The following is a 271193-nucleotide window of genomic DNA, read 5'->3' as shown; positions in this document are numbered from 1 at the left end:
GGGGGGGGGGGGGGGGGGGAGCAATGCAAACAGTCAGGGAATCCATTTGATTAGCTGTACAGGAGTCTTATGGCTTCGGGATTTAAAGCTATTTAGACTTTCTTGGAAAGACTTGGCGGTCGGTACTCTGTCCAGCTCTTCTTGGTGTTTAACTCTTCTCTGTCCAGCCCTTCCTGGTGTCTAACTTTTCTCTGTCCAGCTCTTCCTAGTGTCTAACTCTTCTCTCTCCTCTGTCCAGCTCTCCTGGTGTCTAACTCTTCTCTGCCCAGCTCTTCATGGTGTCTATCTCTTCTTTGTCCATCTCTTACTGGTGTTTAACTATTCTCTCTCTCTGTCCAGCTCTTCCTGGTGTCTAATTCTCCTCTGTCCAGCTTTTCACTGTGTCTAACTCTTCTCTCTCCTCTGTCCAGCTTTTCCCTGTGTCTAACTCTTCTCTCTCCTCCGTCCAGCTCTTCCTGTTGTCTAACTCTTCTCTCTCCTCTGTCCAGCTCTTCCTGGTGTCCAATGGGGGGAAGTTCATTAAGAAGACCCTGATCGGAGAGGCCTACATCTGGCTGGATAAGGTGGACGTGCGGAAGCGAGTGGTCAGCTGGCACAAACTGCTGGCTAGCTCTGCTCAGATCCACTCCTAAAGAACCTACTGTTAACCTTGTCTATTCTATAGGCTCTTAACTCGCAGAGAGAAAGACGAGGATGGCTAGGGCGCTCGAGTTTACTGTCGCCATCACTGATCCACTCTTTATGGACCTACTGGACATACTCACAGGTCCAGCATTGGGGTCGGGCGAGGACCGTTAGGGTGCGGGAGTTAGACATCTCTTCCGTATCCTGTGGATCTTGAGTTTTGGTGTCAGGGGTCAGCGTTTGAATTGCTTGAGCTGTGACTAGGGATTGGCTAGTGGGGAGGAAGTAGGTATGTGTTTACAGGAAATTAACTTGTGTTTACAGGAAGTAGTGTAGCCAGGGCAGGGAGGAGGACATTGAGGCAACAAAGCAAGAACAGAATCAACCAGGTATTACACATACACTCACACACACAGTCAACAACACATTCAAACACACCACAAAGAAAGATGATCGTAAGAGACTGACACATAAATACAGGGGTTGGACATGTTTAGATTCTCTCATTGCTTTATTTGACTGGAGATGTTTTTATTTATGAATGAAATTATAACTACCTGTGGATTCCCCTCGTGGCTTTGTATATTGTTAGAAGAATTTAATTAATTTATGAAGCATTTTGGGAATTAAATGTTGAAGATTTATTATATGGAGATTGCACCTCTTATTTTTGTATTATAATTATGATTATTAGAGTTTTATTGATTATTCTCCTCAATTGTTTAAGTACTGAATGATTAATGAATAATTTTTATCCAGGGACGCACAGTATATTTTGTGACATACTCTCACTTTAATTCTAATTCTCGATTTGAAATGACTCCCTCATCTGGCACAAGGTACAAAGACCTTGGCAAGCATGTTTTTACATTTTGGGACAACAATATTTCCCCTTCTCTTCTTTCTCTAGATGTAAATTTAGATGCTGATATATCAGATATATTATATAAACATTGTTCTAAGTATAATTGGTGTGGTTTTAACAGACTGGGTAGTCTTGTGCACAGGGTCATGTTTATTAGGCACCAAATGGAAGAAAACAGACTGAAACAAGGAGGGACTACCTGGTGTTGTCCAGGAAGAAATGCTCATTTTAGTTTTCAGTTGCAAAATGTTTTCTGCTGGGTGACCTAATGAACGTGACAGTGAAAAGTTGCATTGTTGCCTTTGAGGTTGACTTTGTATATAGTTGAGTACACTGTCGTTGTGAGAGATAAATAGATATATTCTTATCACAGACAATCCGTTGTGGATGATTGTGGCTTAACGTATTATTTTTGGAATGTGAAATATTGGGCACAGGTTTTAGCTGTGATTCAAGCCTGGTTTTCCTCCTAGTAAGATACACAGTGAACTGCTATGCGTAAGACTAGCATAGTTCTGACTTCTCCTTACATTCACACATTTGAAATATCTCTTCACATGCACACTTTCATGTTTTACTTAGCACTTTGTCAAGTTATCGAATGTATAGATGAATATACAGTATGTCCCCACTCGTAGAGAAATATAATATATATAAGTATGTCAAATGAATATATTAAATAAATGATGATAATGATAATGATAGTAATATAATATAGTTGACCATACTTGATTACCCTCTTGGCCGTGTATAGTAAAGTGTGTCCCATGGTTCATATATCAGGGTCCCCTCCAAACAGTCTATCTATACATTGGATGGGTGGGTGGGGTGGGGGAGTAGGTGGATGCGGCATGCTTTGGACGGTTTCTGTTGGTGTGTCTATCTCCATCACATGTCTAGGTACAAACTATCCTATTGGGCTCTCTGTTTTTCTATGGGGAGAGGTTGGTAGCTGGGGCTATTGTTTGAACATGAGTTCAATCAAAGTTGCTTTGATTAAGAAATGCTACAATGCTCCTGGGTGGCGCAGTGGTCTAAGGCACTGCACCAGAGACTAGCTGTGCCACCAGAGACTGGGTTCGAGCCCAGGCTCTGTCGCAGCCGGCCGCGAACGGGAGGCCCATGGGGCGGCGCACAATTGGCCTAGCGTCGTGAGGGTTTGGCCGGCAGGGATATCCTTGTCTCATCGCGCACTAGCGACTCCTGTGGCGGGCCGGGTGTAGTGCACGCTAACCAGGTCGCTAAGTGTATGGTGTTTCCTCTGGTGCGGCTGGTGCGGCTGGCTTCCGGGTTGAATGCGCACTGTGTTAAGAATCAGTGCGGCTTGGTTGGGTTGTGTTTCAGAGGACGCATGGCTCTCGACCTTCGCCTCTCCCGAGTCCGTACGGGAGTTGCAGCGATGAGACAAGACAGTAACTACTAACAACTGGATACCATGAAAATTGGGGACCAAAAGGGGGTAAAAAAAATAAGAAATTATTACGTTTTGGTATGTTTGTCATAGTCCTGGTGACACATTTATTTTAGCTGGTGTGCATCTGCTATTTGTTATGAGTGTGCATCTCTAAGAGATTTGAAGGTGTGTAACGTGGCTTTCAGTTGAAAGGGCACACTCAGAGTGATGTCCTGCCTAGGGTCAAGGTGTGTGAGGGCTGGTTGGTTTAATGGTGACCTTTTGACCTTTGATCTTTGCCAAACATTGACCAAACACCACAGGTTCTCTCCAGCTGATTCTATGCAACATAGACTTCGTGTTGTGACTGTGTCTGAATTATCAATCTAGATTCTACAGTCTGAATTAGCGATGCATTTTAGTGGACAATGGGTTATTCTGTTTGTGTATTGTTCACATGTATAGTTTTTTTACTGCCTTCAAGTTTGGGAATGAATAAGAACATATAGCTCTTTGATTTTTATAAGTATGCTTTCACATACCGTTAAATGCAACTTTATTTATTGCACATAAGCTGTTGTTTTCATATGTTTTTTACATCATCAAATGTTAGATGTAAGGTACATAGCTAATTGGAAAGGTATTTTGTTTTCAGAAAATTATCCAATGCTTGTATTTCAACCCAGAAACTCAGTCTTCAGCCCAATGTCCCAGCAGACTCACACACACACATACACACACACAACACACACACACACACACACACACACACACACACACACACACACACACACACACACACAGTAGTGACTCTTCACATAGACTAGAATCTAAGGAGACACTTTCTTAACACCAGAGCCACGTTCCCAACAGATTCTAGCTTTTCAGTTTTTATGCACCCCCACTTTTGAATAGTTTTATTTTTCCAGTATATATGTCATTTGAAAAATGACCAAAAAAAGTTTAACAATGTAATGACTTGATGTTCTATCTAAAATGGTTCCCCACCTGAAATTGATATTTTTTGATACCAGCGTGCGTGAGTAGTTTCTTCATGCCACACCCATGCATGGCCAAGTCCTCCTGAAAGTGACCTCCCTTTCCTATGTGTGTTATCTAGCTAAGATCTACACACACACACACACACACACACACAGAAATGCCATCTCTTTATATCCTACCTTGTAAATACATCTATTTTTTTTCTACAAGAGGAAACCGAAAGATTTCCTTGATATCTGACATTAACGCATATGAGCAGGGGATGAGAACACAAGCAGTATGTTACTCTCTTGACATGGCAGAATACCTACAGGAGTTAGATGGAGTAAAGACCTTATAAACCTTGCCCTGACACCGGACACAACAGAGTTTTACCAGAGTATACAAACACAGACAAACCTTATTTTATCAACTCAAGTAGTTGCAGGAGAATTTAAATGTGCTCACAACAATGGATGTTGCATGTTTAGTTGGTGGTTCGTTCATACTATTTTTGTGTCCGGAAATTCTATTTAAAAAAGAAAAGATAGATAGAGAGATCAAACGTTACGAGGGGAACGAAATTCTGAAGAGTAATTCTCAGATTATTTAAAGATGTAGGCTGACTGTACAAAGATTATGCTTGTAAAATCCGTCTGGTTTTCCACTTCTATGTAAACAGAAAAATCTAATGTCATGGTTTTGTGATTGTACACAGGAGGTATTGATAAATTATGCAAATTGTGCTGTAAAAACAACGGCTGTTGCCCCAAGTCTAAATATTAAATATCTGTACAAAGAAAACAAGATGGGTGTTTCTTTGTACATTGATTTCCTGACAATGTTTTTGTATGTGAAATGTGATGAAAGCTATGCATACATCTACCAAGGCATTCCAACATAATATCATCTCAAGTGTATTATTGTTCTTGAAATCCTGCTGATTATCATACATGCAACAAATACTGAAGTACTGAAAATGAATATGGGAAAGTTGATCACCTTGTTAACCCTGTAAAGCCCAATGTTACATATATGTAACAGTGTCTTTAAACACCTGGTAAAGTGTCTGAACCCGATCAATACATAAAAGGAAGCCACGATCGTCAAGAAGAGATCCTAGTACACACTTGACACCATCTGATGCACGATCTTTGGAATTACACTATTAGAGATTGGCGCTGAAAATGGTGGACTTCAACAATGATAAAAAAGTGAATTATATTACTCCGAATGGTCTCGTAAGTTGTCAAAAAGGTGAGTTTCTGAAATATTTCAATAAAAATATTTATTTTTGCCGAAGTATAGTCACTTAAAAGTTTGCTCCGTATATGTAACATTGGGCATTAAGTCAAATCAAATGTATTTATATAGCCCTTCGTACATCAGCTGATATCTCAAAGTGCTGTACAGAAACCCAGCCTAAAACCCCAAACAGCAAGCAATGCAGGTGTAGAAGCACGGTGGCTAGGAAAAACTCCCTAGAAAGGCCAAACCCTACCTAGAAGAAACCTAGAGAGGAACCAGGCTATGAGGGGTGGCCAGTCCTCTTCTGGCTGTGCCGGGTGGAGATTATAACAGAACATGGCCAAGATGTTCAAATGTTCATAAATGACCATAATAATAATCACAGTGGTTGTCGAGGGGGCAGCCAGTCAGCACCTTAGGAGTAAATGTCAGTTGGCTTTTCATAGCCGATCATTAAGAGTATCTCTACCACTCCTGCTGTCTCTAGAGAGTTGAAAACAGCAGGTCTGGGACAGGTAGCACGTCCGGTGAACAGGTCAGGATTCAATAGCTGCAGGCAGAACAGTTGAAACTGGAGCAGCAGCACGGCCAGGTGGACTGGGGACAGCAAGGAGTCATCATGCCAGGTAGTCCTGAGGCATGGTCCTGGTGCTCAGGTCCCCCGAGATAGAGAAAGAAAGAGAGAAAGAGAGAATTAGAGAGAGCATACTTAAATTCACACAGGACACCGGATAAGACAGGAGAAGTACTCCAGATATAACAAACTGACCCTAGCTCCCCGATACAAACTACTGCAGCATAAATACTGGAGGCTGAGACAGGAGGGGTCAGGAGACACTGTGGCCCCATCCGATGATACCCCCGGACAGGGCCAAACAGGAAGGATATAACCCCACCCACTTTGCCAAAGCACAGCCCCACACCACTAGAGGGATTTCTTCAACCACCAACTTACCATCCTGAGACAAGGCCGAGTATAGCCCACAAAGATCTCCTCCACGGCACAACCCAAGGGGGAGGAGCCAACCCAGACAGGAAGATCACATCAGTGACTCAACCCACTCAAGTGACGCACCCCTCCTAGGGACGGCATGAAAGAGCACCCTGTAATAGGGTTAGAGGCAGAGAATCCCAGTGGAAAGAGGGGAACCGACCAGGCAGAGACAGCAAGGCGGGTTGCTCCAGAGCCTTTCCGTTCACCTTCACACTCCTGGGCCAGACTACACTCAATCATATGACCCACTGAAGAGAAGAGTCTTCAGTAAAGGCTTAAAGGTTGAGACCGAGTCTGCGTCTCTCACATGGGTAGGCAGATCATTCCATAAAAATGGAGCTCTATAGGAGAAAGCCCTGCCTCCAGCTGTTTGCTTAGAAATTCTAGGGACAATTAGGAGGCCTGCGTCTTGTGACGTGTAGGTATGTACGGCAGGACCAAATCAGAGAGATAGGTAAAACCTTGAAATCAGCCCTTGCCTTAACAGGAAGCCAGTGTAGGGAGACTAGCACTGGAGTAATAAGATCAGATTGGTTGGTTCTAGTCAGGATTCTAGCAGCTGTATTTAGCACTAACTGATGTTTATTTAGTGCATTATCCGGGTAGCCGGAAAGTATCTGCATCATTTTTGGACAGAAAGTTTCTGATTTTTGCAATGTTACGTAGATGGAAAAAAGCTGTCCTTGAAACAGTCTTGATATGTTTGTCAAAAGAGAGATCAGGGTCCAGAGTAACACCGAGGTCCTTCACAGTTTTATTTGAGACGACTGTAAAACCATTAAGATTAATTGTCAGATTCAACAGAAGATCTCTTTGTTTCTTGGGACCTAGAACAAGCGTCTCTGTTTTGTCCGACTTTAAAAGTAGAAAGTTTGCAGCCATCCACTTCCTTATGTCTGAAACACAGGCTTCTAGTGAGGGCAATTTTGTGGCTTCACCATGTTTCATTGAAATGTACAGCTGTGTGTCATCTGCATAGCAGTGAAAGTTAACATTATGTTTTCGAATGACATCCCCGAGAAGTAAAATATATAGTGAAAACAATAGTGGTCCTAAAACGGAACCTTGAGGAACACCGAAATTTACAGTTGATTTCTCAGAGGACAAACCATTCACAGAGACAATGTCACGTTCTGACCTTAGTTCTGTTGTTACCTTTGTTTTAGTATGGTCAGGGCGTGAGTTGGGTGGGTTGTCTATGTTCGTTTTTCTATAATTTGGGATTTCTGTGTTCGGCCTAGTATGGTTCTCAATCGTTGTCCCTGATTGAGAATCATACTTAGGTAGCCTGGTTTCACTTTTGAGTTGTGGGTGTTTATTTTCTGTCTTTGTGTGTGTCGCCAGACAGGACTGTTTCGGTTTTCGTTCGTTCACTTTATTGTTTTGTATTTCAGTGTTCATTTTGATTTATTGAAGATTACATCATGAACACTTACCACGCTGCGCATTGGTCCTCCGATCCTTCTCGCTAATCCTCCTCAGAAGAGGAGGACGAGATCCCTTACAGACAAACTGATATCTTTCCGACAGATAAGATCTAAACCAGGCCAGAACTTGTCCGTGTAGACCAATTTGGGTTTCCAATCTCTCCAAAAGAATGTGGTGATCGATGGTATCAAAAGCAGCACTAAGATCTAGGAGCACGAGGACAGATGCAGAGCCTCGGTCTGATGCCATTATAAGGTCATTTACCACCATCACAAGTGCAGTCTCAGTGCTATGATGGGGTCTAAAACCAGACTGAAGCATTTCTTATGCATTGTTTGTCTTCAGGAAGGCAGTGAGTTGCTGTGCAACAGCTTTTTCTACAATTTTTGAGAGGAATGGAAGATTCGATAAAGGCCGATAGTTTTTTATATTTTCTGTGTCAAGGTTTGGCTTTTTCAAGAGAGGCTTTATTACTGCCACTTTAGTGAGTTTGGTACACATCCGGTGGATAGAGAGACGTTTATTATGTTCAACATAGGAGGGCCAAGCACAGGAAGCAGCTCTTTCAGTAGTTTAGTTGGAATAGGGTCCAGTATGCAGCGTGAAGGTTTAGAGGCCATGATTATTTTCACCATTGTGTCAAGAGATATAGTACTTAAACACTTGAGTGTCTCTCTTGATCCTATGTCCTGGCAGTGTTGTGCAGACTCAGGACAACTGAGCTTTGAAGGAATACGCAGATTTAAAGAGGAGTCCGTAATTTGCTTTCTAATAATCATGATCTTTTCCTCAAAGAAGTTCATGAATTTATTACTTTTGAAGTGAAAGACATCCTCAATTGGGGAATGCTGCTTTTTAGTTAGCTTTGCGACAGTATCAAAAAGAAAATTCGGATTGTTCTTATTTTCCTAAATTAAGTTGGAAAAGTAGGATGATCGAGCAGCAGTGAGGGCTCTTCGATACTGCACGGTACTGTCTTTCCAAGCTAGTCGGAAGACTTCCAGTTTGGTGTGGCGCCATTTCCGTTCCAATTTTCTGGAAGCTTGCTTCAGAGCTCGGGTATTTTCTGTATACCCGGGAGCTAGTTTCTTATGAGAAATGTTTTTAGTTTTTAGGGGTGCAACTGCATCTAGGGTATTGCGCAAGGTTAAATTGAGTTCCTCGGTTAGGTGATTAACAGATTTTTGTCCTCTGACGTCCTTGGGTAGGCAGAGGGAGTCTGGAGGGGCATCAAGGAATCTTTGTGTCGTCTGGGAATTTATAGCACAACTTTTGATGCTCCTATATAAAGTGATTGAGTAGGCTGCATAGATTTCATGGCTAGAAGCGCAAAAGACGAAAACGACATTTTTTTTGTAAATTGAAATTTGCTATTGTAAATGTTAGCACCTCCGCCTTTGCGGGATATGGTCGCTAGTGTAACCAGGAGGTGAGGCCTCATTTAACACAGTAAATTCATCAGGCTTAAGCCATGTTTCAGTCAGGCCAATCACATCAAGATTATGATCAGTGATTAGTTAATTGACTATAACTGCCTTTGAAGTAAGGGATCTATCATTAAGTAGCCCTATTCTGAGATGTGAGGTATCATGATCTCTTTCAATAATGGCAGGACTGGAGGAGGTCTTTATCCTAGTGAGATTGCTAAGGCGAACACCGCCATGTTTAGTTTTGCCCAACCTCGGTCGAGGCACAGACACGGTCTCAATGGGGATAGCTGAACTGACTACACTGACTGTGCTAGTGGCAGACTCCACTAAGCTGGCAGGCTGGCTAACAGCCTGCTGCCTGGCCTGCACCCTATTTCATTGTGGAGCTAGAGGAGTTAGAGCCCTGTCTACATTGGTAGATAAGATGAGAGCACCCCTCCAGCTAGGATTGAGTCCGTCACTCCTCAACAGGCCAGGCTTGGTCCTGTTTGTGGGTGAGTCCCAGAAAGAGGGCCAATTATCTACAAATTCTATCTTTTGGGAGGGGCAGAAAACAGTTTTCATTCAGCGATTGAGTTGTGAGACTCTGCTGTAGAGCTCATCACTCCCCCTAACTGGGAGGGGGCCAGAGACAATTACTTGATGCCGACACATCTTTCTAGCTGATTTCCACGCTGAAGCTATGTTACCTCTGACTGTTTCATGCTAACATTGTTGGTGATGTAAGCCACACAATTGCATCAATTGTTTTGTATTTCAAAATGTTTAGTATTATTTTTTTTTCCAGAAATATGTTGTCTGTTAATTTGTATGGCAGCAATTTGAACTAGTTGGACACGAGGAGTATGCAGAGAACGCGAGGAGTATGCAATTGAGATTCTCCCAATTTGCTTTCTCAACTCCTCCGTCCTCTGTACTCTCCTCACTTCCTTCACTAGTGGGTCATCATGCAAATGACATGGATAGGTGGAATCCCAAATGAAATGTGTATAGTAGTGGTAAAAAGGCATTTAGCTAGTTGCGCTAGACATTTCATCAATGCCTGGGCAAAGAAACACGCCCAATGACTTCATAGAAAACCTCACATTAAAACTATGTATTACTATATTGTTTAGAATAGTCATAGGAAAAGTGACGCTGGGTGTCTGCATGTGAGTCAATTTGACCTAATATGTGCTAGTGAAGGGAGGCATGGTCATGAAGTACCACAAGATAGCCACAAGATGACACTACAGGTCTATCCTGGTCATGACCAAACTACTTATGGGCCCGGGAACCTTCCATTTATGTTGAACAATTGAACACCAATACATATTGCATACTGTACTATTTAATATGTGTTGAATCATGCACAATGAGCATAGGGAGCATAGGGGACATAGGGGGGATTTACTCTAAACAGCTGATCAGTGATACCTCCATTGCAACTACCTCTCCTCCTGCACTCATTTTTTAGAGTTGAAACACAAGTTTCGATAGAAGCTTAGACCCTCTTTTTTTATGTATTTCTAGTTATTGAGATGTTTATTTATACCCTACTGTTTGTACATTTATTTGGGGATTTTTTTTATGTTTCAAATGGGTGTGAGTTGAGTCTATATGGGTGTGAGTTGAGTCTATATGGGTGTGAGTTGAGTCTATATGGGTGTGAGTTGAGTCTATATGGGTGTGAGTTGAGTCTATATGGGTGTGAGTTGAGTCTATATGGGTGTGAGTTGAGTCTATATGGGTGTGAGTTGAGTCTATATGGGTGTGAGTTGAGTCTATATGGGTGTGAGTTGAGTCTATATGGTGTGAGTTGAGTCTATATGGGTGTGAGTTGATTCTATATGGGTGTGAGTTGAGTCTATATGGGTGTGAGTTGAGTCTATATGGGTGTGAGTTGAGTCTATATGGGTGTGAGTTGAGTCTATATGGGTGTGAGGTGAGTCTATATGGGTGTGAGTTGAGTCTATATGGGTGTGAGTTGAGTCTATATGGGTGTGAGTTGAGTCTATATGGGTGTGAGGTGAGTCTATATGGGTGTGAGTTGAGTCTATATGGGTGTGAGGTGAGTCTATATGGGTGTGAGTTGAGTCTATATGGGTGTGAGTTGAGTCTATATGGGTGTGAGTTGAGTCTATATGGGTGTGAGTTGAGTCTATATGGGTGTGAGTTGATTCTATATGGGTGTGAGTTGAGTCTATATGGGTGTGAGTTGAGTCTATATGGGTGTGAGTTGAGTCTATATGGGTGTGAGTTGAGTCTATATGGGTGTGAGGTGAGTCTATATGGGTGTGAGTTGAGTCTATATGGGTGTGAGTTGAGTCTATATGGGTGTGAGGTGAGCCTATATGGGTGTGAGGTGAGCCTATATGGGTGGTGTGAGGTGAGCCTATATGGGTGTGAGGTGAGCCTATGCACCCTGGAGGCGCTTAAAGTTCAGTGGGTCCCCCGCACCTGTTACTCCTCTATGTGTGTGCGTGCGTGTGTGAGCGTGTGCGTGTGTGCTCGGATACAGTAGTAAATCTGGTCCCCATTCGTTGCTCATGTTCATTGATACTGCTCATGCTCATTAATACTGTATTGGAGATGCATGGGAAAGGCTAGTCTGGTTAGGAGGACAGTATACTAAGCTAAGGGGCTGTGTGACATTGTGAAGCACGCGCAATGTGTGTGTGTGTGTGTGTGTGTGTGTGTGTGTGTGTTCTCCAACATGCTCCAACACACTCTCTTTTAGAGTCCTTCACACAAACACTCATTATATAAACTCACGGGCATGCTTGTGCATATACTGTGTTCACGCCAGTACACACACCCACACAGCATTCTACTGTTGACATTCACATACTCAGAGGACTTATAGAAATCATGTGACTGCCTATACAGAACACACACACTACTGCCACTGAATCCTTTGATGAATCAGCTTATCGAGTGGGGGTGCCCATGATTTACACCTCCAGAGCAATATTATATTAGACGATTTAACAGATGAGCATGTATACTCGCCTTCACTCAAACAGAAACAAATCATTCATACGTTGGACCCAGTTTATGCTGCCCATTAGGGTAAATTGGCTTTTCTGATTAGTGGAGCTTGCATAGAAGCCATGGGTGCATCTCAATAGTATAAGTTAGCTTCCTCTCCCTGTCTCATCTCTTTAATCTTCACTGATCTGAAATATCTGAAAAAGTGAAGGGAAATGCCCAGTAGGCATCCACAATGTTTTCCTCGATACTGTGGTAGAATCTCAATTGCATACTCCCCGCATCCTCTCTCCTCGCCTCCTTCTCAAAACCCATTGGATACGAAAGCCAGAGGTCCCTCCCCTCTGACCTTCTCCTCTAATGGGTTTTGAGGAGGACGTGAGAAGTATGCAATTGAGATTCTCCCAATGATCTCAGATCCATGCAGATTGAGAAAGGGCAAGGAGAGGAAGCCCCGTCAGACTATTGAGATGCAACCCTTTCTCAGAAGTACTGGTAGTAGTAATGATAGTAGCGTATCACTAGAGGGCGATATTCTTCCATCTCCATGTGCAAGGCCCATAATATACTATAGACAGGAAAGTATTATCTCTCCACATGGCCCTAACCCTAACCTCTTATGTACTGAGAACAAGTCCCTTTCAATCAACCAATCGTGCAAAATTGTAGATGGCTAATGCTTTTGACATATTTGCCAAAGTGGAATTAACAAAGCTCAGACCTTCACCTCCAAACCTAGACAGTGGCAAGGAAAACTCTGGGTGTGCATGCATTAGTGTGCATGCATTAGTGTGTGTGTGTGTGTGTGTGTGTGTGTGTGTGTGTGTGTGTGTGTGTGTGTGTGTGTGTGTGTGTGTGTGTGTGTGTGGTGTGTGTGTGTGTGTGTGTGTGTGTGTGTGTGTGTGTGTGGTGTGCCTGACTGCACATGTGTAGGTGTGTTTTGATGTCTGTATGTATTCTACTGTAGGGAACCAGGCCAACGTTGGGCAGATGATGCATGGTGTGTCTCTCTGCACCTGCAGAGCTGCAGTCAGCCCACCTGTTAATTCCGTCTCTGCAGCTGGAGCCTCCAGGCATCTGCCTCTGCTCCCTCAGGGGATCAGGACAGGAGTCAATTCTGGGAGGACAGATTTCCACACAGAAACGGGCTATACAGTATAGAAATGGAGTAGAACTTGAAGTGAAGTGTATCGGCCCATGTGGGAATGGAACCATCAACCTTTATTCTGCCATCCTCCATCCAACTGATCCATCTGGTCCAGAAACGAGTCCTGTCCAGAAACAACCCCGATCCCCGATCCACATAGCCTATATGTCTATATGTAACCTAAACCTAGGATTTATTTCAGATCTTCACAACTAGCTAGGCTAGAGTATTAAGGTCGGTCACGGAGGGTGCACAGCAGTGATGCAGTTGGACTTTTAATGATTAATATTTGAAAGCAAATTCCTTTTCATTTCATAAATCTGGAATGTCTCAACTTCAAGGATCCACTTAAAACCCCAAGAGGAAGACAGAATTGAAGAATCTTGACTATAAACAGAAAGGGTTTTAGTTTTCCTGAGTGATGTTTTCCTGAGGTGAGACAGAGAACATGCCAGAAAGGGAAAGCCAGCTATGTCCGATCTCTCCCTTGTAACACCATGTCTGGCCAGAGGGCAACTCTACGTAGGCCGTTACATAAGTGAAAAGGGTGAATCAGATGCTAGCTAGCCTCTGCCTTACACAAACTAATTCATGTTTGTTGACACAGAACATTTGTTTTACAGCCGATGCCCTCTGGGAATCTTGTCTAGAAGATATCCTTCACATTGCTGAGATAGGCTGCTAGGGTCATTTAAGTTAATCACTGCAAGGTCTTAAACTACAATTCTGAACTTGAGAAGTAGCTAGTTAGCTTGTTAGCTACCTAGTTAGTTAGTTAGTTTAAATACTGGTTATTTGATACTGTTTCATGTTTGCCGAGCATACATATAGCCATGGTAGGGGCTGGAAGCTGGCAATTGACTTTGAAGGGCGATCGTTGAAGGACATTGGTTTGTCGACTTAGTACATGTTTCCATTTGATCACGCCGCAGCTTTGATTAGCACACAGCTGTCTTTCTTTCGCTGATTGAGCTCTCTTTCATCGACATTGTCTCTCTCTCTCTCTCTCTCTTCTCTCTGTCCGGGTCTCTCAGATCCTGCACTTCTAAAGATCTGTTTGTGCCTCCGTGCCTTCAAAGACGAGTCACATCAACAAAGCCTGGTTATTCAACTGTCATTGTGTGCCTCAGATTTTCACTGCGTTGAGCATGATCAAACTGACTGTCATCTGGAGAGGCCTTCTAGACGAGGTTCATCCTCTTGTAAAGTTCAGGCCAGGGACATCGACCGAACATGGTTGAAGCCAGGGTAAACAGTGAAGGACTTTCTGGTCCTAAACTGAGTTGAAGGGTTTGATCTACCTACTGTAGCTATGTGTCAATTATCTAATGTTGTGCCATCTTCTGTTTGCCTTTTGTGCTTCATCTGCACTGATCTGAAAAGGATTGCGACCTTTGGTTATTCTATTCAACAGCAAATGCTGTATGTGCCAAACGGCCATGTGTTACAATGGACTATAGGGTGTCATAACTAGAAACGTCCTCAATAAAAAGGCATTATACTTAGTGTATGAGTGGAACGGTACTATGGCTTCACGATTGTATGGACGTGACTGTGAACTAACCTATTACCATTGTCATTCTATTCAATAGAAAGTGCCAAATGCCATGTTGTGCCATGGGTTACAGTGGGCAGTAGTGTGTCATAACTTGGCTTTCACCAATCATCCTCTGTTCTCGCCACCATGTTAGGACATACATATATTACCACAGCTGCCAGATTGAGGCCCCTGACCTGTTAATGGGTGCAGAGAGGGTTCTGTGGTGTATCAAAATGCCCCCCGTCTTGTTATATAACCTCCTGGATCATCTCTCCCTCACGATCTCCCTCTCTCCTCATGGCATCTCCTGTTTCTTCCATTCCTTCTATCTCCATCTCTCCCTCCCCCTCCATCTCTCCTTCACTCTCTCCCTCTCTCCATCACTCTCTCCCTCTCTCCTCCTGTCTCTTCCACTCTTTCTATCTCCATCTCTCCCTCTCTCCATCACTCTCTCCCTCACTCTCTCCCTCTCTCCTCATGCCATCTCCTGTCTCTTCCATTCCTTCTATCTCCATCTCTCCCTCACTCTCCATCTCTCCTTCACTCCATCCCTCCCTACAGACTGGAGATAAGCGACATGATAGAAGCCATTAGACAGGGTAATATAATTACACAGGGGACCTGTCGGGTTGCTGGAGAAAGAGGCGGGGTCCATCTGGACTGTAATTGAATGACTGGCCCTTTTTCCTGCGCCACTATATTTATACTGAACCACCTGATCTGGTCCGGCTGCCAGACAGCCAGGGAGGAGCTGTCACTTATACCTGAAACTAATGTCCCAGACATAAAATAGCCAATGTGAGATTAATTACATGATGTGATGATCTCAGATTGACTGGATTTAAATTAATGTATGTATACAAATAAGGATAGCAACATGAATGAATGTTTAAATAAGCAATGAAGTTGTGCATCAGGGCTGTACTCATCTACGATTAGCTTTGCCTTTTAAGACAGGGGGACCTGGTCCTAGATCAGCACTATTCTGAGATGCTTAATACATACAGGTCCTGGTTTACCCCCATTTCTCTTTTTCTACTTTAATGTCCTTCTGACATTCTGGATGACAGCGGACTATGGGAAATTACATTCATGCAACAAATAATGCATTCTTTCATTCTCTTATGGGCCTGCCATGTGGAATTTGTTTTATAATTCTTCCAGAGCCAGGCAATGTTTCCATGGCAACGGTCAATGTTAAAGTTTAATCAGCATCCCGGGCAGTTATGCCTTGTATAATAATTCTTAATGGCCTGACACAAGAAACAGAAGCACCAACTTGATCTGGTTTACTGCTGAATCACCCATGATCTGCCCGTTTGGCTCATTGGTGGTGATTCAATTGGGATCTTTAATTGATTAAATAGATTAAAATGATCAAATTTGTCCCTTCCTTCCTTTCTTCCATGAGGGAATTACTAATTGGTGAACACTGCCTTCTCTTAGCCGATGACATGTAGATCTAGTCACGAGATTGGAAAGGACAGGACAGGTGTCAACAACAGGGGAGTAGCGCTACCTTGCTCCATGATAGACTAGAATGAATGTTTAAACCTATCCAAACCTTTCAGTGTCTAGGGCAGGGCTCTCCAACCCTGTTCCTGAAGAGCTATTGTCCGGTAGGTTTTCACTCGAACCCAAATCTAGCGAACCTGATTCTAATAATTACCTGGTTGCTAAGAGGAGTCAGGTTAGTTACAACTGGGGTTGGAGGGAAAACCTACAGGAAGATATCTCTCTAGGAACAGGGTTGGAGAGACCTGGTCTAAGGGTTAGGAGCTAGGGGTTGATTTGAGAATGAGCATCTTTGTTTTTCCCATCATCTGGCTCTGTGGAACCTCTTCCCTTAACCTACCGTCTCCCCCGGATGGATACCCAAAAGGCGTATCTGTCCTTCCTCGAGTTCCCCTCCTATAGCAAAGCCTTACAAAATGATAATGCCAACAGTCACTTGACATGGGGAATGACATTCACCACTGTCGTATTCCCCAAACATCATATCCCAGACAGTCACCATCCGTTCCCCTCAGAGAGCCAGCAAAGCATATCCGACCCCGGTTGTCACTTGGGACGGTCGGTTACGGAGATAGATTTGGTTGGCGCAGTGACCTCCATGCGACTACGGCTCCCTGGATATGATATTTTAATGGCAGCTATGGGAATTGTACGATGCTGGAATATGTGGACCATCATAACATACAATGGACTTACACTATTGGAGATGTACATGAATTGGCACGACCCGAAGTTTCACGATCTGATTCAATATCCAAAACATATCCTCTATACTATTCACTTTTCTGCATTCTATATAGATACATTTAGCATTCTATACAGATACATTTAGTAATATATATATATTTTTTCAACTTTATTTAACCAGGTAGGCAAGTTGAGGCTAGTTTTCATTTACAACTGCGACCTGGCCAAGATAAAGCAAAGCAGTGCGACACAAACAACAACACAGAGTTACACATGGAATAAACAAGCGTACAGTCAATAACACAATAGAAAAAAAAGAAACGTGAGGAGGTAAAGAAATACATAGGCCATAGTAGCAAGTAATTATAATTTAGCAGATTAACACTGGAGTGATAGATGTGCAAGTAGAAATACTGGTGTGCAAAAGAGCAGAAAAGTAAATAAAAACAAAATGGGGATGAGGTAGGTAGACTGGATGGGCTACTTACAGATGGGCTATGTACAGCTGCAGTGATTGGTTAGCTGCTCGGATAGCTGATGTTTAAAGTTAGTGAGGAAATATACGTCTACAGCTTCAGAGATTTTTGCAATTCGTTCCAGTCATTGGCAACAGAGAACGGGAAGGAAAGGCGGCCAAAGGGCGTGTTGGCTTTGGGGGTGACCTGTGAGATATACTGTACCTGCTGGAGCGCGTGCTACGGGTGGGTATTGTTATCATGACCAGTGAGCTGAGATAAGGCGGAGCTTTACCTAGCAAAGACTTATAGATGGCCTGGAAACAGTGGGTCAGGCGACGAATATGTAGCGAGGACCAGCCGATTAGAGCATACAGGTCGCAATGATGGGTGGTATATGGGGCTTTGGTGACAAAACGGATGGCACTGTGATAGACTGCACCCAATTTGCTGAGTATTGGAGGCTATTTTGTAAATGACATCGCCGAAGTCGAGGATCGGTAGGATAGTCAGTTTTACTAGTGAATGTTTGGCAACGTGAGGGAAGAAAGCTTTGTTGCGGAATAGAAAGCCGATTCTAGATTTAATTTTGGATTGGAGATGTTTAATATGAGTCTGGAAGGAGGAGAGTTTACAATCTAGCCAGACACCTAGGTGTTTGTAGTTGTCCGAACCGTCCAGAGTAGTGATGCAAGTCGGGCGGGTGTGGGCAGTGATCGGTTGAAAAGCATGCATTTAGTTTTACTAGAGGTTAAGAACAGTTGGAGGCCACGGAAGGAGTGTTGTATGGCATTGAAGCTCGTTTGGAGGTTTGTTAACACAGTGTCCAAAGAAGGGCCAGATGTATACAGAATGGTGTCGTCTGCGTAGAGGTGGATCAGGGAATCACCTGCAGCAAGAACGACATCATTGATATATACAGAGAAAAGAGTCGGCCCAAAAATTGAACCCTGTTGTACCCCCATGGAGACTGCCAGAGGTCTGGACAACAGGCCCTCCGATTTGACACACTGAACTTGTCTGAGTAGTAGTTGGTGAGCCAGGCAAGGCAGTCATTTGAGAAACCAAGGCTTTTGAGTCTGCCGATAAGAATACTGTGATTGACAGAGTCGAAAGCCTTGGCCAGGTCGATGAAGACGGCTGCACAGTACAATATTTTATTGATGGCGGTTATGATATCGTTTAGTACCTTGAGCGTGGCTGAGGTGCACCCATGACCAGCTCGGAAACCGGATTACACAGCGGAGAAGGTATGGTGGGATTCGAAATGGTCAGTGGTCTGTTTTTTAACTTGGCTTTCGAAGACTTTAGAAAGGCAGGGCAGGATGGATATAGGTCTATAACAGTTTGGGTCTAGAGTGTCACCCCCTTTGAAGAGGGGGTTGACCGTGGCAGCTTTCCAATCTTTAAGGATCTCGGACGATGCAAAAGAGAGGTTGAACAGACTGGTAACAGGGGTTGCAACAATGGCGGTGGATGAATCTAGAATTTAGAGTGTCCAGATTATCTAGCCCAGCTCATTTGAACGGGTCCAGGTTTTGCAGCTCTTTCAGAACATCTGCTATCTGGATTTGGGTGAAGGAGAAGCTGGGGAGGCATGGGCAGGTAGCTGCGGGGGGTGCGGAGCTGTTGGCCGGGTTTGGGATAGCCAGGAGGAAAGCATGGCCAGTCGTAGAGAAATGCTTCTTGAAATTCTCTATTATCGTGGATTTATCGGTGGTGATCGTGTTACCTAGCCTCAGTGCAGTGAGCAGCTGGGAGGAGGTGTTCTTGTTCTCCATGGACTTTACAGTGTCCCAAAACTTTATGGAGTTAGAGCTACAGGATGCAAATTTGATAAAGCTATCCTTTGCTTTCCTGACTGACTGCTTGTAATGGTTCCTTACTTCCCTGAACAGTTGCATATCGAGGCGACTATTCAATGCTATTGCAGTCCGCCACAGGATGTTTTTGTGCTGGTCGAGGGCAATCAGGTCTGGAGTGAACTAAGGGCTATATCTGTTCTTAGTTCTACATTTTTTGAAAGGGGCATGCTTATTTAAGATGTTGAGGAAATTACTTTTAAAGAATGACCAGGCATCCTCGACTGACGGGAGGAGATCAATATCCTTCCAGGATATCCGGGTCAGGTCGATTATAAAGTCCTGCTCGCAGAAGTGTTTTAGGGAGCTTTTGACAGTGGTGAGGGGTAGTCGTTTGACTCCAGACCCATAGCAGATGCAGGCAATGAGGCAGTGATCGCTGAGATCCTGATTGAAAACAGCAGAAGTGTATTTGGAGGGCAAGTTGTTCAGGATAATATCTATGAGGGTGCCCATGTTTACGGATTTTGGGTTGTACCTGGTGGGTTCCTTGATCATTTGTGTGAGATTGAGGGCATCTAGCTTAGATTGTAGGACTGTCGGGGTGTTAAGCATATCCCAGTTTCGGTCACCCAACTGAATGAACTCTGAAGATAGATGAGGGATAATCAATTCACATATGGTGTCCAGGGCACAGCTGGGAGTTGAGGGGGCTCTATAACAGGTGGCAACAGTGAGAGACTTATTTCTGGAGAGATTCATTTTTAAAATTAGAAGCTCGAACTGTTTGGGCATAGACCAGGAAAGTATGATAGAACTTTGCAAGCTATCTCTGCAGTAGATTGCAACTCCTCCCCCTTTGTCAGTTCTTTCTTGATGGAAAATGTTGTTGTTGGGGATGGAAATCTCAGAATTTTTGGTGGCCTTCCTAAACCAGGATTCAGACATGGCAAGGACATCAGGGTTGGCGGAGTGTGCTAAAGCAGTGAGTAAAACAAACTTAGGGAGGAGGCTTATGATGTTAACATGCATGAAACCAAGGCTTTTTCGGTTACAGAAGTCAACAAATGAGAGGGCCTGGGTTAACCGCCACATCACCCGAGGAACAGAGGAGGAGTAGGATGAGGTTACGGCACTAGGTGTCAGCTAGCTAGCTGTGATGATCAGGAGTAATGGTCTAGGGCTTACGGCAGGAATCCGGCGTTGTAGTGGAGAAAACAGTCCGATACTGGCAGGCTGGCAAGTGTTATCCAGGCTAAAAGCGGCTGGAGTCTGTGCCAAAGGTAAAGGCTGCTAGCAGTGGCTGACAATGACTAAATAGCTAGTAGCTAATTAGCTGGTTAGCTTCTGATGGCTAGCTTCTGATGGAGGTTCTGATGGCTAGCTTCTGATGGAGGTTCTGATGGCTAGCTTCTGATGGAGGTTCTGATGGCTAGCTTCTGATGGAGCTTCTGATGGCTAGCTTCTGATGGAGCTTCTGATGGCTAGCTTCTGATGGAGGTTCTGATGGCTAGCTTCTGATGGAGGTTCTGATGGCTAGCTTCTGATGGAGGTTCTGATGGCTAGCTTCTGATGGAGGTTCTGGCTAAAAGGTCTAAAAATAGTGGATCTGTATCAAATTGGGTGAGGCGGGTTACCGGAAGGTATGTTTAATTTTCACAATGTAAAAGAGAATGAAAATACATTGAAATCTATACAAAAAAAGACAAAAAAATACCAAATGTACAGGGGAGAACGACAAACCATGTCTGCACTGCTACACCATCTTGACTCCAAATACACCTACTTTAATTTTTAAAATGTACCCCTCTTGTTGACCTCTTACCAAGTAAAGTTGAATTATTTTCTAGAAGGAAGCTAATCCCCTGGAATTATGAATTTCAGTGTTTTAAATGGTTCATTTTGTATGTAAATATAGTGACCACATCGTTGTGCTGTTATTCATAACTCATGGTATGAAGGGGAATACGTTTGCTGTTATCTATGAGCTTCAATCATTAGGAATCTACACTGAGTGTACAAAACATTAGGAACACCTTCTTAATACCGAGTTGCCTCCCCTTTTGACCTCAGACTAGCCTCAATTCGTTGGGGCATGGACTCTACAAGGTCTTGAAAGCGTTCCACATGGATGCTGGTCCATGTTGACTCAATGCCTCCCACAGTTGTGTCATGTTGGCTGGATGTCCTTTGGGTGGTGCACCATTCTTGATACGCACAAACTCAGCAGCGTTGCAATTCTCGACACAAACCGGTGCTCCTGGCACCTACTACCATACCCTGTTCAAAGACACTTAAATCTTTTGTCTTGCCCATTCACCCTCTGAATTGCACACGTACACAACCCATGTCTCAATTGTCTCAAGCCTTAAAAGTCCTTCTTTAACCTATCTCCTCCCCTTCATCTACACTGACTGAAGTGGATTTATCAAGTGGCATCAATAATGAATCATAGCTTTCACCTGGATTCACCTGGTCAGTCTATGTCAAGGAAAGAGCAAGTGTTCTTAATGTTTTGTACACTCAGTGTCTATGAAGGAGGTGAAAGATTGCATGGTCTGACACTCATCGGGTTTGACCCACCTGATGTAACACAAGACAAAATGCTAGGATGACAAATTATATTACATATGATGACTACTGTATATCACAGTGATACACCATAGGGTACGCCCTTATGATAATCGTAGATGGCCCTATGCCCTCCCTCTGTCTCCTTCTGTCTCTATGTGCATCTCAATGGAATTGTCAGATCACACACCCTATAATCAGTGTCATCTCATGTGAGGGTATACTGTCAATATCCCAAGACGGGAGGAAAGGGGGTGGAGGGGATACCAATTTAACATTGACCATTGCCATGAAATATTGCCTCACTCGGGACTAATTCATAAATAAATTCCACTTGGCAGGCCCACAAGAGAATGAAAAACATTATTTGTTGCATAAGTGTCGTTTCCAGAGTCCCGCTGTCATCCAGAATAACAATAAGTAATAAAAAAAGGGAAATGGGGTAAACCACGACCCGTATTCATAAAGCGTCTCAGAATAATAGGGCTGATCTAGGACTAGGTCCCTCCTGTCCACATAATTGTAGTCATAACCCATAAGAGTCTAAGCCCTGTCTAAGCCAGGGGGGGGGGGGGGGGGGGCTACAAAACTATATGGAATTGTTTTAAGGTCATACCAAGGGTAATTTTGCTATTTGATTTAGCATTTTAAGAACCCTTGTAGTATCAACATTTTTTTTATATTTGATGAAAAATATTGTTTGGCCTTACTGCTATTAGCCCATAGAAACACAGTGAATAACAGATTCACTACATGGAACAACAGATAGTCCCAAAAAATTAATCTAAAGGAAGTTTGTTCTGAAGTATCTATCCTATATCTGAGAGATATAAGAAAGATCAGGAAACATTTGTTTTTTACATATATTTAAACCCTTATTTTTGTCACTTAACAGTCTCTATGTATACACTTGTATTCATTTTTTAAACTGGTACCAGGAGACCTTCAGACGAGTCTTGTGAGGCCAGTCTCACCTTTACACAGAGGGTGTGCCAAAGGGTGTAGCCCAAACTGGCTACCTTTACACAGAGGGTGTAGCCCAAACTGATAGTGTTTAGCGCAAACTGATAGTGTGTAGCGCAAACTGATATTGTTTAGCCCAAACTGATAGTGTGTAGCCCAAACTGATAGTGTGTAGCGCAAACTGATAGTGTGTAGCCCAAACTGATAGTGTGTAGTCCAAACTGTTAGTGTATAGCCCAAACTGTTAGTGTGTAGCCCAAACTGATAGTGTGTAGCCCAAACTGATAGTGTGTAGACCAAACTGTTAGTGTGTAGCCCAAACTGTTAGTGTGTAGCCCAAACTGATAGTGTGTAGCCCAAACTGATAGTGTGTAGCCCAAACTGATAGTGTGTAGCCCAAACTGATAGTGTGTAGCCCAAACTGATAGTGTGTAGCCCAAACTGATAGTGTGTAGCCCAAACTGATAGTGTGTAGCCCAAACTGATAGTGTGTAGTCCAAACTGTTAGTGTATAGCCCAAACTGTTAGTGTGTAGTCCAAACTGTTGGGACGCTACAGATAGAAGTTGGCAGATAGGCTGTACCGAATTCAGACGAGTCCCAGGACACTTGTGGGGGTCATAATATTTTTTAGGCCAAACCGTTCAGATGCTACAGACCATTTTGTGAGAAGACTGATTTTCAGGATGTCTCATGCTCTGACAAACACCGCTCTAGCTCTGTCACCTTTCACTGCAGATGTGGAAGTGTTACATAGGCAGATGCTGTGGATTGAGACATCCAAAGACAAAAAACAGATACACTATCTCTAGCTTAAACTGACAGATTTGTATGGGGATTTTTGATTATGCTAATTAGATTTCCACGGGGTGCGGACATCGACCATAAGGGGTTTTAAAAGGCAAAACTGATCCTAGATCAGCACTCCTTTCTCTGAGTCTCTGTATGACACTGTATGAGGCTCCCGAGTGGCCCGGCAGTCTAAGGCACTGCCTCTCAGTGCTAGAGGGGTCACTACAGACCCTGGTTCAATTCTGGGCAGTATCACAACAGGCCGTGATCGGGAGTCCCATAGGGCGGCGCACCCAGCGTCGTCCGGGTTAGGGGAGGGTTTGGCCAGGGTAGGCCATCATTGTAAAATAAGGTTAAATAAAGGTTAAATTAAAAAAATCATAAATGAATACAGCCCTGATGCACAATTTCATTGCTAACTTAAACATTAATTAATATAGCTATTGAAACATGAGTTACTATTCTGAACAGATTATTTGATGACATTTGTGTTTTGCACTATTTTGCAGAGGTTTCCAAATGCTGGGCCTAGTTGCATTATGAGCCTAGTTGCATTAAAGGCCCAGTTCTGTGTTTTATATGTGTCCACACTATGAGATTGGAATAATACTGTGAAATTGTGAAAATGATGATAGAGCCCTTTTAGTGTAAGAAGTTTTTGAAGACCGCCTGAATTTCAGCCTGTTTTGGTGGGATGGAGTTTTGGCCTGCCTGGTGACATCATAAATTAGTTAATAGACCAATAAGAAAGAGTTCCAAATCTCTCTGCCAATAATATCGGACCACTCCCCCGAGACAGTCCCAGCAAAATTGTTGCTTAAGAAATTGCTCTTTGCTAATGAACTATTTTTGTTTCTTTTTTACAATTTTAATTGAAAACCATCACAGTAAAGGACTTAATTCTGACCCAGTACTGATTAGATATTGAGATTTGTTTTAAAGAAACGCTGCATTGAACCTTCAAATCGCATGTTGTTTTCATCTGGGATACGGTACTGTATATGCACGAATCTGCCCAACTGTCGTCGATGTCAACATCCCTAAAATAGCCTTAACTAATGAAAGCCACAAAGCCAGTGATGAGTGAAGAGACTGTGTGTGTGCTTTATTACACTACATGTTTAATGTGATCTGAAAAAGGCCAGCGGATGATTTTGACCCAAAGGGATTCAAAAGTAATTTAAATAAAATGCAAAGACTCTTTGCCCTGCAAATATATTTTAATGAGCTGCCACATGTTTGGGAAATGAAACAGTATTAAGCATTACTTTTTTGGCGTTTGTTTATTCTTGAACTGAAGATGAGGGCTGCTGAGCTTTCACTAACCTTAAATAACCTGTAATGGAGTCGTAAGTGCTGTGAGTGCCACTCGAAACCCTGGCACACACACCTCCCTCCCACACTCAGCCGCAACACTCAGCCGCAACACCCCCATCCTCACCATGCGCTCGTTTGGAAGAAGCCGCTCGTTGTGAGGAGACGGTGTGGCGTTGCTAGGCAATGGCTACTAGGGTGGAATCCCAGGGCGACAGGGGGCTGGTCGTGAGAGAGTGGCCCCACCTGCACCCAGCAGTCGCTAATTCAGTTCGGAACAGTCCTCCCTCTTACTCTTCCACTCTCTCTCTCCTCTCGCTCACTCTTCCAATCTCCTCTCTCTTCACTATCCTCCTTCTATCTCTCTCTCTCTCTCGCCCACCAGGGACCAGTTAGACATGTGGTTGAGTTCAGCTGGCTTTCTGTTATATTAGCGACAAGGCCACAGGCCAACTGTGCATATCCACCAATATAGACATGCATTCTCAGTAGCAGGTCCTATCCAGTGCTCTATATATATATGTTGCTCTGCTCCTAGATATTTGATAGGAATACTGTAAGACTGGTGGGATGTACACTTTACAGAGACAGTGTTTACTTTCAGATCTGACTCTTTATCAATAGCCAGATGATAGACAAACCGTTTTCTTCCAAGCTGACAGAGACAGACATGTTCAGAGACGTGTTCAGAGCTGGTAACCTGTGTACTGGTTTATGAGTGCTAGAGGTTTATTCCCTGAAGTATTTTTTACCGTAGTAAATGGTAGGTCTTGGTGGTTCTCTAGGTTTCATACTATCAGCTGACACTGATAGCAGGAATTCTTATATCAAACAATTATTATATCATCAGTCTCATATCATCATTCAAAAATATTGAAGACATGCATATCCATCAGCTGTACCGTTGCCAAATGTGATGTCTTTGGTAATTCAGCTGGCTGCTGTTGAGTTTAGGCTTTAGTAATAACACATTATCCTGATTTAATCCAGTGTAATCCTGTTAAAGGGGGCCTTCTGTTTGCCTTCCTGTTTAAGACAGACTAAACACATGAAGAATGAGCTGTGTGTGTGTGCTTGTGTATGTGTGTGAGACACTCATTTCCAGTAATTCCTTCTTGACAACTGTACATTTTGTGATACTGTGAAATGCTCTGATGTAATTGGTTAATTACTATAATGAGGATTTATTTGGGCAGGCATGCATGCCCTCATGTGTCTACCCTTCAACTACACTGCCTTCAGAAAGTATTCAGACCCCTTGACATTTTCCACATTTTGTTACGTTACAGCCTTATTCTAAAATTGATTAAATTGTTTTTTTTCCCTCATCAATCTACACACAATAATGACGAAGCAACAATTTTGACATTTAATTAAGTGTTCAGACCCTTTACACAGTACTTGTTGAAGCACCTATGGCAACGATTACAGCATCAAGTCTTCTTGGGTATGATGCTACAAGCTTGGAACACCTGTATTTGGGGAGTTTCTCCCATTCTTCTCTGCAGATCCTCTCAAGCTCTGTCAGGTTGGATGGAGAGTGTTGTAGCACAGCTATTTTTAGGTCTCTCCAGAGATGTTTGATCGGGTTCAATTCCAGGCTCTGGCTGGCCACTCAAGGACATTCAGAGACTTGTCCTGAAATCACTCCTGCATTGTCTTGGCTTTGTGCTTAGGGTTTTGTCCTGTTGGGAGGTGAACCTTTGCCCCAGTCTGAGGTCCTGAGTGCTCTGGAGCAGGTTTTCTCAGGATCTCTCTGTACTTTGCTCCGTTCATCTTTGCCTTGATACTGACTAGTCTCCCAGTCTCTCTGCATATTTGCAATCAAACACCAGAATATTCTCCATCTCATTAGCTATCATATTCTAATTCCTGTGATTTCAAACCTTGGTCCTCCACAAAGTGGACAGCAACACTTATGCAGTTCACTACATGATATCTTTCAAAATAGCTGTGGTAGAAAGGATTACCTACACATACTAACCAGCTCATGCTATAGACAAAAGCATGCTACATGGCAGACCAATCCGAACACATCTCTCTGCATGTCCATCCCACTCATTATCTCATCCAATCATGGTTAGCGGGAGGGTTGCTGACTTTTTCCGTGGCTAAACCAACTAGGCTCATAATTCATAATTTAACAATTGTATTTACAGATGGCATACAAGTTTTTTATTAAGGCACATGAAAGTTCACATGTTCCAGAGAGCATTTCTGCAAAAGAACGCATTTTGATAAAAAAAATTGTTTACGTTCAAATGGCTCTCCTGTGAAGTAGTGACTTGTAAAATACCCCTACATGTTCATGACCAGTTTTAGATTGAAATTGAATATTGAAACAATGTTGCAAATGTCGGACACAGACAGTAAGGATTAAACAAATCTCCGCTGTTGAAAACGAAATGTTAGTCAAAAACAAATGTGAGATAATGTCTAGATGCTTTTTATAGTGGAGATCAAGTTGATGAATTGCTTGGCTGGGCTGATGAGACAGTGGATTGCGCAGTCAGATAGAACATAGTAAAAAGTAATTTTAAAGTCATAGATTTAGCCGATGGTAACATGTGGAATAGACACCAGCTGGAATGCGGTTTTAACCAATCAGCATTAGACCCACCCGTTGTATAAAATGTATTAATGATAGATAGATGCAAATATAAGAGTGGTTATATATCCCCAGCCCAATTCTTCAGTTTAGCAAGCAAAGGGGCACGGGTCAGACTGTTAAAATGATCTGGTACCTTTAAAAAAATAACTGCTATTTTATATAAGCCATGCAGTCACAATTTTAGAACACAGTTTCCTTTGTCCCGATAGCAATATCATCAATATCATACATATGTGATATAATGTATATATAAAAAAAGGGGATGCAGTTTTTGTCTGCCAGTGAGTTTGAGTCTGTCTGGCTGGTGTTGTGTGCTCGCTAGGCGGTGGCCGTTCGTTGCCCAGCCCCAGTGAGGAGTGAGTGCCTTGTATGGAGAGCAACGCGTGATGATGATGATCGTTCTCAGGCAAGGGGTGGGGGTAAAGTGGAGTGGGGGGCTCGGAAACCGATCCGCTCGGGAGGGCTCTCACACACACATTTCCTACACACACTGTTCCGTGCTGACGAGCGGGGGAGATATGAGAACGGGGCGTCCTCCCTCTCAACTCTTCTAAAAACACACTGGGCGCTTCTTGTAAGGTTACCGCCGGAGATCTGACACACACTCTTTCAAAAAGACATACAAACACAAACTCATCAGGGGGAGACGAACCAGCTGAGATTTGTTTTCAAACTGTCCCCCGATGGCTGCGTGACAGGTCCACTAAACGCGCAAGAAGACCCACACGGTTCCAGGATTTGGACTGCTTCACGCATCTCTGTCCCTGTCTTGAGTCGTTTTTTAATATCGTGTGTTGGGAACTCCGTTCAATCATGGATACCTACAGCTCCTTCACCGCTCTACTTTTACTTCTGGCTTCGTTAAATAGTGTGTCAACCGTGCAGTTCCCGTCGCCACTTCTGTAAGTAGCCTTACCAGACAGCCTGTCCTCCGATGACAGCCTGTTTGCTTTCCCAATACTAAACCTAAAGCAAAATACAATAAATTCATAAAATAAATGTATGGCTATTGTGATGTAGGATAGTTTTTATTTATATTATTATAATATAATAAGTATATCATTATAATAAGCCTATTTGACTATGTTGTTATGTTTACAAATAGCCCAATAATAGCCTACAACATTTTTGGAAAAACTTGCATTGCATTGCAAACGGTTACCCATCGGTTTATGAAAACAAACAGTCAATGGAAATGCATAACGTCTTCGAAAACTGACAATGTTTGAATTGTGCTTCTGGATCCTGCTGAATTTAGCCTGTAGTTAATAGCTGACTTCGTTTGATTAAACACACTTTACACTGATTTAGTGGCGGATCAATCAGTCATAATAAATAGGCTATTGTCATTACATAGGCTACCCCGGGTGATTTATATGCGGGTGGGATGGGGGGGGGGGGGGGGGGGCAGTAACCAGTCCTGGGTGGTCATGGGAAATCAGCAAATCACATCACAAATAGCTTTGGAAATTTCTTTAAACTATGATGCATTGTATTGAATCACTGTTCCTACTGTTAATTTGTATCTGCCCTAATTTATTAAATAAATACATTTGAAGTGATCCATATTCAAGTTAGATACTCATATGTTCAGTGGTTACTCCCCCTCCAATACATATTTTTCCCCTTCAAGGAATTTTTTGAAAGTGGAAGCTGATTTACTGGATTTACACAATTTAAAAGCTCTAAAATTATATTTGGAGAACAACAAAAACAGGCAAAAATGACTTCAGCCATTATCAACTTGGCTGTTGTGGCTTCATTCACCTCAGGTGATAAGGGAAGTGCATAACATTCTAGAACAAATACATGCCATAGCCTACAGAAATTTGCTACTACACGCTAGCAACTACACACTAGCTCCAGCACCTGTAAAGTCAAACAGGAGTTACCTAGCCACCTAGCCATCCAGCCTGGTCTAGACGTAACATAGAACATGGAAATCCGTAACACTCAAATTAGTATGATATGTTACATTTGGTATGGTTACGTAAGACAGGAGGTTAATTGTGGCAAAAATATAACGCTAACGCCTAGCAATCCAAAGGTTGTGTTCGAATCTCATCATAGACAATTTAAGCAAATTTGCAACTGCTAACTGCTTTTAGCTACTTTGCAACTACTTAGCATGTTAGCTAACCCTTCCCCTAACTCTTTAACCTAACTCTTAACCCTAACAACTAACCCATAGCCTGCTAGCTAACGTTAGCCTTAGTCACCTAGCCATGTTAGCAACAATGCATTTTAATTAGTAAAATATCATACTTTTTGCAAATTTGTTGCGTATTGTACGAATTGCAATATTAAATGCTCTGAGATCATGTTGAGCCATCTTCCATAGTCCTAAAGCCTGTCATCCAATCAACCAGCCTTCCCGCCAGCTCTGAGCCGTCCGCATGGTCCTCTAGCCAGCTCTGTAATACCGCTAAACAGGCAAAACAAATGCACCATCTTTTCTCTCCTATCGCAGCCAGATTGACAGATGGGGGAGGCACTAAGTGTGAACAATCATATTTCAGCACCATTCTAGCAACGCCCCTGACGTATCTTCAGGTAAATCATGTCCAACTCAATGAATTGGACGACTTGAATCTTTCATCTCAATGCAGTGAGTGACAAGGCAAAGCAATGAATGACCAAATAGTCTCAGCCCACTGTAGAATACATGTATGGCTCTACACACGCAATTCCATTTACACTGAAAAAGCAGTATGCCAACCCTTTCTAAGGCCCCATTGTCGGCATCATATTGTCAACGGCGACATGCCATGCGGTGTCATTGTGATTACTTTAGGAAGGATAGGCTTCTTTATTTCTATCCAATATGAGTTAGGCAGTACATCCCTACCCACCCATGCCATTTTCCTTGAATACCTTGCATGTAATGGTGGAACAGTGACTACTAAAAAAGTCAAAAGGTAGTTCTATATGCAATTTTCATAAATATAATTAGATCCCTGGCAAATGAACTGATCAAATGTCTAGCTGCCATGCTCAGAACAGAAGACATGCCCATTCACTTTTACATGTCTAGCAGGTGCAGTGGTTCAGTAAACCAACCTGTCTATGTGTTTATTAATGTCCACACTGCTATTCTCACTAGCTGCAGCTAGTAATCAAATGACACCCCACTCAGCTCCAGAGCGATCTGGTTCTGCCTAACTTCAGGGGTCTGTTTAGGAGGGTGCAACGTTGCAGAACGTTCAGATAGGAATGTATTGTGTAGATTAGATTACCTATGGTAGTCTATCAGGTTTGGAATCCTTTTGGTTCTGTGTTACATTTCTTTCTGCAACGTTATGAAAGTTTCACCTCATCACCTCACCCCAGGTCTCATGGATGGAGGGCACAGGTGGCCAGTGGTACATTAATTGGGGAGGATGGGCTCATAGCAATGGCATTAATTTAATAGCATTAATAGCATTCCATTCACTCCATTCCATCCATTATAATGAGCCATCCTCCCCTCAGCAGCATCCTGTGAGGGAGGGTGACATCACTGCCTGATCTATGTTCTGTTCTCTTGGTCTGTTCCCCTGGAGATCAAGTGATCCATTTGGCTCTCATACTAATGGCACCGACCAGAGGATGATGTCATACTGGCAGAGTAGTCCAGCCATAGGCATTGAGGATTTATAGACACTGAGTGTTATAGAGGGAGATTTTATAGACACTGAGTGGTTGATGGTAGTTGTGGAGTTTTAAAGACAAAACATGTTGATTGACTGACACATTATTCCCTATGAAAAAGGACTTTTAAACTGGCAATGATTGAGAAATCCAAAATTCTTTCAAATGCCTTTGGGGCTGGCCGAATGACGAGCTACTGACGCGCACTGGCATCTAGTATTCAGTTGGTTCCTTAGACGTTGAGGAAGTAGTGTGAATGATGGGATTTAAACCTGGTCTTCTACCCACCACAGGACTGTATTAACCTTGGCATAAACAGACTGGCAACCCGGTTAGCTACAGTATAATACTTGACCAGTGGTGGTCAGTGCCGTGAGGGAGGACAATACATTTTTTCATAAGCAAGGCCTTATTTCTATTACAGCATGTTGGACGACTGTCATTCATATTCCATTCACCCAGTTCAATGTAACATTGATTTGGTTTAGGCTACTACATGATACTCAAATCTTCCCTGTACCCATCAGGAGGTTGCTGCAACCTAGCCTACGAATGAAAGTTTACAATGTAGGTGCACACAGGTCGAGAGAAAATGTTGAGATGACAATGACACATTCAATATTCGCCTTGTACACTCTTGCCTGCATCTAGGTGGTCTAGGGTGTAATCATTAGTCCAACAGTTCCAAATGATAGTTTCTATTGGACAAATTCAGGTATGTTATCCCGGTTTCATTTGCTTCCATTAAATAAATATTTTGTCAGCAGAATCGGTGGAATGAATACACCCCTGATCACTCATAAACAGCCACGTTGTATTCATTCTAGCCTCTATGTACTCTCCTCCTCTCACCTTCTCCCTTCGTTTGTGGACTTCAATGAACAACACATGTGACGGGGGGAAAAACCTTTCCAAGCCATGTCATAACCGCTACACACAGCCTACATAGTTGTCCCCATATTAGTTAAAGTAAAGTCAACATAACTAATATAACTAATGTGTTAGTAAACCCGCTACAATTATGCAGTAACGTTAGTGTATTGTCAGTAAGCAGTTCCACCAGCGGGCCCCGGTGGCAGTACATTAATAAAACCAAAAGCTTACCTTGACTTGGAAGAGTTCCAGTGTTGTGTTGGATATTCATAGCCAACTAGCTAATATAGCATCCCTCTGTTTGAGCGGGTGTTTGAGTAACTAACTAACCGGCTGCAATTGCTAGCTAAGTAAGTGAAACTGAAAGTGAACAAAATGACAATCTCTCTCTCTCTCTCTGTTGCTTCTCCTTCATTTTTGATGAAATTCATTTTGTTGAAAACTCTTCAACTATTGTATTTCGCTCTCTTTGAGTCAGCTACTCATCACATTGTATGCACTGCAGTGCTAGCTAGCTGTAGCTTATGCTTTCAGTACTAGATTCATTATTTGATCCTTTGATTGGGTGGACAAGATGTCAGTTCATGCTGCATAAGTTCTGACAGGTTGGAGGACGTCCTCCAGATGTTGTCTTAATTACTGTGTAAGTCTATTGAAGGGGGTGAGAACCATGAGCCTCCTAGGTTTTGTATTGAAGTCAGTGTGCCAAGAGGAGGATGGAAGCTAGCTGTCCTCCGGTTACACCATTGTGCTACCTTACAGAGGGATGTTGAGGCTACTGTAGATCTTCATTGCAAAACAGTGTGTTTTAATAAATTATTTGATGACTTGTGAATATATTTAGTATAGTTTTATCTAAAAAATATACATTTTTTGATGTTTTACAATTGTTTTTTTAACTAAATTCACTGAGGAAGATGGCCCTCCCTTCCTCCTCTGAGGAGCCTCCACTGCTTGACTACAATATAAAGCTGACTGGGTTTCTCTTTTTCTCACTATTGCTGTGATCAGAGCTGCAGCAGTTGGCCGTCCAGTTGGCAGTGTAACCATACTGCTCATTTTACTACTTTGACAGTGATTTTGAGTGACTATTACAGAGGAGGTGTTGAATAAAAGAATGAACACACACACACACACATACACAGGCTGTTGAGAGGGGCTCTGGAAATTGTCTGAAGTGCTCCTATAGTTGTAAGACAGGGGTAAGACACAATTAACATCTTGGCTTTAGAGATTGTTCTTCTGTCTCATTATTTATCTCTCTCTCTCTCTCTGCCTCTCCCTTTTTCTGCCTGCCTGTCTCTCTCTCCCCCTGCCTCTCTCTCTCTCTCTTTCTGCCTGTCTGCCTCTCTCTCTCTTTCTCCCTACCTCCCTACCTCTCTCTCTCTTATTTCCCTGCATCTCTCTCTCTCTCTCTCTCTCTCTCTCTCTCTCTCTCTCTCTCTCTCTCTCTCTCGCTCACTCTTTCTCCCTGCCCCTCTCTCTCTCTTTCCCCTTGCCTCTCTCTCATTCTGCCTACCTCTATCTCTCTTTTTTCATGCCTCTCTCTTTCTGCCTGCCTGCCTCTCTCTCTTTCTGCCTCTCTCTCTCTCTCTCTCTCTCTCTCTCTCTCTCTCTCTCTCCCTGCCTCTCTCTTTCTACAGTCCCTGCCTCTCTCTATCTCTCTCTCCCTGTCTCTTTCTCCCTGCCGCTCTCTCTATCTCTCTTTCTCCCTGCCGCTCTCTCTCTCTTTCTCCTTGCCTCTATCTCTCTTCCTGCTGTTCTCTTTTTCTCCCTGCCTCTCTCCCTCTCTCTTTCTCCCTATGTCTCTCTCTCTTTTCCCTTTCTCGCTCTCTCGCTCTTTCTCCCCGCCTCTCTTTCCCCTTGCCCTGTATCTTTATTTCTCTCTGCCTCTCTTTCTTCCTGCCTCTCTCTCTCCCTGCCTCTCTCATTCTCTCTATCTCTCCCTGTCTCTCTCTGCCGCTCTCTCTCTCTTTCTCCTTGCCCCTCTCTCTCTTCCTGCTGTTCTCTTTTTCTCCCTGCCTCTCTCGCTCTCTCTTTCTCCCTACGTCTCTCTCTCTTTTTCCCTTTCTCGCTCTCTCGCTCTTTCTCCCCGCCTCTCTTTCCCCTTGCCTTCCTCTCTCTCTTGCTCGCTCTCTCGCTCTTTCTCCCCGCCTCTCTTTCCCCTTGCCTTTCTCTCTCTTGCTTTCTCCCTGCCTCTCGCTCTCTTTCTCTTGCTTTCTCTTATTGTATCTCTCTTACTTTTCCTCTCAATCTCTTTTCATATTGCTCCCATCTCTCACCCCCCCCCCTCTCCATCTTTCTATCCCTCTCTCTGTCACAGTGCGTGACTGCATCTCTGTGCTCCTGCGCTAACCTCACATGCCAGTGTCTGTCTGCCTCAGATTTTCTGCAGCCACTCTTCTCTCTCTCTCTCTCTCTCTCTCTCTCTCTCTCTCTCTCTTTCTCTCTCTCTCTCTCCTTGAGATGAAACATGTCTCCTAGGCTGCTCCGTGGCTTCGAGGCAGATGATTAACATCATCGAATCTGAAATGCAAAGTCTGATGTCACAGATTGTGCCCCCAGAGAGGCCCGGTGCCAGCCAGTCAATCAGTCAGCCAGTCATCCAGCCAGTCAGACACCCAGTCAGTTATTCAGTCAGCCAATCGGCCAGTCAGTCAGCTAGTCAGTCAGTCATCCAGTCAGCTAGTCAGTCAGCCAGCTAGTCAGCCAGTCGGTCAGTCAGTCAGTCAGTCAGTTAGTCATACAGTCAGTCAGCTAGTCAGTCAGTCATGCTGTCAGTCAGCTAGTCAGTCAGTCAGTCAGCGAGTAAGCAAGTCATCCAGTCAGTCAGCTAGTCAGTCAGTCAGTCATCTAGTCAGTCATCTAGTCAGTCAGCTAGTCAGTCATCCAGTCAGTCAGTCATCCAGTCAGTTAGTCAGTCAGCTAGTCAGTCAGTCAGTCATCTAGTCAGTCATCCAGTAAGTCAGTCATCCAGTCAGTCAGTCAGCTAGTCAGTCAGTCATGCTGTCAGTCAGCTAGTCAGTCAGTCATTCAGTCAGTCAGTCAGCGAGTAAGCAAGTCATCCAGTCAGTCAGTCAGTCAGTCATCTAGTCAGTCATCCAGTCAGTCAGTTAGTCAGTCAGCTAGTCAGTAAGTCAGTCAGCCATCTAGTCAGTCATCTAGTCAGTCAGTAAGTCAGCTAGTCAGTCAGTCAGTTATCCAGTCAGTCAGTCATCCAGTCAGTCAGTTAGTCATCCTGTCAGTCAGCTAGTCAGTCAGTCGATCAGTCAGCCATCTAGTCAGTCAGTCATCCAGTCAGTCAGTCATCTAGTCAGTCATCTAGTCAGTCATCCAGTCAGTCATCTAGTCAGTCATCCAGTCAGTCAGTCAGTTGTCAGTCAGCTAGTCAGTCAGTCAGTCATCCATTCAGTCATCCAGTCAGTCAGCTAGTCAGTCAGTCGATCAGTCAGCCATCTAGCTAGCCAGTCAGGTAGTCTGTCAGTCAGCTAGTCAGTTAGTCAGCCAGTTAGTCAGTCAGCTAGTCAGTCAGTCAGTCAGTCATCCTGTCAGTCAGTTAGTCAGTCAGTCATCCAGTCATCCTGTCAGTCAGCTAGTCAGTCAGCTAGTCAGTCATCTAGTCAGTCAGCTAGTCAGTCATCCAGTCAGTCATCCAGTCAGTCAGTCATCCTGTCAGTCAGTTAGTCAGTTAGCTAATCTGTCAGTCAGCTAGTCAGTAATTCAGCTAGTCATCCAGTCAGTCATCCAGTCAGTCAGTCATCCTGTCAGTCAGTTAGTCAGTCAGCTAGTCAGTCAGTCAGTCATCCAGTCAGTCAGTCATCTAGTCAGTCATCTAGTCAGCTAGTCAGTCAGTCAGTCAGTCATCTAGTCAGTCAGCTAGTCAGTCATCCAGTCAGTCATCCAGTCAGTCAGTCATCCTGTCAGTCAGTTAGTCGGTTAGCTAATCTGTCAGTCAGCTAGTCAGTAATTCAGCTAGTCATCCAGTCAGTCATCCAGTCAGTCAGTCATCCTGTCAGTCAGTTAGTCAGTCAGCTAGTCAGTCAGTCAGTCATCCAGTCAGTCAGTCATCTAGTCAGTCATCTAGTCAGCTAGTCAGTCAGTCAGTCAGTCATCTAGTCAGTCAGTCAGTCATCTAGTCAGTCATCTAGTCATCTAGTCAGTCATCCAGTCAGTTAATCATCCTGTCAGTCAGCTAGTTAGTCAGTTGATCAGTCAGTCAGTCATCCAGTCAGTCAGTCATCTAGTCAGCAAGTCAGTAATCCAGTCAGTCAGTAATTCAGCTAGTCATCATGTCAGTCAGTCAGTCATCTAGTCAGTCAGTCATTCAGTCAGTCAGTCAGTCAGCTAATCAGTTAGTCAGTCATCCAGTCAGTCAGTTAATCAGTCAGTCATCCAGTCAGTCAGTTAGTCAGGCAGCCAGTCAGTCAGCTAGTCAGTTAGTCAGTCAGCCAGTTAATCAGTCAGTCATCCAGTCAGTCAATTAGTCAGGCAGCCAGTCAGTCAGTCAATCAGTCAGTCATCCAGTCAGTCAGCTAGTCAGTCAGTTAGCTAGTCAGTCAGCTAGTCTGTCAGTCAGCTAGTCAGTTAGTCAGTCAGTTAGTTAGTCAGATAGCTAGTCAGTCAGTCAGTCAGTCAGCCAGATAGTCAGTCAGTCAATCTGTCAGTCATCCTGACAGTCATCCAGTCAGTCAGTCATCCAGTCAGTCAGTCATCCTGTCAGTCAGCTAGTCAGTTAGTCAGTCAGTCAGATAGCTAGTCAGTTTGTCAGTCATCCAGTCAGCCAGTTAGTCATTCAGTCATCCTGTCAGTCATCCAGTCAGTCAGTCATCCAGTCAGTCAGTCATCCTGTCAGTCAGCTAGTCAGTCAGCTAGTCAGTCAGCCATCCAGTCAGTCAGCTAGTCAGTCAGTCAGTCATCTAGTCAGTCAGCTAGTCAGTCATCATGTCAGTCAGTAAGTCAGTCATCCAATCAGTCATCCAGTCAATCAGTCATTCTGTCAGTCAGTTAGTCAGTCAACTAGTCAGTCAGTCAGTCATCCAGTCAGTCATCCAGTCAGTCAGTTAGTCATCCTGTCAGTCAGCTAGTCAGTAAGTTAGTCATCCTGTCAGTCAGTTAGTCAGTCAGTCGATCAGTCAGTCAGCTAGTCAGTCAGTCGGATCAGTCAGTCATCTAGTCAGTCAGTCATCCAGTCAGTCAGTCATCTAGTCAGTCAGTCAGTAAGTAACCCAGTCAGTCAGCAAGTCAGTAATTCAGCTAGTCATCCAGTCAGTCAGTCAGTCAGCTAGTCAGTCAGTCATTCAGTTAGTCAGTTAGTCAGTCATCCAGTCAGTCAGGTAATCAGTCAGTTAGTCAGTCAGTTAGTCAGTCATTCAGTTAGCCATCTAATCAGTCAGCTAGTCAGTTAGTCATTCAGTTAATCATCTAGTTAGTCAGTCATTCAGTTAGTCAGTCAGCTAGTCGTCCAGTCAGTTAGTTAGTCATTCAGTTAGTCATCCAGTCAGTTAGTCAGTCAGTCATTCAGTTAGTCATCCAGTCAGTTAGTCAGTCAGTCATTCAGCTAGTTGTCCAGTCAGTCAGTCAGTCAGTTAGTCATCCAGTCAGTCATTCAGTTAGTCATCCAGTCATTCAGTTAGTCATCCAGTCAGTTAGTCACAGTCAGTCAGTCAGATAGTCATCCAGTCAGTTAGTCAGTCAGTCATTTAGTTAGTAAACCAGTCAGTTAGTCACTCAGTCAGTCAGTCAGTTAGTCAGTCAGTCAGTTAGTCAGTCAGTTAGTAAACATCATTATGTAGTTATTAATCAATACATATGTTTAAATGCATGTATAAGGCCTTTGAGTGACTTGATTACATGATTACGAAATGTATTTTCTACAAAATACATGATTAGAAAATATATTTGCTACAAAATACACAAATGAATGATGAATTAATTATTTCCAAACCGGTTGTTCATGGGTAATGAGCTATTAAATAATGCTTTATAAGCATTTTATTGACCCCCGTTTAAATAAAGCTTCACCCTATCTATATATAAATGGTATTTTGTCCTGATGGGTGCATGTCATGTTATCTGGTTACAGTCAAGCCTGTGATCGCATTCGTCTTGCTTTTGACTCAGGCTCTGCCCTCTCTCTCTCTCCCTCTCCCACTCTCCCTTCATCTCTCTCCCTCCATCTCTCTCTCTCTCCCCCTCTTCCCTTCTCTCCTCTCCTCCGTGTCCCACTCTCTCTCCTCCCCTCTCCTCCATTTCCATGGTTCCCATCACCCTCCTCGCCGGGTTTCTCTCTCTCAGTTTTAAAGCATAATTAGATTTCATGCTCAACCAGCTAAATAGATATGCCTTTTCGTGTTCCCAACCCTGTCTCCACTGATCTGCTGGCATAATGTGAATGCCGCTCCACCCACACTCTCTGCACTCACCGAGGCAATGGTTAATAAAGAGTTAAAGAAGCTGTCTGTGTCCGTGCACAGGGACTAGAACACAATGGTGTCTGTCGACCGTGTATTCAGAGGCTGAGTTGTTGACTAGGAGGTTCCACTGACTCAGTGGGTTGGAGTGTGGAGCATCCAACACCATGGTTGTGGGTTAATATCCCGCATGGGTTTCTTATTCTACATAAATATTTTAACTTTCAACTGTCAGAGGTAAAAAGAGTCTACTTATGACCATATTAACGGTATTATATTTTAGAAAGGTGTTTGAAGCCAACCCGGGTTGTATGTCTGTGTATGACTCCGCTCCCCATGAGAGAGCTGGTGTTAGCAGGTATATTTCAGGAGGAATGCCCACGGCCCATCTGCGTAAGCTGCTAAAGGCTATATCTGTTACCCAGCTAACCAGACACCAGGGCACACGGTCTGGGCCCACAGCAAACTCTGCTGCACTCTCTCTTTGATCTCTCTCTCTTTCTCTCTCTGATCTCTCCGTCTCTGCTCTCTCTCTTGTTCTCTCTTTCTCTCTCTCTGCTCTCACTCCCCCCTCTCTCTCTCCCTCTCTCTCTGTCTCTCTGCTCTCTCTCTCTGTCTCTCGCTCTGCTCTCACTCTCCTCTCTCTCCCTCTCTCTCCCCCTCTCTCTCTCTCTCTCTTTCTCTCTCTCTCTCTCTCTCTCTCTCTCTCTCTCTCTCACAGGCTATATTTGATCTCTCTAGCCTCTAGGGTAGGGGGTGAGTGTCCTGACTCTGACTCAGACCTGGGGGTTGTACTGGTCTGGGATATCTTTGTACCGCGCTAACTCGTTCCCCCCATACCCCATAATTCTCCCCCACGTTCCACCACTGAAGGCTTGGGGGATCCACACTTTATGTGCAGCCTCCTGTTTGTTGTTTTAGTGTCCGGTGTCTCCTCCACCCCCTCCTTTGGTTCAGGCCTCTGGGAAGAATGAAAGACTACTTTGCCTGGCCTGATGTGTGTACACTAGGAAGACTGGAAGTAGAAGTAATCACCCAGCGCTATGCTAACGCTAAACTAAACTAGGCTACGTCGTCCCCTGCCACCTGTGGCACATGGTACTTCCCAGAATGTTCCATTGCGTTCCGAGACGTTGCCCAGGAGACGTTGGGAATGGGAATGGTTAACAGCTGTTTGGACCGATGCCCTGTCCACCACAGGAACCCCGGCTGTATGTAACGCTGTACAGTATTCTTGAATCCCGGAGCAGGGAATGAGATCTGGGATTAGACTACAACATCATGTCTATCTGTTGAGACAGAGAAGGCCATTTAAGACATCCTTGTCTAAAGGATCACTAAACTATCCTCAGCAACTTGCTTTGAATTTAAACCCAGCTGAAGAAACTTAGATAGACTATTTCAATATATTGAGCTAAAAACCTTCTTAGTCAGACTTGAATGCCTAGTCTGAATGCCAGACTTGAACTAGACCAAAACCACCAGCTCTAGGAACTTTTGACCAATCTGCTCTAAACTAACAGAATTTTGACAAAATCTTAAAGGGAAATTCCCAATTTATTGATAATTTCTGTACCTTGGAAATAGTCTGACTGCAATGTACGATGAGTCTTTGATTCATTGGCTATATTCACCACTTGCTAACACATCCTATAATACCCCAAAACAACGCAGGCTCAGTCATCAGTGCTTCATGTCCGTTAGTCTAACAGTTCACACATTAATCCCAGACTTTATAAAGTCAATAATAAATAAATAACAGAGGCATTTGGACACGATGGGCCTTGTGGTCTGTAATGGAGTCGTGTGGACACAAGTGGTGTTTACAACACTGGTTGGGTCAGAGTGGACTCATCAGAGAGACACCTTAACTCTGAACAACCCCAGCAAAGAGGCACTTAGCCTTATTGTGTGGGTGGTAGTCTGATGTTTTGACTGGAGGGTTAATCTTCTATTTTTAACATGTCACATAAAAGTGGGTATAGTGTATTTTGTGAGGCTGGAGGGGATGGATGGGTTGGGTTGGATTGGGTAAGGCTGGTGATTGGGTAAGGCTGGTGATTGGGTAAGGCTGGTGATTGGGTAAGGCTGGTGATTGGGTAAGGCTGGTGTGGTTTGCTACAGTGCTGGGTTGATCCAGTGGAGTGGGAACTCCGGTGCAGGCATTTCGGACTGTCAGATGATTGTCATATGTCCGGAACCAAAAGGTCCTCCGAAGTGAAATGAGGTCATAGACTAGCACCCACTCCAAGCTGCATTTCGATGGTAACCTGAAATTTCACAACACCCCCGGGTATATTTCTACTGTGTCTGTTGGAACATACTACAGTACACACTACAGTACACACTACAGTACACACTACAGTACATACTAGATGCTCTTCTTGAATTGTTTATCATTTAATTAAATATACACTATTCTCTTGTATGTGGGTGTGTGTGGGGGGGTGGAAGTGTTTAACCAGAAGTCCCCACAAGAATAGTAAACAAACAAAAAATGTACCAACTGGGTACATTTTGTTAGTCCCCACAAGGTCAAATATTATTTTTAGGGGGTTAAGGTTAGAATTAGTGTTAGGGTTAGAATTAGGGTTTGTTTTAGGGTTAGGTTTAGGTTTAGGTTTATTAAGGTTAGGTTTTGGGGTTAGGGTAAGGTTTAGGGTTAGGGGTTATGGAAAATAGGATTTTGAATGTGACTGAATTGTGTGTCCCCACAGGGTTAGTTATACAAGGTGTGTGTGTGTGTGTGTGTGTGTGTGTGTGTGTCAGGCATCCTTGTATTGTGGTATAGTGAGATATAGTAAAGGTATTTGTTAGTGTATGATCGTCATTTTGTGATGTCATGGAGATTCCACTGTAGGGGAAATGAACATGCATGGACAGTGGACAGTCTCTCCTCTCCTCATATACTCTCTGTTGTTATTTATACCATACGTACCCATTGGAGTGCAACAAGCACAGTTGCCATGGGTTCCCACATAACCAGCCACCTCAGATCAAAGCAGGGGTTCCGTGTTCCGGCACTCTGACTTCTTAACAGGAAAATGATGGTGGGAGAAGAGTGAAAGAGAGAAGAACATCAATAACCTCTTGCTGCCCAAGATAATGAGAACGGAAGACAGCTAGCTACAAAGCCTACAATTACTGTGTGATTGACCTCGATAAATAAAGAGGATATTTTACTTTAACTGCCTGTTTTGCCTCTCAGGGAGGGTTGGAGGGAGGGAGGGGAGGGGAGGGGAGGGGAGGGGAGAGAGTGATAGAGAGCAAAGGAGATGGTTAAAGTGAAACAGACTGAAGGAGAGAGAGGAGGTTAGAAGTAAAATGAGAAAGGGGGGAGAGGGAGGGAAAGCAAAGTGAGCAAAGGAAAGATAAAGAGTGATAGAAAAACAAGGAGAGATGAAGCAACAGAGAAAAGAGAGAGAGCAAGGTAAACAGTGAGAAAAGGAGATACCAAAGAGAGAGAGAGACTGTTTGTCTTCGCCATTGTTCTGTCAGGTTGGTTATTAAAGCCTACTGCTCCACAGTACCAGCTTTTATTAGGTATCTGATGGCTAAATTATAGCCTCTCTCTCACTCTCTCTCGCACTCTCCCGCCTCCTCACGCCTATGTCACTGGTATATCCCTCTAAGAGTAGATTAGAAGGAAAAATCACCACTAATAAGGGGTTGAGGACAGAGACTAACTCAGTGTATGAGACTGATAAATAACTAATGTTATGTAAAAAAAATTCAAAAACACCCCCGTTCCAGTCTGCATTTGTCTGTCAGGCAGTTGCTGCCTGCTACCGTGCTTCTTCTCCCTGACAGTTTGACAGTATTTAGAGATCAAGTGTGGCTCCGCTGACAAAGTGTGAGTGTCAAAACAGCCCTGTATTAACAGCAGAGAGTGGAATGAAGAGGAGTGGTGGAGAGGAGAGACTCAGAAAGTGGTGTATTTAGTCTAACTGGCTGCTGTGCAGTTGCGTCGCTACAATTAGCATAAACTTGGGTAATGTTGAACTTTGGTTGCTAGCTCTCCTTGTGACCGTTAAGTCGCTGTGTATGTCCTTGTGTCTCATCTCCTCCTTTCATTGAAAATTACTGGTCACCAGTAGTTAGGTCACTGATTATTTCAGTTACATGTGAGAAGTAACTGCTAATCCTAGGTTTGTGGCCTGTCCAGAAACACATCCTACCCCCTAGATCTGATTATGTGAAAAGATTGGATAGGTGTGAGCTATATGGCAAAATATACACCCAGCCTATCAGGGATAAGATGAAACTACTACCATACCTATCCAAATCTTTCAGATCTACATTAAGCACTGCGGGGATGGGGCTAAGGGTTGTTTCAGGATGGGGCCTTGACCTCTTTGTCGATCTGTTTCTACTCTATGATAGTGCTCAGGAATGATGGGGCTTTGACTTTGTAATCGATGGAGCTCTCTACTGGCTAGTGGTGTTTACATGGTGTCAGGTTCTGCCCTGATACAAACAGAAGTAACAAAAGTAAACAAATTAAAAAACAGTACAGCTATGGAGTTCAAACATTACATTTGACATTTTAGGCTTGACTGAATGCTGACTCTGTTGGAAGCCCACTTCAGTGTTTTTGTAAAAATAAAATGGCTGACATTGTGGCTGTGTGGTTACTCTGGGTCATTGTAACTGTTATAGGCTACCTGTGTACTAATTGAGAGCTGTTGCCTTGGCAATGAGGAGAAGTGTGAGGATCACTAATGAAAGGTTGAAATGAGAGGTGAGATTCCGTGAGATGTCTTACCGTCTTTAGATCCAAACCCTGAATTAAACGTCTAACTTGACATAGAAACAAAACAGTATCTGACGACAATGACACAACACTTCTGAAAGAAAGTCTCCTTGAAGAGTAGTCATCACTTTCTGCTGTTTAAATGGGTTCTTGTAGAAGCGAGACTTGGCTCTTTCACACTGGGAATCTGTTCTCTCCTTGTCTGCAATGATTGGAGAAGACTTCACAGGTGGAAACCATGTGGTGGAAGCTCATCATCAGGCTGGATTTCACCTGGTCAGTTCATTCAGATCAGAGCAATGAAGCAGAGGAAAGAAGAGCAGATGGAAATGAAAACATGGAGAAAAAGTGGTCATGAATAAGGCCTATGTGGAGGGCATACGGTGGCTGTGGAGAATACGTTTTAGAAAAGAGAGACAGGGTTGGAATACTATTTTTTATTGGCATAGGTGAAGGAAGTCATTTTAAGTTCAGAGGAATCCTTCAAGGGAGACTTTCCAGAAAAAACTCTCAGGGATCTTTTTGTGAGAAAGATTGCCCCAGCGGTGGACAACTCCCATCTTTACTGCCTGGAAGAAAAGTTCAGACACCTGAAAAGTTGTTGAAATATGGGACTGTCAAGTGCAGCCAAATGGGGGGGGAAATAGTTTAAACCGTGACAAAGAGTTGGGGCTGTTGGTTTCTTTTGGAATATGCTTTTATTTTTTGATTTACCACTGTAGCAGTACAAATTGAATTTTAAACATATACACTCTTAGAAAAAAGGGTTCTTAAAGGGTTCTTCGACTGTCCCCGTAGGAGAACCCTTCTCGGTTCTATGTAGAACCCTTTATGGTTCAAGGTGTAACCCTTTTGGGTTCCATGTAGAACCCTCTTTGACAGCCGAAGAACCCTTAAAGGTTCTAGATAGCACTTTTCTTTCTAAGAGTGTAGGAGTATGGTTCAATTACCTTCTGGTGTGTATTCTAAATGGTTATCTGGATATTGGAAAGTAACCATTGCTTCAGTTAGTAGCTACATAAAGCCGGGTGAATGGCTGCATCATTTTGAAAAAGAAGCTGGGTGAAATGGAGAGGAGAGAACAGAAATGGCCTCAGTAGTCTAAAGTAACCCGAGGGCTAATCCAGCCAGAGGTCAGACAATGATGCTCTCAGTCTGAGTCAGAGAAGCTATTCTGGGCTTCCCACTCTTCTGTAACGGGCTCTGGGATTGGACGCTCCACTCTGTGTTGTGCGTGGTTATTGGCTAAACACGTTATTCTTGGGCAACTTGTTCACTATGGCCCTTGAGCAAGGCACTTAACTTTAATTGGCTCCAGGGGCACTGGACTACTATGGCTGACCCTGTAAAACAACACATTTCACAGCTACTAAGTGATAATAATGATATATACAGCATGCAGTACATATATTTGTTTTATTGTTCGTTAGTGCTGTACTGTAACATATGGTGTTGTGTTTCCAAGTCTTTCAGAGAGGTGGCCTGATTGGGGATAGTACTGTTAAATACTATGTTTCTAGGGCACTTGGGGTCAGATCCTACTCTAACATTCAGGGATCACTCAGGGAACAGTCGGGGAACGCTCGGGGAACTCTCGGAACTCTCTGGGAACACTCAGGGAACATTCAGGGATCACTCAGGGAACAGTCGGGGAACGCTCGGGGAACTCTCTGAACTCTCTGGGAACACTCAGGGAACAGTCAGGGAACAGTCAGGGAACGCTCATGGATCACTCAGGGAACAGTCAGGGAACGCTCGGGGAACTCTCGGAACTCTCTGGGAACACTCAGGGAACAGTCAGGGAACAGTCAGGGAACGCTCGGGGAACTCTCGGGGAAACATTTGTCCTATTTTATGCTTCATCACACCCCCAATATAGCACTTCAGTTGATGAGTTACTGTACATAATACAGACACTCCACACGCGTGCACTCGCTCTCGTGCACATACACAGAGATTAGGCTAAGAGGGGCACCTTACCCCTTCACCTTTGAACCCCATTATGTCCTCTGAAGGCCCCAGTGCTCTGGTTTCAATGTTTTCCGATACACACAGGTGACAGCTGGTCTGGGGAGGCGTCTTCTGTTACAGAGAGACAGAGACAGAAAAATATTTGTCTAATCACCAGCTACTGTACAAGGTTAATAGGTTAAATATATGAGAGGCTAATTCTGTGAGGCTAAGATGCAATTGAAAGATTGAATCAAAAGATGAACCAAAAGATCCTCATTGCCAGTAGTGGGGAACTCTCCAATGAACTCTCTGAACAAGTTAAATATCTTTATCTAATCACCTGGATGTGGTGGGGTGTATTTGGATGGCTTACTGATTTTGTGAAAATGAATAAAAACACTCATATCATATGTCTTTGACAAAATAACTGAGTGCCATACTGCACGAAGCAGGTCACGTCTTAACTGATTCAATAGTAAACATCTGTCCTGTCCGAATGTATTCCCATGTAGTCATATAAAAACAATCACCACCTCTCCATTTGGAATTCACAGACACGCATTTAAATTGAGATGTCTCGGCAAGAAACCTTGTGGGAGGTCCATGTCATTTCTTTTAAAGTGGAGGCTCTCCCTCTGCATATCAGATTATATATTCATCCAGCATAAAAACCAGTCTTCTCTCTCCTCGGGCGCACCTCCGGCAGTGTACCCATGTTGATCTGCGCTCTGCTCTCTCCACGGAGCAAAACAAACCCAAACATTACATTGTGCAAGAGGAGGATGGCAAGAAAGAGAAAATGAAAAACGGCCCGCCGTTTTCTAAATGTGCACAGTCTGTTGTGTAAGTGGGGGATGTTAAGAACACAAGCAGCAAGACAGCGAGAGAAAAGGCTCTAGGGGGTTATGGGTCTCTCTCTTTACACTTGGCTGAGTTTCACAAGGCTCCACTCAGTCCCAGCCCCGGAGTGTGCAACTGGCTGTATTGCTCAGCTCTCTCTCTCTCTCTGGCTCACCAGCCATTTTGGGTTTTCCCGCCTCAAAGCCCACACCCCTTCCTCCGTTTCCCCTTCGCTAGGGAGAGTGAGAGGGAGAAATGAGAGGGGGAGGGGGTAGGGCGATGTCATCTCGTTTTTCCATGACCCGCTCCAAGTTTCCATCCTCTCAGAGGGCTTTGTTGAGCTCTTTAAGTGTTGAAACCTCTTTTTTAGACATTACTTCATAGTTTGTCTTTGAGAGAAAAGCATTGCTTTTCCTCCTTTGTGGTAACATCACACTTTTTACATTATGTGTTGAGGTAGAGCTTGACTTTTTAAACAAGACAAGAACCCTTATTTGTTTAGAGACATGAATAATAATGTTTTTCCTGTCCTTGACTTTAGATGAAACAAGCTTTTTCACAATGCTTTTATCACAGTCGTTAGTTCACTGTGTACCAATAGTAATGTGGTGTCATTTTTTAACCAACACTCTGACCTCTGGGTCCTCCATAGCTGCCAGAGGCTACAGGACAGTTACATTATCTTTACTCAGAAACGGTGGCCCCTCCATGGGACAAGGTTTATTGTTGCTCCCCTCTCCTCATTATCGGCTGCCTCTCCTGTTTCAAATAAGTTATGGGGCTGAACACACACACACACACACACAGAACAACTTGGCTGTATGCTGTACCGTCTGTCTGTAGTTATTATACAGTATTGGATACTGTAAGAACTAATCATTGTTTAATTGCGAAGCAGAGTTGGCTTTTGGCCAGATTTACTAAGCTCTTCCACCTGTTGTTGGTTACCTGAGGGAACACGGCATAAAAGCTAGAACATAAGGTCAGTATTCAGAGAAGGATTCAAAATAGCCGGCCCATATGTTCAGTCGTAGAGCCTCATCATAGAGAATATGAAGTCTATTCATTATTTTATAAATGCTGCGTTCTAAATGTGATCTGTTTCTCTCTGCATCTCCTGTCCAAATGCTATTCTAAGTGCAGAGGCAACACATTTACATTTTAACAGAGGACCTCATTGCCGAGGGCACCTGTTGCACATAGCAGACAAAAGCTGACTCTGCAGGCTAGGACCTTACTGTGACCCCTAGAAGCTATTCCTGCTGTGAGCTAAGGGCTTTGAGCAGCGGTGTGTCAGTGGTGCTGGCTCAGTGGTGCTGGCTCAGCGGTGCTGGCTCAGCGGTGCTGGCTTAGTGGTGCTGGCTCAGTGGTGCTGGCTCAGTGGTGCTGGCTCAGTGGTGCTGGCTCAGCGGTGCTGACTCAGTGGTGCTGGCTCAGCGGTGCTGGCTCAGTGGTGCTGGCTCAGTGGTGCTGGCTCAGTGGTGCTGGCTCAGTGGTGCTGACTCAGTGGTGCTGGCTCAGCGGTGCTGGCTCAGTGGTGCTGGCTCAGCGGTGCTGGCTCAGCGGTGCTGACTCAGTGGTGCTGGCTCAGCGGTGCTGGCTCAGTGGTGCTGGCTCAGTGGTGCTGGCTCAGTGGTGCTGGCTCAGCAGTGCTGGCTCAGTGGTGCTGGCTCAGTGGTGCTGGCTCAGCGGTGCTGGCTCAGTGGTGCTGGCTCAGCGGTGCTGGCTCAGTGGTGCTGGCTCAGCGGTGCTGACTCAGTGGTGCTGGCTCAGCGGTGCTGGCTCAGTGGTGCTGGCTCAGTGGTGCTGGCTCAGCGGTGCTGGCTCAGTGGTGCTGACTCAGTGGTGCTGGCTCAAGGGTATGTCATGCACTAATATCTTCATGGAGGGGTTAAGATGAAAGGTGTGTTAGCGTGTGTGTGTGAGCATGTGTGTGAGCGTGAATGAGTGCGCAGCCGTGTGTGTGTGTGTGTGTGTGTGTGTGTGTGTGTGTGTGTGTGTGTGTGTGTGTGAGATCAGAAATAGTACTCCAGCCTTGCCCCCAATCCCCCCCAGACAGCTGCTTCTCTGAGCTGTATATACAGCACCAGTCAAAAGTCTGGACACAGCTACTCATTCCAGGGTTTTTCTTTATTTTTTACTATTTTCTACATTGTAGAATAATAGTGAAGACATCAAAACTATTAAATAACACCTTGTCACAACACAACTGATTGGCTCAAACAAATGAAAAAAGAAAAGATATTCCACAAGTTAACTTTTAACAAGGCCTACCTGTTAATTGACGTGCGTTCCAGGTGACGACCTCATGAAGCTGGTTGAGAGAATGCCAAGAGTGTGCAAAGCTGTCATCAAGGCATAGGGTGGCTACTTTGAAGAATATCAATGATAAAATATATTTTGATTTGTTTTACACTTTTTTGGTTAGAACATGATTCCATATGTGTTAATTCATTGTGTTGATGTCTTCACTGTTATTATACAATGTAGAAAATAGTAAAAAATAAAGAAAAACCCTGGAATGAGTAGCTGTGTCCAAACGTTTGACTGGTTCTGTACGTTTTACAGCACGAGCCCTAGTCACATTGCAGTGTGGGTTATTAGATAGGATAACATAACACGTATCCAAAGTGAAGGGGAAAATAGTTAATTTCCCTTATGACCCCCAGTCATGCATTTTTAATGGTTACTGACAAGGATTTTTAACACGTTTGTGTGTGTTGGGAGAGAGGGGGGGGGAAAGGTGCGTGCCTGCCTGCATGTTTTTATTCATGTGTGTGTGTGTGTGTGTGTGTGTGTGTGGTTGTGTGTGTGTTTCTCCCTAGAAGATGAGCCTGTACCACGTCTCACTTGTCAAGTAATAAGATTCATCTAGGTGTTTGACACTTGATGAGTTCATGGATATGGATTCATACTTCCTCCCCTAACTATGTTGAGGGTTCATGTACTGTCCTTCAAATCAGGGATGAGTCTCAAATGGCACCCTATTCTCTATTTATTGCACTAGGTTTGACCAGGGCCCATAAGGCTCCCATATGGCTCTGGTCTAAAGTAGTGCACTATATAAGGAATAGGGTGCCATTTTGGACACAACACATGTCTCCTCTGGGTCTGCATTTAGGTGTTTCAAGTAGATGTATTTACCTGCTGTTTGGACATTTGCACACTCAATCACTGTGTTTACCTGTGGATGGACCATTCACCCACTGCTAGACTATTCCCTACTGCTAGTGTAATGAATGAGCCAATGCAGTCCACAATCCCCACGTCAACCATGCGTAGATTTCATCGCTATTGTATGTGACCAGATTCGTGTTCAATAGGGCACGCTGTAGCAAAACGTTTTCAACAGAGGACAAAAATGTGTTCAAAATGGCAGCTATGCTGGTTATTCAATGTGTCTCAATCCATTTATTTATAACACATTTGGTCTTATGGTTACATATGGACCTTTTCTCTTCAGAACAATGAAGGAACCACTCACTCTCACTGTGAACTTGACACACTTTCAGTGTTTACTTAATCCATACTGTATACACCGTTGAGCCTATTAACTATTGTTCAGTTTCTGGATAGGGTACAGACAGTTTATTGAGGCAGATCAAATCAAATCAAATGTATTTATATAACCCTTCTTACATCAGCTGATATATCAAAGTGCTGTACAGAAACCCAGCCTAAAACCCCAAACAGCAAGCAATGCAGGTGTAGAAGCACAGTGGCTAGGAAAAATTCCCTAGAAAGGCCAAAACCTAGGAAGAAACCTAGAGAGGAACCAGGCCATGAGGGGTGGCCAGTCCTCTTCTGGCTGTGCCGGGTGGAGATTATAAGAGAACATGGCCAAGATGTTCAAATGTTCATTAATGACAAGCATGGTCAAATAATAGTAATTGTGAACAGGTCAGTGAACAGTGAACAGGTCAGGGTTCCATAGCCGCAGGCAGATTAGTTGAAACTGAAGCAGCCAGGTGGACTGGGGACAACAAGGAGTCATCATGCCAGGTAGTCCTGAGGCATGGTCCTAGGGCTCAGGTCCTCCGAGAGAGAGAGAGAAAGAGAGAATTAGAGAGAGCATACTTAAATTCACACTGGACACCGGATAAGACAGGAGAAATACTCCAGATATAACAGACTGACCCTAGCCCCCCGACACATAAACTACTGCAGCATAAATACTGGAGGCTGAGACAGGAAGGGTCAGGAGACACTGTGGCCCTGTCCGATGATACCCCCGGACAGGGCCAAACAGGCAGGCTATAACCCCACCCACTTTGCTAAAGCACAGCCCCCACACCACTAGAGGGATTTCTTCCACCAGCAACTTACCATCCTGAGACAAGGCCGAGTATAGCCCACAAAGATCTCCGCCACGGCACAACCCAAGGGGGGGCGCCAACCCAGACAGGAAGACCACGTCAGTGACTCAACCTATTCAAGTGACGCACCCCTCCTAGGGACGGCGTGAAGAGCACCAGTAAGCCAGTGACTCAGCCCCTGTAATAGGGTTAGAGGCAGAGAATCCCAGTGGAGAGAGGGGAACCGGCCAGGCAGTTAAATATTGTTCCGTTTCTGTATAGGGTACAGACAGTTTATTGAGCCAGTTAACTAGTGTTCTGTTTCTCTATAGGGTACAGACAGTTTATTGAGCCAGTTAACTAGTGTTCTGTTTCTCTATAGGGTACAGACAGTTTATTGAGCCAGTTAACTAGTGTTCTGTTTCTCTATAGGGTACAGACAGTTTATTGAGCCAGTTAACTAGTGTTCTGTTTCTGTATAGGGTACAGACAGTTTATTGAGCCAGTTAACTAGTGTTCCGTTTCTGTATAGGGTACAGGTAGTTTATTGAGCCAGTTAACTAGTGTTCTTTTTCTGTATAGGGTACAGGTAGTTTATTGAGCCAGTTAACTAGTGTTCTGTTTCTGTATAGGGTACAGACAGTTTATTGAGCCAGTTAACTAGTGTTCTGTTTCTCTATAGGGTACAGACAGTTTATTGAGCCAGTTAACTATTGTTCTGTTTCTCTATAGGGTACAGACAGTTTATTGAGCCAGTTAACTAGTGTTCTGTTTCTCTATAGGGTACAGACAGTTTATTGAGCCAGTTAACTAGTGTTCTGTTTCTGTATAGGGTACAGACAGTTTATTGAGCCAGTTAACTAGTGTTCTGTTTCTCTATAGGGTACAGACAGTTTATTGAGCCAGTTAACTAGTGTTCTGTTTCTGTATAGGGTACAGACAGTTTATTGAGCCAGTTAACTAGTGTTCTTTTTCTGTATAGGGTACAGGTAGTTTATTGAGCCAGTTAACTATTGTTCTGTTTCTCTATAGGGTACAGGTAGTTTATTGAGCCAGTTAACTAGTGTTCCGTTTCTGTATAGGGTACAGGTAGTTTATTGAGCCAGTTAACTATTGTTCCGTTTCTGTATTGGGTACAGACAGTTTATTGAGCCAGTTAACTAGTGTTCCGTTTCTGTATAGGGTACAGACAGTTTATTGAGCCAGTTAACTAGTGTTCCGTTTCTCTATAGGGTACAGACAGTTTATTGAGCCAGTTAACTAGTGTTCTGTTTCTGTATAGGGTACAGACAGTTTATTGAGCCAGTTAACTAGTGTTCTGTTTCTGTATAGGGTACAGGTAGTTTATTGAGCCAGTTAACTAGTGTTCCGTTTCTGTATAGGGTACAGTTAGTTTATTGAGCCAGTTAACTATTGTTCCGTTTCTGTATAGGGTACAGGTAGTTTATTGAGCCAGTTAACTAGTGTTCTGTTTCTGTATAGGGTACAGTTAGTTTATTGAGCCAGTTAACTATTGTTCCGTTTCTGTATAGGGTACAGACAGTTTATTGAGCCAGTTAACTATTGTTCCGTTTCTGTATAGGGTACAGTTAGTTTATTGAGCCAGTTAACTATTGTTCTGTTTCTGTATAGGGTACAGTTAGTTTATTGAGCCAGTGTTCTGTTTCTGTATAGGGTACAGGTAGTTTATTTGTATCTCATTAACACAATCAAAACAAAGCATTATGGTAGAATGGAGTCTTGCTGTTACTAATTTCTCCCTCTACTATCCCTGCATACATGACCTACTATCTCACCCCTGTCCTTGTTACTCAACCACTGACAACCATGAATATATCCTCTACTCTCTCTACATCTATATCTACTCTAATGCACAGTTAATGGGGAGTCAAAACACATATACTCAGGGTAAACATGACTATTTTATAGACCGCTGAATTTATTAGCCTTCATGGCGAGATATGTTTTGCATAAAGTGATAGTCAGCAGTACTGTTACTGCCTGACTCAACTGCTCTGTTAATGTGTCGTCATGTGGTATCTACTGCAAGGTGATTGGCGAATCAAAGTAAGTCAAGATTATTTATGCAGTGAGGCGGAACATTCACAGCTTTGCAGATAGAAATGTAACACAGAGCTATTTGACAGACATGTATTTCTATTGGATCGTTCTGCACCTTCAGGGTCTTATTTATTAGTGCACAGTGAAGCAAACTGTTTTGCAACAGAAAAACAAAAAAGTTTCTTACTGAACAGTTCAGTATTTCCCTCCCTGTTTCAGTCCATTGTCTTTTGTTTGGTGCCAATTTAATATGATCCTGAAAACAGCAGTTCAGAGATATCAATGTGATTGGATAAGTAAAACCATTTGATCATCGGATTCGATGAGTTACAGGAAGTAAATTAATTGAATGATTTTGATTGGTGCTTTCATTGTTTCCTCAGGATAAAGGAATGGGTGGAGCAGATGCAGCAGGAGCTGGTCACACTGACGGACACAGCCAGCGGAGTGCAGAATCTCATACAGGTGGGACACACAGGAACACATTGTAAACATAGGAACACAGACGTGCACAAATGTACATATACCACACCACCACACTCCTCTCAAACGCACAGGAAGCTTGCAACCCCATAGTCAAACATCCACAACTCTGGATTTCAACAATCAATATACACACGCGCGCACACATAACTCCTGACCTCTCCTGTTTGATGTGTGTCACATCCAATACAATGATGGTTGTCACAACAGATCTGGACTTTACAAAGTGCCATCTCATTAGTGATATGTGGGACATCTGCTTACAGTATTCTGCTAGGGGAATGTCCACACTCAAGGACTATCAGTGTCAACTCCAAACACCACATCCCTATCCCATCCCTAACAAGCTTACATGAAATGGACAGTTAGGAGGAGCTGTTACTCTGGCTACATCCCAAATGGCACCCTATTCCCTATGTAGGGGGCTCTGGTCATAAGTAGTGCACTATATGGGGAATAGGGTGCCTTTTGGGACACAACCCTTGTGTTGATTGCTATAACCCTATGACACCTCTCCTCCTCTTGCCTAGCCAGGCCTGATATAGAGCCTCTGTAATTATGTCTAGTTTAAATGTCACATGCACAAGTACAGTGAAAATGTCTTTCTTGCAAACCTATAGCCCAACAATGCATTAATCAATAACAATGTATAACCAGAAAACAAAAAAAGAAGAAATAATTAAGAAATATGAAATGCACAATAATCATCACAGTAATTGTCAATGTACTTCAGATTCCTTTTGGATTACATTTTTCAGACATACACACAATGCATGACGTCCCAGGGACAACACACAGGCATGATTTCCCTTGAGCAACACAGTATTCTCAGGAAAATACCCATAACAGACACCATATCAGGGCTGCCTCTTGCCCTGCTTGTCATCACAGACATTTAGAAGAAAAAAAACAGCAGACATCTTTACCATGATGGTGTTATACCACGTTTGGAGCTAATTTCCTGTCGCAGGCATTTGATGCTCATGGGGTGAAGGAAAATAGCTAGACTTTATGACCTAATCTTGACCCAATAGCATATATATAGATAGAGAGTGGGATAATATCAATGGTCGACTGTACATTCCTTTGTCCTGTTGCAGTAGAATAAATGTAGGTTTCCTTCATTGAGACCTCTGGCAGCATGGCTGCTTTGTTTACTACACAGGGGAGGGGATTGTATTTGCTTGTAAGCAGAAAGAGCATGTGGAGAATAACCATCAGGATCATTACTCATGGACAAGCAGAAACACATAGCACAGCCCCACAGAGGTTAGCTAAGTAAACACACACTTCGATACACCGACTTAGACACACACACACACACGCGCGTGCCCGCACACACATTCACACACTACAGGCCTGTGGTTTTAATGTTGGACCTAGAAAGCCCCTCCGGCTGCTAAATAATTGGCTGTTTGGCATTTCTGATTTTTTATTGTTTAATTCCTCTTGCTGAAACATATTCCATATTCAGGAAATGGCGTTTGCCGTTGTGCTCCATTGTGGCATAATGTTGCTTGATTTACACTGGCATTGTACACACAGCGGTGACATCATGATTTGACACATCTGACACATTTACATACATTTGTATTATTGTGTTCATTGTCCCTGCAAATAAACATAATCAAGTACATTTTTTTGTGACTATCCTCATAGGTACAATTCTCAGATACACCATGTCAATATTTGATCAAAGTATCACTCTCTCCTGATTGGTCCAGTGTCACTTTTGACCCTTGTTTCTCTCTCTTGATTGCTTCACTGTCACCTTTGACCCTCTATCTCCTGATTGGTGCAGATCTTCCAGAGCCACAGGAAGTACTTCAGTGTGGGGTCCAACGATGCCAGCCAGCTGGTGGCTAATGCAGCGGGGAACATCGAGAATCTCCTGGCCAACCGTTCTCGTGCTCTCAAGGTGAGTACCAGTTCATAGCAGTCACACACACACACACACACACACACACACACACAGATGCAGACAAAGTCACACGCACCTTAATACCAAGAAAGAAGGGTATGAAACTCATCTCCTGGAGGGCTGCAGTGTCTGCAGGTTTTTGTTTCTCACTCACACTTGATTCATCGCATCATTGCACAGATTGGCTTCATTTCACAGATTGGATAAATTGGTCCCTTTCAAAATGAAAGACTGACCAACAGCAGTAGCCCATAATTGAGTACATTCTCAGTATGTTTGGAAATCCTTATAGCTCTGACACTTCAATAGACCGTGTTAGAAAAGGCAAATTGATGATATTGGAAATGATGACCAAGAATGCGAGCTATTTGTTGTTGAATTAGGTTAGTGATAGGCTTAGGGCGAAAGGGGGGCAAATCCCATTTGTGGTTAACAAATATCATACTGCCATCTTTTCCTTCATGACTAGACAATGTCAGACTCAAAGTTCTCCTCGCTGTGTCCTGATGCCCTCTGTATAATACCTATCCCATCCACATAACTTTCTCCTACCACCACCTGAGTAAAGTCAATTAAAGTCCCCAGGCATTGTTTGTCTCGATCAATCAGGATCGATCTGGCTTGGGCCAGAATTCAATTAAGTCTGTGGGTTGTCATGGTAGCAGGTGTTAATTACCCTGTCAGTCATCAGCCCCTTTGTTTTTCTCACATCACAATAATTGCAGTCAGGTTTTAACGAGATAGTTGTTTTCTTTGTTTCGCATTGTGATAAAAATACAATGCTGACACACACTGTTAGACACACACACACACTGCTGATAGATTAGGTAATGGGGTAAATAGATGGAGATAGATAGAGATGTAATGCAACATTTGTTCTGAGCTCTGATAAACACCATCTGTCAGGTTTCACCTGCACGCGTCACAGAGGGTGTTCAGTTCTGAATGTTTAACTCTTCACTGGACGTGTGGATTGAGGGAGGGAAGGAGATAGATAGAGAGACCTGACTGTAGATAGAGAGAGAGACCTGACTGAAGATCGATATGTAGACCTGACTGTTTAAGAGATATACACTGTAGACTTGCCAATAGTTAGACTACATTAAGGGGGATTTAGGATGCCTGGTCCACAGTGTGAGCTGACCGTGGGAGAAAGTGAGGGCGTTGAGCGTGTGTGATAATTACTCACAGAAAGAGAGGGATGACCGAGTGTGTTTGTGTGTACATGCACGTGTCTGTATCCATCTGTGAGTGTGTGCACCTGCATGAGTTGACAGTAGTGTTCCAGACCATTCTATCATCCATTAGGCCCCTTAGTGAGACAACAGCACCAGGCCCTATTACACTATTCAACCAGGACCACTCTCCTCTCACAACACCAGGCCCAATTACACTATTCAACCAGGACCACTCTCCTCTCACAACACCAGGCTCCTATTACACTATTCAACCAGGACTACTCCTCTCACAACACCAGGCTCCTATTACACTATTCAACCAGGACCACTTTCCTCTCACAACACCAGGCTCCTATTACACTATTCAACCAGGACCACTCTCCTCTCACAACACCAGGCTCCTATTACACTATTCAACCAGGACCACTCTCCTCTCACAACACCAGGCTCCTATTACACTATTCAACCAGGACCACTCTCCTCTCACAACACCAGGCTCCTATTACACTATTCAACCAGGACCACTCTCCTCTCACAACACCAGGCTCCTATTACACTATTCAACCAGGACTACTCTCCTCTCACAACACCAGGCTCCTATTACACTATTCAACCAGGACTACTCTCCTCTCACAACACCAGGCTCCTATTACACTATTCAACCAGGACCACTCTCCTCTCACAACACCAGGCTCCTATTACACTATTCAACCAGGACCACTCTCCTCTCACAACACCAGGCTCCTATTACACTATTCAACCAGGACCACTCTCCTCTCACAACACCAGGCTCCTATTACACTATTCAACCAGGACCACTCTCCTCTCACAACACCAGGCTCCTATTACACTATTCAACCAGGACCACTCTCCTCTCACAACACCAGGCTCCTATTACACTATTCAACCAGGACCACTCTCCTCTCACAACACCAGGCTCCTATTACACTATTCAACCAGGACCACTCTCCTCTCACAACACCAGGCTCCTATTACACTATTCAACCAGGACCACTCTCCTCTCACAACACCAGGCTCCTATTACACTATTCAACCAGGACTACTCCTCTCACAACACCAGGCTCCTATTACACTATTCAACCAGGACCACTCTCCTCTCACAACACCAGGCTCCTATTACACAATTCAACCAGGACCACTCTCCTCTCACAACACCAGGCTCCTATTACACTATTCAACCAGGACCACTCTCCTCTCACAACACCAGGCTCCTATTACACTATTCAACCAGGACTACTCTCCTCTCACAACACCAGGCTCCTATTACACTATTCAACCAGGACCACTCTCCTCTCACAACACCAGGCTCCTATTACACTATTCAACCAGGACCACTTTCCTCTCACAACACCAGGCTCCTATTACACTATTCAACCAGGACCACTCTCCTCTCACAACAACAGGCTCCTATTACACAATTCAACCAGGACCACTCTCCTCTCACAACACCAGGCTCCTATTACACTATTCAACCAGGACTACTCTCCTCTCACAACACCAGGCTCCTATTCAACAGCTCTCTCTCTCTAGCTCTCTCTCTAGCTCTCTCACTATAACAGTCTCTCTCCCTTCTCTACCTTCAAATACTCCAATATGAGCACGCTAGCTCTCTCAAGCTTCAATCCAAGAGCAGAAAGACTAGTAACAAAGACTTCCATCAACACAATGGCCTGCTACACACTATACCACAGAACATAGGAAAGAAAACAGGATGTCCTTGTTACTTGTCAAGAAGAAACGGAAAGTGAATTCATTTCAGCTGTTATTCTGTATCATCTAATGCATTTAGGTTTGTTTCTTTTGAGAGGTCATGTTTTGCAATGCTGCCATGGCAACAATGCTAGCTTGTCATATTAGATGTAATAGTGTGCAATGTGGCAAGTTACAACTTAATTAATTTAAAACAATGTCCTCTGATAACCAAATTTCCGGAAAAATGTAGATTCTATTCTTATCACTTAACTTATTCAGAAAGGTGCAACTTTTGAGTGTTCAGATAGAAATGCACCATGTAGAAAAGACATTGTACTTTGCCATGTAGAATCATAAATATTGTCACCTCTACTCATTATATTTCTATCGGCAACTTTCTCGAAGGAAGACCCCACTGAATTATCCTCTTAGTCCGATATGCACAGTAGTACATTTCTTCTGTCACACTTGGCTGCAGGTAGCCTAACAGTTAGAGCGTTGGGACAGTAACTGCGAGGTTGCTTGTTCACATCCCCGAGCCGGCAAGGTGGAAAAATCTGCTGTTCTGCCCTTGAGCAAGGACTGCTCCACGGGCACTGATGAAGTCGATTAAGTTAGCCCCCACACCTGTTTAAAAGGGGTTGGGTTAAATGTGGAAGGCACATTTCAGTTGATTGCATTCAGTTGTGCAACTGACTAGGTACCCACTAACCCAAAAGATCAACCTGTTCTGTACATCTTTGCACCCCCGATGTATTCTGTTCCTTTCCCAGATGTCTGAGAAACTGATAGAGGCATTTCCCTTTTGTTACTATGGTAGCCGTCTCTGGTGGCTAGGCGCGAGGGGCGAATGTGATTGTCGAGCCGGCACAATTCAATTAAAATGTTGGCTGCTGTCATTAACTTAATAAGCAGCCATTTTGGGTTAGGAGCAGGTTGATGTGATGCCTGTCTCTGTTCTTTCAGTCTGATTCAGTGGCAACTCTTGATGCTCAAATCAAATCAAATTTTATTTGTCACATACACATGGTTAGCAGATGTTAATGCGAGTGTGGCAAAATGCTTGTGCTTCTAGTTCCGACAATGCAGTAATAACCAACGAGTAATCTAACCTAACAATTTCACAACAGCTACCTTATACACACAAGTGTAAAGAATGAAGAAGAATGAAGAATATGTACATAAAGATATATGAATGAGTGATGGTACAGAACGGCATAGGCAAGATGCAGTAGATGGTATAGAGTACAGTATATACATATGAGATGAGTAATGTAGGGTATGTAAACATATAAAAGTGGCATTGTTTAAAGTGGCTAGTGATAAATGTATTACATCAAGATGGCAAGATTCAGTAGATGGTATAGAGTAGAGTATATACATATGAGATGAGTAATGTAGGGTATGTAAACATATAAAAGTGGCATTGTTTAAAGTGGCTAGTGATAAATGTATTACATCAAGATGGCAAGATGCAGTAGATGGTATCGAGTACAGTATATACATATGAGATGAGTAATGTAGGGTATGTAAACATATAAAAGTGGCATTGTTTAAAGTGGCTAGTGATAAATGTATTACATCAAGATGGCAAGATGCAGTAGATGGTATCGAGTGTAGTATATACATATGAGATGAGTAATGTAGGGTATATAAACATTATATTAAGTGGCATTGTGATACATTTTTTACATCTATTTTTCCAATATTAAAGTGGCTGGAGTTGAGTCAGTATGTTGAAAGCAGCCACTCAATGTCAGCCACATTTGATTGTGAGGAATTCTAAGTCAGGTGAACAGAAGGACTTGAATTCCTGTATGTTGTTGTGATCACACCACATCTCGTTACTCATAAGGCATACCCCCCGCCCCTCTTCTTACCAGAAAGATGCTTGTTTCTGTCGGCGCGATGCGTGGAGAAACCAGCTGGCTGTACCGACTTCGATAACGTGTCTCGAGTGAGCCATGTTTCCGTGAAGCAAAGAACATTACATTCTCTTATGTCTCTTTGGAGTGCTACCCTTGCTCGGATTTCATCAACCTTGTTGTCATGAGACTGGACATTGGCGAGTAGTATGCTCGGGAGCGGTGTGCGATGTGCTCGTCTCCGGAGCCTGACCAGAAGACCGCTTCGTCTGCCCCTTTTACGGCGGTGTTGTTTTGGTTCGCCGGCTGGGATCCGATCCATTGTCCTGGGTGGTGGGCAAAACACAGGATCCGCTTCAGGAAAGTCGTTTTCCTGGTCTGTTGTGGTGTGATACAGAGGATGGTGGAGATAACAGGGTCTGTTGTGGTGTGATACAGAGGATGGTGGAGGTAGAGAGGATTGTGGAGGTAACAGGGTCTGTTGTGCTGCGATACAGAGGATGGTGGAGGTAGGGGGGATGGTGGAGGTAGGGAGGATGGTGGAGGTAGACAGGGTGGTGGCGATAACAGGGTCTGTTGTGGTGTGATACAGAGGATGGTGGAGGTAACAGGGTCTGTTGTGGTGTGATACAGAGGATGGTGGAGATAACAGGGTCTGTTGTGCTGCGATACAGAGGATGGTGGAGGTAGGGGGGATGGTGGAGGTAGGGAGGATGGTGGAGGTAGACAGGGTGGTGGCGATAACAGGGTCTGTTGTGGTGTGATACAGAGGATGGTGGAGGTAAGGAGGATGGTGGAGGTAAGGAGGATGGTGGAGATAACAGGTTCAGTTGTGGTGCGATACAGAGGATGGTGGAGGTAACAGGGTCTGTTGTGGTGTGATACAGAGGATGGTGGAGGTAGAGAGGATTGTGGAGGTAACAGGGTCTGTTGTGGTGTGATACAAAGGATGGTGAAGGTAGAGAAGATGTGGAGATAACAGGGTCTGTTGTGGTGCGATACAGAGGATGGTGAAGGTAGAGAGGATGGTGGAGGTAGAGAGGATGGTGGAGGTAGAGAGGATGGTGGATATGACAGGAGAGTGGAGGTTGAGAGGATGGTGGAGATGACATGAGGGTGAAGGTAGAGAGGATGGTGGAGGTAGAGAGGATGGTGGAGATGACAGGAGGGTGAAGGTTGAGAGGATGGTGGAGATGACAGGAGAGTGGAGGTTGAGAGGGGGGTGGAGATGACAGTAGGGTGGAGGTTGAGAGGGGGGTGGAGATGACAGGGTCTGTTGTGGTGTGATACAGAGGATGGTGGAGGTAGAGAGGATGGTGAATGTAGAGAGGATGTGGAGATAAAAGGGTCTGTTGTGGTGTGATACAGATGATGGTGAAGGTAGAGAGGATGTGGAGATAACAGGGTCTGTTGTGGTGTGATACAAAGGACGGTGAATGTAGAGAGGATGTGGAGATAACAGGGTCTGTTGTGGTGTGATACAAAGGATGGTGAATGTAGAGAGGATGTGGAAATAACAGGGTCTGTTGTGGTGTGATACAGAGGATGGTGAATGTAGAGATAATGTGGAGATAGCAGGGTCTGTTGTGGTGTGATACAGAGGATGGTGAATGTAGAGATAATGTGGAGATAACAGGGCATGTTGTGGTGTGATACAGAGGATGGTGAAGGTAGAGAGGATGTGGAGATAACAGGGTCTGTTGTGATGTGATACAGACGATGGTGAAGGTAGAGAGGATGTGGAGATAACAGGGTCTGTTGTGATGTGATACAGAGGATGGTCAAGATGGAGAGGTTGGCAATAGACAGGGTTTCCTTCCTGTAGTAAGGGGTAAGTGAAGATGGAGCATCTGTTTTAGAAACACACACACACATGCACACCCAAATGCACACGCATACACACTCACACTTTTAAAAAAACATACTACGACACTTTTAGACACACACACACACACACACATGTCCTGCTTCCCCTACTCTCACAGAGGGAGACTGAGATGAGATCACTGATCCTTAATTAGGGCTATATAATGAGGAGGACAGGGTGTGGTGGAGAGAGGCTGGATATTCTCACTTCCTCTCTTTCCATCTCTCCTTCTCTGCTGTCTCCCTTTTTCAGTTTCCGCTTCTTTCCTTTTTCGCGTTCTCTCTCTCTCACTCTCTCTAGCTCTCTCTTTCTGGTCTGCTTGTTTGGCAGACATTGGCAGGGTATCTGATGGTGTGCCAGATGCCGCTGTGACTGTGCAGGCACCCTGAGGGCATGAGCACCAGCTGTACGTGTGCAGGGCTCACCTCATGGCTCTTTGCCTCTTTCTGTCTTCCTCCTCACTTTCTCTCGCTCCCTGTCATGCCCACATTCTTTCCCATAATGCAGGGCCTTCTTTTTCTCATTCCTGCATCCCCCCCTTCCCTGTCTCTATCTCTCTCTTGTCGTGTCTACACCTCTGACTTCTGCTGTCAGAATACAAAGATCACATTGAAAAGGCGGGTCTAGACGCACTAAAGTGGCTATGTGGTGTAGAGGTCGACCGATTAATCGGAATGGCCGATTAATTAGGGCAGAACTCAAGTTTTCAAAACAATCGGTAATTGGCATTTTTGGACACCGATTATGGCCGATTACATTGCACTCCACGAGGAGACTGCGTGGCAGGCTGACTACCTGTTATCGAGTGCAGCAAGGAGCCAAGGTAAGGTGCTAGCTAGAATTAAACTTATCTTAGAAAAAACAATCAATCTCAACATAATCACTAGTTAACTATACATGGTTGATGATATTACTAGTTTATCTAGCTTGTCCTGTGTTGCATATAATCGATGCTGTGTTAATTTATCATTGAATCACAGCCTACTTTGCCAAACGGGTGATTTAACAAGCGAATTCGCGAAAAAAGCACCTTCGTTGCACCAATGTGTACCTAACCATAAACATCAATGCCTTTCTTAAAATCAATACACAAGCATATATTTTTAAACCTGTATATTTAATTAATATTGCCTGCTAACATGAATTTAGTTTAACTAGGGAAATTGTGTCTCTTCTCTTGCGTTCTGTGCAACAGAGTCAGGGTATATGCAGCAGTTTGGGCCGCCTGGCTCGTTTCGAACAGTGTGAAGACCATTTAATTTGCCAGAATTGTACATAATATGACATAACATTGATGGTTGTGCAATGTAACAGCAATATTTAGACTGATGGATGCCACCCATTAGATAAAATACAGAACGGTTCCGTATTTCACAAAAATAATAAACATTATGTTTTCGAAAGTATAGTTTAGTTTAGTATAGATAGTTTCCGGATTTGACCATATTAATGACCTACGGCTCTTATTTCTGTGTGTTATTATATTACAATTAAGTCAATGATTTGATAGAGCAGTCTGACTGAGCGGTGGTAGACAGCAGCAGGCTCATAAGCATTCATTCAAACAGCACTTTACTGCGTTTGCCAGCAGCTCTTCGCTGTGCTTCAAGCATTGCGCTGGTTATGACTTCAAGTCTATCAACTCCCGAGATGAGGTCTGGCAATACCAAAGTACCTATTAGAACATCGAATAGTCAAAGGTATATGAAATATAAATGGTATAGAGAGAAATAATCCTATAATAACTACAACCTAAAACTTCTTACCTGGGAGTATTGAAGACTCATGTTAAAAGGAACCACCAGCTTTCATATGTTCTCATGTTCTGAGCAAGAAACTCAAACGTTAGCTTTTTTACATAGCACATATTGCACTTTTACTTTCTTCTCCAACGCTTTGTTTTTGCATTATTTAAACCAAATGGAACATGTTTCATTATTTATTTGAGACTAAATTGATTTTTTAGATGTATTATATTAAGTTAAAATAAGTGTTCATTCAGTATTGTTGTAATTCTCATTATTACGAATATATAAAAATTGTCCGATTAATTGGTATCAGCTTTTTTTGGTCCTCCAATAATCGGTATCTGTTTCAGCATTGAAAAATCATCATCGGTCGACCTCTAATGTGGTGTGATTGTGTTCAGATCTGTCTGACCACTTCAGGAGGTGGTCAGGGATGCATTGTGTACGGGTTTTCTCCTCAGTCTGGATGCCATCAGGCCACCGAAAGCACATACAGTGGACGATGTCATCAGCACTCATCCCACAAGTCTCCAGAAAGCGTGTGTTTTGGGCCCGAGAGGCACCTTTTCATTATAATGTTGGTGGAAATACATTCCTACCGTGTAAGGAACTTGTTTACTGGCCACATAAATGCTAGCCAGCTAGCTAATATTTAGAAAAATAATGCTAACCCGTTTGCAATCCTTTTAGCGTTGCTTGCTAGCTTGCTGGCTAGCTACAGACTTTAGCTGGCTAGTTATCTACAGTTAGTTAGCTACTGCAATCAGTTGTTGTTGTGTTATCATATTTTGCCTATTTCAATGTTTGTAGAATGCATACTGGCATTTGAATATAGCGTTGGAAAAGGGAATCCGGACACACTGTGGATGTCACGGGCGTCGTAAGAAGTGGACCAAAGTGCAGCGTGGTGAGCGTACATTTCAGTTTATTTAGGTAAATGTCGCCAACAAAGACACGACCGTGAAGCTTACAGGGCTATAGTGCCACTAACAAAAGTCAACTACCCACACTGAAAGGAGGGAAAAAGGGCTACCTAAGTATGATTCCCAATCAGAGACAACGATAGACAGCTGTCCCTGATTGAGAACCATAACCGGCCAACACATAGAAACACAAATCATAGAAATAAAGGACATAGAATGCCCACCAAAATCACATCCTGACCAAACCAAAAAGAGACATAAAAAAGGCTCTCTAAGGTAAGGGTGTGACAGTGGACAAGGTAGGTGTATGTAGGTGTACACCTTAAATGTACACCTTAAATTTAGGTGTACAGTAGATGCATGAATTCCATGATCAGAACTCTATGATCAAAATACTAAAGCTGCATGAACTGTCAAGTCTAGACACGTCTTCTCTCTCTCTTTCTCTCCTTCTTCTTGTCTCTCATCTCTTTCTGCCTTGAGCTTGCAGTGCATCCAAACTTACATACAAATGTGCAGTGTCAAGTCACTGATCCCTTAACTTAGCTCTTAGCTCTTAACTTAGCTCTTAAACCCAATGACTTCTGTATCAGCTTACGTTCCTAGACTGTCTTTCTTCTCTTTCCCCCTGTCAGCTCTTCTCTTTCCCCTTGTCAGTTCTTCTCTTTCTTCTCTTTCCCCTTGTCAGTTCTTCTCTTTCTTCTCTTTCCCCTTGTCAGTTCTTCTCTTTCTTCTCTTTCCCCTTGTCAGTTCTTCTCTTTCTTCTCTTTCCCCTTGTCAGCTCTTCTCTTTCCCCCTGTCAGTTCTTCTCTTTCTTCTCTTTCCCCCTGTCAGCTCTTCTCTTTCCCCCTGTCAGCTCTTCTTTCCCCTTGTCAGTTCTTCTCTTTCCCCCTGTCAGTTCTTCTCTTTCTTCTCTTTCCCCCTGTCAGCTCTTCTCTTTCCCCCTGTCAGCTCTTCTCTTTCCCCTTGTCAGTTCTTCTCTTTCTCCCTGTGTCAGTTCTTCTCTTTCCCCCTGTCAGCTCTTCTCTTTCCCCCTGTCAGTTCTTCTCTTTCTTCTCTTTCCCCCTGTCAGCTCTTCTCTTTCCCCCTGTCAGCTCTTCTCTTTCCCCCTGTCAGTTCTTCTCTTTCTTCTCTTTCCCCCTGTCAGCTCTTCTCTTTCCCCCTGTCAGTTCTTCTCTTTCCCCTTGTCAGTTCTTCTCTTTCTCCCTGTGTCAGTTCTTCTCTTTCCCCCTGTCAGTTCGTCTCTTTCTATAACAATCGTTGTTGGAAGGATTGGACCAAGGTGAGGCGTGGAAGGCGTTCATCATATTTATTCACGTGAACCAGCAACAAAACAATAAAGAGTAACAAAACGAACGTGCAGCTTTGTAGGGCAAAAAGGCTACAATACAAAAACAAGATCCCACACACAACAGGTGGAAAAGGCTGTCTAAATATGATCCCCAATCAGAGACAACGATAGACAGCCGCCTCTGATTGGGAACCATACTAGGCCAACCTAGAAATGAAACACTAAACCGAGTTAGTTTCTAGTGATCTCTCCCCCAGTCTTCTTCTTCTTCTTTGGACTTTATATGGCAGTTGGCAACCAACTTTAAGGTGCATTACTACTACTGGACTGGAGTGTGGACCTCAGTTCAACTTTCAATCATCCGCATGGGTATAGGCTCCAAAAAACCAATGAGGAGATGGGAGAGGCTGGGACTTGCAGCATGTCAAGCGTAAAAAAATAGAGCCAAGTTCTATTTTAGCTCTTGGCTACTTATTTTTTTGCAACTCTTGCGCATGTAATACGAGCAGTGTGGTCAGCATGTTAGCCCTCATATCTTTCTTTCCATCACTCTCTCCTTGCCCTCCCTGTCACGTTCTGACCTTAGTTCCTTTATTTTGTCTTTGTGTTAGTATGGTCAGGGCGTGAGTTGGGGTTTATGTTGTGTTTATGTGTTTGGCCTGGTATGGTTCTCAATCAGAGGCAGGTGTCGTTCGTTGTCTCTGATTGAGAGTCATACTTAGGTAGCCTTTTCCCACCTGTGTTTTGTGGGTGAATGTTTTCTGTTTAGTGTATGTCATCTTTCAGAACTTTTTCGTTTCATTCTCCGTTGTTATTTTGTTTAGTGTTCTGTTGAATAAATTAACATGGACACGTACCACGCTGCATATTGGTCCGATCTCTCCTACTCCTCCTCAGACGAGGACGACAAACATTACACTCCCTTTCTTTTTCTTCCTCTGTCTCTCTCTATTTATATTGTCTCCGTATCCTGTGGCGCTTCTCCGTGATTTGTGACTGCAGGGCAGTGGGAAATGGATGCTTAACACTCATTGTTGAAAAGAAGGACATTTTTCACTTCATAAATAGGCTTCTGAGAAACTCTGGTCTCTCTTTCTCTTCCCCTCCCATCCTCTCCTCTCTTTTTCTGGTCTCTCTCTCTGTTCCTATGACTCAGAGCCTCCCCCGCTTTAGTATGCTCAGATTACCTCTGTCATTACTCCGGAGCACAAATGGAAGAGCCCACACATTCTCAATAGCACACTCTCACTACAGGGCTTTATAGGGCTGTCCCTGGTTAATATCACTGACTGAAAGTGCTTGGTGCTTAGTGCTTAGTGCGTGTGTGTGTGCGTGCGTGTGTGCGTGCGTGCGTGCGTGCGTGTGTGTGTGTGTGGTCTTCTACATGGGTACCTACTGGATAGATCTGACCTCTCTTTGACTTATATCGCTCCAGACGCCTGCTGTCTTTGATACCCTGGCCACCTTTGTCTGTCTCTCTCTCTGTCTCTTCATTCATTATTTATTCCCCTTTTTACACCAGTCTTAGACTGGCCCTGTAGTCCAAGTCGTCAGAGCTGCGTAGTGATGTGATGTTATGTTCACAGGTGCCAGACTTCCATCCATGAAATAATGCAGTTATTACAATGACCACGGGGGCACAATTCCAGATAGTGGTTCTGCTGATTTTCTGCAGCCAAGCGTCCATTAACAATACTAACTAGTATGTTACATTGTTTTAGATGATAAGATGCATTGACACTCAGCTTGGGGGGATTGTACTGACCTGGCAATCTAAGTAACGTAATACAAAAATCCCCATAAAAATCTGTCAGTTGAATTTTAAGCTGGAGATATGTTTTTTTGGCATGGGTTGCGGTGCAAAATGACAGAGCTACAGTGCTGTTTGTAGACCATGAAGCATTCTGGAAAATGGTCTTCTCACGAAAATGTCTGGAGCATCCGAAAAGGACTCGTTTGTAGTCGGTAACACTAATGTGCCAACTTTTGTCTGTAGCGTCCAAACCGTTTTGGGCTACAAACTAATATGACCCCACTGTAGAAAGGGGAGACTCTCACAAACAAGATGGTGTTCACCACAAGTGTCACGGGACTCGTCTAAAGGTAACTCATACAAATTAATGGAGGTATGGAGGTAGTTTTGTGCCAATAAAAGTAAGGGGATAAATATATATATATTTTCTGAGCTTTCTTAAAAATAAGGGGATAAATATATATATATATTTCCTGAGCTTTCTTATATCTTCTTGATATAGGACAGACACTTCAAAACCTTATTCCTTAAAGTTAATTTTTTGACTATTTTTGCCATTTATGAATGTGTTATTCAATGTCCCAAAGCATTCTGGGACATGCCGAATATTCCAGAATGTTCAAAAGTTAGAGGAAGAGAAAAAGAGCTGGAGCAAGAGAAGGTTATTCCATCTCTATGCATTGAAGGATAATCTTCTGGGACATTGAATCCACCCGTGGCTGGATACTTGTTGACAAAAGCACAACAACTTTGGGGAACTACAGACAGACAGACCAGATTGACCCTGAGTGGTGCACACCATAATTCAGACAAGGAGAGAAAGACATATAGGAGAGCAATCGATGGATGGGTAAATGGAGAGGGAGAGAGAGAGAGAGAGAGAGAGAGAGAGAGAGAGAGAGAGAGAGAGAGAGAGAGAGAGAGAGAGAGAGAGAGAGAGAGAGAGAGAGAGAGAGAGAGAGAGAGAGAGAGAGAGAGAGAGAGAGAGAGAGAGAGAGAGAGAGAGAGAGAGAGAGAGAGAGAGAGAGAGAGAGAGAGAGAGAGAGAGAGAGAGAGAGAGAGAGAGAGAGAGAGAGAGAGAGAGAGAGAGAGAGAGAGAGAGAGAGAGAGAGAGAGAGAGAGAGTGCCAGACACAGTGACAATAGAGCAAGAGAGATTAGCCTAAGAGGGAGGGAACAAAAGAGGAGGAAGGGCAGAAAGAAAGAATATGAAGACAGAGTAGCCATCGTGCATTTGAATATTGATTGGGTGTGAGTTGATTTTATCCTGTGGGATTACATTAGCTCTTTGGCTCCATGTTTCAAAGCCTTTGGGCTCCACACCAGATCCAAAGCCACAGTTTGTGTTGAACCACAGTCTGTTGAGTTGATTTGTCTCTCTGTGTGCAGTGTTTGACTCTCCAGGTCGGTGGAATAAGAAACAAAAGTTACCTAATTAGAAGTTAGTCCAGAAGCCTTGTTTGCGGTTAGGATGGAGTGTGAAGTTTAACACCGTGTGGAGATGGCAACGCTGATTGTTTTTGAGCTCTTGTTACAGTTGCTGCCACATGGGAACCCAGGTGTCGCCATGGAGCTCGGCGCCACGAATGCTACCGGATTGCCGGTTGGCATGACACTCGTTTGCTAAGCAACGCCGGCTTCATAAACAGATGCTGCGTTGGTTCCCAGTGTGCTATACTTAGCTTCCCCAGCTACCTATCCAATGCCACAACAACCTACCAAAAAACTTCCATCTAAGTACTTCCTTTTTAACATTGAATGTGTTTGTGGATATCTTTACACTGGAAGGAAATACAGGTGCAGCTTTCACTCCTTGATGTTTTGGCCATCTTGGCATTCGTCACAATACGTCTTGGCATTCATCGCAATAAGTCTTGGCATTCATCACAATAAGTCTTGGCATTCATCACAATAAGTCTTGGCATTCATCACAATAAGTCTTGGCATTCATCACAATAAGTCTTGGCATTCATCACAATAAGTATTGGCATTCATCACAATAAGTCTTGGCATTCATCACAATAAGTATTGGCATTCCAAGCACTAGTTCCGAAATCTGAACAATCCAGCTGGCTCCATCGTCTAAGCTAAGGAGAATGGTAACAATAGACAGCCATGAAACGAGGCGTTGTAATGTAATCTAGTGTTGGTTAATTACAATGGAGTCACTCAGTGTCTGGGACTCAGCCATTATTCCTGCCTGGTCTATCACAGGAGGAGGAGGTGACAAACTGTGGGTCATTAAACACTGGAGTTTAACCCTCATAATGACACACTACACACTCAGTCTTGACATTATGCATAGATGTACGCACGTATGCACATACACACAATATGGTGTATGTGTTCGTGTTTACTTATACAAAACAAGGAGCTTTTGTAGCCCAGGCCAAGTCTAATAAATTGCATTAGTATCACAAACACATCTGTTCGAAAAATGCATTTATTCATCCCCTGATTGATGTTGTATGCAGAATGTGAAATCATGGTTATTATCACAGGGGAAATGATATAGATGGCATTTGGGAGAGTATTACTGGTTCACTTCAGAGTAACTTCCTCATTGAATAAGCACCCTGCTGATTGATCTGAACAGAGGGTGTAATTCATATTGGCTAGCTAGCTAGTGGCCTACAGTGGATGATATATTCCATCTTACAGCATGGTTAAATGCATGCTGGGCAAAGGAAATTAGGAATGCTGTTATGCTGTTACTATGGCAGCTCAAAGTGTGTAATTATGGGATGGATCCGAGAGAGACAGAGAGATCAGACAAATTGTACTTTAGCCAGACACTCACAGAATTATACACACACGCTCTTGCTTCCACTCTTCCCTCTGTCTCTTTCTCATCTAAATCTTACTTAGCTAGCACACACACACAGACACACACACACACACACACACACAAAAGCCAGAGCCCCGTGGCTCAGTGTAAGATATTAGTGTGTTAAAGTGCTGGGGGCCTGAGGGACCCTTCATCTGGAGTTACTTTATGCTGGGCTTTGGCATGTTGACAGGTGGCACAACCCCACTGAGCAGCACAGAGCCAAAATGGCTCCTCTCCAGATCCACTAATGGCTCTTGCCCTGCTCCACTCCCTCTCACCCCATGCCTGCATGACGAGCCAGGGCAGGTGTAAACACTATGAGGTCACCATGCCTTGAGCCAACATGGCCACCTACCTGCTCATTATATACTTATTTTCCAGGCGACTGGGATGCATATTTAGCGGTGACCTTAGTCCAATGGCATGGTCTAATTTTGCCGTGTAGGGGCCTTCCCGTGAGGTAATAGCAGATGGTTGGATGAAACGTAGTAACCACGGCAATGTCCTAATTTCTTCATTTGAAATGCTTCTTAATGTTACATGTTAGGCTTATACCGTATAAACAGTATGCTGGGGTACTTGGGGTGGCAGGTAGCCTAGTGGTTAGAGCGTTGGCCAAGAAACCGAACGTTTGCTGGATCGAATCCCTGAGCTAACAGGGTAAAACATCTGTCATTCTGCCCCTGAACACGGAGGTTAACCATCTGTTCCCCGGTAGGCCGTCACTGTAAATAAGAATTTGTTCTTAACTGACTTGCCTAGTTAAACAAAGGTTCAATTTTTAAAAAACAATAATGTTTTGGAAAAAGCCACAGTCTGGTTTTTCAAAACCGTCAAATCTATTTATTTTAAGTTTTTCAATACATTTTAATATTTGTAGCTACTTGTGCAATACGTTAGGAGATAAAGGGGTGGCAGGTAGCCTAGTGGTTTGAGCGTTAGCCCAGAAACCAAACAGTTGCTGGATGGAATCCCTGAGCTGACAAGGTAAAACATCTGTCATTCTGCCCCTGAACAAAGCAGTTAACCCATTGTTCCCCGGTAGGCTGTCATTGTAAATAAGAGTTTGTTCTTAACTAACTTGCCTAGTTAAAGAAATAAAGCAGTTTGTGTTCTTCATTTCACCTGCCACATTATTTTAAATTAGAAATCTTACCGTAGTTCCCCAGAAGAGTTGAGCCAGTCTCTTGTTTGTAACAGCACAACAGGAGAAAACAGGAGCTGGTCAGTCCAGTGTCTGTTGTGCAGCGCATATGAGGTGATGAAGTTACACTTGTGTCCAATTCACTACTAAATGTTTGCTATCAGATATCTCTTTGAGAAGTCAAAGAGCTCCCTGATGAGTTACCTGTACAGCTGCCATTTTTTCCCCTGTGCTTCCTACTAGCATTTTGTTTCTCCTCTGTTCTTCTCCCCTCCGTGTACAGATGCTGCATGAAAGCATGAAAGCATTCATCACAACTTTGTTCATTTGCACAATTTCTCTCATTCAGATTTGCTTGTAAATCTCCACACTAAAAAAACGACATTCAGTAGCTACTAGCTATGGGTATATAACTGTATGAGCTGGATTTGCTTGTCTTTGCATTTAGTTTATGTTCCTTTTCGCTCGTTAGCATCCTACTAGCATTTATCTATGTGATTTTGCTATTACTTGTGCTAATTTTGTTAGCATTCTGGTAAGCCAAATGTTGTTTTTTTGCATTTCTAGCACCCCCTTGTGTGCTTTGTCAGTAATAACATAAATCCCGGGATGGTAGAAGAACGGTATGAAGAACGGTATGGAGATATGAAAACCTGGATATCACCCAAGCCTAATTGGCTAAAACTATAAATTAAAAGTACACTGTAGATTGGATTTTAGAGATGTTTATGTTGCTCTGCTATCAAATTAGGATGTAAATGTCTATGCAACTCTCTCTGTTTACATGCAACTACCATACTAGTGTCAGGTCCTTCATCGGAATAACAGAGGTGTTTTGACAAGAGAGGAGAGCGAGAGAGACCGAAACAAAACCCTTCTGTTTTAGCCTTATTTACATGTGTATAAAGCACCATTGAAATTAAATTGAATTAATTTGAGAGAGGTAGGGAGAAAGAGAGCAAAGACAGAGAGAGAGGGGGATGTAGAGAAAGAGAGATGGAGGAGGCTATTATTGCATCATGTCAAACAGAGATTGAATATGGTAAATGTGTCACAGGTGGTTAGGCTTGTATTGACCGAGCCCATCTCACAGGTGGTTAGGCTCATATTGACCGAGCCCATCTCTAATAACACCCTGCCCTATTGGTGGAAACGCTAGCGCTTTTACAGTATGTTCGACCGTAAAGCACTCAATACTTTCCACAATCCACTGTCTTGGGTTAACAAGAATATAAAGGCAGACTGCCTATTTAAAATATATTAAAATATGTGCAATGTCTAGGCACCCGATTTTCCTAATTTAAATTTGAATGAATCTCCATGTCTAGTCCATCTCTGTTTGTCCCCACCATGGAGTATCATGCAATATTGTGCAAACAAATTAAAGTGGGGGAAAATTCAGTTCCATCTGTGGGAGATGGTAAATATTGAATGATTTTAATGTTCCTGAAATTGTTGAATCAGAGCTTGTTTCAGGCCTGTATTTCTGTCTGTGTGTGTGTGTGTGTGTGTGTGTGTGTGTGTGTGTGTGTGTGTGTGTGTGTGTGTGTGTGTGTGTCAGCCCAGCAGTGACTCATTATCTATCTCACATTATTATTTACCACTTCCTGGTCCCTTTGTCAGCGCAGCTGTCGTGTTCTGTCTCTCTCTCTCTCTGTCTCTCTCTCTCTGTCTCCCTCTCTCTCTCTCTCTCTCTCTCTCTATCATTCTGCTTTCTATTCAGTTCAGATCAGACAGCCTCAACAGTTGTGCTGTCTATGTGAAATGGTGAAATTATTGTTTAGCAATTTTTTTTGTATTACTGTCAATGTGAACAACTGTTTAGCAGGATGCTTACTGATACTGAACCCTTCTGGAGTATGTCATGGTTTAAGCCTAAGCAAGTTGTGTAAATACTAACATTCAGGACTTAAAGGTGAGGTGTGAGGGATATTATGAACATGAGAGTATTGAAAACCAGTCAACCCAATGACAACCAGTCAACCTATTGGCAACCAGTCAACCCATTGATAATCCTCCCCTCCCCACACAGAAGCCGAAAAAAACACTATCTAGCTAGCTCGTTTAAACAGAAGCCAGACAGTGTTGTCGCTAGGCTAGCTAATCTAACACTAGAACTGCTAAAGCAGCCATTTTGACTGTTCATTAATAAATAAATAAAATATTACTACCATTTTTGATGTCATGCCCCCCTCTGACCTGGACTTTTCCTAAATAGGTCTATTTAACACACTGTCGTTGTTAGAATCTTAACATCACAAACAGAACTGGAGTTATAACCAGTTTTATTTTGGAGGGGTTTTCTCCCATTGCATCTCCTTCTCCCGACAGTAGGGCCCGCTCCACTCCTTCTCCCGACAGTAGGGCCCGCTCCACTCCTTCTCCCGACAGTAGGGCCCCCTCCACTCCTTATCCCGACAGTAGGGCCCGTCCACTCCTTCTCCCGACAGTAGGGCCCCCTCCACTCCTTCTCCCGACAGTAGGGCCCCCTCCACTCCTTCTCCCGACAGTAGGGCCCCCTCCACTCCTTCTCCCGATAGTAGGGCCCCCTCCACTCCTTCTCCCGACAGTAGGGCCCCCTCCACTCCTTCTCCCGACAGTAAGGCCCCCTCCACTCCTTCTCCCGACAGTAGGGCCCCCTCCACTCCTTCTCCCGACAGTAGGGCCCGCTCCACTCCTTCTCCCGATAGTAGGGCCCGCTCCACTCCTTCTCCCGGCAGTAGGGCCCGTCCACTCCTTCTCCCGACAGTAGGGCCCGCTCCACTCCTTCTCCCGACAGTAGGGCCCCCTCCACTCCTTCTCCCGACAGTAGGGCCCGCTCCACTCCTTCTCCCGATAGTAGGGCCCGCTCCACTCCTTCTCCCGACAGTAGGGCCCCCTCCACTCCTTCTCCCGACAGTAGGGCCCCCTCCACTCCTTCTCCCGACAGTAGGGCCCCCTCCAATCCTTCTCCCGACAGTAGGGCCCGCTCCACTCCTTCTCCCGACAGTAGGGCCCGCTCCACTCCTTCTCCCGACACTGGAATGTGCCGTGCCCAGGTGCTAATCACCCCGATAATTGCCTCAAAACTGAACCGAAAATATATCGAAACTATTTTCACACATATAACAAAATCTGAAATAAATGAAGTAAAGTAGGATGGGGAGAATGGGGGAGTTGATGAGCGAGGGGAAGAGGATAATTATGTAATAACCAGTTGTGAATGAAGAATCTATTCTATATGGTATATGTACTCTATATCAGTCCACCGAATCCAAGCAGTCTTATTGGTCTACTCTAGTCTACTTGGAGTACACAGTGAGAGCCTGTGTAATTTACAATGGCAAGAAGACCAAGACGAATGGATGCACATGCTAAGTTAGCGGTGCTACAAGATCTGAATGAAAACGACTCAGAGGGCGGGGAGGAAATTAATGATGACATCTCTGATTATTCATCTGATTCTGAACCTCAGCCAGAATAACCTACACCTCCAAGGCCTAAATGCAAAAACATCCAGAACGGTGCTCACTGAGAAGGTGCCCACGCCACCACCAAATTAAACAGTGAGATAGGAGAGTGGAAGGGACGACACCATGTAGATGGAACGAGACGGTGACAATACTACGGGCTGATTATCAGCACAAAATGTCATCACTGAGATAGCAGGCTCTACATCTCAAGCAAAAAACAACATCAGCAATACACTCACCAGCTTCTGTTGTTTATGTGACACGGACATGCTACAGCATTCAGGGACTGTACCGTGGCTAAGGTGCACACGGAGCAAGGAGACACTGCCTGGAATCTGTCTGTTGATGAGCTGGAAGTGTTCATTTCAATCCTGTATCTCCGTGGAGCATTCGGTGGAAAGAGCGTGTGTATGGAGAGCTTCTGGTGATATACTTTTCTTTGGAGAAACCATGTCATGGGATCGCTTCAGAGAGATCATGCTTTACCTCCATTTTGATGAAACAGAAATTCGCCATGGTATCCAACGTATAAATACCTGAATATTTTTAAATGCTGTCATATCGACAGTTTTATATTCATTATAATTCATTAGTATTGCTTTTGTGCTGATTTTCGCTATTTGTGAAGCACACTTGGTGGTTATAAAATGTTTAGGATATTGATGTTTTCATAATTTCACCGCGCGTCTTACTGCCCATGAGTCTTTGTCATGTATTGTCATGTTGTGTCTTGTTCCTGTTCTTTCTCTTCACCCTGTCTCCCTCTGCTGGTCGTATTAGGTTACCTTTTCTTCCCCTCTTTCCCCCAGCTGTTCCTTGTCTTCTCTAACTACCTCGTTCACCCCTTTTCCCACCTGTTCCCTTTTTCCCTCTGATTAGGTCTCTATATCTCTCTCTGTTCCTGCTCCTGTCTTTGTCGGATTCTCGTTTGTGTTACTCATGCCTGAACCAGACTATCGTCGTGTTTGCTGCAACCTTGTCCTGTCCTGTCGGAATCTGCCAGTTCATCTAACCTTGTCCTGTCCTGTCGGAATCTGCCTGTCCATCTGAGCCTACATGTGTTTCGTCATTAAAGAAACTCTGTTTTGTTAATTCGCTTTTGGGTCCTCATTCACGCACCCCTGACAGTCTTGGTGTTTTTGTTATTTTTATAAAAAGAAGCTGGTAACCAGTTCCAACACATACACTTTCTGTTTTAGATTTTTAACAAAGACACTCCACCAATAAAATCAATTGAACACCTGATTTATTTTTATTTTTTACATAAAGCCGACAGTAACATAAACGAATGAAAATGCTATTTTGTTTATAATTGTTTATAATTGTAATCATATTCTAATGTTACCTTAGACCTTCATAAACATTTGCAAGAGCATATATGAAATGATTTAATTACGCTGTTAAAATGTTGCAATCAAAATGACTGCTCATTAGCTTGAAGGGGGAGATGCTCGAGGCTCAGCGGTTTTAAACTGCTGCCAGACACTGTGCAGTCAATGGGGTAGCTAATAAGCCTAACTCATGGCTATTGACTATTCTTACTTAGCCGACTCCCTCTCCCTAAAAACATCATACAAAAAGGGCCATTTTAAAAAGGAGGCCTTTAATAACAGGAGCAGGACTCTGCTGGACTTCTAAAGAAAACCAGCCACGGAGCAGGTAGCCTGAGATGATGCCTGAGGCTGCCCCACAGCGTTTGGGGAGTGTTTTGGAAGCATTGAGGCTGGATTTAACCGTAATTGGCTGTTGTTTGCAACAGATTGAGCCTAACACAGAGCGCTTGCTGGGATAGGAGTGTTATTGATGTTGCTGGAGGAGAGAGAACATCTGTTTGTCTCGCTAGCGCAGAGTGGTAGATAGATACAGGGAGAGAGACACAGATTAAACAAGGATGGCTCTGTAAAGTTACTATGGTACTGTAGGAGAATTGATTGTAGGAAAGTGCTGGTGTAACCAGGCAGGTGCTACACATCGGTGGTGGATGGGGTGTTGGGTGAGTTACCCCACACACAATGCAAAGCACTTTCAAATCGAATGAAAAGTGTGTCATAATCTTCGTCATTATCTCTGTCATCATCGTCCTTGTCATCATCATTGTCCCCAAGCTAGTGCCTAGGCTTTTGTGAGCACAGTTTAGAGTTGTGCAGATAGGTTCAGTCACGTGTGTGTGTGTATATACTGGTATGTGTGTGAACACACACGTGCAGGTGTGTGAAAGCAACTATAGCCTCAGTATCTCCACATCTCTCTCTGTCTCCCTCCCTCACTCCCAGCGGGCGGGCGGGCGGGCGGGCGGGCGGGCGGGCGGGCGGGTGAGCGAGCAGAGCAGAGAGGATGTGACTAAAGTGTTGCCAGCAGATGCTCATGTTCTCCTGCCTGGCGCCTTGGGACACATCAAGGAGACAACAGGACTTTGTTCCCTTTCTAGGCGTGACTAATCCTTATATCCTTGTAATCAGGCAGACAGGTAGTGGAGCTAGTGGAGGCTTCTATGTGTGGCTGGATGTGTGAGTGGAGGGACAGAGAGAGGTAGAGAACAAGGTGTGTGTGGGAGTGGTTTTATATTCACCTTGTTCCATGCCCCCCTTGTATCGCTCTCCTTCCATCTCTCTCTCATCTCTCCATTTTTCTCTCCATCTCTAAATTACTACAAAAAGCAGCCAAAGATGAAGTGATTGTAATACAGTTGTCCACAATGGTGTGAATTGTAGTTTAATGACCATGGTGTTGGAGGTGTAGCAGGTAGAATGAGAAACATAGAGCTGTAGTGCATAGTGTCAGGGTCCATAGGATCAGAGTGACACACACACACACACACACATAACCCCCGTCCCCCCAACCACACATACAGTGGCTTGCGAAAGTTTTCCCCCCTTGGCATTTTTCCTATTTTGTTGCCTTACAACCTGGAATTAAAATAGATTTTGGGGGGCTTGTATCATTTGATTTACACAATATTACCACTTTTTTTAATTGTGAAACAAACAAGAAATACAACAAAAAAACAGAAAACTTGAACATGCTTTTTATAACCCAATCCTGATCTGTACTTCTCCACAACTTTGTCCCTGGCCTCTTTGGAGAGCTCCTTGGTCTTCATGGTGTCGTTTGCTTGGTGTTGCCCCTTGCTTAGTGGTGTTGCAGAATCTGGGGCCTTTCAGAACAGGTGTATATTTACTGAGATCATGTGACACTTAGATTGTATACAGGTGGATTTTATTTAACAAATTATGTGACTTCTGAAGGTAATTGGTTGCACCAGATCTTATTTAGGAGCTTCATAGCAAAGGGGGTAAATACATATGCACGCACCAATTTTTTGCTAAATTTCACTTCACCAATTTGGACTATTTTGTGTATGTCCATTTTATGAAATCCAAATTCAAATCCATTTCAATTACAGGTTGTAATGCAACAAAATAGGAGAAACGCCAAGGGGGATGAATACTTTTTCAAGGCACTGTACAGAGGATGTGGTTTCGCAGCCATCCATTAGCCTAGTGCAGGCAGTGCTAACCCTGGTGTGACCCAGCAGGAGCCTCCAGGACAGCTGTACAGATAACATCATTAAGGACCTTTCATTATAATCACCTAGCAAATGAGGGGAGAGGAGAGGAGCCACTCTATGGGCTTCATGTAGTGGACTTTTAAAAGGAGAACATGAAAGGGACAATCTATCTATCACTCTCCCTCTTATCTCTCTCCTCTCTTACTATCTATGTTCACCTCTCTAGATTCTCTCTCTCTCTGTCTCTCCCCTTTCCTCATCTCTTCATTTCTCCCTCTTATCTCTCTCCTTTCTTACTCTCTATCTCTGTTCACCTCCCTCTATTTTCTTTCTCTGTCTCTCCCCTTTCCTCCTCTTCATTTCTCCCTCTTATCTCTCTCCTTTCTTACTCTCTATTTCTGTTCACCTCCCTCTAGTTTCTCTCTCTCTCTATCCCCTTTCCTCCCCTTGCTCCATCCTCCATGTCTCTCTCTCTGAATTGCTGTCATTTCTCCCTTCTTCATCAACATATTTCATTAGCATTGAAGATAACAGAGGGTAACAATGGGTATTCCGTTTATAAAGGTCAGATACAGTACCTTCAGAAAGTATTCACACACCTTGACTTTACCCACATTGTGTTGTTACAAAGGGGGATTCAAATGGATTTCATTGTCAATTTGTGTCAACAAACAATACTGTAATGTCAAAGTGAAATAAAAATTCTAACATTTTGTAAAAAATAAATAAAGTATTCAACTCCCTGAGTCAATACATCTTATAATCACTTTTGGCAGTGATTACAGCTGTGAGTCTTTCTGAGTTAAGACTTTAAGAGCTTAGCACATCTGTGCAACATTTGCCCATTATTATTTTCAAAAGCTCTGTCAAATTGGTTGCTGATCATTGCTAGACAACCATTTTCAGGTCTTACCATAGATTTTCAAGGTGATTTAAGTCAAAACTGTAACCTGGCCACTCAGGAACCTTCAATGTTTTCTTAGTAAGCAACTCCAGTGTAGATTCGGCCTTGTGTTTTCGGTTATCGTCCTGCTGAAAGTGCCTGGTGGAAAGCAGACTGAACCAGGTTTCTTTTTTATCCTAAAAAACTCCCTAGTCCTAAAAAAGGCAGCCACCACCATGCTTGAAAATGGATGTGTGAGTGGTGTATATAGTTCTTGGTTTATTCCACCTCCACCCCATGAAGTGTTGTACATGTCCAGGTGTATATAGTTCTTGGTTTATTCCACCTCCACCCCATGAAGTGTTGTACATGTCCAGGTGTATATAGTTCTTGGTTTATTCCACCTCCACCCCATGAAGTGTTGTACATGTCCAGGTGTATATAGTTCTTGGTTTATTCCACCTCCACCCCATGAAGTGTTGTACATGTCCAGGTGTATATAGTTCTTAGTTTATTCCACCTCCACCCCATGAAGTGTTGTACATGTCCAGGTGTACATAGTTCTTGGTTTATCCCACCTCCACCCCATGAAGTGTTGTGCCCGTCCTTATTGATCAATATTGCGTAGTACTTCTGAATGGAATTTAGAATGTTCGTATGCATAGAAAAATGTGATTTATCAAACAGTTCTACGAACTTTATACACACAGTGGTAGGACATAACCGTTAAAAAATACCAATTGTTCTCAGCCACAGTGCTTGTGCTCAACTTTGGCTATTTGCATTTAGAAACACCCCTAATTAACCATATATGGTCAAAATCATCCCTTTAAAGCCTGTGGGAATATACAATGCCATACCATGAAATAGCCTATGACTGAAATAGAGGTCAAAGGGTCAGAGATTTAGTATGACCAAAATGTTTTATTTGGCTCAGTTGTGGTTGGACCAGTAAAAATGAAAACATAGCTACCAAGAGAGGACCATTAAGACAATTCAAGTTGCTTTAGAAATGGCAAAATATACAGTACCAGTCAAAAGTTTGGAGACACTTACTCATTCAAGGGTTTTTCTTTATTTTTTATTGTAGATTGATAGTGAAGACATCAAAACTATGAAATAACACATATGGAATCATGTAGTAAGCCTAAAAGTGTTAAAAAAATCTAAACATATTTGAGATTCTTCAAAGTAGCCACCCATTGCCTTGATGACAGCTTTGCACACTTGGCATTCTCTCAACCAGCTTCACCTGGAATGCTTTTCCAACAGTCTTGAAGGACGTCCCACATATGCTGAGCACTTGTTGGCTGCTTTTTCTTCACTCTGCGGTCCAACTCATTCCAAACCATCTCAACTGGGTGGAGGTTGGGTGATTGTGGAGGCCAGGCCATCTGATGCAGCACTCCATCACTCTCCTTGGTCAAATATCCCTTACACCGCCTGGATGTGTGTTGTGTCATTGTCCTGTTGAAAAACAAATTATTGTCCCACTAAGCGCAAACCAGATGGGATGGCGTATCGCTGCAGAATGCTGTGGTAGCCATGCTGGTAAAGTGTGCCATGAATCATAAATAAATCACTGACAGTGTCACCAGAAAAGCACCATCACACCTCCTCCTCCATGCTTCATGTTGAGAACCACACATACGGAGATCATCCATTCATCACCTACTCTGCCGCTCAAAGACACAGCGGTTGGACCAAAACATCAGAACAAAGGACAGATTTCCACTGGTCTAATGTCCAAATGTATGCACACTCTCATGCAAATGTTCATGTTGATGAATCTCACACTGCATGGAAATGATCTCACTCATGGATTACGCACAGATTTGTGCTTATGTATGATTGATAAATGAGGCCTCAGGTCCCTACAGGTTAGGGTTTATCCAACCTCCACGCACGCAGTGCTCGTTGTGCCAGAACTTTGCTATATGCTAATTTAGCTGCCCTCCTCCTGGGTAATGTTGCTTTAGCTCATTCGCTGCCTGTTATACACAGTAATAGCTCGTTAGCTAGCCTCATTAGCCAACCTTGGCATCCGTGACAGAGAGGGAGAATTCTCCAGCCATGTATACGGGTAAAATAGTGAAGCAAGCTACATTTTCATATTACACATTTCTAATTTTGTCAGAAAGTGTTTTTATTTCAAGTTAAAGTGTACTGTTAGCTCACTAGCTAACGTTAGCTGACCCGCTAGCTAACGTTACCTGTATGATCTGTGTAGTAATATTATTTGCATCGCAGAGCCATTTGATTTGCTAGTTATAGCCTAATGTTAGCTAGCTAACATTGAACCTAGTTGGTTAGCTACCTGCAGATTCATGCATGAGTTTGGATTATGGTTCGGTGTTTAGCTACATCTTAACAAAAGACTCCACTATGCAAGTATCCATTTCAACAGAATGTTCATGATGTCACTGCGAAACGATAGCTGTTGATCGACGTAGCTGGTAAATTCGCTCTAGCTATCTACTCCGATTTCAGAGCACACTAGTCTGAGTGTGCCAGAGCGAAGAATAACTGACGAATTTACGAACACTCAATACCCGTTTTAACATGGCCGGTGTCAGTAAACGTTGGCAAAAAAAAGCATAATGAAATTGTTGCCAGCAGCACAGTTGCAGTCACCAACGCTCTGGATGACATAAAACAGCCTAACCAGCTCTGCTAGGGCGAGTGAAATGGTCAGAGTGAGCTGTTCTCTCATTTTTATCTGAAAGTAGCTAGCCAAAGTTAGCCAGTTAGCTTAGGCCATTGTTGTTAGGACAGAACGCTCGGATCAACCCTTAAAGAGATGGGTGGGGCTAAAGCTTGAGAGGGTGTGAACAATGCTGAATGGGTGTAGACAAAGAAGAGCTCTCCAGTAGGTACTAAAACATTCAAACATTAATTTTCTCAAAAGTGAGGTTACACGTTTATAAACCTTCAAAGCAGAATTACTTTCCCTTTGTTACTCAACTGTAGTGTATGATATATCATTTTATAGCTCTACTTTTATCCAATGTAAAAAACATAATTTCTAAATTTAGACATGACTGAACGGAGCCGGCCGGTCACATTTGTGTGTTCGTGTACCCACCCCTGCACCCACTTGTTCCGCCATAGCTGTTGGAAGTGTGTATAGACAGTCGTGATTGATGGGAACCAAGGTAGAGAGCGGTCACTAAAGTCCTATTAAGGGGAAAATACAGACTACACCATGAACTCAAAGACCCCTATCTTCTCTCAGCCAAAGACATTAGGTTTAATCAAATCGAATTGTATTCATCACATGCCCCGAATTCAAAAGGTGTAGACTTTACCGTGAAGGGCTTCCTTGCGAGTCCATTCCCAACAATGCAGAGTCCAAAAGTAAGACAGATATTTGCTAAATTAAAAAAAGACATAGTAAGACAATAAAATACCAATAACGAGGCAATATACAAAGAGTACCAGTCATAGCCACGGGGAGTAGGGGTGCTGACGGGCCGCAACACTCGCTGATAAATACAAATAAATATATATATACATACACACAGTTGAAGTCGGAAGTTTACATACACCTTAGCTAAAAACAACAAGCATTGCCTTTGAATTGTTTAATTTAAGTCAAACGTTTCAGGTAGCCCTCCACAAGCTTCCCACAATAAGTTGGGTGAATGTTGGCCCATTCCTCCTGACAGAGCTGGTGTAACTGAGTCAGGTTTGTAGGCCTCCTTGTTCACACACACTTTCTCAGTTCTGCCCACAAATTCTCTATAGGATTGAGGTCAGGGCTTTGTGATGGACACTCCAATACATTGACTTTGTTGTCCTTAATCCATTTTGCCACAACTTTGGAAGTATGCTTGGGGTCATTGTCCATTTGGAAGACCCATTTGCGACCATACTTTAACTTCCTGACTGATGTCTTGAGATGTTGCTTCAATATATCCACATAATTTTCTTTCCTCATGATGCCATGTATTTTGTGAAGTGCACCAGTCCCTCCTGCAGCAAAGCACCCCTAAAACATGATGCTGCAGTTGCAAACCGTAATCTGGCTTTTTTATGGCGGTTTTGGAGCAAAGGCTTCCTCCTTGCTGAGCGGCCTTTCAGGTTATGTCGATATAGGACTCGTTTTACTGTGGATATAGATACTTTTGTACCTGTTTCCTCCAGCATCTTCACAAGGTCTTTTGCTGTTGTTCTGGGATTGATTTGCACCTTTCGCACCAAAGTACGTTCATCTCTAGGAGACAGACATCTCCTTCCTGAGCGGTATGACGGCTGCGTGGTCCCATGGTGTTTATACTTGCCTACTATTGTTTGTTCAGATGAATGTGGTACCTTCAGGTGTTTGGAAATTGCTCCCAAGGATGAACCAGACTTGTGGAGGTTGGCTGAAATGTATTTTAATTTTCCCATGATGTCAAGCACAAAAGCACTGAGTTTGAAGGTAGGTCTTGAAATACATCCACAGGTACACCTCCAATTGACTCAAATGATGTAAATTAGCTCATCAGAAGCTTCTAAAGCCATGACATCGTTTTCAGGAATTTTCCAAGCTGTTTAAATGCACAGTCAACTTAGTTTATGTACACTTCCGAGTCACTGGTATTGTGATACAGTGAATTATAAGTGAAATAATCTGTCTGTAAACAATTGTTGGAAAAATTACTTGTGTCATGCACAAAGTAGATGTCCTAACCGACTTGCCAAAACTATAGTTTGTTAACAAGAAATTTGTGGAGTGGTTGAAAAACTAGTTTTAATGACTCTAACCCAAGTGTATGTAAAGTTCCGCCTTCAACTGTATATATATATATATTAAAAAAAATCCCACCAAATGAATACACTAGGCCTTTATTACTCCTGTATAAGTGGAGAAAAACACTCTCCAGCAGAGCGGAGAATAATTCTCCACAGCATGGAATGTGAGTGTGTGGGTAGAGTCTAGTGAGTGTGCATAGAGTCAGTACAAGAGAGTCAGTGAAAAAATAGCAATCTATATGTGTATATACTGAACAAAAATATAAACGTGACATGCAACAATTTCACTGACTTACAGTTCATATAAGGAAATCAATCAATTGAAATAAATTAGGCCCTAATCTATGGATTTCACATGGCTGGGCCAAGCCCAGCCAATCAGAATGAGTTTTTCCCCACAATTGGGCTTTATTACAGACAGAAATACTCCTCAGTTTCATCAGCTGTCTTGGTGGCTGGTCTGAGACCATCCCGCAAGCCGGATGTGGAGGTCCTGGGCTGACGTGGTTACACATGGTCTGCGGTTGTGATGCCGGTTGGACGTACTGCCATATTCTCTAAAACGAAGTTGGACGCATTTTATGGTTGAGAAATTAACTGACAACAGCTCTGGTGGACATTCCTGCAGTCAGCAGGCCAATTGCACACTTCCTTAAAACTTGAGACATCTGTGGTATTGTGTTGGGTGACAAAATTGCACATTTTAGAGTGGCCTTTTATTGCCCCCAGCACAAAGTGCACCTGTGTAATGATCATGCTGTTTAATCAGCTTCTTGATATGCCACACCTGTCAGGTAGATGGATTATTTTGGCAAAGGAGAAATGCTCACTAACAGGGATTTAAATACATTTGTTCACAAAATCTGAGAGAAATACGTTTTTGCGCGATTGGAAAATGTCTGGGATCTGTTATTTCAGCTTATGAAACATGGAACCGACACTTTACATGTTGTGTTTATATTTTAGTTCAGTGTATTTCAATTGACTGATTTCCTTCTATGAAATGTAACTGAATAATATATTTGAAATTGTTGCATGTTGCGTTTACATTTTTGCTCAGCACATTTCATTGTTCCACTGATCATCATCTCTTCTCTTTGATCATGCATCAAGTATGAATCGAAAGAATGATCATATTTTGGGGCATAGCTTCCTTACTAATCGCCTCTTTGTTCTTTACTCTCTCTCTCTCTCTCTCTCTCTCTCTCTCTCTAAACATTATCATCTCCTACAACCCCCCCCCCCCCCCCCCCCCCTGTCTGTCTCTTTTCCCTGATTGGGGAATGTATCTCGAATCCTCCTCAGTGATAAAGACTGAGAAACCACTTCCTCTCCGTGTTTACATGCTTCTCCTGTCTACATAATGGATGCAGGGATGGATATGAGCGCTAAACGGAGGGGAAACTAGTAGTCTGGATTTACTGTCTCGGAGGAGGGGAGAGGCAGAGAGGCAGAGAGGCAGAGAGGCAGAGAGGGGGACACAAAGAAAGATATGTATGTGTTCAAATTCAATTCACTTCAGATCTTGTCAACATATATATTTTTCAGATAATTAGTTAAGTCTGTTTCCTCAATTGAATTCAGAACTGATTGAATTGATCCAAATTTTGCTCCAATATTTATTTGGCACGCATAGGAGATTCACCCCAGATCCATAGTCTAATCAAATATGGACTGGATACAGACATAGTTGTCAGGTCGACTTGTTTGGAGGGATGCTGAATCTTCAGAGCTCCTGTGTGAGAGTTGTAAATAATTTACCAGCCTGAATTTAAACTGTGGCTCAAAGCATTTAGTCCTCATTCGGAATTCAAGTGCTTTGCTAGAGCGTTTAACACAGTCTGAATTGATTTAACAGCTTAAACCAAGGGGGTGTGATCATGCTGGGGATGACTGACCTTTTGAGTGTGTGTGTGTGTGTGTTGGGCTCCAACAGGCACAGTTTTGTTGGCATTTGTGTTAATCCTCACCAACACAGTCCATTCTTCCTGTCACACACACACACACACACACACACACCTGAATGAAGTCTGAAGTTTTTGTCCTCACAGCACCAAAAACTAAGACACACAACTAAAGCATGTTTCACATTTCCCTCTCATTGCATATCATAGAGCACGTCCTCATGACACAATACAATTCACCTCTTCCCCCTCGCCACTCACAATACGGGGTCCAGCCTGCCTGACAACCATCGCTGAGATCCTCAGATAACAAGGCAGATACTTTTGTTAAACAGAAAACCCAAACCCATTGCAGCAGATCCACAAGGTCTGCCATTAGAAGTGACTGTATAGTTCCCTTAATGAAAAGCACCTTTAGTCAATCTGCTTTCTCTGTGAGAGCTTCCCATGTCTGGAACACACTGCCATCAGACACACAACTGCACCAACTGTCACACTTTCACACAAAAAACAGACATGGCTAAATGCCAATCAGACATAATCCCTAGCTGTGTATTGTCACTTTCCATGTTGTCTTGTTGTCTGTAGGTTGTGAGGTAGGGAAACACTGTTGCTTTTATATATTTAGTTTTGTTGCTTTTTGTGTAATGTTGCTCTGTCTGCGTGCTGCTTGTCCTATGTTGCTCTGCATGTGCTCACTACTCATTGTTTGTCTGTATTGTAATTCTTTTAATAACCTGCCCAGGGACTGCGGTTGAAAATTTGCCCGCTGGCTACACTTTTATTGAACCTTTGATTAATAAAAATAAAAATAAAATAAAAATAAATAAACTCAAACTATGGATATCGCCATGGCAACCACACGTCAACCGGTGTGGGCACAAGTCTCAAGTCACTCAGTATAATTAGCTGTCTGAAAAGAAACCCCCGTAACGGATTTCATTATCAAAACTTTACATAAACATTGCAACACACCAGTTCATTAGGAAGAAACAGAGAGAGAATGAGCTAAGCTCCAAATAAAAGTGTCTTTCATACTGAATGAGAGGCGAACATTGTTCGGGTGTTGGCTCTTCAGGAAGGATCAGAGAGAGGTTTGAAAGTGTCTGCACTGAGAGAAATGAGTGTCACAGTTATCACAGTAGGTTTTCCACTGATATATGTACAGTGAGGAGCTCATCATGAGAGATCACGTTATGTGTTGTCAGATCTGCCCCATAATGGTCAGCCCATTAGGATCCAAACAGCTTAATTCAGACTCTTAGGAGGTGCTTCCACAATAATGTGATTTGTACCACATTCAAGATAAATGATTGGATTCTTCACACATCACATTAATCCCATTCCCTTTTCAAGATTTAAAAAAAATGATGAAAACAAGCTTTGTTTTTATACTTACAAGACCATCATGCTTGATTGATAACAACAGGTGGTTGTGTGTTGGACACAGTCACTCATATAGAGGTCTATAGAGCCTGTTTTCATTCCTGATCTATATAACCGTTAGCTTACCTGTATAATATTGACAAGCTCAGAAACACTTCTTTTGCAAACATGGTCTCATGCAGTGTAGGTCCAATCCCTGTACCTTTTGCAGAATATCAGTCTGTCCCTGATGTTTTTCCTGGAGAGAAGTGGCTTCTTTCTTGCCCTTCTTGACACCAGGCCATCCTCCAAAAGTCTTTGTCTCACTGTGCGTGCAGATGCACTCACACCTGCCTGCTGCCATTCCTGAGCAAGCTCTGTACTGGTGGTGCCCCGATCCCGCAGCTGAATCAACTTTTGGAGACGGTCCTGTCGCTTGCTAGACTTTCTTGGGCACCTTGAAGCCTTCTTCACAACAATTAAACCGCTCTCAATCAGCATGACAGAGTGATCTCCAGCCTTGTCCTCATCAACACTCACACCTGTGTTAACGAGAGAATCACTGACATGATGTCAGCTGGTCTTTTTGTGGCAGGGCTGAAATGCAGTGTAAATGTTTTTTTGTGGATTCAGTTCATTTGCATGGCAAAGAGGGACTTTACAATTAATTGCAATTCATCTGATCACTCTTCACAACATTCTGGAGTATATGCACATTGCCATCATACAAACTGAGGCAGCAGACTTTGTGAAAATTAATATGTGTCATTCTCAAAACCTTTGGCCACGACTGTACACTGCGCACCTCCTCCAGGACTGCGGCGCAGAGACGCAAGAGAGTGAACTTCACCGAGTTCGCCCTATTAGTTTGCACGAAATAGATCAACATTCTTTCGTGATCGAATCAACATGATATCAGCCCCTTTTCAATGCAACAAACCAAACCAAATCTAACTTTGCAAGATTGAGCCTGTGATTGTGTTGTAGCCAGAGCAGAACGGAATATAATTATATTGTCGGGGGTTGCTTCAAGCGGTCTTTCAATCACTGGTGAGTGTATGCGGTTTTCAGATCAGAGCAAAACCGCACGTGTGCACATTTGTTGATATTCTTTGCTATTTAGCGAGTAATTAGCCCAGTTATAGGTAAATTATAGGTCAGCAATGTGGAGTTACTGCTTCATACAAGAGCACGTGTGTAGGCTATATTTTAAGCTCAGGTAAAAAGTGTATGTCTTAAAGGGGTAGTGTTGTATTCTGAGACAAGCTTGAATATGCAAATAACCCAATAGGCAGAGGGGTAGTCTACATTGTCTAATTCTCCATATGGAAATAATAGTTAATCGAATTTATATAAAATGGTTTCTTGTATCATATAACACAAAACAATGCAATTTACAAGCCCTTCATAATGTAAAAATGTTTTTAAAAGTCTCATGCAGTGTAGGCCTGCATTAAACACCACATATAGGCTACTGTAGGATATATCATAGAAATCAAAAGCTATTTCCATGTGAAAATGTTGTGGGATTTGCTCCATTGGTTTTATTGGTAGGCCTACATTATGCTCAAATAGCCACAATAGCCTATTGGCTGCTGTCTAAAACTGTAATGGAACAGCCTCAGTGTTCACTGTAAACGTGTGCCGGAAGTTGCACAAAATTCTCACAATGTTCAAGTTTCCGCTCACAAGATCAAACATTTGCTCGGTGACTCCCAAAAATGTAGGGAACATCACTTCACCCTAAAAACATTACCCCTCCCTCTCTACTCCATCTCTGTCAGTACACTGGTCATTTTTGTCCATCAATTAGTCTTAGCTTTGATAGAGTCAGGAGGCCTACAAAGCTACAAGAAACCCAGGGGAAGATGCAAGCCAATAACGCTAGCAGCGCTAAACACATTAGCTTTAGAATAGTGTTAGCCGCCTCAGTGTGTTCAGCGACAGATAGAAAAAAAGGTGCTTGCAAAGCTCTCTGGCAGGCAGTATGCATTGAGGGTTCATTGGCTTTGATTAGGCATAGTCACTTTAATTATGCACTTGTGATATCATTGTGTAGAGGAGAGGATGTAATGCTAACACAGCCCTCTCACTGTAGCCAAATGGGGAGACTTAGCGTAAGCGTGCCAAAGAAAAGGGGACACTTGGCCTGCAGATCCGAGTTCTGATGGATACAGCACTTCAACACAAACTGCCACTGTGAAGATTGTGAAGATCTCTACCCCCTGTGATTCATGCTCAAAGGAAGCTCATTGTTTTGTTTTTCTTTGTTTGATTTTCTTGTTCCTTTCTCATCTCACTAACCCCCCACTTCACCTTTATTCAATGAATGTAACTTGTGCTTTATGGGTGACGTGAATAACTCCTTTTCTGCAGTACTAGTAGCTAGTGACTGGAATTAGATTCCATATTTCCCCAAGGGAAATTAGTGTTACAGTGTGTTTCTAGACCAGTTTGAGATGAAAAGAGGATCTACATTAGAAACCCATTAACCTAGTCATTAGGGCCAGATCTGGGCCAATATGGAGTGGGGGGGATCTAACTTGAGCACAATGACGTCTTATACTGTGACACCCCCAGCCTCGTTTCACACCTGGGGGTGTTGAGTGAAAATGTGTTCGTTTAGATTTTCAGTCTAAAATAACTTCCTGTGTTGACAGCCTTACTAGTGGTTGTAGAAGTAGAGCCAGTTTTATGAATTAGCCATGATAAGGTGAGCCAGTTGTGTGAATTAGCCATGATAAGGTGAGCCAGTTGTTTGACTTAGCCATGATAAGGTGAGCCAGTTGTTTGAATTAGCCATGATAAGGTGAGCCAGTTGTGTGAATTAGCCATGATACGGTGAGCCAGTTGTTTGACTTAGCCATGATAAGGTGAGCCAGTTGTGTGAATTAGCCATGATAAGGTGAGCCAGTTGTGTGAATTAGCCATGATAAGGTGAGCCAGTTGTTTGACTTAGCCATGATAAGGTGAGCCAGTTGTTTGAATTAGCCATGATAAGGTGAGCCAGTTGTGTGAATTAGCCATGATAAGGTGAGCCAGTTGTGTGAATTAGCCATGCATGATAAGGTGAGCTGAGGTGTGTAATGTACCCTCAGTATATGTTGTGTACGGTGTAGGACTATGGTGGCTTTTATGCTCTTAACACTTTCATGTCTGTGATCAATGTTAATGAACATTTGTACCTTTCTCTCTCTCTCTCTCTCTCTCCCTCTTTCTTTCTCTCTCTCCCTCTTTCTTTCGCTCTCTCTCTCTCTCTCTCTGCTTGCCACAAGCACTATGTCAACTCCTTAATTGAAAGGAAATATGTGTTAAAATTCCAACTCTATTTCTCTGTTTTTTGTCCAGACACTGGCATCCGCTGCAGAGGATTTTCAGATGTGGCATCGGTGGAAGAATGATCCTGAGGTGAGCCAGTGGTTGTGGAGATCAACATTATTAATGTCCTCATTATCTCTGGATGCATTACCTATAGAAGCCTTGAACTCTATAAGAAAATATTGATTTCATTCACGATCATATATGATTGTTGTAATTGCCAGCAGCTTACCACCCTGCATCCCACTGCTGGCTTGCCTCTGAAGCTAAGCAGGGTTGGTCCTGGTCAGTTCCTGGGTGGGAGACCAGATGCTGCTGAAAGTGGTGTTGGAGGGCCAGTAGAATGCATTCTTTCCTCGAGTCTAAAAAAACGATATCCCAATACCCCAGAGCCAGTGATTGGGGATATTGCCCTGTTTAGGGTGCCTTCTTTCGGATGGGACATTAAATGGGTGTCCTGACTCTCTGTGGTCACTTATCATAAGAGTAGGGGTGTTAACCTGGCTAAATTCTCAATCTGGCCCTCATACCATCATGGCCACCCAATCATCCCTATCTTCCAATTGGCTCATTCACCCCCATCTCCCCCTGTGACGATTCCCCAGGTTGTTGCTGTAAATGAGAATGTGTTCTCAGTCAACTTACCTGGTAAAAAAAAGACATTAGATGTTCATTTTTGTATAAAATCTCATTAGATTGACAATAGTGTTTTAATAGCGTTCAATTAAGTAGAATTCAATTAGATTGCATTGGGACACATTCAGAGCCATGCACGCACTGGGTCTTACTCTCTCAAATTCCCATTAAGCCAGTGTACAGTGCATTCGGAAAGTATTCAGGCCCCTTCCCCTTTTCCACATTCCACATTAGTCTTATTCTAAAATGTATTACATCAATGTTTTTCTATACACAATACCCCATAATGACAAAGTGAAAACAGGTTTTTAGAAATGTTTGCAAATGTATTAAAAATAAAAAACAAATACCTTAGTTACATAAGTATTCAGACCTTTTTCTATGAGACTCGAAATTGAGCTCAGGTGCATCCTGTTTCCATTGATTATCCTTGAGATGTTTCTACAACTTAATTGGAGTCCATCTGTGGTAAATTCAATTGATTGGACATGATCTGGACAGGCACACACCTGTCTATATAAGGTCCCACAGTTGACAGTGCATGTCAGAGCAAAAACCAAGCCATGAAGTCAAAGGAATTGTCTGTAGAGCTCCGAGGCAGGATTGTGTTGATGCACAGATCTGGAGAAGGGTACCAAAAACATTTCCACATCATTGAGGGTCCCCAAGAACACAGTGGACTCCATCATTCTTAAATGGAAGAAGTTTGGAACCACCAAGACTCTTCTAGAATAAGGCTGTTATGTAACAAAATGTGGAAAAAGCCCAGGGGTCTGAATACTTTACGAATGCACTGTATGAACACGATTCCAGTAACCTTTTCTTCTACTTGAACTCACTCCCCATCGGACACATTTCTCTACTGAGCAGCCTGTCTCTGCACTTGATTAGTAGGCCTCATCATGAATTATGATGCAGTTCCTCAACTCCACATGTCCAAACGTTCTTTGTCTGAGCCACAAAGTTTTTCTAATGAATTAAAATTGTTAACTTACTTCCCCTACTTAGTAATGCGAAAGCCACTCACTTTCGGCAGCCATAAATTGAAAATGACAAATTCCCTGTTTATATATATATTTTTTACTGCCTCTATGTGGGAAGACTCCATTACCTCCTATTAGTCTATTAGCTTCAAACTAACCTGGACAGTGTCATTATAACCGCCTCCGATACTCCTTTTAATGACTCTTCTCCATTAAAGGATTCTTATCAGTCTGATTCCGACACGCTCACTGGAAGTGTGTGTGTGTGCGTGTGCGTGTGCGTGTGTGTGTGTGTGTGTGCGTGTGTTTGTGCGTGCGTGTGTTTGTGCGTGCGTGCGTGTGTTTGTGCGTGCGTGTGTTTGTGCCTGCGTGTGTTTGTGCCTGCGTGCGTGCTCCACCTGTGTACGTGCCTGTGCACATGCGTGTGTGTGGGACAAAGTAGTATCAGCTTCGTGCTGCTTTATGCTGGCGTGGTCTACTTCTTTGAGGCTTGGGATGTGTGACTGGAGGGAGATGCTTGGCTAGCTTGGATAATTATCCCTTGGCGTAGAGTCATTAGTGTGAACGTCCAGCGTTTTCTGTAACTAACGAGCAAATATTAGCGCACATGTTAGTCTTAGCCAATTAAGCCTGCACCGATGAAAGGACTCGGAGGTTGGCTTTTTCAGACTGTTTATGTTGAGCTAGCTAATTGATCCCAAGTGTGTGTGTGTGCGGGTGCGTGTCAACCAGGCAACGACAAACGAGGCTGAATGTAGTTTTCTCTATTCATTTCAGAAAACCGCTGGCTTTCTCAGGCAATGTTGCATGTCGTGAGGAGTGTCTTGGCTCCATGTGGCTCTTGCACGCGCTCAGTGAAAGTGTTAGGAGGAGACGTGGTCCAGTCTGTCTCCAGACACCCCCTCCTCACTCCTTCTCAATCCGTCCGGCCAACATCGCGGTTACAGCGTAGTCCTCCGTGAACCGCCCATGTCCTTGCTCACCCGAGGGTGCGTGTGTGTGTGTGTACGTGCGTGTGTGTGTGTGTGTGTGTGTGTGTGTGTGTGTGTGTGTACACAATCTGGTGTAGGAGATCAAATATCCCTGCACACACGCCTAATTTCTGTATGAAAGCCCAGAAGACGTCCTCCCTCCCTCAGGAGTTACATCACTTAAAAACATTTACCCCAGTACTCTACAAGCCTCTGTGTGTGTGAAACCACCTTAACACACATTCACATCCATGCACTTAGAACACACACACACTTTCTCACACACAAACACACACACACACTTCAGGAGGTGGGGAGTGTAGCCACAGTGCTTCAAAGCTAACATGAAGAGACCTCCTCATGATGGCTGTCAGGCCATCTTAATGTTGTGGAGCGACACTCACACTAAGGTCACACTGTCTCACCCCTCAGGGATCTGAGTCTATAGGAGATACAGTAGAAACTAAGACAGAAAGAGTGTGTATATGTGTGCGAGCTTGTGTGTAAGCTCTGCAAGGACTGCAGCCTGTCTCTCGGGAGGTGAGCAGATGCTGGAGCACCGCTGTCAGAACGGTCTATCGCTAACACCTAGCTCATCGCTAATGGCCTGGCGCTAACTATCGAGCCTCACACCACCAGCAGATCACAGGTCTGTGGTTCATGTAGCGTTAGCCCCATGTTGCAGCGCCGGGGGTGGCAGGCAGGTGGTGCTAACCAGTGAACCGGCTCCATGTCCCCAAGGCATCCATCTGTCAGCTAGGCTGGATAGGCTAGCTCATTAGCGCCTGGCTTGCTCGTGCTCTGACAGGAAGCTCGCACAGCGGATGAAAGAGAGAGTTGGTTACAACACTACTGATGCTTTTGTGTCACACACACACACACACACACACACACACACACACACACACACACACACACGCACACACATTAAGGGAGTACACACACGCACTGTATTAAGGGAGTACACACACTTGTGCATGTGAGACACACACATAGACATACGCAGAGAGTGAAGAAGTGCTTGAATTGACAAAATAAGACAAATAATACAAGCACACTGAAGAATAGAAACAACATAGGAACACAGTTTCCACACAACTCTAACACTGTCTGAAAACTTTACAATGCACATTGATTTAAACCCCTACCAAAGACCTGCTGTGTTCAGAAATCTGTGTTTTACATCTTTCTCTCTCGCTCTTCCCTCCCGCCCTTTCTCCATAGCCTGATGACATCCATTACTACTATGCCAAAGAAAACGTGAGTCCATTTCTACTGTTACTTCCTCCATGTGCAGTGAAGAGACGTGATCTGAGTCATATTGAGTCTGTATATTCAACAAAATCCCACCTGCACCCTCTGTCTTTGTAGCCATGGTTACTACACCTGTTGTAAAGCGTATTGATAGCCTTAAAGGATCCCCCACATCCCCCAGCTGTGGCCCAGGCTCTAGAGCCCTGAAAAGACACAAAACAGTTGCTATAGTACGCTAGGGTTAGTGTGTGTTTTTGTTAGCATGTGTGTTTGTATGCGTGCATATTCAAATGAGCGTGCATGCATGTTATGTCTAGTGTGTGTGCGTGCGTGTGTGCGCGCGTGCGTGTGAGAGATTATCTCAAGAACACGTATCTGTGCCTGTGATATCGGCTGCATCCCTCTGAAGCCTCTGAAGTCATCTGTCTGATTTGATACTGGGGATCAGATAGTAATTCCACAGGGGATGTGGTGATAGAACACATGCAGGCAGGCACACACCTCTCCTGAACAACTGATGTCATTCTGGCTTTGACGGGCCAAGACACAGGAGATCAGTACTGTCAGGCATCTGAACACACGCCAGTATTATTCACAGCCACAGGAGATGGAGCAAGCGCCACACAGACACACGCATGTGTTATCATACAACGCACCATAATGCAAAGTGACAGACACACACACACACACACAATACTTTGTATTCACCAAATCCATGCAGTATACTCTCCATTGACCTCCAATTTGCGTCAATAATATCTAATTCTTTTCGTCTTTTTCCCATATAGCTGGACTCAAATGATACAGAGGTCAAGAAGCCAAACCGGCTTTATCCAGAGTTTAAGGAAGACGAGCAATTTAGACGCCTCATCTCTTACAACACCACAGCAGTCCACATACCCACGGACATATACGAGGGCTGTGAGTACACACACACACGCATTGTACAGTATTTATAGCATGTTTCCATGACATTTTGGTCAGTCAGTTTCTCAGAATGTGTGTAGTAGTCAGCTGATGGCCTGGCCAATGCTTGCAGTCTAAATTTAGCACTGCCTAGCCCAACCAATGGGCAGCAGACCTGGCCTCCGAGTCACCCCGGTCACCAGCTGCTCCTCGCTCTCCCACCCACAACCTCATGAGAGAATCACACTGAATGTCAATGAAACTGCCATGATTTTTTTTTCTTGTGTGAATATTTTCTGGGTCTTTCTCAGTCTTTCTGCTTCCATGTCTTTCTCTAGTCTTAATCTTGCTCTATCATGCTCTTCTTTAATGCTGGTCTGATCCGCCCTCGACTCGGTCTGTCACTCGTCCTACCACCCTCGGCTCGGTCTGTCACTCCTCTTATCGCCCTCGGCTCGGTCTGTCACTCCTCTTATCGCCCTCGGCTCGGTCTGTCACTCCTCTTATCGCCCTCGGCTCGGTCTGTCACTCCTCTTATCGCCCTCTGCTCTGTCTGTCACTCCTCTTATCGCCCTCGGCTCTGTCTGTCACTCCTCTTATCGCCCTCGGCTCTGTCTGTCACTCCTCTTATCGCCCTCGGCTCTGTCTGTCACTCCTCTTATCGCCCTCGGCTCTGTCTGTCCCTCCTCTTATCGCCCTCGGCTCGGTCTGTCACTCCCCTTATTGCCCTCGGCTCGGTCTGTCACTCCCCTTATTGCCCTCGGCTCTGTCTGTCACTCCTCTTATCGCCCTCGGCTCTGTCTGTCACTCCTCTTATCGCCCTCGGCTCGGTCTGTCACTCCCCTTATTGCCCTCGGCTCGGTCTGTCACTCCTCTTATTGCCCTCGGCTCGGTCTGTCACTCCTCTTATCGCCCTCGGCTCGGTCTGTCACTCCTCTTATCGCCCTCGGCTCGGTCTGTCACTCCTCTTATTGCCCTCGGCTCGGTCTGTCACTCCCCTTATTGCCCTCGGCTCGGTCTGTCACTCCCCTTATTGCCCTCGGCTCTGTCTGTCACTCCTCTTATCGCCCTCGGCTCTGTCTGTCACTCCTCTTATCGCCCTCGGCTCGGTCTGTCACTCCCCTTATTGCCCTCGGCTCGGTCTGTCACTCCTCTTATTGCCCTCGGCTCGGTCTGTCACTCCTCTTATCGCCCTCGGCTCTGTCTGTCACTCCCCTTATCGCCCTCGACTCGATCTGTCACTCCTCTTATCACCCTCGGCTCTGTCTGTCACTCCTCTTATCACTCGTTCTCTCCTCTTTCTGCTTTAATTTCATTCTCTTTTACACTAGAACAGCTGGGCCTTGAGGGAACCCTCCTTCAAGCTAAGGAGCAGTCACTTTGACTACAACATTCTAACAGTGTAATTAATGCTTTAATATATGCTATTGTGAAAACAATCGTTTGGTTATGTTTATGAAGGTCTAAGGTACTTTTTATTTCATTAGTTTGTGACTAGGCTATATGTAAAAACATAACATAAAAATGTTCAATGCATTTTATTAATGGAATACCTTTGATACAATTATGAAACAGAAGGCATTTGTGTTGGAACACGGTAACAGCTTCTTTTTATGACGACAAAAACAATACCCCACAATACCACATTCACCAAGACGCATGAACAGTAAGACACGAGGTCAAATGATAGAAACAGCAGTATCCTAAACATCATTATAAGTGACAAGTGTGCTTGAGAAACAGTGAAAATCAGCAAAAAGCAATAATGGCATTATAATGAATATAAGTGTCGATATGACAGCAGTAAAAAATATTCAGGTATTTATACGTTGGATACCATGGCGAATTTCTGTTTCATCAAAATGGAGGTAAAGCATGATCTCTCGGAAGCTATCCCATGACATGGTTTCTCCAAAGAAAAGTATCTCACCAGAAGCTCTCCATACACACACTCTTTCCACCGAATGCTCCACGGAGATACAGGATTGAAATGAACACTTCCAGCTCATCAACATACAGATTCCAGGCAGTGTCTCCTTGCTCCGTGTGCACCTTAGCCACGATACAGTCCCTGAATGCTGTAGCATGTCCGTGTCACATAAACAACAGAAGCTGGTGAGTGTATTGCTGATGTTGTTTTTTGCTTGAGATGTACAGCCTGCTATCTCAGTGATGACATTTTGTGCTGGTAATCGGCCCGTAGTATTGTCACCGTCTAGTTCCATCTAAATGGTGTCGTCCCTTCCTCTCTCCTATCTCACTGTTTCATTTTGGTGGTGGCGTGGGCGTGCACCACATTCTTGCTTTTTTGCTTAGGCCTCGGAGGTGTCTATGTTCGTTATGCCACTAGGTGTCCATGTTCATTATGCCACTAGGTGTCCATGTTCATTATGCCACTAGATGTCCATGTTCATTATGCCACAAGGTGTCCATGTTCGTTATGCCACAAGGTGTCCATGTTCATTATGCCACAAGGTGTCCATGTTCATTATGCCACTAGGTGTCCATGTTCATTATGCCTCAAGGTGTCCATGTTCGTTATGCCACAAGGTGTCCATGTTCATTATGCCACTAGGTGTCCATGTTCATTATGCCACTAGGTGTCCATGTTCATTATGCCACTAGGTGTCCATGTTCATTATGCCACAAGGTGTCCATGTTCGTTATGCCACAAGGTGTCCATGTTCATTATGCCACTAGGTGTCTATGTTCGTTATGCCACTAGGTGTCCATGTTCATTATGCCACAAGGTGTCCATGTTCATTATGCCACAAGGTGTCCATGTTCATTATGCCACAAGGTGTCCATGTTTATTATGCCACTAGATGTCCATGTTCATTATGCCACTAGATGTCCATGTTCATTATGCCACTAGGTGTCCATGTTCATTATGCCACTAGGTGTCCATGTTCGTAATGCCACTAGGTGTCCATGTTCATTATGCCACTAGGTGTCCATGTTCGTTATGCCACAAGGTGTCCATGTTCATTATGCCACTAGGTGTCCATGTTCATTATGCCACTAGGTGTCCATGTTCATTATGCCACTAGGTGTCCATGTTCATTATGCCACAAGGTGTCCATGTTCATTATGCCACTAGGTGTCCATGTTCATTATGCCACTAGGTGTCCATGTTCGTTATGCCACAAGGTGTCCATGTTCATTATGCCACTAGGTGTCCATGTTCATTATGCCACTAGGTGTCCATGTTCATTATGCCACTAGGTGTCCATGTTCATTATGCCACTAGGTGTCCATGTTCATTATGCCACTAGGTGTCCATGTTCATTATGCCACTAGGTGTCCATGTTCATTATGCCACTAGGTGTCCATGTTCATTATGCCACTAGGTGTCCATGTTCATTATGCCACAAGGTGTCCATGTTCATTATGCCACTAGGTGTCCATGTTCATTATGCCACTAGGTGTCCATGTTCATTATGCCACTAGGTGTCCATGTTCATTATGCCACAAGGTGTCCATGTTCATTATGCCACTAGGTGTCCATGTTCATTATGCCACTAGGTGTCCATGTTCGTTATGCCACAAGGTGTCCATGTTCATTATGCCACTAGGTGTCCATGTTCATTATGCCACTAGGTGTCCATGTTCATTATGCCACTAGGTGTCCATGTTCATTATGCCACTAGGTGTCCATGTTCATTATGCCACTAGGTGTCCATGTTCATTATGCCACTAGGTGTCCATGTTCATTATGCCACTAGGTGTCCATGTTCATTATGCCACTAGGTGTCCATGTTCATTATGCCACTAGGTGTCCATGTTCATTATGCCACTAGGTGTCCATGTTCATTATGCCACTAGGTGTCCATGTTCATTATGCCACTAGGTGTCCATGTTCATTATGCCACTAGGGAGGGGGGGTGGGTCCAGGAATGATTCATCCCTCTCTTTTCCTCTCACTCTGGTGGTCTCATTCTCTCTCTTTTTCTGTCCCCTCTTTTTTTCGCCTTCTCCCTTCTCTTTCTCTTTCTCTCCTTTTCACTCACGCACACACTTTCTCACTCTCTATCTTTCTCTCACTGTGGCTCTGAGTGGCTAATGGGGGATTTAGCGACGCACCCCACAGTCACAGCCTGTCTGTCCCTTCGTATTTTCATCGGATTGTTTATGGCGGTGAGCTTCTGTGTTACTCATCCCTCTATCCCTCTACCTCTCCCTACATTCCTCTATCCCTCTACCTCTCCCTCCATTCCTCTATCCCTCTACCTCTCCCTACATTCCTCTATCCCTCTACCTCTCCCTACATTCCTCTATCCCTCTACCTCTCCCTACATTCCTCTATCCCGCCACCTCTCCCTACATTCCTCTATCCCTCTACCTCTCCCTACATTTCTCTATCCCTCTACCTCTCCCTACATTCCTCTATCCCTCTACCTCTCCCTACATTCCTCTTTCCCTCTACCTCTCCCTACATTCCTCTATCCCTCTACCTCTCCCTACATTCATCTCTCCCTCCATTCCTCTATCCCTCTACCTCTCCTTCCATTCCTCTATCCCTCTACCTCTCCCTACATTCCTCTATCCCTCTACCTCTCCCTACATTCCTCTATCCCTCTACCTCTCCCTACATTCCTCTATCCCTCTACCTCTCCCTACATGCCTCTATCCCTCTACCTCTCCCTACATTCCTCTATCCCTCTTCCTCTCCCTACATTCCTCTATCCCTCTACCTCTCCCTACATTCCTCTATCCCTCTACCTCTCCCTCCATTCCTCTATCCCTCTACCTCTCCCTCCATTCCTATATCCCTCTACCTCTCCCTACATTCCTCTATCCCTCTACCTCTCCCTACATTCCTCTATCCCTCTACCTCTCCCTACATTCCTCTATCCCTCTACCTCTCCCTATATTCCTCTATCCCTCTCTCTCTCTCTCCTAGGATGGGCTGCCACATCAATGCTACTTCAGCTGGCTGGTGCTGTCAGCGTTGCCATGGAGGTGTGTGTGTGTGTGTGGGCACCAGAGTGGGCTGGGTGGTGGTGTGTGTGTGTGTAGATAGGCGGGGTGGTAAGTTGATTACAGGACATTGTCTAGACTAAGCCAAGTGTCCTTGTGGGTTTGATGGCTGAATCAAGGTTTGATGAGGTGTCCCACCATCCCGCTCTCTTTCAATCTCTCTTTCTCTCACATTCTCTATTCTAATGTATCTTTTTACCCATATTTTCCTCCTTTGACTTTCACACTCCTCTCCTTTCTCTCTTTGTTTTGGCTTGTTCACTCTCTCCATCTCCTCCTCTCTCTCTCTCTTTTCCATCTCCCCCTCTGTCTCTTCGTCTTTTCCCCATGTCCCCCCCCCTCTCTCTGTCTCTTCTCCATCTCCCCTCTCTCCATTTCTTCCCTCTCTCCCATCCTTCTTCTTTCTCCCTCTCTTCCTGCTTTCTCTCTCTGCTCTCCAGTTCAGTCTAATAATAGCAGGGTGTAGAGACTGTCACTCCTCCACAGTGGGGCCTGCTGATTGGAGTCTTTCTCCCTGCTGATTTGGTGTGGGTGGGGAATAGGGACGTGTATGTGTGTGTGTGTGTGTGCGCGTGCCTATTGGTATGGGTTTGAGATTGAAAATGAGTGTTTGTGTGCACGAGATTGAAATAGTGTATGTGTGTGCATTTGCATCATGCAAGTGTGTGTGTGTGTGTGTGTGTGTGTGTGTGTGTGTGTGTGTGTGTGTGTGTGTGTGTGTGTTCTCAGTCATTAGGAGGATTGGCGTGTGTAGTGGAACTCTGAATCGCCTGATGCCCGTTAGCGTCAACCCTGTGTGTCACCTGTCAACTTCATACATACACTGGCCCAGACGAGCTCAGACACTCTGAGGGTGTGTGTGTTTATTAGGGTGTGTGTATGAGTATGCAAAAACAAAAGTGTGTGTGTAATCTGTCTGTGGTGATGTCACAGTCCCTGTGGCAAAGCTCATAGCGTACAAATATGATTTTTTTCTCTCGTTTGCTCTGCTCGATACGTTGGGCCTGTCGTCTGTAAAGCTGAGAAGAACACATTTCTTTATCACTTTCTTTCTCTCCATATCTCTCCCTTCTGTTTATCTCTCTCTCCCTCCTCTGTTTATCTCCAAATCTCTCCCTCCCTCCTCTGCTTCTCTCCATATCTCATATTACATGAAATCAAAAATAAATATCCATTTAAAGGTTGTAATGAACAAAATAGGGAAAACGCCAAGGGGGATGAATAGTATTCACTCTGGGATGTGTTAACACTGTTATTAAAGCTACTTCATTTACTCTGGGATGTGTTAACACTGTTATTAAAGCTACTTCATTCACTCTGGGACATGGTCACACTGTTATTAAAGCTACTTCCTTCACTCTGGGATATGTCACACTGTTATTAAAGCTACTTCCTTCACTCTGGGATGTGTTAACACTGTTATTAAAGCTACTTCCTTCACTCTGGGACATGGTCACACTGTTATTAAAGCTACCTAATAACAGTGTGACATATCCCAGAGTGAAGGAAGTAGCTTTAATAACAGTGTGACATATCCCAGAGTGAAGGAAGTAGCTTTAATAACAGTGTTAACACATCCCAGAGTGAAGGAAGTAGCTTTAATAACAGTGTGACATATCCCAGAGTGAAGGAAGTAGCTTTAATAACAGTGTGACATATCCCAGAGTGAAGGACGTAGCTTTAATAACAGTGTGACATATCCCAGAGTGAAGGACGTAGCTTTAATAACAGTGTGAACATATCCCAGAGTGAAGGAAGTAGCTTTAATAACAGTGTGACATATCCCAGAGTGAATGATGTAGCTTTAATAACAGTGTGAACACATCCCAGAGTGAAGGAAGTAGCTTTAATAACAGTGTTAACACATCCCAGAGTGAAGGAAGTAGCTTTAATAACAGTGTGACATATCCCACAGGGAGGAACCACACAATCATAGGACTGTGACAATAACTCATTAATTCTCTCACACACACGTGAACACACGCACAAACACACACACGAGGCAAAGGGGTGTTTGATAATCCCAAAGCCCTAACCGTTGTGTGTGTGTGTGTGTGTGTGTGTGTGGGTGTCTCTTACCCTCCAGCTGCAATTATTCATTGAATAGCCCAAGCAAGAGCAGACATGCACACACACACACACACACACACACACACACACACCGCTACTCACACACAATTCTCCACTCAGTAACAAACCTCCTGGAAAACTCTCAACCTCATATTACCCTTTTGGCAGAGCCTGAAGCCTGGGATAAAATTTGGGCTCTCGCCTAGCCCGAGGAAGGCCCGAGTTGCGATGATTGGTGATATGTGATAGTCAGCTGACGGCTCAATGCGAATATACAGAATTGATCATCTTGAGAACCTGTTTCTTGTGTGAAAATAGCTTTAGGCTAAACTAGTGGGCAAAATCCCACTGACTTCAATGCAAGATTGAAGCAAAAACCAAATGCGCTTGCAAATCTCAAGGAAATGAGGCGAAAAGGAGGGAAGTGTTGGTACAGGGCCCAGGGAGTGCAGTAGTAGTGAATGGTGAGTATTGTTGAGTGAATGGCTCTCTCTGATAGGATGATTGCAGGCTCTCACCACAGCCCCTTTCTGATACTGTAATCACAGCCAAGTGGAGTAATTACAGTGCTGATAGGACCACGGCAGCTGGCCAAGACACAGAATGACTGTGTCATGTCATCTCTGTGATAGTCCCAGTTTTCTGATGGTTTCTTCTTCTCCTCATTTCTCTTCATTAGTTCATCCTTTTGTTCTCCTCCATTCACTCCAGTCTCAGGAAACTCCTCTGTCAACTCTCTTCTCTCCTCCACTTGGTCGTTTTCACGTCCTCTCTGTCTGTCTGTCCGATCCCCTCATCCCTCTCTCCTCCTGACCCTCCTATGCCCTCTCCATCTCTTCTCTTGACCCTCCTATGCCCTCTCCCTCTCTCCTCCTGACCCTCCTATGCCCTCTCCATCTCTTCTCTTGACCCTCCTATGCCCTCTCCCTCTTGTTTCTCTCCATTCACCTGTTACAGAAAAATACACATGATTTCACGTGTGGAAAATCACATGATTTCCCATTCATTTTTACATGTGAAAACAACATGTTTTTGGAACACTTCAGATGTGATCACGTTTTCACAGTTTCTCATAGTTGTGTTACTGTTCAACTGATATTATAGGTGAATGTGACAGTGTTCATCTTGTTCTCTTTCCTTTCTCCCATGCCTTGTTCTCTTTCCTTTCTCCCATCCCTTGTTCTCTTTCCTTTCTCCCATGCCTTGTTCTCTTTCCTTTCTCCCATGCCTTGTTCTCTTTCCTTTCTCCCATGCCTTGTTCTCTTTCCTTTCTCCCATGCCTTGTTCTCTTTCCTTTCTCCCATGCCTTGTTCGCTCCTCTTCTTCTCTTTCTATTTTATCCTTTATCTCTTCTCTTTTAATCATCCTCCTCATTCCCTTCATCCTCTCCTTTCATGTTCTCTGCTCTTTATTTTCTGGTGATAATGACCAGGCTATTCTCTGTCTGTTGTAGCCGGGCTGTGTTGAGAGAGAGACAGAAAGCGAAATGTCCAGGTTGATTGATGTGTCCCCGCGGCAACACTGTTGTTGTGCTGTGACCCTGGTCGATTGGGATGCGTGGCGGCCATTAGTGATTTAACACCACTCTGCCACACACACACAAGCATGCAGACACACACAAATGCACACACACATAGACATAGACATGGGTAGACACACACACACACACATACACACACAAAACACACACTTCCCCGAAACTAGACCTGACCAGGGTTTGTGTTACCGTGGTGATCCGTCCCACTCCTCTGTCTCCATCACGGCGACCTCGACCATCGCTGGGGTGACAGACACATTGCCGTGGAGATGGATTTGTTTACACGAAGCTTTGATTTGTTCTAGGTGTTTGGGTTTCATTAGGGCTCTAGGCCCCACCCCTGATGTGGCTGTTGAGGCTGATCAATGGTCCCCGGCCTAACTCTGTCTTCTGTCTCCCCGTTACTCTTTTTCTTCCTTCTGTCTTCCTATCCTTCTCTCTTCCTCTCCTCACACTCGCACTCTCTCTCTCTCTTTCTCTCCTCGCACTCTCTCTCTCGCTCTCTCCCTGTCTCTCTCTCTCTCTTCCTCTCCTCACACTCTCTCTCTCGCTCTTTCTCCCTGTCTCTCTCTCTCACTCTCTCTCTCTTTCTCTCCTCGCACTCCCTCTCTCTCGCTCTTTCTCCCTGTCTCTCTCTCTCACTCTCTCTCTCGCTCTCTCCCTGTCTCTCTCTCTCTCTTCCTCTCCTCACACTCGCACTCTCTCTCTCTCTTTCTCTCCTCGCACTCTCTCTCTCTCGCTCTTTCTCCCTGTCTCTCTCTCTCACTCTCTCTCTCTTTCTCTCCTCGCACTCTCTCTCTCGCTCTTTCTCCCTGTCTCTCTCTCTCACTCTCTCTCTCTTTCTCTCCTCGCACTCCCTCTCTCTCGCTCTTTCTCCCTGTCTCTCTCTCTCACTCTCTCTCTCGCTCTCTCCCTGTCTCTCTCTCTCTCTTCCTCTCCTCACACTCGCACTCTCTCTCTCTCTTTCTCTCCTCGCACTCTCTCTCTCTCGCTCTTTCTCCCTGTCTCTCTCTCTCACTCTCTCTCTCTTTCTCTCCTCGCACTCTCTCTCTCTCTCTCTCGCTCTTTCTCCCTGTCTCTCTCTCTCACTCTCTCTCTCTCTCTCTTCCTCTCCTCACACTCTCTCTCTCGCTCTTTCTCCCTGTCTCTCTCTCTCTCTTCCTCTCTTCATGCTCACACTCTCTCTTTCTCTGTCTCTCTCTGTCTCTTTCCCATCTCTCCACATGGTTTTATGTTCTATAATCTCCATGTAACTACCATGTTCAAAGCACTATGTCCTCTGTGTCTGTGTTGGTACAGTGCATGGTGTGTCAGCTGCATCAGTGTGTATATTTCACAGCACTGGTAGATCACACAGCTGTGCTAGTGTTGACTCCATGAGATCTGACATGTGGCCCATTTGCTGTATAGATGAAGTGGGTTGTTATTGAGCCTTTCTCATCTTTTTCCCTTCCTCTCTCATTCGTCCATTCTCGTTCTCTCTCTCTCACCTATACTATGAGGCAGCAGCATTACCCCATCTCTTTTTTTGTCCTCTCTCCCCTCTTTTTTTCACATTCTCCTCTCTCTCTCTCCCTCCCCCCACCTCTTTCTCGCCCCAAATCTCTCTCTCCCCACCTCTCTCCCTCCCCCCACTAGCACCCCTCTTCCCTTTCTCTTCCCTCCCCCACTCTCCCTCCCCCTCCTCTCTGAGCGTAGCTATGTTGGTTTGCTGCTGCTTTGGGCTGTGAATCATGGGCAACATCAGCTTGACATGCTGCCATCCCTGTGCCACTCTTTTGGGGAAAACACTGCATTTCTCAACCTAATTAGATACAGGGTGTATTAGCCAAATAGCATTACTAGCTACTATAAAAAAAATCAGCGTTTATCTCTCTGGCTCTCTTTGTATCTGTTGTCTTTCTCTCTTTCTCTCTTTCCTGTTGTCTCTCTCTCTCTCTCTCTCTCTCTCCAGTTGTCTCTCTCTCTCTCTCCAGTTGTCTCTCTCTCTCTCCAGTTCTCTCTTTCTCTCTCTCCAGTTGTCTCTTTCTCTCTCTCCAGTTGTCTCTCTTTCTCTCTCTCCCCTTGTCTCTCTTTCTCTCTCTCCCGTTGTCTCTCTTTCTCTCTCTCCCGTTGTCTCTTTTTCTCTCTCTCCAGTTGTCTCTCTTTCTCTCTCTCCAGTTCTCTCTTCTCTCTCTCTAGTTGTCTCTTTCTCTCTCTCCAGTTCTCTCTTTCTCTCTCTCCAGTTCTCTCTCTTTCTCTCTCTCTCCAGTTGTCTCTTTCTCTCTCTCCAGTTCTCTCTTCTCTCTCTCTAGTTGTCTCTTTCTCTTTCTCCAGTTCTCTCTTTCTCTCTCTCCAGTTCTCTCTCTTTCTCTCTCTCCAGTTCTCTCTCTTTCTCTCTCTCCAGTTGTCTCTTTCTCTCTCTCCAGTTCTCTCTTCAGTTGTCTCTCTTTCTCTCTCTCCCGTTGTCTCTCTTTCTCTCTCTCCAGTTCTCTCTTTCTCTCTCTCCAGTTCTCTCTCCAGTTCTCTCACTTTCTCTCTCTCCGGTTGTCTCTCTCTTTCTCTCTCTCCCGTTGTCTCTCTTTCTCTCTCTCCAGTTCTCTCTTTCTCTCTCTCCAGTTCTCTCTCCAGTTCTCTCACTTTCTCTCTCTCCGGTTGTCTCTCTCTTTCTCTCTCTCCGGTTGTCTCGCTCTTTCTCTCTCTCCGGTTGTCTCTCTCTTTCTCTCTCTCCGGTTGTCTCTCTCTTTCTCTCTCTCCGGTTGTCTCTCTCTTTCTCTCTCTCCGGTTGTCTCTCTCTTTCTCTCTCTCCGGTTGTCTCTCTCTTTCTCTCTCTCCGGTTGTCTCTCTCTTTCTCTCTCTCCGGTCTCTCTCTCCCTCCCTTTCGGACGTCTCCCTCTCCCTCCCTCCCTCCCTCCCTCTTGGTAGTCTCTCTCTCTACAGTTCTCATTTTAGAGTCAGTGTGCTCTCTCTCCCTCAGTAAAACAGCATGATTATTGTAAACTCATTTTATTAAAGTAATCCTACCAGGGAAGAGAACAATTGGCTATTTTAATGTTTTAGTTATTTTTCTTTGTAGTTTTTTCTCCAGATCTGAGTCACTGAATCCGTTTTAGCAATAGACTGCTGCTATTGGATACTTGTCATTGTCAACTATGGTTAAATAGATGTGCTGTGTATTACTGTGCTGTTATCTATGTAGCCATTAGGTGGTCTTGTAGTTGACGCCCTCCTTATCACCACAGTTTAACCTCTAACCCTAGAAAATCAATGATATAGGTGTCATCTTTGGCTGTGTACGTGTGTGTGTGTCTCCAGTGGCGAACCGTGACTATAGGACCAAAAATCTTCCAATATGTTCTATCAAACTCAAAAATCAAGAAAATATATGAAAACATAGCATCACCATTTTCGCCAGTAGAAGTGGGAGATTGCGTTGTAGCTCTCGCACGACTGTGTGGTCTAGAATGGATTAGAATGGCAGCCCACAGGCAGCAAAATGGGAGACCCTGGTTAAAAATGTGTTTTAAACACTTATTTTATAGCGAAGTACACATTCAACACGTGGAGTCGTAAGTATTGTTCCTAGAGCTTCCGCATCGAGCCGTCTGTAAACAATGACAACATGAAAATGAACAAACCAGCTATTACTTCCCATTGCAAATCTATTTTTATCACATTTATCACACTAACTGGTGATCTAAAGTTGAAATGCAACAGTGTGTGTGTGTGTGTGTGTGTGTGACTACTGTGTGTGACTACTAACTCAGCAATCAGTGTTCCAGTAGTTCTCTGATGTGACAACTCTTCCCCCAGAGTTACATTAACGGTTCCAACATCCATTTTCCGACTTGCTCTTTATGTCACTAAATGTGATTTAATCAGTGGAGTCCTATTAGTTTTGGCCCTTTTATTTGTGTCTTCCATTGTTTTATTCTGTAAAGACAAAAAGTGTCAGCCCCAGTCTGCAGCCCCGCCACTTGGTATGTTATAAAGCTGAGGGATGGGGATTCAGCCAGCGGAGTTCTCCGTCCATCGCACAGACAGGAAGAAAGAAAAGTGGAGGTGTATGTTTTGTGGTTAACTACTCATGGTGTGATTGTGGTAAAGTACAGGAACTCAAGTCCATTTGTTCTCCCGATCTGGAATACCTCACCATCAAATGCCGATCGCATTACATCCTGAGATAATCTTCTTCTGTCATTGTCACGACCATGTATTTCCCCCCGAAGCCGACCCTCCGACGGCTCTATAGGAACTACGCATATCCTCAGGCCCAATTTATTGTGGCAGGGGACTATAATAAATGAAATCTGAGGAAAACACTACCAACGCACAATAGCACATCTCCTGTGCTACTCGCGGATCGAGCTCTCCCCCTTTGACAAGGCCCTCCCTCGCCCTCCCTTTTGGCAAATCAGGTCATGCCTCCCCTCCTATAGGTAGAAACTTAAACAGGAAGTACCCATGGTAACGACTCTTGAACGTTGGTCTGACCAATCGGAATCTATGCTTCAAGACTAGGAAATGTTCTGCATTGCCTCAGAACAATATTGACGTATACACTGACTAGGTGACTAAGTTCATCAGGAAGTACATAGAGGATGCTGTTCCCACTGTGATGATTAGAACTTATCCAAACCAAAAACCACGATAGATGGCAAAACTGAAAGAGCAGACCACCACGGCAAGGCGACTGGGAACATGGACATGTACAAACAGAACAGCTATGCCCTCCGTAAGGCAATCAAAGAGGCAAAACAACAGTACAGGGACAAAGTGGAGTCCCAATTTAACGGCTCAGACATGAGACATATGTGACAGGGACTGCAGACAATCTCAAGATAAACACCTTCTTCGCCCTGTTTGAGCAAAACGCATAGCCACCGACGTGGGCCAACAGCACTCATCAGGACTGTGAGCTCTCGTTCTCCGTGGCTGATGTGAGTAAGACATTTAAGCGTGTTAACTGTCGCAAGGCTGCCGGCCAAGGCGACATCCGAAGCCGTGTCCTTCAGGCAGACCAGCTGCCTGAAGTGTTAACCTTTCTAGGGCAGGCGTTCCACTAGCGGAACCCCTCGACAACATTCCGCTGAAAAGGCAGCGCACGAAGTTCTAAAATATTTTTTAGAAATATGTAACTTTCACACATAGCATCTCGTTAATCTACCCATCGTGTCCAATTTCAAAAATGCTTTACAGCGAAAGCACAACATTTGATTATGTTAGGTCATAGTCAAGTCAAAACAACACACAGCCATTTTTCCAGACAAAGATAGGAGTCACAAAAAGCAGAAATATAGATAAAATGAATCACTAACCTTTGATGATCGTCATCAGATGACACTCATAGGACATCATGTTACACAATACATGTATGTTTTGTTCGATAATGTGCATATTTATATCCAAAAATCTCAGTTTACATTGGCGCGTTACGTGCAGTAATGTTTTGATTCCAAAACATCCGGGGATTTTGCAGAAATACTCATAGTAAACATTGATAAAAGATACAAGTGGCATTCACAGAATTAAAGATAGACTTCTCCTTAATGAAACCGCTGTGTCAGATTTCAAAAAAACTTTACGGAAAAAGCATAATCTGAGAACGGCGCTCAGAGCCCAATCCAGCCAATGAAATATCCGCCATTTTGGAGTCAACAGAAGTTAGAAATATCACTATAAATATTCACTTACCTTTGATGATGGCACTCCCAGGAATCCCAGTTCGACAATAAATGACTGATTTGTTCCATAAAGTCCATCATTTAGCCACTCCTTTATAGTAGAATCCTCAAACCAGTTTCTAAAGATGGTTGACATCTAGTGGAAGCCATAGGAAGTGCAACCTCATCCATATCCCACTGTGAATTCAATAGGGACTGGGTTGAAATTCGACCAACCTCAGATTTCTCACTTCCTGTTTGGATTTCTTCTCAGGTTTTTGCCTGCCATATGAGTTTTGTTATACTCACAGACATCATTCAAACAGTTTTAGAAACAGGGTTCTACATAGAATCGTATATAATATTTCACAGCATGCTCTATTGCAGAGATATTTTTAGAATTGTTTATTTTACTGTAATATCTGTACATTTATTGGTTAATACATTTTATGATACACAGAGATTAGTTTTCTAAACTAATCCAATCTGTTAGTAATTTTGGTTGTTCCAGTTTAGATGATCGAGGTTATTTAAGTGATAATGCACAAGAAGCCCGTGTTCTGGAGGATATAATGGCATGGGTGTTGTTAGGCCCTAGACAAACACCGGCTTTGAGGGTTTTATCACTTTTATACAAAGGGTTACCAAAATATTCAAATAACGATTTACATATTTTCATTTAACGTTTTAATTAATTTAGTCATACTATTCATCCTTCCACAAGATATAGTCCCAACACAAATCTAGGGTTGCTACCCAAGCCGGCTGGTCTATCGGTTTGGTTGCCAGAGAATTTAGAACGACCCAGTCGTTCGTTCTAAATGTTCTATTGCCATGCTTTCTGGCAACGTTCTCATCCCTTGCTTGCTAGCTAGACAACTATGGATAACTTAGTCACGTCAAACAGTGCAGACAGAATAACAACAAAGTAGCTGCATTAGCATTTGTTTAAGCTGTTTTCTAGTGACATTTATTTGGATACATCCATAACAATGAGCTAATGATGCGCGATTTCACCTGGCATAGAAAATGTGATCTCCTCAGGACTCTGGTGTTCAGAGGACCTAGCCAACAACACAGCTAGCAGAATCACTTCAAACTGAAGCTGGAAAGACTGCAAACTAGCTGCACTTTGTTTCGTTTTACCTGTTTTCTATTGATAGTTCTTTGTATATATCAAGAAAATTATGCCAGCTGATTCATGATTTCGACTGACTGAGAAAAGCTGCCTGCCTGTCTGTCTCATCCCGACTCCTGACTCCCGACACGTTTGCTGCTATGGGACAGCTGGAGAATGAATTTGAATATTGAAACAGTGTTGCAAATGTCGGAGAGACCGACTAAATTTTATTCAAATCTCTACTGTTGTAGATGCTTTTAATAGTGGAGATCAAGTTTACAGATGGCATGGCTGGGTTGATGAGACGGTGGATTCAGATGGAACAGATGGAACAGAGTAAATTGGCTAAATCTATGACGTTAAAATGACTGTGGTAACTTATGGAATAGAAAACAGCTGGAATACGGTTTTAACCAATCACCATTCAGGATTAGACCCACCCATTATATAAGATACATGTATTGTATTGTCATAAATAATTTCATTTGAAAGGCTGATAAGGTTCTTGGTAGAACCCTTCATAGAGGCTTCTAGGTAGAACCATATACAGGGGGTTCTTTGAAGAACCCTACATAAAGGGTTTTTAGATAGAACCTTCTACAAAGGCACCAAAAGAGTTGCCCAATGGGGACAAACCAAAGAACCCTGTATGGTTCTTCTTAGCACCTGTTTTTCTTAAAGTGTCGAATCAGTCAATTCAGTTGTAGTTTTAGCTTTAGAGTTTCCAACATTACGTTTTGGGCGGATACTAGCCAATCTTGATACAATGTGTTACCATATAGCATTGAAAATAGTCTCCTAACCAAGGGACAAAGAGTTTAAACATACAGGTGAAAAGAAAAAAGGATTTGCACACAGTAAACACGATAAAGTAACAGAGTTAGTAAACACACTAAAGCTTACCTTTCAATTTGTCTGTCCATGTTAATCTCTCTACTCACCTGCATGTGTTTGTGGATAATATCTCTGTCCTTTCTGTGAGAAAGTGGACACAGTGTATAGGTAGTGAATAGATATTTCTGAAGAGCTGGAGAGAGTTTGGTACCGTACACAATACACTGTATACTTCAGTTTTATTTCGACAAGGTGATGTTGAAATGCAGTGACAATGAGTCATCAAAACCATAGAAACAGACGATTACAAACACCCCCATATAATATACCCCCCTAAAAAAATGACATCCAATTCAATCATATTTCATAGAATAAGACCGTCATAAATACCCATCACTATTCTAAAGCTCTGGTGCTGTGCTAGACTGAATACCAAGTGTATCACTATTCTAAAGCTCGGGTGCTGTGCTAGACTGAATACCAAGTGTATCACTATTCTAAAGCTCGGGTGCTGTGCTAGACTGAATACCAAGTGTAACACTATTCTAAAGCTCGGGTGCTGTGCTAGACTGAATACCAAGTGTAACACTATTCTAAAGCTCTGGTGCTGTGCTAGACTGAATACCAAGTGTATCACTATTCTAAAGCTCTGGTGCTGTGCTAGACTGAATACCAAGTGTATCACCATTCTAAAGCTCTGGTGCTGTGCTAGACTGAATACCAAGTGTATCACTATTCTAAAGCTCGGGTGCTGTGCTAGACTGAATACCAAGTGTATCACTATTCTAAAGCTCGGGTGCTGTGCTAGACTGAATACCAAGTGTAACACTATTCTAAAGCTCTGGTGCTGTGCTAGACTGAATACCAAGTGTATCACTATTCTAAAGCTCGGGTGCTGTGCTAGACTGAATACCAAGTGTATCACTATTCTAAAGCTCGGGTGCTGTGCTAGACTGAATACCAAGTGTAACACTATTCTAAAGCTCTGGTGCTGTGCTAGACTGAATACCAAGTGTATCACTATTCTAAAGCTCTGGTGCTGTGCTAGACTGAATACCAAGTGTATCACCATTCTAAAGCTCGGGTGCTGTGCTAGACTGAATACCAAGTGTATCACTATTCTAAAGCTCGGGTGCTGTGCTAGACTGAATACCAAGTGTATCACCATTCTAAAGCTCTGGTGCTGTGCTAGACTGAATACCAAGTGTATCACTATTCTAAAGCTCTGGTGCTGTGCTAGACTGAATACCAAGTGTATCACTATTCTAAAGCTCTGGTGCTGTGCTAGACTGAATACCAAGTGTATCACTATTCTAAAGCTCTGGTGCTGTGCTAGACTGAATACCAAGTGTATCACTATTCTAAAGCTCTGGTGCTGTGCTAGACTGAATACCAAGTGTATCACTATTCTAAAGCTCTGGTGCTGTGCTAGACTGAATACCAAGTGTATCACTATTCTAAAGCTCTGGTGCTGTGCTAGACTGAATACCAAGTGTATCACTATTCTAAAGCTCTGGTGCTGTGCTAGACTGAATACCAAGTGTATCACTATTCTAAAGCTCTGGTGCTGTGCTAGACTGAATACCAAGTGTATCACTATTCTAAAGCTCTGGTGCTGTGCTAGACTGAATACCAAGTGTAACACTATTCTAAAGCTCTGGTGCTGTGCTAGACTGAATACCAAGTGTATCACTATTCTAAAGCTCTGGTGCTGTGCTAGACTGAATACCCAGTGTATCACTATTCTAAAGCTCTGGTGCTGTGCTAGACTGAATACCAAGTGTATCACTATTCAACTGAATGTATTTATCCAGACATCCTGAATGTTACTCAGTGACCATTAAAGCTATTGAGGATCAACAGAGTATATGCATTGTATAAATCTAAGTAAAACAAACAGATAGTGCTGATATTATCAGAATTAAAACAATGCAGCATTAAACATTTCGTCCCCCTCAATGATACCCCCCCTTCCCCCGGCAAATTCAAACGAGACTATGCTGATATTACCTGTGCCAGTTATAGTGCCACCTTGTGGTCGATATGAATGTTCTTGCATATGTTGGGTCTTGTTGACAGTGTTTTCAACATGTGTACCAAATTTGTTACAATAGAAATATCTGTGACTGATTTGCGTTTCGGACCACATGAAAGTTTATTGGCCATTACGGCCATGTTGTTTTAGGTACTAGTCTGCAATATATTGCGTTGAGAGACGTTTGTCCATCAAGTTTCTTGCTGATCGATCATTCAGTGCCAGAGGAGAAGCGTTTGAAGTGTTTTTCACCAAATTCTAAATGGTGGAATATCCATCGTGGTGGACCTTATGGATCCCTGCTGAAAATTTGTTCCTTCTGAAGAGGAGGACTGATGTCCTGAATTTCATGACTATTGGACAAACTGGGTGAGGGGCGTGACCTTTCAAAATGTGCATTTTCAATTGCTTGTTATAGTGCCTCCACCTGGCCAGTCTGTGTCATTTAGAAAATGCCAGATCTCTACAGCAAAACACATCATACAACCAAGTTTCATCAAAAACAGTCTGATATCTCAGTCTGAGATATCACGTGTGACAAACATACAAACGTGCTATCAGACAGAGACAGAGCCAAAGTCCCCTCCCCGATTTCATCATGTGGGACAATAATCAGAAAAACCTCTGAATTCTCTCTCCCAGATATGAAGTCATACCTTGTTGTGAGTCTGAGATATTGGTAATACAGGTCAACTGTTACATTGCTGCTGCTTTCTGCACTCATCATGTCTAACAGACTGACAGTGTTATATATAGGTTTTGGTTTTTCCATTTATATTTAGAGGTTGGACGTTAGCGCGTGGGGTGCACTGATTGGTGTCCCCTCGTTACTCAGTATGTGTTACACCTGTGCTGGTTTGTCATCTCATTAGTGGGAAGGTGTTGGCCCAGGTGATATTGAAGAGTGGCTGGCCCAGTGCTTTGTTAAGATCAGATAAAGGATTGTTCTTTTAGAAGTCAAATAATAATAACAAACATCAGGTAATGAACTACAGTGAAATATTGTCCCTGGTGTTTTATGAAAGACTGAACTCTAATTGAGGTACTAATTTTACAGGTCAGTTTCAGGTCAATTTCAGGTTCAAACTCAGTCTGTGTGATTGACAGGAGAGATGATTAGAGGAGTAGAGTTTTTACCACCATCATTGAGCAAAGGGCTGAAGTATGGATATAGTTTCTCAGTGAAGGTGTAGCCAGTGAAAGAGTAGATATGAGACCTGGCCTCCACATCATAAAATGAGACCTGACCCTCCTCATAATCCACAAACACCCCCACCTTCTGGGGCTTCTCTCTCATGCAGAGGTGGACACGGGTCGGGGCACAAGCTATGTACTTACTCCCATCCCTCAGGATCACTGCCCAGCGTCCATTATCAGGGCTTAATGCGACAGTCCCCTTTCTGTTGATAGACTCTCTGGCCACTCCTAAATTCCACTCAGTCTTCCCTGTAACAGTTACCTCATAGTAGAATCTCCCTGAGGAGAAGCCTTTCTTTCCCAAGACATTAACGGCAGAATCAAACCTCTTTGGGTTATCAGGGAGCTTCTGTTTTTTTTCTCCAGTTCTCACTTCTTTCCCATTCTTAGACAGAATGAGCCAGGGGCTTGCTGTATCAGGGTCCAGAATAACATCCACTGCATACTGCTGAATCCTCTTCAGCTCATCATCAAACAACCTCTTCATCTCACTCATGACTGTCTCTTCTAGCTGACACACGGCTCTCCTCACAATCCCCACACACAGATCACTGTCCTTGGTGAGTGGAGGGCTGCACAGGGATGGGAAGCTCTGGAGGAGGTTTAGATCATCCTCAGTGTGTGAGAGCTGCTCCAGCTCAGTGCTTCTTCTCTTTAGCTCAGTGGTTTCCTGCTCCAGCTCTTTAATGAGTTCTTCAGCCTTCCTCGGTGACTACAGTACATCCAGACAGATAGAGCACAGGAATTGCTCTTCATACAGGAGACTACTGGAGGTGACCATATCTAGACAGAGAATGAAAAATCAAACCGTAAAAACCCCATCTAGAATCAGTCAACTAAATTGTAGTTTAAGCTTTCGAGTTTCCAACATTGTGTTATGGAGAGATACTAGCCATTTTAGACCTGTTACCATATAACATAGAAAATAGTACTTCAACTAAAGAATAAAGAGTTTTAATATACTGTTGGAAAATAAAAATTATTTACTCACATCAAACATGGTTGAACTTAATCTTAATTTATCTGTCCATGTTAATCTCTCTACTCACCTGCATGCGTTTGTGGGTAATATCTTTGTATTTTCTGTGAGATAGTAGACTGTGTATTTAATAGATATTTCTGAAGAGCTGGGGAGAGTTTATTCCGTACTCAATACACTGTATACTGAAGTTTCATTTCAGGAAAGTGACATTGTAATGCTCCTCCCAATCCACTTCAGCAAAGTGATGTTGAAATGGTCCTTCCCTCTTCCTGGAACAGTTAACTCCTTACATGACTAAACTCTCTCAGATGCCAGTTTTCCATTGCCTGTAGGTTAGAAATTTTATAGCATAGATATTTTATTTAGATTTAAGCCAATAAAACATTATTTAAGTTAAGGTGACTGTCCACTGTCATGTTTCTCTTCATCATTTTCATCATTCACTCACTAATTCTTTGCCTTTATCTTCACAATGAGTGTTATGTTATTATCAGTTCAGAAAGGCAGACGGACAAGGTACATGTACATTTATTTTTTTGTATTTTTTTTTTTTTTTAGAATTATATACAATGATGAGTCAGAAACAAACCATTCATTACACACAACCCAATATCACATATATTTCCCCACAGTTACATTAGTCTACTATTCCAAACTGATGTCATAAATAGCCATCACTATTCTAAAGCTCTGGGACTGTACCTGACCAAATACCAATTCTATCCCTTTCAACTGGATTTGAAAAATCCTCAATGTTACTCAGTGTTCATTACAGCTAATGAGGATCAACAGAGATATACAGTGTGCATAATACCTACACTCTTAGAAAAAAGGATTCCTAAAAGGTTCTTTACGGAGGGATAGGGTTCTACCAAGAACTCTTTTGATCTGAAGAACCCTTTTTGGAAGACAATGGTTCTTTGATGATTCTTTGGAAGACAAAACGGATTCTTTGGAAAGCAAGAAGCGTTCTACATAGAACCATATATAATATTTCCCAGCATGCTCTATTGCAGGAAGATTTTCAGAATTGTTTGTTTTACTGTAATACTGCATAATGTGACTATCAGGCCTGAAGTGGCCTGTAAACCAGGAGATTCCTAACACCAATGTGTAATGGCATAACTAGGCCCTCAGACAAAGGCCTTATGATACATGCAATGCATTGTCATAAATAATTACATTTTAAAGACTAATAAGGCTGGTTGAACCATTCAGAGTGTCCTAAGAAGAACCCCCCCTTTTTTAAAAAAAAGGTGCAGCCAGTGAAGGAGTAGATATGAGACCTGGCCTCCACATCATAAAAGGAGACCAGCCCCTCCTCATAATCCACAAACACACCCACCTTCTGGGGCTTCTCTCTAAGGGAAAGGGGGGTAAAGATGGGGGATCAAGCTGCGTACTTACTTCTATCGGTCAGGACCACAGCCCAGCATCCACTATCAGGGGACAGTGTGATATTCCCTTTCCTGTTTATAGACTCTCTTATAGAATCCCTCCTTTCCCAAGACAATAAGGACAGGATCAAACCTCTTTAGGTTATTAGGGAGATTCTGTCGTGTGTCTCCATATGTTACTTCTTTCCGATCCTCAGATAGGATGAGTTCACTTTGTGCTGTATCAGGGTCCAGAGACACATCCACTGCATACTGCTGAATCCTCTTCAGTTTGTTTCAGGCAGCTTCTCAATCTCTTTATTCAGTGTCTCCCCCAACTGACACACCGCTCTCCTCAAACTCATCACACAGAGATCACTGTGAACACTGATCTCAGACCAGTCCTTGGTGGGTGGAGGGGTGCATAAGGATGGAAAGCTCTGGACTAGATGGAGGTGATCCTCAGTGTGTGAGACCTGCTCCAGGTCAGTGCTTCTCCTCTTTAGCTCAGTGATTTCCTGCTCCAGCTCTTGAATGTGTTCTTCAGTCTGCCTCTCTGCTGCTTTCTGCTTCTTCTCAATCACCGGCATAATGGGACTTGCAGGCCTGATGTGGCCTGTAAACCAGGATATTCCTAACACCACTGTGTTAGGGTATAACTAGGGCCTCAATGAAAGGCCTTATTGTATATGTTATGTCTCGTATTGGCTCCCGAGTGGCGCAGTGGTCTAAGGCACAGCATTTCAGTGTTAGAGGTGTAACTAAAGACACCCTGGGTCGAATCCAGGCTGTATCACAACCGGCCTAGATTGGGAGTCCCGTAGGGCGACTCACAATTGGCCCAGCGTTGTCCGGGTTTGGCCAGTGTAGGCCGTCATTGTAAATAAGAATTGGTTCTTAACTGAATTGCAGAGTTAAATAAAGGTTCAATCATTAAAAAAAGAAAATTCAACTACATTTTAAAGGCTAATAAGGCTGGAGGGTTCTAATCGTTCATAGAGGGTTTAGTTTTAAATTCAACTACATTTTAAAGGCTAATAAGGCTGGAGGGTTCTAATCGTTCATAGAGGGTTTAGTTTTAAATTCAACTACATTTTAAAGGCTAATAAGGCTGGAGGGTTCTAATCGTTCATAGAGGGTTTAGTTTTAAATTCAACTACATTTTAAAGGCTAATAAGGCTGGAGGGTTCTAATCGTTCATAGAGGGTTTAGTTTTAAATTCAACTACATTTTAAAGGCTAATAAGGCTGGAGGGTTCTAATCGTTCATAGAGGGTTTAGTTTTAAATTCAACTACATTTTAAAGGCTAATAAGGCTGGAGGGTTCTAATCGTTCATAGAGGGTTTAGTTTTAAATTCAACTACATTTTAAAGGCTAATAAGGCTGGAGGGTTCTAATCGTTCATAGAGGGTTTAGTTTTAAATTCAACTACATTTTAAAGGCTAATAAGGCTGGAGGGTTCTAATCGTTCATAGAGGGTTTAGTTTTAAATTCAACTACATTTTAAAGGCTAATAAGGCTGGAGGGTTCTAATCGTTCATAGAGGGTTTAGTTTTAAATTCAACTACATTTTAAAGGCTAATAAGGCTGGAGGGTTCTAATCGTTCATAGAGGGTTTAGTTTTAAATTCAACTACATTCTAAAGGCTAATAAGGCTGGAGGGTTCTAATCGTTCATAGAGGGTTTAGTTTTAAATTCAACTACATTTTAAAGGCTAATAAGGCTGGAGGGTTCTAATCGTTCATAGAGGGTTTAGTTTTAAATTCAACTACATTCTAAAGGCTAATAAGGCTGGAGGGTTCTAATCGTTCATAGAGGGTTTAGTTTTAAATTCAACTACATTTTAAAGGCTAATAAGGCTGGAGGGTTCTAATCGTTCATAGAGGGTTTAGTTTTAAATTCAACTACATTTTAAAGGCTAATAAGGCTGGAGGGTTCTAATCGTTCATAGAGGGTTTAGTTTTAAATTCAACTACATTCTAAAGGCTAATAAGGCTGGAGGGTTCTAATCGTTCATAGAGGGTTTAGTTTTAAATTCAACTACATTTTAAAGGCTAATAAGGCTGGAGGGTTCTAATCGTTCATAGAGGGTTTAGTTTTAAATTCAACTACATTTTAAAGGCTAATAAGGCTGGAGGGTTCTAATCGTTCATAGAGGGTTTAGTTTTAAATTCAACTACATTTTAAAGGCTAATAAGGCTGGAGGGTTCTAATCGTTCATAGAGGGTTTAGTTTTAAATTCAACTACATTTTAAAGGCTAATAAGGCTGGAGGGTTCTAATCGTTCATAGAGGGTTTAGTTTTAAATTCAACTACATTTTAAAGGCTAATAAGGCTGGAGGGTTCTAATCGTTCATAGAGGGTTTAGTTTTAAATTCAACTACATTTTAAAGGCTAATAAGGCTGGAGGGTTCTAATCGTTCATAGAGGGTTTAGTTTTAAATTCAACTACATTTTAAAGGCTAATAAGGCTGGAGGGTTCTAATCGTTCATAGAGGGTTTAGTTTTAAATTCAACTACATTTTAAAGGCTAATAAGGCTTGGAGGGTTCTAATCGTTCATAGAGGGTTTAGTTTTAAATTCAACTACATTTTAAAGGCTAATAAGGCTGGAGGGTTCTAATCGTTCATAGAGGGTTTAGTTTTAAATTCAACTACATTTTAAAGGCTAATAAGGCTGGAGGGTTCTAATCGTTCATAGAGGGTTTAGTTTTAAATTCAACTACATTTTAAAGGCTAATAAGGCTGGAGGGTTCTAATCGTTCATAGAGGGTTTAGTTTTAAATTCAACTACATTTTAAAGGCTAATAAGGCTGGAGGGTTCTAATCGTTCATAGAGGGTTTAGTTTTAAATTCAACTACATTTTAAAGGCTAATAAGGCTGGAGGGTTCTAATCGTTCATAGAGGGTTTAGTTTTAAATTCAACTACATTTTAAAGGCTAATAAGGCTGGAGGGTTGTAATCGTTCATAGAGGGTTTAGTTTTAAATTCAACTACATTCTAAAGGCTAATAAGGCTGGAGGGTTCTAATCGTTCATAGAGGGTTTTAGTCGTAACCCTCCAAAGATAAAAAGGGTCACGGTAGAAGTCTTCATAGACAGTTCAAGCAAGAACCTTTAGCTGATCATTTTTTGAGGGGTACAACCCTTCCTAGAGGGTTCTAGGTAGAACCATATACAGGCAGTTAACTTATGGGTACAAGCCAAAGAAGCCTGTATGGTTCTACTTAGCACCTTTTTTTTCTAAGATTGTATAATCAGTTGTAGTTTTAGCTTTAGAGTTTCCAACATTACGTTTTGGGCGGATACTAGCCAATCTTGATACAATGTGTTACCATATAGCATTGAAAATAGTCTCCTAACCAAGGGACAAAGAGTTTAAACATACAGTTGAAAAAGAAAAAGGATTTGCACACAGTAAAAACAGAAAAGTAAAAGAGGTAGTAAACACACTAAAGCTTACCTTTCAATTTGTCTGTCCATGTTAATCTCTCTACTCACCTGCTTGTTTATGGATAATATCTCTGTCCTTTCTGTGAGAAAGATATAGATATATCTGAAGAGCTGGAGAAAGTTTGGTACTGTACACAATACACTGTGTACTTCAGTTTCATTTCAGCTTAGTGGCAGTGCAATGCTCCTCCCCATCCACATTTCTTCCCCATCCACTGTTCCTCATGGAAGTTAACCCATTACATTGCTGAACTCTCAGATGACAGTTCTCCATTGTTTGTAGAGTATGATTTTTTTTTTTTTGTGTGTGTGTGTGTGTGTGTGTGTGCGCGCACACTAAAAATTCATACTCTACAGACAATGGAGAACTGGCATCTGAGAGTTAAGCAATGTAATGGGTTAGCTGTAGTTTTAGTTTTAGCATTAGAGTTGCCATCATTGCGTTAATGGCAGATACTAGCCAATCTTGATACATGGCGTTACCAAATAACATAATCCTATTACAAAAGGATAAAAAGTTTAGCATACAATAAACACGGTAAAGTTCATCTTCAACATAACTATCAATGTTCATCTCTCTACTCACCTTTATGTGTTTGTGGTAATTTATTATCTTTGTCCTTTCTGTGAGATAGTAGACTCAGTGTGTACGTATTTAATAGATATTTATGAATAACCTGAGAGTGTGGTACCGTACCCAATACACTGTATACAGTACTTTAGTTTAATTTCTGCAAAGAATGTTGAAATGCTTCTCCCCATCCAATACAGCTAAGCACCTTGTTCTTCCTGGAGCAGTTAAGCCAGGACCACTGTTTTCCCACGTGGACAGATTTTGATGGGAGTGAAACCTCTCGCTTTGGCTCTCTCTCTCTGGGAATACTCATCTATTGGGTCAATAGGATTTCTGTACATAATTTTGAGTTAAATCATGTTGTTATGTGTCTTGTATACCAATCCGTCACCTCAAAGGAAGTCCCCTTAGAAAATGAGTTGTTTAAGTCAAATGATCAAAAACAGTTGTAAATATCACAGAGTGGGCCTTTAACTCTGTTATGTGAATAATAATGTGTGTGTATGCGTATGTGTTTGTCTATCCCACAGCCACCATTGTGCTGAATGAGCTGAACTGGACAGACGCATTAGAGGCCGTGTTTAGAAAGAACAAGGAAGAGGATCCTACTCTACTGTGGCAGGTGTTTGGCAGCGCCACCGGATTGGCTCGCTACTTCCCAGGTGAGTAGCCAGCCAGCCAATTGGCTTACGCCCTCAGCCCATGACCTTAAAGTGGCTATTGATGGAGACGTAATGCGCTGGGCCACTTTGTCACGTTGTATTTACTCAGCACTCACACACACTGAAAAAATACACAGAAAGAGAGAGAAAGTTCACTCTCTCACTCTCACACACTCACACACACACACACACACACACACACACAATAGAGCACTCTCTCACACACACGCGGAGGTTGGGAAAACAGTGAGTCACGGCGATCCCTGTGTTTGTCACCAAGGCCTGGGTAGCTATGGGCTTGTGACACAGGGACGGGGACAGAGACGGGGACAAGGACACGGGGACAGCCATCAATAGCCTCCTTATGCCCTACCTCTGACATGACCGACCTGAAAAGCACTTTGTGAAAATTGTTAATGTAGAACGTTTTTTAAAAATATACAGTACCAGTTAAAAGTTTGGACATCTACTCATTCAAGAGTTCATCTGATGCAGCACTCCATCACTCTCCTTGGTCAAATATCCCTTACACAGCCTGGAGGTGTGTTCCAGGTCATTGGCCAGTCCTCTTCTGGCTGTGCCGGGTGGAGATTATAACAGACCAAGATGTTCAAATGTTCATAGATGACCAGCATGGTCAAATAATAATAATCACAGTTGTTGTCGAGGGTGCAATAAGTCAGCACCCCAGGAGTAAATGTCAGTTGGCTTTTCATAGCCGATCATTCAGAGTATCTCTACCGCTCTTGCTGTCTCTAGAGAGTTGAAAACAGCAGGTCTGAGACAGGTAGCATGTCCGGTGAACAGGTCAGGATTCCATAGCCGCAGTCAGAGCAATTGAAACTGGAGCAGCAGCACAGCCAGGTGGACTGGGGACAACAAGGAGTCATCAGGCCAGGTAGTCCTGAGGCATGGTCCTAGGGCTCAGGTCCTCCGAGAGAGAGAAAGAAAGAAAAAAATAAAGAAGGAAAGAGAGAGAGAAAGAGAATTAGAGAGAGCATACTTAAATTCACACAGAACACCGGATAAGACAGGAGAAATACTCCAGATATAACAGACTGGCCCCCCGACTCATAAATACTGGAGGCTGAGACAGGAGGGGACAGGAGACACTGTGGCCCCACCCGACGATACCCCCGGACAGGGCCAAACTGGCAGGATATAAACCCACCCACTTTGCCAAAGCACAGCCCCCACACCACTAGCGGGATATCTTCAACCAGCAACTTACCATCCTGAGACAAGGCCGAGTATAGCCCACAAAGATCTCCGCCACGGCACAACCCAAGGGGGAGCGCCAACCCGGACAGAAAGATCACGTCAGTGACTCAAACCACTCAAGTGACGCACCCCTCCTAGGGACGGCATGGAAGATCACCAGTAAGCCAGTGACTCAGCCCCTGTAATGGGGTTAGAGGCAGAGAATCCCAGGGGAGAGAGGGGAACCGGCCAGGCAGAGACAACAAGGGCGGTTCGTTGCTCCAGTGCCTTTCCGTTCACCTTCACACTCCTGGGCCAGACTACACTCAATCATAGGACCTACTGAAGAGATGAGTCTTCAATAAAGACTAAAAGGTTGAGACCGATTTTGCGTCACTCACATGGGTAGGCAGACCATTCCATAAAAATGGAGCTCTATAGGAGAAAGCCACAGTAAGGTGTCCTGCGTCTTGTGACCGTACCGTACGTGTAGGTATGTATGGCAGGACCAAATCGCAAAGGTAGGTAGGAGCAAGCCCATGTAATGCTTTGTAGGTTAGCAGTAGAACCTTGAAATCAACCCGGGCCTTAACAGGAAGCCAGTGTAGGGAGGCTAGCACTGGAGTAATATGATCAAATATTTTGGTTCTAGTCAGGATTCTAGCAGCCGTGTTTAGCACTAACTGAAGTAAGATCTTAACCAGGCTACAACTTGTCCGTGTAGACTAATGTGGGTTTCCAATGTGGGTTTCCTCTCCAAAAGAATGTGGTGATCGATGGTATCAAAAGCAGCACTAAGGTCTAGGAGCACGAGGACAGATGCAGAGCCTTGGTCTGACGACATTAAAAGGTCATTTACCACCTTCACGAGTGCAGTCTCAGTGCTATGGTGGGGTCTAAAACCAGACTGAAGCGTTTCGTATACATTGTTAGTCTTCAGGAAGGCAGTGAGTTTCTGCGCAACAGTTTTTACTAAACTTTTTGAGAGGAATGGGAGATTTGACGGTTGGAACCAAAAATCTCAAATTTGGACTCCTCAGACCAAAGGACATATTTCCACCAGTCTCATGTCCATTGCTTGTGTTTCTTGGCCCAAGCAAGTCTCTTCTTATTATTGGTGTCCTTTAGTAGTGGTTTCTTTGCAACAATTCGATCATGAAGGCCTGATTCATGCAATCTCCTCTGAAAAGTTCATGTTGAGATGTGTCTGTTACTTGAACTCTGTGGAGCATTTATTTGGGCTGAAATATAAGGTACATTTAACTCTAATGAACTTATCCTCTGCAGCAGAGGTAACTCTGGGTCTTCCTTTCCTGTGGCGTTCCTTATAAGAGCCAGTTTCATCATAGCGCTTGATGGTTTTTGCGACTGCACTTGAAGAAACTTTAACAATTCATGACATTTTCCGCATTGACTGACCTTCATATCTTAAATGAATGATGGACTGTCACTTCTCTTTGCTTATTTGAGCTGTTCTTGCCATAATATGAACTTGGTCTTTTACCAAATAAGGCTATCTTCTCTATACCACCCCTACCTTGTCACAACACAACTGATTGGCTCAAACACATTAAGAAGGAAAGACATTCCACAAATTAACTTTTAACTGTTAATTGAAATGCATTCCAGGTGACTACCTCATGAAGATGGCTGAGAGAATGCCAAGAGTGTGCAAAGCTGTCATCAAGGCAAACGGTGGCTACTTTGAAGAATCTAAAATATAAAATATATTTTGACTTGTTTAGCACTTTTTTTGGTTACTACATGATTCCATATGTGTTATTTGATAGTGCTGATGTCTTCACTATTATTCTACAATGTAGAAAATAGTACAAATAAAGAAAAACCCTTGAGTAGGTGTGTCCAAACTTTTGACTGGTACTGTATTTCAGATTTGTTGAATATAATAACATCAGCTGAAACGGTATTAAGTGTGTGCTAAAGCAATCTATTCACTCTTTGTGGTAGTAAGTTAAACTGGGATTCAAGTAAGTTTAAGTTGAGAATAAAGAAGAAACCTGCACACTGCTCTTGCTAGTATCACTGCTGTTGTTAAGCTTTATGTGTCAGCCTTAAGGCCTTCTTTAGAGCTTTTGTGGGTGTTTTTCATTTGCACCCTTAGGTAGACATGGCTCCACCCACATCCGTTCAATGCAGCGAATGGTGTTGAAGTCAAGGAAAATGAAACGTGTTACCAAATATAACAATGTGCATTTCAGAAGCATTCTATTAAAATGTGTACATAAAACCTATTCAACACGTCTGTAAAACCACATTTATAATACAAGTGAGTTGAATATACGATGCAGTGTTTAAAGTCAAACTGTTATGATGTAACATTCAGCTGGTTAGTAGTCTCTGTCTGGAATGAAGCATTATGCTTTTACTGTGAAGTGTGTTGTCTTTTCAAATGCACTTTAAATAAAGCTTGATTTGATTTAAATTATCTTTGTTCCCAGCATCCCCTTGGATGGACTCGCGAAAAACGCCCAATAAGATTGACCTCTACGACGTCCGGCGGCGACCGTGGTGAGTGGAGGCATTGAGTCGCCGCCTGTCTCCTTTGTCTCCTCGTTCTCCAACTCTCCAAGTGTTTCTCAGAACGAACATTACCTGCCCTGCTTGAACCTAGCTTTTTGGTCCCCATATTAAACACTGTTTGAGAAACACACACAAATATGTACACACACACACACACACACACACTAAGATGCATAACCCTGTTACTTTACAATTGACATTTAAAAGTCAGCCTGCTTTTGACAATGTTTTTTCTGTTGGTGTATTTGGTGGAATCATTAGACACGAGGTAAACGTCTCACGTGGTTTTTCACCACTGTATTTATTTGCCTGTTTGTTTACCAGGTACATTCAGGGGGCGGCGTCTCCTAAGGACATGCTGATCCTAGTGGATGCGTGAGTGACTCTCTTTTTGTGATTCATATTTACAGTCAGAATCCATTTCATGACCAGTCATAAAAACAAGTTCTGACTTCCCCCCCACCCACCAGCCTGTAATGAGCTTAGAGCTGCATCAGCACTCTCATAACTTGGAGAGACTGAGGAAATAGAATACGTCATGAACTATAGCGAAACCATCATTTGTTTTGCTGTGAATGTACACTACCGTTCAAAAGTTTGGGGTCACTTAGAAATGTCCTTGTTTTTGAAAGAAAAGCCATTTTTTTGTCCATTAAATTAACATCAAATTGATCAGAAATGCAATGTAGACCATGTTAATGTTGTAATTTATTTTTATGTTTTGAATTCTTTTAAATGGAATATCTACATAGGCATACAGAGGCCCATTATCAGCAACCATCACTCCTGTGTTCCAACGGCACGTTGTGTTAGCTAATCCAAGTTTATCATTTTAAAAGGCTGAATGATCATTATAAAACCCTTTTGCAATTATTTTAGCACAGCTGAAAACTGTTGTGCTGATTAAAGAAGCAATAAAACCGTCCTTCTTTAGAATAGTTGAGTATCTGAAGCATCAGCATTTGTGGGTTTGTTTACAGGCTCAAAATGGCCAGAAACAAATAACCTTTCTTCTGAAACTCGTCAGTCTATTCTTGTTCTGACAAATGAAGGCTATTCCATGAGAGAAATTGCCAAGAAACTGAAGATCTCGTACAACGCTGTGTACTACTCCCTTCACAGAACAGCGCAAACTGGATCCAACCAGAATAGAAAGAGGAGTGGGAGGCACAATTGAGCAAGAGGACAAGTATATTAGATTGTCTAGTTTGGGAAACAGACGCCTCACAAGTCCTCATTGGCAGATTCATTCGCAAAACACCAGTCTCCACGTCAACAGTGACGAGGCGACTCCGGGATGCTGGCCTTCTAGTTCTTTCAAAACAGTTTCTAAGTGATCCCAAACTTTTGAACTGTAGTTTACACCTAAGAATTCTCAACCACAATTACACTTTTGTTGACATTTTTATATTTTAGTAATCTTATTCAAAGTGGATTCCAGTCAGTGGTTAGTATTACACAGACCTTACACATAGGGTCTAAGACCCTGGTTCGATTCCAGGCTTTATCACAACCGGCCGTGATTGGGAGTCCCATAGGGCAGCACACAATTGGCCCAGTGTCATCCGGGCTTGGCCGGGGTAAGCCGTCGTTGTAAATAAGAATTTGTTCTTAACTGACTTGCCTAGTTATAATATAAAGGTTAAATAAAAATTTAAAAAGAAATGAAACAACGTTGGATCAAGCTAATAAGTACACAATTTTCATTATTTTGGACAAAAAAATAAAACAATACGACAATAGGAATTGTCTGTTGAAAAATGGGGAAATCCTGTAGGTGTCGTAATGGTGTGCCAACATTTAGGAACTCACTTATTCGTTTTCATGTAAAACTAAAGTGACAGTGGTTGTGTAAGTGCTGCTACTACCTGTAGCCTGCTTTACACACCTGATACAAGGCAGTTACAAGAGTCCCTATAAACTCCCACAAATACTCCCTGGGTATATGGCTATTTAATGTAAAGTACATCAGAAATCACGTGGAAACTTGGAAACGTAGAGCAAGACAGCCAGACTACTTTCTCTTAAAGCTGAAAGATGTCACTTTTTGGGGGACCCAACCCAGATTCACATAGAGTTATTGATTTGTCATTCTCATTGAAAGCAAGTCTAAGAAGCGGTACATCAACTTCAAACAGTAGAAAATACAATATATTTTGGGTTATGTGAAAGATATTTCTCAGCGGTTTAGATGGTATAATGATTCTCTACACTAGACTTGCTTGTTTTGTCACCTAAATAGAAATTAGGCAAACTATTACAATTTTAACAACCAGGAAATGGGGGAGCGATTTCTACATAGTGCATCTTTAATCAAACCACTATATGCTATTGTATGAACTACACACTAGGCTATCAATGTCATGGTTATCTAGTTCATCAGCAAATCCCTGCTGTATACTGTACATAACATACATAACTGTATCATCTTATTATGTGCTAATGAGAATTGCCTACAGGGAGTTTTTTTGGTTGTCATGGAACTGAAACGATTTGTCTATACTAGATGGGTAAAGCCCCTGCCACCGCGACGCACCCTGATTAACCGGCTGTGCCTGGAATGGAAAGGCTGGCACCGCGCCAGCACCTAAATGAGACCAATAAAAAATATATACATGAAAAATCAATTTCGCCCCCCCTTTGCTCTTGACGCGAGGTAGATAATTGGCGGGCCTGATTGACAGGCTATTTCAACATCAAAGCCGTGCTGCTGCCGTCGTGGGGATGCCGAGCAGAAGGAGTATAAAAGAAACAACCCTTCACTCCTCCTTTTTTCCATTCTGTGCATTTTGTCTTTACCTGCAACCAATTAAGCCATGTATTTATATACAGACCATCTGCTCTCAACTTCTCTCACATCCAATTTTAACTTGAGTGGTGCTATGTTCAAGTGTAGGCCTATATCATTAAATGTCCAATTCTCGACGTCGCTACGACAACACGAAATGTCAGAGTTAAAGTGACTCACTCTATGCTAATGTTAGCCTTTCATGTAGCGTTAGCGTCGGCTAGACGAGGCATGGTGATAGCGCTTTAAGTCCACTGCTGGGTTAGCCTAATGACTAATAGGCCTATATCTAGAGAGCCTATTAGTGTTAGCTAAAAGCCTAGTAGTCACGCAGCCTGTGGTTGTTTTAATGCCTCTTTGTCTCTGCATGTGTCCCAAATGGCACCCTATTCCCTATAGTGCACTACTTTTGACCAGAGTCCCATACGGCGCTAGTCAAAAGTAGTGCACTGTATGGGGAATAGGGTAGCACACCATTTAGCACACGACTCATGTCTCCCACTTCATCACACTCAATGTTAGTTTTATAGCTTCAGCCGTGGCAAATTTAAAGGGCAATGTCTTTCTGGGCCCCTGAATGCTAACAGGCTAGTTAGTGGTCTTATTGCATATGTAATGACGGCACCACACTTAGGCCTAGTGCTAAATATGAATTACAGTATGGTGGTGTTGGTTGAGTCAGATACATTTGTTGTTTGTGTGGTCTGATTCCCCTTGCTCATTACTCTGCTGCGGATATAGATGTGTTCATCGAAGAGATATTCAATTGAAATATCCTCCACACAAACAAGAGAAATACAACAACAGACTATTTTAGCTCTTGGCTGAAGGAAGCAACCCAGTTCAAGTTAAATCCAGAACAAACAAACACATATTTGTCTGGATAACACAGTCCTAGATGTGTAGCATCGGGTAATAACCTGCTCCTGTGGTACTTAACGCCCTTTCTCTCCTTCCTGTAGGTGTCTGAGTTAACGCTCAAACTGATCCACACCTCCAGACCAGACAATGACTGTTTTTCATGGTTATTTTCCCATTACATTATAGTAACAGGCACGTAATAACACAGTCATAGGTATGTAATAACAGGTTATAACGTCTGTCCGTAGGAGTGGCAGTGTCTCTGGTCTCACCCTCAAGCTAATCCACACCTCTGTCAACGAGATGCTGGAGACCCTGTCTGACGATGACTACGTCAATGTGGTCTATGTGAGTATCCAAGGCAGTTGGCAGAACGTGGTCTTTACACATAGGCTATTTATCGGACAAATGGAATGACTGTGATCTTTACCCATTGTAATTATAGGACAAATGGAATGACTGTGATGTTTACCCATTATAATATAGGACGAATGCAATGACTTTGTGCTAGTCGTTATTGTGTTTGAGGAATGGGTTCTTGGAATGAAAAGCCAACTGACATTTACTCTTGAGGTGCTGACCTGTTGCACCCTCTACAACCACTGTGATTATTATTTGACCCTGCTGGTCATCTATGAACGTTTGAACATCTTGAAGAACGATCTGGACTTAATGGCCATGTACTCTTATCTCTATCGGCACAGCCAGAAGAGGACTGGCCACCCCTCAGAACCTGGTTCCTCTCTAGGTTTCCTCCTACGTTCCTGCCTTTCTAGGGAGTTTTTCTTGGCCACCGAGCTTCTACATCTGCATTGCTTGCTGTTTGGGGGTTTAGGCTGGTTTCTGGCCTTTTGGTTAAAGTGATCTGGATGGATTTGTATGTCTTTAATCAGATATGGGCTTGAATACACACACGTGTGTGTGTGTGTGTGTGTGTGTGTGTGTGTGTGTGTGTGTGTGTGTGTGTGTGTGTGTGTTAGAGAGAGACTGGTTGTACAGATGGCGATGCTAATATCATTGTCCCCACAGACCCCTCCCAACCTAGATGTTTGAAACGTGACAGTGACTAATTTCTCAGTCTCCGTGTGCTACACACACACACACACACACACACACACACACACACACACACACACACACACACACACACAGATGGAGAAGTAGACACCTTTGTTTGCTGTGGTGCGTGACTGTAGCGGTCGTTTGTGCACTGGAGTGCGTGTAGCAGTGATCTCTGTAACTGGAGTGTCTGTAGCAGTTATCTCTGTAACTGGAGTGTCTGTAGCAGTGATCTCTGTAACTGGAGTGTCTGTAGCAGTGATCTCTGTAACTGGAGTGTCTGTAGCAGTCATCTCTGTAACTGGAGTGTCTGTAGCAGTTATCTCTAACTGGAGTGTCTGTAGCAGTGATCTCTGTAACTGGAGTGTCTGTAGCAGTGATCTCTGTAACTGGAGTGTGTGTAGCAGTGATCTCTGTAACTGGAGTGTCTGTAGCAGTGATCTCTGTAACTGGAGTGTCTGTAGCAGTGATCTCTGTAACTGGAGTGTCTGTAGCAGTGATCTCTGTAACTGGAGTGTCTGTAGCAGTGATTTCTGTAACTGGAGTGTCTGTAGCAGTGATCTCTGTAACTGGAGTGTGTGTAGCAGTGATCTCTGTAGCTGGAGTGTCTGTAGCAGTTATCTCTGTAACTGGAGTGTCTGTAGCAGTGATCTCTAACTGGAGTGTGTGTAGCAGTGATCTCTGTAGCTGGAGTGTCTGTAGCAGTGATCTCTGTAGCTGGAGTGTCTGTAGCAGTCAACTTTTTTTGTGTATGTAAATGTGGACAGAATGATATCACTTCCCATTTGAAATGACTAATATTAGTATTTCTAACCACAGCCTGTACCAAACATCAATGCTTTAAAAGAAAGAGCCTTATTCCCTGTCGTGTGTGTGGGTGTGTAGGAACGTATATGTATGGCTCATCCTCTGTCTCAGTGGGTGACTTTTCTATTTCTCTTTCTGTCTCTCACTCTCTCACTCAGTTCGATGATAATTCAACAACTCATCCCCCCCCCCCCCCCCACCCTCCCTCTGTCTATCTGTCTGGTACAGTTCAATGATAATTCAACAACCCCCCCCCCCCCCCTTCTGTCTATCTGTCTGGTACAGTTCAATGATATTTCAACAACTCATCTCCCCCCTCCCTCTGTCTATCTGTCTGGTACAGTTCAATGATAATTCAACAACACCCCTCCCTCTGTCTATCTGTCTGGTACAGTTCAATTATAATTCAACAACACCCCTCCCTCTGTCTATCTGTCTGGTACAGTTCAATGATAATTCAACAACACCCCTCCCTCTGTCTATCTGTCTGGTACAGTTCAATGATAATTCAACAACTCCCCCCCCCCCCTCCCTCTGTCTATCTGTCTGGTACAGTTCAATGATAATTCAACAACTTCCCCCCCCCCCTCCCTCTGTCTATCTGTCTGGTACAGTTCAATGATAATTCAACAACTCCCCCCCCCCCCCCCCCCCCTCCCTCTGTCTATCTGTCTGGTACAGTTTAATGATAAAGCGATGAAGGCAGCGTGCTTTCAGAACCTGGTACAGGCCAACGTGAGGAACAAGAGGTTCCTGAAGGACGCTGTGCGGAACATCTCAGCCAAGGGCATCACCAACTATAAAGGCGGCTTCGAGTTGGCCTTCGAGCAGCTCTCATCGGTAGGGGATGAGAGTGTGTGTGTGTGTGTGCTATAGTTTGATGTGTTTGGATGTATTCACGTGCATGTGTGTGTGCATGAGGTTTAGTGTCAGTTAGGAGGGACTGTGGTGTGGCGTGTGTGAGTGTGTTCAAGAGATTGAGCGAGAAAGCGAGAGGAAAAGAAGAGGCAGGGAGAGAGGCATGGTCTGTGTGTCTACAAAACATTAAACATATCCCTTGTATTTTTCCACTTTGTGTCCCCTGTGTTTTCCCTGTTTTTCATTAGCCCACGTGGTTGATGTAACTCGATGAAATGGAGACATTAGATTATCTTAAATGATGAGAATAAAAATGGAAACACTAGCTATAGTACTAGTAATCGCCCCAGAGGAGACCACCTGTTATTGTTGTCACGTTTCGCCATCTGCTGGTGATTTTGGACATTTCACTCTTCCATTTGTTTCAATCACTTGGGTCGTAATTCATTTGGGCACACCGTAGCAAAACGTTTGTTATTGGACAAATTCAGGCAGTCTCTCTCCCTGTTTCAGTCCGTTTTCCTCCATTTGGTTCCTTATAAATAGGACTCTGATGGCGATACATTAAACCTTTTCTATCAAACCTTATGTTGATAGGGTGCCCACATTCATAAATGAAATTAAATGATTTGTAAAAAGGAAGGTCAACACTCTTAGAGTTAAGTTTATTGAAAGTAAAATAAGTGGATTTAATTGGGAATGGTTTGTCCAGGTCTGACCTTTTCAATTCAATAAATCTTCATTGTCCCATCCTAAAGGTCAAATAGTTTGAGTACAACAAATACAAGACCTGGGGAAATAGTGGTTCAAGACACAATAAAATGATCTTTCAACAACTGATTTATTTTCTGATGGTTTGTAAACACACAGTACACCGTAAACCTAATCACTGTGATTTAGTCATTTAAATGACATAAAATGTATGTTGTGTTGTTTCCTCTCACCCCCAAACCCCCCCCCCCCCCCGTCTCTGTGTCCCTACTCGTCCTCTCTCTCTTTCTCTCTCTGTAAACCCACTTCTCTCTCTGTGTCCCCACTCCCCCCCTCCTCTCGCCACTCTTTCTATCCCCCCTCCGTCATTCCCCTCTCTGTCTCTCTAGTTGAACGTGACCCAGGGCAGGGCGTTGTGTAACAAGATCATCATGCTGTTCACTGACGGAGGAGAGGAGAGGGCCCAGGAGATCTTCCAGAAGTATAACGCTGACAAAAAGGTTGGTTGAGAGATAGAGACGTCTCCTACACACAGACATAAGGAACCCTCAGGAAGAGGAGGTTCTGTGGGTAGTTTACATGATCCTGGGGAAAATCTCCATCAGAGGAGCTGCTACAGGATGCATTCTGTCGTGCATAAATCAAAGCGCTTCAATTACTCAATGATACAGATGTGTGTATCACAGGGGGCTGGTTGCACCTTAATTGGGGAGGACGGACTCATGGTAATGGCTGGAGCAGAATCCATGGAATGGTATTCGAACACATCAAATACATATTTTCCTTGTGTCTGATACCATTACAGTCACTCCATTCCAGTCATTATTATGAGCCGTCCTCCCTTCACCAGCCTCCTGAGGTGTGTATATTTGTTCATAATCGGACGTATACTGTGTAAATGTGTTTGGTAAGCAGAGTGTAGAAATCCCAGGGCAACGGGTGGACTAGTGTTCCCATCTCTTGCTAGATAATACACACCAACATATATATACTGTAGAGATATACAAGTCATATGCATACACTGAAACATACTGTACACAGATACAGACATGTTACATCTATTTATGACCCTTGATCCTATGTTGACCCTTTAGGTGCGGATATTCACGTTCTCAGTGGGCCAACACAACTATGACAAAGGACCAATCCAGTGGATGGCCTGCACCAACAAAGGTACAGAACACACACACGCGCAAACACACATACGTCACGGCCCTGCCTGAATACTACCTCCTTCCTACCTATCTGATATGATTAGATGAGGGAAAGCAATGTGTCCACCCTAATGCTTTTACAGTAGGACCAGACCATGTCAAACACACATATGTCACGGCCCTGCCTGAATACTACCTCCTTCCTACCTATCTGATATGATTAGATGAGGGAAAGCAATGTGTCCACCCTAATGCTTTTACAGTAGGACCAGACCATGTCAGATAAGTGACTACTTCCAGGAAGAGAACAAGGATGCATTGTCATGGGATTCAATCAGAGCCCAAGTCTGCCATACTGTGTCCTGGTGTGTTATATTGTAAGTTATGACGTGTAAAGGTGAAATACCTGTGTTCCAGGGTACTATTATGAAATCCCGTCCATCGGTGCTATCAGGATCAACACTCAGGTAAACAGTAATCAAATAGATCTTAAAACACTGAAGTCTAAACTCAACTATAATAGGCAAACCTTGCTTTGGTGCAAATGTTCAGTAAATCTGGCACGTTGTAATAATGCAATACAGCGTTTCTACAGTTCTTTCGAGTTTGTGTCTTATGCCCTCTTGTGGTCATATGGTACACCTCTCTATATAGTCATGCTATTCAATGCACAGTAGTGATTGTCTCATTGGTTTGGTCTGATTCCTCTCTCACACACAACAGGAGTATCTGGATGTACTGGGAAGGCCCATGGTCAAAGCAAACAACAAGGCCAAGCAGGTTCAATGGACCAACGTTTACCAGGACGCACTGGTACGTTACACCAACTGATACAATATTGAACGGGGGATCAAATATGAACCAACAGCAGTGGTGTGAATATAGTTACAGCACAGTGTCAGAAATAGTGTGAAGTTGTATTCTGGATGGTTACAGTGAAGATGGGTGAAGTGTTTACACTTCAGGATTGGAGTCAATTCCACAGATGCAATTCCAGTTCAATTCTCTCCCTGTAAATTCCATTGAATTAAATTCAAAATACAGGTCAGTCTTTGAATTCAGAGATAATTCAATTCCTTTCAATTCCAAATTCCCTAATTCAATATTGTCCCCAACAATTCCACAAATTCCAACTCAAATTCAATTCCCTCAGACTTTCAGGCTAATCCTGTCACTGTTCAGACAGCCTAGCTATACAGGAAATATAGGAATACAGGCTGTCACTGTTCAGACAGCCTAGCTATACAGGAAATATAGGAATACAGGCTGTCACTGTTCAGACAGCCTAGCTATACAGGAAATATAGGAATACAGGCTGTCACTGTTCAGACAGCCTAGCTATACAGGAAATATAGGAATACAGGCTGTCACTGTTCAGACAGACTAGCTATACAGGAAATATAGGAATACAGGCTGTCACTGTTCAGACAGCCTAGCTATACAGGAAATATAGGAATACAGGCTGTCACTGTTCAGACAGCCTAGCTATACAGGAAATATAGGAATACAGGCTGTCACTGTTCAGACAGCCTAGCTATACAGGAAATATAGGAATACAGGCTGTCACTGTTCAGACAGCCTAGCTATACAGGAAATATAGCAATACAGGCTGTCACTGTTCAGACAGACTAGCTATACAGGAAATATAGGAATACAGGCTGTCACTGTTCAGACAGCCTAGCTATACAGGAAATATAGGAATACAGGCTGTCACTGTTCAGACAGCCTAGCTATACAGGAAATATAGGAATACAGGCTGTCACTGTTCAGACAGCCTAGCTATACAGGAAATATAGGAATACAGGCTGTCACTGTTCAGACAGACTAGCTATACAGGAAATATAGGAATACAGGCTGTCACTGTTCAGACAGCCTAGCTATACAGGAAATATAGGAATACAGGCTGTCACTGTTCAGACAGCCTAGCTATACAGGAAATATAGCAATACAGGCTGTCACTGTTCAGACAGACTAGCTCTACAGGAAATATAGGAATACAGGCTGTCACTGTTCAGACAGCCTAGCTATACAGGAAATATAGCAATACAGGCTGTCACTGTTCAGACAGCCTAGCTATACAGGAAATATAGGAATACAGGCTGTCACTGTTCAGACAGCCTAGCTATACAGGAAATATAGGAATACAGGCTGTCACTGTTCAGACAGCCTAGCTATACAGGAAATATAGGAATACAGGCTGTCACTGTTCAGACAGCCTAGCTATACAGGAAATATAGGAATACAGGCTGTCACTGTTCAGACAGCCTAGCTATACAGGAAATATAGGAATACAGGCTGTCACTGTTCAGACAGCCTAGCTATACAGGAAATATAGGAATACAGGCTGTCACTGTTCAGACAGCCTAGCTATACAGGAAATATAGGAATACAGGCTGTCACTGTTCAGACAGCCTAGCTATACAGGAAATATAGCAATACAGGCTGTCACTGTTCAGACAGCCTAGCTATACAGGAAATATAGGAATACAGGCTGTCACTGTTCAGACAGCCTAGCTATACAGGAAATATAGGAATACAGGCTGTCACTGTTCAGACAGCCTAGCTATACAGAAAATATAGGAATACAGGCTGTCACTGTTCAGACAGCCTAGCTATACAGGAAATATAGGAATACAGGCTGTCACTGTTCAGACAGCCTAGCTATACAGGAAATATAGGAATACAGGCTGTCACTGTTCAGACAGCCTAGCTATACAGGAAATATAGGAATACAGGCTGTCACTGTTCAGACAGCCTAGCTATACAGGAAATATAGGAATACAGGCTGTCACTGTTCAGACAGCCTAGCTATACAGGAAATATAGCAATACAGGCTGTCACTGTTCAGACAGCCTAGCTATACAGGAAATATAGGAATACAGGCTGTCACTGTTCAGACAGCCTAGCTATACAGGAAATATAGGAATACAGGCTGTCACTGTTCAGACAGCCTAGCTATACAGGAAATATAGGAATACAGGCTGTCACTGTTCAGACAGCCTAGCTATACAGGAAATATAGGAATACAGGCTGTCACTGTTCAGACAGCCTAGCTATACAGGAAATATAGCAATACAGGCTGTCACTGTTCAGACAGCCTAGCTATACAGGAAATATAGGAATACAGGCTGTCACTGTTCAGACAGCCTAGCTATACAGGAAATATAGGAATACAGGCTGTCACTGTTCAGACAGCCTAGCTATACAGGAAATATAGGAATACAGGCTGTCACTGTTCAGACAGCCTAGCTATACAGGAAATATAGGAATACAGGCTGTCACTGTTCAGACAGCCTAGCTATACAGGAAATATAGGAATACAGGCTGTCACTGTTCAGACAGCCTAGCTATACAGGAAATATAGGAATACAGGCTGTCACTGTTCAGACAGCCTAGCTATACAGGAAATATAGGAATACAGGCTGTCACTGTTCAGACAGCCTAGCTATACAGGAAATATAGGAATACAGGCTGTCACTGTTCAGACAGCCTAGCTATACAGGAAATATAGGAATACAGGCTGTCACTGTTCAGACAGCCTAGCTATACAGGAAATATAGGAATACAGGCTGTCACTGTTCAGACAGCCTAGCTATACAGGAAATATAGCAATACAGGCTGTCACTGTTCAGACAGCCTAGCTATACAGGAAATATAGGAATACAGGCTGTCACTGTTCAGACAGCCTAGCTATACAGGAAATATAGGAATACAGGCTGTCACTGTTCAGACAGCCTAGCTATACAGAAAATATAGGAATACAGGCTGTCACTGTTCAGACAGCCTAGCTATACAGGAAATATAGGAATACAGGCTGTCACTGTTCAGACAGCCTAGCTATACAGGAAATATAGGAATACAGGCTGTCACTGTTCAGACAGCCTAGCTATACAGGAAATATAGGAATACAGGCTGTCACTGTTCAGACAGCCTAGCTATACAGGAAATATAGGAATACAGGCTGTCACTGTTCAGACAGCCTAGCTATACAGGAAATATAGCAATACAGGCTGTCACTGTTCAGACAGCCTAGCTATACAGGAAATATAGGAATACAGGCTGTCACTGTTCAGACAGCCTAGCTATACAGGAAATATAGGAATACAGGCTGTCACTGTTCAGACAGCCTAGCTATACAGGAAATATAGGAATACAGGCTGTCACTGTTCAGACAGCCTAGCTATACAGGAAATATAGGAATACAGGCTGTCACTGTTCAGACAGCCTAGCTATACAGGAAATATAGCAATACAGGCTGTCACTGTTCAGACAGCCTAGCTATACAGGAAATATAGGAATACAGGCTGTCACTGTTCAGACAGCCTAGCTATACAGGAAATATAGGAATACAGGCTGTCACTGTTCAGACAGCCTAGCTATACAGGAAATATAGGAATACAGGCTGTCACTGTTCAGACAGCCTAGCTATACAGGAAATATAGGAATACAGGCTGTCACTGTTCAGACAGCCTAGCTATACAGGAAATATAGGAATACAGGCTGTCACTGTTCAGACAGCCTAGCTATACAGGAAATATAGGAATACAGGCTGTCACTGTTCAGACAGCCTAGCTATACAGGAAATATAGGAATACAGGCTGTCACTGTTCAGACAGCCTAGCTATACAGGAAATATAGGAATACAGGCTGTCACTGTTCAGACAGCCTAGCTATACAGGAAATATAGGAATACAGGCTGTCACTGTTCAGACAGACTAGCTATACAGGAAATATAGCAATACAGGTTCAAATGGTTCAAAACAAATCCTGCAGTACACTTTTACACTATTACACTATTCATTAACCCTTGTGTTGTGTTCATGTTTTTGTCTGATGGACCCATAACATTATTGGGTTTTTAAAGTGTACCAAAGTTGGGATCGAGTTTACATTAAAGTGTACCAGGGTTGGAATCAAGTTTACATTAAACTGTACCAGGGTTGGGATCAAGTTTACATTAAAGTGTACCAGGGTTGGGATCAAGTTTACATTAAAGTGTACCAGGGTTGGGATCAAGTTTACATTAAACTGTACCAGGGTTGGAATCAAGTTTACATTAAAGTGTACCAGGGTTGGAATCAAGTTTACATTAAAGTGTACCAGGGTTGGAATCAAGTTTACATTAAAGTGTACCAGGGTTGGGATCAAGTTTATATTAAAGTGTACCAGGGTTGGAATCAAGTTTACATTAAAGTGTACCAGGGTTGGGATCAAGTTTATATTAAAGTGTACCAGGGTTGGGATCAAGTTTACATTAAACTGTACCAGGGTTGGGATCAAGTTTACATTAAACTGTACCAGGGTTGGAATCAAGTTTACATTAAACTGTACCAGGGTTGGGATCAAGTTTACATTAAACTGTACCAGGGTTGGAATCAAGTTTACATTAAAGTGTACCAGGGTTGGAATCAAGTTTACATTAAACTGTACCAGGGTTGGAATCAAGTTTACATTAAAGTGTACCAGGGTTGGGATCAAGTTTATATTAAAGTGTACCAGGGTTGGGATCAAGTTTACATTAAAGTGTACCAGGGTTGGGATCAAGTTTACATTAAACTGTACCAGGGTTGGAATCAAGTTTACATTAAAGTGTACCAGGGTTGGAATCAAGTTTATATTAAACTGTACCAGGGTTGGGATCAAGTTTACATTAAACTGTACCAAGGTTGGAATCAAGTTTATATTAAAGTGTACCAGGGTTGGGATCAAGTTTACATTAAAGTGTACCAGGGTTGGGATCAAGTTTACATTAAACTGTACCAGGGTTGGAATCAAGTTTGCATTAAAGTGTACCAGGGTTGGAATCAAGTTTATATTAAACTGTACCAGGGTTGGGATCAAGTTTACATTAAACTGTACCAAGGTTGGAATCAAGTTTATATTAAAGTGTACCAGGGTTGGGATCAAGTTTACATTAAAGTGTACCAAGGTTGGAATCAAGTTTACATTAAAGTGTACCAGGGTTGGGATCAAGTTTACATTAAAGTGTACCAGGGTTGGAATCAAGTTTACATTAAAGTGTACCAGGGTTGGGATCAAGTTTACATTAAACTGTACCAGGGTTGGGATCAAGTTTACATTAAAGTGTACCAGGGTTGGAATCAAGTTTACATTAAAGTGTACCAGGGTTGGGATCAAGTTTACATTAAAGTGTACCAGGGTTGGAATCAAGTTTACATTAAAGTGTACCAGGGTTGGAATCAAGTTTACATTAAAGTGTACCAGGGTTGGAATCAAGTTTATATTAAACTGTACCAGGGTTGGGATCAAGTTTACATTAAACTGTACCAAGGTTGGAATCAAGTTTATATTAAAGTGTACCAGGGTTGGGATCAAGTTTACATTAAAGTGTACCAGGGTTGGGATCAAGTTTACATTAAACTGTACCAGGGTTGGAATCAAGTTTTCATTAAAGTGTACCAGGGTTGGAATCAAGTTTATATTAAACTGTACCAGGGTTGGGATCAAGTTTACATTAAACTGTACCAAGGTTGGAATCAAGTTTATATTAAAGTGTACCAGGGTTGGGATCAAGTTTACATTAAAGTGTACCAAGGTTGGAATCAAGTTTACATTAAAGTGTACCAGGGTTGGGATCAAGTTTACATTAAAGTGTACCAGGGTTGGAATCAAGTTTACATTAAAGTGTACCAGGGTTGGGATCAAGTTTACATTAAACTGTACCAGGGTTGGGATCAAGTTTACATTAAAGTGTACCAGGGTTGGAATCAAGTTTACATTAAAGTGTACCAGGGTTGGGATCAAGTTTACATTAAAGTGTACCAGGGTTGGAATCAAGTTTACATTAAAGTGTACCAGGGTTGGAATCAAGTTTACATTAAACTGTACCAGGGTTGGGATCAAGTTTACATTAAAGTGTACCAGGGTTGGAATCAAGTTTACATTAAAGTGTACCAGGGTTGGGATCAAGTTTACATTAAAGTGTACCAGGGTTGGGATCAAGTTTACATTAAACTGTACCAGAATTGGGGTAATTTCCAATTTAAACTGAAATTCCAATTCAATTCTTGAATTCACTCGTAGAGAATTTACTTTGAAATGAATTTGAATGACATTTTTTCAAGTTATGTAATTGGAATATTTGTACTTTTTTAGTGGAATTGAATTGGAAATGTAAAAACATTTACATCTTTTGGAATTTAATTGGAATTCAATATTTGTACATATTTGTACAACTTTACCCCAACACTGGAGGGTAGAACTAATACAAACTTGGGTGTCAAAGGCTTCTAATAGTGAAGAAAATGTACTTCCCAATACTACAGTACCACCAGCCAAGACACTGTTGACTATGGTTAATGCACATACTGTATATAAACTTGCTAAGGGTGTCCGAGAGTCCAACTAGTGACGCAAATACAATTTTCCAATACAAACACCAGATATCTAGTTCAATATTCACGTATTGAGTTCATATTTTACATGAACACACACTTTCTGGTTCTAGAAATAGCTCATATCAAGTTCAAGTTTTGTATGAACTTCAACAGTAGATAAGGCAAGGACCCAGTGCACTGAAACAAGCTGTCAAAATATATGTGTAATATAAATCAGCCAGTATTGATTTATGTTGAACAGCAGCGGAGCCAAGTCAGAAACAACCCAGCACACACGGTGGTACGTTGACTTCAGAACAATATTCATACTGAACAAAAATATAAACGCGACATGCACCAAGTTCAAAGATTTTACTGAGTTACAGTTCATATAAGAAAATCAAATTCATTAGGCCCTAATCTATGGATTTCACATGACTGGGAAAACAGATATGCATCTGTTGGTCACAGATACTGTACCTTAAAAAAAGGTAGGGGCGTGGTTCAGAAACGAGTCAGTATCTGGTGTGACCACCATCTGCCTCATGCAGTGCGCGACACATCTCCTTCACATAGAGTTGAACAGGCTGTTAATTGTGGCCTGTGGAATGTTGTCCCACTCCTCTTCAATGGCTGTGCGAAGCTGCTGGATATTGGCGGGAACAGGAACACGCTGTCGTACACATCAATCCAGAGCATCCCAAACATGCTCAATGGGTGACATGTCTGGTAAGTATGCAGGCCATGGAAGACCTGGGAAATGTTCAGCTTCCAGGAATCGTGCACAGATCTTTGCAATATGGGGCTGTGCATTATTATGCTGAAACAGGAGGTGATGGTGTGAATGAATGGCACGACAATGGGCCTCAGGATCTCGTCACGTTATCTCTGTGCATTCAAATTGCCATCGATAAAATGCAATTGTGTTCGTTGTCCGAAGTTTATGCCTGCCCATACTATAACCCCACAGCCACCATGGGGCACTCTGTTCACACAACGTTGACATCAGCAAACCGCTCGCCCACACAACGTTGACATCAGCAAACCGCTCGCCCGCACAACGTTGACATCAGCAAACCGCTCGCCCACACAACGTTGACATCAGCAAACCGCTCGCCCACACAACGTTGACATCAGCAAACCGCTCGCCCACACAACGTTGACATCAGCAAACCGCTCGCCCACACAACGTTGACATCAGCAAACCGCTCGCCCACACAACGTTGACATCAGCAAACCGCTCGCCCACACAACGTTGACATCAGCAAACCGCTCGCCCACACAACGCCATACACACATATATTTTTGTTTAGTATATAATGTGAAGTGGGAGACATAGCAAGATGGATGTATAGTGTCAAATCCAACAGCATGACACAGTCTCAGTGCAATAAGGAAATCTGATTACAGATTCAGAGGTCATCGCACATTTCCAGCAAGCACACATAACACCATGAAGACCATCCAGACGCACTAGAGAGATGGTGTCTTCCCTGTTGTGGTGATGGAGGCTGTCCACCTCATTACTGGAAACAGATGCTTCTCCAGCCACACGTCACAATAGCGGCCCACTGTGTGTTCTCTCACACACACACACAAGCAAAGCGGCACACCACATGGCCCTGTGTCTGGTTACCTGCAAAGACGTGTCATTTTGAGTCTTTCTTTCTTTCTCATTCCATAGTAAACAATGTTATATGATTGAACATGGAAACGTGACGTTTTCTCTATCGGATGCACTTTCATCCCTTATCCACTGTTTAAGTCAGGACGCCGCTTGACTTTGATAGGAGCTACTTTTAGATCTAGACAGCTGGTGTTTGTATTAAAAGGGTGTTTGCGTCACTAGTTGCACTCTGACACACATAGCAAGTTTATAATACAGTATCTACACTTACCATAGTCAACAGCCTGACACCCTGTGTAAGCCTTGTTGTCCCCAAATTCACACTGTAAATACTACCCTGCACAGCTTCCCATTATTTCTGCTATTTGTATTTATAACTAGGTAGCTGGTGTTTGTATTGGAAAGTGTATTTGCGTCATTAATTACCCTCTCTGACACCAATGGAAAGTTAGTATTATGGACTCTCACTATAATCTGCCTTGTGGTCTTGCTCCACAGGGCTAGTACATTAGCCTGTTCTCATATCTGCTTGTGCTTGAGTTTACAACACAAACAGATATGGGACCAGGCTACTATTTCATTTCAAGTACTATTCTTACCTATAGACTATAGTACATGAACACAACCTACACCAGTATACAGTACATGTGCATAGAGAATGCATAGCAGAGGAGGCTGGTGGGAGGAGTTATAGGAGGATGGGCTCATTGTAATGGCAGGAATGGATTCAATGGAACGGTATTAAACGCATCAAACATATTGAAACCACATGTTTGTCTCCGTTCCATTGATTCCATTGCCGCCATTACAACAAGCCCATCTTCCTATAGCTCCCCCCACCAGCCTCAACTGGTGCATATTATACCTGTTGTTATCAGTCTGATAAGACCAGTAGGGGTGTTGACATGCTGTTCTAAAGGAGACGGACTGAAAATACATGTGATCTGGTTGACAGGAGCTGGGTCTGGTGATCACAGGAACACTTCCAGTCTTCAACAAGACCAACACCAAAGCTGACAAAGAGAGGGGACTACAGGTACAGCGCTGACTGACTGGCTGGATGGCTGGCTGGTTGACTGGCTGGCTGGTTGACTGGCTGGATGGCTGGCTGGCTGGTTGACTGGCTGGCTGGTTGACTGACTGGTTGGTTGACTGGCTGGCTGACTGGCTGGTTGACTGACTGGTTGACGGACTGGTTGACTGACTGACTGACTGGCTGGCTGGTTGACTAACTGACTGACTGGCTGGTTGACTGACTGACTGACTGACTGGCTGGCTGACTGCTTACTTGCTTACTTACTAATTTACTTGCATTCCCGCAATGAGCTTTCAGAAGTGTGTTTGATTTGCACAGTAGTATGTCCCAGAAGCAGGGCGTTGATGATCTCTCAGCCAGGTTCACCTCCAGAACTGAACACTGGGTCACACCACAGGACTGGGAACAGTGGGTTAACTGCCTTGCTCAGGGGCAGAACGACAGATTTTTACCTTGTCTGCTCGGCAGTCGATTACGATGTGGGTCCTTTCTTCCTCTACTATCTCCTTGTTGAGGTACTTGTCAGCCATTTTATAGTGTCACTCTTCAAAGCCTGCCCACTCTGTGCCACAGGAAGCAACGACATCTGATAACAGTAGCTAACTGCGTCAAGATCATGCTATTTGGTATTTCGGTATTTTAGTAGGATCCTCATTAGTTGTTGTGAAAGCCTCAGCTACTCTTGCTGGGATCCACACAAAACATATAGACAATTAGTGGACAAGATCAGCTCAAGAACAGATCTACATACCTTTAAACACAGCACACATAGCCTACGTATCAATACATGGATGGTGTTTGATGGACCTGTAATGACTAAAGCCAGGCTGAGAATGACTCGTTAATGAGTCACAGTAACAACAAGGATTTCTAAAGGACATGTTTTATCTCCACTGTGCTCTTTACTTTGGAAATGTTTTTTAAAGTCGCCAAGGGACTTGAGTCATCGGAGTTAAATTGTTTTTGTGAATGCCTGTGTGTGAAGCACTAAGGGTCCCTCTGAGTGATATACTACTGTGTGTGTGAAGCACTAGGGGTCCGTCTGAGTGAGGTACTATATAATGCTTTCCTTGTTTGTTTTTTCTCACAGAGGCCCCAAAACCAGCTGATCCTGGGAGTGATGGCTATCGATGTGTCTCTGGACGACATCAAAAGATTAACACCGAGATTTACAGTAAGACACGCTCGCCTGTGTGCTACACAGTATCCAGAACACCATCAATACCATCGACACACACACTAACTATCCTGTCTCTTTCTATCTCTTGTAGTTTGGACCAAATGGTTATTACTTTGCCATTGACCCCAACGGTTACGTCTTGCTGCATCCCAACCTCTGCCCAAAGGTACAGTACACACACACACACACACACACACACACACACACAAAACTACAACACTCATCTGTTCCTTTAAGATTTAGCAGCCTGGCGTTAGCCTACCGTTAGCCTAGCATAACATTACCCTAGTGTAGCCTAGGTAGCCTAGCCACACTTAGCACTAGGGGAAGCTAGCCAAACAAAGCTATCTCGGAAAAGGTCACCATATGGGTTTGTGTAGAGAAGGTTTGCGAGGGACACTTCATGATTTCCACACAACAAACACAGGGAGAACATGGAGCTTACGCCCACGTAGCCATGTGTTTCACATCAGTCTTTAGTGTAATGTCCGCCTCACAGCTTTCCCGTAAACTGCCCTGAGGAAATATGTCACTGGTGTTCTTGTATCAAAACATCATTACTGTGCATTAAGTAAATACACAAGTATGGGTAAAGACTTCAGATGAATGCTGTGGTTTGGTGATATTAACTGACTTATAAAGGTCAAATTAAATATATATATATATATATATATATAGCTCCACATTGATCTGGTACTGCCTGTATATAGCTCCATTCTTGTGTACCAGTACCAGATCAATGTAGAACTATAAACAGGGAGTACCAGTACCAGACCAATGTGGAGCTATATACAGGGAGTACCAGTACCAGATCAATGTGGAGCTATATACAGCGAGTACCAGTACCAGATCAATGTGGAGCTATATACAGGGAGTACCAGTACCAGATCAATGTGCAGAGGTACGAGGTATTTGAGTTAGATATGTACATGAAGCCAGGGTAAAGTGACTAGGCATCAGGATAGATAATAATAAGGTACCGGCGCCAAATACAATATGAGCCAGACCTTACAGTGAAATGCTTACTTACAAGCCCTTAAAACTTCTTAGGGATCAAATCCCTTTAACAGGATCGATTTGACAACATCCAGTGAAATGGCAGAGCACCAAATTCAAATTAAATTACTAGAAATATTAAACTTTCATGAAATCACACATGCAATACACCAAATTAAAGTTACACTTGTTGTTAATCCAGCCAACGTGTCAGATTTCAAAAAGGCTTTACAGCGAAAGCAAACCATACAATTATCTGAGGATAGCACTCCATCAAACAAACACAGACAATCATAATTCAACCCGCCAGGCGCGACACAAAACTCAGAAATAAAGATATAATTCATGCCTTTGACGAGCTTCTTCTGTTGGCACTCCAATATGTCCCATAAACATGACAAATGGTCCTTTTGTTCGATTAATTCCGTCATTATATATCCAAAATGTCCATTTATTTGGTGCATTTGATCCAGAAAAACACTGGTTCCAACTCACGCAACATGACTACAAAATATCTCACAAGTTACCTGTAATCTTTGTCCAAACATTTCACACAACTTTCCTAATACAACTTTAGGTATTTTTTAACGTAAATAATCACTCACATTTAAGACGGGATAAACTGCGTTCAATACCGGATGAAAACAAAGTGGAGCGTGCTTTCATGTCACACGACTCTAACAAACAACAACACACTTCACTCGACCCTCGTTCTGAACAGGGCTACTTCCTCATTACTCAAAGGAAAAACATCAACCAATTTGTGAGTGCCTGTGTGTGTGAATGCCTGTGTGTGAAGCACTAGGGGTCCCTCTGAGTGATATACTACTATGTGTGTGAAGCACTAGGGGTCCATCTGAGTTAGGTATTATACCATTTCTAAAGACTGTTGACGTCCAGTGGAAGCGATAGGAATTGCAAGCAAGTGATTTAGAAAACCAGATCCCCATAGAAAACCCATTGAAAAGAGCATTACCTCAACAACAACAAAAAATCCTGGATGGTTTGTCCTCAGAGTTTTGCCTGCCAAATAAGTCCTGTTATACTCACAGACATCATTCAAACAGTTTTCGAAACTTCAGAGTGTTTACTATCCAAATCTACTAATAATATGCATATCTTAGCTTCTGTGCCTGAGTAGCAGGCAGTTTACTTTGGGCACGCTTTTCATCCGGATGTGAAAATACCGCCCCCTAGCCTAGAGAGGTTTTAACCAACAATGCAGTTTTAAGAAAAATAAGTGTTAAGAAAGTATATACTAAAATAAACTGAAGTAAAACATGTTTAAAAACAAAATAACAAAACAGAAAAATAACAAATAATTAAAGAGCAACAATAAAATAACAGTAGCGAGGCTGTCTACAGGGGGTACCGGTACAGAGTCAATGTGCGGTGGCACAGGTTAGTTGAGGTAAAATGTACATGTAGGTAGAGGAAAGGTTGGCACATAGCTTATCTTTGTATGTTTGTGTTTGTACCTTATCTGTATTAAATGGTTTGGTTTAGCTCCTGTTAATATCTCAACTCCTATTTCATAAAGTTTGTTTTGGAGTTTTGGTGCTGTATCTGTCTAGGCTCATGAGGAAGGGTTCACGGACAAAGATTAAGACAAATCCTGACTGGAAATCATTTAAATCTGGACATAGGGTAATTTTTGCATGACTAATTTGCAGTAAGCAAAATACCCATAATATTTAAAATAGACAGGTAGGCTGCTTTTTTTCACAGGTCTGTTGTCTTTTGCATGACTAATGCCACCCTTAAAGGTCGTTTCACATAGACTGTCTTAAATAATTCCTGGGGGAACTCTTTCCTGCGTTGATTCAATCTATAAAACAGTAAATGTTGTATTAAATCTCTCTCGCGCGCATGCGTGCACTCTCTGTCTCTCTCTCTCTCTCTCTCTCTCTCTCTCACTCTCTCTTACTCTGTTTCGCACTTTCTCTCTCGCACTTTCTCTCACACTTTCTCTCTCGCTCTCTGTCTCTCTCTCTCTCTCTCTCTCTCTCTCTCTCTCTCTCTCTCTCACTCTCTCTTACACTGTTTCGCACTTTCTCTCTCGCACTTTCTCTCGCACTTTCTCTCTCGCTCTTTGTCTCTCGCTCTCTGTCTCGCACTCTAGAATCCTAAATTTCAGGAGCCTGTAACTCTGGACTTCCTGGACGCTGAGCTGGAGGATGAGATTAAAGTAGAGGTAAGATGGAGACCACTGACGGTCTTCTTTATTGCTTCCACCTTTGTGTCCACATTCTATCCTGTTGTGGGTTGAACTTGCTCCTAAGAGCTAAGTGTTTTTTGTCCTCAGATAAGAACGAACATGATTCATGGAGAAACCGGCCACCGCACCGTACACACACTAGTGAAGTCCCAGGATGAGGTAAACTAAAACATGATGGAAAAACAAAAAACTAATTTTTAGACTATTTCGGGGTGAGCTGTCCCTTTGATGACAAATGTGTGTTCTGCTCCACAGCGGTACATAGACCGAAGCGAAAGATCGTACACATATGCCCCTGTAAAGGGTACAGATTACAGGTAACAGCTACATGTACTGTATTTGTACCCCTACCTGAGTATACCATGTACACTATTCATTTTTAGGGCCTTGAGTTTTTATTCTGACCACGTGACTTGACCAAGAAAACTCTCATGGGTCAAGAGTCTGGAGTTTTACCTGGTCAAGGCATATAACTAGGTTCCATAAACACTCAGAGCCCTATCTAGAAGAACAATAGGGGTCACTGTTTTCATCTCTTATGACTACGAGTAGTGCACTGACACCTGATCAATGCAACCGCTTGAAAGTGAGAGAAGATGTGAGAGAAGATGGAGCTGGATGGATTTTGGCCGACATTCTGTTATGTTTATTATGTTTTGGAGACATTACCCTTTGCCAAAGTTTCAAAAAGTTTTGTTGTTTAGAAGGGGTGTAAGGGCGAATTGAGCTATTGCACATGTACACTTCAGAGTATGCGTTCCCTAAGGGAAATATGCAAATACATGCTAGAACACGCCAATAGGATCTCACTAACTCGTGCTTGTCTCTGTCCACCTCCTTGCTTGTTCTGCCCACTATAATGAATTTGCTCCCATTGGAAATGACAGTCTGTGGTCTATCTTGGGTTAGTTGTGCAAATCTCAGATTTTAATGTAGTCAACTGGGTGGACATCCAAATTCATTGGCTGATCCCTCCTGGTGACCCTGTTGGAGTCATGTCCAACCGGGTCATCAGGAGGAATCAGCCAATTGTGAAGAAGAAAATGCACTACTTCAAAATGGAGATTGCCTCAATGACGCTGCCCATGCTGTAACAGACACAATAATGGCACAGATACAAAGATGAGGCCTCTATCTATCTCTATGGTTGTTGCTAGACAGAGTACGGATACGCCCGGAATTGACATTTCGTAGCAAGTTAGGAGAGCGTTTTAACTAATCCTAACCTTACCCCAATTCTCCTAACCTGTTAAGTGAATTCTCCTAACCTGCTGCGTAAGTTCTCCTAACCTGCTACAAACAAAGTAACTTCTGGTTGTAGCTGTGTACCAACTAGTCCAAACCCTCTTGAGACTGTCCTAAATGTGTGTGTACCAACTAGTCCAAACCCTTTTGAGACTGTCCTAAATGTGTATGTACCACCTAGTCCAAACCCTTTTGAGACAGTCCTAAATGTGTGCACTAAACTGGAGCATGCAGATATCTGGAGCAAAATAAGAAATATTGTATTTGAATGGGGAATGATGCCTTTTACAAAGTTGCGAGGAGTGAACTGTACATATGATAAATGTACTTATAAAAAATAAGTTACAAAGCTCAGCAGAATATGTCTTTGTGAAAGTTTTAGCTTCAGAGGTGACACGTTTTTAATGCATTTTTGTTTTGATGTGTGGATCAAGTTTATGTGGAGATGATCTGTGATTCTTGCAAATGTGTTATTTGTTAGAACTGTGCAAAATATGAAAATGTGGTATGTGTGTGTGGCATGTAAGTGTGTATGCACCTATTCATCTCTGTGCGTGTGCACCTATTCGTGTGTGCCTATTATTCTGTGTGTGTGTGTGTGTGTGTGTGTGTGTGTGTGTGTGTGTGTGTGTGTGTGTGTGTGCTCCCAGTCTAGCCTTGGTCCTTCCAGTGTACAGCCTGCATTACATCCACACTACTATCGGAGACACCATCACCCAGGCCAAATGTAAGTAGCATTCTCCTGACCTATATCAAGGCATGACCTTATACGCAGTAAACATTTCCTTTGCATATAGACAGAATGACAAAACACATTTGTAAGATGGCAATGACATTTAAATGTATACCACATAGGGGTTAAGGGAAGCCTCACGTTTCAGCTTGTCTGTGAGCACACACAAACACACTCCCTCTCTCATTCGCTCTCTCTCACACACTACACTTATTTCCACATGTGTTCAAACTCCCCTCTCATGTCCCCTTCAAGCTGCGAGATTCCCATTAGTCAAATCATTGTGTGTTGTTAGTCAGTCATTGGGTTAGGATGATGGGTCTTCCATAGGAAGGTCTGTGTTTCTGTCTTTGTAGTCTGGGTATCTCCTGTGGGTCTGTTTTATTCCCCTCTCCACACTCTACTGTCCCTTACCACTGGGATACACATACACACACATACATGCACATATACACACAGGTCTTCCTGGGAAGTTCAGTTTGTCTGGGTACCTCCTGTGGGTCTGTTCGGTCCCCCAAGCACACACACACACACACAAAGACACACAATCTGTCTTACTTTCCTACCAGTCAGTCCCTTAGCTGATTGGGACGGTTGATCATCTGTTTTCTGCAGTAAAACGGGAAACCCATTTCTCATACATCCTGTTCAAGCTGCAATGTTCTTATTCAACACTCAGAGGAATAAAATATTGTGTACCCCTGTTTGCTTCGTTCCTGTCCCCTTCTCTTTCCCGCTCCCCCTTCCCTCCTTCCTGTCCTCACCTGCTGACCTTCTCACCCCTGTCTTCTCCGTGTGTTGGAACCCCCTCAGTGGAATTGGGCAAGTATTCTCCTCCTGTATCTTACCTCACACCTTCCCTGTCCTCCTGCGCTCACACCTGTAGCATGATGAACTACAGTACCCATAATGCTCTGTTTTATCTTAGTGAAGAAGTTCCTGCAACTAACATAATTGTGTTCCATCTCCTTACCAATACAACACCATTCCTCTAGGCACACCATCTCTCTTCAACACTAGATTTGCAACTTTTCTGTTTACACTAACCTTGTGATGTGGTGTTGCCAAAGCCACATTCCTGCTTCCTGTGTAAGTGCAGCTATTAGCATACCGGAAATACTGTAGTATATAGGCAAACAAAATGCCATCTACTGGTATTAGGGTAATGAAAGTCATTCTTGCAGGGACATGTGGTGTGGGAGGGGGGGTATGTGGTGTAGCTGTCTCCCTCACTTCCTCTGGAGGTAGTATGGGAGACATCTCCTAAAGATAAAATCTAGATCTGTCTCTTTACACTACAGTATCTCTCCTGGACCTAGAATGTGTTGTCAAAGTAGTGTAGTGTAAAGAGGTCCATAGTAGTGTAATGATGTCGTGACATACAAGAATCTGAGTCATTTAGATATACGTCTTATAACTGATTTAGATAGTGTTTGATCACACTGATTCAGTCCCTAGTCTGACCACACACAAGGAGAGCCTTGCATGCGATGCTGCTGCCCCATAGTGAGTGTGTGTATGAGTGTGTATTTTCACGAGCCTCTGTATGCATGTTGTTTATCCCACCTGCCCCAATGGCACTCAGATGTGGCTTTGGCACTAACCTTCCAGAGTCTAGCTAGCAGGAAGGACAGAGGGGAGGATGTTTGCATTATTTTAAGGTGAACCCATAAAAGAGAAAGCGATGAGTGTTCGCCCAAAACATGACTGGACAGTTTCTGCCTTTTTTAGTTTCTCTTTTTTAATCATTCAGAGGTTTACAGGCTCGTAAAATAGTCTTAATGAAAGACAGAAACCACCTCATCCCCACAGAGCATCACCTCTCTCTCTCTCTCTCTCTCCCTCTCTCTCTCTCTCTCTCTCTCTCTCTCTCTCTCTCTCTCCCTCTCTCCCTTTCTCTCTCTCTCTCTCTCTCTCTCCCTCTCTCCCTCTCTCTCTCTCTCTCTCCCTCTCTCCCTCTCTCTCTCCCTCTCTCCCTCTCTCTCCCTCTCTCTCTCTCTCTCTCTCTCTCTCTCTCTCTCTCTCTCTCTCTCTCTCTCTCTCTCTCTCTCTCTCTCTCTCTCTCTCTCTCCCTTTCTCTCTCTCTCTCTCTCTCTCTCTCCCTCTCCCTCTCTCTCTCTGTCTCTCTCTTTGTCTCTCTCTCTCCTTTTGTGTGCACCAGTATGTATCCCCTGTGTGTGAGTGTGTCTCATGTGGTCGCTGAGTCACATAACACACTAACAGTCTACTTTTATTGAGAGAGTGGCCATTGTTGTTTTATCCAAAACACATTTGGTTGGGGTAGGCTCCATTTAAATTCAGACAGAACCAGAAGTGATTTGAAATTCCTATTCAAGAATCTAAAAATCCTTATTGACAATAATGACTCTGATTCGATTTCAATTCACTTCCTGGTTTGACTGTATTGTAATGGTATCGGCTTGCCCAGCCATGTAACTAAACTCTCCAACCTTTAACCTTTCACCCCTAATTGTACAAATACTGTACAATTTAATATCAGTCTAGGTTGCATGTTTACATTCTAAAGTGTATGTGATTGCCATGGAACGTTTGCTTTCAGCATGGTATCCACATCTTTCAGTGGAGTTCCCTAAAACATGTCTCTGGTTCATTGAAAATCTGTGTATCTGTGTGTGTCTTTCGTGTTTGTATACATTCATTCACTTTCTTAAAGACACTGTAGGTGGAGGCAATCTATGATTTCAAAAAAAGTGACAAAATAAACATTGGGCTGTCATTAATGTCTTTTAAATCAGACTTCATGTAATTGAAGTATTGACGATGTACCAAGAATCTACACATGGACATCATTATTTTCCAACAATTACTACCAAAGACCTCACGTACTAGTCTGAAGTCTAGCCCATGAGGTCATGACGAATACCGCACCACAATATAATAATAATAAGCCCCATATTTTAAACAATATCAAGGTAATATCCAAGCAATACAACAGGATTATGTTCCATGATGAATGTCTCTTCTATTCCTTTCCATGGCATTGTCATATGAATACATTACTCAACACTAATAACCCCATGGATTCATCATTACCACTGTATTACAGTACAGACAATATGATGATAATGGTCATTGAAATCAATGCATTGAAAGCAATGCAATGTTATCGCTAGAATGCTTATTTTAAACCACATTGAAGGCCTCTCGTTGCGTGCTCCTTGTAGCTTGATCTGTCAACATTTACATTTTGAGAAGAAACCTTTTGATGGGAGTGCAATATTTTTATTCAAGGCCTCGCTCTGTGAATAAAATATATTGTTGACCTTTGACCCTTGTGGTTTTACCCTGTTTTTTCTACTTTCCTTCCCTCCTTCCTTCCCTCATTCACCCATGGGGATGCATCTATCTTTCACATACTCTCTCTGCGGGGATTTTGTCCACTCCAGGGGACGAGGGCAAGTATTTTTTCTCCTCTTGTCTCTCTCCTCCTGTTCGAAGAGTCGTGTCTGTCTGCTGTTTTTCCCAGCATGCATAGGGAAGTCATTCCCACGCCAAGGTTCCATGTCGTCCACACAACCTGATTTACATCTGTTCATTAGAGATTGTCTCATACTTTATTTTTCTCTGCTGTACACTGCTGTCCGTAGATTTTTCTAGACCTAGTTCTAGTCACAGTCAACTAAGTATAAACCCTTTACATAGAGCGTATTTCCTGCATTGTCTTCTATGCTACCAAACCTAGTCTTTACCATAGTATTTACAACCTTTAAGATACAAACTTCTATGAGCCAAGCTCCTTGGGTGGAGGGGGTGGTACGGTCACCCTGTGACGATGGACAGAGGAATGTATACCCCCACCATGCTTTAAAATGAGGAGTTGACAGACAACACTTAACTTACATTCATCAAAGCTGTATCTCTCTATCAGACATGGAGTCATGTGTCTATACAAACTGTGGACCGTCTAGGACTGGGGATTGTCTTCATGATGTCTGAATCACCATGGCCCATCAGTTGACAGTCTACAGTCTCTGACAGAAGTCATTTGATCCATCAGCCATGAATCTCATCAGCATCTGTATCAATCAATGGTCATCATGTTAACTTGACATGAGTTAGGTGTGATACACTTCTTCCGGTTCCAAGGTCTGTGTATATGAATAGCACAGAGAGATGTTTGTAGGACTCACAGCTTTCTGCTCTTCTACAGTCTCTGAAAGCCTGCAGGAAGACAAGTTTGAGGAGTATGGATACACTCTCATTGCACCAAGGTAAGAAGATTGACTGTTATTTGTAGAAAGGTTTTACATACAGGTAACTGATAAAATAAAGGAAACGCCTGAGTAAATGAGGGATAACAAAGTATATTGAAAGCAAGTTCTTCCAAACAGGTGTGGTTCCTGAGTTAATTAACATCCCATCATGCTTAGGGTCATGTATAAAAAATGCTGGGCAGGCCATTATTTTGGCTACCATGGCTATGCTCCCATAGGATGACAATGCCCCCATCCACAGGGTACGAGTGGTCACTCAATTGTTTGTTGAGCATGTAAACCATATGCCCTTGCTGTCTCAGTCACCAGATCTCAACCTAATTGAACACTTATGGGAGATTCTAGAGCGGTGCCTGAGACAGCTTTTTCCACCATCAACAAAACACCAAATGATGGAATTTCTTGTGGAAGAATGGTGTCGCATCCCTCCAATAGAGTTCCAGACACTTGTAGAATCTATGACAAGGCACATTGAAGTTGTTCTGGCCTGTGGTGGCCCAACATCCTATTAAGACACTTTATGTTGGTGTTTCCTTTATTTTGGCAGTTACCTGTACATATACATGTATAGGATTTGAGTTAGTTTTTTTTTATCCCATAGGGAGTACTGTAAGGATCTGAAGCCGTCTAAAAACAACACAGAGTTCCTGATGGACTTCAACGAGTACATCGACAGGAAGACTCCCAACAACCCACTGTGTGAGTAGCTAAGACCAGGGACAACCAAACACCTTCCTTGGGTTTCTCCCTTCCAACAAAGAGTAGCTAAGACCAGGGACAACCAAACACCTTCCTTGGGTTTCTCCCTTCCAACAAAGAGTAGCTAAGACCAGGGACAATCAGACACATTCCCTTGGTTTCTCCCTTCCAACAAAGAGTAGCTAATACCAGGGAAAATCAGACGCCTTCCCTGGGTTTCTCCCTTCCAACAAAGAGTAGAGCTAATACCAGGGAAAATCAGACGCCTTACCTGGGTTTCTCCCTTCCAAAGAAGAGTAGCTAATACCAGGGACAACCAGAGACCTTCCCTGGGTTTCTCCCTTCCAACAAAGAGTAGCTGAGATCACGAACAACCAGACACCTTCCCTGGGTTTCTCCCTTCCAACAAAGAGTAGCTAAGACCAGGAACAACCAAACAACTTCCCTTGGTTTCTCACTTCCAACAAAGAGTGGCTAACACCAGGGACAATTAAACACCTTTCCTATGTTCCCTCTTCCAGCCACTAACCAACAACCATCCGTGGGTTAACACTCGCTGCTCAGAACTGGTGGTGAATAGATTGAGACATCAGTTACATTTTTACATTATTTTTTAACATATACATTACACGTAATGAAGCACTCTGAAATATATTTTATGATGATCCTTTAATAATGATAATTTAGGCTCAACAAGTCACGTGAAACATTTTGGTTGTTAGACCGTTGTTCCGTGGGCACTAGAACAACATGGGTCTTGGACAGTATTGATGTCTTCATAGGAGGGCCAACTGAACCTGTTCCCTGGGGTGTCTATAGTGACCCATAGATCTGGAAGTCTGGAGTGACTGCTATGCAGTCTACTGTATACAGAATAAAGACAGTCAGGCCTCTCCGTCTGTAGAACCCCTCCATCCTTGTGTTGGCCTGTTTGATCCTAAATCTAAAAGTCTGACCATCATATGCCTCAGGACACACGTGTTAGATGCCTCGCCTTTGCCGCAACACACACACACAAACACAAACACGCACACTCCACCAAGTTATATACCCCCACATACCCCACCTACTGGTCCAATTACTGTGTGTTTGTGAGAAAGACCAGAACCCCGTCGAGGTGAGAGTGCGAGCGGAGCAATAAAATGGGCCAAATCAGGCCTGCGTGCCGGAGCTTTCAGACTGATGGAGACCGAGTCTCCGACATCTGACCAATGCATTAGCAGTACATCACTCTCTGATATAATAGTAGACTTAATTACTCGCCCCATTCCTTTTTTTTCCCTCTCAAGTGTTTCCTAGAAATGTAGCAATGTCACTCAAAGCTCATGTTTATTGGTCTGATGTGTTGGTTTGAAAAGTAGTACTCCGCCATCTCAATTGAAAAGATACTCAGTTCTTTTTTTCTCATTCAAGTTTGTCCTAGAAATGCAACGATGTCTCTCAAAAGTAACGTTTATAAGCTTGATGTGTGGTCTAGTCAGATTTTTAGGTTTGAAAAAGTCACTTGAAACAATCAATTGTAAATACCCCTGTAATATAATTGGGATATTAGTTCCCGTAATTAGGATATTAGTTCCCTTAATTGTCCATTTCTGCTTGGGAGATTGATGGGCGTTCTCTGCAGGACTATAGACTGCTGTGTATACAGACCTTGTGGGATGTTTGGATGGGTGGAGAGTGGGACATTACATGCTTTACTTGTTTAAGCCACTGCAGTGGCGGTGAAGTACATTAGAATTCCTGGCCTGCCTTCAATCAGAGGCCCCTAATGAAAACCACTGGGGCAGGTGGAGGGAATGGAGGGGGGGGGGGATAAAGTGTTACACCAGCTGTTTTCTCTGATGTGTGTGCGGTGTGTTGTAAATGGAGGGTTACCGAGTCTCAACATTAATGGACTGGAGCAGCAAAGGCAACGGGTTCAAAGTGCGGCTCGCGACAGAAAGAAAACGGTCCCCCTTTGATCGCGTAGTAGTCTGTGTTCAGTTGAGTGCGTTTGTGTTGTATTGGTCATGTCAGACGTCTCTGAAATAACTTGTTGCATTCCCCCAAACACACTCCAAGTGCACTTCTTTATTAAGTACTAGTTAATGACTTTACTTCATAGTAATATGGTTGCTAACGTCACAGGCTCACGTTACAGAAGATTCAGAGAATGTGCTTGTTCTGCTATCATGACAGCATTGGATGACAGCATTGGATGACAGCATTGGATGACAGCCCACACAACTTGGAAAACAAGATGGGAATGTGTTTTCCCATTTTACTCTTTCTATCCATCTTCTGATCCATCATCTCTTTATTTGATCCCTTTCTTCCTTACTCTCTCTCTCTCTCTCTCTCTCTCTCTATCTCTCTCTCTCACATTACTCTCTCTACCGCTCTCTTATCTTGACATCGCTCTCTCTCTCTCTCTCTCTCTCTCTCTCTCTCTCTCTCTCTCTCTCTCTCTCTCTCTCTCTCTCTCTCTCTCTCTCTCTCTCTCTCACACATTACTCTCTCTACCTCTCTCATCTTGACCTCCTTCGCTCTCTCTCTTTCTCTTGGTCTCCCCCTCTCTTCCAACTCCTCCCACATTACTCTATCTCTCTGCCCCTTCCTCTTTCTTCCCTCCATCCCCCTCCTCCTATTATATAGATTGAGTCACAGCTTGTGTCAGTGGCTCTCTGACTCACGGTAGGCCTCTTGGTCAGCGTCTGAGCAATATCCACTAGCTGGGCTAGCTGCATAAGTCCAAATGTGTGCTTTTTAAAATGTAAGGTTAGGATTAGGCATTAAGGTTAGCAGTGTGGTTAGGGTTAGGTTTAAAATCGGATTTGGCTGTGACAGCTAGTGACCACTCTGCAGCGATGCCTCCAGGTCAAGATTCCTGACAATAAATTCCAACCTGCAGACCAAACACACTGCTCTTATTAAGATGACTCAGTTTCATGGCCACTGTCTGAAGGTCAAAGAATAAAGCTAAATTGAATTGAAGAAGAAGGAAAATCCTCTATACCGACAAAGACCAGATACTGATCACTCAGCAGGCAGGTCAATGGGTTTCAGCCTTCTGTTATTATTGAATCAAGCCAAGTGATGTTGGTTCCTTGTCTTTCAGGCAACGTGGATCTGGTGAACAGATTGTTGCTGGACGCTGGCATCACATCAGACCTTGTTAAGCAGTGGAGGGATCAGATGCCGTGAGTCAACCAAACTATGCGCACGAAAGCACACAATCCACACACAAAAGCATCATTCTTGTTTTAATCAAGTAGATTTAACTAAAAGGTTGTGGTTTGTGAAAGTTTATTCCACCTAGCTATGAACACAAACAAGGAAAAACAGATACACATTGTCAGCTTGCATGATTTAAACATACATTTTTGTGTTGTAACATGATGCACTGAAGGACTGGATACTTTTGTCATTGAATTTTCCTATTCCTTTCAGAAATGGAGTCCTGGCCAGGTTTGTGGCCACTGATGGAGGAATCACTCGCATTTATCCCAAGAGGTATTCCTCAAGTTGATATGTGATGTTTTATCTCTCTATCTCCTTTTCTCTCTCTTCTCTCTCTCAGCTCTCTCTCTCCTCTCTCTCTCTTCTCTCTCTCTCTCGTCTCTCTCTCTTGCCTCTCTCTCTATCATCTCTCTCTCAGCTCTCTTCCTCTCTCTCTCTCTCTCTCTCTCTCTCTTTCTGACTCTCTCAGCTATCTCTCTCTCTTTTTGACTCTCTCAGCTATCTCTTGTCTCTCTCTCTCTCTCTCAGCTCTGTCTCTCTCAGCTCTCTCTCTCTTTCAGCTCTCTCTCTCTCTATCCATTGTTCTAATGATGATAACTACCTATAAAGCTTCATGTAGAGCAGTTCAACCTGATCAGTAATTTACATTCAGTATATTATGTTCTGTAGGAATGTTTGCTCACTTGATAAGTCTGTAGTATTCATGTTGATGCAGCTGAGTATGTGTGTGTTTTTCAGTGCTGGACTAGACTGGACAGAGGACCCTGAGACATACGAGTCAAGCTTCTATAAGAGAAGTCTGGACAATGACATCTACATCTTCACACCAACACCCTACCAAGAGGACACCAACAGTAAGTCAAGGGAGTGTGTGTATGTATGTGTCTGTCTGTCTGTCTGTCTGTCTGTCTGTCCGTCTGTCCGTCTTTCCGTCTGTCCGTCTTTCCTTCCTTCCTTCCTAACTGACCATTTCTGTTCCCTCTCTTGTCTCAGTGACTGAGGACTCAGTCCTGGTGAGCAGAGCAGTGAACCTGGACATTGATGGAGTCAGACTCAAACCAGCAGGTAAGGACTCTACATACCAGGGTCATGTTTAATTGGGCGCACAACCGTACATTAAAAAAAAACATTTGCAACGGAAAACATCAAAATAATGTCCATGTAGTCCCCCTTCAGGGACTTGTTTCTGTCCAGAGCATAAAAGGTTGTGGTGGATGTTTAGTTCACACCATAATGGAACTGTAATGCTGTGGTGGTTGTTTAGTTCACACCATAATGGAACTGTAATGTTGTGGTGGTTGTTTAGTTCACACCACAATGGAACTGTAATGTTGTGGTGGTTGTTTAGTTCACACCATAATGGAACTGTAATGTTGTGCTGGTTGTTTAGTTCACACCATAATGGAACTGTAATGTTGTTTAGTTCACACCATAATGGAACTGTAATGTTGTTTAGTTCACACCACAATGGAACTGTAATGTTGTGGTGGTTATTTAGTTCACACCATAATGGAACTGTAATGTTGTGGTGGTTGTTTAGTTCACACCATAATGGAACTGTAATGGTGTGGTGGATGTTTAGTTCAGTCTATAGTGGAAGTGTAATGTTGTGGTGGTTGTTTAGTTCACACCATAATGGAACTGTAATGTTGTGGGGGTTGTTTAGTTCACACCATAATGGAACTGTAATGGTGTGGTGGATGTTTAGTTCAGTCTATAGTGGAACTGTAATGTTGTGGTGGTTGTTTAGTTCACACCATAATGGAACTGTAATGTTGTGGTGGTTGTTTAGTTCACACCATAATGGAACTGTAATGTTGTGGGGGTTGTTTAGTTCACACCATAATGGAACTGTAATGGTGTGGTGGATGTTTAGTTCAGTCTATAGTGGAACTGTAATGTTGTGGTGGTTGTTTAGTTCACACCATAATGGAACTGTAATGTTGTGGTGGTTGTTTAGTTCACACCATAATGGAACTGTAATGTTGTGGTGGTTGTTTAGTTCACACCATAATGGAACTGTAATCATGTGGTGGATGTTTAGTTCAGTCTATAGTGGAACTGTAATGTTGTGGTGGTTGTTTAGTTCTCACCATAATGGAACTGTAATGTTGTGGTGGTTGTTTAGTTCACACCATAATGGAACTGTAATGTTGTGGTGGTTGATTAGTTCACACCATAATGGAACTGTAATGTTGTGGTGGTTGTTTAGTTCACACCATAATGGAACTGTAATGTTGTGGTGGTTGTTTAGTTCACACCATAATCGAACTGTAATCATGTGGTGGTTGTTTAGGAACTGTAATGTTGTGGTGGTTGTTTAGTTCACACCATAATGGAACTGTAATGTTGTGGTGGTTGTTTAGTTCACACCACAATGGAACTGTAATGTTGTGGTGGTTGTTAGGAACTGTAATGTTGTGGTGGTTGTTTAGTTCACACCATAATGGAACTGTAATGTTGTGGTGGTTGTTTAGTTCACACCATAATGGAACTGTAATGTTGTGGTGGTTGTTTAGTTCACACCACAATGGAACTGTAATGTTGTGGTGGTTGTTAGGAACTGTAATGTTGTGGTGGTTGTTTAGTTCACACCATAATGGAACTGTAATGTTGTGGTGGTTGTTTAGTTCACACCATAATGGAACTGTAATGTTGTGGTGGTTGTTTAGTTCACACCACAATGGAACTGTAATGTTGTGGTGGTTGTTGAGTTCATACCATAATGGAACTGTAATGTTGTGGTGGTTGTTTAGTTCACACCATAATGGAACTGTAATGTTGTGGTGGTTGTTTAGTTCACACCATAATGGAACTGTAATGTTGTGGTGGTTGTTTAGTTCACACCATAATGGAACTGTAATGTTGTGGTGGTTGTTTAGTTCACACCATAATGGAACTGTAATCATGTGGTGGATGTTTAGTTCAGTCTATAGTGGAACTGTAATGTTGTGGTGGTTGTTTAGTTCTCACCATAATGGAACTGTAATGTTGTGGTGGTTGTTTAGTTCACACCATAATGGAACTGTAATGTTGTGGTGGTTGATTAGTTCACACCATAATGGAACTGTAATGTTGTGGTGGTTGTTTAGTTCACACCATAATGGAACTGTAATGTTGTGGTGGTTGTTTAGTTCACACCATAATCGAACTGTAATCATGTGGTGGTTGTTTAGGAACTGTAATGTTGTGGTGGTTGTTTAGTTCACACCATAATGGAACTGTAATGTTGTGGTGGTTGTTTAGTTCACACCACAATGGAACTGTAATGTTGTGGTGGTTGTTAGGAACTGTAATGTTGTGGTGGTTGTTTAGTTCACACCATAATGGAACTGTAATGTTGTGGTGGTTGTTTAGTTCACACCATAATGGAACTGTAATGTTGTGGTGGTTGTTTAGTTCACACCACAATGGAACTGTAATGTTGTGGTGGTTGTTGAGTTCATACCATAATGGAACTGTAATGTTGTGGTGGTTGTTTAGTTCACACCATAATGGAACTGTAATGTTGTGGTGGTTGTTTAGTTCACACCATAATGGAACTGTAATGTTGTGGTGGATGTTTAGTTCAGTCTATAGTGGAACTGTAATGTTGTGGTGGTTGTTTAGTTCACACCATAATGGAACTGTAATGTTGTGGTGGTTGTTTAGTTCACACCACAATGGAACTGTAATGTTGTGGTGGTTGTTTAGTTCACACCACAATGGAACTGTAATGTTGTGGTGGTTGTTTAGGAACTGTAATGTTGTGGTGGTTGTTTAGTTCACACCATAATGGAACTGTAATGTTGTGGTGGTTGTTTAGTTCACACCATAATGGAACTGTAATGTTGTGGTGGTTGTTTAGTTCACACCATAATGGAACTGTAATGTTGTGGTGGTTGTTTAGTTCACACCATAATGGAACTGTAATGTTGTGGTGGTTGTTTAGTTCACACCACAATGGAACTGTAATGTTGTGGTGGTTGTTTAGGAACTGTAATGTTGTGGTGGTTGTTTAGTTCACACCATAATGGAACTGTAATGATGTGGTGGTTGTTGAGTTCACACCATAATGGAACTGTAATGTTGTGGTGGTTGTTTAGGAACTGTAATGTTGTGGTGGTTGTTTAGTTCACACCATAATGGAACTGTAATGTTGTGGTGGTTGTTTAGTTCACACCATAATGGAACTGTAATGTTGTGGTGGTTGTTTAGTTCACACCATAATGGAACTGTAATGTTGTGGTGGTTGTTTAGTTCACACCATAATGGAACTGTAATGTTTTGGTGGTTGTTTAGTTCACACCATAATGGAACTGTAGTGTTGTTTAGTTCACACCATAATGGAACTGTAATGTTGTGGTGGTTGTTTAGTTCACACCATAATGGAACTGTAATGTTGTTTAGTTCACACCATAATGGAACTGTAATGTTATTTAGTTCACACCATAATGGAACTGTAATGTTGTGGTTGTTGTTTAGTTCACACCATAATAGAACTGTAATGTTGTGGTGGTTGTTTAGTTCACACCATAATGGAACTGTAATGTTGTGGTGGTTGTTTAGTTCACACCACAATGGAACTGTAATGTTGTGGTGGTTGTTTAGTTCACACCATAATGGAACTGTAATGGTGTGGTGGATGTTTAGTTCAGTCTATAGTGGAACTGTAATGTTGTGGTGGTTGTTTAGTTCACACCATAATGGAACTGTAAATTTGTGGTGGTTGTTTAGTTCACACCATAATGGAACTGTAATGTTGTTTAGTTCACACCATAATGGAACTGTAATGTTGTTTAGTTCACACCATAATGGAACTGTAATGTTGTTTAGTTCACACCATAATGAAACTGTAATGTTGTTTAGTTCACACCATAATGGAACTGTAATGTTGTTTAGTTCACACCATAATGGAACTGTAATGTTGTTTAGTTCACACCACAATGGAACTGTAATGTTGTGGTGGATGTTTAGTTCACACCATAATGGAACTGTAATGTTGTTGTGGTTGTGTGCTTGATTGCAGTTGTGGGAGTGAAACTGGACATCAATACCTGGATGACCAACTTCATCAATGCTACTCTGAAGATGAACGTAAGTAGAGTGACGTTATTTCATAATGACTCTTAATTAACTCTTTGTGTCTGAAATGAAAACCGTTTCTTGTCTCTACAGTGTAAGGACGAGATCTGTGGTTGTCAGAGGAATGATGAGGTAAGATAATTTGATTGATTATACAGTTATATTAAATATGATTATTTGATTGGCGATAGAATTTTAAGACAAATACAACTATTGAATTAAGATGACTTGATTAAGCCTGCAAATAGTGATTGAGAATTATCCAATACTACCTCCCCTTATATGATGATGGTTTATCCCATTATCTCTATATGATTCCAGCATGTGGACTGTGTCATCCTGGATGATGGGGGATTCCTAGTCATGGCCAATCGGGATGAATACATCGGTCAGGTGAGTCACTCTCATCCGACTCTTATTCCATTGATATTACCTTGTTCAGCCGTACTCAACCCATAGTCAACACTGGCCCAACTCAAATCAACCTGATCCCGACTAAGTTTACCCAACATGTTCCAACCTTATACAACCTAACCCCATGTGCACTTCAACCCACTCAAACCCTATCTGAACCTAACTTCACCATACCCCCCCCCCCCCCCCCCCCCACACACACACACACACACACACACACACACACACACACACACACACTACACCCAGTGTGGGCCCCTCACCCTACCACTTGAATAAATGTTTTTCAGGCTGCAGGCCCCAATCAGGGTGTGCGCTGGATAAATCAGTCCCCTTTAGATGTTTGGCAGGAGCACTAAAAAACTAGGGTTCCTTGTTTGGAGAAGGCCGCTCGACCCTAAATCATGTTTCCTACAGGAGGTACGGCTCTCCCTCTCCAGGGGGTCCTGGCGGGTCCCAGCCGACAGATCTGTGACTGTTAATTCATTATTTGTGTTTTTCTACAGGGAAAGGGGAGACAGGTTTTTATAGAAGCATTGATTTATATTTCCTTATGACAGACGTGGTGAGCCATAACCAACTCTTTCTCAGAATCTTGGGGTTTCAGGGTCCAAAATGAGGGGAGTGGTGTGATTTTGGGGTTGCTCACCGCGACCTTGCATAGCGGAAGAGGAGGGCATTTTTTTGGTTCTAGCAGACACACACACACACACACACACACAAACTCACACACTATCACGTACGCTTGCTCTGACGTACGCACATACACCCGCACACACACATAAGGTGCTATCACACCGAAAGGGTGTCTAGACGTGCCACGACCACTTCCTCCATGTTCATTTAGGCTTCCTGGTATACTGTGTTAATTTGATTCAATTGAATCCCACTGCTACATATTAGCTGGGTGAGCCATGGGTGATTTACTGATTGTGTGTGATTGTGTGCGTGCGCGGGAGTACATGTGTGTGTGTGAGAGAGCACATTCATGTGTGCGTGTGTTTTAAAAATGTGTGTGTGTCCGAGTGCTCATGAGAGCTGAGATGACTTCACCAAGATTAAAGCGTTTGGGTTTTTAATCCTATCAACAAAAAAAATGCTAAGGAAATCCTTTTTGAAATGGTTAGCCACACTAGCCTATCAGCGAGGGTTATTTCTGGACTGGTCAGTCCTGGACAGGATTTTTACTCAAATCACCTGGGTTATACTCTGAGTGTACAAAACATGACATAGACTGACCAGGTCAATCCAGTTGAAAGCTATGATCCCTTATTGATGTCACCTGTTAAATCCACTTCAATCAGTGTAGATGAAGGGGAGGAGACAGGTTAAATGTGTGCCATTCAGAGGGTGAATGGGCAAGTCAAAATATTTAAGTGCCTTTGAATGGGGTATGGTAGTAGGTGCCAGACGCACCGATTTGAGTGTCCCGTGTGTATCAACGATGGTCCAACACCCAAAGAACATCCAGCCCACTTGACACAACTGTGGGAAGCATTGGCGTCAACGTGGGCCAGCATCCCTGTGGAATGCATGCGGCACCTTATAATCCATGCCCCCGACGAATTGAGGCTGTTCTGAGGGCAAAAGGAGGTGCAATTCAATATTAGGAAGTTGCTCTTAATGTTTTGTACACTCAGTGTATATCCGTCAATTATAAAGAGTGGCAGGTAGCCTAGTGGTTAGAGCTTTGGGCCAGTAAACGAAAGGTGGCTGGTTCAAATACCTGAACCAATAAGGTGAAAAACCTGTCGATGTGCCCTTGAGCAAGGCACTTAACCCTAATTTCTCCAGGGGCGCCGCACTACTATAGCCGACCCTTTAGAACAACACATTTCACTGCACCTATCTGTTTTATTTGTATTTATTTTCATAAATGTTATTATAAATGTTTATATGGGCACTGGGAACTCACAGGTGGTCGCAGATGTGTGGTGCGTGTGTGTGTGTGTGTGTTTTGTGTGTGTGTGTACGTCCAATGTATCTGCGTCAATCTGTGTGTGTTCATGTGCATAAGTGTCTGTTCTGCGTCCACTGGATCTTACATGTGCAATGCGCTTGCACATCCCCCCCCCCCCCCCCCCCCCCCCTACAGATCGGCCAGTTCTTCGGGATGATCGACCCTATCCTCATGGTCAACCTGGTCAACATGTCTCTGTTCACGCTCAACAAGACGTACGACTACCAGTCGGTCTGCGACCCCAAGAGGGAGAGCAAGGGGTCCGCGGCGGGCCTGCGCTCAGTCTACGTGGTGAGTTACATAAGCCAGAGACACACACACATACACACATACACACACACCGTCACCAAAGGACCAGAAATAACCATAAATACAGATTAGATGGACACCAGGGGAAATGCGGGATAACGAGTAAGAGCCGTTTGAGTAGTCAAAGGCCTCCTGAAAATAATGGATTAGTCAGAGTAATGTCTTTGGGTAACACTTGGAGTGGACTGAGTGTTAGGTGGCGCTAAGACTATTTTGAAGCTGTTGTAATATGGGATCTTAAAGGGGTATTGAACATTTGGAATAACAAGCCACAGAATTGTAGTTTAAAGTGATGGTTCACTCTAAAATCAAAACTTGTCAGATGTTTTTAGACGTCAAACGTAGTGCACGATCAAGGTGATATGTCTCAAGACATTTGTTGTGTAGATCTGGCTATTTGATAAGGTGATATGTCTCAAGACATTTGTTGTGTAGATCTGGCTATTTGATAAGGTGACATGTCTCAAGCCATTTGTTGTGTAGATCTGGCTATTTGATAAGGTGACATGTCTCAAGCCATTTGTTGTGTAGATCTGGCTATTTGATAAGGTGATATGTCTCAAGACATTTGTTGTGTAGATCTGGCTATTTGATAAGGTGATATGTCTCAAGACATTTGTTGTGTAGATCTGGCTATTTGATAAGGTGATATGTCTCAAGCCATTTGTTGTGTAGATCTGGCTATTTGATAAGGTGATATGTCTCAAGACATTTGTTGTGTAGATCTGGCTATTTGATAAGGTGATATGTCTCAAGCCATTTGTTGTGTAGATCTGGCTATTTGATAAGGTGATATGTCTCAAGACATTTGTTGTGTAGATCTGGCTATTTGATAAGGTGATATGTCTCAAGACATTTGTTGTGTAGTTCTGGCTATTTGATAAGGTGATCTGTCTCAAGCCATTTGTTGTGTAGATCTGGCTATTTGATAAGGTGATCTGTCTCAAGACATTTGTTGTGTAGATCTGGCTATTTGATAAGGTGATATGTCTCAAGACATTTGTTGTGTAGATCTGGCTATTTGATTAGGTGATATGTCTCAAGCCATTTGTTGTGTAGATCTGGCTATTTGATAAGGTGATCTGTCTCAAGCCATTTGTTGTGTAGTTCTGGCTATTTGATAAGGTGATATGTCTCAAGCCATTTGTTGTGTAGATCTGGCTATTTGATAAGGTGACATGTCTCAAGCCATTTGTTGTGTAGATCTGGCTATTTGATAAGGTGATATGTCTCAAGCCATTTGTTGTGTAGATCTGGCTATTTGATAAGGTGATATGTCTCAAGCCATTTGTTGTGTAGATCTGGCTATTTGATAAGGTGACATGTCTCAAGCCATTTGTTGTGTAGATCTGGCTATTTGATAAGGTGACATGTCTCAAGCCATTTGTTGTGTAGATCTGGCTATTTGATAAGGTGACATGTCTCAAGCCATTTGTTGTGTAGATCTGGCTATTTGATAAGGTGATATGTCTCAAGCCATTTGTTGTGTAGATCTGGCTATTTGATAAGGTGACATGTCTCAAGCCATTTGTTGTGTAGATCTGGCTATTTGATAAGGTGACATGTCTCAAGCCATTTGTTGTGTAGATCTGGCTATTTGATAAGGTGATATGTCTCAAGCCATTTGTTGTGTAGATCTGGCTATTTGATAAGGTGATATGTCTCAAGACATTTGTTGTGTAGATCTGGCTATTTGATAAGGTGATATGTCTCAAGCCATTTGTTGTGTAGATCTGGCTATTTGATAAGGTGATATGTCTCAAGCCATTTGTTGTGTAGATCTGGCTATTTGATAAGGTGACATGTCTCAAGCCATTTGTTGTGTAGATCTGGCTATTTGATAAGGTGATATGTCTCAAGCCATTTGTTGTGTAGATCTGGCTATTTGATAAGGTGACATGTCTCAAGCCATTTGTTGTGTAGATCTGGCTATTTGATAAGGTGATCTGTCTCAAGCCATTTGTTGTGTAGATCTGGCTATTTGATAAGGTGATATGTCTCAAGCCATTTGTTGTGTAGATCTGGCTATTTGATAAGGTGATCTGTCTCAAGCCATTTGTTGTGTAGTTCTGGCTATTTGATAAGGTGATATGTCTCAAGCCATTTGTTGTGTAGATCTGGCTATTTGATAAGGTGACATGTCTCAAGCCATTTGTTGTGTAGATCTGGCTACTTGATAAGGTGATATGTCTCAAGCCATTTGTTGTGTAGATCTGGCTATTTGATAAGGTGATATGTCTCAAGCCATTTGTTGTGTAGATCTGGCTATTTGATAAGGTGACATGTCTCAAGCCATTTGTTGTGTAGATCTGGCTATTTGATAAGGTGACATGTCTCAAGCCATTTGTTGTGTAGATCTGGCTATTTGATAAGGTGACATGTCTCAAGCCATTTGTTGTGTAGATCTGGCTATTTGATAAGGTGATATGTCTCAAGCCATTTGTTGTGTAGATCTGGCTATTTGATAAGGTGACATGTCTCAAGCCATTTGTTGTGTAGATCTGGCTATTTGATAAGGTGACATGTCTCAAGCCATTTGTTGTGTAGATCTGGCTATTTGATAAGGTGATATGTCTCAAGCCATTTGTTGTGTAGATCTGGCTATTTGATAAGGTGACATGTCTCAAGATATTTGTTGTGTAGATCTGACTATTTGATAAGGTGATCTTTCTCAAGCCATTTGTTGTGTAGTTCTGGCTATTTGATAAGGTGATCTGTCTCAAGCCATTTGTTGTGTAGTTCTGGCTATTTGATAAGGTGACATGTCTCAAGACATTTGTTGTGTAGTTCTGGCTATTTGATAAGGTGATCTGTCTCAAGCCATTTGTTGTGTAGATCTGGCTATTTGATAAGGTGACATGTCTCAAGCCATTTGTTGTGTAGATCTGGCTATTTGATAAGGTGATAAGTCCATGTTTAAAGCTATTTGTTGTGTAGATCTGGCTATTTGTGCGCGTCTTTCCCATTAGTTTGAGGCAATCTAATTTAAGGTATATACACATGTATCTTCATTTGGACAGTTTCTTGCAGCAGGAAAAAAAATCATGTATTTTTTTTATTTCACCTTTATTTAATTAACCAGGTAGGCTAGTTGGGGCTAGTTGAGAACAACTGCGACCTGGCCAAGATAAAGCTAAGCAGTTCGACACATACAACAACACAGAGTTACACATGGAATAAACAAACATACAGTCAATAACACAATATAAAAAGTCTATATACAGTGTGTGCAAATGAGGTGGGATAAGGGAGGTAAGGCAATAAATAGGCCATGGTGGCGAAGTAATTACAATATAGCAATTAAACACTGGAATGGTAGATCGGCAGAAATTGAATGTGCAAGTAGAGATACTGGGGTGCAAAGGAGCAAGATAAATTAATAAATACAGTATGGGGATGAGGTAGTTAGATGGGCTGTTTACAGATGGGCTATGTACAGGTGCAGTGATCTGTGAGCTGCTCTGACAGCTGGTGCTATTAAGCTAGTGAGGGAGATATGAGTCTCCAGCTTCAGTGATTTTTGCAGTTAGTTCCAGTCATTGGCAGCAGAAAACTGGAAGGAAAGGAGGCCAAAGGAAGAATTGGCTTTGGGGGTGACCAGTGACAAGACAATTTTAGATTTAATTTTGGATTGGAGATGCTTAATGTGAGTCTGGAAGGAGAGTTTATTTGTTAACCCTGCAGCAACAGGAAATGTGGATTAAAGTTCATGCACATTTTTGTAGTGGTTGATACATTTTTTGTTAGGACATAGTCTCACATTTTGAAAAAGAAATTACAAACTTTAGAGGCCTTTTTAAACCTACCTAATTTGTAATGGAAAATTCTCTGCAACAAAATATTGATAAAATTAAGATAGCACATCTAAAGCTGGATCTACACAACCAACAACGTTTGTGGTCTGTAGTCTTCTGACACACTTTTTGAGTGATCTATCACTTTAATTTAAAGTAATTTACAGAATTATTTAGGTCAATGTTGGGTCTAGATTTTTATCATACGTTTGTTAATTAACATACAGAATCTTTGTAGACTTTGATCTACATTTTCATTGTTACTGACAAATAGATTTTGACTACAAAAGTAGATCAAAGATGTAGATAATAGCTTTTGATTGGAATTTGATATGACTTTTAACATGGTTAGTTAGCTCCCCTTGATGACCAAACTCTATCAACCTGGAAAGAAAGGACACAGGCCTGAGTCACTAGACCAGAGCATTGCATGCTAATCATAATCAAAACAACATGGCTGTTTTTTCAGTCAAACCGGGAACCTACTTGTTGTTCCTTTTCACTTTGTAGATTTACACTAGCATCTGTTGTGGTGGGCTCTGTGCTAATTCCCTTCCAAAATCTTGTCTGGCTTGTCTGAGTCGGTGTCCGCGCACTTGGCAAATGCCTCGGCTCGAGACTCGCTTTGCCAGCACAATCAGGATGTTTAGAAAAGGTATAAGCCCAAGTTTAAAATGTGCTGTTTTACATGGAATGTTTAGTTATTGGGAGTTGTTTCGATTACCTGAAGTTACGCTTGGGCTTCACCATGTGAAAATATGTTTTTGTAATGTGTTTTGTAATACCCAACCTTTTTGTCCCTTGCAGCCCACCATAGCAGACATTTTGAACGTTGGATGGTTAGCATCAGCAGCAGCCTGGTGAGACCCAACTCTTGGTTCTTTAACACTGTTCCCAATGCAGATGTAAAAATACAGAGGCAGTCTGTGGGCCATCTGTGTAAGCATTCTACAGGTCCCAGAGCACTTTGTTTACACTAGCTCGCCTTCTGTCCTGATTTCATTCGCTGTGTGTCTTACAATATGTCCAATAAAATTAGATTTGTTTACAGGGAGGCTAACACATTGTCATATTTTTCCACACAAAGGCTTTTTGATTATGACATTTGCGGTTCTTTCGCTAAAAGCCAATAAACTCGCCATCTGAATGAAAATCTGTAAGAAATGTGGGTTGTGATGATACAGTATGTGAGTATTTTTCCTGTCACGGACAGAAGATTTGTTGGATGTTCTGTCAAGAGGTATTAATTTGTGTACTTTGATTCCCTACAGGTCGATACTACAGCAATTATTGGTTAGCATAGCATTCCCTAATTTCTTGCACGCAGGTGAGATTTCCGACTCTTCTAAAACATTTGTTTGAATTAGGTTGTTAAGTATGATCTCATAAAAAATCACGTTGTTATAAAATGCCCCTTTTCTATTTAGCTTGATGGGCCCTTAATAAAAGTATTGGCGCTGTTGTTATGAAAGCAATGACGGTATTCTCAGAGAATAGCAAGTTATTCATCAAGCAATGATGAGCTATGCCAGGAATATTAATTGAGAAATAACATTGTTCAAATGTAGATGGATTTCTGTATGTTTTGGCTACCAGAGCAACTGAACAGTAATTTGTCTTCTCAGAACTTGAGAATGTACACGGTGTGTTCTATGGACATAACCCCTACCTTGCTGGATCCTTGACAATCTGTTTGTTTGTTTGTGTGCGTGTGTTGTGCGCGTGCGTGTGTGCTGCATTTGTGTGCGCGTGCTGTGTGTTCCACAGCAGACACTGATGACGAAATACCTGACATGTCCAAGGAGAGCTGTATCACGGAGCAGACTCAATACTTCTATGACAACGAGGAAAAGTCCTTCAGAGGAACACTAGACTGTGAAAACTGCTCCAGGTGAGAGCTGTCATTCACTGCAACCTATTTTACACACTCCAGGGTCCTTTACAGTAGGGAGATTTTTTTTTTAATGGGTAGGCACTACCTAAACTTGTCCAATAACAACATAGTATTCCATTTTCCATTGCAAAACATTTTGGTATTGCGTACCCAACTGAACATAACCTTGGTAAAACCTCATCAACAATCCTCTGGAACTGCCACACAGAGCACGAGATGGAACTTCACTCAACATTCTAGTTCTCTCCTTTAGTTAATACTATCAAAATGTCCCTTTAATTTGGGAATTGTGATCAAATCAATACAATATTACCCACTTTCAATGCAACAAACCGAAACAAAACTAATTATGCAAGAGATTTTCTTGTAGGAAGAGCGCATTGGAGTACGATTCTATTGCATTGACATGCACGACTCAGGTCCACACTCTATTCTACGGTGCGGCATAACCAATCAGAACTGCAGTAGAATCAGACATATGCAAATAGACCTTTGCCATATATGGATCTGTGCCGTTCACTTTCGACTGGACTGTGCTTACAGCATGAGAGGTTGGGAGTAGATACGCTTGTTTTGAGATCAAAGCATCATTTGTCTGATTCTCTGTAATAATGGTATGGAAATAAAAAAGCATTTTATTTTGTTAAGTGGTTTCTTGCATCAAACAATACATTTTCAGTCACCTTGTATGAAGGGCAAGTGGATAAACAGGTTCATGTCAAGTCCTGCGTGTTTTTTTACAAAAGTCTTATGGAATGTAGACCTACATTGAACACCACACATTGGCTGCTACTGTAGGCTGAATGATAGAACAGCTATTTCCATGTTAAAATGTTATGGGGTGCATTTTCTCCATTGTTTTTGATGGTAGACCACTCTGATAGGCCTACATTATGATCAAATAGCCACAGTAGCCTACTTGGCCACTGTTGAAACTGTAACTTAAAGCGAGTTCAGCCTCAGTGTTCACAATAAACACACACCAGATGTTGCACAGAAAGTTTGCGCTCAGCAGACCTGAAATTTGCTCAGTGCCAAAAGAAATTAGAGGGATCATTGCTCGTCACACTTATTATATATGAACCCACCAAGAGCCAAGTACAACTCTACCTCAATAGAATACATTATTCTATGTGGCTCAGTGGGGAAAAGGCACTGGCTGATTGCTATCAGGCCTGCTCTAAACCAGCTGTGCAGATTCAAGACAGTGGAATGTGCTTGACCCATATTACCTCTGACAGTTTAGTTCCAATAATAGGGCATAGGATCCTATCTAAAGATGGTGCTGCCATACAATTGGTTTTAATGACTGTGTATACATCTGAAATGGCAATGTGGTAGTACACTACTTTTGGCTGTAGTACACTACTTTTGGCCAGGCTGGAAGGCACAGTGGGTTTAATGTTGGACGCAAAGAATCTTGGGAATCAGAACCCCTCAATTGACTACAAGCACCTTCATTCCCTCCACCCCACCACATAGCTAAATCACTGAGACTACAAACAACTTCTTCACACAGGTTATGTGCGATTTCATTCTAAAGTACTCTTGTTATATAGTCTTGGTGTGCTCTGCTTGTGGTCTGCTAGTACTCTGCTAGTGGTCTGCTAGTGGTCTGCTAGTGGCCTGCTAGTGCTCTGCTAATGGTCTGCTAGTGCTCTGCTAGTGGTCTGATAGTGCTGCTAGTGGTCTGCTAGTGCTCTGCTTGTGGTCTGCTAGTGCTCTGCTAGTGGTCTGCTGGTGGTCTGCCAGTGCTGCTAATGGTCTGCTAGTGCTCTGCTTGTGGTCTGCTAGTGGTCTGCTAGTGGTCTGCTGGTGCTGCTAGTAGTCTGCTAGTGGTCTGCTAGTGCTCTGCTAGTGCTCTGCTAGTGCGCTGCTAGTGCGCTGCTAGTGGTCTGCTAGTGCTCTGCTAGTGCTGCTAGTGGTCTGCTAGTGCTGCTAGTGGTCTGCTAGTGCTGCTAGTGGTCTGCTAGTGCTGCTAGTGGTCTGCTAGTGGTCTGCTAGTGCTGCTAGTGGTCTGCTAGTGCTGCTAGTGGTCTGCTAGTGCTCTGCTAGTGGTCTGCTAGTGCTGCTAGTGGTCTGCTAGTGCTCTGCTTGTGGTCTGTTAGTGGTCTGCTAGTGCTGCTAGTGGTCTGCTAGGGCTGCTAGTGGTCTGCTAGTGGTCTGCTAGTGCTCTGCTAGTGCTCTGCTAGTGGTCTGCTAGTGCTGCTAGTGGTCTGCTAGTGCTGCTAGTGGTCTGCTAGTGGTCTGCTAGTGGTCTGCTAGTGCTGCTAGTGGTCTGCTAGTGCTGCTATTGGTCTGCTAGTGGTCTGCTAGTGCTCTGCTAGGGCTCTGCTAGTGGTCTGCTAGTGCTGCTAGTGGTCTGCTAGTGCTCTGCTTGTGGTCTGCTAGTGGTCTGCTAGTGCTGCTAGTGGTCTGCTAGGGCTGCTAGTGGTCTGCTAGTGGTCTGCTAGTGCTCTGCTTGTGGTCTGCTAGTGGTCTGCTAGTGGTCTGCTAGTGCTGCTAGTGGTCTGCTGTGCTGCCAGTGCAATTGCACTCAACCGAATAAATCCGTCACTCTAATGACAAAGTGGAGTTCCCTGGGCCGAGGAGGTAGTAAACTCCACATGCCTTGAAGGTGAGGTAGAGTCAGTATGCTGCAAGGCAGACCACAATCTTGGCGGTGCGTTTGCTGTTTTAAGGCTCCCTCGTGCTGTCTAATGGGGTGCCTGCCGCACTGTGTTGCTGTGCATTAGCTTCGCATACGTCGCCAGTTAACAACCACCATAAAGAAGGTCAATTTTTGTCTAAACTCAAAACTGCCGGCCTGTGTTTCCGCTATGGTCTGCTATGGTCTGAGGCCGGTGTAATTTAGGACTAGAGCTTGGACCATATATAAGCAGACAGTGTTGCCCTCACACCGACCCTTCAAGGTTGGATGCAGCTTATGTTTGGTAGGTCGACTCAACTCAACCCATTCAGACAATTATGTTCTCATTGGAACATACGGGTGTTTCACTTGAAATATAATTAGATTCCGGGAATCTTCCAACCGGGATTTCTGGAAAACATGTGAACATTAGGGAAAGTTTCAGGAATTTTTCAACCCTAGTCTTGTAGTACCCTGTCTTTCCCAATGCCATGTCTCATGGCATCTCCCCTGTGTCTTGTTTCTGTCTCGATCCAGGATGTTCCATGCTGAGAAGCTGTGGAAGACCAACCTGGTGTTCGTCATCGCCGACGCCAAGCTCACCTGCATGTCATGTGACCACAAGCCCTTAATACAGGCCGAGCAGCCTTGTATCCTTTAAACATACAGTCAATAGAGCACTAATGTTTAATATTGTAATACAGTAGTAATATATTCATGTCTAATGTAGTTGTGTAGTTCATCTGTACTACTTACAGTCTGTTAGTTCTAGTTTACTGGTCTTTGTATATACAGTGACTCTTCTTAAAATAATCACATCTAACTAGATTATTATTTGTTTAATTATTAAAAGGTGTACAGTTGTACAGGTTTTTTCTTTTATCCTACTGGTCCCTATATTCTTGACTTTTACAAGCAGAGTACAATATTTTTCATATTCCTCAATGGATCAGAACTTCCTCTATGGCTAAGTGAAACTCAGACCTGTACTGACTGACTGGCTTCTCTCTCTGTTACAGATGAACCAAACTCAGACCTGTACTGACTCAGTCTCCTGTCTCTCTCTCTGTGTTGCTGTTGAACCAAACTCAGACCTGTACTGACTCAGTCTCCTGTCTCTCTCTGTGGATGTTGAACCAAACTCAGACCTGTACTGACTCAGTCTCCTGTCTCTCTCTGTGGCTGTTGAACCAAACTCAGACCTGTACTGACTCAGTCTCCTGTCTCTCTCTGTGGCTGTTGAACCAAACTCAGACCTGTAATGACTCAGTCTCCTGTCTCTCTCTGTGGCTGTTGAACCAAACTCAGACCTGTAATGACTCAGTCTCCTGTCTCTCTCTGTGGCTGTTGAACCAAACTCAGACCTGTACTGACTCAGTCTCCTGTCTCTCTCTATGGCTGTTGAACCAAACTCAGACCTGTACTGACTCAGTCTCCTGTCTCTCTCTGTGGCAGATGATAGCGAAGGCTAATCCACTCTGAAAGGCTTACAATCAAATCCATCATATCCCCTCCAACACACCAGGGCTGTAGCCAATTATACAAGGAGCCTAATGAAAATTCACATAAATTCAAAATGGCAGCCAAAAGGGTTTCAGGGGAGACTATTTGATTTGCTCCAAAAATGACGTGGTTTTTCCATGTCTTTCTGAAAGCATCTGTTCCGATTGTTCTTTCACATTTCGATTAGTGTTATAGCTTGATATTTAATTTGATATGGTAATTTACTTCAATCCAAAGTGGATAGTGATACAGATTGGGTATGTGTGGCCACAAAGTGGGTTACATACAGCCATAGAGATACAATATAATAGTGTTCCATTTAATTCTGTGCCCACAATATCTGGTGATGCAAGTACTACACTGAACAAAAATATAAACGCAACATGCAAACATTTAAAATATTTTACTGAGTTATAAGAGCCCTAATCTATGGATTTCACATGACTGAGAATACAGATATGCATCTGTTGGTCACAAATACCTGTGGGGTGGATCAAAAAACCAGTCAGTATCTGGTGTGACCACTGTTTGCCTCATGCAGCATGACACATCTCCTTCGCATAGAGTTGATCAGGCTGTTGATTGTGGCCTGTGGAATGTTGTCCCACTCCTCTTCAATGACTGTGCAAAGTTGCTAGATGTTGGCGGGAACTGTAATACACTGTCACACACGTCGATCCAGAGCATCTCAAACATGCTCAATGGGTGACATGTATGGTGAGTATGCAGGCCATGGAAAAGCTAGGACATTTTCAGCTTCCAGTTATTGTGTACAGATCCTTGTGATGTGGGGCCGTGCATTTTCATACTGAAACATGAGGTGATGGCAGGTGATGAATGGCACGACAATGGGCCTCAGGATCTCGTCACCGTATCTCTGTGTATTCAAATTGCCATCGATAAAATGCAATTGTGCTCATTGTCCATAGCTTGAGCCTTCCCATACCATAACCCCACCTCCACCATTGGGCACTCTGTTCACAACGTTGACATCAACAAACATCAGTCTGCTATCTTTCCGGTACAGTTGAAACCGGTATTCATCTGTGAAGAACCCACTTCTCCAGTGTGCCAGTGACCATCGAAGGTGAACCTTTGCCCACTGAAGTCAGTTACAATGCTGAACTGCAGTCAGGTCAAGACCCTGGTGAGGATGACGAGCACGCAGATGACATTCCTGCAGTCATCATGACAGTTGCACGCTCCCTCAAAACTTGAGACATCAGTGGCATTGTGTTGTGTGGCAAAACTGCACATATTAGAGTGCCCCCAGCACTAAGTGCACCTGGATAATGATCATGCTGTTTAGTCAGCTTCTTGATATGCCACACCTGTCAGATGAATAGATTATCTTGGCAGAGGAGAAATGCTCACTAACAGGGATCTAAACAAATTTGTGCACACAGTTTGAGAGAAATAAGCTTTTTGTTGGAACATTTATGGGATAACTTATTTCAGTTTATGAAACATGGGACCAACACTTTTCACATGTTGCGTGTCTATTTTTGTTCAGTAGATATATTCTAGCCAATTGAGCTACCAGAACCAATGGTTTATTTCCTAAATGGGTTGATGTAGCTGAGGGACCAGACCCATGTGAAATGGCTGAGAAACCAAGGTTCCGAAAAGGTCCAGATGCCTGTTTCGACAACAACGAGAGGGTAGGTCACGTCATTATTTTGTCATCCTCTGTGTTTAAAAATGGCAACCGTCAAATGTAACGTCACAATGTCAAAACTCACAATACACTAATATGTTTTCACAATGCATGTGCTTTTCTCAATGTGCATAGTTCTCTTGTTAATGTTCCATCTTTTACTCAAAATGGCTGCCTCTTTCTCTATTCTTGTCTTTGGATTACTGTATGTGCAGAGATTTCCCACACAAATACAAGTTATTGCCAGGTATTGACATACTGCACTGTATGGTTCAACAGTAAGCAAATATGTAGTGTAAATGACTAAAATCCTTTGTGTGTGAAATCTCTGCACTTGAATGCTTTGGTTTGTTTTTCAGACTCGTCTTATCCCAGTGGCAAACCTTTTGGTTTCTCAAAGTTTCATGATGGTGTTAACATCTTCTGCTTGCACTCTTTCTATTTATTACACACACACACACACACACACACACACACACACACACACACACACACACACACACACACACACACACACACACACACACACACACCTAGATGCTTCTCTCTGTTTCTCTCTCTTCACCTTTCCACAAAGTGTTCTGTTTTCTCCGTTCTTCTGCCCATTCACTTTGCACATGGACTTTCTAACTGCTAACTGTGGAATGTTTGCTGCATGACTTTCTCTTTCTCTCTGTTTCTGTTTCTTTCCTGCTCTTTGATTGGCTGTTGATGGTTAGGATGAGCACATGTGCCCGACGAGCGCAGGCTCTCCATTGGCCTCCTCTCTGCTCATGTTACTGCCGCCACTGTTCATGTGCTGTCTCGGGTCAGTCCCATCAAGCACTCTCTCTCTCTCTCTCTCTCTCTCTCTCTCTCTCTCTCTCTCTCTCTCTCTCTCTCTCGCTCTCTCTCTCTCTCTCTCTCTCTCTTTTTCTCTCTCTCTCTCTCTTTTTCTCTGTATCATACTATGTATTTCTTTCCATCTCTCTTTATCGGTCTGTTTGTCTACTGACGTGTTTACTAATCTAGATGCTAGCTAACGCAGGCCCTTGCTTCCTAATTTAACTAACAAATTCTTATTTATTTTATGATGTAGAAAATGATACATGTCTGAAAATGTTTTGTTATTACGCTCCACTCTATAGAGCTGTACAGATTATCAGACATCAGAGAATCCGACATGGATTATTCCATACTCAGATTACAATTATTCCATACATACCCCAATCTCTATTCAATGTGGATATGCAGTCTAGTACCATTATACCTTGCTATTATGTCATCAAACATACAGTAGCTTTATGAATATGTAAGACATACTGGGCTGTTGTACCCCTACTGAACCAATTATCTTTTAGTCAGCAGGGTTGTGTCTGTCACTAACTTGTCCCCCTGCCACCTTCCTCCCTGCCACCTTCCTCCTCCCCTCTTGTTGCCGTGGTCACAGGAGGAGGACTTTGACTGTGGTGGGGCGTCCGCTCTGAGCCCGTCCCTGTTGGCCATGGTGGCGCTGCAGCTGGCCCTGCTCTGGCTCCTGGCCGGCTCAACTCACCACGCCGTCCCCTCGTGACCTCTGAAGACCTCGGTTGCCCCCGGCAACCGGCATGCAACGCCGCCTCAAAACGCCGAACGCTAAAACAAAAAAACATCTGAAACCACTTCCTGACAGATCTTCTTTTGGGATATTTGCGTTTTTTAAGGGTTTCGTTACATTTCTTCACCCAGGGGTGGGAGAAAGTGAGGAAAGTTAACATCGGCGGGATGTAAAATAAATTCTAAGCGAGAACTTTCATCCCTGACCCCTGACCCCTGGCTTTTCCCCTCCAGCCATCTGAGCTTCCAGCCATCTGAGCTAGGGAGATCGAGGTGATTGAGTGGTGAACTTTGACCTTTGTTTGGCTCGACGATGACAACCCTGCGAATGCTACAGGTTGGACTGCCTTACAGTGCCAGGGGGAAAGTGAAAGGACTGCCTCTTCATTTTGGGTTCCTTTTAGGTTTTTGGGGTTTTTTGTGATGTTCTAAAAGAGATCCCCGTTGATTTGTATTCAACACTGCCAGAAACAGTGCTGCCCTTCGCAACAGTCCCGTTGTGTTTGTCACAAAGTTATTTATTTATTTCTAAACCTTTTGCAGTGGCTTGTTACTCAGTATTGAAATGTGTGTTTGTTTTGTTCAAGTTGCAATAAGTTGTTTAATAGGAAGTCAGAAATCAGAATGTTTTTTATTTTACACTGGGGTGCTGTTGGCATTATTCTGTTCGTTTCAACTCCCATTTAAAAGTAGCAACACATTTACATTCACGCTGCTGTCCTTGTATAGATGTGGTGTACAACGATCATATTCATTCACATACATGTGGTCACATATGAACCCTTTTGCCCCCACTTACTATCTCCTGTTTGAAGTGATTGATCCCTTTCTGTTTGCGGTCAACCACTTCTCCCTCAACCTTGACCACAAATGGTCAATGTCGGGTCCTACCATCTTGGTATCTGGTCCCTCTGAACTAACCATCATTGCCAAAGAGCAATTGACCAATCAGGGCACCCCGGCTGGCCTCTAGTGCACTCATTGGTCTAATCTCTAGTGCCATGTTGATTCTTAGTCAGACAAACCCTTTAGCTTTATTTATTTGACTGTGTGGCTACTGACCTGAAGGAAACTTGATGTGTTTGGTATTTATTTGAATATATAAGTTTGTTTTTGTTTTTTATTAGGATGAAGGGCATAGCTGCATGCTAGTGTGTAATGTTGGCTTTAATGCCATTATTTTTTGATTGATTTCAATGCGTCAATGCAATGGATATAAAATGAAGAGAAAGAGTAGGAGGGATGTAGGAAATGTAGACTTGGTACATGACAGTTTATTTGTGCTTGCTCATGTCTCACTTCTTGATTTAAGTATCGTTGAATACGTGACTTGCAACTTCAAGGATCTGTCTTTCTCACAATGTTCTGCCCGCTATTGAAGAGAACATTTCCCCAAATCAAAAACCATTGCACCTCGTTGCAAAGTGAATTTCCCCCTCAAAACGTAAATTGCTTTAAGACCTATTGGAAATGTCTATCAATACACTCCAATCTAAATTCATTCATATCAGTGTGGATATCAGTCCTGTTGTACTTTCTTAGTTTTTGTGTGCCTTGTGGTTCTGGTACTTTAATAACTTTATGAATTAGAGATTCAAGACAGATTGACAATAGGATACTGTCTTTCTGAGTGTACTATACTATGGTATACACCTGCTAACTCATTTCCCCACAAGAACAGCTACCAACATACTACATGAGAAATAACAGAAATGTGCCTCGTTTTATTCAGGACCAAATCTGGACCCGTCAATCATCCTGGCCAAACGATGCAGTGGAATAACTTTGAGTGAAAGAGACATAAGGTTAAGTTTCTTTATTCAGCGTTGTGGAAAAACGGTTTTATTATCATGTCAGAATATCAACAATTCCTCTCTAAATGGATTGTATTCGTTTAATTTTTGAACATGGTTCACAAGAGGGACATGGTAGACATGCTGTGCTTTAAAAAAACATTTGTTTCTTTGTGATGCAATTCAGCTTGTTCGACTGGGACGTGATCTGATGGTCGATTTAGTGTCACTGATCTGTTGTAGAGAAAATATAGAGGAGTTCCTGGCACTGAATTGACCTCTTAAGCACTAAACAAGATCATTTCAGACAATCGATTCGATAACAATTGACAATCATAGTTTCCGATAACTTGCTTAAGACTAGTATTAGTAATACTTCATTGAATTAATTGCTGTAGATGAAAATGCAAACAACTGCCAAAACAGGGACTTTAAAGGAGCCTTGGGGTAATGTCAGAAACATTCACGCATTGTTTCCTTTGAAAACAGAGGCATATGGACTCAGGAAACCACATAGTCTATTCAGTGTAGAGTTGGGAAACTACATGATTACGCTGTGTGGTCTCTAGTGCCATTCAAATACTTCTCCCACACCTCATTATCATTGCTTAAATTATAATTACAAAGCGTTCTTACGTCAACCAGAATAAAATCCATCTGGACTTTTTCCATTTCTCTGAAACACTGAAGAGGAAGGGGACTTTTGTTATGATCCCAGTCTTAAGCTATGATTATTTGCCAATATGTTATGTGGCGAAACTCGAGTACCATCACCAAAGGCGGACTGCTGTCATGTCCGAAACTATACGAGTGGTCTGAGGTGACATTTAGGGTCCCGTATTGGTTGTTTCAATGTTCTGTGGGGAAACTAACTAACATCCTGTATTTAAGACCCTCAATATCTAAGAACATTCAAGAATATCAAGTGCCATAGGACTCTCTTTCTCTGTTTACCGGGAAACCTATTACTAACGTTTATGCAACGTTTAGGATTGAATAAGTGCAAATCTCATCTATTTTCCCTGTGTTGCATGATAATGCCATGATACTGTATCAGTGGCAGGCAATGAGATAAAGTACCCTCTTTCTTCTCCTGCTTTGGTGTGTATTGTTGGGATGGGAAGCATAATACTGTGGGTTTGTTGGGTGTCTGTTTATGATATGATAACGATACAGCTTCTACTGCCTTTCTCTTGAGGAGACAGCATTTGGTACCGCCCTGGTCTGAGTGAGCGCAGTGGCCTAGCGGTTACAGCATTGGGCCAGTAACCGAAATGTCACTGGTTCGAATGCACGAGCCGACAAGGTGAAAAATCGGTCAATTTGCCCTTGAGCAAGGCACTTAACCCTAATTTGCTCCAGGGGCGCTGTACTACTATGGCTGACCCTGTAAAACGACACAATTCACTGCAGCTCTCCGGTGTATGTGACAATACATATCTTTTCCTCTGTCACAGGTTGTCACATTCAAGACCAGACTAGACCCTTGGGAAATGGTGTCTGGTTATTTCATGCCACTCTAAGGGCTAAAATCAGATGCTGTCACCTCAGGAATAACATATTAGCAGAGTGATTGGATGTGTTTTTTGATGCTGTGGTGCTCTCTGTGTGGATTGTGTGGGTTATGCTTTTTCTGGACTCTTTTTTTGTTATCATGAACTCTCAGTGTGTTTTAAGGGGAGTGTTCCATGCCTACAACACTATGTCAGGCTATTGGTGGGACCGCCCCCCAATCTTTCTCTGCCAGCGTTTTCATGGCAGACCATTGGTGGACATGTCCACTAATCTCCCCTTGTCAGACTCCTTTTTGACAGGCTATTGGTGGGCCTCCGCGTCAATCTCCCTTGATTGTGCTTTTAAGATGTTACACTTTTGTGGAACTTGATTCACCTGAATCAGTCATGTATAAATTTGTACGATACTGTTATTATTCTCGGACGAAAGAAAGAAAATAGTAATGTTTATAATCCTGGAAAATGCTTATTCATGTGCAAATACAGTATATTCAGAATAAAACTTTCTCATTAGCTATTGAATGGTGTCCTCTTGCAGTTCTGGGCCCTTTCCTCCCCAACCCAGATTGACTTACTGTTACTGTAACGTTGCCAAAACACATTTCCCACTTTTCCCCACAATGTGTGTGAGAAACTGAAAGAAGCTGCAGTCTGCTATCCCAGTGTCCCCCAGTGACTCCCACCGGCCAATCAGCGATGAGAATTGAGGCCGGGCCAACAACAACATCCAGGAAGTGAAAGTGAAGAATATCTATATCTCTCTGTGGTTATGACACTGAATTTGCTTAACGGACACATTTACAGTTGAAATTGGAAGTTTACATACACATAAGCCAAATACATTTAAACTCAGTTTTTCACAATTCCTGACATTTAATCCTAGTAATAATTCCCTGTATTAGATCAGTTAGGATCACCACTTTATTTTAAGAATGGGAAATGTCCGAATAATAGTAGAGAGAGTGATTTTATTTCAGCTTTTATTTCTTTCATCACATTCCCAGTGGGTCAGAAGTTTACAATAAACGGAATTAGTATTTGGTAGCATTGCCTTTAAACTGTTTAACTTGAGTCAAAAGTTTCAGGTAGCCTTCCACAAGATTCCCACAATAAGTTGTGTGAATTTTGGCCCCTTCCTCTTGAACAGAGCTGGTGTAACTGAGTCAGGTTTGTAGGCCTCCTTGCTCGTACATGTTTTTTCAGTTCTGCCCACAAATTCTCTATGAGATTGAGGTCAGGGCTTTGTGATGGCTATTGTCCTTAAGCCATTTTGCCACAACTTTGGAAGTATGCTTGGGGTCATTGTCCATTTGGAAGACACATTTGCGACCAAGCTTTAACTTCCTGACTGATGTCTTGAGATGTTGCTTCAATATATCCACATAATTTTCCTTCCTCATGATACCATCTATTTTGTGAAGTGCACCAGTCCCTCCTGCAGAAAAAGCCCCACACAACATGACGCTGCCACCCCCGTGCTTCACGGTTGGGATGGTGTTCTTCGGCTTGCAAGCCTCGAGGTTGAAAAGCGAGTTTTAATTACTCCAACATAAGTATATGTAAACTTCCGACTTCAACTGTATGAAGATGCACTTATTAATAAAGAGAGCTTTTTCATGTACAGTGTAATTCCCCCTTCTCCGACAGTATGTTTATCGAATGTAAATTGATTTAGTCGGTAGCAGAGATCCTTCTCAGACTTGAACCTGAAACCAGCTGCTGTCAAGTCTACATCCATAGCCACATACTCCTTCACAGCCCCCCAAAGACAGACTACATGCTCATTTTACCCCTTACGATCAACGTTAAAATTGTCCCTTATACTGTATGATATACTGCAGGCCCCAAGAAGGAACGCGTAAGTCTCTCTGGTGCTAAGGGACGTTTTAATGAGTCCAATTACAATGCCTTTTAGTATTTATGATTAATAAAACAGTCTTTATTACTGGTAGCACAGCTGTGGAAATGACTAAGCAGAGAGCAATAATATGAAATTACATATTTTACAGACCCCAAGCAGGAAATTGACCATAACAATTACGACCAAAGCACTATGGAACGGCTCAGTCGTTCCCTCACTATCTCTTTGTAAGAACTTGTAATAATATCATAAACTACAAAGAAAAACCATAAACATTGTATAGAGTCTGTAGTAGGGCGTAGTGAAGGTCAAACTCAGCAGTGAAATGTCATAGCTTTCATCAGCAAATGGTAGAGCTGAGCAGAGTCCCATAAGGTTTGTTGGCAAACGTTCATTGGGCATATCACTTCACATTTTGGCTGACCTTTTGACACGTGACACATCCAATCCCTTGACCTATATTTCAAACTAGACTGCATGCTCAGTCTGCAGTCTCTACTCTTTCTCTGGAATATGTTTTAATAAATATATGCTTGTGTACCTTGCTAAAAAAATGGGTAACACTTAACCTAAATCACCCGGTTATAATGCATTATAATGCATTGTAGGACTTGTTATGAGCATGTATGAGCCCTTTTATAATGTCAGTTTAAGACCGTTGAAAATGTAACTTATAGAGCAGGGGTAGGCAAATAGATACAGCCCCAGTCCATTTTTGTCAGAGCAGATGGTCGGAGAGTCAGAACATAATTATACTAACTTGTACCCTGCAAATTGACCACAACTAAGCCCCCAAAAAAGGTTATTTTTTAAAATAATAATTTCATGCCAGGATTACATTGAGACACGATCACATACAGTGGGGCAAAAAAGTATTTAGTCAGCCACCAATTGTGCAAGTTCTCCCACTTAAAAATATGAGAGAGGCCAGTAATTTTCATCATAGGTACACTTCAACTATGCCAGACAAAATGAGAAAGAAAATCCAGAAATTGACATTGTAGGATTTTTTATTTATTTATTTGCAAATTATGGTGGAAAATAAGTATTTGGTCAATAAAACAAAAGTTTATCTCAATACTTTGTTATATACCCTTTGTTGGCAATGACAGAGGTCAAACGTTTTCTGTCAGTCTTCACAAGGTTTCCACACACTGTTGCTGGTATTTTGGCCCATTCCTCCATGCAGATCTCCTCTAGAGCAGTGATGTTTTGGGGCTGTTGCTGGGCAACTCGGACTTTCAACTCCCTCCAAAGATTTTCTATGGGGTTGAGATCTGGAGACTGGCTAGGCCACTCCAGGACCTTGAAATGCTTCTTACGAAGCCACTCCTTCGATGCCCGGGCGGTATGTTTGGGATCATTGTCATGCTGAAAGACCCAGCCACGTTTCATCTTCAATGCCCTTGCTGATGGAAGGAGGTTTTCACTCAAAATCTCACGATACATGGCCTATTCATTATTTCCTTTACACGTATCAGTCGTCCTGGTCCCTTTGCAGAAAAACAGCCCCAAAATCATGTTTCCACCCCCATGCTTCACAGTAGGTATGGTGTTCTTTGGATGCAACCAAAAAGTTATATTTTGGTTTCATCTGACCATATAACATTCTCCCAATCTTCTTCTGGATCATCCAAATGCACTCTAGCAAACTTCAGACGGGCCTGGACATGTACTGACTTAAGCAGGGGGACACGTCTGGCACTGCAGGATTTGAGTCCCTGGCGGCGTAGTGTGTTACTGATGGTAGGCTTTGGTACTTTGGTCCCAGCTCTCTGCAGGTCATTCACTAGGTCCCCCCGTGTGGTTCTGGGATTTTTGCTCACCGTTCTTGTGATCATTTTGACCCCCCGGGGTGAGATCTTGCGTGGAGCCCCAGATCGAGGGAGATTATCAGTGGTCTTGTATGTCTTCCATTTCCTAATAATTGCTCCCACAGTTGATTTCTTCAAACCAAGCTGCTTACCTATTGCAGATTCAGTCTTCCCAGCCTGATGCAGGTCTACAATTTTGTTTCTGGTGTCCTTTGACAGCTCTTTGGTCTTGGCCATAGTGGAGTTTGGAGTGTGACTGTTTGAGGTTGTGGACAGGTGTCTTTTATACTGATAACAAGTTCAAACAGGTGCCATTAATACAGGTAACGAGTGGAGGACAGAGGATCCTATTAAAGAAGAAGTTACAGGTCTGTGAGAGCCAGAAATCTTGCTTGTTTGTAGGTGACCAAATACTTATTTTCCACCATAATTTGCAAATAAATTCATTAAAAATCCTACAATGTGATTTTCGGCATTTTATTCCCTAATTTTGTCTGTCATAGTTGAAGTGTACCTATGATGAAAATTACAGGCCTCTCTCATCTTTTTAAGTTGGAGAACTTACACAATTGGTGGCTGACTAAATACTTTTTTGCCCCACTGTACATCTCTTTTGTGGGAATATATGGGAATACATTTTCTAAATTAAACAAATGTTTAGCTGAATTCCTGGTGATTTTAGTCTTTTTTGACCCAAAACTAAACCCTGCGGGACGGTTTTGGCCTGCGGGGCAGCCTATTACCGACTCCTGATATAGAGAGACATATTATAAGCCTTGTTATAAGATACGGTTCACATGTGCTTATACAAAGTTATAAAGCATTACAGCTGGATGAGTAAGTGTTACCAAAACTTGCTTCTGGGTATGCTGCCTCTGCATGTCAGGGGTTTTCTACTTCTATTTGGACTCCACTTCACCAATAGAGATTCTTCAGAAAGTGTTTTCTAAGCCAGATATGGATGAGTGGTCTGTATCCTCCTGCCGGTGGTTCTTTTTTTAAAGAAACAAAATAAAAAACCTCTCTGCTAAGATCTGGATAAAATAATGAAAGGAATGTGAGTCTTATTCAGTACATTTAGTTATTGCTTGCTTTTATAAATTCTACCAACCTTGCCAGCAGGCAGGCCAGCTATAATACAGGTAACTACCAAAATAATGGAAATGCTTGAGTAAATGAGGGATACAAAGTATATCGAAAGTTAATTAATCAATTAACATATCATTATGCATACGGTCATGTATAAAAAGGCTGGGCAGGCCATCATTTTGGCTACCATCCACAGGGCACGAGTGGTCACTGAACGGTTTGATGAGCATGAAAACGATGTAAGCCATATGTCATCAGTGTCTCAGTTATCAGATTTCAACACACTTGAACACTTATGGGAGATTCTGGAGCTGTGCCTGAGACAGCATTTTTCACCAACATCAAAACACTAGACGATGGAATTTCTCTTGGAAGAATGGTGTCGCATCCCTCCAATAGAGTTCCAGACACTTGTAGAATCTATGACAAGGCACATTGAAGCTGTTCTGGCCTGTGGTGGCCCAACACCCTATTAAGACACGTTATGTTAGTGTTGCCTTTATTTTGGCAGTTACCTGTAGTTACACAAGCTAGCTACTCTAACTTGATTGATAGCCTGAAATGGCATCTGATTAGCAAATTATGAGTTTAGGAGATTGGGTACCTATATGGGGTAACTAAAGAAAACTTCCTAAAATTGTGGCTAGTAATATCAGAGGGAAACAACAACAAAAATATATGGCCATGACACCTCTGGTCACCTCGACATGACACTAAATACTCGGTGCCAGAGGCTCTGCTTTCTGTGTCTGGTTTCCAAGATGGCCCCTCCTGTTTATGTTCTGGCTCAGTCATGTTGTGTTTTGATTGTTATCCGAGTTTCGGCTTGCAGCTTTGTGTTGATCCACATCTGACGGAAACTGCAGTCACTGGATGCACCACGATATGTTCGCATAAATACATGTATTTCATTACTAGTGAACAGAAATACAGATACAAAATGGACGCCAAGCATCACAGAGATGGTGGAACTGCACATTGGTGGTGGTTTAGGTGAGTTAACCCTAATGCACTGTTTAAATGGAGTCTATTAGTTGCACTTCACTGGTGAGAATGAATGTTGCCACAATATTTACATGCTGATAGGCTGTTACGTAATCCCTTTAGAATGAGCTAATGCATTCACCTTAACATTCACTCTTAATAACTGTAACACTGGCTTATGGGGATATGGTCAATCGTTTAAGACTATGTCATTTGAAATATGTCTATAATTGAGAAATGTGTTAAACTATATGTGTTGATGGTGATGACATGGACACAACCAAAGACTTAAGTACCCACAGTGAAAACCTACTGAGCCCCCAAAACTAACACAGAGTTACATGAAGATACATGTGGTCCAGTGGGGATAGATGATGAGAGAACAGCTTTGTGGGAAGCTGTCGAGAGCTGCAGGAAAAGCAACATTCTAAACCTCAACCAACAAAAGACAGAAAAGATCAGACCACCTAGACTTTGATGAGATTTTGGTTGAGCCCATTTCAAAACTCTGAGTCTCCAGGCTTCTCAGTGCAACTTCAGTGCAACTTCAACATCCCTATTGAAGTCCATTGTGTTTCTATAGAACCGTATTTGTTTGCAGATCTCCTGACTTGACATAGCTTTGGATTTCCTTTTCTAAAGGCCTCGTAAGCAGGTTTCACTTGCCTTTTGTCGGGACGGCCATTACGGTCTTGTGACGGTGGTCAACATCTTAATCCTATGAGATTTGAACGGGAATGGGGATTGGGACCCCAATTTAGGACAGCTGAGACGTTTATATTTAGATTGTTTGTTTTTCCCAGGGTCTGTTAATACAGCACCTCTCTCATGTACTGTAGCTGGCCAGTGACCTCAAGGTCCTTGGTCTCCAGCTCGCAGCTCCGCAGCTCACTCTTCCAGTCATCATTAGAGATTAGATGACATGGAAAAGAGAGAAGATTACAGTAAACGTTTACACAGGGTTCCTGCGTCAGGGGGCCCATTGGGGTAGCATACAGGGGCCAGGCAGCCTTTTTAGAACAGGCACTGCCTATTGAATACAGTGGAGGCTGGTAAGAGGAGGAAGGCTCATAGAAATGACTGGAATGGAATGGCTGAAATGGTATTAATACCATTCCATTTATTCCATTCCATCCATTGAGCCTGTCCTCCGATTTAAAGAGATACCAGCTAGGGCTGTGGCGGTCATAACATTTTGTCAGTCTGTGATTTTCAAGCAAATAACTGCCGTTCTCACGGTAATTGACTGTTAATTAACATAAACACATTTAGCATCTCCTGGCTTCCACACACAACCTACAAATAGCGAATGGAGGATGCTTTTCCCGTGGTTCATTTTCATGCCAGCCAGGTAGGCTATACTCCTGTTGTAAAGCAAAGCAATGTGTTTAATATTAGGAAAGTTAATAAATATAGTAGTTCTAGCCTATAGAAAGCTGATGGTATCCTCTTTATAATCGAGTCCCTCACACTGTTTTCTCACTCAAAATGTATAGCCTATAGAAATGTTGCGTAATGTGAGCTCATGGGCTCCCATGAATTGTTTGATTAGATTTTTAATTAAATTTGCATTGATGTCAGAGTGATTAGAGGGACAATAGAGTGCTGGGTACCAGGCAGTTAGTAAGTTTGGTAGGCTACTAATATCCATCAGCGGCTATAGAGCTGGGAGAAGCCTAATGACAGTGACGATGCGGTCACGTGGAATTTGACTGCCATCATGACTCGTGACCGCCGGTGTGGTGGTAATACGGTCACGTAACAGCCCTAGTACCTGCCACCACTGACAGGGAGAAACCTTGAGGACATCATATCCATGCCAGAATACTTCTGTTTATGGAAGTGGGCCTCCGAGTTAGCCACAGAATTGGAGACCAGTTATATTTACCTATAATGATTACAAGTCATGTTTTAAGCTATAGGGCACAGATGCTTTGTAGCAGCCCCTTATTTCGGGCCACCTTCCACAGTAGGTAACCTGCCAAGGGCCATGTGCTTTAGTTAGTGTTTAGAAGTTTTGTGGCGTGCGGTGTGTGTTTGGTGGTAACCACAAGCCCCCCATCCCCCTTGGTGCAGCCCCCCACCTTCCCTCCAATATGACTTCCAATCCAAACTCCCCTCCACCTGTGCAACCACTCCCCGATCTCTGCACTGAAGTAGTTCTACCTTCAGCTGTCACTAACTCGCTGGGTGACTCGTCTGCTGGTTGTTTCAGCACACTCTTGGCTGTAAATTGCTGTAGTCTGGTAGCACTCCCTTTTCATGTTCCTTTCATGTTCTGGCCGTCGTGAAAGTGAATCGCCCTCCCTAATGTATCGTACCCCCAGGCAGATGTGGTCCAGCCTGGCCCAGTACCGCCTCATTGAGCAGCATGACCAGCGCTGATAGTTTGATGTGGTTCTCATTACACTGACAAAACCACCGGCGTGACTGGCGCTCGCACGTCAACTCTCTTAGCTGGAATAATGACTGGAGGCCAGCCGGTCATAGAGACCAGGAAAGAAGAAGTGGTTTGTGTACAGACGTAAAGGAAAGGGGAAATACCCATTGTGTTGTGAAAGAGTCTGATATGTGTGTTAAACTGCTGAACCACTGATAAACAGCAAGACACAATCATATACCTTTACTATGTGGATGGGTAAACAGAGAGAGATGGATGGGTGGGTGGCACAGGAGGTTGGTGGCACCTTAATTGGGGAGAACAGGCTGTTGGTAACGACTAGAGCGGGATCAGTGGATTGGTATCAAATACATCAAACACATGGTTTCCATGGTTTCCATGTGTTTGATGCTGTTCCATTTGCTCTGTTCCGGTCATTATTTAGATCCTTTCTCCCGTCAGCAGCCTCCACTGGTGGGTAGGTGGCTGGGTGGGTGGGTAGGTGGCTGGGTGGGTGGGTAGGTGTCTGGGTGGGTGGGTAGGTGTCTGGGTGGGTAGGTGGCTGGGTGGATGGGTAGGTGGCTGGGTGGGTGGGTAGGTGGCTGGGTGGGTGGGTAGGTGGCTGGGTGGATGTCGGGATTGAAGGATGGATGGACAATCATACAGGCAGAAGACAAACAAGACCAATAGAAAAGACAGACAGATTATGTACAGTATATATTACAAAATACCCGACATTATACCTAAAGCGGACACGGCCATTGGCTGCACAGAGTCGCATTAAGAGAAATGACATGCAGCCTTGTTTACAAGTTCAACCACTGGAATGTGAGATTTAATTACAGCTCCATTAGGCTGATAGAAATCATTTTTTGTTTAATGATTTTCAATTTGAGTGTCATTATTTCTATATAGCCTACACTTTGTCGTTGTGAACTTCTAACGCGAGTGGGACGGGTGTGGCTTCTTGACAATAACCACAAGAGCAGCTTCTCACCGATTTGACCGTTCTAACGCAGTGACAGCTTGTACACCGCCAAAACAACAGCGATGCGGGTGTCGGCTATCGCAGGTTAACGCTTGATCTGCATGCATCTAGGACTTAGACACTGACATAACACAGGCAGACAAAGAACAGACATCCAGACATCTTTGTGATCAAGCGGAGTGAGTTATTTCCTCAGCTGTGAGGGCCAGGTGTGTGTGACTGTGAATTGGGCTGAGTTGCAGCAGTTCTGGGGGCGTAGAACGTAATAACGTGCCTGTGATGAAGAGGCAGAGACTGGGGCATACAGGGAGCTGCCTGCTCATTCAGATAAACATCTTCTGACACGATAGCCCTGTCTACCATGTTTGTGTGTGTGACTCCCAGAGAGGGCCCACAGCTGCTTGTTTTGGAGAGAAGATGCCACACACACACACTGTCTCCCCTGCTTTAGGTCACTTAGTGCTCTGACTCATACACACAGTCCCAATGCCAGACCCCCCCCCCCCCCCCCCCCCTGCCTGGACCCCTCACACAACCAAAAACCCCACAGACTCACACACACACACTCACACACAAAGACTCACACACAAAGACTTACAGACACAGACTCACACACACATGAGGGGAGGGAAACAAACACACGCAAGTCTGCCTCCCTCACAGCAGCTCTCACCAGGTTGGCTAGTTTTGAAACGTGACTGTTTGCACATCAGGTGTTAATGTGTTTGTTTGGTTAGCAGGAGGTGTACAGACATGCGTGTGGAGAGAGTTGCATTTTTTTTGTGTATGTCTTTTGAGGGTGGGTGGCTGAGGGTGGGCGGAGTTAAGGAATAGAGGAAAGGTGTGTAGGCGTGTATTTCTGGGTGTGTGTTTTCACATCTGTCCGGGTGTGTGTGTCAGTCCAGGAGTGTGTGTCTGGGCCAGGAGTGTTGCAGGGAGGTCAAACCCTGGTCCAGGTAATTTGCCACAGATGAAACCCTACGCCATTCCAGGGGACCCACACAAACAAACGTTTCAAAGCTGCAGGAAATCTATTAGCACCTGGTGGGACTCTCTCCTCCCTGTCCCCCTCCCCAATCTCCCCTCCCCAATCTCACCTCTCCATGCACCAACCCAGTTAATAAAGCCACACAAGACCACAGCAGTCCCGCTGTGCCACTAAAAGGGCCTTGCGCCAAGGGCAGGCGTGGATGTGGGTCTATGGTGGCAGGGGGGGAATGGGAGGCTAATTTATTTAGGCTTGTCCCCCTACACACGTGGAGCCAGTTAGCAGTGAATGAGGTGCCAGACAACCTTGCAGCTGCGGCCACACCAACTAAGAGCTGTTTTATCCCAGTGATGGTCTCCCAGCTTAGCCTTGCATTGTTGGTAGACGTTGCCCATAACTACTGGTCCATGGTCAGATTTTTGTGTTCAATATAGGTGTTAGGGTTTGGGTGATCTTAAACTAGATCTGTGATTAGAGGTAAAGTATTGGATCTTCATCCAGACTTTCTGCTGCCCCAAGAGAAAAGGATGCTCACCCTCGTTTAGTCAGCCAGCATGTGTTCAACACCCTGGGTTTTACAACTCAAGTGACCACCAGCTACAAATGTGTCTGTCTCATGCTTTGACAACTTCCAGATAAACCAAAACAGTGACGCGTGTGAATAACCACGGCAGTTTACTTTAGCTTACCTCAGCTTCAGCGTGCTAAAACAGTTAGCCTTTAGCCTTGACGTAGGCACAACGCAGACTGTCCATATCTTTCCATCCTCTGTTGTTCATCCTTCTAACTACATTACCTAAGTCAACTGGATTTGGAGCGGGCGGTCGCCTGCCTGTGTCCAGTTTTTAAGTTAATTGGATTTATGTGCAGGAATGTTTTCCGAAGCCACACTTGTGAAATACCTCCACATCTGCTCTCCATTAGCTAGTTGACGAAACACACCACCATATGGAGAGGAGAGCCCCTATAACACCTTGATTCACTGGGTTAAGACTCTGAGATTGTGGTTTTATTATGGGGAGGTTAGGGGAAAGACTTTCTGCTCAGTGAGCAAAGCTTTATCGCTTTCTGTCTGTTTGCTCAGTGAGCAAAGCTTTATCGCTTTCTGTCTGTACGCTCTCCTCCTGTCTGTCTCGTGCTCTCTAGCTGTGCCATATGAACAGTGGTCCCTCCTTCTAAAACTCTCCATCTCCCTGTCACTCTTCATCTGTGTGTCCCATTGGTTTCAACTCAGTGAGCACAAAGCTTTATCGCTATCTATCTCCCTCTCAATTCAATTCAAGGCATTGGAAACATGTTAACATCAGAAACAACAGTGAAATAGACAATAAAAATTAACAGTAAACATTACACTCACAGAAGTTCCAAAATAATAAAGACATTCGAATGTCATTAAGTCTATATACAGTGTGGTAACGATGTGCAAATGGTTCAAGAACAAAAGGGGAAATAAGTACACATAAATATGGGTTGTATTTATAATGGTGTTTGTTCTTCACTGGTTGACCTTTTCTTGTGGCAACAGTTCACAAATAATGCTGCTGTGATGGCACACTGTGATATTTCACCCAGTAGATATGGGAGTTTATCAAAATTAGGTTTCTTTGGATATGTGTAATCTGAGGGAAATAGGTGGCTCTAATATGATCATACATTTGACAGGAGGTTAGGGAGTGCAGCTCAGTTTCCACCTCATTTTGTGGGCAGTGTGCACATAGCCTGTCTTCTCTTGAGAGCCAGGTCTGCCTTCTCAATAGCAAGGCTATGCTCACTGAGTCTGGACATAGTCAAAGTTTTCCTTAAATTTGGGTCAGTCACAGTGGTCAGGTATTCTGACATTGTGTACTCTCTGGTTAGGGCCAAATAGAATTCTAGTTGGCTCTGTTTCTTTGTAATTCTTTCCAATGTGTCTTTTTGTTTTCTCATGATTTGGTTGGGTCTAATTGTGTTGCTGTCCCAGGACCAGCTTGGACTATAATTCTGCTCTGCATGCATTATTTGGTGTTTTACGTTGTACACTGGGGATATTTTTTGCAGAATTATGCATGCAGAGTCTCAATTTGTTGTTTATCCCATTTTGTGAATTAGTGGTTGGTGAGCGGACCCCAGACCCCACAACCATAAAGGGCAATGGGTTCTATAACTGATTCAAGTATTTTTAGCCAGATCCTAATTTGTATGTCAAATTGTATGTTCCTTTTGATTGCATAGAAGGCCCTTCTTGCCTTGTCTGTCAGCTCGTTCACAACTTCGTGGAAGTTACCAGTGACGCTGATGTTTAGGCCGAGGCATGTATAGTTTTTTTGTGTGCTCTAGGGCAATGGTGTCTAGATGGAATTTGTATTTGTGGTCCTGGCAACTGGACCTTTTTTGGAACACCATTATTTTTGTCTTACTGAGATTTACTGTCAGGGCCAAGGTCTGCCAGAATCTGTGCAGAAGATCTAGATGCTGCTGTAGGCCCTCCTTGGTTGGTGACAGAAGCACCAGATCATCAGCAAACAGTAGACATTTGACTTCAGATTCTCGTAGAGTGCTGCAGACTGTTCTAGTGCCCTCGCCTATTTGTTGATATATCTGTTAAAGGGGCTTAAGCTGCATCCTCTCTCTCACTCTCTCTTCCTCACTGTTCTCCCGTTTTTGCTCTCTAACACATTCTCATTATTCCTTTTGCCCTTTTGCTGTTTCCCTACATTCCTGTACCTCTCTCTGGAATGTGTTCTTTCTCCTCACCCCTTCCTGCTTTTCCACCTGTCACTATTTTCCTCAAAGTCAATACTACTTTCTATTTTAAGTCAATACTACTTTCTATTTTAAATCAACACTACTTTCTATGTTAAGTCAATACTACTTTCTATTTTAAGTCAATACTACTTTCTATGTTAAGTCAATACTACTTTCTATGTTAAGTCAATACTACTTTCTATTTTAAGTCAACACTACTTTCTATGTTAAGTCAACACTACTTTCTGTTTAACCTTTGATATCCTCACTGCTAAAGCTGTTTATGTTGTCCAGTTACTTTCCATGCTTCACTGGACCCAGAGAGGGAAAACTAACATGTGGGTCCTCCAACCCCCGTGACCTCTCATCTGTAACTGGAGAGGGGAAACAGGACCCACCTAATTGGGGCGAAGCGTTGGGGGTGGAGGGGGTTGTTAGGGGTGGAGGAGGATTGTCATTCTAGCATCAGGGGGTCAGAGGTGGAAAAAAGGAGATCACACAGACCAATTAGCCCCCCTCTGGGGTGTGAGTGGAGGAATGGGGTGAGGGTGGTGAGATGAGGTGAGGGAAGTGGGATTATGTGAGGGGAGGGGAGTGGGATAGGGTGAGGGTAAATGAGGTGTAAAGGGGTGGGACGGGTATGGCAATATTACCCAGGTGGCCTAGAGGCGGGGTGGTGTGTGTGTGTGTGTGTGTGTGTGTGTGTGTGTGTGTGTGTGTGTGTGTGTGTGTGTGTGTGTGTGTGTGTGTGTGTGTGTGTGTGTGTGTGTGTGTGTGTGCGCGCCCATGCGTGTGCTCATGTGTGTATTTCCAAACATATTTATGTACAGTAGGCGCATACACGTTCAAATACAACATATATACTGTATATGACTGTGTGTGAATAAATGCATAAGCATGTACAGTACCAGTCAAAAGTTTGGACACGCCTACTCATTCCAGGGTTTTTCTTTATTTTTACTATTTTATACATTGTAGAATAATAGTGAAGACATCAAAACTATGAAATAAAAAATATGGAATCATGTAGTAACCAAAAAGTGTTAAACAAATCAAACTATTTTAGATTTGAGATTCTTCCAATAGCCACCCTTTGCCTTGACGACAGCTTTGCTCAGCCCGGCTCCTCGTTCAGTCCGGCTCCTCGTTCAGCCCGGCTCCTCGTTCAGCCCGGCTCCATGGCCGGATCCGTGTTCTGGGCGGGGGCTACGACCCGCACAAGAGCTGCCACCGACGCTAGTCACCCCCCCCTAACCCTCCCCATCTGGTTTCAGGTTTTGCGGCCAGAGTCCGTACCTTTTGGGGGGGGGGGGGGGGGGGGGGGGGGGGGGGTACTGTCACGCCCTGACCACAGAGAGCACTTGGGGTTCTCTATGGTGTTTTAGGTTAGGGCGTGACTAGGGGTATTTCTAAGTTGGTGTATTTTGTATGGTTCCCAATTAGAGGCAGCTGATTATCGTTGTCTCTAATTGGGGATCATACTTAAGGTGTCATTTGTTCCCACCTGCTTTGTGGGATATTGTTTGTTAGTGCATTGTGCTCTGCGGTTTCACGTTTTTATTCTTTGTTGTTTTGTGTAGTTTCACTTAAATAAATATGTGGAACTCTAATCATGCTGTGCCTTGTCCGTCCTTGTAAACAATCGTGACAGCACACTTGGCATTCTCTCAACCAGCTTCATGAGGTAGTCACCTGGAATACATTTCAATTATCAGGTGTGCCTTAAAAGTTCATTTGTGGAATTTCTTTCCTCCTTAATGCATTTCAGCCAATCAGTTGTGTTGTGACAAGGTAGGGGTGGTATACAGAAGATATCCCTATTTGGTAAAAGACTAAGTCCATATTATGGCAAGAACAGCTCAAATAAGCAAAGAGAAATGACAGTCCTTCATTACTTTAAGACATGAAGTTCAGTCAATCTGGAAAATGTCAAGAGCTTTGAAAGTTTTTGAGATTGCACTTGAAGAAACAATCAAAATCTATGATGAAACTGGGTTTCAAAAGGACCGCCACAGGACCGGAAGACCCAGAGTTAACTTTGCTGCAGAGCATAAGTTCATTAGAGTTAACTGCACCTCAGATTACAGCCCAAATAAATGTTTCACAGAGTTCAAGTAACAGACACATCTCAACAACTGTTCAGAGGAGACTGTGTGGATCAGGCCTTCATGGTCAAATTGCTGCAAAGAAACCACTACTAAAGGACACCAATAAGAAGAAGAGACTTGATTGGGCCAATAAACATGAGCAATGGACATTAGACCGGTGGAAATCTGTCCTTTGGTCTAATGAGTCCAAATATGAGATGTTTGGTTACAACTGCTGTGAGACACAGAGTAGGTGAACGAATGATCTCTGCATGTGTGGATCCCACCATGAAGCATGGAGGAGATTTAATGGTGTGAGGGTGCTTTGCTGGTGACACTCAGTGATTTATTTAGAATTCAAGGCCCACTTAACCATCATGAAGATACGCCATCCCATCTGGTTTGCGCTTAGTGGGACAATCATTTGTTTTTCAAGAGGACAATGACCCAAAACACACCTCCAGGCTGTGTAAGGGCTATTTGACCAAGAAGGAGAACGATGGTACTGCATAAGATAACCTGGCCTCCACAATTACCCGACCTCAACCTAATTGAAATGGTTTGGGATGAGTTGGACTGCAGAGTGAAGGGAAAAAAGCCAACAAGAGCTCAGCATATGGGAAACTCCTTCAAGACTGTTGTAAAAGTATTCCTCATGAAGCTGGTTGAGAGAATGCCAAGCTGTCATAAAGACAAAGGGTGGCTACTTTGAAGAATCTAAAAAAATATATTTTTATTTGTTTAACACGTTTTTGGTTACTACATGATTCCAGAAATGTTATTTCATAGTTTTGATGTCTTCACTATTATTCTACAATGTATAAAATAGTAAAAATAAAGAAAAACCCTGGAATGAGTAGCTGTGTCCAGACTTTTGACTGGTAGTGTATGTGGTCATTTCAGGGGAGAATGACTGCTCCCTAGTATTGAAGCCACAGATGTTCAAGACAGAAAACAGGATCCCCATTATAATGACTGGAAAAATTGCAAACTTTTTACCAATCATTTATTCTAATACACCAGATATATGTCCTTGAAGCGACTATTAAAAAATCAGACAAAGAAGTTATCAGGATAATTTACTGTATTTGCTAATGGTAGCCTGCAGTACCCCGGTCGGCCTTCAACTTGAGTTACACAATGAGAGGGGACAGCACTGAGCTTGCCTGCAACATCACTTCCTGGAGTAGCTCAAATTGATCATGTTGTCTCTATGAGACGCCCTCTTAACCAACTCCATTTGGCTTCAATGTTCTATTGAGTCATCACATAGGAATGAATGGGGTCACGTGATCAATGACTTTGTCTGGCTGGTGCTGACAAGGTCTGTCCTTGTGGAGTCCAAGGTCCACCCTCCTTTTATCCTCCTGGTGAGGAACACCACCCATCCCTCCGGCTCTCTCCCTTCCTCCTCTCCTCACCTCTCCTGTCCACACCTCTCTGCTTAGCTCAGCACTCCTGTCCACTGGGCACTGTGTGTGTTGGTGCATGTCAGAGAGTGAGGGGGAGATGAATAGAGAGAGAAAGGGAGTGAAAGAGATAGCAGCAGGAAGGATATAGACAGTGTCGCCAGAAAGAGAAAGGAAGGAGGTGGAAAGGGAAGATGGGGGGCGAGAGAGAGAGAGAAAGGGGAAATATGTGGAGAGAATCGGAGCGAGAGGTGAGTAGATGTGGGTAGAATGAGAGAAATATTGACGGAAGTTGTTTTCCGGCCAGACAACCCACTGGGCACAGACGTCAGTTTAACGTCTAGGTGAAAACATTGTTATAATTATTTTCGGAACTCAGCCATGGTCTCAACTTAGTATTGAGGGTAAGAATAGTAGAATAGACTAGAATCAATTTGCATCCACAGTGTTTATCCTATGTCAGTCACCCACAGTCACTCAATTAGCCATGTCAGCTAACAATTTTTTGATTGGTTGTTAGCTGGCTAGACTATGTATACTTGTAGTAATCATGTCTGAATACCGATTGGGCATGCAGGGCATGTGCCCAGGGCCCTGACCTCCAGGGGGGCCCATTGATTTTGTTAGTCTTTCTCACTCAGATATCATAATTTCATGGCATACATTACTACAGAATGTGTAGAATGGCATGAAATGATCTGTAAAACTGCAACAACAAAAAATATTTCTGCCTCATAAAAATGCAGTTTTCTCTCCGCTCTATGGCAAAATGTGTAGACCTGCAGAAAACTTGCTTTAAAGGTTCAATGAAGAAGTTTTTTTCTTATCTTAATTTCAAATCATTTCTGGGTAACAGAATGTTTTCCATTCAAATGGTCAAAAAGAAACAAAAATTGCCCCCTGGCAAAATTTGTAGAATTGCAGAAAATTCACTTTAAAACATACATTTTTCTCTCCACCATCAAGAGGGGGCCACTAAAATGTTTTTCTGTGAGGTGGGGGGCTCAAACAAATCTCTCTTAGGGCCCCCAAAAGGCTACAGTCTGCCCTGTCTCCATGTCTCATTTGACAGGTCCACTCATTATGTTGTATTGCATTTTAATGTTTTGAGCTTTTAGCCTCCCTCTCCGGGCCTAGAACACACGGACACTGTCACTGACTATGTCCTGATGAGGAGAGAGTGAGCCTAGGCAGTGGTAGGTGGGCCTATAGCAGGGAGAGCTTTGGCTCTGGGGCTGAGAGAGTTAGCTATGGGAGGGGAGTGAAGGACTGACTGATGGGGTTTTAATGGGGTGGTATATAACAGAACCCGATCTCGCGAGCTGAAAGGATATCACACACATGGTCCCGGTCTAGCTCTTCCCGCCAAATGAACCGTAGTGTATCATAGCCAGGAGGCCGCATCTAACCGTGAGGTCATCCCAATTTAGGGAAATGGAGTGGGGAATGATGCTTTGTTTTCAGATGTTGATGTGATTCCGAAACCTGGCCCCATTCCAATTTATGTGGAGTAGGTAGCCTGCAGAAGTGGATACTGGAACATACTATTAGAGGTCGACCGACTAATCAGAATGGCCGATTAAATAGGGAAGATTTCAAGTTTTCATAACAATCGGTAATCTGTATTTTTGGACACAGATTGTGTCTGATTTCTTTTTTTAAAATGTATTTGTTTATTTAATATATATATTTTATTTTATTTTACACCGTTATTTAACTAGGCAAGTCAGTTAAGAACACATTCTTATTTTCAATGACGGCCTAGGAATGGTGGGTTAACTGCCTTGTTCAGGGGCAGAACGACAGATTTTTACCTTGCCTGCTCTGGGATTTGTTTTTGTAACTAGTCCAGCACTCTAACCACCTGCCTTACATTGCACTCCACGAGGAGACTGCGTGGCAGGTTGACTACCTGTTACGCGAGGGCAGCAAGAAGCCAAGGTAAGTTGCTAGCTAGCATTAAACTTATCTTATCAAAAACAATCAATCTTAACATAATCACTAGTTAACTACATATGATATTACTAGCTTATCTAGTGTGTCCTGCGTTGCATATAATCAATGCGGTGCCTACTTTCCCAAACAGGTGATGATTTAACAAGCGCATTCGCGAAAAAAGCACTGTCGTTGCACCAATGTGTACCCAACCATAAACATCAATGCCTTTCTTTAAAATCAATACACAAGTATATATTTTTAAACCTGCATATTTAGTTAATATTGCCTGCTAACATGAATTTCTTTTAACTAGGGAAATTGTGTCACTTCTCTTTCTTTCCGTTCAAGCAGCAGTTTGGGCCGCCTGGCTCGTTGCGAACTGTGTGAAGTCCATTTATTCCTAACAAAGACCATAATTAATTTGCCAGAATTGTACAACATTATGTCATAACATTGAAGGTTGTACAATGTAACAGCAATATTTAGACTTAGGGATGCCACCCGTTAGATAAAATACGGAACGGTTCCGTATTTCACTGAAAGAATAAACATCTTATTTTCGAAATGATAGTTTCCGGATGTGACCATATTAATGACCAAAGGCTCGTATTTCAGTGTGTTATTATGTTATAATTAAGTCTATGATTTGATATTTGATAGAGCAGTCTGACTGAGCGATGGTAGGCAACAGCAAGCTTGTAAGCATTCATTCAAACAGCACTTTTGTGCGTTTGCCAGCAGCTCTTTGCTATGCTTCAAGCCTATCAACTCCCGAGATTAGGCTTGTGTAACCGATGTGAAATGGCTAGCTAGTTAGCGGGGTGCGCGCTAATAGCGTTTCAATCGGTGACGTCACTCGCTCTGAGACCTTGAAGTAGTTGTTCCCCTTGCTCTGCAAGGGCCACAGCTTTTTTGGAGCGATGGGTAACGATGCTTCAAGGGTGGCTGTTGTCGATGTGTTCCTGGTTCGAGCCCAGGTAGGGGCGAGGAGAGGGACGGAAGCTATACTGTTACACTGGCAATACACTGGCCTATAAGAACATCCAATAGTCAATGGTATATGAAATACAAATGGTATTGAGAGAAATAGTGCTATAATTCCTATAATAACTACAACCTAAAACGTCTTACCTCTAAATATTGAAGACTCATGTTAAAAGGAACCAGCAGCTTTCATATGTTCTCATGTTCTGAGAAAGGAACTTAAATGTTAGCTTTTTTAATTGGCACATATTGCACTTTTACTTTCTTCTCCAACACTTTGTTTTTGCATTATTTAAACCAAATTGAACATGTTTCATTATTTATTTGAGGCTAAATTGATTTTTTTATTGATGTACTATATTAAGTTAAAATAAGTGTTCATTCAGTATTGTTGTAATTGTCATTATTACAAATAAATTTTAAAAAATCAGCCGATTAATCAGTATCAACTTTTTGGTCCTCCAATAATCGGTATCGGTATCGGCGTTGAAAAATCAGAATCGGTCGACCTCTACACACTATAGTAATGATAGACCTAAAGTGTTTCAAATGTGTTTTGGGAAAATGTTGCTCTGACAGCAGGCTGAGTGAAAGAAGAGTTTGCAAGCTCACCTGCCTCCACCCATAATGAGATGTCAAAACAAACTTGAGGCAAAGTGTATGAAATCATTGGAGACAAGGCTGCCAGTGCTTCAAATGTACCAACCTACAGCAATTTGCTCCCTGGCATGTTTTCAGAGCATTTCAGGAATCTGGATTTCTCCTTTTTCTGACATTGATTGACCTTGCCAGTGTGACATGTGCCCTTAAAGGCACACCTCCACTCCTGGCCTCCCCAGATCCCCCTGGCTAAGGTGCACGCATGCACGCACACACAAACACACACACACATACCTGCTGGCGCTTTTCAGTGCTGCATTAAACAAACGCATACAGTAAGTCTACAGGCCCCAAGAAATGGGACCCCAAAAAAGAATGAACCTGCACATGACTTAATGAGAGCAGACCAGGCTTCTGGCTTTTACCTAAGCCCCTTAATCCTTCTCTCTCTCACTCTCTCCCCACTTCCTTCCATTCTGCTAGCAAACGTGCAATCTATGGAGAATAAAATCGATGACCTAAACTCAAGATGAATCTACCAATGGGACATTCAAAACTGTAATATTGTCACAACTTCCGCAGAAGTTGTTCCCTCTCCTTGTTCGCGCGGCATTCGGAGGTCGATGTCACCGGTCTTCTAGCCATCGCTGCTCCATCTTTCATTTTTCCACTTGTTTTCCACACACCTGGTTTACATCTCATGATTACTATGTGTATTTAGCCCTCTGTTCCCTCCATGTCTGTGTGGGGTATTGTTTATTGTCTAGGTTGGCACGCTTCCGGCTGGGTTGCGCCGGGTTTAATTTGTACCTGTGATTTGTGACAGCCGGTACTTTGTACTTGGTTGTTGTACTTTGTACTTGGTTGTTGTACTTTGTACTTGGTTGTTGTACTTTGTGCTGCCTCACTTGTTCTTTGGGTATTTGTTTTTGTGACACGCTTGAGTTCTGTTCTTTCAATTGCCTCAATAAAGTACCTCTTTGTTCACTCATTCTCTGCTCTCCTGTGCCTGACTTCCATGCACCAGCTACACCCACCGTATGACAAATATCTTATGCTTCACGGCATTGTGGCTGAACCACAACACTATCAACATACAGCTGGCTGGTTATACGCTGTACCGGATAGAACAGCGGTGTCTGGTAAGACAAGGGGCGGCGGACTATGTATTTTTGTAAATAACAGCTGGTGCACTATATCTAAGGAAGTCTCAAGCTATTGCTCGCCTGAGGTAGACGCTTTCGCTGACAACTGGCAAGTGTCTTCACTGACATTTTCAACCTCTCCCCTCCCCTCCCATGTAATACCAACATGTTTTAAGCAGACCACCATAGTGCCTGTGCCCAAGAACACTAAGGTAACCTGCCTAAATGACTACCGACCCGTAGCACTCACGTTTGTAGCCATGAAGTGCTTTGAAAGGCTGGTCATGGCTCACATCAACACAATCATCCCAGAAACTCTAGACCCACTCCAGAAACCCTAGACCCACTCCAATGATGCAATCTCTATTGCACTCGACACTGCCCTTTCCCACCTGGACAAAAGGAACACCTATGTGAGAATGCTATTCATTGACCACAACTCAGCATTCAAATCAAAAAATCAAATCAAATTTTATTTGTCACATACACATGGTTAGCAGATGTTAATGCGAGTGTAGCGAAATGCTTGTGCTTCTAGTTCCGACAATGCAGTAATAACAAGTAATCTAACTAACAATTCCAAAACTACTGTCTTGTACACAGTGTAAGGGGATAAAGAATATGTACATAAGGATATATGAATGAGTGATGGTACAGAGCAGCATAGGCAAGATACAGTAGATGGTATCGGGTACAGTATGTACAAATGAGATGAGTATGTAAACAAAGTGGCATAGTATAGTATAAAGTGGCTAGTGATACATGTATTACATAAGGATATCGTTGATGATATAGAGTACAGTATATACGTATGCATATGAGATGAATAATGTAGGGTAAGTAACATTTATATAAGGTAGCATTGTTTAAAGTGGCTAGTGATATATTTACATCATTTCCCATCAATTCCCATTATTAAAGTGGCTGGAGTTGAGTCAGTGTCAGTGTGTTGGCAGCAGCCACTCAGTGTTAGTGGTGGCTGTTTAACAGTCTGATGGCCTTGAGATAGAAGCTGTTTTTCAGTCTCTCGGTCCCAGCTTTGATGCACCTGTACTGACCTCGCCTTCTGGATGATAGCGGGGTGAACAGGCAGTGGCTCGGGTGGTTGATGTCCTTGATGATCTTTATGGCCTTCCTGTGACATCGGGTGGTGTAGGTGTCCTGGAGGGCAGGTAGTTTGCCCCCGGTGATGCGTTGTGCAGACCTCACTACCCTCTGGAGAGCCTTACGGTTGAGGGCGGTGCAGTTGCCATACCAGGCGGTGATACAGCCCGCCAGGATGCTCTCGATTGTGCATCTGTAGAAGTTTGTGAGTGCTTTTGGTGACAAGCCGAATTTCTTCAGCCTCCTGAGGTTGAAGAGGCGCTGCTGCGCCTTCTTCACGATACTGTCTGTGTGAGTGGACCAATTCAGTTTGTCTGTGATGTGTATGCCGAGGAACTTAAAACTTGCTACCCTCTCCACTACTGTTCCATCGATGTGGACAGACAGACCTCAGCGTGGGAGCCTCTTGTTTTAGTTTCTGTCTGTAGGCAGGGATCAACAAAATGGAGTCGTGGTCAGCTTTTCCGAAAGGGGGGCGGGGCAGGGCCTTATATGCGTCGCGGAAGTTAGAGTAACAATGGTCCAAGGTCTTTCCTCCCCTGGTTGCGCAATCGATATGCTGATAAAATTTTGGGAGTCTTGTTTTCAGATTAGCCTTGTTAAAATCCCCAGCTACAATGAATGCAGCCTCCGGATAAATTGTTTCCAGTTTGCAGAGAGTTAAATAAAGTTCGTTCAGAGCCATCGATGTGTCTGCTTGGGGGGGGATATATACGGCTGAGATTATAATCGAAGAGAATTCTCTTGGTAGATAATGCGGTCTACATTTGATTGTGAGGAATTCTAAATCAGGTGAACAGAAGGATTTGAGTTCCTGTATGTTTCTTTCATCACACCATGTCACGTTGGCCATGAGGCATACGCCCCCTCCCCTCTTCTTACCAGAAAGATGTTTGTTTCTGTCTGCGCGATGTGTGGAGAAACCCGTTGGCTGCACCGCTTCGGATAGCGTCTCTCCAGTGAGCCATGTTTCAGTGAAGCAAAGGACGTTACAGTCTCTGATGTCCCTCTGGAATGCTACCCTTGCTCGGATTTCATCAACCTTGTTGTCAAGAGACTGGACATTGGCAAGAAGAATGCTAGGGAGTGGTGCGCGCTGTGCCCGTCTCCGGAGTCTGACCAGAAGACCGCCTCGTTTCCCTCTCTTTCGGAGTCGTTTTTTTGGGTCGCTGCATAGGATCCACTCCGTTGTCCTGTTTGTAAGGCAGAACACAGGATCCGCGTCGCGAAAAACATATTCTTGGTCGTACTGATGGTGAGTTGATGCTGATCTTATATTCAGTAGTTCTTCTCGACTGTATGTAATGAAACCTAAGATGACCTGGGGTACTAATGTAAGAAATAACACGTAAAAAAACAAAAAACTGCATAGTTTCCTAGGAACGCGAAGCGAGGCGGCCATCTCTGTCGGCGCCGCAACACCATAGAGCCCTCAAAGCTCATCAATAAGCTAAGGACCCTGGGACTAAACATCTCCCTCTGCAACTGGATATTGGACTTCCTGACGGGCCGCCCCCAGGTGGTGAGGGTAGGTAACAACACATTCACCACGCTGATCCTCAACACAGGGGCCCCTCAGGGATGTGTGCTCAGTCTCCCCCTGTACTCCCGGTTCACTCATGACTGCACGGTCAGGCATGACTCCAACACCATCAATAAGTTGGGGCGGCAGGTAGCCTAGTGGTTAGAGCGTTGGGCTGGTAACCAAAAAGTTGTTAGATCGAATCCCCGGTAAAAATCTATCGTTCTACCCCTGAACAAGGCAGTTAACCCACTGTTCCTAGGCCATTATTGTAAATAAGAATGTGTTCTTATGTGACACATATTAATGCCAAAATAACATGCAAAACAGGCTAAACTGGCGGGACTAAACAGGTGCCCTGCCCTGAATGAGGGGTTGCCAGTACCTCTCTCCTTCTCTCTCTATAGCTCTTTCTCTCTCTTTCTCTCTTTCTTACGGGCTGCCCATTAATGGTCGAAGTATGGATAAAAGAAGGCGCCCCCTCCACGGGTTTGTTTTGTGCCCAAAACTCAGGAACACTTACTGGTTAAACAAAATGTCCGACTGGCTGGTACCTAAAAATGGGAAGGTTTCCAGCTGTGTTTGCCCCCCTCCCACTCGCTCGCCACACCAAGAGCAAAACGCCTTACTGTAAGACTGTAGATCCTGTCACTGTCACCCAAAACCGCTCCCGATGGGATGCCGCCATGAAACCCGAAAGGCAGCCTGAAGCTACTGTCTATGATGTGGGTCTGGGACCGAAATAACTGGCATGGCATTTTATTACTGTCCCAGAAATCTGATGGCAAGCCATTGCTTTGGGGGCAGCGTTCCAAGTTAAAGGTGGCCTGCCTCCAACATTCCTGCGTTCTCAACTTCTCAGTTCTTACTATGTTCAGTTTTTTTCGTATTTTGGAGCTATTCTGCTGATTATTTTAGTACATGCTGCGATTTCGAATGTAAGCAAATAAACTAAATGATTATTTTCCCCCACTCATATTTTGTCTAAAATATTGCTTTAGTTTGGACATATATATTTGTCTCGTGGCATCTGTGGCATTTGCTGCAATATTCTCCAGTAGGCCTATATTTTGTTTCTCTCGTTTTTGAATTATCACTCATCTATACCATTCATGAGCCTACCCTATGAGCAGACTTTAAAAACGTTGAAAAGAGGTTACGTCGTTAAAATACATATTTCAACCAATTTTGCTCACTGGGTACATTCATTTAACACAACCTATAGCCAACTACTTTATGGAACTTGCATTCCACAAATTCTCAATTTCATTTTGGGGAAGATAACTGAATCCATGTGTTCAGGAATTTAAAAAAATGCACTGTCTTTGTTATGGGTCACAGGAGTTACCTAGGCTAATCCCGATGCGTTTTATGTGCAATGCGTTTTTTTGCGCATTTTTCCAGCATTTAGGTCATTAGGGGGCTTAATCAATGCGCTGCATTAAGTTTCTACATGCATGTGCAAATCATCCCAGTTTCTTCTGCATCTTCAGCCAAAAGTCGGAAAAGTGTGTGTGTGTGTGTGGGGGGGGGGCATGCATAAACTTCTACATATTAGCTCTCAGTCTATTACAAGGGAAATTGCATGTATCCGGTTTGGCATCACCCCCAGCTGCTTAAGATAAACAAGTTGACGAACGTACTTTGCGTGAGGCTGTGGAAACTGGCTGAAGAAGGGACGAGAGTGCGGTTAAAGTGCTGGTTAATTGCCGCGCAGCTGGGGGAGGGGAACCGGTTTGATACAGCGGACTGGGGGTTTGAACCAGGGACGGCTTCTTTCCAGTAAAGGGGGGCATCGCTGGCTGCACTGTGGGCTCTTCCTGTTAATCCCAGATCGGACCATATAAACAGGTATAACGCGGAGAGGACGTTCAATCAATCCACGCCGCAAACCTTGGATTAGGATAATACACTCTACTCCATCAAAAATGAAGGCAGATATCATCTGGATTTACAAACTTTTCTTGTGTGTTGTGCTCGCTGTGAATTCAGGTAAATCTTACTAGGCAATATGACCTAACGGTAAACTATGTATAGCCTACATAGCCCGTCATTGATATTCGGTTTAGTGGCTGTGCGTATAGGCTATATCATTTTCATAGGCGTGAAAGGGAACGAGTTCTCTAAATATATCACACAGATCCGAAGACTTGTAAGTGAAATGGAATGAAGTGTAGCACTTCCATACACCAATCATTTATAACCTACGTTTAACTGGCCTGCAGACTTTTACTTTTGCGCAGAAATATTGCATATGTCATGAAGACTAAAATGTTTATTTGTATTGGTAGCCTAAACGTAAAACATTATTAAATTAGTGGTTGATACATTGATACGCTGCAACATCTATCAAAATCCACATTGGTGATCAATGGCCTGAATTATTTAGAGGTATTTGATAATGGTTGATATTGTAATTGGAATGTGGCGAGGTGGCCATGTCTTTAGTTTGTCCCTATGTGTGCATTAGCTGGCTGGTGCGGCAGGGAATGTGCTTAGCGCTTTGGCATGTAGGCTAAGGTGAAACGATGATGCTGCTTAGTAGAGAGGATCATTTGTGAAACACTGCTTTTTGGTCAAAACTTAACAGATATTCTCAGTTTCAAAGATTTTCTTTTAAAAAGAGGCATATGTTGAATTTAACAGATATTCTCGGTTTCAAATATTTTTTAAATTAAAAGAGGCCTATATTGATCGTTGCCTATATCAGTGTTAGGCTATATTCATGAATTGGGCCGAGTGGTTCAATTGACTCGTAAGAAAATGTGAGTGATGTCAGTGAGAAATTACTTTATGTTTTCACTGTCATAAATACCTAATGTATGTAGGCCTAATGCATGCGTTACGCGCAGCCATCTGCGTAAAGGTAACTATAGTACACATCATAGATCCTCTGCGCTGCAGTCATGTTTTTGAAGTGCGTCTGCTGGCGATATAACTGCTTTGTCATTAACATTTCAGGTTCATTAATATAATAGGCCCTTTACTGTCCCTGGAACGATAAATGCATAGCTACTGAAATAATTTCGTGCAGTTATCCACGCAACTGATATGTTGATATAATCAAGCTAGATTGAAAACACCTAAATAGACCTCTAACTAACTGCTCAGGGAAAATTACAAATGAACTTAATTTTAATTCCTGAGCTCAGTCAAGGTACATTTAATTGCTCTGGTTAAACCCAGTGGATGTTGTGCGCATGCCCGACTAGTCAGATTGTGAATCCTGCGTGTGCGCGCAGAGGTGAGCAGCGCTATAGCCACATCTGGACGCAGAGCCGAGTTCCATTAACTTCCTCGCAAATGTTCACTTACACAGATTGAATGCGTATGCAAATTAGATAACGAGACGCACCTTTAACCGGTTCCTTTGCAGTTTAAAGAGGAGATGCGTTTTATTGGACACAGGTCTTCTCCACTTTGGAAAAAGGAACGGTACCCGTCTTCCCACATTGACATGTTTAACGTTAATGCCAAGATAGTGGACTAAAACCTAATCCGCTAATACCAAACCGAAGTTTGTCTTTTGGCATCACTACCAAAAAAAACTCGGACTATATCTGACCAACGTTGGTCAATTTAAAAAACGAATACGCCTAAATCTAATATTGCGTCGGTGAGATAACGGAATGTCTCTTTCTCTCTGTCTGAGGGAGAGGAAGAGTCTGAGTGAAGTGTAATTGCGCGGCGTGAGGAGAGATGCATGTTAGAACAACAGGGTGATGAGTCCCAGATCTAGTACTAATGCCGCCCAGGCATTGTGTCCTCCCAGAAACCATTCCGACCACGAAGAGTCTCACAGACATCACAGTGAGCTGCAGAGTACAGACGCAACGAATTGTCTCTGATGTGGGCGCATTAACATGTTTCTTACATTCAAAACTCCTAAGCACTTTTCAATTGATAATTTTTCACTCTGGTCACAAATGAGGAAGGACAGACTGCACCACTAAAGTAAATGCTCTTTAAATACTTTATTTATGGATTTTCAATAAGGAGAACTCTGAGAGACCATGTGATGACAAGTTTAATATATTCAGTCCTATAAACTCCTTCACACCAAAAGTATGTCTAGTTGTAACTTCTCACATGTTCAATTGAGGTCCCTGTAGCTTTCTTATATGTAACTTAATATCTGCCAGGAGACACTAACAACCCTTAAAAGTCTAAGCCGTTGGGGAGGTCTACTAAGCTAACATATGGAATTGTTTTAAGATGGTCATACCATGGATCATTTAGCTATTTGATTTACAGTTTTAGGACCCCTGTAGGTATCAACAACCTATATTCAAATATTTAATTTGGCCTCTACTACTATAGCCCATAGAAACACATTGAATAACACATTCATAAATGGCAAAACCAACAGTCAAATAATACAAACAATGATGGTTCATTGGTTCTTGACCTATAAACAGCTGACTTCACTGTTTTAACGTTTAATGATGGTGCAGCTCTGGGCTTCATACACATTGATTGAGGGAAGCGGAGTTAGTGTTGTGTGTGTGTGCGTGCGTGCGTGTGTGTGTGTGTGTGTGTGAGATTGATAGCCGAGATTCTGTGTGTGCATGTCTGTCTGTCTACTCTCTTTCTGTTCACCGTCTGTCAGTCTGTTCCATCGGTCTGTTCACCGTATCTGTCCCGTCTCAGAGTGCAGGAAGCAGTCGTTACAGAAGTACAGTCTCTGTCCCGTCTCAGAGTGCAGGAAGCAGTCGTTACAGAAGTACAGTCTCTGTCCTGTCTCAGAGTGCAGGAAGCAGTCGTTACAGAAGTATCATCTCTGTCCCGTCTCAGAGTGCAGGAAGCAGTCGTTACAGAAGTACCATCTCTGTCCCGTCTCAGAGTGCAGGAAGCAGTCGTTACAGAAGTATCATCTCTGTCCCGTCTCAGAGTGCAGGAAGCAGTCGTTACAGAAGTATCATCTCTGTCCCGTCTCAGAGTGCAGGAAGCAGTCGTTACAGAAGTACAGTCTCTGTCCTGTCTCAGAGTGCAGGAAGCAGTCGTTACAGACGTATCATCTCTGTCCCGTCTCAGAGTACAGGAAGCAGTCGTTACAGAAGTATCATCTCTGTCCCGTCTCAGAGTGCAGGAAGCAGTCGTTACAGAAGTATCATCTCTGTCCCGTCTCAGAGTGCAGGAAGCAGTCGTTACAGAAGTATCATCTCTGTCCCGTCTCAGAGTGCAGGAAGCAGTCGTTACAGAAGTATCATCTCTGTCCCGTCTCAGAGTGCAGGAAGCAGTCGTTACAGAAGTATCATCTCTGTCCTGTCTCAGAGTGCAGGAAGCAGTCGTTACAGAAGTATCATCTCTGTCCTGTCTCAGAGTGCAGGAAGCAGTCGTTACAGAAGTATCATCTCTGTCCTGTCTCAGAGTGCAGGAAGCAGTCGTTACAGAAGTATCATCTCTGTCCTGTTTCAGAGTACAGGAAGCAGTCGTTACAGACGTATCATCTCTGTCCTGTCTCAGAGTACAGGAAGCAGTCGTTACAGAAGTATCATCTCTGTCCTGTCTCAGAGTGCAGGAAGCAGTCGTTACAGAAGTATCATCTCTGTCCTGTCTCAGAGTGCAGGAAGCAGTCGTTACAGAAGTATCATCTCTGTCCTGTTTCAGAGTACAGGAAGCAGTCGTTACAGACGTATCATCTCTGTCCTGTCTCAGAGTACAGGAAGCAGTCGTTACAGAAGTATCATCTCTGTCCTGTCTCAGAGTGCAGGAAGCAGTCGTTACAGAAGTATCATCTCTGTCCTGTCTCAGAGTGCAGGAAGCAGTCGTTACAGAAGTATCATCTCTGTCCCGTCTCAGAGTGCAGGAAGCAGTCGTTACAGAAGTATCATCTCTGTCCTGTCTCAGAGTGCAGGAAGCAGTCGTTACAGAAGTATCATCTCTGTCCCGTCTCAGAGTACAGGAAGCAGTCGTTACAGAAGTATCATCTCTGTCCTGTCTCAGAGTGCAGGAAGCAGTCGTTACAGAAGTATCATCTCTGTCCTGTCTCAGAGTGCAGGAAGCAGTCATTACAGAAGTATCATCTCTGTCCCGTCTCAGAGTGCAGGAAGCAGTCGTTACAGAAGTATCATCTCTGTCCTGTCTCAGAGTGCAGGAAGCAGTCGTTACAGAAGTACAGTCTCTGTCCCGTCTCAGAGTGCAGGAAGCAGTCGTTACAGAAGTATCATCTCTGTCCTGTCTCAGAGTGCAGGAAGCAGTCGTTACAGAAGTATCATCTCTGTCCTGTCTCAGAGTGCAGGAAGCAGTCGTTACAGAAGCATCATCTCTGTCCTGTCTCAGAGTACAGGAAGCAGTCGTTACAGAAGTATCATCTCTGTCCTGTCTCAGAGTGCAGGAAGCAGTCGTTACAGAAGTATCATCTCTGTCCCGTCTCAGAGTGCAGGAAGCAGTCGTTACAGAAGTATCATCTCTGTCCTGTCTCAGAGTGCAGGAAGCAGTCGTTACAGAAGTATCATCTCTGTCCCGTCTCAGAGTACAGGAAGCAGTCGTTACAGAAGTATCATCTCTGTCCTGTCTCAGAGTGCAGGAAGCAGTCGTTACAGAAGTATCATCTCTGTCCTGTCTCAGAGTGCAGGAAGCAGTCATTACAGAAGTATCATCTCTGTCCCGTCTCAGAGTGCAGGAAGCAGTCGTTACAGAAGTATCATCTCTGTCCTGTCTCAGAGTGCAGGAAGCAGTCGTTACAGAAGTACAGTCTCTGTCCCGTCTCAGAGTGCAGGAAGCAGTCGTTACAGAAGTATCATCTCTGTCCTGTCTCAGAGTGCAGGAAGCAGTCGTTACAGAAGTATCATCTCTGTCCTGTCTCAGAGTGCAGGAAGCAGTCGTTACAGAAGCATCATCTCTGTCCTGTCTCAGAGTACAGGAAGCAGTCGTTACAGAAGTATCATCTCTGTCCTGTCTCAGAGTGCAGGAAGCAGTCGTTACAGCAGTACCAGAAGAGTGAGGACACCAGGCTGCTGTGTCCAGATTGCCCCCAGCCCTCCATGGTCAAGAACAGCCGCTCGCTGGAGCACTGTGCTCGCAAGTGCAGCAAGAACAAGAAAACCTTCACCTGCAGGTGCATCTCACACAAACAAAGAAGATGGTCATAGAGGCAGATGCATGCAAAATGCACAACTGTTTCACACATGTTTCTCTCTCTTCCTCACTCACTCACTCACTCACTCACTCACTCACTCACTCACTCACTCACTCACTCACTCACTCACTCACTCCCTCACTGTTTCTCCATCTTTCTCTCTCTCCAGTGACCTACATTTTCCCTCTTTCCCCCTCCTCCCTTCATACAGCCTTCATATTTCTTATCACCCAGTGCTCATCTCTCAACTACTTCCTGTCTGTTCTTACAGGGCATTCTACTTTGACCATCAAAACAGGAAATGCCACTTGCTTCCCTTTGACCGCTTCATGGACAGTGCTCACAGGGAACACAGGGTGAACTTTGACCTTTATGAGAAAAAAGGTAAATATAACTGTTGACTTTAGCTCAAACATGACATTTTATCCTTACACTGTCGCTTTTCCCCCTCCAAAGCCTCGTAAAATGTTGTCTTGGAAAAAACGCTGGATAACCGTTAATGTTGACTTAGCGAGATCTGCCTCAAACACGGCATCATACACTCTCTCTTTTCTCCGAAACGTTCTGAGATGTCAGTGGAATGTTTATAGACGTTTATAGCAATGCAGATATGTTGTTTGTCTAGAGTGATGGTTCTTGTGGTGTGACGGATCCTTCGAGCTTGACTTTCTAAGGTTTAAGAGCTCTCGATGTCTGTTGACACAACAACTGCCTTCCCGCTCTAGTTATGTAACTCCAGTGGCCAGAGATGTGCACACAAACATGCGGTGAACCAACCAGAGCATAAACAACATGGCCGCTGTTTACAGTTTGGACCCAAGGGATTGTTTAAGCTGTGGAGTCTCGCGCTTGAGAATTGACGAAACGCCCCAAAGTGACATTTAATTAACTTTAGGGAGCTATATCTTCCATGCAAATAATGACAGTGTTTTGCTAACTCTGACATGAATGTTTGTGTCTCTGTCTTTCTCTCTCGTCTTGGCATTTTTAGATTATGTGAGGGAGTGTATCATCGGTTCCGGGGTGAACTACAAAGGCAGGAGGGCGGTAACCAAGGCCAAGATTCCCTGTCAGTCATGGGCTGAATCCTTCCCTCACGAACACACGTAATTTTCTCTATTTTACCGAATTTTTTAATGTTATTTTTCTGTGGGATATGCAGATTTGTCAGTCTGTGGTATTTCTAAGGCTTTGTTAGAGTGTTGGGCCTTGTAGGCTAAAGTGGGATTGTTGGGTGACATACTCAGATGGTTAATGACTTGAGCTCCTTCTGTGTAAAACTCTTTGAGACAGAATGTCTCCCCCTCTTCTCACATCAGTGACTGGAAGAGCCAAACACTTATACATCACTTAAACACTGTAGCGTTATGACACATACACACCTAACACACACACACACCCACATCCTACCCCCCCTAGACCTATCCCGTCTTACATCGCTCTAGTTAAACAAAAAACGAATTGTCAGAGAGGGAGGGAGGCTTGGCAGAAAGGAAAGAGGAAAGGTCATCAAGTACAGTAGGTACAGCAGGAAAAGCTCTCAGGTTAAGCTAAGTGAGACCAGTGAATATCTAATGATGGTTTGGAGCCAGGTTCATGTTAGCGCTGCTCGTTAGCCGCAAGACATTTTAACAGCAATGTTTGGGGTCGGAGAGGAAGGAGAGAGGAGATAATGGAGATGAAATTAAAGAAGAGTGGAGAGAGAAAGAGGGATGGAGGGAGTGAACGAAAGAGAGAAAGTAGGCAGGGAAAGAGGGGGAGATAGAGAAACAGATGGAGAGAGATGGATAGAGAGAGAAAAAGAAAGAAACAAGGAAGGAGAGAGAGTGAAGGGAGAGAGAGAGTAGAGAAAGAGAGAGAGAGAGTGTAGAGAGAGTGTAGAAAGAGTGTAGATAGAGTGTAGAGAGGGAGAGAGAGAGAGAAAGAAAGAAAGAAAGAAAGTGTAGAGTGAGAGAAGAGAGAGAGTAAAGAGAGCGCAGAGAGAGTAGAGATGTATAGACTGAGGTAATGTGCTATGTGCTCTCCAGCTGAGCTCACTAAGCCACAGACATGAGAAAAATGCAAGCCTCCGACCGAGATGAAAATACAGGGCCCACTCTCACCTCCCCCAGGACACCTTGACTCTCCCCCTCCGCCCCCTCCTCCCCTCCTCCTTGATCAGCTGCCGGATTATTCATGCAAACTGTCTGACTGATTGAATGAATCACATATGCACAGACAGACAGAGAGATGGATATGCACACAGACCCCAGCACAAATGGACAGATGTACAGACCTCTAAATATTCCTGCGTTTGATATACAGCCTAGTTCAGCGACCTTTTCTGACGAGTAACTGAATGCATCATAGCACCCTCCAGTTGAACCACAACACAAGTTTGTTCCCCTCTCCTTAAGGGGTGAGAGTTGCAGCTGGTTAGCGTGAGACTGTCCCGGTGTGTGAGAATTACACATAATGAAGCATGCATCATTTGGGTTTCATGTAACTATTATTGGAATGCTTGACTGATCACTGATTGCAGGTGTGACTTTTCAGGGCTAACATCTGCTGTCTGATGTTAGGACTTGGATTGTAATATCACTAAAGGATATAGTGAAGTTGGTATAGTAGCTTGTTAGGTAAAGATTGTGAAGTCAGGTGTATTAAAGTGTATTTGGAGGTTGCTCTATTGCAGGGTACTCAAGTCTTACCCTACGAGGTCCAGAGCCTGCTGCTTTTCTCTTCTACCTGATCATTTATTGCACACACCTGGTGTCCCAGGTATAAATCAGTCCCTGATTAGAGGGGAATCACACACCTGGTGTCCCAGGTATAAATCAGTCGCTGATTAGAAGGGAATCACACACCTGGTGTCCCAGGTATAAATCAGTCCCTGATTAGAGGGGAATCACACACCTGGTGTCCCAGGTATAAATCAGTCACTAATTAGAAGGGAATCACACACCTGGTGTCCCAGGTATAAATCAGTCCCTGATTAGAGGGGAATCACACACCTGGTGTCCCAGGTATAAATCAGTCGCTGATTAGAGTGGAATCACACACCTGGTGTGTCAGGTATAAATCAGTCCCTGATTAGAGGGGAATCACACACCTGGTGTGTCAGGTATAAATCAGTCCCTGATTAGAGGGGAATCACACACCTGGTGTGTCAGGTATAAATCAGTCGCTGATTAGAAGGGAATCACACACCTGGTGTGTCAGGTATAAATCAGTCGCTGATTAGAAGGGAATCACACACCTGGTGTGTCAGGTATAAATCAGTCCCTGATTAGAGGGGAATCACACACCTGGTGTCCCAGGTATAAATCAGTCGCTGATTAGAGGGGAATCACACACCTGGTGTGTCAGGTATAAATCAGTCCCTGATTAGAGGGGAATCACACACCTGGTGTCCCAGGTATAAATCAGTCGCTGATTAGAGTGGAATCACACACCTGGTGTGTCAGGTATAAATCAGTCCCTGATTAGAGGGGAATCACACACCTGGTGTGTCAGGTATAAATCAGTCCCTGATTAGAGGGGAATCACACACCTGGTGTGTCAGGTATAAATCAGTCCCTGATTAGAGGGGAATCACACACCTGGTGTGTCAGGTATAAATCAGTCCCTGATTAGAGGGGAATCACACACCTGGTGTGTCAGGTATAAATCAGTCCCTGATTAGAGGGGAATCACACACCTGGTGTGTCAGGTATAAATCAGTCCCTGATTAGAGGGGAATCACACACCTGGTGTGTCAGGTATAAATCAGTCCCTGATTAGAGGGGAATCACACACCTGGTGTCCCAGGTATAAATCAGTCCCTGATTAGAGGGGAATCACACACCTGGTGTCCCAGGTATAAATCAGTCGCTGATTAGAGGGGAATCACACCTGGTGTGTCAGGTATAAATCAGTCCCTGATTAGAGGGGAATCACACACCTGGTGTCCCAGGTATAAATCAGTCGCTGATTAGAGGGGAATCACACACCTGGTGTGTCAGGTATAAATCAGTCCCTGATTAGAGGGGAATCACACACCTGGTGTGTCAGGTATAAATCAGTCCCTGATTAGAGGGGAATCACACACCTGGTGTCCCAGGTATAAATCAGTCGCTGATTAGAGTGGAATCACACACCTGGTGTGTCAGGTATAAATCAGTCGCTGATTAGAGGGGAATCACACACCTGGTGTGTCAGGTATAAATCAGTCCCTGATTAGAGGGGAATCACACACCTGGTGTGTCAGGTATAAATCAGTCCCTGATTAGAGGGGAATCACACACCTGGTGTCCCAGGTATAAATCAGTCGCTGATTAGAGTGGAATCACACACCTGGTGTGTCAGGTATAAATCAGTCCCTGATTAGAGGGGAATCACACACCTGGTGTGTCAGGTATAAATCAGTCCCTGATTAGAGGGGAATCACACACCTGGTGTCCCAGGTATAAATCAGTCGCTGATTAGAGGGGAATCACACACCTGGTGTGTCAGGTATAAATCAGTCCCTGATTAGAGGGGAATCACACACCTGGTGTCCCAGGTATAAATCAGTCGCTGATTAGAGTGGAATCACACACCTGGTGTGTCAGGTATAAATCAGTCCCTGATTAGAGGGGAATCACACACCTGGTGTGTCAGGTATAAATCAGTCCCTGATTAGAGGGGAATCACACACCTGGTGTGTCAGGTATAAATCAGTCGCTGATTAGAAGGGAATCACACACCTGGTGTCCCAGGTATAAATCAGTCCCTGATTAGAGGGGAATCACACACCTGGTGTCCCAGGTATAAATCAGTCGCTGATTAGAGGGGAATCACACACCTGGTGTGTCAGGTATAAATCAGTCCCTGATTAGAGGGGAATCACACACCTGGTGTCCCAGGTATAAATCAGTCGCTGATTAGAGTGGAATCACACACCTGGTGTCCCAGGTATAAATCAGTCGCTGATTAGAGGGGAATCACACACCTGGTGTGTCAGGTATAAATCAGTCCCTGATTAGAAGGGAATCACACACCTGGTGTCCCAGGTATAAATCAGTCACTGATTAGAGGGGAATCACACACCTGGTGTGTCAGGTATAAATCAGTCCCTGATTAGAGGGGAATCACACACCTGGTGTCCCAGGTATAAATCAGTCGCTGATTAGAGGGGAATCACACACCTGGTGTGTCAGGTATAAATCAGTCCCTGATTAGAGGGGAATCACACACCTGGTGTCCCAGGTATAAATCAGTCGCTGATTAGAGGGGAATCACACACCTGGTGTGTCAGGTATAAATCAGTCCCTGATTAGAGGGGAATCACACACCTGGTGTCCCAGGTATAAATCAGTCCCTGATTAGAGGAGAATCACACACCTGGTGTCCCAGGTATAAATCAGTCCCTGATTAGAGGGGAATCACACACCTGGTGTCCCAGGTATAAATCAGTCCCTGATTAGAGGGGAATCACACACCTGGTGTCCCAGGTATAAATCAGTCGCTGATTAGAAGGGAATCACACACCTGGTGTCCCAGGTATAAATCAGTCGCTGATTAGAGTGGAATCACACACCTGGTGTCCCAGGTATAAATCAGTCCCTGATTAGAAGGGAATCACACACCTGGTGTGTCAGGTATAAATCAGTCGCTGATTAGAGGGGAATCACACACCTGGTGTCCCAGGTATAAATCAGTCGCGGATTAGAGGGGAATCACACACCTGGTGTCCCAGGTATAAATCAGTCACTAATTAGAGGTGAATCACACACCTGGTGTCCCAGGTATAAATCAGTCACTAATTAGAGGGGAATCACACACCTGGTGTGTCAGGTATAAATCAGTCCCTGATTAGAGGAGAATCACGCACCTCGTGTCCCAGGTATAATTTAGTCCCTGATTAGAGGAGAATCACACACCTCGTGTCCCAGGTATAAATCAGTCCCTGATTAGAGGAGAATCACACACCTCGTGTCCCAGGTATAATTTAGTCCCTGATTAGAGGAGAATCACACACCTCGTGTCCCAAGTATAATTCAGTCCCTGATTAGAGGGGAACAATGGAAAAAAGAGGTCCAGAGTTGAGTTTGAGGGCTGTTTTTATCTGGTTCCAGAGTTCTTCATTGTAACATTTTGAACTTGTATCATTTCCCGCTAGATCATAATGCTGTCATTTCAGCATGCAGTTTTCCAGTTTCCAGTTTACTGGGGCTAAATCTAAAGACAAGCTGGTGTGTTTATCCTTGTCCAGAGAGAGAGATGGGGAGAGAGAGACACACACACACAGAAAGAGAGAGAGAGAGACACACACACAGAGAGATAGAGTGAGAGGCACAGAGAGAGAGAAAGAAACATGAGAGACCCAGAGAGAGACAAAGAGAGGGAGACAGTGAGAGAGACACATAGAGAGACACACAGTGAGAGAGACGTAGTGAGACAGTGAGAGAGACACAGTGAGAGAGACACAGTGAGAGAGACACAGTGATGGATGTGGAGAAAAAGAGGGAGAGGTCCAAATAGAGAGCCAGACCTATGTGCATAGTGTCTGCCTGCAACACCATAGGGACCCCTCCTCGACAAGGAGATGAATAGTTGGCTAACATCTGTTAGCCCAACATCATTACTTTCTTTCCTCCTCTATACTGTATATTCAGACACAGACAGGCAGGCAGTAAATCTTCTTACTGGCTCCTCTCTCTCCTCATGTGGAGCTGGGGGTGCAGCTCACCAGATAAAGTGAAATCCTGTATTTTTTTTAATGACATTCTGATAGACTTTTATGACGTTAAAGGAACGTGTTGATATGTTAATAAGCAGGACTCAACTCATTATGTTTTTGGCTGTTGGCAGGCAGTCGGTCAGGTCCAAGTTGAAGTCTGGCCCTGTCCAAAATAAGCTCCGAGATCCTTGGAACTACATGTGGATGCAACTTAATGGTATAGGTGCAAGTAATATGGTCAGTCTACACTAGTGTCTAGGGGGCTTCTGGGCTTGTGGTTGTCTCTGGACTGGGCATTAGACTACCACGTGGATGGAAGGGTTTTGGTTCATAGCAGACTGGACTCCCACTATTTCACTGAAGACTCTCTCGTGGTCTAAGTTAGATCTCTGCGTTTCCTCTGGCAATGGGATGAGTGATGTTATGCATTAGTGGAGTTCTATGGAGGTCGGAGGGCACAGGGGGGAGTGCCGAGCCGGCTCTCCCCCAAGAAAGGGCCCTGGCATTGGGGTTGAGGGTTGAACCAAGCTGCTGATAGGAAGGCGTTGGGGTTGAGGGCTGAGCCGAGCTGCTGATAGGAAGGCCCCTCTGGTTTTCTTTCTATTCATTTTTTTATTCTCCATCTCTCTTTCCATGTCTCAGCATCTCTTCTGTTGTTCTCTTTTCATGTCTCAGCATCTCTTCTGTTGTTCTCTTTTCATGTCTCAGCATCTCTTCTGTTGTTCTCTTTTCATGTCTCCAGCATCTCTTCTGTTGCTCTCTTTCCATGTCTCCAGCATCTCTTCTGTTGTTCTCTTTCCATGTCTCAGCATCTCTTCTGTTGCTCTCTTTCCATGTCTCAGCATCTCTTCTGTTGCTCTCTTTCCATGTCTCAGCATCTCTTCTGTTGTTCTCTTTTCATGTCTCCAGCATCTCTTCTGTTGCTCTCTTTCCATGTCTCAGCATCTCTTCTGTTGCTCTCTTTCCATGTCTCAGCATCTCTTCTGTTGTTCTCTTTTCATGTCTCCAGCATCTCTTCTGTTGCTCTCTTTCCATGTCTCAGCATCTCTTCTGTTGCTCTCTTTCCATGTCTCAGCATCTCTTCTGTTGCTCTCTTTCCATGTCTCAGCATATCTTCTGTTGCTCTCTTTCCATGTCTCAGCATCTCTTCTGTTGCTCTCTTTCCATGTCTCAGCATATCTTCTGTTGTTCTCTTTCCATGTCTCAGCATCTCTTCTGTTGCTCTCTTTCCATGTCTCAGCATATCTTCTGTTGCTCTCTTTCCATGTCTCAGCATCTCTTCTGCTGCTCTCTTTCCATGTCTCAGCATCTCTTCTGTTGCTCTCTTTCCATGTCTCAGCATATCTTCTGTTGCTCTCTTTCCATGTCTCAGCATCTCTTCTGTTGCTCTCTTTCCATGTCTCAGCATCTCTTCTGTTGCTCTCTTTCCATGTCTCAGCATCTCTTCTGTTGCTCTCTTTCCATGTCTCAGCATCTCTTCTGTTGCTCTCTTTCCATGTCTCAGCATCTCTTCTGTTGCTCTCTTTCCATGTCTCAGCATCTCTTCTGTTGCTCTCTTTCCATGTCTCAGCATATCTTCTGTTGCTCTCTTTCCATGTCTCAGCATCTCTTCTGTTGCTCTCTTTCCATGTCTCAGCATCTCTTCTGTTGCTCTCTTTCCATGTCTCAGCATCTCTTCTGTTGCTCTCTTTCCATGTCTCAGCATCTCTTCTGTTGCTCTCTTTCCATGTCTCAGCATCTCTTCTGTTGCTCTCTTTCCATGTCTCAGCATCTCTTCTGTTGCTCTCTTTCCATGTCTCAGCATATCTTCTGTTGTTCTCTTTCCATGTCTCAGCATCTCTTCTGTTGCTCTCTTTCCATGTCTCCAGCATCTCTTTTTTGTATTTTTATTTCTCCATCATCAAATCAAATCACATTTATTTATATAGCCCTTCGTACATCAGCTGATATCTCAAAGTGCTGTACAGAAACCCAGCCTAAAACCCCAAACAGCATGCAATGCAGGTGTTGAAGCACGTTGGCTAGGAAAAACTCCCTAGAAAGGCCAAAACCTAGGAAGAAACCTAGAGAGGAACCAGGCTATGAGGGGTGGTCAGTCCTCTTCTGGCTGTGCTGGGTGGAGAGTACAACAGAACATGGCCAAGATGTTCAAATGTTCATAAATGACCAGCATGGTCAAATAATAGGTCTGGGATAGGTAGCACATCCGGTGAACAGGTCAGGATTTCATAGCCGCAGGCAGAACAGTTGAAACTGGAGCAGCAGCACGGCCAGGTGGACTGGGGACAGCAAGGAGTCATCATGCCAGGTAGTCCTGAGGCATTTCCTACGGCTCAGGTCCTCCAAGAGAGAGAAAGAAAGAGAGAATGAGAGAATTAGAGAGAGCATACTTAAATTCACACAGGACACCGGATAAGACAGGAGAAGTACTCCAGATATGACAAACTGACCCTAGCTCCCCGACACAAACTACTGCAGCATAAATACTGGAGGCTGAGACAGGAGGGGTCAGGAGACACTGTGGCCCCATCCGATGATACCCCCGGACAGGGCTAACAGGAAGGATATAACACCACTCACTTTCCCAAAGCATAGCCCATATGCTTCACATGGTGCTTTTACTCCCAAAAGGTGTGTGTGTGTGTGTGTGTGTGTGTGTGTGTGTGTGTGTGTGTGTGTGTGTGTGTGTGTGTGTGTGTGTGTGTGTGTGTGTGTGTGTGTGTGTGTGTGTGTGTGTCCGTGTGTGTGTGTGTCCGTGTGTGTGTGTGTCCATGTGTGTATGTCCATGTGTGTGTGTCCATGTGTGTGTGTCCATGTGTGTCTCCCCTGACCCTTCTGCTGAACAAATGTGCAATGCAGAAGAAATAGATTATGTTTCAATTTGTGAAGTTGGTGAAAACAAGAAATGGTTGAGCTGCTGTTTCTGATTGGTAGTTGTGTGGTAAAATCCGTGTTGGAGACTCTGTGCATGTGTAGCAGTTACTGGCTGATTTACAGGCCAGACTGGAAGCATTTACTGGTAGATTAGCCTGAGGGCATGGAATGAATGTGAAGGGAGGATGTACTAGAAGATAATATTTTCCATTTTCTATACATTTTTATTACACTTTGTCTATATTACTATGGTCCAAGATAATGTAGCGATGTAGCTAAGTTAGCATGTTGCGACTCTACCAACTGTCTTTGTTTTTGGCTCAGTTTTTAGCGTGCTATCCTTCGGAGCTAAGGGCCCCCAATTCACATCAATATCTAAGAGAAACGCACAGAAATCACATCTTAAACAAAATTAAGTTCTACAACTTTATGAGTCCTAAAACAGAAACTCCTATCGTGCTTGTCACACACATTTGGTCATTCCCACTTCATGCTTAGTAGTGTTTTTCTCCACACTTTCCCACAGCTTCCAGCCGGCGAGACTAGGCAAGAAGGACCTGAACGGGAACTTCTGCCGTAACCCCAAGAACGAGAGCAGTGGGCCCTGGTGTTTCACTACAGACCCAGAGGTCAGGCACCAAGAGTGTGGCCTGCCTCAGTGCTCCCAAGGTAACACCTCAACCAGCAGAGTCCAATTACACGTTGGGGCCAGTTTCCCAGACACAGGTTAAGCCTAGTGCTGGATTTAAGAGCACTTTCAATTGAGATTATTTTTAGTCTAGGACTAGGCTTAATCTGTGCTTGGAAAAATGGCCCTTTGGTTTGCCCAACATAGACATCTTTGAAATGTCAATGATATGTCATTTACTGGAGTGAAGCTGATTTGTTGTCGAAAAGCAGCCATGTTTTTGGAAGTTTTTTTCAACTGAACTCTGCTTGCTAATAGTGTACCACTGCGGTCTGATAACAACCCTCTGTTATCCCGATAACAACCTAGAAAAACATATCTTGTGCTCTTGTAGCTGAACAAGAATGTTGTTTTTGACGCACCAGGGAATACCAATTCACTACCGTGTCAAGAAATGTTTAGTATGCTAGTATATTAGTTCTCATTGAATATTGTACAAAGATTGAGAGATAAGCATGTTGCTAACATTATTAAAGTGATCAACTTTACAATAAGATGAAAGTCAGACTGTTATTTAGTCATCTTTAATCGTGTTATGGGAAGGTTGCGCTAACGTTGTTTTTGCGTTTGCAGTGGAGTGTATGAGGTGTAACGGGGAAGACTACAAAGGGCCGATGGATCACACAGAGAGTGGGAAGGAGTGTCAGAGATGGGATTCATCCAAGCCCCACAGACACCCCTACCAACCTAAAAAGTGAGTAAGGAAACCCATAGCCTTATGTATTCATAGCACAGTAAGTTATGGCTAACGTTACTTACTTTTAAATGAATTACTCCTTTTTATTACTTCAAAGTAAATTGTTTGTGATCTTTGGATTAGCCCACTGCTGTTAGTTAGTCAACCTTCTGTATGCAGTGAATGTGGTGAAGGTCTGTGGATGAATGTATACTCAGACCAACCACACTGCAGTCCCTCATCAAGTTCTACACACACACACACACACACACACACACACACACACACACACACACAGCTGCACAAACGCTCCCTCTATCCTAATACACAGGAGATGAACCCATGTAGCATAACTCTCTCTGTCTCTGTCTCTTTCATTTTTTTTTCATATTTTTCTTCACAGGTACCCTGATAAAGGGCTGAATGACAACTACTGTCGGAATCCGGACAACCGTTTGCGTCCGTGGTGTTACACCATGGACCCACAAACACCCTGGGAGTACTGCAACATCAGTGTGTGTGGTGAGTGTGTGCACTTTCTACTGTCTTCCTCTTTATCCCAAATAGTGAAATGTCTAATGTCTAACGACTGTCTAATGATACTGGTATGGCATACCAACGCTTAGAATGTGGAAGGACAGACATGTTAGATAATCAGTCTGGTTTTGTGGTCTCAGCATATTGTTCTGTTGGGTTCTGTTGTGTTCTGTTGGGTTGTGTTGGGTCGAGGTGGAGCAGGAAGCACTCACATAGTAAAGAATAGTGGATGGTACACATTTTCTTACACACACACACCTCGTCCGGATCCTCATTAATGCGATGTCACAGCTCCCTCGTTGAGAGAGGGGCCCCTGTCCCTCCCAATACTTCTCCATTCTCTCACACACATTCCCTATTCCCTACAGTGAGGGAAAAAAGTATTTGATCCCCTGCTGATTTTGTACGTTTACCCACTGACAAAGAAATGATTGGTCTATAATTTTAATGGTACGTTTATTTGAACAGTGAGAGACAGAATAACAACAACAAAAATCCAGAAAAACACATGTCAAAAATGTTAAAAATTGATTTGCATTTTAATGAGGGAAACAAGTATGTGACCCCTCTGCAAAACATGACTTGGTACTTGGTGGCAAAACCCTTGTTAGCAATCACAGAGGTCAGACGTTTCTTGTAGTTGGCCACCAGGTTTGCACACATCTCAGGAGGGATTTTGTCCCACTCCTCTTTGCAGATCTTCTCCGAGTCATTAAGGTTTCGAGGCTGACGTTTGGCAACTCGAACCTTCAGCTCCCTCCACAGATTTTCTATGGGATTAAGGTCTGGAGACTGGCTAGGCCACTCCAGGACCTTAATGTGCTTCTTCTTGAGCCACTCCTTTGTTGCCTTGGCCGTGTGTTTTGGGTCATTGTCATGCTGGAATACCCATCCACGACCCATTTTCAATGCCCTGGCTGAGGGAAGGAGGTTCTCACCCAAGATTTAACGGTAGATGGCCCCGTCCATCGTCCCTTTGATGCGGTGGAGTTGTCCTGTCCCCTTAGCAGAAAAACACCCCCAAAGCATAATGTTTCCACCTCCATGTTTGACGGTGGGGATGGTGTTCTTGGGGTCATAGGCAGCATTCCTCCTCCTCCAAACACGGCGAGTTGAGTTGATGCCAAAGAGCTACATTTTGGTCTCATCTGACCACAACACTTTCACCCAGTTGTCCTCTGAATCATTCAGATGTTCATTGGCAAACTTCAGACAGGCATGTATATGTGCTTTCTTGAGCAGGGGGGCCTTGCGGGCGCTGCAGGATTTCCCTCCTTCACGGCATAGTGTGTTACCAATTGTTTTCTTGGTGACTATGGTCCCAGCTGCCTTGAGATCATTGACAAGATTTCCCGTGTAGTTCTGGGCTGATTCCTTACTGTTCTCATGATCATTGCAACTCCACGAGGTGAGATCTTGCATGGAGCCCCAGGCCGAGGGAGATTGCCAGTTCTTTTGTGTTTCTTCCATTTGCAAATAATCGCACCAACTGTTGTCACCTTCTCACCAAGCTGCTTGGCGATGGTCTTGTAGCCCATTCCAGCCTTGTGTACGTCTACAATCTTGTCCCTGACATCCTTGGAGAGCTCTTTGGTCTTGGCCATGGTGGAGAGTTTGGAATCTGATTAATTGATTGCTTCTGTGGACAGGTGTCTTTTATACAGGTAACAAACTGAGATTAGGAGCACTCCCTTTAAGAGTGCGCTCCTAATCTCAGCTTGTTACCTGTATAAAAGACACCTGGGAGCCAGAAATCTTTCTGATTGAGAGGGGGTCAAATACTTATTTCCCTCATTAAAATGCAAATCAATTTATAACATTTTTGACATGCGTTTTTCTGGATTTTGTTGTTGTTATTCTGTCTCTCACTGTTCAAATAAACCTACCATTAAAATGATAGACTGATCATGTCTTTTGTCGTTACAAAATCAGCAGGGGATCAAATACTTTTTTCCCTCACTGTATATATGCCCATACAACTTCACTAAACAAACCATAATCTCCCCCATTAGTCCTTCCTAGCAGTGGAATAGAATACGAGACTCCCACAGAATTCAATAGAACAATATTTCTATGTATTTATCTGTATGGGGATTCTGTGATCAGAAGGGAAGAGAGTGGACCACACTGAGTCTGTAGAGGGGCTTTCTAACTTTATTTAACCAGGAAAGAGCCTTGAGGTTAGAAACCTCTTTTGCGAGGGCAACCACTGTGATTGAAGTGGTGGTTTTAGGGAGGTCCGGGTTGTGGTTTTGAGAGTGCCAAAGTTTTTTTTGGTAGAGGGGCCACAATGGTGGTTTGGGGGGATAACGAGATAAGTATAGGAGCCTTCCAAAGGAGACAGGGAGAGGCTTTGTTTGGGATATTTAGTTTTTCATGTGCCTCTAAGCTGAAAGCTATTTACCTCAGAGTGAGGCCAAGTGGGCTGTATTTGTCAACTGCAGGGGAGGAAGAGTTTGACGGTTTAAAACTTCCACTTCAAATTTTTACTAAGGCTGGGTTTACACAGGCAGCTTAATTCTGATCTTTTTCCACTAATTGGTATTTTCACCAGTCAGATCAGCTCCTTTTGCCAATAATTGGGCAAAAGATCACAATTGGGTTGCTTGTGTAAACTCATCCTTAGTCATGCATTGATGACAATGGAAGACTAACTAGAAATTTCACTTTAAGTGGAAATTATGATTCACCCTTATGAAATATATTAACTGTAGGGGGGTAGCCAAAATGGCTGAATAGCTACTGACACAGATAGTTCCAATAGATTGGGAGGCATTGGGAGTAATGTTCATCATTGTTATCAACAGAACACACAGGCGCCACAGTTGTAACATCATGGATGTTGAAACCATAACAAATTGTCAGAAGTGTTGTAGAAAGCAAGGTCCACTGAAACCCTGGCACTACAACTGAGGACCTGACTAGATGGGGGGGATGAGAGGGCGTGCTAGTGTGTTGGGGAGTTCGCTGTTTGTCTGTGTGCCTGCATACTTGCATGTGCGTGACATGACATCCTGTGTGTGTGTGTGTGTGTGATGAGAGAGGATAGAAACCACTTTTAGACAGTTTGATATTCTTCATCCAAAGGGATGTTCAACACTGACCTTGAGCCCACGGCCCCCCCCCCCCCCCCCCCCCCCCCGGCTGAGGGCCGTGATTTACAACCAGGGAGTAAAAAATAATTTGTCCAGATGGATTCTGCGCTGCCTAACCTGTAGATAACAAAGGTGACCCGACGTTAGATGCCGGCATGCATTACATCAAGCCAAAAGAACATCCTCCTTCTGTCCTCCTCTTCAAACATTCCCTTCCTTTTTTTTCTGTTCGCGGCTCATTTCTCAAACAGTATAGAAGCACAAATCCCACAAATCTGGAGGGGTTGCAGAAATTCCGATAAATCCGTCCCTGTACACTGTAACATGAAAAAGCGGAGCTCAGAGGTTTTTCGGGATCGTTTTTTGGAGGCCAGAGGGCCAGGAAGCCTTGTTAAGCAGGCTGAATGCAGGGTTGTTTGGCTTGGCGGTGAGTACCACATCCATCAGCCCTTCGTTACAGTAACCCACCCTTTCAGTCACACATGTAAGAGGCCAAGCTACCCAAGCAATAGGGATCTAACTAGGCTCAACCCACACATGCATGTTCCTCCTGCCAAAACCTGGTATGGAACACTGTACACCATGAACGAGGCCAGTACAGTATAGGATAGAGGGGATTTGCAGATGCTAGATAGTAGATATTCCCTTTTTGTAGCCTTTTGTAGAGCTTTGAGAGCTATGTTTGAAAAGTACTTAAGTATTTTAGTACTTAACGGAGAAAGATACCCAAACTAAACCTGTCTAAACTCTCCCAAAAATCTGTTGGATATCAGAAACTCAGATTTTCAGATACTCTTCATCTGTTTTTATAACCACTTTGTCCTGACACTCAGATATGTGATACCCAATACCCTATAACCTACCCTGGCTGTCCAGTCTGTTTGTGCAATTAGCCTAGTACTCTACGTGTTCGTTTATTGAATGGCATGACAGAGATAGAAGAGTTGGCTACAGCCCATTCCCATTAGTCTCATAATGTCAGTCTGTGGTCTGTTGTAGTGTTGGTTTCGGTATGTCTCGTGGTGGGGCACCACTGTTTTGGATAAATAGACAGATTATAGGCCATACAGTACTACAGATGTAGGCTGTTAATTTGATCACTCTTATTTTACTTATGTAAATCCCAAACCTCTGCATTTTCCTGCACCGTGGAAAATGTAGAGGTTTGTGATTTACATAAGTTCAATGAAATCTTGCACACACAGTATATTAACAGTATTGCACTTTTCATCTTTTTTCAAAAAACGTTTACCCAGCTAATAGCCTAACCACCGATCAAGCAACATTATGGACTAAACAGGATCATTTTGCTTCGATAATGCTGGTCAAATTAAGATCCAACATCTGTACTAACTGTTTATGGTCATTTGTCTCTAGGCTAAACATGACCCATTCTCTGAGATTCATCTTTATTTTCCCTCTCTCCCTCTTTTCTTTATCCCTCCTTCCTGCCCCTCTCTCTCCCTCCTGCCTTCTTTGTCTGGTTTCTCTCTCTCCCTGCTGCCTTCTCTGTATGGTTTCTCCATCTCTCTCCCTCTTGTCTTCTCTGTCTGGTTTCTCCCTCTCCCTCCTGTCTTCTCTGTCTTGTTTCTCCATCTCTCTTCCTCCTGTCTTCTCTGTCTGCTTTCTCCATCTCTCTCCCTGCTGCCTTCTCTGTCTGGTTTCTCCATCTCTCTCCCTCTTGTCTTCTCTGTCTGGTTTCTCCCTCTCCCTCCTGTCTTCTCTGTCTGGTTTCTCTCTCTCTCCCTCCTGTATTCTCTGTCTGGTTTCTCTCTCTCCCCCTCCTGTATTCCCTGTCTGGTTTCTCCATCTCTCTCCCTCCTGTATTCTCTGTCTGGTTTCTCCATCTCTCTCCCTCCTGCCTTCTCTGTCTGGTTTCTCCATCTCTCTCCCTCCTGTCTTCTCTGTCTGGTTTCTCCATCTCTCTCCCTCCTGTCTTCTCTGTCTGGTTTCTCTCTCTCTCCCTCCTGCCTTCTCTGTCTGGTTTCTCCCCTGTCAACCTCTTTACATTCTTCTTTCTGTCTATCATCTTATCTATCGCTCATCTCTCATCCTAAATCCTCATTCTCTCTCTCTCTTGTCCCTATACCCACCCCCCTCTCTCTGTTTTCATCCCTCTCTCTCTCAACTTCCTTCTTCTTCTCCCCCTCTCTGTCTCAGACCCAGGTAATGACTCTGATGTGGATGCTACATCGTCGTGTTTCAGGGAGCAGGGACAGAGTTACCACGGTACTGTGAGCGTCACCCCATCGGGCGTCACATGTCAACGCTGGGACTCCCAGTTCCCCCATAACCACACCTACAGCCCGCAGAACTACAAGTGCAAGTGAGTAATGCCATTCAATACCCACATGGGTTTTATTTTGTGTCTGTCACTGGTACGAGAAATATAGGGAAACGGACACATACAGTCATATTATTACGTATGTCCACGTGGGAAGCCGCTATTTAACCGGTGTGTACGTATCTCTCTCTTACATCACAGAGACCTGAGAGAGAACTACTGTCGGAACCCAGATGGTGCAGAGATCCCATGGTGCTTCACTACAGATCCTAACCAGAGACTAGCCTTCTGCACCCATATACCCCGGTGTGAGACAGAGAACATCGACACAGAAGGTGAGACACAGTTTTGTTTTCCACATGCTCCTCCAACCCGGCACCGAAAGACTTTGATGGAAGGACTATTGTGTTGAGCATGCCAATTATTGATTCTACTGAGACACAACACCACACAGCAGACTGGCCCCATGCAATACATTAGAACCATCACCACCTTTATTCACTTAGTACACCCAGAATTACATGTTGTGTTATGGTTCTCCCACAGTAAACAGACTGAATAGACATCAACATTTACATTAATAATAATATTGAATTTACAAAAATCCACATGCAGTATGTACACATTAATCAGCAAAAAATGTATATACATTTGAAGTCGGAAGTTTACATACACCTCAGCCAAATACATTTAAACTCAGTTTTTCACAATTCCTGACATTTCGTCCTAGTAAAATGTCCCTGTCTTAGGTCAGTTAGGATCACCACTTTATTTTAAGAATGTGAAATGTCAGAAAAATAGGAGAGAGAATTATTTATTTCAGCTTTTATTTCTTTCATCACATTCCCAGTGGGTCAAAAGTTTACATACACTCAAGTAGTATTTGGTAGCATTGCCTTTAAATTGTTTAACTTGGGTTAAACATTTCGGATAGCCTTCCACAAGCTTCCCACAATAAGTTGGGTGAATTTTGGCCCAGTCCTCCTGACAGAGCTGGTGTAACTGAGTCAGGTTTGTAGGCCTCCTTGCCCGCACACGCTTTTTCAGTTCTGCCCACACATTTTCTATAGGATTGAGGTCAGGGCTTTGTGATGGCCATTCCAATACCTTGACTTTGTTGTCCTTAAGCCATTTTGCCACAACTTTGGAAGTATTTTTGGGGTCATTGTCCATTTGGAAGACCCATTTGCGACCATACTTTAACTTCCTGACTGATGTCTTGAGATGTTGCTTCAATATATCCACATAATTATCCTCCCTCATGATACCATCTAACTTGTGAAGTGCACCAGTCCCTCCTGCAGCAAAGCACCACCACAACATGATGCTGCCACCCCCGTGCTTCACGGTTGGGATGGTGTTCTTCGACTTGCAAGTCTCCCCCCTTTTTCCTCTAAACATAACGATGGTCATTATGGCTAAACAGTTCTATTTTGTTTCATCAGAACAGAGGACATTTCTCCAAAAAGTACGATCTTTGTCCCCATGTGCAGTTACAAACCGTAGTCAGACTTTTTTATGGCGGTTTTGGAGCAGTGGCTTCTTCCTTGCTGAGCGGCCTTTCAGGTTATGTTGATAGGTACAAAAGGATCTATATCCACAGTAAAACGAGTCCTATGTTTCCTCCAGCATCTTCACAAGGTCCTTTGCTGTTGTTCTGGGATTGATTTGCACCTTTCGTACCGAAGTACGTTCATCTCTAGGAAACAGAACGCGTCTCCTTCCTGAGTGGTATGACGGCTGCTTGGTCTCATGGTGTTTATACTTGCGTACCATTGTTTGTACAGATGAACGTGGTACATTCAGGCGTTTGGAAATTGCTCCCAAGGATCAACCAGACTTGAGGAGGTCTACATTTTGTTTCTGAGGTCTTGGCTGATTTCTTTTGATTTTCCATTATGTCAAGCAAAGAGGCACTGAGTTTGAAGGTAGACCTTGAAATATATCCACAGGTACACCTCCAATTAGCCTATCAGAAGCTTCTAAAGCCATGACACCATTTTCTGGAATTTTCCAAGGTGTTTGAAGGCACAGTCAACTTAGTGTATGTAAACCTCTGACCCACTGGAATTGTGATGCATTGAATTATAAGTGAAATAATCTGTTTGTAAACAATTGTTGGAAAAATTACTTGTGTCATGCACAAAGTAGATGTCTTAACAGACTTGTCAAAACTATAGTTTGTTAACAAGACATTTGTGGAGTGTTTGAAAAACGAGTTGTAATGACTCCAACCCTAGTAAATGTAAACTTCTGACTTCAACTGTATGTGCATGGTACGGATGTTTAAACAATATACTGTATGCTATGTGAATGACTAGATATGTGGTGTAATCGGGTGTATGGCTGCTATGTACCGTATTTTCAATTGACCTCTAAACTTCAGCTGCAATATATTGAGAATGAGCCGTGGTCGCTTACTGAAACAGACGACTGGCATTCTTTTGGACATGTTTGGTTTTGGTTTGTTTGCCCTACAAATTCATTTTCCTCAAATTACAAGAAGAAACAACAAATGGTCAGACAGCAATTCAACGTTTGCTGGAATTCTCTCTCACTCATACATGTCTATGCTTTGCATTTCAAAAGAGCTTTCTGGAGGAAAAGAGAATGCTTTGGTTACTACAGGTACCTCTGGTTCCGCTTAGCAACAGCCGATATTTGGGAGAAATTTTCCTGGCTCTTTTATTCCATTTGGGAACCACCAATTACAGATTGGCACAACATGTTAAATAAATCCAAACCACAAATTGAGCCCGTTTCAACGTGATTTTTTTTTACAATGGCATCAATATCAGAATGTTGTCTCAGTGGACATACGCACACAACAACATGTTGATTCAATGTACAATTGTAAGGCAACCAGCTGCAATAGGATTGTGAGTTTTGCTCAACAACATTTCTGTTGAACAAACTAACAATCCTATTGCAGCTGGTAGCCTAACAATTTTACGTTGAATCAACACGTTCTGTTCTACACTGTGGGTATAGCTGTGTGTGTGCGTGAGTTCGTGTCTGTGGGAGAGAGCGAAAGAGACTGTAGATGGTTATCTCAATAAACCACATATAGGGTCGGTTTAAGACTACTCCGTGTTTTATTTTCTCCTTCTCTCTATCTCTGTCTGTCCCAGATTGTTATGAGGGCAATGGAGGGAATTACACAGGCAATTTATCCAAGACCAGATCAGGAATTCCCTGCGGACTCTGGGCAAATCATAGCAACAGGTACAGTAAACCTCATACATTACACACACAACTGGAACTTACCTCTCAATCCATATTCACATGAGAAAAAGTGGGAACTATGGGTTCAAGCAATGTATGGGAAGGTTTCGTTGACATTCTTTCAAATTCTCTGGCTTTTTCGATTAACTGTTTATTGACGAGGTATTTCCCGGTGCTTAGAGAAAATCCCCTTGTAAATGAATAAATTTAAGCCGTGAAAACAAACAACGACAGGAAATCAGGGGCCCCACCCGGGTCAGTTCTGGGCCTGCTATTATTTTTCTAGCTGACAGAGAGGAAGCCTTACGGTGCTTCCAGAACTTCCAGAACACGCCACCCTGGAGGGGGGCATAGTCTGCCCCTCTCTCCACATCCTTGTGCCCCCATGCTAAAGTACCATAGCTAACGTTGGCCCTGGCTGTTAGAAATGCTTAATTTAAAGGAATTTAAAAGCCAAAATGGCAGCGACAGATGGACATGTGCCAGAGCTGACCCGTGACCCCAGGAAGTGCTTCCACGGCCCGGCAGATCAAAGTCAATCAGCTTCCCTCCTGGGCCCGCAGCCAGCGAGTCTGCCCCTCGCACAAGGTCAAGGGGTCGGCGCAGAAAAATGGCGTAAAGGTTACAGCTTGTTTAACATTGGCGGGGGAAGTGAAATTATCTTCACACTGGCTGATAAATCGGTTTCCCCCTCTCCTCACATTGTGTTTGTCTGAGGGTACCAGTCAATCCTGATCCAAGCCGTCCAACAAATTGATCACATCTAAAGATATTCCAATTATTTGAATGTATGAAACTGAAGGACTGGAATTGCTATTTCAACAAGACTAACGAAGGAATCTGTTTAGGCTCGGTTTAGTCTATGTGCAGTGAAGTATACGACCAGATCTTGAGTCCACGTTTCCAGTGTTTGGACTGTATCTTTGAGTTGAGTCTGTAGCTTCTTCCTTGTGATTGCTGGGATTGCATACTTTAATATTCCCCGGAGCACTCTCCACAAAACTGATTTGCTTCCTTGTAAGGCCTCTGCATAGCTGGAACTCTGAGGATTCACTGCCCCGAAAGTAACAGCTGAGTCAAAGTTTCCAACCTGAATGCAGTTATGGCGTCAGACTTTTCCATGTGTATGTGTGCGTGTCCTCATACAGTATATGTGTATCTACAGTATGTGTCTGTGTGTGTGTGCTTCTGCATGTGTCCTCACATATGTTGTGTTTTCCAGTGGAGAATCTAGTGTGGGTCTGGAGAGGAACCTGTGTAGGAATCCAGACCAGGATAAGCACGGTCCCTGGTGTCACACTACAGACCCCTCTATCCCATGGGACTACTGCAAGCTCAAACGCTGTAAGAATACAAAACACTGTCTTCATCCAATCTGTCTCATCCCCTATACACTCCTACATCTAACCTACATCGACCTTACATCTACCCTACCCTTCATCCAACCTACATCGACCCTACATCTACCCTCAAACGCTGTAAGAATACAAAACACAGTCTTCATCCAATCTCTGTTTCATCCCCTATACACTCCTACATCAACCCTTCATCTATCCTACATCGACCATACATGTTAAGTAATCAATAATGGAGATGGTTACGTCAGCCATGCTCGTGTGGTGAGTAACATCGTCTTGTGTTTTCTCCCTGAGCTAGTGCCTAGGCTTTAGCTCAGACAGTTAATAGTATTGTCGTGCACAGGAGACCTGAGCTCCGACCAGTAGGTCTCATCAGCGGCCCAATCATCAGATGATGCTTCGTCTTCCGTTACTGAATGTCAGTTAAGAAAAGTCCAGTGAAAAGTCTAGCTACACTCATAACTCTGTGTTGTTCACTCAATCTTATGGGACATCAACACAGCAATGATCTTAGTTCCATGAGTGTTACGTACGCCTCTAGGAAGAGGGAACGCAACACCCTGCTACAACTCAACTCCCCGTGGAGTGAAAGAGGTATGGGACTGTAGGTGCAAGTAAGGATGACAAAGGCAGAGATCGGTACCATTTACAGGGAATTTATTCCATCACACTGATATTTTTGGGGAAAAGGGGCTGGACGGAGCCAAAGCAAAGAAAGTAAATGTCAAAGCCCCCTCTCCTACCTTACCTGCCTACCCACTACCTACCTACCCTCTCCTACCTTACCTGCATACCCACTACTTACCTAACTTACCCTCTCCTACCTTACCTGCCTACCCACTACTTACCTAACTTACCCTCTCCTACCTTACCTGCCTACCCACTACTTACCTAACCTACCCTCTCCTACCTTACCTGCCTACCCACTACTTACCTAACCTACCCTCTCCTACCTTACCTGCCTACCCACAACTTACCTAACCTACCCTCTCCTACCTTACCTGCCTACCCACAACTTACCTAACCTACCCTCTCCTACCTTACCTGCCTACCCACTACTTACCTAACCTACCCTCTCCTACCTTACCTGCCTACCCACAACTTACCTAACATACCCTCTCCTACCTTACCTGCCTAACCTGCCTAACCACTACTTACCTAACCTACCCTCTCCTACCTTACCTGCCTACCCACTACTTACCTAACCTACCCTCTCCTACCTTACCTGCCTACCCACAACTTACCTAACCTACCCTCTCCTACCTTACCTGCCTACCCACAACTTACCTAACTAGCACCACCTGGCACACTAAGCCAAATTACAAGGGGTGGTCCGCCCAGGTCTTACCTAGTGTGCATAGAGAGAGTATATACTACGGGTATATGTATGCCCTCGGGCCTCTTACCTAAGCACTCCCAAGGTGCCTTCCCCTTCCCCCCTGGGAACAAAAACAGAATAACACAAACAATTTCAATAATCAAAACCACTACATCCTATTGGCACACACACATCAGAAGCAGCAGCTACACAATACTTAACAAAAACCTGTCTCTGAGCAACAACTAACACAGAATTTACCCATCAGCTCCCCAGCAACAATCAACACAGGATACAATCAGCACAGGACACAATCAACACAGGACACAATCAACACAGGACACAATCAACACAGGACACAATCAACACAGGACACAATCAACACAGGACACAATCAACACAGGACACAATCAACACGGGACACAATCCTCTCCTTCAGCTCTATTCTCTCAGCAATCATCTCTCTTCTGAGCAAAATAACACGGCCTTATATTGCTTCAGAAGGAGTCTGTATTTGAAGACAGCTGTTTCCTGACGAGGGGGCGGGGTCAGCTCTCCAATCAGCTGCTTGGGGGAATTTCAGGAAGCCATCCTGTAACACACACATACATACGAATACACAAACCACAACACAGAAACTGGGGAACATAACAATGAGTAATACAGCTGTCGTTTTGTTTGTGACGTTTCCGTTGACGTGATTATTGCACATTTGTAACACTACGATGAATTACGTAGTCTAACGACTGAAATTTGCTGCAAAGCTTCACTTACTCACATCACTTGTTACAGTTATGTTATGGCTTAGTGCAGTGATTTCATTTAGCTAGCTGGCACAGAATGGACACACTCTAACTCCCAACAGATGTCGAATCTCATCCAGACCGCTTTTATTATCTGCAAAGCCATTCACTGATTCAGAGTTTAGTGATTTGTTTTTGTTGTACCCTATATCATCTTGGCGGACTGTAATCAGTTCACATTGATGGGGAGCTTTTTCAAGTGGCCTCGCGGTTATATCTCTGTAATGTAAACATGTCGATCCGTAAAGTTTTTGGGAGCTTGACTGGAGGAAATGCATTTGCTGTGGGTTCAATTCAATATAGCCGCCCAACTGCAATGCAGATAGATGCAGAGATAATTTGAGCTAGGACTAAATGGTTGGAATAGTTTTGAAGAGGGGAGTTGAGGTTGCGTGCTTTGTATGTTAATGTTGAGTGAGTTCATGTGAAATAGGTCATGTCCTGTCTTTGTGAGGTCCGTGTGTTGAATTGTTGAATTGTTTTGTTTCAGGTGATAAGTCTCCGAACATCTCTGCCCACCCAAGAAGTGAGTGTCATATTAATGTAGCATTCTCTTGCTTACTATTCACCTTCTCTCTCTCTCTCTCTCTCTCTCTCTCTCTCTCTCTCTCTCTATTCCTAACTTTCTCTTATAGCTGTACAGTTTATTTATTACCAGGGTTCATGCTTGGCTGGATAACTGATCACTCCCGCTGCCGTTCAATGTAGTTGACCCTGGACTAGGTATACTCTCTTCTTCAGTAATAATGGAAAGTTAAAATATTTCCCCAGAGTCTAACCCAGAATTGTCTTCTCTCTTACCCCAAGGCATCTCTCTCGTGTCTAAGACATCCTGCTTCATCCACAAGACCACCCGGATTGTTGGAGGGGCCCAGGTCCACAAGGCCAAGGATGGTAGCTGGGTTGTCAGCATCCAGAAAGGGTAAGAGCCCTCCTCTACACAGGAACACCATCGCTGAATGCACGGGAACACCCCTACTAAGTTCACAGGAACGCCACTATTGAATGCACAGGAACATCACTACTGAATGCACAGGAACATCACTACTGAATGCACAGGAACATCACTACTGAATGCACAGGAACATCACTACTGAATGCACAAGAACATCCCTACTGAATGCACAAGAACATCCCTACTGAATGCACAGGAACACCCCTACTGATTGCACAGGAACACCCCTACTGAATGCACAGGAACACCACTACGGAATGCACAGAAACACCACTACGGAATGCGTGACTAATCTGGGTTTGAACCCATGTCTCTTGCGCAGGACAGTGTTAGCCAATAGAGCTAAAAGGCATTAGCTATGGGAGCTAACGTGTCTTAGGTCAGCCAGCTGAGCTGGAGTCTAGGCATTGAGGTCTCAGGCCAAGTGACTCATCACATAAGCATGGTACACCTAGTTTGAGTCTTCTGTCGGTTTGCAAGGCAAACAAGTGCTCCTGCTTTATCATTTTACGCTAAACACTTTTCAGCAAAGTGCCATTTTGTTATTGCTCTGAAGATGAAGTCCTTAAAGTGTATTCGTTTTGGCAGCTCTATGTTTGTGCTAGAACACAGCTGTACATTCTTACAAAAAAGGGTTCCAAAAAGGTTCTTCAGCTGTCCCCGTAGGAGCACCCTTTTTGGTCCCAGGTACAACCCCTTTGGGTTCCATGTAGAACCCTCGGTGGAAAGGGTTCTACAAAAGGGTTCTACATGGAACCCATAAGGATTCTACCCTGAACCAAAAGTGTTCTACCTGGAACCAAAAATGGTTCTGCTTCTGAAGAACCCTTTTTAGGTTTTAGATGGCACCTTTCTTTTCTAAGAGTTTAGTGAACTTTGTCGTATGAAAGACTTAACATGCCCATGTGTTTTATGTGCTGTATCTGCATCCTTCTGTTCAAAGACAAATAGAGGGAAGACATGAATATAAAAACATTGATGGAAGTTGAAGACTCATGTAACATAGGCATGTTAAACTTGGACACTTGAAAAAAAATGAAATAATAACAAAAAAACAAACCACAGAGACAAAATGATTGGCTGCTGAGCATATGCATTCTTCCATGTTCAAACTACCCATGTTACTGGATACTTCAACATCAATCAATATAGTTCTGGTACTGTTTTTATCCGCTTTTTGCTCTGGAACCCTTTTCCATCTCTCATTACTTAGAGTCAAACTCTATGTCAGTGGTGACCAAACTTTTTTGAGCCGAGATCACTTTCTGAGTCAAAATGCAGGCTGAGATCTACCCCTCAGATTCAGTTTTAAATATGACTTTAAAAAACAAAACCCTATTCAACATGAACCTATTAAAAACAGTCCAAGGAATGCCTTGGAGATCGACCGGTCCAGGGGCGAATTGGCCATCTGGCAATTCTGGCAAATGCCACATGGGCTGGACCAGTTTTTGGTCGAAATGGACACATATTATCAAAAATAAAAACAGAAAAAGTGACATGGCCATCGGCCCATGGGCCTGTTAACAGATTTTTGTGCAATTAATTTTTTATACAGTGGCCCCTTTACCAAGATGGGCCAGCCCGGTTTTCTGATTGGCTGTGCTACAGTCACAAAAACTCATATTCAAAGTCAAACGCGGCATCAACAAAGAGACCTGCTCCTCCCCGGGTGAACATGTTGGTTTTTGCCCTAGCACTACCAACTCATCATAAAGCTGTGATTATTTCAACCAGCTGTGCAAAAACCAAAATGTGTCTCAGGACCGAGTTTGGGAAACCATGAGGTAGACAGCCAAGATCATGGATCATAAAAAACAAAAAGGGTGATTATGAACGTAGAAAGAACATATTCTACATTGTCACCTCGCTCAAAATGTCCTATTTTGGGGGGGCGTCTAAAACCATGATTTGGTCAAACAGTAAAGTGCTTTACATTATCCTCATGAATCCTGTAGTGAAAGTGTCTGCCATGTGCCTGTTTTGCTGTGATGAGCGAGCCATCAGAGGAACAGTTATAGTGGTGAGTTGTATCTCCAGAAAGAGGAGCAGTTATAGTGGTTTGTTTTATCTCCAGACAGAGGAACAGTTATAGTGGTTTGTTTTATCTCCAGTGCTATTTTTTACATACAGTTGAAGTCGGAGGTTTACGTACACTTAGGTTGGAGTCATTAAAACTTGTTTTTCAACCACTCTACAAATTTCTTGTTAACAAACTATAGTTTTGTTAAGTCGGTTAGGACATCTACTTTGTGCATGACACAAGTCATTTTTCCAACAATTGTTTGCAAACAGATTATTTCACTCATAATTCACTGTATCACAATTCCAGTGGGTCAGAAGTTTACATACACTAAGTTGATTGTGCCTTTAAACAGGTTGGAAAATTCCAGAAAATTATGTCATGGCATTAGAAGCTTCTGATAGGCTAATTAACATAATTTCAGTCAATTGGAGGTGTACCTGTGGATGTATTTTAAGGCCTACCTTCAAACTCAGTGCCTCTTTGCTTGACATCATCAAAAATCAAAAGAAATCAGCCAAGACCTCCACAAGTCTGGTTCATCCTTGGGGGCAATTTCCAAACGCCTGAATGTACCACGTTCATCTGTACAAACAATGGTACGCAAGTATAAACACCATGGGACCACTCAGCCGTCATACCACAGGAAGGAGACGCGTTCTGTCTCCTAGAGATGAACGTACTTTGGTGCGAAAAGTACAGATCAATCCTAGAACAACAGCAAAGGACCTTGTGAAGATGCTGGAGGAAACAGGTACAAAAGTATCAATATCCACAGTAAAAATGAGTCAGGGTGTAGGGTGTGTTGGGTCAGGGTGTAGGGTGTGTTGGGTCAGGGTGTAGGGTGTGTTGGGTCAGGGTGTAGGGGGTATGGTGTGTTGGGTCAGGGTGTAGGGGGTATGGTGTGTTGGGTCAGGGTGTAGGGGGTATGGTGTGTTGGGTCAGGGTGTAGGGGGTAGGGTCAGGGTGTAGGGGGTTGGGTCAGGGTGTAGGGGGTTGGGTCAGGGTGTAGGGGGTTGGGTCAGGGTGTAGGGGGTAGGGTGTGTTGGGTCAGGGTGTAGGGGGTAGGGTGTGTTTGGTCAGGGTGTAGGGGTAGGGTGTGTTGGTGTCGGGGGTAGGGTGTGTTGGGTCAGGGTGTAGGGTGTGTTGGGTCAGGGTGTAGGGTGTGTTGGGTCATGGGGTAGGGTGTGTTGGGTCAGGGGGTAGGGTGTGTTGGGTCAGGGGGTAGGGTGTGTTGGGTCAGGGTGTGAGGGGTAGGGTGTGTTGGGTCAGGGTGTAGGGGGTTGGGTCAGGGTGTATAGGGGGTTGGGTCAGGGTGTATAGGGGGTAGGGGTGTTGGGTCAGGGTGTAGGGGGTATGGTGTGTTGGGTCAGGGTGTAGGGGGTAGGGTCAGGGTGTAGGGGGTAGGGTCAGGGTGTAGGGGGTTGGGTCAGGGTGTAGGGGGTAGGGTGTGTTGGGTCAGGGTGTAGGGGGTAGGGTGTGTTTGGTCAGGGTGTAGGGGGTAGGGTGTGTTGGGTCAGGGTGTAGGGGGTAGGGTGTGTTGGGTCAGGGTGTAGGGGGTAGGGTGTGTTGGGTCAGGGTGTAGAGGGTAGGGTGTGTTGGGTCAGGGTGTAGGGGGTAGGGTGTGTTGGGTCAGGGTGTAGGGGGTTGGGTCAGGGTGTATAGGGGGTTGGGTCAGGGTGTATAGGGGGTAGGGGTGTTGGGTCAGGGTGTAGGGGGTATGGTGTGTTGGGTCAAGGTGTAGGGGGTAGAGTCAGGGTGTAGGGGGTAGGGTCAGGGTGTAGGGGGTTGGGTCAGGGTGTAGGGGGTAGGGTGTGTTGGGTCAGGGTGTAGGGGTTAGGGTGTGTTTGGTCAGGGTGTAGGGGGTAGGGTGTGTTTGGTCAGGGTGTAGGGGGTAGGGTGTGTAGGGGGTAGGGTGTGTTTGGTCAGGGGTAGGGTGTAGAGGGTATGGTGTGTTGGGTCAGGGTGTGTTGGGTCAGGGTGTAGGGGGTAGGGTGTGTTGGGTCAGGGTGTAGGGGGTAGGGTGTGTTGGGTCAGGGTGTTGGGGGTAGGGTGTGTTGGGTCAGGGTGTAGGGTGTGTTGGGTCAGGGTGTAGGGTGTGTTGGGTCAGGGTGTAAGGGGTAGGGTGTGTTGGGTCAGGGTGTAGGGGGTAGGGTGTGTTGGGTCAGGGTGTAGGGGGTAGGGTGTGTTGGGTCAGGGTGTAGGGTGTGTTGGGTCAGGGTGTAGGGTGTGTTGGGTCAGGGTGTAGGGGGTAGGGTGTGTTGGGTCAGGGTGTTGGGGGTAGGGTGTGTTGGGTCAGGGTGTAGGGGGTAGGGTGTGTTGGGTCAGGGTGTAGGGGGTAGGGTGTGTTGGGTCAGGGTGTAGGGGGTAGGGTGTGTTGGGTCAGGGTGTAGGGTGTGTTGGGTCAGGGTGTAGGGTGTGTTGGGTCAGGGTGTAGGGGGTAGGGTGTGTTGGGTCAGGGTGTAGGGGGTAGGGTGTGTTGGGTCAGGGTGTAGGGGGTAGGGTGTGTTGGGTCAGGGTGTAGGGGGTATGGTGTGTTGGGTCAGGGTGTAGGGGGTAGGGTGTGTTGGGTCAGGGTGTAGGGGGTATGGTGTGTTGGGTCAGGGTGTTGGGGGTAGGGTGTGTTGGGTCAGGGTGTAGGGGGTAGGGTGTGTTGGGTCAGGGTGTAGGGGGTAGGGTGTGTTGGTGTAGGGGGTATGGTGTGTTTCTGCATAGCGGTGGCCCGACGGGGAGGGGCTGAGTCGGTGACATGCGCTGTGATGTGGGCTGGTGTAGATAAAATACCAGAGACTAATTATTGTTCCTGTCCGGCCCTGGACCTGTCGATCACGATCAACCTTTTGGTGATCTCTGCTCTGTGTTTATGCCAACGTTTCTATTGGTGACATGCAGGATAACGATCCATCTACTCCTCACAAGTTTCGTCCCAAATCTCAGCCTATTTGCACTACTTTTGACCAGAGTCCTATTGGCCCTAATCAAAGGTAGTGCACTAAATAGGGAATGGGGTGCTGTTTGAGACAGATCCATACACATTATGAAAGAATGTCCAGATGTTGAGGAGGACTGCAAGGTTTGACTGTATGACTTGACATGGATGGAAGAGGGCGGCAGACAGCCTAGCAGTTAGAGCGTTGGGCCGGTAACCGAAAGGCCAAGGTGGAAAATCTGTCTGTGTCGTTAAGCAAGGCACCTAACCCTAATTTCTCTTGGGTGCTTTACTCCTTTGACTGACCCTGTAAAACAACCCATTTCACTGCACCTGTGTGACTGTAAAACATATTTATTTTCTGTATTTTTTTATTAAGAGTTGGATACAGTACAAACAGCGTCTATAGAGCATGGGACTAAGCTCATCATGATGTCCTGTTCCCTACCCAGGAACACTCACTGGTGCGGGGGCTCGCTGATCCGAGAGGAATGGGTGCTGACGGATCAACAGTGCTTCTCCTCCTGGTAATCTCTCCATCCATCTTTTTCTCACTTTCTTTTTTCCCTCATTCAAAGCAGAGGTGAGAGACAGTAGGAGGCATAGGGAGAAGAAGAGAGAGAGGAGATAGATTTAATGGAAACAGAGTTAAAACAAAGACCTGGGGAGTCTGTATACTATGTTCTCTCTGCTTCTCTATCAGTTCTTTATTCTTCCTCTTCCTCCAACTCTGTCTCAATCTTTCCCTCTCCCTACTACTCTCTCCATCCCTCTGTCTGTCTATCTCCATCCCTCCCTCTTCCATCTACCTCCTTCTCTCTCTCCCTCTCTCCCTCTTCCCTTCCTCTCTTTTCCCCCAATCCAATTCTAAGTGAAGATGCAGCCTGCCCATATCCTGTTTATGATAAAGCTAGTGACAGACCCTCTACCCCAGCAGAGCTGAGATATGGCCCAGGATGCTCCAGCCTCTACAGATCTGTTTAACGTCTGGGCCCAGACCGTGTCACTGTGTCCAGATCTGCAATAGCAGTTTGAATGAAAAGCTCCTTGATCCATGTAATGTACTAATGGATGTATGGGCTTTAGATTATGTTTTTGCGTTTCACCCATTTTTTCAATAGGTTTTTGTTACTTTTTGCCGTTGTCTCAATCATAGTCCACCAGAAATATGAGGTTGGGCCAGGAGTTTTGTTTTCAAACAGTAGTCAGAATGTTTTTGAGCCCGAGTTATAGGCCATAACAAAGAATTGGCCAGTAATATTAATAATTTTAAAAAACGTGATTTGTATAGTGCTTTTCAAGAACCTAAAGACACTTTACAAAGGAACAGTGTCTGTGGTAAGTAATATTATGGTCAGGAAAACTCCTGTGCCTTATGATGACACACTGTAATAAGAGGGTCATTTAGAAGGAGCGTTTATTCAGTGAACTTACAATCACTTCATAGTCGTTTGAGAGACATTTTGGCAACAAATCAAACCAGGCCTCGTCCACAGATAATGAAAAGGCTTAAGTGCAGGAATCCAACTTGAAGATGAGTCTGTCAATCAGATAAGACCTGAACTGTTTCCTCCCCATCTAGACTGTGTTAAGCTCCTAACACATTCTTATCGTTCATGCTTGGTATTCTAGTGAGTGGTTTAGCTGTACTCCTAGTGAGTGGTTTAGCTGTACTCCTAGTGAGTGGTTTAGCTGTACTCCTAGTGGGTGGTTTAGGTGTACTCCTAGTGAGTGGTTTAGCTGTACTCCTAGTGAGTGGTTTAGCTGTACTCCTGGTGAGTGGTTTAGCTGTACCCCTAGTGAGTGGTTTAGCTGTACTCCTAGTGAGTGGTTTAGGTGTACTCCTAGTGAGTGGTTTAGCTGTACTCCTAGTGAGTGGTTTAGCTGTACTCCTAGTGAGTGGTTTAGCTGTACTCCTAGTGAGTGGTTTAGCTGTACTCCTAGTGAGTGGTTTAGTTGTACTCCTAGTGGGTGGTTTATCTGTACTCCTAGTGAGTGGTTTAGTTGTACTCCTAGTGGGTGGTTTAGCTGTACTCCTAGTGGGTGGTTTAGCTGTACTCCTAGTGAGTGGTTTATCTGTACTCCTAGTGAGTGGTTTAGTTGTACTCCTAGTGGGTGGTTTAGTTGTACTCCTAGTGTGTGGTTTAGCTGTACTCCTAGTGGGTGGTTTAGCTGTACTCCTAGTGAGTGGTTTAGCTGTACTCCTAGTGGGTGGTTTAGCTGTACTCCTAGTGGGTGGTTTAGCTGTACTCCTAGTGAGTGGTTTAGCTGTACTCCTAGTGAGTGGTTTAGCTGTACTCCTCGTGAGTGGTTTAGCTGTACTCCTCGTGAGCGGTTTAGCTGTACTCCTAGTGAGCGGTTTAGCTGTACTCCTAGTGAGCGGTTTAGATGTACTCCTAGTGAGCGGTTTAGCTGTACTCCTAGTGAGCGGTTTAGCTGTACTCCTAGTGAGCGGTTTAGCTGTACTCTTAGTGGGTGGTTTAGCTGTACTCCTAGTGGGTGGTTTAGCTGTACTCTTAGTGGGTGGTTTAGCTGTACTCCTAGTGAGCGGTTTAGCTGTACTCTTAGTGGGTGGTTTAGCTGTACTCCTAGTGGGTGGTTTAGCTGTACTCTTAGTGGGTGGTTTAGCTGTACTCCTAGTGAGCGGTTTAGCTGTACCCCTAGTGAGCGGTTTAGCTGTACTCGTAGTGAGCGGTTTAGCTGTGCTCCTCGTGAGTGGTTTAGCTGTACTCCTAGTGAGTGGTTTAGCTGTACTCCTGGTGAGTGGTTTAGTTGTACTCCTGGTGAGTGGTTTAGCTGTACTCCTAGTGAGTGATTTAGCTGTACTCCTAGTGAGTGGTTTAGCTGTACTCCTAGTGGGTGGTTTAGCTGTACTCCTGGTGAGTGGTTTAGCTGTACTCCTCGTGAGTGGTTTAGCTGTACTCCTAGTGAGTGGTTTAGCTGTACTCCTAGTGAGTGGTTTAGCTGTACTCCTAGTGAGTGGTTTAGCTGTACTCCTAGTGGGTGGTTTAGCTGTACTCCTAGTGAGTGGTTTAGCTGTACTCCAAGTGAGTGGTTTAGCTGTACTCCTAGTGAGTGGTTTAGCTGTACTCCTAGTGAGTGGTTTAGCTGTACTCCTAGTGAGTGGTTTAGCTGTACTCCTAGTGAGTGGTTTAGTTGTACTCCTAGTGGGTGGTTTAGCTGTACTCTTAGTGGGTGGTTTAGCTGTACTCCTAGTGAGCGGTTTAGCTGTACTCTTAGTGGGTGGTTTAGCTGTACTCCTAGTGGGTGGTTTAGCTGTACTCTTAGTGGGTGGTTTAGCTGTACTCCTAGTGAGCGGTTTAGCTGTACCCCTAGTGAGCGGTTTAGCTGTACTCGTAGTGAGCGGTTTAGCTGTGCTCCTCGTGAGTGGTTTAGCTGTACTCCTAGTGAGTGGTTTAGCTGTACTCCTAGTGAGTGGTTTAGCTGTACCCCTAGTGAGTGGTTTAGCTGTACTCCTAGTGAGTGGTTTAGCTGTACTCCTAGTGAGTGGTTTAGCTGTACTCCTGGTGAGTGGTTTAGTTGTACTCCTGGTGAGTGGTTTAGCTGTACTCCTCGTGAGTGGTTTAGCTGTACTCCTAGTGAGTGGTTTAGCTGTACTCCTAGTGAGTGGTTTAGCTGTACTCCTAGTGAGTGGTTTAGCTGTACTCCTAGTGGGTGGTTTAGCTGTACTCCTAGTGAGTGGTTTAGCTGTACTCCTAGTGAGTGGTTTAGCTGTACTCCTAGTGAGTGGTTTAGCTGTACTCCTAGTGAGTGGTTTAGCTGTACTCCTAGTGAGTGGTTTAGCTGTACTCCTAGTGAGTGGTTTAGTTGTACTCCTAGTGAGTGGTTTAGCTGTACTCCTCGTGAGTGGTTTAGCTGTACTCCTCGTGAGTGGTTTAGCTGTACTCCTCGTGAGTGGTTTAGCTGTACTCCAAGTGGGTGGTTTAGCTGTACTCCTAGTGGGTGGTTTAGCTGTACTCCTAGTGGGTGGTTTAGCTGTACTCCTAGTGAGTGATTTAGCTGTACTCCTAGTGAGTGGTTTAGCTGTACTCCTAGTGAGTGGTTTAGCTGTACTCCTAGTGAGTGGTTTAGCTGTACTCCTAGTGAGTGGTTTAGCTGTACTCCTAGTGAGTGGTTTAGCTGTACTCCTAGTGAGTGGTTTAGCTGTACTCCTAGTGAGTGGTTTAGCTGTACTCCTAGTGGGTGGTTTATCTGTACTCCTAGTGAGTGGTTTAGCTGTACTCCTAGTGAGTGGTTTAGCTGTACTCCTAGTGAGTGGTTTAGCTGTACTCCTAGTGGGTGGTTTATCTGTACTCCTAGTGAGTGGTTTAGCTGTACTCCTAGTGAGTGGTTTAGCTGTACTCCTAGTGAGTGGTTTAGCTGTACTCCTAGTGAGTGGTTTAGCTGTACTCCTAGTGAGTGGTTTAGCTGTGCTCCTCGTGAGTGGTTTAGCTGTGCTCCTCGTGAGTGGTTTAGCTGTACTCCTCGTGAGTGGTTTAGCTGTACTCCTAGTGAGTGGTTTAGCTGTACTCCTCATGCCGACATTACAGAACCTTCCTTCCATCAAGACTGTGGCCATTGGCATCAGCATTAGTTCAGTAGCTTTTTGCTGACTATGCAATGTGCTGTAAGTGGGTCATTGAACACAGTTAGCTGAGGAGCCAGATTGAGTGAGTTTGTAGAGTGCATGCTGAGGCGTTCTATAATCTATTGTCAGTTTAGTGATGCTGGTAGCTTTGGTTAGTATGTGGCCAATGATACGTGTTCATACAGAGAATAGAGTAGAATACTGCAGTACTGTATTTTACTATATTGTATTATAGTGTTTATACAAGCTGTGGCCAATCTTTTCTTCAGCTTATACCTCTTATACTATTATTCAGTTTATACTGACTAGTCAATGTGTGGTCAACCCTATTTGGAATGTGCCTGACAGTAGTCTCTGTGGTCCTCAGTGTTCCAGACCTGAGTGAGTACAGTGTACAGGTGGGCCTCCTTCACCTCAACTCGTCCTTGGACCACCCCAGGCTCCGCATCGCACACGTGGTCTGTGGCCCGGAGGGATCCAACCTGGCCCTGCTCAAACTGGCCAAGTAAGAATAGCATTCATTCATTCAGTGAGACAGTCAGTCAGCCATTTTACTTACCTGGTAAAATACATTTTAAAAATACAATCAATCAATCCATCCATGAATTCCTTCTCAATCATACATTGTAGGCACAGCAACCATTTATTTATTCATTCATGTGTTTATGTGTCCACGCCTAGGCCTGCCCCTCTCTCTGAGCATGCCTTCACCATCCAGCTCCCAGTAGCAGGCTGTGGGGTCACAGATGGAACCAACTGTCTCATGTACGGCTGGGGAGAGACCAAAGGTACTGCCCTACATGACTGTTCCTGTGTGGTGTCTTATCCCTGTGTGGTGTCTTATCCCTGTGTGGTGTCTTATCCCTGTGTGGTGTCTTATTATCTATATACACTCAATGGCCAGTTTATTAGGTACACGACCCCATTCACAAAAATGCTTTGCTCCTACAGACAGTGAGTCACGTGGCCGTGGCTTGCTATATAAAGTTACTATTTGACTGAACGTTAGAATGGGCAAAACGAGTGACCAAAGCAACTTTGAGCATGGTATGATTGTTGGTGCCAGGCCTGCCAAGTCCAGTATCTCAGAAACGGCTGGCCTCCTGGGCTTTTAACCCACAACAGTGTCTAGGGTTTACTGAGAATGGTGCAACAAACAAAAAACAAGAAGAAACGTCCCCAGTGAGCACGCGATCACCAACACTGGTGAATAAGGAGTGGAAAAACATCATCTGGTCAGATGAATCCTGGTTCCTGTTGCGTCATGCTGATGGCAGAGTCAGGATTTGGCGTAAGCAGCATGAGTCCATGGCCCCATCCTGCCTGGCGTCAACGGTACAGGCTGGTGATGGTGGTGTAATGGTGTGGAGACCGTTTTCCTGGCACACTTTAGGTCCCTTGATACCAATTGAGCAATGTTTCCAATTCCCCAAAGAATTGAGGCAGTTCTGGAGGCAAAAGGGTTCTGACCGGGTACTAGATGGGTGTACCTAGTAAACTGGCCACTAAGTGTGTTCTGTATGACCTCTGTTTCATGCTATGGTGTGGTGAAGAGATTGGGGGGTATTGGATCAAGAGATCCATGATATTTGGAAAAGAGGCCTTAGGAAATCATGTGTCGAATGTGTGAGTAAAGTCCCCCACAATGACACCATATAGACAAACATGTTGTCTAAGGTTATAGGTTTGGAACATGGTGAAATGGTGTTTGGACAGTAGACTGACTGTTTCCTGCTTTATTTCCGGCTACTTCCTGTTCAGGGACAGGATATGAGGGGGCACTGAAAGCTGTGAGTCTGCCCATGGTCAGTAACGACTGGTGTTCTGAGCTCCACAACAAAACCCTGCCTGTCACCGACAGCAAAGTGTGTGCCGGGGGAAGGAAAGACCAGGGAGTGTGTGAGGTGAGCGTCATAAACATTACTCTAAATTATCTGAAACATGCATTGACTCGACATCGTGTGACTCAGTTATTACTTCAAGCTATTAGTATATCTACCATAATGCCTTTTGATTGGCTGCATGAGCACCACGCTAACCTGCTATTGGTTTGTCCCTCACAGAGAGACTACGGTGGCCCATTGGTGTGTCAGGAGCGAGAGAGCAAAGTCATCGTGGGCGTGAGCATCCACGGCCGGGGCTGTGCCCTGGCCCGGCGGCCCGCCATCTTCGTCAATGTGGCCTACTACTCGGGGTGGATCCACAAAGTCTTCATACACTACTCCAGGTTGGAGGAAAAACTACTGGAAGAAGCACAGACCAAACCGCTCCATTCAGGACTGTACCACTAGCCTGCAAGAGGAGGGGTGGAGCATTCAGGACTGTACCACTAGCCTGCAAGAGGAGGGGTGGAGCATTCAGGACTGTACCACTAGCCTGCAAGAGGAGGGGTGGAGCATTCAGGACTGACCACAGCACTGTAAGAGGAGGGGTGGAATATTTAGGACTGTACCACAAGCCGGGAGGCTGGAGAATGATCTCTCCAACAGAGGATGCCTAACTAACAAGACGGTTGGGAGATGTAAGAATGAGGAAACTGACTTTATGGGAAGTAGCCATGTTGGGGCTTCGTGGCTGGACGTCGCCTCAGTTTTGGGAGGGGAAAACCACCATGAATGGAAAATATATTTTGGGATGTTCAGAGGCTGGGAATACAATGACATGTTCAGAGAGGCTGAAAAGGATATGAAGGATTCTTATAATATGCAAATTGATTAATGCAGGACCAGGTTGTTACGCCTTGATCACACTGATAGCGTCAATATGCAAAGTAGTACCTAGCATCATTTGGATTGTGTGCAAGAAAAGTTCAACATTCACCTTCTGCTACCATTTCTGTCAAGCTGTCTATGCATACAATGTGATGCATACCTTGATAAATCCAAGGTATGCACCACAAAGAACACACTGCAACTGCCTCTGTACCAAAATGTATTGACGCTGTCTTTGTGATTGAGGCATAAGCTTTAATAACATTTCTAAACAATAGTTTCTAGGACATGGAAAGCTTATTTTTTGGGGTGAAATATATGAATACTCTTAAGCCATAAAGATGGGTGAATTGATGTGTTCTCTCACTCCGCCCACAAGACAATAGGAATGGTATGGATGACTCAGTATTGTCTCCTGGAAAATACTTGAATTTGATCAGAACCAAAACCAGAGCCATGCGAGGAGAGATCCAGACAGGACTTGGTACGGTCCGTGGCTACTGGGTCACGTTGAGGGCACATGATGTAATGGCTAGAAGTTCAGTCATTCAGAAGTTACCACTTGGTGAATGGTGAGAGTTAGGACCTGTCTAGAAACAACCTTTTGCAAGCTAATAGCCCTACTCCCCAGGTACTGGTGTAGAGCAGTGTATACCAACTCCAGTCCTCCAGTGCCCCCAACGGCACACATTTCTGTTGTGGACCCAGACAAGCACACCTGATTCAATTTTTCAGCTAATCGTCAAGCCCACCTCGAGTTGAATCAGGATTGTCCAGGGATACAACAAAAATGTGTGCTGTTGGGGATACTTGAGGACTGGAGTTGGTATACACTGCTCTACACCAGTCCCTGGGGAGTAGGGCTATTAGATTGCGGCTATGAGCAAAAGGTTGTTTCTAGACAGGTCCTAACTCTCTCCATTCACCAAGTGGTTGTTTTTGGAAAGCCTGTTCAGTAACTATTACCTAACTAATGCTAATGCTAACAGTTACTTAGCCAAACGTTAGCAGTTAGCCTACATGGCTAACATGTCTCCGGTTTTTGAGGGAACTCTACACTAGCCCCTGGTGGGCTGCGTGTACGTTATGTGGTCAGAGTACACATTTAGAAGTTTCTTATTGAGTGTATTTCTGGCACTCTGTATTATTTAATAGGTCTTATAGATCTGGGCCTTTCCTTGGCTCACTCACACCAGACGTCAGTGGAGTTGCTTCCTCTCTACACTGTGTTTTCTATTTAAACAGATTAGAACGTAGTGTGCAGTCTATTTATTTATTTGTATACATCTGGCCCTCGTGAGAGGGCGCCAGCGATTGACGTCGACAAAGCGACACGTCTCGCTAATAGAAGATGTGAAGATTATGGCGGCTTTTTATTTGATACATGTTCTGTCAATCATTATTATTGGAGGTACACTGAATGGCCATACGGATTACATGAAAAGTATGGGTTGTGTTCCAAAACATACCACTTTGTCAGTCATTTGTCTTCTAACAATACTGACATGCAGTAAGTGTAATGACATAGGGGAATGTAATAATTTCAGTGCTGAAAACCAGTCATGACATCATTTTTATAATCACAGAAAGCAGATGTGTCTGTATGACTAATGATCTCTTCAAACTGGGCCCCTAAGAAGACTTAGAATTTCACCCAATTTCTATATCCTAAAATATTCAGTGTGTTAGGTTAAACTATCTCACAGTATTTGACCTGTTCAGTGCCTTTTTTAGGTGGACAGGAATCAATAGTGTACAATAGAATTGGCGCAGAGATCTGTGAGTGTATTTTACTGTTATGTAAATAGGATGTAAAGTAGTGTGTGTAAAAAAAACTATTTTCCACTTCCAATGTCTATTTACATAGTTTTTTTACTATATATGGTCACTCTGTTCATAAACTTGTATACTGTAAACTCTATAACAGCTGCTATTTTTAAAGGGTCGGGTTGGGTCTTAATATTATATACTATATGATTTTGTTATATTCACGTTTTAATATTACATTTACAGTGTAAATTACAGCTTGTTTCACTCTTTTTGTCTGTGTGTCTGTGTGTCTGTGTGTCTCCTAAAGTAAACCTTCAGACAAAGATTCTTGCAGCAATACAGTTTTCTGCAACGCATACCCTCTCAACACAATTCAAGATATTCTGGGTCAAGTTCTTACTCTGGGTATTATTTTCCCACTTTCCATGTCAATCATATCAATAAGACCTCAGTCTATGGGTTTTGGATGGCCACCGTCCACCATGACCCAGTTCCTGACCAGAGGATGAGCGGCAACGTTTGGTTAATGCTTACATAATGTTTGGGCAGCGCTAGAGATGTTCAGTTCACGCTTAGACAGCAATTGGGCAACACTAGACACCGTGGCATGCTTCTTCTGTCATGTGGGGTTCTCATTTGATACATGACCCCTCGGTGCTGAGGAGAAAATGGCCGACATGTCAGCGCTGACCTCAGCCTCATCCGCGGTGGCTTGTCACGAACCAACCCCAAGGCTTTGTGCCTCATCATAACGGGACGTGAAATAGCTTTTTCCCCCGCTTTTTCCGGACTAACAGCCCAACAGTCAATAGGTCACGTCTGGTGCTTCTGGGAAATAAATCCATTTAAAAGATTTGTCTGTTGGGTAAATTCACAGTGGTGTAAAGTACATTAAATTATTACTAAAGTCGTTTTTGGGGGTATCTTTACTTTATTTTTTTGACTACTTTTACTTCACTACATTCTAAAGAAAATGATGTACGTTTTACGCCATACATTTTCAGATTACGGTATGAATGACACCCAAAAGTACTTGTTACATTTTGAATGCTTAGCAGGACAGGAAAATGGTCTAGTTCATGTCCTTTTCTAGAGCTCATCCCTGCTGCCTCTGATCTGGAGGACTAAACTCACATGCTTCGTTCGTAACTGATGTTGGAGTGTGCCACTGGCTATCCGTAAATAAATAAAAATACAAGAAAATGGGTTGCTTAATATAAATCATTTATACTTTTACTTCTTATACTTAAGTATATTTGAGCAATTACGTTTACTTTTGATACTTAAGTATATTTAAAACCAAATACTGTTAGACTTTTACTCAAGTAGCATTTTACTGGGTGTCTTTCACTTTTACTTGAGTCATTTTCTATTAAGGTATTGTTACTTTGACAATTGGGTACTTTTTCCACTACTGGAAAAAAACCCATGGAAGAATCTTAATGGGAAAGCATTCGAAAAAGGAATTTGTGAACCTTGTGCTGGACTATTCCCAAAAGCAAGAGCAACATTGTAAACACAATGGGATCCTCTTGCAATAACCTTAATCAAACAATCAACCGTGATGATTTATGGCATTTAAAAGCTTGTTGCAGTGACCTCAGAAATATGTAAGTAGTGCTATGGAGTTTATGCTCAGACCCTGTGTTGTGTTTATGTGTTGATTCTGCTCAGTCACCGTGCTGAAGTATGTCTGCTCCCTTCCAAAGCCTACAAGAGAAGGCCATCTTAAAAACTGAACTTGGATCGCTCTCTGAGCTAATGGTTCTATCTCAGCTCATCTTTCTGCCATTTCTCAGACATCTCCTCGCCTGCTCAACCTCAATACATTGTCAGAGAGGGTGTGGGTAATCGAGGAAAGATTCATTCAAAAAGAGCCACTGGAAAACCTCACAGAACTACAACGGTCTCTTGGCTTCCAGTGTTTTTGGGCAACTCTTTTGGTTCACGTTTCCAGTGGAGGGGATGCAGTACAGCAGAGATGCCAAATCTTCCTCCTGTAGAACTACCCTCCTTCAGACTCTCGCTCCAATGATAATTTTACTCTCCTGACTCTACCAATTACATTTACAGTAGGACCTTGATTAGCAGAATCACTGTTGTAACAACTTAGTCGGAGCAACAGACATTCATACCGTAATCTGGGCCCCAGGGTATACCATAGTCTTGGCCCCCAGGGATACCGTAGTCTGGGCCCCAGTGTACACAATAGACTTGGTACCCAGGGATACCTTAGTCTGGCCCCCAGGGAAACCTTAGACTTGGCCCCCAGGGATACCTTAGTCTTGGCCCCCAGAGATACCTTTGTCTGGGCCCCCAGGGATACCTTTGTCTGGGTCCCCAGGGATACCTTTGTCTGGGCCCCCAGGGATACCTTTGTCTGGGCCCCCAGGGATACCTTTGTCTGTGCCCCCAGGGATACCTTAGTCTGGGTCTCAGGGTATGACTCTTTCTTTTGGGGATACTGAGCACTGACAGAAAAGAGATACTGCACTGTCAGCATTCTTCTTTCTCTCAGAGAGATTGTGTGTGTTTGAGATGGATTGCATTGCAGAATCACTGATCTACCAAGCACCTTGCATCCAAAATAACTTTGCATTATGTGATCAAGATTAGGGATTCTGTGTCCACTCAAACTGATCCCCTCAAACAAGCTGATTAACTTGTCTGGCAGCGAGAGAAATAATGTATCCATAGGACTCTGTCTCCCTCTCCTGCCTAAAGATGGTAGTCTCTCAACTCTTCAGAGTTGATGATATGATACAATTCAGTGGGTATATCAACAAAGGACTAATAACAACTATTACAAACTCGCTTTTTATTACTGAAAATACTTTTTCAAAACAGAAAAAGTCATACATTTCACTGAGATATGTTGCAATAGCCTGTAGAAATTTCATTTTAAACACATTAGGTCACGATTGGAATGTCTCTGTACCCACTCTATTGCATACCCTGCCCAGTAGTAATCAACAGAGCCATAGAGGGGTGTGTGTGTGTGTGTGTGTGTGTGTGTGTGTGTGTGTGTGTGTGTGTGTGTGTGTGTGTGTGTGTGTGTGTGTGTGTGTGTGTGTGTGTGTGTGTGTGTGTGTGTGTGTGTGTGTGTGAGAATGTTTGGCTCTGACATTCACTGATGCGAGAAAAGGGGAGAGACATTCTGTCATATAAGCGATGGACCACCAGTCCTCTCCCTGTGATGAGCCAATAGAATCCTTTCATCTGTTTGGTGATGAGAAAATTGGAAATCTGACCCATCATCCCAATGATAGTTCAGTGAATGTCCCATCCTCTCAGTCTGATGAGCCAATGAGAAGACTGTCCTCACGTCTGTGTAATGATGAGCCAATGGGAAAATGAATCTCTCTGCATGGTGAGCCGATGGAGTCCTCTCGTCCTGGGGATGGACCAATGGGAACATGGTGCTGCCTGAGTATTGAGATGCTGAGGATGGAAGTGGAATGGAGATGCCTCTATAGCCCAACACTTCTGTTCCTCCTATTCCTGTAGGTGAGGTAGTACATTCATTCACTCTACACATTGTGTTTTATAGGTACATCTCTGAAATGGTTAAAGCAGGGTTGGCCAATTATCCTGGAGCTCTGGTGAATGTGCAGGAGTTTGCTTCGGCCCTCCTATAACACACCTGCTAAGTTCTCTTTGAGAAACTGAGTAGTTGACTTGTGGAGTTGGCTGAGTTAGGGCAGGACAGGAGCATAAACCTGCATGGTAAGTGGCTCTCCAGAAGAAGGGCTTTGCCCCCTTCTTATAGACAAACGTAATAAACGCTTAATCACCTCTCTCTATTGTAGTAGCTGGACCATATCTCTGGGAGATTTCTGAGCATGAAGTGTCAAACTGTACTCCCAAACTCTCCCTCTGACCCCAGTGAGTCTAAACACAGTTGAAATGACACCCCAAACAAGATAAACATAACATTTAGTTAGTCAGCTGGTAACTTGCTACAAGGTTATTAACACTTAACTACACATGGATTGTTTTTAATTGTAGCGGTATATACTCAATTTGCATAACAAGATGGTGTTAAAACTTCTGAAATGCTGTATGTTTCAGGGGGCGTAGCTTGTTTATGTACCTGTTGAGTCATTGAGTTGGTTGTTGTCATCGAGTTCACTGAAGGGAAATCTTTGTTCTTTTGGTTCATCAGAAATGAAACTTTTGAAAGAAAAATGAACTGTTATTCTCTCTCTCAAACTGCTACAGACCACCAACTGCTAACAGTCAGTATCTGGATAACGTGTCAAATGTTTGATCATGTATGTGATACCAACAGAGGTACATTTTCTGGGTGATTTAAATATTGACTGGCTTTCATCACGTTGCCCACTCAAGAAAAAGCTTCAAACTGCAACCAGTGTCTGCATCCTGGTTCCGGGTATCAGTTATCCTACCATGGTAGTTACAAACAGCACAGGAATGAAATCAGCAACATGTATTGATCACATGTTTACTAATGCAGCAGAAATGTGCTTTAAAGCTCTATCCAAATCCATTGTATGTAGTCATCACAATATAGTAGCCATATCTAGGAAAACCAACGTTCTGAAGGCTGGGTCTAATATACTTTATGAGAGGTCATACAAGAGGTGTTGTAGTGATTCCTCTGTTGTTGATGTGAAGAATATTTGTTCGTCTGTGGTGTGTCATTATTTTACCTTTATTTAACTAGGCAAGTCAGCCATTATTTTCAATGACAGCCTAGGAACAGTGGGTTAACTGCCTTGTTCAGGGGCAGAACAACAGATGTTTACCTTGTCAGCTCAGGGATTCAATCTTATAATCTTTCGGTTACTAGTCCAACGCTCTAACCACTAGTCTACCTGCTACCCCAGTGTAATGCCAGTGTGTTGAGGAGCAACCAGACGCTGCACTTGACACATTTATGAAATAGATTTTTCCAGTTACTAATAAGCATGGACCCATAAAGAAAGTGACTGTAAAAACGGTTAAGTCCCTGTGGATTGATGAATTGAAACATTTTATGGTTTAGAGGGATGAGGCAAAAGGAATGGCAAATACGTCTGGCTGCACAACCAATTGGCAAACGTGGAACTCGATTCCACATCAGGTAACAGATGCAAGCAGAATAATCTGTTTGTTTTTTTAACAGATAAAAATACACCTTAAGGAACAGCGGGGACTGTGAAGAGACACACACACACACACATGATAAGACACACACTCTACACACCCATACACATGGATTGTGTACTGTAGAGATGTGATTGTAGAGTAGTATCTGAGGGAACACACTTAATGTGTTGTGAAAAGTGCTATTAAATATAATGAAATTTAATATTTTAAATAGTTTTTAACTGCCTTAATGTTGCTGGACCCCAGGAAGAGTAGCTGGTGCCTTAGCTGCAGCAAATGGGGATCCATAATAAACAAAAATACACACACTCACTATGTGCTCCGTGGACACCGCTCTTATACTTGGCTTCCCTCCTCCATTTTGCTCTTCTGTTTGAGAACCACACCTTCAAAGGGGAATGGCAATTATAACAGATGTAGCTCAGTATTACAGGTACATTTACAGGAAATGACATAGGTTGTATGCATAGTTTGTGTCATGTAACCTTGATGGTGTCCTCTGGAAGTTGGATCTCAGATGCCAGTTTTTCCCTGGTGAACATGTCTGCATAGTGGCTCTGTGTGAATTCTGCTCCGTTTGGGAGGAAGAAATAGAATGAGAGAGCACTCAAAGCTTGAAAGGATAACAACTTGTCCAACTGTTCTAAAACAAGCCTTGTTGAAATAGGAATAAGTCCAATCAAACTAAGTCGTTTAAGCCTAATCATTAATATATCCACTCCACATAAACACACAGCCTAAATGTTCATAAACAGTTGTTGAAGTAAAAGTAGGACATTGTTCTGCCTAAAGTACAGTACTGTACAGGCCTACCTTGCTCTAACACTCTGCACTGCCCCAGGGTGAAGGTGGTGCGGTTGCGATGCTGGGGCCGGGGAGGCTGGAGCTCGTTCACCTCAACTGTCTCCATCTCCTCCCTCTCCTTCACTACTGACTGCGTTGGGGTCCCCACTGGAAGACCTGGAATGCATACAAGTAGACTATATGGCTATGTTTTTCAAATTGCGCACAGTGAATGTGGCATATATGTGTGTATTTCTCCCAGATCCAGATGTACGATGTGTAGCCTACCTGGGTATCTGGGGTGGTGCGCAGAAATCTCCACACTCAACATCGCAGAGTCGAGTTGAATTTTCCTGAGAATTCGGTTTACAGAGGATACCTTTTAACAAGGTGAAAATAATGCTTAAATTAATCGAAAAATATAGTTATTTCCCTCACAGTTGTTCACACTTTGTATCATTTTGGTGTAGCTTGTGATCTCACTTACACTGGGAACTTTGGCCGATTTACAGATTCTTTCGGCCGCGAGCTTTTTTCTGATTTCCCAGGCGAATGTTGTTGGGTTTTTCGTCTTGCATTCGATTATTTTCGAGATGACTTCGGGGGTGAGGAGTCGAGGTCTACTACCTCCGGTCGCCTTCGGGTCCAGGAGGCCGGTTTTGTGGTACCTGCTCAAAATCTTGCTGACGCAGCCATTTGACACCTGCCAGCGCGGAGTGCACATTTGGGTTTTCATGAATTGACGCAAGATTTATATCCACCATCAGAGCACAATAACAGAAGTACTACTAGATCATTGAAAGCACACCATTTAACAACTATTTAATGTATTAAGTTAAATTAATAATAAAATAAATGATGTTTTTCATGTATCGAATAATATCGAATAGGGCACAAACACGAGCTCCTATAAGCCTGCTGATACGCACCTGCAGAATTCTGGAGATCTCGCATGGGCGCACACCTTCCGATGCCAGTTCGATCATCTTCCTCCTTTTATATGCTGGAAGCGGCCTCCCGTTCAGAAACACCCCACCAAGCTGATTGACACACCCGCTCCCTTAGAAAAGAACAGAATAAAATAGCTTTTATAAGATTTAAACCTATTTTACCGCTTTATGCATAAATATTTCTTTGCATATTGTTGGAAAAAATGTCTCCACTCAATCCAATAATATAAGTAATCTAATAACAAATTATAATTAGTCCTTCGTTTGAATATAGACTACCTTCGTTTGACAGGTCCACATTCGTTCCACACATGTCAATTGGTTCTTCCGAGCCGTATCAAATGAAACAACAAGATAATTCCTTTATAATATACAGCGTTGATGTTCCTTTGATAAACGAGAATAAACTGTTATATGAGGAACTTCATCCCCAAAATGCACTGACCTGATTGTAAAGTGCATAAAACACCTCACCTGTAAAATGTGAATATTCGGAGTCTGAGGGGATGCCAATTCACACCTGTCTGTTGCACAGGTCGCCACTGACAGGAATCACGCGCGACTTCACAAATATATACCCTATCAGCCTTTTCTAGATGACGTAGTGGTCTGATAGGAGAAATGTAAATATTGCATGTAGGCCTACTGTACCTGACTCTCAAGTAACCCAGTCTATTCAGACTCGATTGTCTGGAAGTCAAGCTGCGAACCACACATTTTTAACCCCACATATTATAGGATATAAATATGGATGACCCTTATAAAGTGCCAATGTAAAATTTGTTTTCAACGTCAAAAATGTTGCCCCAAGATTTTTGTAAAAAAAAAGTTTATTATGGGTTAACTAGACCTATTAAAACAGCTTTTGCAATTGTGAACTTGAAGCAGAAGAATGCAATGCCATGTAATAAACTGTAGGGCCAACAGGGGACATTTTCTATCTCACATGTAGTGTTTTTACAGTGGACTAAAGGCTTCCATCTAAACGGGTTTCAAGGCTAGTCCGTTAGGCTATTCAATTTCTGATAACTATTTGGTAAGGTACATAATATAATGGAATAGGAAGCTCGCATCCACTGCTCTCTCTAGACAATGATGCGTATAATACAGTACTGTATCCTGAAGATGGACCATATGCTGTGTCAAGAACAATCTCCATGTTTTCTGTTGGGCTACTGAAGATACTCATTTTGGCCTTTCAAAATCGAATTTCACACGTGACACCAAATGTAAGTTAATTCCATTTACTGTATTCCATCTCCAAGCGACACGGCTCGGGTCACGTGACTTGAGCATCCTTTCCCAAGTCAGTGTTTAAGATTAGTCCGATCGAGTCTCCTTTTTTTAAAGCTAACATTTGAAAACCTGTCCCGATGTCGACTGCCATATGGTAAAGTGCTTCTGATAAATCGTAAATCCATCATCCAGACTCTTTTATTACATTTTCTTTCAAGCATGAACAAATAGTCGGATAGGGCGAATGTGGGGGGACCAATTGGGACTTTCATTTAGAAAAAAAAGGACGAGGAAAACCGTCGCAGATGTCTCTTGACCAGCCAGCAGATAAAATGTGCTGTAAACGTTTCAAAGAAAATATTTGACAAGCAAATATTAGCAAATGTGAAACCACACAAGGCTCGTCTTTTGGTCCTGTTTAATGACTAATTGGGCATCATTAGCTGGGTCCACACAGATCGAAGTGCCACTGAAATAAAGGGTGGATTTTAAAATGCCATATGGTCCAAATTATATATTAACCCACGAGTTAGCGCACGGTTATAGTTTCTGTAGAGGACGCATTGTATATAGCTGATAAACAGCTCTGGACACCAGGGTCTCCTTGCCAACAGACAGAGAAGACAAATAACATATTTATTTATTACGGAACAGAGTTCATGCCCCGATTGATTTGGAGTACTTTATTGCATATTTTGTGTGTACAACCCAAGGTTAATAAAACAGTCACGCTGCGGGCACGGAAATGGTTAAACATTCTTGTGTGCGTAAATGTTCGCAGGGCTCACCATTTCGGCCTAAGGAAGAATTCTAAACATAGATCGACCATATCTCAATGACACACAACATTCTATTTGGTTCTATCGACGTGAATTTGTGCTTTCTTGTGTCCCTAGGTGCAGAGAAACATGAACATTTTACCCGCGTAAAAGGGTACCATAAACCTATCCAAAGCGCACAGAGCTCCCTCATGCGTCTCAACGTGGGGTCATATAGCCTTCATTCTAGCGCATTTCTACACACTGAAGTATGACAAGAATCAATTTACCCTCACTTGGAAGGACTGTTAAAATTGAATATGCAATTCGATAAATATTAGCACAAAAGCACATTTAATGGTTTCCATGGCAGCCAACATCAGGCAGCGTTGAGCCCCGAATAATGCTTATAGAAGTAGCCTATCATTTGTGTGAACCAAACTGTGCGTCTGAGACCACATCATTGTATAGTTCAAATGTCAGTATGACTGAATCATTTGATCTGATTTGTGTATCCTACATTAGCTATATAACATATTTGACCCTATATATTCTGTATATTGCTGATGTATTATGAAGTTATTGTAAATCTTTGTTTGAAATAATATACTTGTTTTACTGTATGCTTCTCTGTAGCCTACAGACAACCAATATGGGATGGAGAAGGCAGGCAACATGAGTTTGCTTGTGGATGGTTTTGTGAAATTATTAGCAAAATAAAAATAAAATAACTTGTAAATGTGTTCCTTGTCAAAGTCAATAAAAAACTATTTCAAATTCCAGAGTTTAAGGACCAGGCATCGAAATGGGTTTAGAATATGTATTAAGGAAATTGAATGGATGTGAGAATGGACGGGATGAAGCCAAGGGCTGCCGGTGAAGGATCCAGGGGATGAACTCTGTAGAGTTTGGCTTGGAGTCTCAGGTAGACATCATCATCAGGCCGTGGTAGATAGGCTGCCGGTGAAGGATCCAGGGGATGAACTCTGTAGAGTTTGGCTTGGAGTCTCAGGTAGACATCATCATCAGGCCGTGGTAGATAGGCTGCAGGTGAAGGATCCAGGGGATGGACTCTGTAGAGTTTGGCTTGGAGTCTCAGGTAGACATCATCATCAGGCCGTGGTAGATAGGCTGCCGGTGAAGGATCCAGGGGATGGACTCTGTAGAGTTTGGCTTGGAGTCTCAGGTAGACATCATCATCAGGCCGTGGTAGATAGGCTGCAGGTGAAGGATCCAGGGGATGGACTCTGTAGAGTTTGGCTTGGAGTCTCAGGTAGACATCATCATCAGGCCGTGGTAGATAGGCTGCAGGTGAAGGATCCAGGGGATGGACTCTGTAGAGTTTGGCTTGGAGTCTCAGGTAGACATCATCATCATGCCGTGGTAGATAGGCTGCAGGTGAAGGAGCCAGGGGATGGACTCTGTAGAGTTTGGCTTGGAGTCTCAGGTAGACATCATCATCATGCCGTGGTAGATAGGCTGCAGGTGAAGGATCCAGGGGATGGACTCTGTAGAGTTTGGCTTGGAGTCTCAGGTAGACATCATCATCATGCCGTGGTAGATAGGCTGCAGGTGAAGGATCCAGGGGATGAACTCTGTAGAGTTTGGCTTGGAGTCTCAGGTAGACATCATCATCATGCCGTGGTAGATAGGCTGCAGGTGAAGGATCCAGGGGATGGACTCTGTAGAGTTTGGCTTGGAGTCTCAGGTAGACATCATCATCAGGCCGTGGTAGATAGGCTGCAGGTGAAGGATCCAGGGGATGGACTCTGTAGAGTTTGGCTTGGAGTCTCAGGTAGACATCATCATCATGCCGTGGTAGATAGGCTGCAGGTGAAGGATCCAGGGGATGGACTCTGTAGAGTTTGGCTTGGAGTCTCAGGTAGACATCATCATCATGCCGTGGTAGATAGGCTGCAGGTGAAGGATCCAGGGGATGGACTCTGTAGAGTTTGGCTTGGAGTCTCAGGTAGACATCATCATCAATCCGTGGTAGATAGGCTGCCGGTGAAGGATCCAGGGGATGGACTCTGTAGAGTTTGGCTTAGAGTCTCAGGTAGACATCATCATCAGGCCGTGGTAGATAGGCTGCTGTGGTGCCGCCAATCCCCCCAGGAGATCTTTGGAAGAATGTCAGAGATCCTATATAGAAGGTGGAGAAGGTGAGGGATGCAACACTTGATAAGGCTATTAAGGCAATGTGGTGCAACAGACATGCACTGCAGAACAGAGGCAGAATGTTAGTTTGGTCAGGTTTAAAGGGAAACTTCAAAATTTTTCAACTTCATATTCATCATTTCTCGCATCACACCAACATCAACATGTGTGAAAATAGTGCGTTTCTATGTTTTGTAGAGGAAGATAAGTGTTTCCAAATACATCATCAATGTGCATCATGTGATTTTGACCAATTGTGAGTAGATATTGCCTACCTACTGTCTACTAATTGGTTGATTCTGTCACTGGAAACACTTATCTTTATCTTTTTTTTCTACAAAACATAGAAACCTGCCATTTTTACATATGTTGATGTTGCAGTGTTGCAAACAGGCGTGGAGGCTGATTGTCAACGAGTAGAAGCTGGTGCTTGTTGAGTTGCAAGGGAGCTGCGTTCAAGGCTAGTTAAGGTAGTTGCGTTCTAGTCTGGTCCTCTCTCCTGAATTCTTGTTCATTCTTAACACCATTAAATGTATGAACATGGTATGAATCTGGATTGCTACAATAGAACCCAAGTTGTTATAATAGTAGGAGCACACACTCTTCATGCCACACATAAGCTTGAAAATACTTTCCACATAATATTCATAAAATCACTTCAGGCACAAAGGTATTTCATCCATCATATTCAAACAGTCAATTATATCTTACACTAAACTAATGTGTCAGAAAAGGTTTTGAACCAACATTGCATTGCATTCACATCATCGACAGACGCAAGATGTTAACAATGAAAGAGTTACCCCCATTGTAGAACACAACTGCTGGGCAGGGTATGTCAGCCTCAACCCAATGAGCCAAAAGCCAAATTCTTAATTTATTACAGTACAACAATATCAATAATGACTGAGAAAGAGAAAGTGAGTGAATGAGCACACCGTTTGGTTGTGACAGGAAGCAACCTTGTGAGTCATATCCTGTTTGCTTGAACTGTTTTCTACATTACAGTTCATAATCATTGGGTTGGTGTCTATTGCTGGGACAGTGAAGATTGAACCCATGAGTCCTGCTCCATTAACATCACCCTCAGAGTCATCAAGGTGTTCTGAAACTGTTTGCTCAACCAATGCATTGATGTAACAGAGTTCAAGGAAAACTAGGCAGGTAGCCTAGTAGTTAAGTGCAATTGGGCCAGTAAGTGAAAGGTTGTGGGTTTGAATCTCTGAGCTGATTAGGTGAAAAATCTGTTGATGCGCCCTTGAGCAAGGCACTCAACCCTAGTTTCTCTGTATAAGAGTGTCTGCTAAATGACTAAAACGTAAATATCTTGTCATTATTGTGTTTGATTTCGTAAGTCAAGTGTAGTGTCTACTTTTAAGCAGATCCTTATGAGCCCTGGTGAAAAGTGCACTACAAAGAGCCATTTGGGATGGGGATATGGTACAAAGGGCCCTTTGGGATGGGGATATGGTACAAAGGGCCAATGTTGGATGGGGATATGGTGCAAAGGCTCATTTGGGATGGGGATATGGTACAAAGGGCCATTTGGGATGGGGATATGGTACAAAGAGACATTTGGGATGGGGATATGGTACAAAGGGCCATTTGGGATGAGGATATGGTACAAAGGGCCATTTGGGATGGGGATATGGTGCAAAGGGCCATTTGGGATGGGGATATGGTGCAAAGGGCCATTTGGGATGGGGATATGGTACAAAGGGCCATTTGGGATGGGGATATAGTGCAAAGGGCCATTTGGGATGGGGATATGGTGCAAAGGGCCATTTGGGATGGGGATATGGTGCAAAGATCCCAGTGAAAAGGAGAGACGGTTGTTGCTGCTGCAGTTACAGATCAGCTGGAGAAAATAGATTTCATCAGCTAAACTAAATGAAGATGAGATAAACTTGTATTAGTCCTTATGAGATGGAAGTGTGTCCTCTGCTTTTTTATCCAACCCCTCCGATATACACACACAGACACACGATCACACATTGGGTTGGAGAGGCACCTGAGATATTGATGCCAGCAACCGTCAGGCTCACTCCCGCATGATTTCCCCATCTGTCAGCACTGGGATGGAAACCATTCACATTGTCATACATAAATGAAAAAAAGCATTTCAGTCAACATTCTTGGTTGGCCTACAGCCAAATTCTCCAAAATTACTTTGGAGGCAGCTTATGGTAGGGACGTAAACAAATTTGTGCACAAAATTTGAGCGAAATAAGGTTTTTCTGCGTATTGAAAATGTCTGGGATTTTTTATTTCAGCTCATGAAACATGGGACCAACACTTTACATGTTGCATTTCTATTTTTGTTCAATGTAGTATATATTTGTGTGCCAGATATCACCTATCATAACTGCCATTGGTAATAGAACAGTGACTGTGTGTATTTCTTCACAGATGCATGAGATGCAGAGAGACCTGACACTCAACACACCCACAAGTCCAGTAATAACAACACCATTTTCAGTCAGTGTGTCACTGATAAGCTCTGCCTCAACTCTGCCTATTTCTACAGATGGACTGGAGATGCTTTTGCCAGATGGCATCCTCAGTCGTTTGGTGGGGAGATCATATTTGGGTAGGTTTATACTGACCTGTTCAAACTTCAACATAGTACCTGTTTGTGTGTCAGATATTACCTATCCTAACTGTCATTGGTAATAGAACAGTGACTTTGTAGGGTTAGGGTTAGGGTGTTCACAGAAACATGTATGGTACCAACAGATGGAGACTTGCAAGATGATGAAGTCCAGACTGACAGACGGAATGAATACTGATTCATCTGAATGGAGAGAGACCTGGTACTCGGTATTAACATTTTACTAGACACAACTTTTACTTGTATTGTCTGTTTTTATTATTGAATTTAATGGTATCAGTCAAAATGGGGAGCGAGAAACCCTGTGTATTCTGCACCAGGATCAGGGAACTCCTGTTGTATATGAGACACCACACAGGAAGGTATGACCACTCTGACATGTTTGCCAAGGTAGCCCCATTTACTACCAGACAAAATTGCGATAAGCACAGTATCTGTATCAGCAGGGAATGACAATGAAAGATGAAAGGTGCACATTGTTATGTTAGCACATTGTTATGTTAAGGGTTGTTTATTCTACATGGACCTGTTACTACATTTGTGTAACAAATGTCATCAGAAGGAGACCAAGGTGCAGCGTGGTAAGCGTACATTTCCTTTTAATTTTCAATGTACACCAAAAGCAATAAACAATACAACGACCGAACAGCTTCGTCGTGCAAACAACATGCACATGAACAAAGACAAGATCCCACACAGAAGGAGGGAAAAAGGGCTACCTAAGTATGATCCCCAATCAGAGTCAACAATAGACAGCTGCCTCTGATTGGGAACCACACTCGGCCAAAACCAAAGTTGTAAATACAAAACATAGAATGCCCACCCCACCTCACACCCTGACCTCACCAAATAGAGAAATAAAACGGCTCTCTAAGGTCAGAGCGTGACAATTTGAAAGTTAGCAAGATACTTAGTTTAGAATATCTGAATATCTGTGTACTTATTATTTTTCTATAATCGCCCTGACCTTAGAGAGCCATTTTATTTCTCTATTTGGTTAGGTCAGGGTGTGATGTGGGGTGGGCATTCCATGTTTTGTTTTCTATGTTTCTTTATTTCTATGTTTTGGCCGGGTATGGTTCTCAATCATGGACAACTGTCTATCATTGTCTCTGATTGGGAATCATACTTAGGTAGCCCTTTCCCTTCTTTCAGTGTGGGTAGTTGACTTTGTTAGAGACATTATAGCCTATGTTAAGCTTCACGGTCGTTTCTTTGTTTTGTTGGCGACATTTACCTAAATAAACAGAAATGTACACTCACCACGCTGCACTTTGGTCCACTTCTTACGACGGAACTACCCACCACCAAGGGACCAAGCAGCGTGGCCAGGAGGAGCAGGGATCCTGGGCCCGGGAGAAGAGAGAATGGAGGACATCTTGGACATGGGAGGAGGTTATAGTATGGGACAAGACCCTGCCATGGAAACAGGCTGAAGTAGCGAGGGAGGAACGACTTCGCTACCAGGAGTCATGGCAACGGAGCAGGCACGAGAGGCTGAGTCAGGTTGGAGACCTGAGCCAACTCCCCGTGCTTACCGTGGCGAGCGTAATACTGGTCAGGCACCATGTTATGCGGTGGAGCGCACGGTGTTTCTAGTGCGCATTCACAGCTCGGTGCGCTACCTTCCAGCTCCTCGAATCGGCCTGGCTAGTGGGCATCCAGCCAGGTCGGAGGGTGCCGGATCAGTGCATCTGGCCGCCAGTATGTCTATACGGCCCAGGATATCCTGCGCCTGCTCTGCACAATGTGTCTTCAGCAATCAATAAACACATAAGGAGGGGGAGAAAATAATCAGTGGCAGCTAGTAGGCCGGCGACGCCGAAAAATTGTTTCAAGCCAGTGTCTCCACACCTTCAGAGCCCTGACCACCGCTAACAACTCCCGGTCCCCCACATCATAGTTACACTCCGCTGGACGGCGTGAGTGGCTGAGTAGATCAGAATGTCATCGATATAAACAACCACTCCCTGCCCGTGCAGGTCCCTGAGAATCTCGTCTATAAAGGATTGGAAAACGGCTGGAGCATTCTTTAACCCATACGGCATGACGCGGTACTCATAGTGGCCCGATGTGGTACTAAATGCGGTTTTCCACTCGTCTCCCTTCCGAATACGCACCAGACTATACGCGCTCCTGAGATCATCAAATCAAATCATCAAATCAAATTTATTTATATAGCCCTTCGTACATCAGCTGATATCTCAAAGTGCTGTACAGAAACCCAGCCTAAAACCCCAAACAGCAAGCAATGCAGGTGTAGAAGCACGGTGGCTAGGAAAAACTCCCTAGAAAGGCCAAAATCTAGGAAGAAACCTAGAGAGGAACCAGGCTATGTGGGGTGGCCAGTCCTCTTCTGGCTGTGCCGGGTGGAGATTATAACAGAACATGGCCAAGATGTTCAAATGTTCATAAATGACCAGCATGGTCGAATAATAATAAGGCAGAACAGTTGAAACTGGAGCAGCAGCACGGCCAGGTGGACTGGGGACAGCAAGGAGTCATCATGTCAGGTAGTCCTGAGGCATGGTCCTAGGGCTCAGGTCCTCCGAGAGAGAGAAAGAGAGAAAGAGAGAATTAGAGAGAGCACACTTCAATTCACACAGGACACCGAATAGGACAGGAGAAGTACTCCAGATATAACAAACTGACACTAGCCCCCCGACACATAAACTACTGCAGCATAAATACTGGAGGCTGAGACAGGAGGGGTCAGGAGACACTGTGGCCCCATCCGAGGACACCCCCGGACAGGGCCAAACAGGAAGGATATAACCCCACCCACTTTGCCAAAGCACAGCCCCCACACCACTAGAGGGATATCTTCAACCACCAACTTACTATCCTGAGACAAGGCTGAGTATAGCCCACAAAGATCTCCGCCACGGCACAACCCAAGGGGGGGGGGCGCCAACCCAGACAGGATGACCACATCAGTGAATCAACCCACTCAGGTGACGCACCCCCTCCAGGGACGGTATGAGAGAGCCCCAGTAAGCCAATGACTCAGCCCCTGTAATAGGGTTAGAGGCAGAGAATCCCACTGGAAAGAGGGGAACCGGCCAGGCAGAGACACCAAGGGCGGTTCGTTGCTCCAGAGCCTTTCCGTTCACCTTCCCACTCCTGGGCCAGACTACACTCAATCATATGACCCACTGAAGAGATTAGTCTTCAGTAAGGACTTAAAGGTTGAGACTGAGTTTGCGTCTCTGACATGGGTAGGCAGATCGTTCCAGAAAAATGGAGCTCTATAGGAGAAAGCCCTGCCTCCAGCTGTTTGCTTAGAAATTCTAGGGACAATTAGGAGGCCTGCGTCTTGTGACCGTAGCGTACGTGTAGGTATGTACGGCAGGACCAAATCAGAGAGATAGGTAGGAGCAAGCCCATGTAATGCTTTGTAGGTTAGCAGTAAAACCTTGAAATCAGCCCTTGCTTTGACAGGAAGCCAGTGTAGGGAGGCTAGCACTGGAGTAATATGATCACATTTTTTGGTTCTAGTCAGGATTCTAGCAGCCGTATTTAGCACTAACTGAAGTTTATTTAGTGCTTTATCCGGGTAGCCGGAAAGTAGAGCATTGCAGTAGTCTAACCTAGAAGTGACAAAAGCATGGATTAATTTTTCTGCATAATTTTTGGACAGAAAGTTTCGGATTTTTGCAATGTTACGTAGATGGAAAAAAGCGGTCCTTGAAATGGTCTTGATATGTTCTTCAAAAGAGAGATCAGGGTCCAGAGTAACGCCGAGGTCCTTCACAGTTTTATTTGAGACGACTGTACAACCATTAAGATTAATTGTCAGATTCAACAGAAGATCTCTTTGTTTCTTGGGACCTAGAACAAGCATCTCTGTTTTGTCCGAGTTTAAAAGTAGAAAGTTTGCAGCCATCCACTTCCTTATGTCTGAAACACATGCTTCTAGCGAGGGCAATTTTGGGGCTTCACCATGTTTCATTGAAATGTACAGCTGTGTGTCATCCGCATAGCAGTGAAAGTTAACATTATGTTTTCGAATGACATCCCCAAGAGGTAAAACATATAGTGAAAACAATAGTGGTCCTAAAACGGAACCTTGAGGAACACCGAAATTTACAGTTGATTTGTCAGAGGACAAACCATTCACAGAGACAAACTGATATCTTTCCGATTTTGTGAAGAACTGCGCTCCGTGAAATTATTCCACCGCCGTAGCAATGAGAGGTAGTGGGTAGCTAAACCCCACTGTGATGGCATTTAGACCTCTATAATCAATACACGGATGCAAATCTCCCTCCTTTTTTTTCACAAAAAAGAAACTCAAGGAGACGGGTGAGATGGAGGACCGAATGTACCCCTGTCCCAGAGACTCCGTGACATATGTTTCCATAGCCAACGTCTCCTCTTGGGACAATGGGTACACGTGACTCTTGGGAAGCGCAGCGTTTACCTGGAGATCTATCGCACAATCCCTTCCCGGTCGATGAGGTGGTCATTTAGTCGCTTTCTTTTTACTGAAAGCAATTGCCAAATCGGCATACTCGGGGGGAATGCACACCGTGGGACCCTGGTCTGGACCCTCCACCGACGTGGCACCGATGGAAACTCCCAGACACCTTCCAGAACACTCCTCTGACCACCCCTGGAGAACCCCGTCTCCATGAAATTTTAGGATTGTGCCGGGCCATCCAGGGAATCCCTAGCACCACTGGAAACGCAGGCAAATCAATAATATAGAGACTGATACGCTCCCTATGATTCCCCTGCGTTACCATGTCCAGTGGAACCGTGGTCTCCCTGACCACACCTGACCCTAATGGCCGGCTATCTAGGGAGTGCACGGGAAAGGGAGAATCTATCGGCACAAGCAGAACACCTAACTTAAGAGCGAGTCCGCAATCCATAAAGTTCCCAGCTGCGCTTGAATCGACTAGGGGTGGGGTGGCATTTCTTTGGGGGGCCGCACAGCCCTCCATGTGCTCGCCAGAGGTAGCCTGACTGCCATTAGGTACCGAGATGAGATCCTCAGACCCCCTGTGAGACCATATGCTGGTGTGGTTGGCCCTGGGTTCATCCTAATGCAAGACAATGCTAGACCTCATGTGGCTGGAGTGTGTCAGCAGTTAAAACAAGTCAAAATGAGGCTCAGTAGTGTGTGTGGCCTCCACGTGCCTGTATGACCTCCCTACAACGCCTGGGCATGCTCCTGATGAGGTGGTGCATGGTCTCCTGAGGGATCTCCTCCCAGACCTGGACTAAAGCATCCGCCAACTCCTGGACAGTCTGTGGTGCAACGTGGCTTTGGTGGATGGAACGAGACATGATGTCCCAGATGTGCTCAATTGGATTCAGGTCTGGGGAACGGGCGGGCCAGTCCATAGCATCAATGCCTTCCTCTTTTACATCAGCAGTTGTTGGGGCGGCAGGTTAGCCTAGTGGTTAGGGCATTGGACTAGTAACCGGAAGGTTGCAAGTTCAAATCCCCGAGCTGACACGGTACAAATCTGTTGTTCTGCAGGCACTGTTCCTAGGCAGTCATTGAAAATAAGAATTTGTTCTTAACTGATTTACCTAGTTAAATAAAAAATATGTTTATACAGAAACCAAGCTTAAAACCCCAGAGAGCAAGCAATCGGATGTATTGTTTTGTACATTCCCGCGGAGTACCAGGACCTCCGGGAGGTGTTCAGCAAGTCCCGGGCCACTTCCCTTCTGCCGCACCACCCCTATGAATGCGGGATTGACCTTCTCCCTAGCACCTCGCTGTCGGGACCTGAAACCAAGGCTATGGAGGACTACATTGGGGACTCCCTAGCTACTGGATTTATCCATCCCTCTTCCTCTTCCGCTGGTGCAGGATTCTCCTTCGTGGAGAAGAAGGACAAGACCCTGCGCGCGTGCATTGACTACCGGGGACTCAATGACACCACTGTTAAGAACTGTTATCCGCTACCACTCATTTCCTAGTCCTTTGAGCCGCTCCAGGTGGCCACTGTATTCTCCAAGCTGGATCTACGTAACGCCTACCACCTGATGCGGATTTGGGGGGGGACAATGGAAGACCGCCTTCAACGTGGCCACTATGGATATCTGGTCATGCCCTTTGGTCTCACCAACGCCCCTGCCATGTTCCAGACTCGGGTGTCTGACATTCTCCGCGACATGCCGAACCGGTTTGTCTTCATCTACATTGATGACATCCTTGCCTTCTCCCGCTCCCCCCAAGAGCACGTGCTCCATGTCCGGCAGGTTCACCAGCGCCTTCTGGAGAAACAGTTGTTTGTTAAGGCGGAAGAATATGAGTTCTATCACTCCACTATTCCCTTTCTGGGCTACGTTATTTCTGATGGGAGGGTCAAGATGGATCCTGAGAAGGTGAAAGTGGTGGTGGATTGGCCTCAGCCTACGTCCAGGGTGCAGCTGCAACGCTTCCTGGGTTTCACCAACTTTTATCGCTGCTTTATACAGGTTTACAGCACCCTGGTCTCCCCCATCTGCCCTCACCTCTACCAAGGTTCTGTTCACTTGGTCCACGGCCGCAGACCGGTCGTT

At 43.5% G+C, this 271193-nt stretch overlaps 4 protein-coding genes and 1 long non-coding RNA gene across 8 annotated transcripts; 2 read left to right on the top strand and 3 right to left on the bottom strand.

The window, feature by feature from the left end:
- Positions 1–27782: 27782 nt before the first annotated feature.
- LOC110499867 (voltage-dependent calcium channel subunit alpha-2/delta-1) lies at positions 27783–182369 on the top strand. 3 transcript variants are annotated; one of them, XM_036944952.1, is made up of 40 exons: positions 27783–28231; positions 52528–52609; positions 54429–54545; positions 90057–90116; positions 93841–93876; positions 94659–94791; positions 121106–121237; positions 124897–124966; positions 125303–125353; positions 128876–128975; positions 131175–131333; positions 132452–132562; positions 133157–133235; positions 133634–133683; positions 133940–134029; positions 143136–143216; positions 144307–144390; positions 144488–144562; positions 147515–147586; positions 147698–147769; positions 147866–147927; positions 149506–149582; positions 150402–150410; positions 152996–153004; positions 153760–153820; positions 154425–154522; positions 157620–157701; positions 157952–158014; positions 158480–158595; positions 158735–158806; positions 162750–162817; positions 162899–162937; positions 163127–163198; positions 165315–165470; positions 170090–170142; positions 170554–170609; positions 171050–171173; positions 174343–174455; positions 176887–176969; positions 178395–182369. In XM_036944952.1, exons 1-40 carry the CDS (start codon positions 28143–28145, stop codon positions 178515–178517), a joined length of 3279 nt encoding a protein of 1092 aa, XP_036800847.1. In that variant the 5' UTR covers positions 27783–28142; the 3' UTR covers positions 178518–182369. The 3 variants fall into 3 exon arrangements, with proteins under 3 accessions (XP_036800847.1, XP_036800848.1, XP_036800849.1); XM_036944953.1 differs by lacking the exon at positions 152996–153004; XM_036944954.1 differs by lacking the exons at positions 150402–150410; positions 152996–153004.
- On the bottom strand, positions 111570–120150 carry LOC110499870 (pyrin-like). 2 transcript variants are annotated; one of them, XM_036944955.1, is made up of 2 exons: positions 120012–120150; positions 111570–114974 (listed from the first exon to the last, which is right to left on the bottom strand). In XM_036944955.1, the coding sequence occupies exon 2, from the start codon at positions 114685–114687 to the stop codon at positions 114082–114084; it is 606 nt and encodes a 201-aa protein (XP_036800850.1). In that variant the 5' UTR covers positions 114688–114974; positions 120012–120150; the 3' UTR covers positions 111570–114081. The 2 variants fall into 2 exon arrangements, with proteins under 2 accessions (XP_036800850.1, XP_021432605.1); XM_021576930.2 differs by lacking the exon at positions 120012–120150 and adding an exon at positions 115241–116932.
- Positions 182370–207154: 24785 nt separating the features above from the next.
- hgfa (hepatocyte growth factor a) lies at positions 207155–252240 on the top strand. Its single transcript, XM_036944951.1, has 18 exons — positions 207155–207456; positions 212371–212524; positions 212817–212929; positions 213537–213651; positions 222628–222770; positions 223363–223483; positions 223869–223987; positions 229258–229423; positions 229583–229716; positions 232513–232606; positions 233829–233950; positions 236576–236611; positions 236893–237007; positions 242445–242519; positions 246948–247085; positions 247262–247368; positions 248342–248484; positions 248644–252240. Exons 1-18 carry the CDS (start codon positions 207393–207395, stop codon positions 248869–248871), a joined length of 2187 nt encoding a protein of 728 aa, XP_036800846.1. The 5' UTR covers positions 207155–207392; the 3' UTR covers positions 248872–252240.
- A 1681-nt stretch (positions 252241–253921) lies between these two features.
- Positions 253922–255372, bottom strand: LOC118938929. Its single transcript, XR_005036323.1, has 3 exons — positions 255155–255372; positions 254856–254952; positions 253922–254562 (listed from the first exon to the last, which is right to left on the bottom strand). It is a non-coding gene; the product is annotated as an uncharacterized LOC118938929 (long non-coding RNA).
- Positions 255373–256220: 848 nt separating this feature from the next.
- Positions 256221–258219, bottom strand: pax4 (paired box 4). Its single transcript, XM_021578514.2, has 7 exons — positions 258186–258219; positions 257886–258016; positions 257444–257659; positions 257245–257335; positions 256987–257133; positions 256659–256741; positions 256221–256559 (listed from the first exon to the last, which is right to left on the bottom strand). Exons 1-7 carry the CDS (start codon positions 258217–258219, stop codon positions 256437–256439), a joined length of 825 nt encoding a protein of 274 aa, XP_021434189.2. The 3' UTR covers positions 256221–256436.
- Between the last annotated feature and the right edge of the window lie 12974 nt (positions 258220–271193).

The sequence above is a fragment of the Oncorhynchus mykiss genome, chromosome 15 (assembly GCF_013265735.2).
Source record: "Oncorhynchus mykiss isolate Arlee chromosome 15, USDA_OmykA_1.1, whole genome shotgun sequence".
In the NCBI taxonomy this organism is placed as follows: Eukaryota; Metazoa; Chordata; class Actinopteri; order Salmoniformes; family Salmonidae; genus Oncorhynchus; species Oncorhynchus mykiss.
Note: the sequence above shows the minus strand (reverse complement) of the source record. Positions and strands in the feature narration are given on the sequence as shown.

Excerpts from the sequence above, each read along its gene's own strand:
- LOC110499867 (XM_036944952.1), top strand. The coding sequence starts at position 28,143 with ATGGATACCTACAGCTCCTTCACCGCTCTACTTTTACTTCTGGCTTCG. Across the intron at positions 128,976-131,174 it reads ACTACGTCAATGTGGTCTAT|TTTAATGATAAAGCGATGAA; the intron begins GTGAGTATCCAA and ends TGTCTGGTACAG. Across the intron at positions 162,938-163,126 it reads GTTGTCAGAGGAATGATGAG|CATGTGGACTGTGTCATCCT; the intron begins GTAAGATAATTT and ends ATATGATTCCAG.
- LOC110499870 (XM_036944955.1), bottom strand. The coding sequence starts at position 114,687 with ATGAGTGAGATGAAGAGGTTGTTTGATGATGAGCTGAAGAGGATTCAG.
- hgfa (XM_036944951.1), top strand. The coding sequence starts at position 207,393 with ATGAAGGCAGATATCATCTGGATTTACAAACTTTTCTTGTGTGTTGTG. Across the intron at positions 222,771-223,362 it reads CCTGCCTCAGTGCTCCCAAG|TGGAGTGTATGAGGTGTAAC; the intron begins GTAACACCTCAA and ends TTGCGTTTGCAG. Across the intron at positions 237,008-242,444 it reads GTTGTCAGCATCCAGAAAGG|GAACACTCACTGGTGCGGGG; the intron begins GTAAGAGCCCTC and ends TTCCCTACCCAG.
- pax4 (XM_021578514.2), bottom strand. The coding sequence starts at position 258,219 with ATGTGTGGAACGAATGTGGACCTGTCAAACGAAG. Across the intron at positions 258,017-258,185 it reads TGTGGACCTGTCAAACGAAG|GGAGCGGGTGTGTCAATCAG; the intron begins GTAGTCTATATT and ends TTCTTTTCTAAG. Across the intron at positions 257,336-257,443 it reads AATCGGCCAAAGTTCCCAGT|GTATCCTCTGTAAACCGAAT; the intron begins GTAAGTGAGATC and ends CCTTGTTAAAAG.